The 284,462-nt window shown below is 50.3% G+C and overlaps 1 protein-coding gene and 1 long non-coding RNA gene across 7 annotated transcripts; both read left to right on the forward strand.

Moving 5' to 3' along the window:
• Window positions 1–6,061: 6,061 nt before the first annotated feature.
• On the forward strand, window positions 6,062–12,883 carry LOC142037110 (uncharacterized). 4 transcript variants are annotated; one of them, XR_012652288.1, is made up of 4 exons: window positions 6,062–6,121; window positions 7,932–8,345; window positions 8,833–11,118; window positions 11,788–12,883. It is a non-coding gene; the product is annotated as an uncharacterized LOC142037110 (long non-coding RNA). The 4 variants fall into 4 exon arrangements; XR_012652287.1 differs by lacking the exon at window positions 11,788–12,883 and having other exon boundaries at window positions 8,833–10,689; window positions 11,019–11,694; XR_012652289.1 differs by lacking the exon at window positions 11,788–12,883 and having other exon boundaries at window positions 8,833–8,951; window positions 9,496–11,694.
• Window positions 12,884–19,319: 6,436 nt separating this feature from the next.
• On the forward strand, window positions 19,320–136,979 carry MN1 (MN1 proto-oncogene, transcriptional regulator). 3 transcript variants are annotated; one of them, XM_075041110.1, is made up of 2 exons: window positions 19,320–22,884; window positions 133,245–136,979. In XM_075041110.1, exons 1-2 carry the CDS (start codon window positions 19,446–19,448, stop codon window positions 133,430–133,432), a joined length of 3,627 nt encoding a protein of 1,208 aa, XP_074897211.1. In that variant the 5' UTR covers window positions 19,320–19,445; the 3' UTR covers window positions 133,433–136,979. The 3 variants fall into 3 exon arrangements, with proteins under 3 accessions (XP_074897211.1, XP_074897212.1, XP_074897213.1); XM_075041111.1 differs by lacking the exon at window positions 133,245–136,979 and adding an exon at window positions 55,796–56,442; XM_075041112.1 differs by lacking the exon at window positions 133,245–136,979 and adding an exon at window positions 45,836–46,133.
• The last annotated feature ends 147,483 nt before the right edge of the window (window positions 136,980–284,462 follow it).

The following is a 284,462-nucleotide window of genomic DNA, read 5'->3' on the forward strand; positions in this document are numbered from 1 at the left end:
CCTTCTGCTGAGGGGGCAGGAGGAGGGTGGCTGCACGCCAGGCTGCCCCGCTCGAGGAGAGCGGGTTTGACACCGAGTCCCAGTCTGGCCTGGAAGGGCCCTGCCTGGTCTGGGCTTGGTGACCCCACGACTGCTGCCTCCAGGGCGCTTTTTGGGGGGGGCAGATGCGTGGAGATGGGCAGAGTTGTTCGCGTGGGTTTTTTCTTGGCTCAGAGCAAGGAAATGCCACTTTCTGAGGGTGTTTCTGAATATGCAATACAAAGCCTGACACACAACATAAACTGAGAAGTGCCACTCTGCTCTGTATTCGGCTCTGTGTGCAGTCCTCTCGGGGTATGTGGGAAGAGTTTCCCACCAGCGTGTTTTCAGACTGGTCTCTGGACTGATGCTACTGTGTGAGATCAGTTCTCTAAGGGGCTGTTCGGCACGGCTGAACCCTCTTAGCTGCATTAACTGCCCTCCCGTGTGGGCACGGCTCTGACTCTCCATGGGCAGATTTCTGCCTGCTAACGTTGTGTAATCGCCTGCTATAAATTGAAACTTGTATGGCTCCTTTTGGTAAATGCAAAATTGAATTCTTTTTTTACTACGCAGCTTGTTTAGCTTCCAGATGGCAAACCAACATGAAGTAATGGAAGTGCAGCATAGTTTTGTTATAATGGATATGTAAACATGATATTTATTCACTGCAATAGACTGCTGTGAACCATATTCCAGCAGTAACCTTTTAAATCCATCACTTGGCTGCACATAAGTGTGGTCTAAAAGGGACTTGTGAAGATTTTTTTTTTTCTGGAGGATTTTTTTAATCATTGAAAAGAAAGGGGAATGTTTTCCATCTTTTGCCTTCGTGTGTGGACTGGGAAATGTCAGAAAAAAATCTGCCGAGATCTGTGTTTTGGGATTTCAGGTGTTTTGGGTTTTTCTACCCTAACTCCTTTCTAAGCGCTCTCTAAGCAGTCTGAAAATGTCTCTGATAACGCAACTTACTATTAATTTCCCAAAACTGGGTTGATTTAGCCGTATTTAGGAGCAACATCATGTACTTGAAAGTGCTCTTGCTCCTCTGTGTCACACGCTGCTGGCAGGAGTGAGCATGGTCAGGTCCTCAGCCATTCCCACCATTCTGGGACTGCTGACCTCAGCATCGCCCATTTCGCTGTATCTGTCACCGCCAAATCTGCGTTTCCAGAGGCGAGTGCTCATGTGTAAAGTGTAGCTGTTCTACTTCTTCACTCTGTGGAACAACTCTTCCACTGTTTCTGTGAATAAATGGGTCAGGCTTTGCAGCCTGCTTCTCTTTTCACATAGGTGCTGAGGGCACCGAGGTGATCTCCCTACACAACCCAAGTCTGCTCTGGTCTCTGTGAATACCAGAGGGGCTTACTGCCAGATTACTCGGGAGCCATGTTGTTTCTCCCTGTTTTTAGCATCTTTTTTTTTTTAAAAAAAAAAAAGGGCAGGTAACACCCTTGTTCTTGTTGGCAGCTGCTGTGTCCCCTGCAGTGAAATGACGTGACACCATCTCTTCCTTTGGCCACTACATTTATTCGGTCCAATCCCAGGTCAGGCACAGTTTGCACAGAGGGAACCACTGGCATCCAGCTTTCATGCAGATGGTGGTAGATGCTTTTGGTCTGATGCTGATGCTTCATGTCTGCAGTAATTACTAAAGCAACTGTAAAGCAACAGAACTGAGTTAATGTTCTCATCAAATTCTTAATCAAAGTGAACACTGAGCCCCTCTGAACATTACTTCAGCAAGACCAGTCCTCAGTGTCAACAAGTGCTTTGGCAGAAACGGCTGACGTTATTTTTGACATGTCCTTGCAAAACCGCTGGCTACACGCTATCTTTGCTTACAGCTCTGGGCCTTAACCCTGACCTGGCATTGCGGTGAAAAACAGACACAGGAGGGACAGGGGTGCAGGTATGAAACACCAAGCTGACAAATTCTAAGCAAGAAAGAAACCCCCCAGCATTTAATTCAACTTCAGGAGAAAACAGGTCCAAGTGAGCCGCTGCCTTCTGGCTGCCCCTGCCCAGACCTGGCTGCCCCCTCCCCGTGTCCCCATCTCGTGTGCAGTTGGTCTAACAGCACGTTGGCACTTTGTGCAGCCCCGCTTGTTCCCCACCCTCTGGGGGTCTGTCTGCGTGGGACAGCTCAGCCCACAGTCACAGGGCAACGCAGGCGTTCGAGCTGAGCTGCCTGCCTTTGCCAGAGGAATCGAGGGATAGCGCAGAAAGTGTGTTTACACAGGGTCCATGGCGAAGGAGGTTTCTGCTGTTTAGAGGCTCCAGGGAGGGGAGGGACTGTGAGCCCTCAGGAGGTGGGCCGGGAGCAGGGGACAACTGCTGGGCTGCTGTGTCAGCAAGTCTTCCTTTAAAATTTATTTTATAAAGTTTTTTCCCAGGTACTGTGAATTTGTGTTTCAGAGGAAAACTTGATTTTCCTGTATGAGGTAAGGGTCCTGGCTGGTCACCTCTGGAAGATGCAGCAAAGCCCCTGAGAGGTGAGGGCAGGTATTAGAGCCCTTTTGTTTCTTTGTCTGTTCACCTGTTTGTGTTAGAGGACCTTTTCTCAGTCTCCTGAACCAGCAACAGAGTCTTTGAGCAACTGTAAATGCTTTTAAAACTGTCCCTTAACTTTGTGTTAATTTTGGCTACAAGGAAAAAATGGAAACATGCTAAAAGGACTAAATATAACTAAATGAGGTGTCTATTTATAGCAGTTCAACATATTTGTTTCTCTTAGGATGCTAGACCACACTAATGTGTACAAATAAACACATCTGAGAGATAACGCAATAGACAAGGCAGACCGGAGGAGGTTTCTGCATGTGGACATGCGCCAGCATGGGAGCACGAGTGCAGGGAATGCTGGCATTGCAGAGGGACCTGGCCTGGCTGTTGCCCTTTCCTGCAATGGTAGAAATCTTTCCAATGATTTAATGAGGATTATTTAACCTCCTGCTGAAATGCAGTTGTTCTGGCTGGACTCTCACAGGCCATGTGCAACACTCGGTGTAAGGAGAAAAAAAAGCTGTAAAGGATTTTGTGTTGCAAATAGCACTTCTAAAAACTGAAATGAATTCAGTTCCTGTTGTGCTTACACTACTGCTCCACAGGGCAAAATCCTGCTCCAGAACAGTTTTGCAGGACTGAAAGACCAAATCCTGCCCCTGTCCCTGCTAAATGGAACTGGAACAGCTTCTCCAGAGAGGTTTGTGTGGTTCCCTTAAATATTGGTGAACTGTGCTAAAACCATTTGTGCCCCATGTTGGTAGCTTCAGCAAACGAGCTTGCTGGCAGGAAATAATGAGCTGTTAGCTTTGATGCTGTGGCTGTGCGGGTCCGGATAGGGCGGGCTGCACCAGCCAAGTGGGCACTTGGTCCAGCCCAGCCAGCACCGTAAGGGTCAGCACTTGCGATCAACAGCTTGGGATGGAGATATTTAAAAACTTGTCTGTATTCAGTGAACAACAGGGATGAACGTCAGAGAAGGTGACGGCCTGTTTGTAGGCAGAGGTGAAAGTTCCTGCCAGCAGCACGGCCAGCCCTGTTCCTGACGCGGGGCTGCTCCTGCAGCTGTGGATGATACTGGTCTAAAATGTTACCTTGCCACATGCAGCTTCTGTTTTCTGTGTTGTTGGTGGATTTGTAGTTGCAACACCTCAGCGCACTGCTATTATCTGCCAACATCCACCAGCAAAAGCGGAGTATTAATATTGCTCCTGTCACTCAAAACCTTCATGTTTGCAGCACCTGAACTTGTGACCGGCAGCAGGCTGGCACCGACACGCACCTCGGGATGGTCACAGTGTGTCGAACGGGCAGATAAACCTGTGTTGGGTCTGGTGGTGATGTACAAGAGCTTCCATCTCTTTGCTTTGCATCCTTTGAACCCCAGAGCTGCTGAGCAGCATTGCCTTAAGGCTGTATTCCTACTTTGTTTTTAACTGTGCCTGACAGATGGATTTTAACATCGTGACCTCTCCTCAAAGAGCTGGACTAAGCAAGTGCTTCACTTTAAATATTGAAATAGTACGATTATGCTTGTCAGGAAGAATAAAATAGCTTCGTACCTTTGCAAGACACTTGCAAACTGTCCGCCACAGTGCTTGGCTCTGCAGGCATTGGCTATGACACAGCACACCAGCTCCCCGCGCTCTCCTGGGGCGAGAAGGCGTTAAAGAAGGAGCGGGTTGTGCTGAGGATTAATCAAGGCAGTGATATGGGATGCTGACTAAAGCCTGAGGTCTGCAGGTGCACCCTGATGGGGAGCGGGCACACGGGGCTGAGCTGGCACTGCAGAGCAGAGCGGGGAGGTCCCGGGGGGTTTGTGCCCTTGGGGGGCTGCAGCCCCAGAGGCAGTGGGCTGTGCTGGCCCTGTTGGCAGGAGGATGGGTTTCTGCAGAACGAGCTGCTACAGAGGATCCATGGGAATAAAGCCCCGTTTGTGTCGGGAAGCGTGCAGAGAGCTCTATTGCCTACCACATGAACCAGCATCGCAGGCTGAAGGCACGCACGAGACGTGTTGCGGTCACCGGTGCCCAAAGGATGCAGGTGCAATCCAAACCAGTCTTAAGTGACACTGACCATCACGTGTTAAATTTTGGTGCTGTCATCCGCACTTGACAGTCATGATTTTAGAAGATAGGCTGGTGTTCGCGTAGGTGTGCTTGGGGAAATGTTTCAGCACCAGGTGGGTGTGTGATGCCAGTGGCTGCCAGCCAGGCTCCGTCCCGCCATGAACAGCAGGAACAGCTCGTTAGCTGATGCCAGATTCCTCCGGTCTCGGCTCCTTTTGATTGCCATCGCTGTTTAACATTAACTGATTTCAGCATCTTCCTTCTGTTCCAGCCCGCTGAACAAGTGAGTGCTGCTGAGACACTGTGCGGCCCTTTCCCCCTCCAGGGTCGCTTCTGCTGCACAGGGACTGGTATTTCTTAGACACCTCTGCCTCCCCGAGCCCTTGGTGCGCTCTGGGGGGTCTGTCTTCTCTTTTTGCTTCCCTTCTGACCAGACCCTAAAAATACCACTGCATGTCCTGGCCACCGCAGGCGCAGAGGAGGCTGGAGCAGGTGGGGGTGCACAGCGCAGACCCCGCAGGTTTGCAGCAAGTTAGAAAAACTGTACATGGCTGGAGCCCTTGGCCCCAGGGCCGTCCCGGGGGGTGGCTGCTGCGGCTCTGCCCTGCCTGGAGGCAGATGCAGGCATGCGTGGGTGCTGGTGCCAGCCCCGTGGGGCTTTCCCTCCTGCACCTCCTGCTCTCGGCTGCTCTCATCCTTTTTTTTGGCTGAGAGGAAGAACTTGTGGTTGATTTGTGATTAGAGCAGTTGACATTTCTATGTATCGCTAAATCATAATTGCTTGGTTGGAAGTGATTGAACATTAAAAATTAAATGCCCATGTCGGTTACGCTGGTGAACAGCACCTCTCTGTGTGTGGCTGGTGTTCACCTCTGCAAAGGTGTGGGAGGGTTTGGACCCAGGTGATACGTGGAAAAGCCTGGTGATGTTACAACTGCATTTTGTTTAATTGCGTATTGGTGGGGACAAGGTCCTGGTGGCTTTTATTTGCTCTTCCCTGTCAGATCTGTGGTGTATGAATGTTAATGCCTCTCACTGAAATACAGAGGCTTCAGCTGTTCTCTAGGTTACGTGGTGATGAAGCGCATCCGTACCTGCACCGAGCAAAGGCTGGGCTGGGAGTTAGTAAACCGCAAGTGCCCCTTTCCTGCAGTGACTGGCTGGAGGAGAAAGGGCTTGGGCAGAGGCTGCCAAAAGCTCTCCGGGGCAGTTCTGCAGCAGCCACCGACTGCTCATATCTCGCTGGGTTCAGGCGCAGCATTTGAGAGTGGAGCCTGTCACTTTCTGGGCTTGCTTCATCCTTCGCCGCTGTTAGGTGTCACTATCCGTCTGTATTTTTGTTAGGGCAAAGCTCCTTAAGAAAAAAGGCTATGAAGTACTGCAGTTGATTAACTTAGTTTGCAACATTCATGCGATTTTGAAAGGTATTTCCTTTTAAAAAAAAGTTCTTACGTGTTCTCTGTTTTGCAGATGCAACCCCCACTTTCGTGGAGCAGAAGACCACCGAGGTCCACTCGCTTCTTGATTTTGTAAGCACACCACTAACGGCATTGCTACAGCTGCAGAGCCATGCCAGTTTGCCATTTCCTTTGCTACCTGGTAAAACTCGCTACAGTGAAAAAGAAATACCTCAGATGTTAGCGGTGACAGGGGTATTTTGTTCTCGCTATGTTTCCTGCCAGTGTCAGAATCTCTGCAATCTGAAATACCCTGTTGCAGCCAACATACTCTAAATCAAGCTTTAGTAGGGCAACATGTTAAAAGGAACAAAATTTTTATATCACTCATACGCACAATTTAAACCTCAATCTTGGTCCCATGGTTCCTGCAGTAAATACCTCCCTCCCCAGCCCCTACTATAAAGTACTAATGGGTTACAGCTGGAATAGGGGGTTAGAAGAAAATCAGAACACCGTCTCTGATCACCATAAACCCATCAGCAAAACCTTTTCTCTCACATGGCCGATAGTTTGCCAGCTTCCTTGAAAAGGATCTCTAGCCAACATTAATTAGGGTGGAACATTTGCTAATAGCTTGTGCTTTAAAATAAATACAGATATACCTGAGGAAGTAAAAGAAAAGACGGGGTCCCAGCTGAAGCACCTCGGGTACAGCAGCACGCAGCAGTGGATTGCTCCTGGGAGCTTTTCTAGTGTGTATTTGTTTTGTCACTGCATTTCAATACATCCTTTCTTTTTTAAAATTTGATTCCTGAAACTTTATACCAGTAAGTAGTCTTTAATTTGAAGCTCTTAGTAGCAGAATCAATATTTACAATATTTTTTTGCAATTTATGCTATTGTGTTTATGTAAAAAAATATTATTTCTGTTGCTCTATTTGAGGTAGGAACAAACATGATATATTCTGTGAGTTTTCAGCAACTGAAAGAAGTAAGATTTAAAGGCAAGCATTAGACAATTTCCTAATATGACTGCTGAAATGGTCATATATGACAGATACTTTTGAGTGTTTGAGGATCTGGTATGTTTCATACAAATAAACAAGCATTATCTATTTTTTCTGAATTTCCATTGGCATTAACGTTCTTTTCTGAGAGTAAACTTGCGTTTTTGTTTTTAAGGAACTGGTAAAATTTGGTGAAATGTATTCACTGATACAGAATTATGAAAGTAAGGGGGGGGCATATATATATACACACACACACACCACTCAGTGAAGTTACTCGCCATTTTTCTGATTTGTCTTCATGTGTTTTTAGCGAAGTTACATTTATGAATACAGCATCTGTCATTAGTTTTTTGATGTAACTTCCCCTCTCTTTGTGTGTTTGTGTCAGAAGTCAGAGCATGCAGAAGTCAGGCTGTTCCAATTTTGAGATTGCATCATAAACTTTTAGCACAGTAGAAAGAAATATAAATAGTATTCAGTCAATTAGAGCATCTTCTTATCTCAAAAGCATTTAAATTGTAACCAGGAAATACTAGCGCACTGCACATAGTACATTTCTAATTGCTAGAAAAAATTTTAAAACCCTTTCAGATGTAGGTTTTAGGAACAAGTATCTCGTGGGGACAGACTCCAGCATTTCCAAATAGTCAGGGCTGACAAAATGAAATACGGGCTGTAATTCTGCAACTTCTGCTAGGTGAGGGAAAATAACTGAGCGTTTGTTATGCAGTCTTCAAATTCAAATGAAGCCTTATCTATAGTGCCTTTTGCTCTATCATGCAGCATTTGTGTTGGGCAACTAGCTAAAGCAGACGTTTATTTTCACTTTCCATTAATTTGTCGATAACGGTGTCTTCCAAAGTTAAGATCAGCTTTAGCAAATAATGATGCATTGGGAAAGTTCAAGCCATCCTATTCCTCTTTTGCAGCATTCCTATGCCAGCCCTGACATCCTGGGGTCAACTTCGCTTGAAGAGAATCAAGCGAATAAAGGATCCTCCTGTTTTCAGCTGCGCAGCAGCGAACATCTATCAGACACATTTGGACATTTCGATGGTTTTGAAGTGCCGGCGGCCACACAGACAAACCACCCCCTCTCAACCAAGCTGTTATTTTCTCAGCTGAAAGAAGAGCCAATATTTTGGCAGCTTACAGAGCTTTTACGGACTCACTAAATGATTCAGGCAGCGGCCAAGGGCTGCAGCCCTGCTCGGCACAGGACCAGCTTTGAGGTGGGATCGGGGCATCCAGCGCCGCATCCCACCGTGGACAGAAGACGTCTCCCGGAGGCCGGGGATCCCATGGTCCTGCCAGGCACCGACCCCTGGCTGACAGCCTTTCTGGTGAGGACGCTGCCCTTGTGCCCGTCGGTAATCACTGCTGGGAAGAGCCTGGCAGCCACCCAGCGGGTACCGGGGTGTCTACCAAGATGCACCACTGAGTTATGGGGGGCTCACGTGGCAGGGGTGAGGGGGAAGAACCTGTTGATTTGGCAACTGGCATCAGATGATCTACGGAGAGGCTATGGATAATATTATGGTGTATCTTTGTTTCTGCTGGTGTAGAAATCTGTCCTTTTCTATATGCTCATATTTTGTAGCAATAACATTTTTCCCAAGGGTCTTTTTCCTTAGGAACTATGCTAGAACTACTTGAAAGTCTTTTTCCATTTTAACATTTTTATTTTAACAAAAATTTTCAAGCAACAACAACAAATCATAGTGGTAATGATTGCTACCCTTTTGTTGACCACTGCAAAAATTTCAGTGGCTGCTATCAGTGTTTTTATATTAATCTGACAGAGAAATTTAACTTTTTTTTTTTTTTAAGATTCTTCAAAAATTAGGGTTTTTCTGAGATCCTGCACAAAGGACTGGGTCCCAACCAACATGGCGGCTGGAGAAAATGAATGGCTTTCTGCAAAGATAGCTCAGGCGTCGTGCTGCTGGGTGGGTGAAAGCTCTCAGAGATGCTCCCGTCTCCCCTGTCTTGCTGCCCATTTTCCACCCCCTGCCCTGGGAAGCCGCCTGCTGCTCTACTCCCTGGCCCCAGGCCGGGCTTATGGGTCGCTCCGTAAAACTGCAGGCACACAGATGCCATGCAAATTCACAATTTATGCCTCTGTCATTAACTAATCTTTCTATGCGTTTCCTTTTGGGAAAGCTATTTCTTACATGGGCCCTGGGGGAAGCGGGGGGAAGCGCAAGTGCACGTGCTGGGGACGGTGCTGTGGGTTTATGGCAAAGTCTGAAACTTGGGGCTGTAACTGTGATTTTTTATTCAGTGCATGCAATTCAGTAGAGTCTTCTCTATTGGATTATGTCTCAATAGAGACATCAGAAAAATATTTTCTTTGTAGTTTTGTCACTCTTTTTATCAAAGACTTTCTACTTGCTTGAATTTATACGGAAAATGAATTTCAATCAACAGCAACTAATTGTCAAGACCATAGTGTTGCCCTGCAAGGTTTGACTGAGCCTTATTCACACTTAGGCTGGAAATGACCAATTTTAAAGGAACTTGCCAGAGTAAGGAAAACATCCCTTTACATGAGGAGAAGAGGGTGTCTGCAGGGAAATGAAAGGGAGATTATCCAGAGGACAACGACTGCCATGCCTGTCACCAGTGCATTTAGCCACTGAGGATATTTTATCCGCTGTTACTCTTGTTACCCTCCTCTCCTTGTTACCTGCTGCGGGCAGAATTCAATGTGCAAACCATACCAAGAACAAAGTTCTGGCACTTGCAATACTTTAAAAGAACAATATGTCAAAACCAGCTTTTGGGGGCATATTTTCAACGACTTCCACCTGAGGCATTGCCTGCATGAGGACAAGCTGGACCCTTAATTTGACTTGAGTGAAATTCTGATAGTTTAATTATACGCGTGCTCCTGTACCACTTACGCTGCCTCTGTTTGAATAGTGGGTTGTGGTTCTGATGTTCCTCCCCTTTTCTCCATAGAGTTGCACCTGAAGTGGCTATTTTAATGTACACACACACACACCCCCAGGCAGAAGAGACAAGAGTGCTTTGCTGGTGTAAGGGTATGTGGTTTACATTTTGCTTTGCAATGCACTCTGCTGACAGAATCTGGAAGTAGTTCTGCTCTTGCCCTTTGCCTTATTTTCTGGTACTTGTTCTACTTCTTTTGATACTTGCTCTTGTACTTTTTCTGCTTTGTTGTTCTTTCCCCCCATTTTTCCTAGATATGCTGTATTTTTTCAAAACACAAATCTCAGCATGCACCTGCACAGTCCCAGATGTACTAGTGTTACTCTTTAGGTCAGATATCTGCCTTCCATGCTTCAGAGCAGCAGTGGATTTCTCATTGCCATAAGCACAGTAAACTCAAATTTAGTTTTTAAAACTTTATTTCCTCAGCTTGGAGACATGTTTCTTTCTAGAACCCCACCTACCTTGTTTCTTTAATTTTTCTCTCTAAAATGGTATGGCTTTCTGTTTTAGAATTGCATATCCAAGACTTGAACAAGAAATTCAAGGTATTTGTTGAATTTGAACTTTGCAGTGCTTTTCCACTCCCAGTTAAAATCTTGATACACTAATTTAACAAATCTCCTAATTTTAAAAGCTTGTTTTTAGCACCCTCTAGAACAGTACCTAATGCTTTTGCTTCTTTTGCAACAGGCTGTCTCGTTTCTTATGGCCACAGAAATGCAGTCCAAGGTAAATTAAGGGAACGTGGTTATTAGGACTTCTGAAAGATCCAATAGTCACCAGCTAAACCATGTCATAAAAAGAACTGATCTACAACAAGTGAAGTCCCTGAAAAAGCCTGGAAGCAAAATGGCTATAATTAAAACCTGAAAGCAATGACTTCATAAAGAAGTAAACGAAGAGGCGGGCTCTTTGTAAATGATGATCTAAAAAAATGTTCTGGGTTGTGAGACCTCATTTCAAATGTATTCATTAAATAATATTTGAATCATTTAACAGTTTGAACTCTACTGCACTGCTAATATCTTCAGGGGATTTTTTTTTTTTTTTTCCGCCAGCAACAAAGAAGTCTTTGTTCCATCTCTGTGCTTGGGCTGTGCCTTGGATATTAGTTGGAAACCTGATCGCCTGACATCGCTAGAAGTCTGCGCGTACAATGTGAGTCGTCTGCAGCCGGGATTAAATCAGGCCTTTTGTACCGAGATGCTGAGGGGCCATGTGATCTTGGAGAAGCGATGGTTATGGATGGCAGGAGATTTTTAACCCTTTGCGCCTGTGGCGGGGAGCCGGGGGGGTTTGCTGATGTGTTTGCAGGGGAGGGGGCTGCACAGGGGCAGCCAGGGCTGCTGTGTGTACCAATCGTTAGCAAGCCTGAGAAATCCCTGTCAAAAAAGCAAATAATGCCTTACACGGAGTGGGTGCAATCCAGCCCCACGTGAAGGCCCAGGTGGAGATGGGATCCCTGGCAGGGGGGTGTACGGGCACCTCCCTGCGGCACTGGAGACCCTCTGCTCTGCTCCCGGCACTGCCCGGCCAGCTGGGGCTGGCTGCCGGGGGGGTCAGCGCTGCTGCTGTGCCAGACTGCCGGACCAAGCGCTCGCTGCCTTTGGGACAGCTCTTCACCACTTTCTGTGGGCAGAGGCACTTTTTCTTCAAACCGGACAAATCAGGACTATGAGACAAGGTTCAGCAATGGCTCAGAAACATGAGTTGTTCCATAAAATCTTGTGAAGTAACGTGATAAATAATAAATACAAGAGTATCTTTATTTGCCTGGTGGCCTTGAAATCTGGGCACCCCGTTCTCAAGCATTCCTCTTGCTCGCAGGACACGCAGCTTTCTCTTCAGCCGAGACCGGGAGGTTGGGACCCTTACGTAGGGAGCGCCAGGAACAAGAGCGTTACCAAAGACCCTGAGGGTTGGCCGTGGGAACGTACTGGCAGCACTCAGTGGGCATTAGACAACAGTGAAAAGTGGGGGACACTCAGATGCACGGCCCCGTGGAGGTTTTCCAGGAGAGACCCATCTGGTCCATGCCAGGTGAGTTACTCCGGAACAGTGACATCTAAAACCGCATCCAACAGCCCCTGCTGCTCCCCCAGCACAGTCCCGCTCTGCCTGGACAGAAAGATGCTGTTCTGCAAGGGAGAGAAGGGAAGGACTCGCAAACACAGCGTGTAAAATGTCACGGGATTTCAGGATGTAAAAAGGAAGGACTAAGGTGAACGCTCCCTAGAAGCTAACGCTTAGGGAAAATTAAGTCGTTAGGACTTTACAAAATAGCCTCTGGTTCTCTCCTTTCACAATAGTTCAATTTGTAAGATGATGAAAAATGAATTAACTTTAGTGGTTTGCTGGCATCACCCACAGTGAGCTAGACTATCCAGATGCTCAAAGATCATTCCTGCTCCACCAAGCTTACATAAATCCCACCTGGTTCAAGTTTAAGAAAACAACAGAACAAAGTCAATCATACAAACTCCATCATAAAATACCAAGGAGGGTTAAATACCAATTATCTGTACAGAGAGGTACTAATTTTTATTTACGTTTCACCGAGTTATTTTAGGAAATATAAAACTCTTAATGGTTCCTGCCGCCAAACTAATTCTTTTGTGCTGTATATATGATCTAATTCCTTTTTTCTTTCCTGCCCTCCCCAATCAAATGTGTAACCCTACAGTGTGTGTTTTAAGGATGGGAATTTGAAGGGGAAAAAAAAAGTCCAAGAGGTATACTGTAGTAGAATTATGATAGATGGGAAAATTTGCTTTAGCATTTCCTAGTGTTTTTACTAACCGTACAATCTCGATGTTGTATTATTCTAGCACTGTCCTGTTTTTTAGTGATCCAAATTAAAAAATTTAAATGTGTTCAACATGTACACCTAAGTGCCCCATATGCTGTAAAGGTTTTCATCTAACTGACGTAAGTGGGACCCAATATACTTAATTGATGCAAAAAACCTGTTTGCAGCAATAGAAAAACATACCAATATTGTGAAAATATCATGATCCATACTGAGGTACCTGAAAAACCACATGGGAAAAATATACAGCTTAAGGTTGCAGAGATGTAAAGAAACTAAACCAGCCAACCACCTTGCAGAGAAACAAACAGGAAAAGCCTTGTGAAGGGCTGAGTTCTGAAATCGCTGCCAATCTCTGCGGGAAACGACTGGAACAGTTTTTTAGTCCTTTAACTCTTATTATTCAGTTATGCAATTTTTAAAATGGGAAGCAGTCAAGTGTCTGAGGGAATTTGGTTCAAACTTTCCAGAAAACAACATTGTTGGCAAAACTAAACATGAAATATTTACATCAGTAAGGCGAACTTTTCAGAAACTGAATGCAAATCAGGTTTTACAGAGGAAATTGTCTTTAATCTCAATTACAAAACAGTCACCTCCAGACATTCAAGTAGGGAAGGACAAGAAGCGACAGAGGACGTCGGATGCCTGTACATCTTTACACGCCGCCTCTCAGTGCGATTCCCAGTGCTGCCCGGCTCGGGAGGCCAGCGGTGTGATTGTTCCCGCAGCAAACCCCCTGGGAGCCCGCTAGACCCCTGTGTGATGCAGCCCTTTGCCTGCAGCTGGTCTGGCAGCTGCCAGCACAGCCCGTGCCACGCAGCACCCAGGGATCTGTGCCCCTGCTAGAAAAGAGCACTTCTGTACCCAAAACTCCTTACCCTTCTTGGGAACTAAAGCAGGTGCACACAAAACTCCATCATCTCCTCTGGAGGAATACCTTCCCTCATGATCCTGCTCCGCACTCGCTGCACTGTCAAGCTCATCTAATGATTTTACATTTTTGCCTTCTGAGTCGGTCCAGTCACTGTGTTCACTATGATTTTGAGAGGGAGGAGGTGCAATAGTTTCCCTGTTCCAGGCAGAAACGTTGAAAACCTTCCTCATAATGTCAGCCACCAGACTTAGAGACCTGTCCTTCAAAACATTCAAATTCCTTTCATTGCATATCCCTGCTAGGAGCAGAAATCACTGCCAAGAAAAACCTATCAGCTTTTTTGCAAAGTAACCGTTGGGAGACCATGCTCTAAAGACAGGACTCATCGCTTTGGCTGGTACGCGACGTGCAGCGGCAACCAAATAGTTTTTTGTATTGTTCCAGATGGCTGCACTTCCAAACGCTGTAGAGGTTACTTAGTAGCTAAAATTTATATACCTGAAGCCTGACATATTAATGAAATGGCATCTTTATAGAGCTGGGGGTATAAACACCACAGAAAACTAAGATGTGGTTTTGCTCGATGGAAGGGTTTAAAAGGCTTCTTGCTAATGACTAGCTGGGCTAAAGTTTTTCTAGCATATGGGCTTGTTTTGTACAGTTTATGTGGTGGTTTCTTCGTTAGATTCTCAGTGGTAATGAGCCCACACAGTTGATTGCTGCAGGGAGAAAAAAATCATTCTGAATAGGTTTGCTGAATAATTATGAACTGAGCTGAACTCTTACATTTGCTTACTAATTGTATGGTTCATGATGTTTTATGTATGATGCATTCATTTTGTTAAAAAGGAATTATTTTTTTTTTTGCTGAGCAGCAACTTTTCTCAGCTCAAGTTAAACTGGCATAGTGGAAAGAGCTGAATTCAAGTCTGATGAATTTATGTTGTTTGAATTTTTTTTTTTCTAAATATCAGCCCCACCATTCGGTTTTCAGAGCTTGCAATATGAAACCCAAAATTGTGCTATTGTCTTGAGAGTTGAAATAAATGAATCCCCTCAACTTTGGATTTGGCAGGAGCAATTACTATTGTTAATTTAGAAAATAATCCCCTGCAGCTACAACTATTTAAATAATGCCTTTCCCTGCTTCCCCCAAGATGACCAAAACCCGAAGACTGAAAGTAAAAATATGTTTTGTGAAATATACTTTTCACTACTCGGTACAAGTTGAGAGAGGCTTCCTTCTCTTTGGCTGGGCGACTGTGACCCTTTGCCACCGAAGTGCTCCCAACAGCACTGGTCACAGTCCAGGAGCACCCTCCCGCTAGTGCTCCCCAGCACCACACTGACAAGCCGGGAGGTGCGTGGCAGGTTGGCAGCCTCCGGGGCGTGTCTAATGGGAACACGTTCCAAGTTAGAAACCAGGGCTGAGCCGCTTTCTAACATTTAACAAATAGCAAACATTTACACCATGAGCCTGTAGAACACTGCAGCTAGTTATGGGACCCTACCATTTCAATCAACTCGCTGTTTTTACTGCCAAAATATTTAGGCTGATACTATTTCCATGTTCGCCATCGGCTACTTATATACTACTCCCAAGCTGCTGCCGGATCCGGGCAGCGCTGCCAGCGAGTTACCATGCTGAAACTTTCAGTCTTAAAATTCGCTCCTGGAAGATAGTGATGCCTAGGCCAGCGGTGGAGGAGCAGAAAAGCCTCCTAGTGAAGCAGTCCAGGGAAGGAGCGAGCAGCTAGCTGCTGCCTGCAGAATACAGCAGCAAGCCTTGCTGCTGGCCCTGGCAGGGACACCTGTGGCTCCCGCTGGTGGGCACAGACCAGAGACAAAGAGAGAGGAGGATTAATGCTTGCCCAGAAGCATCTGAAGATAGTCAGCCCATGGACCAAGGAAGTCTCCATCCCTCTAAATGTATTCTCCTTCACAACATCGCTCTGCTCTTCCAGAAAGACCGTGCTTGCTCTGCTGGAGGAAAAAAATGGATTCTGGATCTTCTAGGAAATGCAAGATAAATCTTCTGAATTGGTAAAAATCTGTCTTTTCTGAACCATTTGGTCTCTTCTGTGGAAGCCAACGTTACAGGAGGTATCTTTGAAGGCATGACTCCCTGCTTTAGAAAAGAGCTGCAATTTCAGAGAGGCCTGAGGTCCTTTTACATCAGCAAAAGTAATTCTTCACAGCAGAAATCTAGCTGCCTTGCAGGTTCAACTTTCTTCCACACCGCTTGTGATCCAACTTTCATCGTATCCATGGTGCAGAGGGAACAGACCGTTTCCCCAGAGAAATACCTGTATATAAACACAACAAAGAAGCTGTGATAAAAAAGGTCAACTACAAATGAAACCCACCATGATTACAACAGTAAGTAATTACCTCCAATAATACTCTGGACAGATATATTGTCCAACTGGCACGTGGTATCTTACACAGAAAGTATCCCTTTAGGCCACCCTAGGGTGGACACACCAACAAAAACTGGATTCTAGCTGAGATAAAAGCAGTGTTACTTCTCCGAGGTGGATGCTTCACTTGCCGATCTGTCCTAGCAAAGGGCTGATCACATTCCTTGCCCACAATAAAGACATACCAGCCAGAGAGCCTCAGCCCTTATTGTGCAATTCTGTACTGGCACGACAGGCATTAAACCGCCAATATTGTTTTGGTTTACAAATGCTCTTACTTGTTCTGTTGCTCTTACTGTTTTGATTGGCGCTCTTAAAATTAATCCAGCCTTTCTCCTTTTTTTCAAATAATCCAGTTTTCAAATCGGATGCCATTTTGGTCAGAAAAATAATAGATAACAAGTGAACGCTAGTTTACACAACGAATTATTACCATTTCAAGGCAATAACCCGTTAAAGTGAAGAGCTGAGTGCGTGCCACGTCTATACACGGAGGTGAGCTGGGATCCCACTTCTCTGTGCCGTACCGTCATGCCCCTGCAGGCTTGCCCTTGGCAGCCACCACCCGGCACTCAGCAGACCTGCTGCTCTTACCGTTCGGAGAACATCTCCTTGGGAGCAAAAGCCAAAGCATGTTAACGCCACTCCTGTGAGGTACAAACTTCAAAAAGTTCCATGACGTGACGGAGAAGTTGCTCCCCCACTAATGCCAATGGGCAAGTCTCCTCAATGAAAGCATCATCCTCTTCCCACGTTCGGGAAACGGTGTTACATCTACCACGAGCTTTGTCTCCGGCGCGCACCTGCCTCGCTGCCCGCGGGGCCCACATGCCGGGGCCAGCGCAGGGCGCAGATACGCCACGCTTTCTGCCTCGCCCAACGCCGGCTTGAGCAGAGGTCAGCACAAAGCACCCTGGGTACGTGCCGGCCGTGCTTCCCGCAAGCGTCGTGCAGCAAGGGGGGTCATGCGCTTCAGGAACCGGTTTCTCTGCTGGGACACGCTCCAGCTCCCGTGAAAGTTAACAGAAGTTGTTTGAGAGCGGAAAGAGCTGGGACGGGCTGTGGGTGAGCCACCAGCATTTCCCCCTCCTGTGAGCCTGCAGCGGCTCTGGCGTGAGCGGGGTCCCCTCGAGGACCAGCTGATGGTGCCCTCAGTCACATCAGTAGTCGCGAAGCCCCGAGGGAACGGCGCTCGCCCCCGGGCCCGGAGCCGTCCTGCGCCCGCACACGGCGCGGCAGGGGGCCCCGAGGGGGCTGTCCCCAGGCCCGGTGGCGAGCGGCGGCGGTGTGGCAGGGCTGACCCGGCAGCCCGAGCTCCCCCAGAGCCGCCCCCGGCGGAGAGCGGGTCGGGCGGTCGCCGGGGCCCGGTGGGCTGCCCGCCCGAGGCCCCCGGAACGCGGCAGGACGGGCCGGGGAGGGTCACCGCGGAGGGGAGCCGCGGCGCCGGCCGGGCGGCGCCGGTGCCCCGAGACGGCACCAGGCAGCCGGTGCCGGCGCCTCCGCCGAGCCCCCCGCCCCGGGAGCCGGCCCCGTCCTTCCGCGGAGGGGGAAGGGGGGGGCCGGGCGCGGTCCTCGGCCAGTCCCCCCGGGCCCGGCTGCCCGCCGTCGGGGCGGCCCGGGGGCACGGCCCGGCCGCCTGTCTGCCCGGCGGGGGGTGCGGTTGGGGCGGGGCGGGCGCCAGGGGGCGCTGTGCCCGTTCGGAAGAGCCGGCTCCGACGGCGCGCACGCAGGCGCAGAGGCGCGCGGCGGCGACGGGGAGGCCGGGGCTCGGGGCTCGGCGCCCGGGGCTGTCCCTGCTCCGCCGACCCGGCGGGCCGCGGCGCTGCCCTCGGTCCGGACCGCTGCGGCTCCGCGGGGGACACGGGCGCAGGGGCCGGCGGCCTCCCTCTGTCCCTCCCTCCGCGGCCGCCGTTCCCGCAGCGAACGAGCGCGACTTTCCCTTTATTCCTTTGTGCCGCTGTCGGGCCGCGCGTCCTTCGGTTTCTGCCGCGGTGCCAGCCCCGCACCCCGGGCCCCGGGCCCCGCGCCCCCCCCTTGTCACTTTGCTAAGTAATAATTTCCATGTCCAATTCCATTTCTTCTCTAGTTCTGAAATCTCCGAGCCATCAGCAAGGAGGATAGTTCACATGAAAACTAATTACACAAAATCAATATTTAATCACAGCGCAGCATCCTGATCCTGCAGAAAAAAATCCCTTTAAAACTCTCCTGCCATATACAAATACTCCTCGGCCGCTTATTTATAGATCTCTTTTTTTTTTTTTTTGGTGGGAGTAATTTTCGGTTTTATTTTTTTAAACTATCGACACATGCGAGCCGTGCACATCTGGAGTGCCTTATCCTGCCGGCTGTTTTACCACCCACCCCCCCCGGACCCGAGGGGTCTTTGTCCCCCCGGGGAGGCCGGGCTCCGCCATCCCCGCTCCCGCCACCGCCCGGGCGCAAGAGGGGCGCTGGGCCGCCCGGCTCCCCTGCGCGCCTCCGGCTGCCCGGGCCGGACGGGGCGCGCCGCTCGGCGGCCGGCTCGGGGCTCGCGGGCGCTGCGGGGTTTGCCGGGACGGCGGGACCGCCGAGCCGCTCCTTCCGCCAGCCCGCGACCGTCGGGCGGGTCTCGCCCCGGCGGCCCGTACGGGGCGGCTGGGAGTGCGGGACCGGCCGCGCCTGGCGGGCGGCGCGGGTCCCCAGTCCCGCCGGTCGGTTCCGGCCGCCCGGTGCCCCCCCGCCGCCCGGCGCCCCGGGGCTCCGCGCGGCTGCCCGGCCGCCCGCGCTCCGTGCGCCGCGGGAGCAGCGGCGGCGGCGGTGCCGCCGGCCCCGGGGCGAGCGGAGCGGGGCGGGCGGGGCGCGGGGCCGGGCGGCGCGGCGGAGCCACCTTAACGGCGAGCCCCGCCCCGGGCCGCGCGGCGCTCATTGGCGCAGCCCCGATGGCTGAAATTCATCGCTGAAATGCAAAACTTGTTGCTGCTCCGCCAGCGCCGGGTGAGAGCGAGGGAGCGCGCAGGGGAGCGCGGCGCAGCCGTCCCAGCGCCCGCCTGCAGCGCCGGCTCCGCCGCCCGCACCGGCCCCGCCGCCCCGCCGCCGCCGGAGCCCTGCGAGCCGCGGGCAGCGCACGGCGGGCCGGCGATGCGGCGCGCAGCTCCCGGGCGCCGGAGCCTATGAGCGGCGGCGCGCCGCCCCGTCGGCTCTCGGGCAGCGCAGCGCGGCCGGCGCCGGGCGGCAGCGAGCGGCGAGCCGCCGGGGTGAGCGCGGGCGGGCGGCCGGTGCCAGCGGCGCGGCGGCGCGGCAGGATGTGAGCGGGGCGGCCGAGCGGCGGCCGGCGCGGCGGGGAGCGGGACGGCGGAGCGGCGCGGAGCGGCCATGCCCTTCTGAGGAGCCGCGCAGGATGTTCGGGCTGGAGCAGTTCGAGCCGCAGAGCAGCAGCCGGAGCGGCGGGCAGGCGGAGCGGGGCTTCGGCCAGCCCGGACTGAGCATGAGCGCGCACTTCAAGGCGCCGGCCTTCCCCGGCGGCGGCCCGGCGGCGGCTGCGGTGGACCCGGCCCTGGGCGCGCTGGGCGAGCCGCCCCTCCTGGGAATGAACATGAGCCTGGCCGGGGACGCCTACGGCTTCCCGGGCCGCGGCCCCGCCGAGCTGCACGGCGGCGGCATGCAGCCGCCGGTGCACGGCTTCTTCGGCGGGCAGCAGCCGCACGGCGGCCACGGCGGCGCCCACCACCCCCACCAGCACCCCCCGCACTTCGGCGGCAACTTCGGGCCCGACCCCGGCGCCTCCTGCGTGCACGGCGGCCGGCTCCTGGGCTACAGCGGCGCGCTGGGCGGGCAGACGGCGTTCGCCGACGGCTACGAGCACATGGCCGAGAGCCAGGGCGGCGAGGGCTTCGGGCAGCAGCGCCCCGGGAACCTGCCCGACTTCCAGCACCACAGCGCCGGGGCCTCCAGCCACGCCGTGCCGGCGCCTTGCCTGCCCCTCGACCAGTCCCCCAACCGCGCCGCCTCCTTCCACGGGCTGCCGGCGGCCGGCTCCTCCGAGCCCCACGGCCTGGAGCCGCGGCGGCTCCCCGCGCAGGGCGGCGTGGACTCGCTGGAATACAATTACCCCGGCGACGGCCCTGCCGGCCACTTCGAGCTGCCCGTCTTCTCCCCGTCGGAGCCCGAGGGGCAGCTGCCGCACTACGGCGGTGGGCGGCAGGTGCCGGCGGGCAGCGGCTTCGCAGGGACGCCGGCCCTGGCCCGGGCGCCGGGCATGGCCGTGGCCAAGGCGCACCCGCCGCAGCAGCACGGCGTCTTCTTCGAGCGCTTCGGGGGGGCGCGGAAGATGTCCGCCAGCCTGGAGCCGGGGGCCAGCGCCAGGCACCCGCTGATGCAGCAGCAGCAGCCGCCGCCGCCGCAACCGCCGCAGCAGCCGCCGGGCTTGCTGGCCAGACAGAACTCCTGCCCGCCAGCCATCCCTAGGCAACAGCAAACAGAAGCCAACGCTCCCAACCCCAACCTGCAGGACAATGGGCCCATAATGCAGAACCAGCATGCACAGTTTGAATACCCTATTCACAGACTGGAGAACAGGAATATGCATCCCTACACCGACCCCGTGTTTAATATGCAGCACCCTCCTCCGCAACAGCCACCAAATCAAAGACTGCAGCACTTCGATGCCCCCTACGTGAGCGTCGCCAAGAGGCCGCGGTTCGACTTCCCTGGCAACCCTGGCGTCGAGCGCTGCGCCTCCTGGGGCAGCGGCATGCATGGCCCCACCATGGAGAGCCACCTCTCCCCGACGGCCTACCCCGGCCTGCCGGGTGAATTCACCCCACCGGCGCCCGAGGCCTTCGGGGGGCCGCTGCCGCACAGCGGCCCCGAGCACCCGGCGCTGGCGCAGCGCCAGAACGCGGCCCTGGTGATGAAGCAGATGGCCTCGCGCAGCCAGCAGCGCCTGCGGCCGCCCAGCCTGCAGCAGCTGGGGCACCACGGTGAGGTGGGCCCGCCTGGCGGCCTGCCCCCGCCCGCCTTCGAGCGGGAGGCCGGTGGCAGCGGCCGCGGCTTCGACCCGCCGGCACCGCACCTGGCCCCCGACAGCGCCTGGTTCGCGGGCCCGCCGCCGCCTGGGGAGCTGCTGCCGCGGCGCATGGCGGCGCCGGGGCTGCCGGCCGAGGCGGCCCCCCACGAGCTGGGCCTGCAGCCGGGCGGTGCCGCCGTGCTCTTCCGGCCGGGCACCAGCGGGCTGGGGCTGCAGGAGCCGCTGCGGATGGCGGGCGAGGGGCCGGCGCAGGCCCTGCCCTCGCCTGGCGTCCACCCTCCCTTCGCGCCCGCCATGGGCGGCCTCTCGCAGCTGCAGTCGCCGGGCGGCGGCGTGGCGCTGCCCAGTGCCCCCGCCGAGCGCCGTGGCCCCACTGACTTCGCTGCCCAGCCAGGCTTCCCCTTTGCGGCAGCAGCGCGGCAGCCGGTGGCCCACGGGGCCGCGCCCGCCCTCAGCGCCTCACCAGGTGCCTACCCGCCGCCCCCGCCCGAGTTCCCCCCACCACCACCGCCGCGGCCTGCCGCCAGCAAGCTGGGCGCCCTCTCGCTGGGCTCCTTCAGCAAGCCGGCCAGCAAGGACAACGTCTTCGGGCAGAGCTGCCTGGCCGCCCTCTCCACTGCCTGCCAGAACATGATCGCCAGCCTGGGTGCTCCCAACCTCAACGTCACCTTCAACAAGAAGAGCCCGGCCGAGGCCAAGCGCAAGCTCAGCCAGGCTGAGCCCGACCCGCCGCCGCCTGCTGCCCCAGACTACTTCCCGGCGGGGCCGCCGGCAGGCGGGGGCGGCGCGGGCAAGACGGCGGGCGCTGCCCCACTGCTGCCCGCCGAGAGCAGCCTCTCACCTGGCTACACCCTGGAGCCGGCGGCCGGCGGAGAGGGGAAGGCGGGCGGTGGGCGGGGGCGGGGCCGCCGGAAACGGGACAGTGGGCACGTCAGCCCCGGCACCTTCTTCGAGAAGTTCTCGGCCACGGAAGGCGGCGGGGCCGGCGTCAGCCCGGGGCAGCCAGCGGTGCCGGTGGCGGCGGGGGGCCCGCCGGGGGCCGTGGGCGCAGAGCGTGGCGGGGGCACCCCCCACGACAAGCCCCTGACCTCGCCCTCCTGGGGCAAGGGCGGCGAGCTGCTGCTGGGGGAGCAGCCCGACCTGATGTCTTCCCTGGACAGCGGCATCCAGAGCGTGACCAAGTCGGACGGTAGCTCCCCGCACGTGGACTTTCCTGACGAGGTCAGCACCAGCTACGGCAACGAGGACGAGGTGTCCTCCAGCTCCGACAACGCCGCCTCCAAGCCCACCCGCAGCCCGCTGCTGGGTGGCTCGCCCAAGCTGCCCCGCGCGGAGCACGCACTTCTCAACGGACAGAAGCCCCTGGCCCTCGGCCTCCTCAATACGTCTACCTCGACCCCCGACAGCTACGGGCTCAGCACCACGGCGGGCACCCACCCAGGCACGCCGAGCATGGAGCAGGTGCGGACCCCCACGAGCACCTCGGCCCAGGATGAGATCCACCCCCTGGAGATCCTGCAAGCGCAGATCCAGCTCCAGCGGCAGCAGTTCAGCATCTCGGAAGACCAGCCCTTGGGGCTGAAGAGCAAGAAGGGGGAGTGCGCGGGGCAGAACGGGGACAGCGACCTGGGCAGCTGCTGCTCGGAGGGCGTCAAGGGCGCCATGAGCACCATCGACCTGGACTCCCTGATGGCGGAGCACAACTCCACCTGGTACCTGCCCGGCGAGAAGGCCCTGATGGAGGGGCAGGAGGAGGACAAGCCCATGGCGCCCTGGGAGAAGCCCAAGCCCCCGAACCCAAGCAAAGAAGGTATCGGTCATCCCGCGCGGGTGCTGGCCCACGGCAGCGGGGACGGTGGGCTGCTCGGGGAAGGGGAGGTGGCGGGGCTGTGGCCCTGGGCTGCTGGGCACACCCTGGCTCCAGACCCGCTCCACCAATGGTGGGGACCTCGGTGGGTGCAGGGTGCCTTCCCGTCCTGCGCTGGGGCTGTGGGATGGCGGGTGGCTCTGCTGGGGTGGCCAGTGGCAGGGACGAAGCGCCTGCTACCCGGCCGTCCCCAGGTGACGGCCATCCCCATCCCCATCGTGCTTCCTGGGGAGTGGCCCCCCAAGGGCTGTGGCGGCCCCGGCTGGGACGGGACTCTTGGGGGTGCTGAGCAGAGGGGCTGCTGGTGGAGCCCCAGCCACGCTGCCGGGCCTGGGGGGCTGCGGAGGGGGGCTGCGGTGTAGGGTGCCGTGGAGGGGGCTCCCGGCAGAGCCCCGTTGGGCTGCTGGGCTGGGCTGCCGGGTGTGGGGTGCTGAGGAGGGGGCTCCTGCAGAGTCCCACTGGGCATGGGGTGCCACGAAGGGGGCTCCTGCAGAGCCCCACTGGGCATGCGGTCCTGAGGAGGGGGCTCCCGCAGAGCCCCGTGCCGGCTGAGCCTTCCAGCCACTTCCCCCAAACTGTTACGGAGGTTTTCCTAAACAGAGAAAACACGCATTTGTTAGTGGTGCTGTCCCTCCGATTCCAGGTATTTCCCTGCTTGCATTAAGAGCCTACCAGCAGTGGGATACTGAACTGAAAGGCTCTTAACGTTTTTTTTTTTTCTTTACTAGAAAGGCAATTTAAAATAAGGCTCTGGGTCTGCTGGTATAAAACTTGCTTAGTTGACAGATGTTTAATTTCAACATTAGTTGTCATTTTTGATCCTTCCCCATGTCCAGAGGGCATCATAATTCCCCAAGCTCAGGAAAAAAATATTTTAATGGAAAGCCCCCTATTATAAAAGCTGTTGAAGATAAAGATGATTATAGATTCAATTGGTTTCTATTTTATTGTATCAAAGCTATATTTTCCAAACTGCCTGGCTGTGTGTGTGAATATTACAATAGATGCACGTGGAAGTACCTGCTGTATGAATGCATGCAGGCTATTTTTTGATGTGCTTTAAGTACACGTGCGTAATTTACGCCATATAAACTCATTATTTGTGCCTAGGAAAGTTGATGTTTTGTTACCGCTAGCATAGTTTGAAATTATTTTCATTACATTTGGTGGTACAGACTGACTTTTTACAGTCCTCTGCGTTTCGTGATTTCACTAAGAAAGGTGTTGGGAAAATCAAAAGGGAGCTGGTTTGAAAACTGGGCAATTTCCTACCCCCGGTTCTGGTTGGCTTTCCAGCTTTGGCTTTCTGAAGCGTGAATCCTAGCCCCCACGGTTTGTCTCTTTGTTCATGTTTAATGCCCAGCGCAGGAGACTCTCATTTCAAGCGGGAGTGTTTAGCATGCACAGCAGACTCTAGGAAGCCCATCAGCATTCTCCATGCTTCACCCAGGCAAGGACATAAATTGGTTTGTTTGGGGCCCTTCTTTTCCATTTTTAAATGGAGTTGCACACAGCATCCTTCCTGGCCCCTTCTCTTTTATTGTTTCTTGTACACAACATCTAGATCTGACTGGATCAATAGCTAGTTAGCACAAATCACAGTTCCTGTCACTTCTACCTTGGCAGACTCGAACACATATATACGTTCTCTCACACACACGCGCGCACATCCCCCCGTTATGTGTGCACTCTCACACACACACACATGCATACAGATATGCAGATCTACACACCGTGCTGTTTTTAGAAATAGATTTTAAAAAAGTAACGTATTCTATAGATCTTAATTTCATGGATTAAAAAAAAAATCCTGAGCAGTGATTTAATCCTGAACAGCACATTTATTAAAAGTGTAATTTGGCTTAAAATTATGTGTATTTTGTGTATATGTGTCACATGGAGCCATGCTTTCTTTAACGTCTTTAACAGCACTCCTACGTTCACTTTGATCGCCGCTGTTCTTAGTAACATCTAGTGAAATAAGTAATTGCTTTCTGGTCGCGATAACCACAATGTTGCCATTAAAACAGTTCATCACTTGGAAGGAAAACCATTTAATCAGTGTTCCTGTATAAGGATATGTTTTAGTATTTCAGAGGCTTAACATAAAATAGCAAACCAGTTTTACAACAATGCATAGAGACACTCATTCTGTTTCACACTTTAGTCACTTACAGGATTTGAGTGGGCTGGTTCTTCGGATGAGGAAATTCATAGAGACCAGTGGAGAATTTACTTTAACTGTTGTTGGAAGTGATAAAGATACAATAGGTGAGACAAAACGGGCTGTTCTCCTCAGTTAGTAGAAATAATTTAACTTTACATTGCTATACCCCCGAATGTTTGAAATTGTGTTTAAGAAAAGGCTTTATTTATCCAGTGACTGAGATTTTAGGTGACTGGGATTTGCATCCGTGGTATTTGTTCCAGCAGTTCCCCAGTGTATGCATGCAGGTTGAATGCACAGGCTTCAGACAGCACTCCTCCAAATTTCAAGGAGTGCCTAAATGTGCTTAATACTGCGCTGGGGAAGCGTTCACCATTTTGTAGTTCTGTGCAATGTTAAGAGTGAAATTAGTTGTTAGACCCAAGTTCCCTCACCAGCATGTAGGCATTGTTGGTGGGCTTCTTAATTACACCTGCCGTGACGGGAGGGAAAGCGTTTGGTGATTTATTCCTATTGTGGCACTGCCGCAATCTGCACCAGCGGCGGCTCCGTGGGCTCTGAGCGGGGCGGAGGAAGGGACGGCGGGTGTCGGAGGGCAGGTGTCCCCCTTCCCGCCGCTCTCCTCCCGTGGCGTGGAGCGAGTGCCGGGGCCAGAGGCTCTGGCTTCGCTGCCAGCTGTGGAGGCACAGCGTTGGAACGGACAGGCTCCCCGAAATGTGGCAGAATCAGGAACTTTTCAAATACTTCATTAATGCCCAGATTACTGGGGGAAACAACTTGTTTGAGTTGTTTTAATGGCTGGTCAGATTCTTAAAGCTCATCTCTTTTTTCTCATAATGGCATTAGAATGATTTGCTAATGTCTAGCAATCTGTGTGAGCTGTGAGCTTTGAAGGTAGAAGGGAGCAGATAACGTTATTTCAGACACCTGTGCTGTAGGTGCCCTTGTAACGTGTACACACCTACATCATTTAGTGATAGCCTTTAGCCAGGTCTGTGCATATGTTCACGTTTTGTTTCTGAATTTAACATTATTAATGCTGGCTGGACATTGGTCTTCGCTGAAATGCGATTTTCCGCAAGGAGTTTTCTCTGATACATTGCTTCTTGTGCTAACATGTTTTACGTGAAGTGGCTGATTGGTTTTTTTTCCCCCAAAATGCTTTCTAGAATTTCATGTTTTCCTCTGCAGCTAGAACTGGGAGTGAGATATAATAATACTGAGTCTAGAGAGGTTGTGTTGACTTCCAACCCCGCAGCTCTAGCTAACAAAGAATAACCAGATCAAACTCACTTAAAAATTGAGGGCCAGTTTAATGGGGTTTTGCTTTGCCTGGTTTGACTGAACCAGAACAATTTCCCCTTTAGTGAAATATTGATTAGTATTCTCTAGAAACCCAGTAATTAAGTGCTGGTAGGGTTTTGGTTTTAGTTTTTAATTGAAATTTTGAAGGTCCCATACTGCAGATGTCAGGTGAAGATGTCAGTATGTAACCTAGAACCATGCAGGTGTTGACTGGAAAAAATAAGAATATGTTCAGTTGCTCGGTAGCCGTTGGGCTCGTCTGTCCGAGCTGATGAGCATGTGCAGTGCAACATGGTTACTTTTCATCTTTGAGGTTTTGTTAATATTTCATCGTAACACCGAACCTATCATTTGAATGAGCCAGCAGGCCAAAACTCGTGACGAAGCAGTATGTAACGTCCGTAAATTACTACCAAATACATTAACAAAGGTCAAATTTGGTCCAGATGTGGCTAGGAGCCTTTGTTTTCTTTCTCTTCCTAGTACGTTCTGCTGCGTGCTTTTATTTTAAATACTGCTAAATTCTTTTAGACGTCCCCTGACCAAGGGACTAGGTTTGTTTACTGAGACCGAGTTTGTCAGACCTCTTGTGAGGTATTTCAAACACTTAAATATCATTGAAAGCAATATGTGATTTGGAATGGGTTTGTACTGTACTGAGGGTTGTTGGAAATGAGTTCACTGACTAAGCTCAGCGCACTTTGCAGCGATGGATCTGTGATTCCCGATGCTGCTTTGTTTGCTTGAAAGAGCTGTTTAAACTTACACAAGGAATTTTAACAGTTAGTGAAAAAAACGCTATTGCCTTTGCCAAGAAGTTACGTGATATACTCCACAGATATGAAATACACATCTTTAATAAATGATCTGGATTAGCATGCGGATTTATGAGGAAAGAGTACTCCCATTTGCATATCATAGGAGAGAGTTCGGTGTGCATTAGATTTGGGTTTAACAGGATCTTTTAAACTCTTCTGACCTGTCCAAAAAAAAACCCAAAAAAACCCCAAGAGATTGCCCCAGTTTGGCTTGGCTTCGTGTGAATGAGAGTAATACTCTATTGTTTACTTTGACCGACTATCATTTTTAATATTTTCTGCTAGAAAGTGGCCCTGTTTAGGAATGTTTTCCTTTGTTTTATAAACATTCTGCAGCAGTGTGTTTGTAGACCTTCATGGCAAATATTAGAGAAGGCAAGGGGCAGAGTTTTCAGTAGTATTTGCTATTGCTGCTGTAACGCACTAAGATATTTAATGCAGAAAGTGTGTGAATTTATTGGCATTTCAGTAACTACCATAGCCACTCTGTTTGCCTTTACATCCCTCCATCTGTCTGTCTATTAATTTTTGGCCTTTAGATTTACCTGTTCCGCTCATTTTAGTGGACAGTCTAGCTGTATTTGAATTAATGCAGATCACAAATTTAGTTTGTGTCATGATGCTTTCTTTTACCAAAGTCTGTTATTCTATAATGGCACGTTTAGTTATGAGGTTAGTTTTAACTGGATTGTTTTGTACATACTTCGTGTGAGAGAGTGCATGAGACAGGCTTTGAGGGATATAATTCTTGAAATGGGTATGTGAATGTGCTTCAGATCTTTACATATGATGTAAAGGGAAATGAATTAGACTTAATATTTATATATGAGCTTAGATGACAGCACAGATTTATTCTGATCTGTGATGTATTGCACCATGTCTGCTCTTAATTTCAACATGCAATACCTGTTTTTTTACCAATGACCTAGTGAAATGCTCTGCCATGAAACTGCAAATATTTTTTTGCTAAAAAACGTTATTAATTAGCAATACCTACAGATACGGTTTGTCATTGCTTGTATAGAGCAAAGGATAAGGCATTAAACAAAAGTCTAACCTAAAAGTATATGGGCTGTTTTTATTTGTACCAGCTGACTCAGCTTCTGCAATGTTCTGTACGAGGGAGAGGTTTTGATACAGCAAAATGTCTTTATGTGGCCATATAAAATTTTAGTACTAGACAAATTACTGTACATTTTTAGTCTGTGGTTTCCTGTGTGTTTCTATTAAGTACGAGTAGAGCATCCACTGAAAGTGTAAAGGCAGCTCTAAAATGAATCTTCAGGTGGCCTAACACATAAGCTTTTTTTAATGCTAAATTTACTGAAATATTATAAACGGTTTAATTATGTAATGCCTAGAGCACATTGAGAATATCAAAAGAGACCAGTCAAATTGTGGGTAGTGGGATCCTTCCCTGTTTTGTTGCTAGCATAAAATAGATCATCCTTAACGTGTTTCGGGCTGGAGCGCTTCGTATGCAGACAGCATGGATAACGTCGTGGCCACCGCTCGAGCCAGCAGTCGGCTTTCTGTCAAACTGTTCTGGTTTTTCCACTGAAAAATCTAAGCCCTTGAAAAGAACAAAATTTGCACCTGCAAATACATGCTTATAGCTTGCAGGATATTTTTAAGATTGATACGTTGGGTTTTTTTAATACAGAATTATTCTTGTTTCATTTATTTGAGGGGCGTTTAGAGCTTCCGTTAATGAGGTATATTTAGAACATGGCTTGCTTGTGCACTTCCTCAGCACCAGTTCTTGGGTTAGGGACACAGGGCAGGGAACCCTATGGAAATTAAATAGGTGAAGCTGTGGAATCTTCCAGGAAATTCAGGGTCTGCCCTGACTTTCTTGATCTTGGTTAGATTTCTCAACTTTTAAAATGTAAATCTGAATTTTTGCTATTCTGTAGATAGACCCAGTTTGCACATAGTGATAACATGACTAGCTTATGTAAAAATACTGATATTCTTTGTGGATAGCTGCTTTTCCTTTGCAAAACACTTTTGTGTTGGTGCAGTTAAAACATTATGAATTATTAGTGACCTTTTTTAATGCAAATATTATATTTTTTTAAAATTTAAATATATTTTATGCATTATGTGCCAATGTTACAAAGTGAAATACCTTTTAAATTTAAAGCTGAGAATTGAACAGCTGGAGGTCTAATCCATTAATTTTTACAAGTTGACTTTCTTAATACTTCAAAGAGAACATCTTAGATGATATTGCTTTGCTACTTCCCTCCTCAGCACCCCTTCTTCTCAGCTCCCCCCCAATGCCCTCTCTTCTAAGTCTTTATGTTCTGCTCATCTCCTGGCAAATGACAAAAGCATATGTGTGCGGGGAATGCATTTTCCTTAGTTGATGTAGTAAGTTGTAAGACTTGATGATCTAGAAATGTACTCTCTTAGTGTCGCACTTTTTGTCTACATACTGATGCAAAAAATATTGTGGTTACTGCTTTTCTAGTAGTCTTCTCCCCCGTACTTGAGTTATTTTTTGTAACAGTACAGGCATTACCCTAAGAGTATTTGTGTTCAGCGGCCATGTGTTCTGGGCTTGTATCCTTTTGAGACACCTGACTAAAACCTAGAATGCATCCCTTCCCATAGGATTGGGTTTGATCCATGCTGGCCATTTTTAAATGAAGTTTTTCCAAGTTTTTTCTTGCCCCTCTTAGATGATAACTGTTTAATCACATCTTACAATTTCACTCCCCCAAATGCATGTATGTATCAGTCACAGGAAGCTCCTGAGAATGAACCATTTCTCATCTGCATGCTTAACTTCTGCTGGGAGTCTTTAGTTGTGCAATTTATGTCTGTTTGTTTTCAATTTTAGGAAATCTATTTGTGTCAGTTTAGTATTTTAACATAAAAACGCAGTATGACACTGCGCCATCTAAATTTTTATTAGCTTTTAAGATTTGTCTAAAGGAGGTTTTTTTGGTTTGGTAAGCAGAAGACTGGTTACGTTTAAGTGCTGCTTTGATAGATTTTTTTTTACATTAAAATAAATACAGTTTATTTGAGTTTAAACACAAACAACACATGTGTGAGCTCTGCAGGGCTCCACTAGTTCTCTGCTGCAGAGTGTTGTGTTAGGGACGGCACTGCAGCCTCGCTTTAATGACCAGTTTGCTTCAACTTGTGGATATTTATCTTTTCTTCCCCCCACCCTGTTTGGAGCATTTAAAAAGCGAGATGAGGAAAGTGAGTTGCTACCTTTTTTTCATTTAACTCTCTTACCTTCAGTTCTGACCACTGGGCCTTTAGGACTTGATACTCTTGATCACAGAAAAGCCTGTAATCAGTCAGTAGTTGGGAGACAGTGTTTTTTTGTGGTAAAATATATGTTTTCAGAGTTAAGTCTGCATTTAATTAATTTTGTGAATTAGTATTCACAAAATATTAGAAAGCATTTGTATTGCTAATAGAAAGATCATACTGAGGCTGAGGAAGCACAGTTAATTGAAAAAGCAGCCATTTGTAAAGTGAAGAAAATTTTAAAACATTTCATACCCTAATTAAGAATATACTCCTGATTTAAAATTGAGAATATTAATTTGCTGTGTGAAGCAAATACACTAAAAACCCCTGGAAACAGTCATATCCTTCCTTCCTCCTCTTAATCCTCTCCCAAAATGCAGTTTAAGAAGAAAAGCATGACTTTTTCCTTTTTTTTTTTTTTTTTTTTTTTAATGTAGCCTGAAACCATTTTGCTAGAAAGATGTAAATTGATCCATTAACATAGGAAATGAAGGCTGGACTGGGGTTATTATCTGGTCAGAATTTTAGGATCTCTTTCCTAGAAAAATCTTCCACTAATTTTTTTTGGGGGGGTGGGTATAATCTTCCTCTATCATGACATTTTAAAGCCTTTTGGTCTTGGGTAAGAAGTCACGGGAAGCAGAGGATGCTGTAGATGAAGGATGTCTGAGAGACACAGATGTGAATGCATTGCAAGTAGGGCCGGGTCCCGAGGGACCAGAACTGAGCGTTCCCTCCCATCCACTGCTGGAGGTGATGCTCCGATTGTCTGTTGGGTGAAAACAGGCAGAGAGGGAGCGTCTGCCTGAGTGTTCCCATCTCCTGGCTAGATGGCACAGTCGGTCAAGTCATTACCATTGCACTTATGGATACTTGGGTTTATATTTGATTTAGATTGCAGTGGAGTCTGTATTCAGGTCCCACTCTATTCTTATTTTTATTATTTAAGATCATATTTATTGCACCATAAATTGACGTGGTCCTTTAGAAACCTGGGAGACGTTCCCACTGCTAAAGATTTACAGTGCAAATGAGATAAAACAGACGTCGTTCGGCCACGCAGCTGCCAGTGTACCAGGGACCACCTCCTTCTCTGGGGGCTCGCTGGTCCCGGTAAACTAGCAGCTGTGTGGCTGAATGACCGCGGTGCTGCCGGGGCTTTGGCAGAGGATGCTGGTGGGGCGCACAGCGGGCTCCTGTGCTGGCAGAGCTGGAGGGAACCTGGGGACAAGTCTGGGCACTTGGATGCCCGATAAAGGCTGGCACGCTGGGACTGAACGGTGCTGGGGTGGAGTGTGCAACCGGGGGTCTGGTGGTGGTTAGGAAGTACGTGTAGGCAGGGGGAATGGAGGGCTGAGAGTGTCTTGTCCCACTTGGAAATCTCATTTCTGCATTGATTACTTCTTCCTCCGGTGCATTTGGTGGGGACAGAGTGGCCGTACTGCCCTCCCCGGTGCAGCATTTCTCCTCTCCTGCAAAAACGAAAAGAAAAAAAACAGTTATGGCACTTCTGATCCAGAGTGTGAGTGAATTTCTAAATGAATTTCTCAGTCTGAGCAACAGGGAAAGAAACTGAAATGATGTGGAAGTAGTTTGATGCGAGATGGGTTTTCACCTCCTCCAGATGCCTGTGGACGGAAGCATCACCGCGGATGAGCTTCTCCTCTCCTCTCCTCTCTCTCCCCCTCTCCTCTCTCCTCCGTGGAGGGGAGAGGAGGGTCCTTCCCCCGCCAGGGCCTGACCCCAAGGTTTGAGCTATCTGGTACATCACAGCTCTCTGGTATGACTTAAGCCTGGAGTTGTCCTGATGTAATATTGCTAGAAACAGAGTATCCCTTAGACGTGTAATGCAGCCAGATAACTTTTTGCATGTAATGTTAACAGGTATTTTTGATCTGACTCACTTGTTTTGTTAATTTTTATTGGTGCCAAAATGTTAGGCTGAAAAACTTTTTCTGCCTAGTCTGAAGAGTAGCCCAAATTTCAGACCAAATGCAGTTTTAAAAGCAAGAAAATAATAAATGTGCCCATTGTTTGTATTCTAAAAAAAAAAAAAAAAAAGGAATTCCCCAGTAAACATAATAAAAATTACCACAATCTATGAGACAATAATTCTGAAACACTTTAAAAATAGTATTATCATTCAAAGTGCAAAGCAGCTGGTATTTTATGATGGAACAGATTTTATTGTTGCTGGATATAGGGTCAAACACTTGCAACACATTCTTGATTTAACAAACCAAAAACACAAGTGCTTTTTTGAAGATATAATCAGTATGATTTTTTTTTCCCCTGGATGCTGTAGTTCCCTTCTCTACCTCTAAATATAGGCACACGCTGTTCTTTTTATGCTGGGAGAAATAGCTAGCATCCCAAATCCCTGTGCTCGCTCTCTACCACGCCGTCATTCTAAAGGCATAGGAAAAAATAGGACTGTCTCAAGTATAATTAAAATCTCATACTAGCTATTTTGAGATAGGCAGATCCCCCCAAAAAGAAAGAACAGCAAAACATTTCTTCATTCTTGTTCTTTTTAATTATTATTATTTGCCATCAATGGGAAGTTTCATACCATTGTCTGTTAATTCGTTGTAGTGCTCTCAGAACAGATATGAATTGCGATGGCTCGAAAACTGCGGGGGGACTGGGGCAATTGTCACAGGAAAAGCTACAGGGAGCTTGGGGGTAGCCACAGTTATTTGCGTTATCTTTACTTTTAAACTTTGTGCATGCAAGGTAGTATCGTACCTTACATGATGAAGTGATTTGTCCTGTAGATGAATCAAGTTAGTATACTATGTCCTGATTTTACTTACTTTAGCTGAGGTGCTTATGGGAATTGCAGAAACGAATTTGCTGCTTGCAGCCACAGGGGTCCTGGGTGCTCCGGGTTCCCGCGTGCTCTGGATTCCCATGGTCCGGGCTCTGCCAGGACTCCCGAACATGCGGCTGAATGCCTGGCTGCTGGTGTGCTGGGGGACTCTGGCTGCTGTGGGCTGACCAGTGCCACTTCGGAAGCCTGGGTTTTTAACAAAGCAGTGAAGTTTTACTTCAAATAATTATCCAAATCCTCTTGCATTTTGTGTAGTTTTTTCTAGAGTGGTTTATGCCAATGGTGCCGAAATACTTCAGTTACAGAAAAGAATAGATTAAAAATCTTCTCCTTGAATCAGACAAATGTGAGCTTCAGGAGCTGGAGAAACATGCAGTTGGAGAGATTGTGATACAATTACGTTTTTATGTCTACCTATTAAGCATAATGAAGGGTTGGTTGCTGGCCTTAAATTTGGAAAGAGCTTACTGTAAAGCTTAAAACAGAAGTAGATTCCTGTAATTACTGCTTCCTGTAATTACTTTGCAGTGAGGAGTATGGCTAGGTAAAGGGAATAAAAACTATTCATTGTCCAATTGTATTTCCATAACTGCTGCACTTTTAAATGTCTGTTTTGAAAGATAAAATTTTTTGTTATACTCATTTTCAGAAGTAAGCTAATAAAAGCCAACAGAGGGCGGGGGGGGGCGGCGGGGAAGAGGTGAAGAATGTCAAATGCACAGTGCTTAGAAAACATACAGCTTTAACTTCTTTTGTGAGCCCTGCTACATTATTTGAAGAATCAGTTGATATGTTTATTAAACACAAAGCCAGTATACTATTTTGTTTTGTGTTTACTTGAGTTTGAGATATTTGATGATAAAATTGAGACTTTAAAAAACTTTGACTTTTATGTTTGCTTTTTTTTGTACTAGATTAGGCAAACCTGGTAAAACATGGTTCAGTCAGTTCTGAGTCTCCTTTTGCTTTCACTTGACATTATTCTTGTTGCCTGATGGCAATGTATCAGGCAAATTTGGATCATAGCGTCAATTGTTTGAAATTATTGTTTAGATTATATTCAGTTTCAGATGGTGTGAAACTATTTGTAGTGAGGAACGAGCATTTGTTTATGATGATAAAAATAGTTTTTCATAGCCAACATTTTTTTTCTTTGTATGTAATAGTAATTGTTATAGCTCAGAATATCCCTGTGTAGTTTTTCAAAGTGATAACGTGGCACCATTTTGCTCTCTGTATGCGTTTGGGACTGTGTACTACATTGAAGAGGAGCTGTTTCTGCGCTTCATGCAAGGAAGAAGAGGGGGAAGCCCAAACCTTTTCTTGTCCCTTAGGAAAAAGAAACAAACCCTAAAACACATCCTTTTTCCTCTCCCCCTCAAAAATTTGGATTACATCTTTAAGATGGAGGGTTTTTTTGTTTTCCTACCATCTTTTAAGATGTGCTGTACTGGCCTTTCTCTTCCTTTGTGTGGAGCTACTCTTGGAATCTGTTTTAAGGGGTTATATTTGAAATGTTCTTGAAGGCTGCCTTCCACAGTGGTCTGGCCCAAATAGAAATGTGAAAAGTTCCCATTACTGAGCTGTAAAAGAATACTGTAAATGGGTTATGCAGAAAAAACCATTTAGATAAAAATGCAATTTTCCCTTCCACATACACTGCTAAGAATTAATAGCACATTCTTCCTAAATGGGCCCTTCTATATCATATTTTCACCTTAATGAAATTCTTTCCAAAACAGGAGTGTTTCATTTAAAATTTTGGAGCAAAATTGATCTGTCTTTATCCTCAGTTAAATCTTAGTTAAATCTCACTGGAATGTTGAACTGTGGGATATCTGGGTACTTTATGGAAAATAGATGTTGGTTTCAAAGGTCAGCATCACAATTTGACTCTCCATCCCTTCGCAGGGTGTACGTCATGGGACACTTCTTATCCGTGTGACTTCACATCTGGATTGTGCTTTTTGGTGGGGTGGTATGTGGTGTGCGCGCCAGCTGTGCTCTTACTGGCTCTTCTACTTGGCCTGTTGGCCATCACGCAAGGGAGACATGACTATGTCACTTACTGGGTCATTTTTGCCAGAAATACTCCAAAAGGGAGAAGGACCAAGCCCATTGTGGCCTTTGCCTGCGTCACCCCGGTGCGGGTTCGTCATTGCACAGCTGGAGCAGCGGTGGCGAGCCTGAATGTGGCGTGGGCTGGCAGCACCACGCAGCTGCTTGCAAAAACGCACAGACGTTATTTTTTAATATGTCCGTTTCCTCTAGAAAGTAAATAAATGCCAAATTAAAAAAAAGAAGAAAGAATCCTCTGTGGTGGCAGCAAAACCGAGGTGGAGATGCCCCCTGGAAGACTCGGTTTGCCAGAGGACACTGCGGAAGACCTGCTCGGGGAGGAGCGCTGCCACCACCCTGGTGCTGAGCCCGCCAGTGGGGCACGTCCCACGGTGCTTTCGGCGGGTGGTGTGGGAGGAGAGGTGAGAGCTGCCGGTCCCTGGGGAGGTTAGTCCCCGTGGGATGCAGCATGCAGCACACGTGCCCGATTTTGTGGCTTCTGCCCATCCGCAGTGTCGGTGTCTCCTTGCTGTTTTCCTTCTGGAGCAATTGTACCTCAAGCAGGCCCTGGTGTGTGGCAGCTGCTGGCGCTGGCTCTGTGCGGCCGTGGGTCATTAGCTCGTGCGTGCGAGAGCCGAGGTGTTTTTAATTCCTCCTGGCAGCCTCTCCCCGACGAGCAGGAGCGGCTCCAGCAGCCCTGAGCGGCGCTGGCCCTTCCCTGGGCACGGGCACCCATGAGACAGGCGAGTGTGCTGGGGTGTTCACAGCCTTTCCTGCAAGTGTGCCGGAGTCATCGACAGCCAGTCCCAGGCAACAGAAAACCAAAACAGATATTCACACTTTTTTACGGTTTCCTTTTTAATAAAAGGGTTTTAATATAAAGGTGAGAACAAAACTGTACAGTAGGAATAGGGCTAGTAGAAAGATTCCTGCTTTAAGCAGCTATTCACTGCTGAGTTGCAGTGGGGAAAACGCTTTTATTAAATAAATTGTTTGGTGTTTCCATAGTATTAGTAAAATGGTTCCCACATATAAACAATACTTGTAACAATGAAGACACGGATAGGAGTTGGTACAACTCAAAGTCTCCATGTTCAAACCAAAAATCTCCTTTGGTAGCAGCACTGAGCAGCCTTCTGCATCCTTTTTGTGATAAACTACTCTTCAAGGGACTCTGTGCATGGGATATCCCCCAAGACGTGAAATACAGGAAAAATGTAAAGCCTTATTTTCTCAAAGCAGTTCTGATGCCTGTAAAAGCACTCTGGAGCTCTTCTCCCTAATACTATCTGAAAATGTATTTTTTGGACACCTTAGCTGAACCCAAAATCTAGCTGGCCTATTGTAGGTCTCCTGCATTGGGATTTTAATTGGGGTTTCACCCAGACGCTGCTTCCCTGCCTGTGTTCAAAGGGTCTGCTCCTGCATGACTTCGTGACTGCAGTCAGTGAAAGTATCGCTGCTGCCTTAACCGTTCGTTGTGTGAGCACGGTCAAATACAGAAGGAGATGGTGTTTGCGATAGCCCGCATGTGTTACGTTTGTTTGGAAAGTGGGGGAGGAGCTGCCAAGTAAACACTCTTGAAAATCACCTTACGCACTTGTCGTTTGGGTGATTTAGTGCTCAGACAACCAGAAGGTGCCCGACCCTGCCTGTGTGCATCTCACCCGCAGGCCGCCGAGCTTCAGGCCGGGGCAGAGCCAGCTCGTGTTCTGACAAACTCTTTCCTTTCGGGAGGACGGCAGTGATCCGTTCAAACGCGATAGGTAGGAACTCCGCGTGCGTCATGGGGTGAGGACTGTCCTCGGCAGGTACCCCGGCAGCCTTGTGTTGGGTGCCGCTGGAGGGTGGGTACGCGGTGGGTCTGTCGCCGCCGGGGCGCTGCTCCCTGAATCGCGTTTGCGAGGAAACAGATGCCTTCGGTGGATTCCCCCTCCCACCAGTTTGCAGATTACTGGGAAATGGATCACAAAGTTCTGTGATTCATTATTCAAAATGTGTTCTCGAGCTCCCTCGGCAAATAGTTATCAGTTCATACACATTTGTGATTTCCACTTGGGTTGATACCTTACTTAAGAGACTTGGCATCCGTTTGTTTTCCTTCTGACTCTTACTCTGAACTAACACTTAGCTTAATCCAAATTCTGTTTTTGAAAGGGGTATTTATAGTCAGTGAGGCTTTGACTATTTACAGTCGTGTTCCGATAGTCGTCCAATCAAAGAACAGAAAAATACTATACTCCTCATCAGATGGGTTACATAATAGCTATTTATTCAGTCACAAGATTTCCCTTTTGTGATTCACTTTTTGTGAATCACAGTAGTTCAGCGAAGATTGCAAATCATGACTTTTACAGCCAAATATGCAATTCCCTGGAAGCAAATGCTGAAAATTTAAATATTTCAGTGTAGTTCTTTGTAACTTGCAAGTTTTGTATTAATGGAACATTGGCTCTTGAGTTTTTGTGTAAAATGAAATTAAAAAAAAAGCCCACAAGAATGATTGCTCAAAGTAACTCTGGAAGGCAAACATTTCTGAATAGTTACAGTCTGCTGTCTCATTTGTGGTACTTGAAAATGTGCAGTGTAGTGTACAGTGTTACACTGAGTGCTTTTTTTATTATTACTCAGAAGTGCTCTGCAATCCTGATGAATACTGAGGGCCCTGCAGGGCAAAACTGCAGGCAGATAGAGAGGTCTGGATTGTCACCTGCCAGGCAGGACACACCACCCTGCAGAACTGGCTCTTCCCCTGCTCTTCAGGTGAAAAGGTACCACTAAACCTGGGTGGCTAGGTCTTGTGCAGCCATCTTATTGTCAGGAAATTTAAAACTTGGTGTCTGAGAAGGAAAACGCAATACAACTAGCCAAATGTGGGCTGCTCTCAGACTTCTACGTTGGCTGCTTCATGCCCTAGGACAAGAGTGCTTGTCATTAGGAATGTTTGCTACCCCGTGTGAATGGTTAACCATTCAAAGAGTGCTGCTTGATTCTACTCTAGGTTTGGATTTCTTATGCGTCACTATTTTATTTTTTAATGTTTTTTTGCTGTTGGTGCTAGCTTGATGGCAAGTATGCTGCATACTAAGTTGTGCATTTAAGGTACAGTAAAAATCTTGATGGCCATTGTTTCTATCAAAAAAACCCTTCTCATCTTCAAAGTCGCTGCTGTTACAATAATTTTCTCTTTGAACGTGTCAGGATTCTGTCTTTGATTATATACTGAATTGTCTCTTGTCACATTGCATAATGATTTTTTTTCTTTTTTGGGTAGACAGAGACATTTTTCAGTTCATCACAGTTCATCCCCCATCCCAGTACTTCTTTAAAGAAGAGACTATGTTGAAAACGGATATTTAAGAATATAGATCTCCAAGAAAATAACTGGTTTTGACTTTTTATTTTCCTGGGAATATTATAAAGCTGATGTGAAATATAGCTTTCTTGTACAATTTGAATTTAGACTTTCAAAATTTCCCTTTTTCCCCACTCTTCTTTTTACTTTTGATTGCACCAGAAATCATTATTTTGGAGATTTTCTTCCATTTTTTAATTTGCTGTTTTTGCAACTCACACCACACAAAAAGAATAAATCTCTGTAATTCTACCACCAGTTTATTCAGCTTTAGACAAGCTTTGGAAAAAAAAAAAAGAGAGAGAACGGAAAAAGGGGTTTAGAAAATTAAATAAAGCTTATTCTTTTACCAAAAAAAAAGAACGTGAAAAACTAGATTTTTCCATTTTGTGTGTCACTATTCTCTGAAGCTGGGAAGGCTTTAGGAAAGAAATGTTGGAAAGGAAAATGGGGGGAGATAAGTGATTAAATAAACATTAACACTCATTTTTGTGGTTACTGAGGAAGAGAGGGAAGGATGAAATCTCATGGCCAGCTTTTAAAAAATACATGTGAAAATTAAAAACCATTTGTAAAAATGAGTAGACTGGCTCTGTGTCAGCGATGCCGTTCTGTCGGCCAGCTCTGCTGCTCAGCGTCCCTGCTCCTGGCTGGCTCCTGGGCCAGGAGGTGGCTGCGTGGGAGCGGAGGAGGCACGGCTGCCCGCACGCCCTCCCAGTGGGGTGGAGGTCGGCCCACCAGTCCTTGGTGGGGTGGGTGGTCAGTCAGTTGGGTGGGTGGTTGGCTGGCTGGTTTTTAAGCTGGCTGGCTGACCGAGTGCTCTGCTGCCCGGCCCTCCCTGCCCTGCTGTCTGTTGCGGACTGGTTCAAAGCCTTGGCAGGCACTCACTGAGGCCACTTCCATCGGAAGCAGTTTTTTGGTTTATAGGACGTGTACCGGTGGTCTGCCCACTTCCCAGGGACAAGGGTTTCCATCGCTGCGGTGATGGGTGCTTACTGGCATGTTGTGGCTCTCCGAGCGCGGTGGTGGGATGAAGGCACCCTGGAAGTGGAGCTCCTTGCCCACTGCTGCTGAGGTGTGGAGGGACGTGCCAGCTTTGTGGCTATTCATGGTTGATGGCTTAATCTGTGGTGCTCTGCACTAGTACAGTGTTCACCTTGGATCAAAGGGCAGGGGACCTTCTGAAATGGAAGGTGCCTTGGAAGGTCCTCCCAAGCCTCCCTGAGCTAAGTGAAAGCCCAGAGGCAAGAGCGTTTGCAATTGTCTTGCTCCGTGTGTATGTGCAACCTCTTCCACCACTGAGTGATGTTGATGCCACCAGGGTAATGGGAAAACTGGACAAAAATGGGGGACCGTAGAACTGCATCAAGCACTGAACAGATTTATCCCTTGGAAAATGGGTATTTTGTAAGAATGGCAGGAGACCCTAAGCCTGGCTAAAATCTGCAGACCCATATCTGGTTATGATTACATTGTGCACACTTCCAGCAGGTTGTTGTAAAACTTGATGGGTATATGCTTCAAAGGGTTAAGTACAACTAAATCAAAGATACCTTCTCAGTGGGGTTTGCCTGTGTGATTCCATGTAATGGAAGTCTTTGCCATAGATTTTGTAAATCCTGGCTGTGGTTTTAAACAGGTGCTTTCTGCCCTTGTGTTTTGTAAGGAAAAGAGCTAAAAAGGACTTACTGTATCTTTAAACTTGGGGATCCTCAAAACCTCCCTGGGAAGTCAAAGGGGGAAGGGACCCTTTCAGAATTAATTAAACAGAGATGTCTAGCTGTAGACTTCAGGGTTTACTGATAAACGCCAGCCCCTCACCCACATCTGGTGGTGGCTGCTATTATTTGATCAGGGCTATTACAAGGAATCTGAGAAATCTTCCCTTTCTCCTTCTCTGTCCTCCATTTATCTGTCCTCCCAACCTGTTTGTTTGTGTATGGTTAAGTTTTCCATGCAAGAGAGAAGCAGAGTGGAAATGTCAGGGGTCAGGCTGCAGGCAGGGCAGGCAGGGAGCAGGCAGCCCAGCTCTGCTGCAGTCTTTGACTTTCTGAGAAACTGGAGATATGTTTGTTCCAGGAGAGATTAACTCTTTCAGCACAGCTGCCTTCTGCTCAAGACAACCTGGAGGACTGGAGTCCAGGTGCGTACGTTAAGACGCTGAGTTCAGTCTCTGTCCATGCATATATCCTTGCAGTCCCGTTGGTGATGGGTGCTTCTGCTGTCATTTCACTCACCCTCTTATCTAAGCCCAGCAGGCCTAACATTTCATCTGCCTTGGCAGCTGTGCAGCTGGAGGATGAGGCTGTGTGGATCCAAACCTCTGAGAAGGACAGAGGATGGCATAATTTGTTGTAATGCTATTATGGATACCTGTATTTCTCAGTGTGTTTTCCAGTAAATAAAGCATTCATCCACAAAGGGTGCGATGCTGCTGTTTGGAGACGGGTTTTTGGGCAGAGGCATGACTTGGGGTTTGCCCCTCGGAAGATACCTGAAGACCAGTCTGAATACCCTTGTCTTCAGAATAACCAGTTTTGATGTTGGGCCCATTGACTCGGTATCTCACAGGCTTTAAGCTGTGTGTAGTGTGGTGGTTTACATGTGCAGCAGTCCTGGCTGCGGTTTGGTGACAGTTCTGATTTTATGACTCAAGCTGTACTTGCACCTGCATCCTGCCCCGCCTGTGCACATGAAAGGTATGATTCAGTGGTGGGGTGGAGGATTTTGTTTGTTTGGTGACTTCTTTGCATTTGTGTTGTGGCAGTGAAGAGGGTACTCAAAGTGCAAACAGTGCCCTGCTTGGGGCAGTTGCAGGTGGAGATGACAAGGTAGATTACAAGGTAGTCCTTACGCCGTTGCATGGTGGCTTCTTCGTATTTGGCTTTATTTCGGTAGTGAGGTGTTTGTGTGGAACGTGCACGCGTTGAGGTAACGGCCCTCTCTGCAGGGGCAGGAGGCGTGGGGGGTGCGAGGTGACAGTCACCCCCATGAGTGTCAGGGTTGTGTTTGCAAACAAAGTCCTTTCACAAAGGGATCTCGGTCTTGCTGCTGTGTTTCTGATTTTATGGACATGTCCATAAGCTTTGAAGGTCTTGCAGACCACGTGCATGGGAAGGTTATTTAGCTGTTTCCTAATCAGCTCACCCCCACAACACTATTCTGTGCTATGTAACTGCTTTGTGTAGGGGTGATGAATGTGCCACAGCACATTCCTGTGTTATAACTTACATGAATTAAGGAATGGTGTCCTCTGTGTCTGGAAGGATGAGGCCATTTGCTCCAATGTTCCCCTCCGTGTCAAGAGCCCGTCAGTGCAGGGGACGAGCGCGCTGCTTGTCACCCCTCGTGCTGCACCCTGCGGGGCCGGGGCTCGGCCTCAGCAAGGAGCTCCCTGCTTGCTCCGTACGCTCTCTGCTCCTCTTGCTTACTGCTGTGTGCATGCAGTATTTGCTTTAAACTTACCTTCCTCCGCCACTCCCTGTTAACTTGGCGCATGGAAAGTGGCGCAGCAGGGGAGAGCATCGCTGCCGCTGGAGGCCTTTCTCCTAGGAGCCAGGCTGTCAAAGGGACCTGACCTTCTAGTAGGACGGTCCATGCTTCTACACTGACCAAATCTGAACTAGGGTAAAAGCAGTTGTCACAAACAGCTGTAGGATGTCCTGTCTGGGACAGGAATGAACGCCGGTCCCTCCTGGGCTGCTCTATGCAGAGTTCCCCTCCACGGCAGTGAGGTGCCCAGGGACATGCTGTACTCCCATGTGCCGGCTCTTGGGTGCTGCTCAGCCCTGTGCCGTCTCCCCGCTCCCCTGCGCTTGCCAGGGGGAGTTGGTGCTTCTGGGCATCCCCTCCCCAAGTGCCGTAGGGCAGAGCCCACACAGCTGCCAGCATAACGGGGTGAGCTAATTGCCTGCCATTTTTTCATTTTCCAGGGATACTGAAATCGTTGGGGGTCATAAATCACATGAGCATATGGCTAGAAAGGGAACACAGGCCCATATTTCAGCTTTGGGTTTGAAGATGAGACTGTCCGTCCTGTGTTGTACTGGCCCATTTTGTTGATTTACTGGCCTGTGAAACTTTAGAGTTAATTTTTTGTTGAAGCAGTGAAAGTCTGTCTACCCGTGACTTTCTTGCTTGAACAGCTTTTTGCTCCTGATTCGTTGCTATTCTGAGAATTTCGTGAAGACTCTCCACAGTGATGTGACAATTGGAAGATGAGCTTATATTTTTCTTACCCTAATAGTGGCACTTAGAGATGTACCTAAGAAAGCCAGGTTTCTTTGTGTGGTTTTTTTAAGGTGAATTTCCCTTGCTGCCATTCCTCCTTCACATGGTTGCATATTTCTTCTATCTGATAATTTTTTTTGCTTTTCCTTCAGATAGATTTAATTTTAAAACATGCTGTTCAAACAAACCCTGGTCCTCCATTAGATTTATGACCCCCAGCTGAATCACCACACCTTTCTGCTGCGTTTCTGAATGTGCCAAATCCATTATACAGCAAAAACATTTCCATCTCTTTCTGTAGCCAAACCAAAATTTGGGGTGTACCAGAATTTGGGGGTTTTCTGTAGCAGAAAAGACCTAGCAATAATTTGACCAGAAAGTACATTTTGGGTTGATAGCATCAGATATCAGTCTGATTTGCAAGCACTTAAATGTTTTCCAGCAGAGATTTTGTCCCTTTAAAAAGCTCGGGCTTCCTGACGATTCTGCCTTTTTAAGTTACTTTCCGTAGACTCTTTAGAAATTGTCCATGAATTACTAGGGACTTGCAAACTGTGATTTGAAAACTGTTGTTTCGGCAGTGTCACGCCTCTGCCTTTTGTGTTCCTGGACAGAGAGTGGGCCAAGGGGTGTCTGCCTCTGAACCGCGTCTCTGCGGGTGCCTTGGTGAGACCCAGCTTTGTTCTGGGGTCTCTGCTCTTGCTTTGCTCTTACTCTGTGAGTGGTGAAATTGTTTGAGCTCCTTTTGATTTCAGGGAGACTGTTTCCCAAGGTCCCCTCATGTAAGCCACTACTTCTGAAACGCCAAACTGCAGCTGGAGGTATCCTAAAGAGGAATGTGATGTATTTCAAGGTAACGCTATAAATAAATGAGATAAAAGAGCTAAAGATCCTGGATGCTGTTTCTTCTCGCTTACTGTTAGCCTTTGGTAAACTCCAGTTGTATTTTCACGAATATCCTTGAACTCGTGTGGTTTAACCCAGAGCATTAATGCACATGATCACCATTTCTTGGTGTGCAAGAGCCTCGTGTGTGAGGCCCCTGGGAGAGATTGACTTTGCCTGTGGCAGTTTTGTATTACGGTCTCTCGTAATTGTGAATTATAGATCGGGCAGAGGCATCTCCAGGAGCTGCAGGCAGAGCTGGGGAGGAGACGGGAGGGACTGAGGGATTGGGCAGCCAGAGGATCCGCAATCCCCGGCCCTGGCAGTCAAGCTGGATGCAGATCTGGCTTTGGGATACGAGGACATGGCTCCTGTTGATTTCTTTGGTAACAAGGCGACTAAACACATAAAAGTCTTTGGCCAGCTGTATCCAAGCCTTCGCCTCGCAAGAGCCTGGTAATATTTCAGAGATAAATTCCCTTTTTTACACTTGGCTAACAAGTAGTCATTTAATTTGCATCCTGAAACTAAGCGACCACAAACAAAGTTCTTTGAAAGGAATCTTCTTCTTTCATTCTGTTTTCACTTCATTTAAGGAAAATAGAGATTTCCATGTATAATATGCAGAGCTTAAATATCCTACTTATTGTTGTAATTTCTATTTTTTCCCCAGCAATTATGTAGAAGCTCTTGCACAAATCTGATGAGAGAAAGCTGGAATTTACATGTTTCCTCCTCTGTTGCGCTCAGCACATAATCACCATCTATTCATTGCCTTTACAAACCCCATTAATACACCCACTTCCCTTGCCAGTGTGAGTGGGCATTTTCATGCTATTTTTGGAGGCCTGCTCTGTGCATTGAAACTCGCATTAGGCTGAAGGTGATACTGGTACTTTGGACTTGCGTGTCCTCAAGAAGAAATGAGTGGCAGCAAAACTTACTAAAATGGTATGATGGCTTATAGCATGAATTGATGGATCAAGTAAATAGTGCTCTTTTGGGCACCATCCCTTGGCGAAGAGTCAAACTGGTGGTGATGGTGCAGCAGCAGAGCAAAGCTCAGGCCAGCTCGAGTCATTTTTCAGTATTTAACACGCGTTAAAAGGTTCCATCATAGTGGGAAAAACCAACTCAGGGATCGATCAAACCCGGTAGCCCGGGACACTGTCTGAAGGCAGTCTGACTGTTGGAGGCCGACAGCGAGCTCTTGGGAGCGTGGACCAGTGGTGGCCACTTGTATGGTGCCTGTGGGAGAGGGCAGGTCTGTGAGGAGATCCTGCATGGGGAAGTGGTGGCCATTAGTCACCGTTAATCAGCTTAACTCCTTGTTAAATGTCTAGTTGGCGATTTAATGCAGAACATTTAAGTAGTGTATTTTTTCAATTTTGGCCTGTCCTGAAATAATGCTAGACAGTGTCCAGGAGCTGGATTTAGTTAAATGAGGGTGTATTGAACAATTTCATATGACTTCTGTGCAGGCAGAAAATTCCACTTTGGATTTTATGCAAAACCCTTTATTTTTTTGTGCATTCTGGCTGTCAAGAGATGGATTTCACATGGGCTGGAGTTGTGCGTAAAGCTGCCATGTGATAATTTGCGTACATATGAAATAAATTTGAAAGCATTGGATGCAAAAAGCAGCATTTCCTTACTCATCATGTGTGGGCTGTTACTCTCGGTGAAAATAGGCTCAAAGCATTTAGTTAGTGAAAGTGAGTGCGAAAACATGGGATCAGTCAGCCAATATTCACTCCTACCATGGAGTTCTCCTTTTCACGTTGCGTGCTGGATGCAGAGATAGGGACATGGCTGAGACAGCTGCAGGCCTTTGGAGGGAGGGTTAGAAGGCCTTTGTAGCCGCCTTCCCCATGCTGGGTTTGAGGGTAAATTGGATGGAGCCGGTGGGTTGGATTTAGGCAGGTAATTCCTTTCTGAGATGAGCAGAAGTGCTCTTTTTTTTGCAGGGGGAGAAGGACAGGCCCTGGAATATAACTCAGAGCTCCCAGAGGATTCACTGGTCTTGGATGGCAGCATATGAACGTCGGGAGCGTTGAGTCAGCTGTGCTGGGATGGGTTGCAGTTGCCAGACTCCCATTTGTTTTCTCTTGGAAGCATCCAGAAGTTCTTTGATTGTTGGTGGCAGTTGGTTTGGTTTGATTTTTAAAGGCAGTTTTCCTCACTTAGGCAGGGTGGTAGTTTCTCATACTGTGCAGAGCTTAGGAGGGCGCAGTGTTAGTGATGGCACTGGGGAGCCCGACTGGCGATTTAGAGCCATGCGGTTGGGTTGGGTTGGGTTGTGTTGGCTTAGACCACAGTTGAAAGTTTGGCCGTCAGTCGCTCAGCTTTCTGTGGCTGTTACACACGAGCCGTGGTTTGCCTGCGTGGGGGAAGGCAGGACCAGGCTAGCAGAAAGCAGCACTGCAGTGCTGTAGTTGTGATGGGACCTGGTTTGCAAGAATGGTCTTTTATTATGTGAGAAACGAAACCCCGACATCGGCCTCTTTGCAAGGGGGGTAGGCAGAACTCCCCTCTGTGGTTTGCATATTTTGCAGTAAAGCCAGTCTGAGAGTTAATGTGTTAAACTGAAAAGAGGAACTGGAGGTAGCCAAAAGAGAGGAAGGATATGAGTTAAAAACAGTCCCTTGTCCCTGTGGCTGTCTAGCAGGGCACAGGAGCTGATGCTGTCCCGAAGTACAGAGCTTCTGGCTTCCCCCTTGGACAAAGGGTTTACGTTTCTTCTCAAAGAGTCATAGAGTTGGTAAGCAGTAATTTAACAGTAGCTTCCAGAGAAATAAATAGGTGTAGGCAGTTTCACAGTTTCCTGTAAAGCCATGGATGTGTGTTGTTCTCCTGCTGGGCAGTGTGCAGCAAAGTGGGAACTGTGTGTTCCCCCTTTTTCATCTACTCCTGGCAGGGTGGAGGGAACACGTTTTTTAAAATGGCAATGTTGTTCTCATCTACACATTGTTCATTCTGTGTCTTCAAGGTCATGCTATGTGTAAGATGACTGCCACCTTTTCCACTGATAGTACTAGCATTTTTCCTACTTAATGGTGTTTTCACCAGTTTCTTCAGACACTGGTATGTGGCTAACAGTCTGAGTTTGTCCTGAAGTGATATCTGCCCCGGCTTGGTGCTGGAGCTGTAGGGTAGGACACTGCAGTCTGACTGTAGCCCTACAGCCGTAAAAACAAACCCTTAATGCTGCCGTGGGTTTGGGCAGCCTCCCTGTCGTGGTATGCACATCCTTCCATTGCTCCTGGTGAAAATAGGAGCATGAAAAGAGGTCAAGGGAGAAAAAAGAAAAATATGTATTCACAGCAAGCACTCTGTCTCCTGTTATCTAAATTCTGTGCAAGCAGTGAGCACCAGTGGAGCTCCATGCCAGCTCTGAGACCACTGAAAGCAAAATAAACATCTTTGCAGCATGGGCTGATATATGCTCCCTTTAGAGTCACAGGCACCTCCAATTAATCATGCTGTCTATGGAGGAAGAAGCTTTGAGGATCAGAGGACATTGCTAGACCTGATGGGCTGATGGAGGGGTGGGTACCACTCAATGTGAAGGGTGAATGGGCTGTGTTCCCAGCCTGAGCGAGCGGGGATGGCCATGCCTTGCTGTCGTGGTTTAACCCCAGCCAGCAACTAAGCACCACGTAGCTGTTCACTCACTCCCCCCCCCCCAGTGGGATGGGGGACAAAATTGGGAAAAGACGTAAAGCTTGTGGGTTGAGATAAGAACGGTTTAATAGAACAGAAAAGAAGAAACTAATAATTATAACATTAATAAAATGACAACAGCAATAATAAAAGGATTAGAATGTACAAATGATGCGCAGTGTAATTGCTCACCACCCACCGATTGACACCCAGCTAGTCCCCGAGCGGTGATCTCCCGCCCCCACTCCCCCCAGTTTATACACTAGATGTGGCATCCCATGGTATGGAATACCCCGTTGGCCAGTTTGGGTCAGCTGCCCTGGCTGTGTCCTGTGCCAAGTTCTTGTGCCCCTCCGGCTTTCTCACTGGCTGGGCTTGAGAAGCTGAAAAATCCTTGACTTTAGTCTAAACACTACTTAGCAACAACTGAAAACATCAGCGTTATCAACATTCTTCACATACTGAACTCAAAACATAGCACTGTACCAGCTACTAGGAAGACAGTTAACTCTATCCCAGCTGAAACCGGGACACTCGCCTTGCCTTGCCTTCAGGTGAGCAGTGTCTTGTCTATATGCAGCAAAGTCAAATGCTTTAATCCTGGTTTGCAGGATATATTAGTGGTGTGGGACAGTGCTCAGTGCTGTGCACACATTTTTGACTAAAGAGCTTTCCCTCCTTTGTGAGAAGGGCTTTCATAGTGCAGCTCAGCTGGCTGGGTCTTGGCAATAAATCTATGGGCTGACCAAGCCAAATGACTTCTTGAAATGTTAATGAGTGAGATGTGGCCGATACCCTGGAGTTGGTGTATCTCTGCACAGCGCTCCTGGTCAGCAAAGAGGGGAATTGGCTGGTCCCCATTTCGGCTGTGCTTGTCATTACGAGGCCTTGGCATCAGCTACTCATCTTAACCACAAACACTTCTGACTTCCTTTAATTTTGTTCATATTGGGGAGGGTAGCACCTTTAAGCATCTTATGGGCTTTAAAAATTGCACAGGTTACACAAAATAAATGAAGGAATAAAATTGGAGTAAGAGGAAGGTTTCAGTAATGGAGCAGATGGGGCTTTTCATTGAGTGCCAGCAGAGTGCTCGGTGCTGTAGAGTCCAAATGCCCCAAGGCATTTAAAATAGAAGAGACAGATCCAGTCCAAAGTGTGGTACAGGTTGCCAGAGGTGAAGAAAACTGAAAGTGGTGCAAGTTTATGGAGTAAGCAGGTGGCAGATGCTATGTTTGTGTTTATAAACAAATGCAAAACATGTGCTTACTTGTACTCCTGGGTCAAGAAAATGCCTTTGTCCAGGATTTTGTCAGTGCTACAGCGGTGAGGGAGGAGATGGCTCATTTGTTTATCAACACAAATGAACTAGTTGTGTTTAAAAATACAACTTTAGGAGTAAATTAATCTATGGAGACTAGGTCCAGTGTGCAGGGAAACACGAAATGTTTTCAGACCTTATTTTTCTTGAAAACTGAAAAAGATGATTCCGTACTGTGTACAAATGCAGAGCTATGTGCCTGAACCAATATGTCAAACTGTCATGTGGGAGATTTGGTGAAAAACATCTTGTCCTAAGGGAATAATTTTAAACACTATATGTAGGTTTGCTGCCTCATAAGAGATCATTACTCAAATCTATCCCCTCTTATGATAGCTCGGCCTCTGCTTAACGGGCGGAGAGTGAACAGAAGCCTATTAACGCATCCTGTAAGAGTGGTTATCAGATGGTAGAGGGGAAACTGATCTCTGATCAGGGAATATAGTGGTTTTGGCCAAATGCTCCGATTTAGCCTTAACGAGATCAGTAGCAATGCAGGGGCTTCACGCTTGGCTGGCCATCGAGGGCGGCGGCGGCGGGGCCATGCTGTGCCAGGCAGCCGGACCCTGGGCAGCGCGGGCGGCTGAGGCTTTGTCAGAGCCGGTGAGGAAGTGTAAGGGATGAGCCCTGGGGCAAGGAGCTGTTCCAGGGATCTTCACCTCCTGTTTGTCACTTCAATCTCGCAGGAGTGCTGAAATGTGGAGTGGAACCCATTCCCAACCAGACCCCTACCAGACTATGACTGCGCTCTTGCTCCTGCTTGTCACTGCCTCCCGTCCCTTTTGTTGTCGTTGGTTTTGGCTAAAACGAGAGGAACGGCATGAGCAGCACCTGAAGAGCAGCCTAAACTCCTGGTGCCTCTGTGTAGCATCCACGGTTGCCGTGACTACGCACCATCCCTCCCTCAATTAATCTCCTCTCTCACGAGACAATGCATGTAATGCATGCTAGCATTGCAGGTGAACTTGTTTTTAATGGGATTAGCTTACCTAGAAATTGGCACACATCTGGGTTTGCATAGTGCATGGTGGGGTTGTCACAGTTAAGAGAACATGTTTATTTTTTAAAAAATGCATAAGAAGATGCTACATGAGGGAAGAGGCTTTACATAGCAGCTTAACGTTGGCTAAGGAGAAAGAGGGAGTGAGAAGGAAGCTGGAGGTATTGAAAGTGTGTATACATGGTGTCTTCAGGAGTGAGGAGAATGTCAGGATCTAATCTGACTAGAGAGAAATGTGTCTTTCCCGAGTTGATGTGGAAAAGCAGTCTGTAGTGTGTGCATTGAATTTTTTGGTGGAGCAGAACTCCTTGTCTTCTCCCTGTGTCCCAGCTGCAGGCTACTAGCGCTCCTGGCAAGGCTCCTGTGTTAGTTACCATGCTGCCATTAATGCTGTGTAAACAAACAAACAGCCACCTTTTATTTTCTGAAGGCATGCGTGCCTTTGCAAAGTAGAGCAGAACGAAAGAGCAGCTTCCTAAATGTGCAAGGTCAGAGCAGAGGATACGGGGCATGGGAGAAAGCCTGGGTGAGTCTCAAGGGCTGTGCTTTTCTGTCTGTTAGCTTTTTTGTTTGGGACTTACCCACACGAACACATTTCTATCGTTAAAGCCTGTTCAAAAGCTTAATGTGTAGCTTTCACCTAAAAGCAAACTTCAATATTATTTTTTTTTTTTAAAAAAAAGCTTTTTTAGTCTTTTGGGAATGTGAAGCTGTCTGTGTACTGTCTGTATGCATCTGCCTCTGTAAAGGAGAGCAGCCTGGCATTTTTGTCTCAACTGCTTGAAACAGTTCTTACCATTGCTTTTGTATGTTGTTGTAACTGATGGATGTTAGCAAACTATTCAGAGAATACTTTGAAATATTTACCTAAAACATACAGTTTGAACTGCAATAAACAAACTTGCTGGAATATTGGCAGAATGCAAGCATGTAAGGGCTGTGAAAATGGCTGGACTTAATTCACTTTCATGTTCCAATGAATGTTTGCAAACATTTCTTTGCCATAGCCACCCAGCTCTTCCAGATGTTGTGGCTGGCTCTTGGAAGTGCCTGTGCGCAAGCTGAGCTAATAATATTAATCAAACCTCATGTTAACTTTCAGGGCATTCAGTGATTATTGCAGGAATTTTCTCTGCTGTGAGCAATTTTGCACAGTTGGCTGGGATACACAGTGCTGGGTTTTCCTCGTCTTTATCTTCCTCTGAAATACAGAGTATGGGTTGCTGCTCTGGACAGGATAATGGTAGGATGGCCCATTATAATCCAAGTAAAAGGAAGAAAGAGTTTCCAGTACTAGAAATTCAAGCTCGATCCATGCAGGAACTGGCTTTTGGGACCACCACAACTTCAGCTGGTCACGGTGTGAGAAGGTGCTGCCGCCGAGGGATGGGTGCTGGCTGCGCTGGGTTGAGGAACCTGACTGCGGTCGCAGGCACCTTGTTGGCTTTTGCTCTGCAGGTGGCTGTCCTACCTGGCATAACACCTACCATCGCATACAGGAGTGGTGGAGGCTGCCACGGCCGGGACGTGCACTGATCACAGCTCTTTGGGGTGAGGATACAATCACAGTTGAGCTGTTTCCAGACTCCTTTCGGTCTTTGGTCACTTCATGGCTTTGAGTTTCATGCCTTCCTTGTGAGCACGTTGTGTGCCTACGTATGACATTTTATCTCTTATCTCTACTTCAACATTTGCTGTTTTCAAGTGGCATACGCTATCCTGCGAACCAGGTAGTTTTACTTGCATCTGTCCCAGGTTCTGTTGTGTCACATTCTTCAGTTTGGAGAGGAAGTCTCTACCCAGACTATCTTGAGATCTTGGGTATGGAGGATGGCTCTTACTAGGAGGGTATTGCTTTTATTAATAACACTTACAAATTTCTCGCAGTAATTTCTAACAGAGGCAGTTGTGCAATTTAAACATAATTTGTTTGAAAATTCCTCGCTTTCAATTAGATGTACTTCATGACTAACAGTGATTTATCTGAAACTTGGCAACTGCGAGGCAATGATGTGATGACACCATCTTGCATTACCTAGCTAATTTTAACCTGCTGAGTCCCATTAGTCTCTACTAGCAATACCCCTCAGGACTGTGTGCACTGCAGAAGGCGGGTGTTGGGGCACTGGTGGTTTGAAGGAGGCAAAGAGACAGCGAAGAAGGCTGCCGAAACAGGTCTGCTGGGAGAGTGTTACTGTTTTGGACAAGCATCAGGCAGTATCTCGTGCTTAAGAACATAATTCTCATCAGGTGGATCAGCACAACTTTAATTTTTTAATACAAAGGTTTTTTTTCAGAAAAGCACCATAGCTTTGTCAAGACAGAAATACTGGAAAAAAGCAAATTGTACTGAGTATTTCCTTCCAGATTGGCTTTGAGAACACTTGTGCCAATGCAAGCCTTACTGCAAGCTCTCATCCTCTTTTTGTTTTGGATTTGAACACATCGTTTTCTGTGCTCTGTAACAATAGATCAGGAGAGCTTGAGCTCCCACATGATGTTGAGTTGTGCATCATGTGGACAGTGGCAATTGGTATTAACTTCGCAAACTTAGGATCACATCCTGCTCACCTCGTTTACTTGGGTTTTCCTCTGAGGCCAACAAATCCTGTTCATCACTGTGGGATAGATTTTGCACTGATTCCTTTATCAGTAGTTTGCTTATGGATTTTATCCACAGCAAACATTTGAGAAATAATTTGCTGATTTACAAGTAAATAAGCCTAATATTTTATTCTTTATGTGCTTGTGGCATAAGAACTTCCTCACTTCATCGTTGGCTGAGGTCCTCATCCGTTCTGGGTGTCAGTGGTGTCTGCACAGCCGACGCAGATGTCACTGCCCATGCCGGCACAGCGCAGCTCTGGCTCTGATCCTGGCTGGGCGGCTGGGCACACACAGCCGCGTGCGGGTCCTGCTCTGGGAACGCACCGTCTCAGCCTCTTCTGTCGGTGTCCTCAGGCAAGGTGCTGGTCTCCTGGAGCCCTGCAGTAAATGCTCCTTGCAGAAACACCACCGAGATCTCTGGGTCTCTCGTGACAGCACTTCAGCTGTGGGATTCTTTCTCTGCAGCAGAGGAAGAAAGCTGCTGTCACAAAGACTAATCTCAAGACGCTGGCTTTTCCTGTACTGAGACCAGCATGTCCTGTGCGTTCAGGGAGACCTAAGAATAAAAAATACTGGGTACTGTGTGCGTTGTAAGGGATGTGAACAAATACAAATAAGAAAATGTTTCAAAGGGAAATTTTCTGCACAATCCCATTTGACTTTGAAACAATTTATAAATAAAAAGTTATTCGGGTATATTTACATTCAGGATAGTAAGTTTAAATTGAACACTTCATCAAATAGCATTTGTTTATGGAGTCTTTTTTTTTGCCCTGTGATTTTCCCAAAGTGGCACCATAATATCAGCTTGGGATTCGCTGGTCTGCACGACCGCAGCTGCTAGCCCTGTGTTGGTGGAGCCGCCTGTGCCGTTCCCTGCCCTGCACAGGGCTGCCATGCCCGCAGAGTGCTGCCAGTGGACCAGCTCTGCAGCACAGGTGTGTCCCTTGTGTTAAGGGCCGAGGTGGAAACGCTCCCCCGGGGAGGTAAAACCGCTTGTTACTCTTCAGAGGCAGGAGCAGACTGTGCAGCAAGGGAGAGGGTCTGGGGGGTGATGGGGCTCAGGGGTAACAGGAAAGAAGAGTAAAAGCTCCCTGTGTTGGAGCAAAGGCAGGCTGTGCTAATGCTGTCTCTGCCTGCTGAAACGCTGCATTTCGGTATCATGCGACAAACTGTGCTTCAGCTCTGCTCCTCGGTACTGCTTATTTATCAAGACTGACTAAAAAAACCCAGTGCCAACTACAGTGGACTGTAATCCACTTTGGAGTTTAGAGAACGTGAGCATCTTTGGCCTGCTGATGTTGGATTCTTTACTGGAGCAGTGAGTGAGGGTATCCTACAGAAATGCAAACCCAGAGCACGGTTGTGCTAGGCAGAGGTGTGTAACGCAGCTTTGTGTTGATTTTGCACATGGTTGCACTAATGCGGTGCATGGCTGTGCAGGCAGCAGCACTGCTCTGGATCCGTGTTCCTTCTCCCGTCGTTTATAGCATCGTGTCCCCATGGTCTAACTAGTTTCTCTGTATGGCGCTATGATACTGTTTTGAATACGAGCATCTCTGACATCTTATAATCAAGCATTAAAAGCATTTTCCAGTTTAAACCAGGGACTTCCAGACTGGTTTAAGATTATTTTTTAATAGCACTGTGATTGTGTAACAAGCTCTTCAGTTCCTGTTTTGTATCTGATGTAGTGGCTGGTTAAGTGAAACAAATACAACTTGCTCCATGCAGCGTGGTAAACCCGCACTGCTTGGCTTTGTGGAACATGAGAAAGATGATGTGAAGAAAGGTCTTAAGGAGGTTAAACATTCACAACCATTTTCTGGCATATTTGGCATGCTCCAGCATTGCCCTCAGCCCTGTGCGATGGGAACTCTCAGGGTCTATCAGAGAAATCGCAGTCCTTGCATTTGCTAGTGCTGTAGCGGGTCTGCTCTTACCTCTTGTGCTCTGGGTGAATGTGAACAAAATGGTGGATGAGAGGAAATGCAGGCTGCCTGTCAAGATGATGTTGGCTTTTTTGTCTTGTCTTGCATTGTTCTTCTATTTACTCACTGTTTTTATCCCACAAAAAGCTCTCCTTCCAGTGCTGGGGGGGGCTGTCTGCATCAGCTCAGGCATCCTCCCTGGCAGAAGCAGTGACATTCATGGGTGTTCCTGGGGGGGCGTTAGCTCCGAGGGGGTTTTCTGTGTCCAGGGCTGGCAGGCTGGCTCCTCCTGGGGATGGGGGGAGCAAGCCCCAGCCTGTGCCGGCTGCCGGGCTGGCCAGCCCCAGCCAGGGTGGGCGCCAGTTGCTGCCTTGCTGTTTCAGAGGGTCTGAGAAGGACCCCGTGGAGGGGCTGTTGAGGACATGAGGATTTACAAGGTGAGGGATGAAGTTTGGGGGGTTTTGGCTTTGGGGTTTTTTTGATGATTTGACTAAGAGCGGTGGAGAAGAACTAAAGAAGTGCTTGATTTCAGAGAGGAAGAAGGTGATGAAAGAAACATGTCAGTGGCTGTGCCGGGCAGGGAGAGGGCACATGCACCAAGGCAAATTTTGAAGATGAGAAAAATATGTTTGCAACAGAGAAGATTACTTGAGAGCATTAAGAATGGAAGCAAGGCAAAATAATGGAGTGACAGTGGGAACGAGTCATGAATACATGGCAGTATACTTTGGAAGGAACAATTTTAGCTACTCTTTATATTAACTGTAAAATCCAGAGGAAAAAGGCCCGGGACATCGTTTAGGATGTTTCGGTTAGACTCTTTAATTTCTGTGGTTAACAGAAACTAATGGTGGCTAAAGTTCATGCAAAGTCCTAAAATGAAGAAATTACAAGAAAAATGTTACATGGTGCTCCATTAAAAGAGGTGAACAGGGAGGCCTTTGCCTGTAGACCAGCGGTCGGAATGACCTGGAGGACACGGAGGGTTTGGGGCTGGTTTTCTGCTTGGGGAGGTTTCAGGATCGATTTCAAATAGGAGAGGGTGCACGGGGAGTGAGAACCCCAGTTGTGCTGCAGTCCAGGACATACATAATCAGTCAGGTATACATCCCCAGCATTGCTGGTTTACTTTAAACCAAGTGCATGTGAAAGAGAATATTTTTGGTGTTTCTCTGGCATGGTGAAGAGGCAGACGGAGAGGCTCGCTGCGGGGTGGAGGAGGGAGCTGTACCAGTGGTGGGGACACTGGGGGACGCCATGGGTGCAGGAGCCGGGGCGCGGGCCGGCAGGACAGAGGCAGGTGCAGAGACGTGGGGCCATGCCTGCTCCCCGCCTGCCGGTTGTGTGAGGTGATGGGGTTGCGTTGCATGGTTCTCCTAACGCTCTCTCTGTGAACCCTTTCCAGCCCACGACCTTCCCCCGAGCAAGACCTCGGCCACGGCGCAGACTGGCAGCCACCTGCAGTGCCTCTCGGTCCACTGCACGGACGACGTGGGCGAGGCGAAGGGCCGGACTGCGGTACCGACGTGGAGGTCCCTGCACTCGGACATCTCCAACAGATTTGGGACTTTTGTGGCTGCCCTGACTTGAACAAAAGAAATTATTTTTTTTTCTCTTTTTAATTTCAAAGGGCCGCTACTGCTAGGTGGACTATTTTTCTAGGTTGGTACCTGCTTAGTGGCATATGGACTGGAAAGGGTTAATTTAAAGTAAACCTCAACTTTTTTTTAATCTTCTGCCACAGTATGTTACCAGTGTTAACCCTTCTGCAGTTAGCACACTTTTGCTTAAGATTTTCCTGCTAGACCACTTTTTCCCATTATTCTGTAACCTTGGCATACATTTATAGATGAGGCCTTTTCCTTTTTCATCTCAGCGTATGTCCAAGTCACGTATGTCATAATAAGACAAAGATCCTCCTCCTCCTTCTTTTCTTCCTTATTTGCTTTGTTTTTCCTTTTTTGTTTTGCTTTGTTCAGTGTTTATTACAATGGTGATCCTGAAGAACAGCAGTTCAGGAATAAACGCCGGTTAAAGTGAAATGGTCATCATTATATTATATATTATATTGACACCCAGCTTTTGCCAGTCACATACAAACCAAACAGTTAATGCTCTGTTGAATATTCAGGCAACGAGCCTGCCCTTTCCTGAGAAAATGATGTTCTGTTACTAATAACGTTCAGCCTCGTTTGCTCTCCGCCTCCCCCTGCGAGGCAAGGACGCTCGTTCCTGTATTTACCCTGGTAAAGCCCAGAGATGGAGCTCTGTCATGAATGGGCTGGTTCAGACACAGCCGGGGAAGGTATAGAGAAGTTTTTCTGTGTAAGTCTAACAGGAAGTTTACTTAATAATTAAGAGTCATTATCTCCTTTGCCAAACACCCAGGCTCCCTCCCTGCTTGCGAGGAGGAGCGGGGGGTGCTCCCCAGTGTGGCCATAGCCTTCTGGTCCTGGTGATGCTCCCACAGTTCCCACTTTATCACAGCTGGAGAGAAAATCCCCCCCGAGCTACTGCGCGCCTCCTGCGTGCGTTGTCCCGCAGCACGGTGTCGCGGCACAGGAGCCGGCGCCCGCAGCAGGGCTGGGGCTGGGTCCATCGCCAGCTGTGGCTGGTGTCCCCAAAGCCCTGCCAGGCGGCACTGCTGCACCCTGCCCATTTTTCACCTATTTTTAGCAGAAGGAAGACACTGTCGATTGGAAGCAGGGTCCAGCGCCCTGTGTGCTTGTCTGCGGAGCACCCCAGCTCCTGCCATGGCTGTCCCGGTGCAGTGGCAGTGGTCGGGGGACAGCCCAAGCAAGGGGATGCGGGGAGCTGTATGCCCAGGGTCAGTGTTTCCTAATCTGCCAGGGCAGGGACACCCCATGTTAGACTCCCCCAAACTCATTTGAGGCCCCATTTTTGCCATGCACTGAAGAACAGTGTTACTGGATGCACACAATAAAAGGAAAACCATACTTTCCTGCTCGTGATAGATAATGCTCATTCGAGAAGAAGGTTGGAAGCAAACCAGATAAAAAACACGACTGACACAATGATCCGACACTCCTGTGGTTTACGTAATGCTGTCCATTATTTGTGTATCCTCTGTGTACAGGAGTGTGAGCTGTCCCACTCCACTCAGGCCAGCTTGCTTTCCTCTGCTCCCTGAAGCTTAATAACATCACTGGAGATTTAGGTTTTTAGCTGTGATATAAAGGTTGGCCTTTCTAGGGTTATTTATTACTTCTGTCATGAATTTGCAAAATGTGTCTCTCCTCAAGGGACGGAGTTTGAAGACTGCTTTGTATTTTATCTTCGATGATTGTGCTGGGCCTTTAATTATTTTGAAGTAATGTTCTTGGTAGACACCAATGGAGAGGAAATTCTGCCTAAAATGCCAGTGGCACCGGGTGGTCTGAAATCCTCACCCTCGGTCTTACGTGGCTTCAGAGGGACTCACAGTGTTTGGAAATGTTAGTTGAATGTGCTCTTATTAACCGTGCATGGATTGATTTCCTCTTATGGGTCTGGTCAGTGACTTGACTTTGGATAAATTTGGATAGTTTTGAACCTTGATTTTCAATATTATTTTACTTTTTATTGAAGCTGGAGCTGCCATGAGGATGAGGATTTTTGCCCATCCCGGAGCAATTGGCTGTGGAGCTGCCTCACACCTGCTTGGTTTGGAACAAAAGGATGGGATGTTTTGTACCTTCTGTAGGTGTGTGTGCTGCCAAAAGCTTGGAGCTCTCCCCTGTACCTGCAATAAAACATCACCATCCCCAGTAAAGTATCTCCTGGTAGAATAATAATTGTCAGTCCCCCACTCCAGAAGATGCCTCTTTCTTTACCTGTCATTTCTTAAGTCCCAGTTCACCCAAATATGTGTTTAACTTTAAATCCTGTCTAGCAAAGCACTTGGGGGCTGCTGAGCTGGGGGGGGTTCTGTGCCTGCCAGAGCAGGGGCGAGAGTTGCCATGGTGGGTTCTGTCCGCTGCTCCCACCCTGGCCTGGCAGCTCCTACCTGTTCCAGCTGGGTGGGTCTTGGAGTAACCCCCAAAACGCATGCCCAGACATATGATACCACATTTCAGGACTTCCAGCTGAAAATTTAGGAAGAGTTCATGGTCTGGTGGCATTCCTGTACCAGAGTGCAGCCCCAGTGGCTTGCTTCTTTGTTTTTATTTTTTTCTGCTGCATTCAAGAGAACAGGTTTTTCAGGCTTCCTGAGGTCAGGGATGCACACCCTGTGCTACCAGGAAGAGACCTTTCAGTGAATGCTGCATCAAACATTTCAGATTGCTTTTAAAGAGAAATCCTCCTTTAAGTAGAAATGTGGTGACTCGGTCTCACCTGCCTTTTTCTTCTGGTTTGCTCTCTACAGCTTGTGCTTCTTTCCTGGAGTTGTTCTCATCCACTTGAGACTTGCTTTTTCACTTGCTCATAGAAAGACAAAATGGAAGCAATTCCTTAAAAACCAGTGGAATCCTACCAGTTTTAAATCCTATGAAATGAGGAGGACGGGCTATACTGAAGGCAGGGGACATGTCTTCAGCTGCCGAGCTGTACGGCATGGAAGTGTGGGAGCTGTGGCACTAGGTCTGTTCCTGCATGGCTGGCACCGCTGCACCCGTGAGGTGGATGCAGTGGGAGGATGGGAGTTTCAGACAGCGAGGAGCTAAAAACAGTGATTGACTGTCTTCTGGGCCTTATTGTCCATTTTTCTGAATAATATGGTCACATGCATTCCTTTTGCTAACCTCTTATCCATTTGATCTTGCTTAATTTAAGTGACATTATCACTTGAGCAAAAGGAGACCTTGTGAGTGCTACTTGGGGCAGCTGTTAGCAATGCCAGGACCAACCTGGGCTTTTATGTTTCTTTGCTTTTTGCCAAAAAACAGAATAGAAATGACTGACCAGGGCATGCATCACTTCATGCTCATAACCTGGTGTATTTAGTACTGACAGCATATGCAGAAGGATAGAGCTTTGTCACAAAGCTTGTGTTGCCTGCAGTAATTTCATTGTACTTCTTTTCTCCATTAATTTGACACTGAATGCACTGGGGTGGTTTTTTTTTAGCATATATAAAATATCAGCATAGCCCTACATGGTAAGAATTGAAATGATTTAATTTTCTGAATAATAATAACTTCCAACTGAAGCATGTTTGAGAGCTGTAGGTAAAAGCCTGTTGTGCAAGAGGTAAGTTGCACTTTTTTGTGGAGAGAGAAGCAGGCGCAGACAGTGTCAACCCGAGCTGTGTCAAAGGCACATCGGTGGCAGAGCTGAGCTGTACCCGAGGTCTGACCTCTGCTTGCAGCCCTCGTTGCTGAGCCGCAGGGCTTGAAGCTTGCTCCCTTCGGAGGATGAGCCAGTGCAACAGGGTGAAATTGTATGAGCTACATGTTCCCCAAATGACTGGGTAAAGCCAGAATAATGTAAACTTGCACCTGCTTGTCCTGTCGGGCTTCCAGACAGGGGGGACCTTGTACAAGAAGTCAAAGACCTGTGGTAAATGTGCCATTGAGATATGCACAATCTTTTCTTTGTACAGTGAACAGCAGCTAAAATGCAGCTTTGCATTTGTTTTGGAGACTTCTCCCTGCCTTGCCTAGTGTTTTCGGTTCTCCCATGCGGCCCCATGCCCCGGTGCTGGATAAGGGGGAGCCTGGGCGTCACTGACCTCCTGACCCAGCTTGCTGACTCCTTTGGTATTTGTTAAAAGAAGCTCTGCACTTTTAGTCTGTAAGTCGAAATGTATTAGCAAACTGAGCAAAATCTCTCTTGCATTGAAATTGGGAGGAGTGATAAAATACCTCTTTGCCAAAAAAAGGAAGGAATAGGCCTTATTTATTAAATACTCTTGTGAATTTTCTCCAGATCACTTTTTCCTAGGGTCACTAGTTCTCTGCTATTCTAGCTCAGTTGTTAGAGCATCAGTGAGAGAGGGTTTAGACTCATTTTCATTTAGTTATGGTGACTTTTCATCAAATAGGTAAGGATTTCATTGTGTGGTTAGGGTGGAAGGAAATGAGCATCAGAGTTATGTCATCTAGGTCATTTAGGGAACTGTTTCAGATACTGGATTTCTACGTGGTCATTCTGAGGCTGGCTGGCCTTCCCAAACCAGGAATCGGTATCAGGCTTCCAGGCACCAACAGTAAGGCAAAATGTTCACACCTTTCCTAAGGAGGAAGGGGTATGGTGAGCACAGGTCAGCAGAACGCATCAGCTGCTGGGAGGGTGGGAGGAGGTGGGTAGGGGGGAAACGCAGACAGAAACAAAACTGGTAAATTTTGATTATTTTTGTTAAGCTGCAGTGTAAGGTTTTCTCAGCTACTAGATTCACAGCTGTTCAATGGATGGTGTGTAAGAGCATAACCCATTTTTATAGAATTGTTTCTCCTTTATTGCTTAAGGCTAATGGAGGAAATAGTCTAATTTTGTCTTAGAAATTCTCTATTAAAATTGTTGGTTTGAGTCCATCCGCTCATAGATTCTGACTGATGAAACTGCAGGCTGTGATTTCCAGCAGTTATAACTTTATCACTATTCACTACCCAAGAATATTACAGCTTTAAAACAGCCTTAAGCAAAAGGATGTTATTACATTGTACTAAATTTGGTTCATGGAAAAGAAAAAAAAACTCAAAACACTGGTAATCCGTACTGCATAGCAAACTCTTCTGAAAAATGTTATTGCACATGTAAAATATGAAAACTTGACTCTGCTGTGTGTTAGGCAATCCTGTAATCTTTTTTCTTTTTTCTTTTTTTTTTTTTTTTTTTTTGATTCTTGTTAAATTCATTTCTTAAATGCTTGGTTGGAAGACTGTGACAATAGCTCATGAAATTGAGTGTTATTTTTCTTTCTTTTTTTTAAATATGTAAAGTGCAGTCTTCTGTATTCATGCATATTGTACATATCTGTATATGTTTTACTGAGCAACTAAATAACAATAAATATGATGTTAATGGTGGCTATTGTATATTTCATACCATGTTTGTTAATTTTTGTAGTAAGTCCTTCTTCTGCTAAGATGTAAAGAAGTGAAACGATAGTATTCACGTACAGGTAAACCCTGGGCCTCGCGCTGACCGGTACAAATTTTGCCCATGATCTGGGGAAACCATCACTAACAACTGGCTTCCCTCGCTGATAGGGCTGTCACGCCGAGCCGGATGACTACAGGAAGGTGTGGGGATGCAGTTTGTTCCTGGCACTCCTGGGCTTTGCAGATTCCTCTCTGCCTGCAGTAAGGTGACCTTCTGCTCCGGCGCCTGGTGATGCGGGTCCCTGGGAGCTCGTGGTGCAGCTCCGCAGCCAGATACAGCCCCTCACTCCTGGTTCAGACGGTGACGGACACGGAGATCGTGAAGGTTGGAACTAACCGGGGCGATCAGAAACGTCTTTTTAGCTGAAGGCACTTCTCTGATAGAACAGACAGCAAATCCATGAGGTTTGCTGAGCTACCCCATCTGCAGTAAATGGGGCTCGATGAGGAAAGATTAACCTCCCCGGGAGCAGCAGCTGAATTTTGAGGAGGCTCCTCCCCAGGTTTGGGGGATCCCTGGTACAAGAGGAGGTTCCTTCCGGCCTTGTAAGCTTGAGTGCTGGATCTTCCACAGCACTTCTGGCAAGATTTTTGAGCTGAATTCTGTGAATAAAAAGTAAAGAGGCTAGAGCTCTTACCAAAATTCTTAAAAATCCCTTCATCTCTGTCATTCAAATTTCAAACTCTTAATCCTTTCACATTCCCGCGAGTTTTCCAAGGAGTCCTTCAGGAGAAATGTCGTATGGTATTTTCCAAAGCAAAAAAAAAAAAAAAAAAAGGCGCAATAGCCCAGGCAATGTTCAAACACGTCATTTTTTAACTGAAGAAACAATCTTCCCTGTCTTTCATACTCACAGGCAACACAGAAGTGGTGCTCAGCCTCACGTATTTGTCTCCATGGGTTCAGCACGCGCTGGGGTGCAGAAGGCTGTAGAGCGCTTGCAGCACAGCGCTGCGCCTTCTAGTGTGCAGCGTCGCAGGATGGGCCACTGCGTCTCCTGCACAGCCAGTGTGCCCACATCTCACCAGCGCTTCTGTATGCTGCATTAGGTATCTAGTAACTCATAGGTAATGCATCAAAACATAAACAAAGTACCATGACATTGTATTCCATCTCTACGTTGTTTTGTAACACTGAAAGCACAAATGGAAAAATGAAACTGTTTTGAGAGCCATTTCAAGTCCGTTGAGGGTGAAAGCTTTGCTTAATTTTCAAACCATGCTTTTAATATTCTTGAAGGGATGAAGCAATGTATGAAAGAGAAGTGTAATCTGCTTTAAAGATGTGAGCTCACCTCTTGTTGTGGTGGCTGGGTATAGAGGGAGCAGACAGAAATTTGTTAACTTTGCCTGTAAAAAGCTATTTTGTTTTGAAACATTCTCGTTAAATCTGGTATGCTAGATACTTTGTAACTCTACCTTTAAAAATAAGCAACTTGCTTCCTTTTTTCTGTATGCAACCCTTCTGAGAAGTAAATCTATTTTCACAGCTTTTTGCTCCTTGCTGTGTAAGTAGTGTGCATGTTTTTCCCCAACTTTCAACTCAAAACCATTGAAATGACTTTTTCAGTATCAGTGTTTTTTTAAGTTTGGACTCCTTTTTGATCCTGAGAGAGAAGTAGAGGCAGCGTTCCTGGCACCTGTGCAGTTCCTTCTTTGCAGCGGAAACCCACAGAAGATGAGACCCTCCCCTCTCCCCATACAGCCACCAGTTCCCCTGCGGGACCGGTGCCCAGTTTGGTGGCAGGGAGCTTCTGGTGTTCCTCATTGCCACTGATGGCTCCCGACCACTCTCCAACCCATCCACAGAGACGCTTGTGGGATGGTGGCCCCCGTATGTTGAGAGCGTTAGGACCCTCTCAGCTGCTGGGTATCAGAGACATTCAGTGCAGCTTTAATGTCAGCCGCTTTGCCCAAACATTGTCTTGGGATTCTCTGGACCGTCCTGCTCGCCTCAGTGTGCGCTCTCTCTGCTGCAGCATTTCTTTTTCTCCTCTTGTCACCTGTGGCTCTGGAGCTGGTCTGGAGGGGACAGACCTTCCTGCAGCGCGGCTGTGGCTGGCGCCGTCTCGGTGCTGCCTGGCAGGCGGCTGGGCAGCGAGAGCGGTGGCTGTGGGGCAGCTCCCCAAAGCCTGCCCCCCCCCGCCTGTGTAACACAGCACTGCTCCTTTTACTGCCTTAGTTGCTCCAGTAAAACTGGCTATGAGCTCTGTTAATAGTTGGATTCATGTGGCTTCTTGGGACGCAATGGCTGTTTCTCGACAGCCAGATCTTCTGTGCAAAGTCTCCTCTTGCTGCTGCCAGCAGCTGGAGCTGCCCCTCCTGCACCGGCAATGCTCCTCTCCGAGCTCCTGGCTCCAAAAAGCCAACAGGAGCTTGCTGTTCGCTGTGCATCACGTTAACAGATGAAAATAAACTGACTGATCTTTGATTTCCTACTCTTTGTGCTGGCTTTACTTGTCTGGTAATGTTTGTGACCTCTGGTGATGCTGGCACAGTGCTTGCTTACCCCAAACGCTTGCCTTCATCCTGGTGCTCTGTGCTCAGAGGCTCTGTTCTGGTCTGTGTCAGTGTTAAGCAGGGATTATAGTTTATTAACTAAAGAAGAGCAAGTAGTTGGTCGGAGAGCTTTTATAGTTCTTGCTCTCCTAATTGTTGTTCCCTGTGCCCTGAGACTGTGCTGAGAGTTGAAATCTGGCTGTAGCCATGTCTCTTTTCCCAAGCCATTTAACTGATTTAATTATGTCCTTTGAGTTATTTTCTGCATGAGGCTTTGGCATTCCTGTCACGGAGGAGACCCTATAAATATGTATTGTATGTTCAGCAGTCAGGGATCCATCGGCAGCACAGCTGGATCCCGTGAGCCGAGATCTGCCCGGCCCCTCCGCAGCCGCCTGGCAGTGCCAACAGCCGGGAAGACAAGAAGCTGTGCAGCAGTCTGGGCAGCTCTGCCCCTGCGTTGCCAGCCTGTGTGCTTTTCTGCAGGGTGGCTGTGAGCGTGGCAGTGCCCTCGGCACGGCTCTCAGACAGGTTTGGCCATGAGGTGTTAGAAGCTGCTTGCCTCCCCTCCGAACCTCTGCGGCCGTGGCAGCAACACGCGTGTCCGAGCCAGGGCAGAGCTGCACGCAGCAAAGATGGACAGAAATGCGTGCTGCGTTGCTGTTTGTGGGCTTCTGTGTGTGACTCCAGAGTCATTAAAACCCCCCTTTTCCCAGGTCGTTGTCTGTGCTAGCTGCTTACAGACTGCTGCTGGTTTTATGAGAGTATGGCAGAAAGCATCTCTTTCCCTGCAAACCAAAGTAAATAAACACAGGAATGAAAATTTGGGTCAATGATATCCTTTTGGCTGAGAAACTTGTTAGGAAATGGAATTATGATGGGTTTCTTTTAATATTAATTATTTCCAAAAATCTCCAAGTTACATGCCTGAAGCAGTTACTTTCCTGCCTGGTGACCAGAGTTTGTAGCCTCCCCAGCAGTTTTAGCTTTACAGCCAATAACATCACATACATTTTGCTTGTAAAATGTCTGAAGACTCTTTGCTCAGGTGAACTCTGTACACTGTGCCTGCTGGGCAGAGGTGGAAATAGAGGTGATGCCTGTTCTGAGCTCTCCTTCTTTCTGAGACATTGCCAGAACTTATTAATGATAGTGCAGAAAGTGGAGGTGACAAGACCTGAAGAAAATCATTTAGGTCATCTTTGGTTAATTAGCGTAGGATTGCTCCCTGTTCTCTAATTCCCAGTGCTCTGACCAGCACAACTAAAATTGGCAGAGCAGTGGGGGCGGTCTCAACCTTTTAGTTAAAAAAAAATAAAAACAACCAACCAAACAACCCTTTATCCCCAGCTCTCGAGTGGGGATAACGTTCGAAGTGATGGAAGAGGAAAAGAGCCCACCGGCCGTACAGGCAGCGTTGGAATGACACCACCTTTTTTCTAGCACTTGCAGACAGCGGTGGGTTTGTGCATCTGCAGAGCCCAGGTGGGTGGTGCGCAGGGAAGCTCCTCGCAGGACCCTGATGGCCTCCGGTCCCGGGACGGTGCGTGGCGCAGGGGTGGGGTGCCGGAGGTGGGAGCAGAGGCTCCTTTGCGTTCTCACTTGGCCTTGGACACGTAGTCACTGCAAGGCCTGTAAGCCATCGCTTAGCCTTATTATTTCCTGTTATATCTTGCTTATATCACCACCTGTAAGAGTGGCACAAAGGAAAAACTGTGAGCCCTGGTTAATGTTTGCTTTGTCCTTTTAGGGGCTAATGTTATTAATCCACAGACAAAGCAGCTGTTGAAATGTCACCCTAAATTTGATGTTAAAACATTAATTTCAGCCTCTTTCAAGAAAAGTTTGGTGTTAGGAGGGCTCATGTCCTGCTGAAACATCCTCAAGGGTTTGTAATGCATCAGGGTTAACTGGCAGAGAATATTCAGTTCTGAGCTTCAGGAGGTGGGAACTTTTCTCAATTTCCTTTTATCCTCTGCAAAATGCCCCTCTCTCCCTTCCCCCTTTCTTCCCCCAACCCCCTTTTCTCTTTATAAAGCTGGAATTCTTCCAGACTCGCTCTGGGCTTGCAAGAAAACTTTACTGTGTAAATTTGCTCTTTGTGTTGGGAGTCCTTTGTTTAAACAGCATTGTGAGCTTGCTGGGGAGGGATGGAAAGAGGGGGAGCTGGGAGGAAGAATTTGAAAAGCCCTGACCCCTGATGAATAAAATCCAGCACATTAACACATTCTTCAATAAATTCATGATTGCAGATAAGGTGGGAGTCCCCAGGGCTGGGCTTTTCATTAACCCCCTGCTGGCTAACCCAAACAGACGGCAGTGTTTTGTTAGCGCGCTAGGACAAGCAGACCCCTTTTGTGGTGGAGGGGCCGAGTGCGCATGGGGAGATCTCCTATAGGAAGCCAGGTTACAAAATGGGACTCTATTTCAGAACAAACTCCTTTTGGTTAGTTTGATGAGATTACAGAAGGGAAAAGGCTTTAACAAGGGGCTTATTGAAGCTAAGTAACTGTTCTGAATACAGTGAGGACCAGGGCAGAAAACATATGATTCCCAAGTAAATAAGCGCCTCTACAGTATGGCTAAAACAACAAAGCTGGACATGCTCAGCGTGGTTATTATGCGGCGTGCGGGGATGCTCGGAGGTGTGAACACGTGTGGGACTCCTGTGATAGATAACCTGTGGCACGGCACCAGGCGGGCAGCCTGGCCCTGCCAGCCAGGGCTGCCGCAGCACCAACGCATCCCTTCGTGCCACTTCACATGCATGTGCTGCTCTGGGACTCAAAGCAGAGTTCGTTTGCCTGCAACGGGCCATGGAACCTCCGGCAGACTTTGAGTTGTGAGGGTGCCGGTCCAACGCTGCACGTTCGCCTGGCAGAGCAGGGCTGGTGGGTCTCATCGCTCCCTGCGCCGCCTCCTGCCCGCACAGGACTCAGTGTTGCCTGCAAGCACAATGCGGCAAGCCAGGCTGGTGTCCCTGTTCCTGCTGGAGGATGCTCGGGTCCTCTCCTCCCTGCTGCCGGCAATCCTGCTCCCCACCTAGGAGTGCTTGGGCAAGCTTATGTCCATTTATTCCTGCACTGGGATTGCCCTTTTGCTTGAGTAACTCCCTGCTCTTCTTCGCATTGACTATCCAATGCATTTGTATGGAAGAGCTGTGTTCCTTCTCAGCTTCTGCTGTGGAGCACGAGGTGAGGTGAGCTGGGCTGTTAGCCCCCGCATGCAGGCTAGCCCTGCACTCCCTGTGCCCCCGGCACTCCTCTCTGCACCTGCTGTGCCTCGAAGGCAACCCGAGAGCGGCCGCCCGGCCACGGCTGGCATGCCGGCCAGCTGCACCGTGCTCTGCAACACTCTGGCATCAGCAAGAGGCTTTGGAGAGACATATGCACTAAGTCCACAGTGCAAGTTGCACCTCTTGCAATGTTTTAGGCTTTGAAACCTTATTTGTTCTTCTTGTTTCCAAGTGGAAAGCCTACTTGGGAAATATTTTGCTTTTGTAGAGACCTATCCCCCAGAATGCCTCCCTCCCATACTAGGAAGGTCTTCTAGGTTATTTATTAGAATATTTGTATTTTTAAATGGTCTGAATTCTGTGGCTTGTGCTGCCAAGTCTTGGTCTGCCAAGCAACTCAGAGTATCACTCAGCCCAAAGAAATGTGTTTTGGGATGAAACCCAGAAAAATCATGAGATTGTCTCAGGTTCCTGCTGCCTGCCAGTAATAATGCTGTGCTTTTCTCAGGCTGCTGTTGCACGAGACTGCCTGTCTCCCTGAGAGGTAACATGCCTGGTGGTAGACTCCAAGCCTTTCACAGAGCGGCTCATGCCCAAGTCAAGTGAATCCTGCCCTTCAGGAATAAAAGCAGGTATTCTGCATGGCATCCCGGCATACCTGTACACAGAAGCAGCTGTGCTCTGTTGGGCACCCCTCCTGTGAACGATGGCCACTTGCATGTCCTGCCAGCTGCTGGAGACAGCACTTCTGCATGAGGGCTCTGCAGCACTGAAGGCTGGAGGCTGCTGGCAGCATCAGCTCTGGCAACTCCTACTTTCTGACTTTGCAGACCTAGTCTTCTTCTAATGCTTCTTTTTTTGGTGTGCAATTTCATTTGCTATGATATATAATTTCAAATTATTTCCCATTGCTGCTAATGGAAGTATTTTGTTAATTTCCATGGAAAATAGTTCCTCTCTTTCAGAGGAAATGAAGGTGTTCCAGACCTCACCATGCTCCTGGCCCCATTGGCATTGCACCTACTCTTGTAAATGCAAGGCAACACCACGCACATACGTGGTTGAACCTTCCTAGGGAAAAGAGTGAGGAATGAGCTATCCTTTCCTGCAAGCTCACTGCCCTGCTTATGGGCAGGCCCACGTGTATGAGAGCCATTTCTGCAGGTCCAGAGAAGCCAGCCTAGTCATAGGGAGGACCAGCAGAGTGGCAGGGCTGTGTGGGGCGTGAACATTTTGGGTCAGGTAGGTCTTGGCCCCCTGTGTCATGGCAGGGCTGGGAGATGCTGGATTTGGATTGCAGCAGTGCCCCTGCCCCTGCACGTGCCTGGCAGAGCCTCAGGCTTTGTGCTGTGCTCCTCAGCTGCTCAGCTGGTGGCTCTGTGGCGATATTGGGGAAACAGTCAACGATTTAAGCCTGAAATCCCTTACAAACAAGTACCATGTCTGCTGTGGCCTTCTCTCCCAGCACCACTGTAAGCAAATGCGGCAGGGGTTGCTTTTCCATCTGTTTTAAACTATTTAAATTTCCAAGGTTAATAATGATAGAGACGTGTATTATATTTGTAATTAAATCAAATTATCTCAATTCATGGACCCTCAAGGTTCCCTATTCTTGATGCAGTGCGATTAGGAATTGCCATTTTCCCTAATTAATGGCTGATACCCTCAGCTCTGAGATCTCCCTGCGTCTAGCACAATGCTCTGCACGGGTTTCGGCCTGAAATAACCCCAGTGGCTTGCACTGTGTATGAATAACCTCCTAAACGTGTTTGCCTTGTAAGCTCGATACACCTTATCAAGGCTCTTGCTTACAAGCACTAGTGAAGGCAGCCCATTGTGTTGGGAGATTACTGCTGCTTCAATGCAATTTAATATTTTACCATTGCTCCATCTCATTGACAAGGAGCACCTGAAAGAGGAAAAACCTGGTTGTTTGCATACGTAGAAATGATGGGCCCAGGGTCCAGCTATGGGCCCCTGTGAATCACTGCCTGTTCGCCTTGTGCCGGGCTGAGGGGCATTTCCTTCTGAATATCCCCCAAATCCCTCTCCTGGCGCTGCTGTCCTAGCAAAGGGAGCAGGTTTAATGTTTTGCACACATGGCTCTGCGGAGCTGACATGTTTGACTGGAAGGAGCAGTCGCAGCTCCTTCCCATGGAAAATCCATCTGTTCCCCTGCATTCCCTGGTGCGTGGGGTCTCAGTGCCGGGGTGGGGGCGACAGCAGAGTGGGTATTATTTGCCATGCACCCTGCTTGGCTGAGTGACGCTGTGCTGTGCTGGAGGTGGTTAGGAGGGGTTGCTCAGGCATGTTCCCCCCCTTCCTTTTCCTTCACTTATTATTTGAGTCTTTGCTTAGTAAGAAAAGCCTATTTTTTGCATGTTGGGGCTATGTTATTTATTCCCCTTGGCTGTGTTCACGCTCTGCAGAGGGCTGCACAGCCCCTTGGAAAAGCCCTGAGGGCAGCCTGTGCAGGAGGGCCAGGGCCCAGGGTGCCGGGGCTGAGCTTGGCAGTGGGGGGCTGCAGAAAGAGTCTTTTCAGGGTGGAGGTCTGGGGATTAATCTGAAGGCAAGGTTTTGTGTTTTTTTTTCCCCGGGAATAATTTAAGTTCAGCTCTTTTCAGGCACTGGTAAATCTTCAGCAGGACTGCAGAGGGATGGTTGTGAGGCAGTGGGAGCACGCTTGTCACTCCCCAGCCGGCCCCAGTTCTGCTGAGCCAAACGTGGGTGCCGTCCGCAGGAGTGGTGCCCATGGGGATGATCACCGTGCTTGGCTGATGTCTGCTCACCCTGGCAGGATCTCAGTTTTGGGTTGGCCTCCCTCATGGACCGGCAGCATGTGCTGGCAGTCCACGGCATGGACTGGGGGGTTGTTGCTCTCCATCCTGAGCAGGCTGTTGTTGAACAGTCATTAACTGATGGTCACTGGCCCAGTTGCTGGCCTGGCTGGGTGGGGGTCAGCCTGGATGCTGCTTCCCAGCTCACCAGTCCATCCACGCCTGGCTACAGCAGGTCTGCCATCTGCATGGCAGGCACATCCCTGGGCAGGGGATCCCACGCCCTTGGCTTGGAAGCAGCACATGGCCAGGGGATGGCACAGGTAGCTGCTGGCCTGACAATAAAGGCATTTTATCTTAATCTGAGCTGTTCAGAAGTATCCCTTTTTCTGTGATTTATGGTGCAAGATCACGCCAGGAGACCCACGCGAGTCCAGCACAGCTCACAGGGAGCGTTCCTGGTTGGACCCCGGCAGGGCTGTTACAGCCTGTAATGGGGCTGGCTCAGCACTTTGAAGGCTGTTTGTGTTTGATGGGCTGATGCGTATCAAATGCAATCCAGCTTCCCACTGTCTGCTCTGTCAGCCCCCTGATGTTGGCCTTTGACAGATAAAGCACCCCCTCCCCGAATTTCTGATTTCACACTGATGCACAAACATTCTTTGGCAATTTGAGCCCATTGTATTAAAGTAGTTAAATTCCTTAAGCATGTGCCTCTGAGAATACAGTGGTGATATTCATTACAGAAATATCAGTGTGGTGGCAGCACAGGCTATCTGGCCATGTCAGGAGACCCATAGCAGTGACGGTTTCGTTGGACTTTGAGCCAGCAGGAAAGCTCCTGCAGGCTGCAGATGTGCCCATGCCATGGGTGCGCAGAACTGAGGACACTGCTGCATAGACTGAAACACCCTGACGTCCTTCGCTGTCTGTAGCACTGCTGCAGCGTGCACATCTGTGCATTCTAGTGGGGGTCCTCATGCTTCGCGTGTCTGAGAAGCAATACTCGTGTAGCCCAAGGAGTCTGGGGTGTGGACTGGCTGTTGTGGCAGTGGGGCGGGTGTGTGTGAATGAGGAAGTGTTAAAACATGAGTCGTTCTTGCAAAGTGCATTTGCCTTTATGTTGGACCTCAGAGAAAGCACTCTGGCCATCCTAATTTCAGTGCACTGAGGGACTTGGCTATTGGACCTGGTCTAGAAGCCTCTTCTCCCACCCAAGAGTGCCTCCTGAGTCCAGGAGCAGCCTGGGAATCAGGAAAAAAGGTCCCAGGAAGGGAAGCAGCTTTGTCAAATGCAAGAATTTAATTGTTCTTTGCTAAGTGGGAGGGCTGGAGGCGGGTACCATTGCTGGGATCTGTTACAGTTCTGCATCTGATCTGCTAGCCCTTGCCTCAGAAACTACCCTGTGCGATGTAGTCACTTGTGAGTTAAGATTTAGTTTCAGATGTCTTAAGTTATTATTGATGCTTGAAAAGGTTACATCTGCAACTCATTTTCTATGTCATTGACGTTCTTTTCTGACAAATAATTTCAGAAATATGCAGCAAAATGTTTTGGCCCACAAATGCTGCAGCTCACCAAGTGTGCAGACCACATCTTTACACATTTTGTAAGAAAAAGCTTAACTCCTCATGTGCTCTCACAGCTCTGCCTGCCTCAGCAAGGCATGAGGGTGATAAGAAGCACTTGCTGCTGACCAGACCTTGCTGCTAATGCAGTGCCCACGTGGGTGACGTGAGGCATGGTGGAGCAGAGGGTGCGGGGGAAGGACCGCTGCCCCCTCTACTACTCTCCATCAGGTCTGGCATGGGTTGAGGCTGTGGAGGGCTGGCCATGTCCCTCTCTCCAGTGCTCAATGCACGATGGAAACCCAAGGGAAGAAAACTGGTAGGTGACCTGTTCTAGTGACAGCCACATCTTTGGTTCTAGAGAAACGTGGTTTGGGAAGGCAACACTCTTGGGTGCCAGTCCTCTATAGGTTTGTTGACACCCACGCTTTAAAGTGCAGGTGTTACATGGTGTCAAGACCTGGAAGAGCTTTGGGCAATCATGAAAGCAACAAACCTGAAAGAAAGAATTCAATCATTTTGCTGGGATAGTCAGACGCTGTGTTTGCCACTGCATCCCAACACGCTGCTCACGGCTGTAGCTGGGCTGCTCTGTAACTCGGATCACAGGCATGCTCCTGGCAGCTGTACAACAGCAGAGGGAAGTGCATTCACTGGGCTTCCCAGCTGCTGTCACAACGTGGTAATGATTTCAGGGAGACATAATCCAGATTGTTTGAATGAGAAAGCAATAAGTGACCTTGGCTTTCTGGTTAATGCCCAGGTGTATGAAGGGAAAATAAGAGAGAGTTGCCTCCTAGGAAACATCATCAAAGCCAAGCATCATTCATGTAATTTGCTTTGGAAGGTGGAACTTTTCTTTTTATTTACCAAGCACTGCTGATGTCCAAGATAACATTTATATTAGATGGGAGCTTTTAAAGTGCTGCTCAGACAGGGCTGCTGACCTTCTTCTGGTCTTATTAAATGTTATGCATTTGACACACTCTCTTCTGTTATATAAATTACCAGCCTGGCTGAGAAGGGTGGCTGCTGTAGTGAGCTGGGTGAGGTTAGACGTCATCTGAGCGTAGCTGCTTGATGTGCCTTTGCAGACAGAGCTCAGCGTGAACTTTGCTATTGGGATGAAAGCCATAGCTTAAGCTATGGGCGGTTTGAAATAACCTCATTGTAGAGTGGTATCCAGAGTGAAGATGGGACTCCACAGGAACGCTTCCCTTTCCCCAGCTTGCCTTTGTTGTTGCTACTTTGGTGAATATTAAGAGGGGTTGCTGACCCTTGCAAGCCCGCGACCTCTGTATCTGAAAGGCTGGTGGAGCAGAGCCTTCTTCTCAACCTTGCCAAGCCAGTCGTTCCCCAGCGCTCTCCTTTCTTTGCCAGTGTGACACTATGTAAATGCAAGCTATGGAAATGCACCTTCAGAGCTGCCACCCTTGGAGCAGATTTGGTGCACTCCCACATGTGTGGCTGACCGCTCTGCTTTGCATCCCTCAGGCAGGGTCATGCCTTCTCTGGGAAGGGAATCAGCAGGCAGTCTGGCTCACATCCTGCAAGTAAGGCCTGGTGGATCATGTGGCTGATAAGAAGGTCCAAAGAGTGCAGAGGAAACTTATCTGGGAAGAATGTGGGAGGCACACAGCTAAAGCCTGCACGTTGATCTAAGGAAATTGCATACAAAAGTCTGCAGTGACTCACCCAGGTGGCTTGCCTGTGCAGCCGTGTTGCTGTGTGCCATTACACTCTGCATGCATAGGCTGCCTGTCCATCACTTGCCATCTTAATGCCTGGTTCTTCCATCATAATGGATAATGCTTAGAATATCGTTCATTAGTTTTGGAGAAGGCAAAGCAGGGAATCAGATTTTAATTTTACAATGTCTTCCTGCTTCAGGAGCTGTGGCACCCTGTGTGTACGTTTGGAGCTGCAGGTTCTCCTTTCCCTGAGGTAGCTCTTGCTGACATTGGGCAAGACGCGGTGAGGGGCACAACGGAGCACCCAGTCTGATTCTCACTCAGTGTGCAGTCAGGCACAGCACCTCTCCTCCTGCAGATGTGAGAATTTGTTCCTTCCAGAAGTGGGACACTTGGAAGGGAATTTGATGAATTCAGTGGAAAGGTTCTGGTTCACTGCATGAGGAGGAAAGGGTTTTGTAACTAGATCCTGCAAAATCCACTAATGCATTGGAAGTTACCATTATGGACCTTGGCTGTGTTGTGAGAGCCAGTGAGAATAAAGCTGGGTTTTTTTCCTTTGCATTGGTTGGTATCTGCTCCCACCACGACTTTTTCCTGCAGGTTTGGTGAGCCTAATCATTTAGAGTGAGTTGTGTCTAACAGGTAGGGCTAAACTTATGGCGTGCATAGGTTAACCAGACAGTAGGCAGACAGTTCAGTGTGAAATCCTCTCACTGCTTGCTTTTATTTCTATTTTCACATGCAGGTTGAAGTTCTCCACAGAAATTAGTCATAGGAACACTGACGGTACCTGAGAGGAAGCCCAGCCAACACCCTCTGGAAGCACAGGGCACCCTGCCCTGAAGTCCAGGCTCACACCATGCCCAGGCTGGCTCACGTACATTCTGTGTTCCACCATGGATGCAGTAATGTTTGTGCCTGGGAACAGCTGCAGTCAGGACTATGCACATCAGCCCTCCCTGGTCTCTATGCAAACCACCCGTGATCAGCTCTATTGTGCAGTCCTGGCTAGGTTTCACTTATGCACATTAAAGCAACAGCTGGCTCCTAAATGACTCTGGAGAGTGGTCCCTTCATTAGTGACTGGCCCATCATCATGGAGCAGCATTTGGAGAAGCCACCCTTACCTGGAAGATGGCCAGGGTTCATGGAAATTAAGCACTGTTGCACATATTTGCCTTATTCTTGATGTGTTGGCACAAGTTTTTGTCCTGTAAATTTGGGGGCTTTGTGCTAGGGAAAGTTATAATGGCAGCTGCTAACTTTTATTAATTGTGTGAAGGGCTTTTTTTTCCCCCTCTGAGGTATGGGTATCGAGTAATTGTATTGTTTATTGCACTTAATGGAGGAGCCAGTGCACTCCCAATGGGCTATGTATTCTGCTTATTATCTTAATTCCAGGTATGAAGTTAATTATCATATAAGCTCTGGAAGCATCCAATTTCTGCAACAGCCATCCTCACAAGCTGTAGCCTCACAGGAAGAATTTGAAATTATATCCTTTGGTTCCCCTCTTTCCATGCACTGCAGCAGGAGCTCCCATTGCTGTTCCTTTACGAAGCTAAACTTATGGGCTAAAACCTAACTTACTCTTTTAGACCAAACTCTTAGAAAGACCAGAAGAACAAATTGTAATGCCACAGCATTGCCTTTACCAGCCTGAGCTTGTGGGATTGATCTGGGGCAAAACAGACAATTTGAAATTGAGCTTTGAACCGTGCCTTGCTTTCCCCTCATATTTTGTGCTTGTCCTCTGTGTCACCTTACAGTGTTTAAGGAAGGAGCAGAAAGCTGCAGGGTTTTACCTCACGTGACAGGATTTTGCTGTCATATACGGTATAGCAATGGCTTGTTCCAAACTTTCAAGTTGCAAAGAGCTAGCAGCCTTCTAGGTGATCGCCCATGACACTTCAATCTAAAGGCATCCATATGCTGCACAGAAAGTAACTGCTCCAGTCTTCCAAAATGCATGTTTTGAACCAGGAATTTTCCATTTGGAAAGCAGGACAATGCAGGTATGGAGAGAGGGACTGCTTCTGAGCTGTGAAGTGCCTTCAGGAAAAGGAGGGATCAGAGCTGGATGTTTCCCAGAACTAGACACGGGTGTCTTGTATCACACTCAGACTGTCCTACAAACGTCACAGGAAAGGCAATGAACAGTGGAGCAAATCTTCCGCCCCTCCACCCCCGCTGTTCTCACCACTAATGAAGCAGTAAGGTGCGAGTTTGATGAACTTTGTCATCAATAGCCATTGAAATCTAAGACATTTACTGATAGTCTTTGCAGAAGACTGGGAGCTGGAAGCTCTGGCTCCAAACCCTGTGCTTTAACAGTGAATTATTTCTTTTCATGTTTTATAAGAACATGCCCAGTGAGGCAAGACAACAACTTTAAAAATTGAATCTCTTTTGGTTAACACAGCTGACTTGAGCCCCCAAAGCCCTTTTCATGGCTCTAAGAAAGCATAACGTAAAGGTAGTCTGTCTCTTTCATCTGTATTTTGAATGCTTTTCTTAATGACAGTAAATATTTGTCCTTCAGCTAACAGAGGTTTCTTTTCTTAAAAATTTCTAGCATACTGGATTACTGTAATTTAGTTCTTGTATTTATATTTTACACTTGTATTTTTCCATCTTACTTTTGTTCTCCCTCTGCAGTGCTGAGAGTTTGACATTGTACCATCTTCTTTTCATGTGGAATCATGTCTGCAGAGTGGAAATGCACCTCCTGTTCTTGCAGCTCAAGCTGTGAGATCTTTTTGCAGAGAGGAAGGCATGTCATGAACAGTCTTTCATGAGGTCCCTGCCCCATCAGCTCTTGAGATTCTTTGAACTTCTCTCCCTTTAGGGATCTGTGCCTTGCTGCCTAAGAACTGTCAGAGGATGTTACTGTTTTCCTCTGTTTGGTGAGGATGTTCCCTAAGATGTTTTTCCCCATTAATCCAGCCGCATTAGGAAGCGCAGTGCGAGGCTCACACTGCTTAAGTGAATCTGGTCTTGGTGTTGGAGCCCTCATGATGGACAGTAATGAGATGCTGAATGGATTTGTAATGAAAACCCAGCTGGCTGAGTGTGCAGGGTAGCAGTATAGTGCCTGCCGTAAGTGCCTTTCTGCTTTGCAAATATGTTAGCAGCCATGAAAATTTTTTAATGTTTAGGAAAGTTTTGTTTCTAAAATCTGGCAAAACATCTCCCAGGCTTCCTTCTGTGCAGTACCTGTCAGTCTTTTGGGATCAGTCAGTATTAATTTGAGACACTTGGGAATTTGTTTGAATATTACGGTGCTGAATACAGTCTATATGTCCAGACAGACAGATTTACTGTGTAAATTCTCCTTTGTGAGAGCACAGGTGTTTCTGTCTGCCCTATCTGTCTTTAGAGTATGGTATTTAGTGGATGCCTGCTTGAGTGGAAGTTAGTGGGTGCTAACAAAGGGGTGTGATTTTTCAAGGGGAAGGTGGTGGGGTTCAATTCCTCTTCTAGGCTGTTCTGTTGTCAGTCACCTCAACATCCCCTCTCATTCTCTAGAGATGCCGAGTTTATCTCGTCTGAGATGGATTTCATTTTCCAGTGTTCTTGGCTCTAAAGACAGCTCTGCGTGCTTCCCTTTCCAGAGTCCTCATTCAGCTGGGCTTTGGATGCTCCTCTGTCAGATAAAGCAGGTGTGCTTCTCGGTGTTACAGACAACGAGGGTCTCGCACGTTTCCAAGTCCTGAGCCCGGTGACAGCCCGTCGGAGGCAAGGAGCCCCCCTGGCTCCCCTCCCCTGCCTGCTGCTGTGCTCGGCAGGGCCCCCCGCCCGGCTAGCCGCCAACGAGCACTGACTGGAGGGAGACCCGGGCTTGGCGTGGGCCGGCCGGGCACCTCAGGGGGCCGCCGTGCCTCTCGGGGCCGCCACGCCTGGGGCACAGCACCGGCACCTGCCCGGGGGCTGACGGGCGGCTGGGGGGGCGGCTCGGAGGTGACCGCGGGGACCCTGCCCTTCGCTCCCGAGGCGGCTGACGGCAAACCGTTTGCAGGGCTGCATTGCCGACCGCTGCTGTGCGAACCGGGCCCCGGGGCCTCCCGCCCTGACTGGGCGCATACGACGGGGCCGGCGGTGCGGGGCCTCCTGCCATCGGCGGAGCACCAGCGCTGAGGGCCCGGCCCCGGGCCCGGTCCCAGCCCCCCCCGCCCACCAGGCACCGCCGCCTCAGGGTCATGCCGCGCCCCGAGGCAGCGGCGGCACCACGGAGGTGGGAGGGCGCTCCTGAGCTACCATTGGCTGCAGGGTCGCCAATCCCGGCTAGCCCCGCCCCGGCACCTATATAAAGCCTCCCGCGGCGCTCCTGCGTGTTGCTCCTCGGCTTCGCCAGCGGCCGCAGCTCCTGGCCCGGCCCCGCTGCCCAGGCCGGGGAGGACGTCTCTGGGCGAGGCTGCAGCACAGACGCTCACACAGGTAAGCGCTTGCCGCGGTCCCCCGGTGGGAGTGCATGGGCTGGCGCCAGGCCGCATGAGGAGGGCCTCGGTCTGCCGGGCTGGGGAGCGCGTGGGCCGGGCTGCGCTGGGTCGGCACCGCTTAACCAAGAGACATTAAGGCATTAAGGTCAGACCCGGCAGGGGACTGCTGTGGGCAGTGTGGTGTGGCCGAAGGGCTGCTGAGAAGGGTTGTGGGCAGGATGGATGCTGGCTTTGGCTCCTCAGCCTGTGGTGCTCTGCTCATTGCCCTCGGCAGGGAGCTGCCTGCCAGCTGCCCCTGGCTGGGTTGCTGGGCTGATGTGGGGCTGTGGGGAGGTGGGGGATGCAGGTGGGGGGGGGAAGGGGTGTGTTTGTTCGCTCATAGAGGGGCTTGGGGAGGGAGGTGGATGGGGCTGTGGGCAGGGGGGCGAGGGCTGGGGGTCTGTAGCATCCACTGACAAACTGCACGAAGTCTATGTGGAAAGAAGGGGCAACACTGACATTCTCTTCTGGAACGTTCTTGTTCCAGTTGCTAGAAGCTTCCTGCTGATCTCTAGCCTGGGTTTATTCCTGGCCTGCCCCTCCCTCTGTGTTCCCATGACAGTTTCCCCATCCCTTCAGTTTCCATAAGGCTTCTCTTTCCCAGTGGTTTTCTTTTTCTGTACTGTCAGTGAAGTGTCTGAACACACTTATTTTTGAGACTGGGCAATGCTAGCATCTCTCATGGGGTTGGTTCTGCAGTGCTTTATCAATCCTCGTTGCTTTGCCACTGTTCTGGTTGGGCTCATCTTTCCCAAGTCTGTGTGAGTGGTCCTCTGGTGTTTTGCAAGCTTTGTTATCTGCAGCTATAAGTAGATGAGGAAATATTAAAAAAAAAAAATTGTGGAAGAAGTGCAGGCAAATTTCTGTACAGCTTTGTAAAGGGAGGAGCGATCCTCTGCAGGTATTCTTCAGTGCAATGTGCTCTGCCCTGGCATGTGCCTGCAGCCATCCCCAGTATAAGATGTGTGGGAGAGCCCCTGCCTCTCTTGAGTTTTCACCAGCCTGCAATGGTCCCTGTGGCCAAGGCAGTGATAGACCAGGGCATGAGCACGCCTATGTGCCCCATCACCCTGTGGCCAGCAGCTGCTGGTCAGGGACCCGTGTAAGCTGTGTGGCAGTGCTTGCCCTCTCTTGCCCTGCTGGCAATGCTTTGCCTAATGCAGCCAGGACACTGTTAGCCACCTTTGCTGCAGGGGCACAGTGCTGGTCTGGCGGTGTAGCTGTGGGGACCCTCGTGGCCCTTTGCTGCTGTGTCTGTGGTCAGGTGGCCTCCAGGTTCTGAGCTGGAGGTGCTGGGGGATGGAGCGGGTGCGCAGATGGTGCTTCCTCATGGGAGGGTGTGACCTTCCCACTCTACACACAAGTGTTTTAGAGGAGGGGAATTAAAGTGACTTGATAGATTTCTTGCTTGGATGTAATATGAACTGTATCCTCAGAGTAAGAGGATTTGTGATCTGCTGGTGGGCTGTGCTCACAATCACTGTTCGTTTCTCCTTGTTGTTGAAGGTCTAAATGAGTTTTCTGGCTGTAACGAGATCAATGTGCACAAGGGTTTGATAGAGCTAATCACGAAGAATGCCTCTTTTCCTACCAGAGCAAATGACATGAAAATGAGTGTTAGATTTTTAGGGCTGACCTCAGCTCCTGGCAGGTGCTGGTGAAAGCCAGGTCTGCAGCTCTGGTGCTGCATGGAGCTGTGCAGAGCAGGGCAGTGCTGACCTTGGCCCAACTGCCTGCCCTGGGGTGCTGCTGTGTGCCCAGAGGGTCACGGGGGGGGAATTTGCCCAGTTGAGGAATGAGGAAACTTCCCAGTTTCATGTTAAACTTTTACACTTTTCTGAACAACTGATTATTTGCCTGGTATTCCCAGGCTACCTTCCTGTAGTGTGTACTTAAAGCGATGTTTTCTGTGGTATTTTTCTCAATAAGACAATGGAAAATGCCACTCCTACCTCAGGGTTAGCTTTGTGCTTGTGGGAAGATCATTAATTCCAAGCTATAACCACAGCTAAAAAATATATTGCTCCTTAGACCTCTGCTTCGTTGCCCAAATGAAAAATGGCAACATGCAGACGTTCTTCCAGGGAGGCTTATGGTAGGGAAGTGCAGTGCTGAGGTGAGTCAGACCTGTGGCTCAGATGGGTTTCAGTGGTGGCTGTGGGAATGTGGTGCCTTGATGGAGCAGGTATAGTTGCTGTGTTTTTTCTGATCGGTCCTTTTACTTAAAATTATTTACTTGGCTGATCCTGACTTGTTTTCATAGCCTCCTTCTTGGCTCTGTTGCAGTTCCCCAGGGTGGCTGGCGGGACAGCCTCCTGTGGGAGCTGGTGCCTGCAGACAAACCTGTCTTTGGTCCTTTGTGTGCAAGGACCCAGCCAGCCTTCCTCTCTACTGGGGTTGAAATCTCTCTCCTACATGTTTGGTTTTTAATTCTGGTCATTTCTTCATAATTTGCAGAGTAGGGGCAAGATCAATAGAGTTGCTTTGTAAACTGGTGGTAGGAAACATAATTAACGGTGTTAGGGATTTAGCTAATAGTGTTGGTTAGGAATCCTAAATAACCTAATTTGTGATATGGCTTTTGACTGGGGATTTGGCTGACTTGATGGGGTGAAGGTGGCAAGTGAGACACTTGTCACTTGTTCATGGGTGGGAATATGGATTAACCTGAAAAAAGCAAATGCATGTGAAGTGTATGTGAGATGCTGTTAGTGCAGGAGGCTTTGAGATGTGAGTCATCTTCAGAGCCTTCGGGCAACGAGTTCAAAACCTGCATGGAAGTATGTAGCATGCGTTGTTATTTATATTGTGCAAGTTGTGGGCAGTTTCTTGATTTGATGATGATCCTTGGCAGCAAGTAGGCATTTCCAGGAGGCCTTCCCTCTGCCTGTGGTCTGGGGGTGCTGATGGCCTGGCAGCTGCCAGGAGGATGAGCGAGGAAGGCCCATACTAAAACTGGGGTGAAGTGGAGGGCTGTGATGGTGTGCTGGGGTGGTTGCTTTCCCGGTCCCCAGGGTGCTGGGCTGCAGGGGGGAGCAGAGCCCCTGGCCGAGGCAGGCTCAGGGATGACAGGGCATGCACAGCTCTCCTGCATTGCCCCAGCCCAATGACTTGCTTCAAACAGCCTTTGGTGAGCCCTGAGGTGCTGCCTTGCCTGTGGAAGGGCTTTCAGGTGGTGGTCTGCTTACAGATTACTGTGCAGCCTGCAGTTGTTGAGAACCAGCTCCCCAGCATTGTTGGACCTGGAAAGTGTTTGTGGTCTGGTGTAATGATTCTATAACGAGTCACTTAAGTGGCATTTTAACATGAGTGAAAGCAGAGCAAGGGAGGATCCCGTGGGTGTTTCTGGGCTCCTACAGCATCTCCAGGCTGGGAGCGTTTGAGCTCCCCATCCCTGCTGGTGCTCTGGAGGGGTCTCCTCTGCCCCCACAGCCCTGCGGTGCCTGGCTGGGGGCTCCTCAGGTGCTGTGCTCAGACCAGGGCTGGTGTCGAGGGGAGCTGGTGTGTGTCTGCTCCTGTGGTCATGCTGAGAGCCCTATCAGTCCTTTCCTGGTGTGTGCTGTGCTGTTGCAGGTGAGAGGAGGGAAGGCCAGAGCTGGCAGCTGTTCTTGGTGGGCTCTGTGGGCATGTGAGCTGGAGGGGGAGCTCTCCTTGCATGGGGCCCTTGCCGATGGCTGGGGGAGAAGGCGCTGGTCTGGAGCTGCCCGAGCCCTGCTAGACTCCCACTGGCTTGAGGGGCAGGGTGGGATGGGGCCAGGGCTGAGCATGCTGTATGTCCACATGTCTCCTTCCTGCTATGGAGGAGGCTCAGCTGCCTGGCCCTGTGGCCATCTCCTGTCATGCCCCACAGTTTTATTGGAGCTGGAGCTGTGGCCCCTCCACGGAGGGCAGGCAGCACAGTGGTGGGGTTGTGCCCATCTCACCCATTCTTTGGAGGCACGGCGGGGGATGGCCCTGGTTGCTTCCATGCCGCTGCCTGCTGGGCCTGGATGTGACTTCTGGCTAGTGCTGCGAGGCCACCAGGACTGTGGAGCTCTTTCTCTGCAGCTTGTTTTCCTGGGGCACAAATTGCATCTCTTAAAAAGCACTTAAACTAACAATGGCTTGAAAGGAGGAAGTGAACAGAGTGACATCCCAGGGAGGCAGGGAAGAGCTGGAGGAGGAGAACCTGTGAGGAGTGCAGGCACAGAGCTGCTTGCAGAAGGGTGCTGGCTTCATCTTCTCTGGGTGAGAGCTCCAGTGGCACTGTTCCCCTGCTATCTCTGCTCGTTCTGAATTGGTGGTGGTTAGCAGCGTGCTTGGTGCCAGTGGTTTGTAATCCCAGCTTTTATTGGGAAGCAGAACCTGACCCTCTGATTTATTTGCATGCTGCAGAGCAAAGGGAATGTGCTTGAGTGCTACCTCTGACTGAAGCGGGATGGGGACTTTGGGGAATAAATAATGTGATGACACCAGGACATATACACTTGTTCAGCTGCATTGATTTCATTCAAAGGGTCTTGCAGTTGTATTGATCTGGGTCCTTCCGCTACCTGCAGAACCTGGACAGTGGGAGGGCTGGTCCCAAACACAAATGAGTGTGTGTATGATATTTTACCAAAGCCTCTTGGTGCTTTGCACGCAGCTGCTCAGCAGCTCTGGGGTGTTTGCTCAGGTACCTGTGTAGGGGAAGAGTGTCCCCAAAGGGTTATGTAGTTAATCATTGCTAGCTGCCTGTTATGGATGGGAGAGCAAGAACCTCTATCTGTTTATATACTTTAATTACTCCACTGTAAATGAGCCAATGCACAGGCTAACCTAACAAAATTAACAGTAAAATAGCCTAAACACCTCATCCCTACCTGAGACCAGTCAGTCTTTTCCATGCGCTTGTCCCATGCCAGAGCTCCTTGCCCCTGTAATAAGGGAAGAAGCAGTCTTCAGGGTCACTTACCCTCCCTGGTTGTGCCAGGCCTTGTTTGCCCCTGACCCTCCTGGCTAACCTCCTCATTCTTAACTGGGGGCTCTGCTCTTGTCTCTCAAGGGCTAAACTTGTTAAAGTGAATCACATTTGGCATATCTCCCTGTGGTGCCTCTCCAGATAAAAGTGGTCCCAGCTCGCATGCTCTATTTTTGTTTTGTTTCTGTATGTGACAATTTTCTCTATACAAAACCCTCTTTTGTCAGTTTGTAGAAGAGATTATGGGGAGACAAGAGCCTGCCTTTTTTATATCCATCTTGCGCTTTCTCATGGCTCCACGAATGTCATTGTTCATGGCCAAGGAACAATGACATTCTTCTGTTCCCATATCTGATGTGATTAAAGGAGCTGCAGAGCAGAAGTTACACTGAAGATTATAATGAACAGAGGAGACCTTGCTACTGGACATGAGATGGAGGGAAGATTTTAGCCTCAGACTTGCTTCCTGTAAAATAAATCCCCTTTTTTCTAATCTGCAAAAAAGTCTGAAATTATGCCCTTGATAAAGACTGTAAAGTGGACAAAGTACATCCTTCATGGGCTCTCCTGGCCCCAGAGTGCCTTCATGTTGGGCACAGCATGAGAACAGCCACCCTTGCTCCCCAGGGTGCTGCATGGCCACAGATGGGAAGAGTGCATTTAGATCAAAAAGCACAAGGAAAAAGCTTGCCAGCAAGCTGTTAGGTGAGGGGCTATAGCCCTTTTAGGAAGACCAGAGAGGAACTTGCACTTAAAGATTTTTAGCTGAAAGGGACCTGAGATGTGTAAAAGAACAGGAGGTGAGAAAGCTGGTTCTTCGTGGCTGGGCTCAGGCCTGGCTTCCTTTCCTTGAAGTCCTTAAGAGCAAGGAGGGTCCTGCTGGGGGGCTGTTGAAGAGGCTTGGAAACTGCTCGAGGGCTTTTTAGCCTTGTTTCCTGAGGAAATAACTGTACTGAGCATGCTGTCTGTTCTTCACCCGGTAGCACAGAAGCCCTGTTGCCAGGTTGGAACCTGATCTGTGGAGGAAGAGGGGCTGGAAGAGGACCAGACTGGTAGCCGTTTCAGCCTTGGCAAGGTGGAGGAGCACGCTGTGTCCTGGCCCCTGCTCTTGGCTGGCCGGCACATCCTGGCTGGGCGCAGGGAAGTGTGGGGAGTTGTGGGTGAGGGGCTGAGCTCCAGCATGGTGTGGGGGATTTCTGGTGGGCAGGGCACAGGCAGGAGGGGTGTGCATGGGGCAGTGCCCTGATACTGATGGACCTGGGTGGTGCATGCCCTTCAGTCAGAAGGGCCTCTTTGGGATTCTCTTCTCTGTGCTCCTCTTACCTGGTAGCCCTTGCCCCTCTTGTGGTGGTGGTGGGGAAGCTGCCTTTGCCTTCTCTGGGCACGAAGGCTGTGTGGAGGCCAGTCTGAGTTCTGGAAGGGAAGGAGTCATTTCCCACCTCCTTAGGTTTTGGCCATAGCCTCCCTTGTCTGCTGGGGGATGCTCAGTCTTCACATCCTTTTCCTCTCTTTGCCTGCAGCTTGAATTGTCATGTACTTTGTTACTGATATGTAAAATGGCCCTTTTGTAGACTCCCAGGCACTTATGCATGCCAAAAGGATGATAGTCTCAGGCTGTGACTGGGTAGAGCCCTTGCAAGCAGATGCTTTCAGCCCAGGTGGTGGGAGCAGGTATGCTGTGCAGCAATGGTCATAGCCAGGGACCACCTTCTGGGCTACCCCAGGTGCTGAGCACAGGTGTGATGAGTCCCCAGGGAACCAGAAGACACCAAGGAGCCTGTGTGATTGGGATCTTCCCAGGTACTGGGCTATCTGAAATCCAGATGTGGACAAACAGCAGCTCTTGCTGGTTATGGCAGTGGATGAGGCAGCCTGGTCTAACTCTGTGTGGCCAAGTCCTTGCAAGGGCCAGTGAGACCTTGTGGAAACTGGACTGGCAAAGTGTAAGCTAACTGCAAGCCTGATGTGGGCTCTTGGCAGCAAATCTCTAGGAGCTGTGAGCATAGGTGGTGGAGGGGTGGGAGTTTGCCAGCACCTGAGGATGCTTTCCATCCAGGTTGATCTCGGAAGCTCTGCCCTTCCTTACAAGGCATCACTGGTGTATGTTTTGGTGCATCTCCCTGATGTTCTCCTAGATCTTATTCTCCATGCACAGAGCTTTAGGCTGCTGGTGGTGACTTGGACACACACAATGTGCAAAATACCTGGCCAGGAACTGATCTCAGCATGTCCTCCACTGGCCCTGGATTTTTCACTCCAAAAGCTGGGGATTAAGTGGCAGCCCAGGGAAGGACCAGTCTGTCTGGACAAGGAGCTCAGATCTGTTGTGAACATGTGGGGTATGGGAGGCTGTTCCCAGCCTGGGGGTGTGACAGGGTATGGGGAGTGGGGCTTCATGAGAGCTGGTGAGTGCCTGTACTGAAGGTGGGTGAGTGTTGAGTTAGTGTGAAGAGCAGTGACAGGCCTGTTTGTGTGGGGAGGGGGCTACGCAGGAGCACCTGGGTCTGCAGGCATCAGATTTGCAAGACAGTCTCATACACTTATTTCAGTTTGCAGGGTTATGGAAGAAGGGTGTCTAAGGTCTTTCAGTGACTGGCATCCTTGCACAGAATTAGTCATCCTGGAGCTGGCATCATAAGAAGGACACATTTTGTATTGCGGTTGTGTTCTCCAGTGTGCTTACTGTTTGCTGTATGCATTTGCTTTTCCTCTTGATAACTTCTCTGTGGACTCTTGCACCAAAAGCAGTGTTTACCAATGCGTATTCGATCTACTGTGTGCTGCTGAGATGCACAGCTGGAATACTGAGTTGTTTCCATCACAAGGCATAGCTGATTCTTGCAGGAGGCCCTGTTTCACAACAGCATGAGCACCACTTCTGCAGACCCTGCTGGTGGAGGCCACAGAACTGTTAAATCCTGTTCCCAAACCCTTTTGGGTATGAGCATCCTGTGGCTGTGGGAGGCCTGGGGGGTTGCTTGCCGAGTGACTGAGGTTCCTTCTGCTGTCTGTCCTCTCTCCAGGAGATGGGGTTGGTGGCTGCACCAACAAATGGGGTGTCTGGCAGGGATCTGCTTGGTGTGCTGCCATGGCCCATGCCCACGCTGCTGCTTGTGCTCTGCCTGGCATTGCTGCAGGGCTTGAGAACTCTGCAGAGTTTCCAGAGCAGGGATTTAGGTGCTCAGGTTGGCTGGGTTTGGTTCTTGTTTTTCGGTGTGACTCTCTGGAAGTTACTTTTGCTTGGTGTTTTTCTTTGGGTTCCTGGAGGCAACTCCAATGACTGCCTATGTGTAAACCTGAGAAGAAGGTTTATTAAAAAAAAATAATCAAGTTTCTGGTGACAGCTGCTGTTGCCATGTTCAGTGTTGCATGGCCAGAACAGGAGGGCTTTCTGTCCTGAGGTCTTTATGCTCATACTAGGCAAAAAGAGAGGTGCTGAGCAGGGTAGGGCTGCAGCAGGCAAGGGAGACACTAGTGATGGGACACTCTCCAGCTGTGCTCACCTCTGCAATTTCCTCAAAAGCATAATTGACTGCATTGGTTGTAGCAGTGGGGAAATGTGTTTGTGGTCCCCTGGAAGGAGAAAAAAACCCCAATTTCTTTTCTAAAAAATAAATCCTTGGCAAGATTTCCACAATATATGTGGTTCTATATTAGCATAGAAGGGGTTAATCCTGGCTTGAAGGGCGGAGGGCTGATGTTGGCCAAGCAGCACAGTACATGGCGTGTTAAACTGGAAGTTGTACAGGAAGGGAGAAAAGGTTTTCTACTCACAAGGTGAGGCAGGAATCAATGAATCAAAGACATAGGTATTTCATAAAGCATGTGGCAGGAGGCAGCCCTTGGATTACTAGAAATAATGTGATATATTAGCCCTTGATTTGGCAGAGTCTGCCTTATACTAAAGAGGAGGAGAGTGTAAATTGTGATGATTTGTGTGGAGTTTCTGACATTGTCTTGGCAAAAAAAAGGACTATCTATACAGATAAATGCACTTGATCGAAATCGTGCATGTGAATTTTTCTACGCACTTTTTCCCATTATTAGAAAGGTCTTGGATGGACATTAGGATGTCTGTATAAAACGAGGCTTTATAACAAATATAATTTGCTATCTCAGAGGGAAGGCCCCTGTATGATTTTTACTTTCCTTACGGAAATTATTTTGCTAATACCAAGAACCTCAGGATTGTAATGAAGTGTCCCCGGCTCACGGCCATGCCTGTGGGTGGAAGAGAATCATAGAATCATTTAGGTTGGAAAAGACCTTCAAGATCGAGTCCAACCATCATCCATGCCCACTAAACCATGTTATGGAGTACCCCGTCTACACGCTTTTTGAATACCTCCAGGGATGGTGACTCAGCCACTTCCCTGGGCAGCCTATTCCAATGTCTGACAACCCTCTCAGTAAAGAAATTTTTCCTAATATCCAACCTAAATCTCCCTTGCTGCAACTTGAGGCCATTTCCTCTTGTCCTATCACCAGCCACCTGACAGAAGAGACCAGCACCCACCTCACTACAACCCCCCTTCAGGCAGTTGTAGAGAGCGATAAGGTCTCCCCTCAGCCTCCTCTTCTCCAGACTAAACAGCCCCAGTTCCCTCAGCTGCTCCTCATAAGACTTGTGCTCCAGGCCCCTCACCAACTTGGTTGCCCTTCTCTGGACATGCTCCAGCACCTCAGTGTCTTTCCTGTAGTGAGGGGCCCAAAACTGAACACAGGACTCGAGGTGCAGCCTCACCAGTGCCCAGTACAGGGGAACAATCACCTCCCTGCTCCTGCTGGCCACACTATTTCTGATGCAGGCCAGGATGCCGTTGGCCTTCTTGGCCACCTGGGCACACTGCTGGCTCAAATTCAGCCGGCTGTCAACCAGCACCCCCAGGTCTTTCTCTGCTGGGCAGCTTTCCAGCCGCTCTTTGCCAAGCCTGTAGCGCTGCATGGGGTTGCTGTGACCGAAGTGCAGGACCCAGCGCTTGGCCTTGTTGAACTTCATACGATTGGCCTCAGCCAAAGGGGAGGTCATCTGTGTGAGTCAGGTAGCTCCCACTGTGCTGAACCTCAGAAGACTTGCACATTTTGCCCTAGAAGTGCAAAGATTCAAGATCCCATGCCTTTCCTGGGGAGACCGCAGGGCAGAGGGTGAGCATGCCACCCTGGGCATTACCAGGTTCCTGTGCAGAGCAGCTCCTGTGCCTTGACATGGGGTCAGCAAGTGCTTGGGGCAGGAAAGGAGCATCCCTCTGGCATGCCAGGAATGGTGAGGACAGTGCTGGAGAGCTGTGCTGCATAACGACCTGGGAGAGGCTGGACAAAATGCCAAGCCTTCAGTTAGTGGGAGCTCTGATGCTGTGTTTTCTCTATGGCAGTTGGCTCAGCTACTTTCCCCTGCAGTGCTACCCACTGTAAATTGTAAATTAAGCTTGCCTGTAAAGAGAGAAAACATATTCTCATTCTCCATTGTTCTGAGTTAGAGTTCTAGCTGCTTGTGAGTGGAGATAAGTGACAGTGTTTATGCTCCCTTTTTTGTCAATGGACCTTTTTTCTGCAGCAGTTGCTTAATACTTGCTCCACACACAAATGCACATCGCTCTTTTTGTCTGTACATTAGAAATCTTGCTTACCAATAAGCTGGACATACTGTTAAAAGTCATCACTCCAAAATCAGCTTGCTTTATATTTAGGCTTTCAAGTCAAAGGGGTTTTGTTTGTGTCTAATGCTAAATTCCAGTTTGTGGCATTGCAGGGCTCCAGGTTGTTGGTCTTTAAGCAAGTCAAGCTGTAGTGTCAGAGCGAGCTGCTAGGCTGTGAAGTTTTGAACTGAGTCTGTCTAAGCTGGCTGGAATTCAAGTTCATTGATCTGATTTTGTAGGGTGGACCAGTACCTGAGTGACTCTTCTAAACTATCTGCCTGTGAAAGTAAGGTCACTGCTGGATTCAGATTGTCATGCTGGGATTTGAGGTCCCTGGTGTTGTACATACAGGATTGTGCTTAGTGTCCCTGAGCTGCCTGCTGGGGCTTTACAGACCGGCAAATTCTGTGTGTATATGGACATAAGGCTTATCATAGCATGTGCCCTGGGGAACGCCATTTTAAAAAATGGAAGGACTTGTTCATGCCAACACAGGCCTCTGGATTTCCTTAACTCTTTGTTAAGGATGGATCCTGCTTCTGATCCTCTGACAGTGGAGCTGTGTGTGGCCAGGACCCTGGCTGCAGGGTTTGTGGCCACCCAGGACTGTGGAGCAGGAAGACGACCAGCTGCAGGTCCCAGAACTGTTCGAATGGTCCCGGGGGACCCCCGCGCTGCTGGCACAGCATGCTGCTGTGGGCAGACAGCCCTTGGCCGAGGCTGGGCAGGTGGGCTCTGCACAGGACGCTTTGAACAGCTAATGTAACTTCCCTGACTATAATTCTTTCTCCTCCATTATTTCATTGGCTCTAAGTGTTCCCGCTTCATATAACCCTGGAAAATCAACAGTTGAATTTAATATGACTGAGTAATTCATATGGCACAGGTACTGACAGTGGTAATTCAGCCTCTAAATTATGATCATAAATTTCTGTGGCATGGCACTGCTGAGGGGGGTGATGATTTTATTGGTCAGAGCAGAGTCACTCAACTAATTAAACAGGGAAAGAAACCTTTGGCTGCCTGGGGTGCAGCACAGCCTGCACAGCATACATGCAGCTGGCTTGCAGCGCGGGCGCGTGCCAGGGTGTGCTGGGGCATTGTGGCACGAACCTGCTGGGGCCTTCATTTGAAGTCGCTGCACTTGGTCTGGTCCTTTGCAGGGGTGGTGGCAGTGGCTCTACGAGCACTGCCTGTGTCTGGGTGAGAGTGAGTGGCAAAGCGCTGGGGGTTGAGAGCGGTGCTGGCTGCTTGGCCTTGGGCAAGGGTGAAAGGCAGGCGGGGGGACTGAGGGCAGATGTGTCTTGTGCTTTGGCTGCAGTGATGCCCAGCTGTGCTGACCATTGGCTCTGGAGCCGGTCTCCAATGCTCAGATTTACAGGGCTGGCTTGGGTAAGATAAGAGATCTGAATTTCTGTGTCAGGAGGTGAGTTGGGTCTCTTTGTGGTCCTCTGAATCATAATAAAGGAAAGTCTTTAAACAGTTTATAATTTGGAATTCTTACAAGACTAAACCATACCTGTTGCTTCCTGTTTCTGTATTGGGAAAGACCAGCTTTGGCCACTGTATTCTCTGCTGAACTCAACTGTGGCTTTATGTAAATAAAGAAATACCATGGGCAGCAAGTACCCCAAGCTGTGAGCGTCGGGCTGGGAAATGCGATGCCTCTTGGTGCCTGGTCTGAGAATTGGAATGAGAGGGGCTGTGTAGAAGCAGCGCAGGTGTTGCATGTGTGTGGGAGCCAGGCATCTGGCATCTTGGAGGTGGTGATGGCACTCTGGGCTTCTGGAGACCCTGACCCTCTTCAGCTCAGAGCTGGTGCTGCTGTGGATGTAGCTGGTTAACCCTGCCATAGGGATTGGTGGGGTTTGAGCCAAGAGGTGTTTTCTGTGTGACCTGAGAAGTGGGAGGTGAAGGGGGTGCCCGGGCGCAGGCTTTATGGGGTACCTAGGATGTGCCAGGCAAGCAGGTGCTCCAGGGTGCAGTGGAAGTGCAGTGTGAAGTGTGGGATGTGCTCTCTGCTGCTCAGCCCAGGCTGGTGGAGGCTGTGTTTGCTGGACCGGGGCCGGCTCCTGCCCCGTTTGCAGGAGGAACCCTGCTCACTGGTCGTGGCATTGGTGCTGTTGTACTGGCTGGCATGCAGAGGGGCATCATGCTGGGGCCCCCTCCTTGGCTGAAAAGTACAGGTAGGCCATAAGTTACTGAACCGTGGGAGGGGTTTATGAGCCAGACATGCAAGAACGGTCCAAAGTTAGAGAAAATGTATTTATTACAACACTTCTCATGGGCAAGTTATCATTTTGTCAAACTTTATTAGAGAAAGTAATTAATGGGCTGTAAAAGGTGCTAGTGCATAGCCAGTAAAAGAGCTAGTCCTGTGCAAATTGGCAGTTTGTAGATTTATGGTTCCTTCTTTCCCCATTTATTAATATGGAGAATACACATGAAGTGTGTTATATGTATGGGCTGGTGAGCCCTTGTGTTCGTGCATAGGTGCTGTGCTCCTGGGGCCTGGCCACAGTGAGGGTGGGGGTGAGCAGAGGGTGTGTTGGGGTCTGCAGGGGTATGATGGCTCCTTCATCCCTCTTGTCCCTCCAGGCTCTGGTGTCTCTGCATGGTGAGCAGCAGTAAGGATGAGCGTGATTAAATACAGTGTGCCTGTCTTGGGTGGGCTGTGGCCCCTGCCCTGCGGTGAGGGCCAGTACAGTGGAGGGGGTGCTCAGTGTGCACCCAGGCAAGGTGTCCTGTAGGCCCAGAGGGGGAAGAGGTGCAAGTCCCAGGGGAAGGAAGGAGATGTGCTGCATTATTAAGGAGCATGAGGTGGAAGCTGTGTGTCTGCTCCGGAGAGCGATCCAAGCCAGCCCCAGGCTGAGGGGCCGGTGGCATGCTCTCCGGCTCTGCCACCCGCTGCTCTCTGTGGCATGGCCCTGGCAGACCTGCTGTTTGCAAACACCGTGTGCTGTGTGGTGGCTGGTGTGAGCTCGGCTGCAAACTGCTTGTTGGTATGTGCTGGTGTTTGGGATGCTGAGCTGTACATGCTGATTATACAGGACTGTATGTCTGTGCTCTTTGTTATTGTAGGGTTACTTGAAGCTGATTTAGTTTAATTATGCCAGGGGAAAAGGAACCAATTGTTCAAAGCAAAGTTTTGCCAAAGATGCTTCAGGGACTTAGAAATGTCAGGAGAAAAAACCCAGAGATACCCAGCACCCTGGCCCTATTGTCCCTCTGAATTAGCTTTATGCCTGGATGTATCAGGTCTGTGATCTGGGACTTACCTCCACCCTGTGCTGGTGCTGTCCTGGGTGCGATGGTTGTCATGTTGGCAAATCCTTCAGGATGTTCTTGCATTTGTGAGCCAGGCTAAGGGCTACAGAAGGGCTACAACAGCAAAACTAAACCCTTCTGCTTCAGATTGCTGGTAAAGATGCTTATCATAAATAAGCAGCAAGCAGACTTGGTGTCCGACTGTCCTCTTGCTGAGCAGTTAGGGCAAAAGATTTGGCAGCTTTCAAGAACTGAAGAAATGGTGCAAACTAATGTAATTTCCCCAATTATTTCACCTTTTGAATTTTAGGCCAGGATCCTGGAATATGAATTTCTAGATACCTTCTCGGTGTTTACAAGCGAGCTCCTTGCCTTATCTCCAGGCAGCACAGCCCCTGCGTTAGCAGCAGTGATGCCTATCCTCTCTGCATGGTTCTGCATCCCTGGGTGGGATGTGCTCTTGGGACAGAGTACAGTGCTGATTCAAGGAAATGGGAGGCAATCCTGTGTGCTGGTCTTATCTAAGGATTTCTTTTTCAGATGTTTAAAGGAATCCCCTGTAATACTTATCTGCTGATCAGATAGGGTAAAAGATCTGGGCCAGTAACTGAAAAGGATGAAACAAGCAACAGCCAAGAATGCTTTTACTTATACAGAGAATGCAGAAAATATGATTTTTTTTAGTGTTTAGCAGCAGTAAATATCAGGGATGTGCATGCAGACCTGAGCAAATAACGAATCTTCTTCCTGCCTTGTGGCACCCTGAGGGATGTTTGGGAGGTCCTGGATCTGCCCTCTCCAGCTTGGCTGCCTTTGTCACCCTGCTGTGCTGCCTCTTAGCACCTCTCTGTGCCAGGATGGTGTGAGGTGACAGGTGAGGGCTAGCCCCTGGCTGTGGTGGAGAGAGGATGACTGGTGGTGAGCGTGGCTCTGCCCCTGTGCTCTGCTGTGGCTGGTTGGAACTGTGGGTGTCCTCCCTCTCTTGGGACCCCCTACCATCGCTACAGTGCCTGAGCCTGATGTGCAGGGCTGGTCCTGGGTAGGCAGCATGATGCTCATAGCAGAGCTGGGAGCTGTGCTTGGTCAGCCCCTGCCTGCTTGTGGGGATGTCTGTGGCTTGCTGTCTTTCTCCCACCAGTTGGCATGTGTCACTGCATGAGCCAGTGCCTGCAGGACATGGGTTGCTGTTTATCAGCATCTCTTCACACAGATGAGCACCAGAGATACCCCTTGGCTGTTTTGGAAGAACAGAAGTAGGATGGGGAGCATAGGGGGCAGCCTAAGTGTTGAGGGGAGCTCTGTGTCCTTGCAAAGGGGCCAAGCCTTGGTGGCTGATGTACCGGGATGCCTGGGATGTGCAGTGGCCCAGACCCTCAGGCAGCAGCCAGTGCTGTGCAGTGGCTGTTTGCCTCCATGCTCGGTGAAGGTCTGGCCTGGGAGATCCAAGTAGGGCTGCAGCAGCTGCTGTGTGTGTGAGCCAGGCTGGTGGTCTCTGTGCCAGCCCTTCCCACGGCCACGGTGGCGGTGGCATGGGATAGGGAGGTGGTTTCTATTCTGTGCTCTTGGCCTGGCTGGAGCCTCTGCCTGGCCTTTCAGCACAGGGACCTCTCCTTCCCCTGTGGCCAGCTGCTCTCTCAGCCAAAGGTCCCTTTCTCCTTGGCCTGATCTGCTCCTGTCCCAGCTCTGTGTGTGGTGTCTTGTTTTCTCCTGGGGATTATGTTAATACCATTGATTGGTTTGTTTTAAATAGCTGTGGCTGCTAGGTCATTATTACTAGATGCTGATGCATAATGTATTGATAGAAATATTGGCTGCCTGCTAGAGGGGCATTGACTTCTACCTGTTAACCCTTCACCTGCCCACATGACCTCTCATTGTTTCTGTGGTCTTGTAACACCCAGCTTTTTCCAGGCTGTAGAGGGTGATGTTATTTTCATGACCTCCCTTCTCTCTTCCTCCTTTACAGGGGGAGACAGGCAGGTCTGTGTTAGTGGCTGCATTAACAGCCAGGGAAAAACTGTGGTTAAGTGGCTGGGCTGAAAGCAGAGCATGTGTAAATGCCCATGGCTGGCACTGGTTTATACTGGTCTTGTGTCTTCCTGTTGCAGAATGCTCCCCATGCCTCAGCTGCCTTGGTTTGGGATACTTGTGAGTTTGCTTGCAGAGATAGGCTGGGAAAAGTAGCTTTGCCTGTTGTGAGCCTTGGCTGGAGGAGAGTGGGATGATGCTGCTTTTGTCCAGGAAGCTGAGCCCAACTGCTCCTGATGTTGCGGGATGCTGCCAGTCCATATGCAGTGGGGCTAGAGCTCTGTCTCCAGCCTGGAGCTGGCAATTTGCAGGAAATCTATTGGCACAGGTCAGGCTACTGGCAGAGAGTAGAGTGCTGTGTTAGGGAGCTGTTGGCTGGGCTTGGGGAGTGCCTGATGTTTAAAAGATCAGAAACATGAAACCAGAACTAGCCAGTGAAAACAAGGGATTTTGCTCAGGCTCCACAATTGCTGCCTGCTGCTCTGCTTCTGCTATTATTGCACTTCCTACAGTGCCAGGAGCTAATCCAGGCTTCCCTCTGTGCTGGACTCTCAGCTGCATGGAGCTGCTGAGCCTGCAGCCAGCATGTCACTTGCTGGCAGGGCCCTTGCCCCCAGTGACCCAGGACAGACTGCTTGGTAATGTCAATGGAGAGGCATGCCAAGGCAGTGCCTTTCCATCACCACCCTGCACCAGTGGGTAAGATCTCTGCCCCAAGCACGGCACACCTAATGGACAGGCTTTTGCATTCGCACACCCAGTCCCAGTCACAGCAGCTCTGCAGTCATGGGCTCCTGAAGATGTGGCATGCAAAAGCCAGCACGGTAGGGGAACCATCTGAGTTCCTCAGCAGAAAACTGTGGGGTAGGCATGTGTCTGAAATCTCCTTGGAATTTGGTGTCTCCTGCCAAGTTCTCATAGCCCCCAAACCTCTCTTTGAATTATGCCTTGGCTTTCAAATCAGACAAGCTAACTATATGGAGTTACTTTTAAATGAATTATCTGTAGAACAACTCAGGATCAAGATTTTTTATTTTCTAGAAGTAGATTTTCTTTTTTCCAGAGACAGAAGTGTGTGTGTTCTTGCTGTCTATCCTAGGGAGCACCTACCTAACCCCCAAAGAGGAAGAATAAATCTGGAGCTTAAACCCCCTCAAAGCAGAGTGTGCCCTGGCTGCTGCTGTGTTCCTGGGTGAAAGAGGGATGTCCTCACCTGCCTTGGGTGATGGGAGTCCCATGTGGTGAATGTACCTCAGGACTGGGTCTCTGGTTTGCACAGGCAGGTTTTTTTTTTGTGCCACTTCCGTAGAAGAGACCTCCTGAACCCTTATAAGACCAAGCACAGACTTTAGGGTGTTGGGTTGCCTTCTCCTGGTTTATGGTCCTGCCTTCCTATTCAAATCAGCTGTGACCCCAAGTGTGTTCCTGTGGCTGACCCTCTGATGTGGTTAAAGCTCCTCTGAGCAGATGCTCGTGTCCTGGCAGGGACCAGGAAGCGTCTTGCAGCGAAGTGCCATGGTTCCTACTTTAGACTGTGGAGATGAGGAAATGGGTGGCTACTTTCTCTGCAGGCCATGGTCAAATGTCTTTTATCTTGTATTATCCTGGTTTTCTTTGCAGTTCTGACATTCATGCAGATCCTAATTTCTGTGTCCCTCGCTTCTGCTGCCAGCATGGCAAAAGTCTTGCAGGCACCTCTCCAAGCACGTCCTTCGTCTTGCCTCATCTTGTGTTGATCAATAGGCTGCTTGGGGTGTGCTGCTAGTTCTAGCCTTGCTGCTGTCAGTGGAGACCCACCCATGCCCACCCTCTGCAATGGAAGGAAGGCAACCAGATGTTCCTCGTGGGCTCAGGAGACAGGAACATGGAAACAAAGCTTGGCCAGTGTTCATGTCTCATACTGCTGGTGTGCTCTTCTGGGCCAAGGAATGCTGCTAAAGCACAGTGTGATTGAGGGCCTTACAACACTATTGTGCTAGGACTTCACTAAACAGGCCTGGAGTAATCCTTCTGTGGGTTCAGTGGGAAATGTATGTATGTCATCTACACCAGACTTTGGCTTTTGACTGGAATGTGCATGTTGATGAGATGCAAGGGTATCACAGCCTAGGTCTGAATGCTTTCAGAGCTTCCTCTGAAGACCCTTGGTACCCTGGTGTGCCAAGAAAATACTCCAAGAAAGGCTGTTTGCATGGTGTCTGGTGCTCCCAGCCAGAAGAATGGAAGGCGGATATGAAAATGAGTAATTATCTTTAAAAGTTATCCACATGTACTTGCTGGCCTTTCTTTTGCGTACCCCCAACTGGTTTCTGTCTTCCCTGGTGTAGGTTCTAAAAATCTTGGAGAAAATGGATTTTTGTAGGGTGAGGGAGGGAGAAATCAATGAAGTCAGACACTAATTTCACAACTGGAAATGTGTGAAATGTCTCATTTAAATGGCAGAGCAGCAGCTGGCCCATTTCTCTTGGTGTGTTTCTGCCTGTGATAAAGCTTTGCAGTGTGGCCATGGAGAGCATTGGGCAGGGGCCTGAGAAGGGCAGGGCATTAGCCCCTTCCCTGGGTTGGTTTTCCTGGCTGCAGCATGCTGATATCCTGGCTCCACTCCCTGTTTATGCAAGAAAGATTTAAGTTTGTGTTGTTTTTCAAATTGTTCCCAATCCACAGGAAAGTTAATTTTAAGCCCTTCCAAGGTTTTTAATGAGTAGGTTTGTTAGTGCTGGTTCAGGCTCCCCTCCCTCCTCCTGCAGAGAGGGGACAGTGCTGTCCATGAGCTGTGCCCAGGTTGGAGGATGCTCAGAGGGTGGTCGCAGCTCTGCCCAGGGGCTGGAGGGGTTATCGGTAGGACTGGCTGCTGGTGGAGGGCGATCCATCCTTCCTCTGAGCTGAGGTGGGGAAGGCACTTACAGGGGCAGGGGAGTACTGCACAGCTAGTGCAGGGTATCTGGCAGGCTTTAGTGCATGACAGGTGCCTGTGGCTGGGCTGAGGGGGCTTCTCCAGGGACAGCAGAAGTAGTTTGTGCAAACTGCAGAGGACCATTCTAGGTTGGGGTTTGCTGCAAACTGTTACCCATGTTCTTTGTGTCCATGTATGACTTCCTCCAGAGATGGCACAGGAGGCAGTGAGCTTTGGTTTTTCATCTGTCCCCACTGAAACCTCCTAGCCAGCTCTCCAGCTCTGTGTCAGGCAAGGGACTCCTTTAGCACACAGTGTTCATTTGCAGTGAAGCCTCTGGCAGCTGTTTTCCTTGGATGTGTTCCCTAGATCAAGAGTCAGCACATGCTTGCCATGAGACCTATTTGGTAAACGGGTTGAGAACAACAATAATCTTAGACTAGTTTGGTTTGCATATGAGGACTGACACAGGCTCAGTTCATATTTGAATACTACTTCAGAGCTAAGTCTGCTGCAGTCATGCAGCTCCTGGTCAGATAGCTGTCACATGCACATGGATGTGCACATATCCTATTGCCTGTTATCTGTGTGAGGATGACCCTTGTACCATGGATGGGGAGGAGAAATGGAAGAAATTCAGTCATTCATAAAAATGGGTAAATGAATCCATGTTTAATGTGTACTCCAAGATCCTTATACCTATGTCTTGCTTAGGAGTCCTAGAGGAGCAAACCTCTGTGCCCAACTCCTCTGAAAACTCTTGCCTTTTTCCCAAAGCCTGTCATTATGAAGAGCTTTGGATCTTCTGAATGAAGTCACAGTGTGAAAGGTACTGGGGACATCTCCAGTACAGATGTCCCTTTTGCACAAAGCATGGACATCTGTATTGGAATATTGCAGCTGTGTTTCTTTGGGCGATTTTACCAGCAAGTATGTTTAAATTGCAACATAGAACTCTGCATTACCTTACTCAAAGGATCACATTAGGTGATTTAACCTGATATTCTGGGTTTAGCAGGAAGATTAGCAGCTGTTAAAATGCGAAGTCATATGCCATTGATAATCTATCACCAGCAGCCATTCCTGGGTAATTGTCACTTAGTGAACATAGCGTGTCAGGTGCAGAACACAGGGTGCCACTGGTGGCTCTGCTGGGAGGGAGCACGCGCCCTGGACATGTTCCTGCTGCGTCTGCTTTTCTGAGCTTTCAGACTGGTGCTGCTTGATGTATTTCTAGCTGTGATGGAGGTAATGGTGGTGGTGCAACCAGGCTGAGCCTTGTCTGGCCCATCTAGGACCTGGCCCTCAGTGTGAAGCAGCGTAGTGATGCTGTTTCAAAGGACCTTCTCTTCTTCATGCTACTTGGATGTAAATTCATTTTTGCCGGAGCTGCCTGAGCACTGTGTCTACCAGTTAAATCAATTGAGAAAAATCCCCTTTATCTTAAGGAAGAGCTGAGCCTCAGCTGCATGTGAAGTGGAGGAAAAGGGAGGTTCTGCTGTGTGGATTCTTGCACCCTAAGCTCATGCTGTGTGCTGGCTGGGGAGGTCAGGATGGAGGTGCTGTGCTGCCTGCTGGCTCTGCCTGCTCTGTACTGCAGAGCACTTGTTGGTCTTTGGCCTCTGGGAATGCAGCTGCAAATCGCCAGGCATACTTCTAAAGCTGTGTGCAGGAGTTGCTCAGAGAAAATCCAGCTCCAGGAGTTGGTTTACAGAAAGGAAAAAGATTTGTGCCTAAACGCCTACGCAGGGTTTTGTGCATTCACCCACTCTGGTAGCAGGGGATTGGGCATCCCATCTGAACAGCGCTGCTGCTGAGCTGTGTGCTGCATGGGATTTGTGGGTGCTTAATAGCAGGAATCAAATGCTCCTGGACCAGCAGAGATACAATGTAGAGCTGAATGCATGTTGTCCTTACCATGTGCTATTCATATGGAAGAATAATCCATAAATCAAGATATTACAAGGTTATTTAGTGATTCTTCAACTGTTATACATGTGTCAACAACAAATAAAAGAAGCATTTGATAGCATTAGTCCATGTGCCAGGAAATCCTCCTGGTTCCTTTCTTTACCTAAAGAAGGGGAGACCTAAGGCTATTTGGATTAGCACGCTGTGCTGAGATGCTCCTACACAGGCAGTGTGTTCTTCCTAAGCACTGCCAAGAATTTGCTTGTCACAGAGATGTGTAATGTGATTGCAGTGGAAAATACATGCAAATGTTTAGCTGCCTCTTTTTTTTTTCTAGAGGGGAAGAGATCTTGATTAAACAGTAATTAAGAGTGTTTTGGACAACATGAGGCAGCCTCTTTCCCAGGTGCTTAATAAGTGCCAAGACTGTTGAATGAAGTGTTTATTTAGCTTAGTAATAGGAGGCAGTTATTGCCAGGCTCACCAGAATTGAGTCTCTGTTGTATATGTAACCTTGGGTAGTGTGTGCTGCGTGCTCTGCCCCATCAAGGGCAACGCATGGGCAGAAAAGCTGCCTGCCTGCTGCCCATCTGCATTGCTGCTGCTTCCCCAAAGTGAGGTGGAGGATGAAGCTCTCTGTCCCCAGGGAGGGTGGCTGCAGGCACTCAGTCTCAAGGTGAGCCCAGCGTTGCAGGTGGCAGCCCTGGGACTGGGCTGTGTCCCTGGGGTGATGGCTGAGTCTGTCCCTCTGTGTCTGCAGGTGGGGGGCAGGCAGTGAGCTGGGGGCTGCCTGTGGTGTTCTTTCCCAAATACTGTCCTTTGGTGCTGCCCCTCACAGTTGGCAGGCATGGAGCAGTCTTGCTGACTCCTCTCAGCTGGGCCCTGGCACATCTTCCTTGCCCACTGCTCTTGGGTGGGATGCGCTCCCCCAGGCACTGTCCCTGCTGAGCAGGAGACATGGGCCACAGGCTGCTGCCGACGTCTGCTTCATGGGTCTGCCTCTGGTCCCTGCTGTGCTGCAATGCTGTGAGAGATGCTGCTAGAACAGGTACTGGGCAGAGGTTTTTCTGCAGCACCGGGGTTAAAGGGTGGAGAAAGCAGCTTGTCTTGGATTGCTGGTATTTTTTTCAAAGATGCTGTTTGCATTGATAGATTTTTGGATGATGCTCTAGCAAAAGAAAAAAAAAAAATCAATGTCCCAGTGATTGTACCAGGAAGGGCAGTCGATTGGTGAAAGAGCTGCAGCAGGCGTATTGGGAAATGGATTTTTTCTGCCCTCCAGACATTAACTTGAAATTCTTTGAAATGAGGAGAAAACAATCTGTGTCAGAAATGAAAAATTAAGGAGGTTAATGTCCTGCCTTTTCCACTTTTAATTTCTTTGAATTCCAGGATGTCCTTGGAGGCTGGTGGGGAGCGGGGTGGGAGAGCTCTGTTCATGAGCTTTGCTCTGCCCACCCTGCCCTGCCTGCTTCTGCTGCCAGGACTGGGCAGGACTGCTGGGCACTCACCGCAGCCATGTCACCAGCAGGCCGGACAGGCTGGCAGCAGGGCCAGGAGGCATGTAGTGCCCAGGAAGGCTGTTGCCCTCACAGTTGTGCAAGACCATTGTTGCTGGGTGTGTAAGAGCAGATGGGGAGGACGTGTTGTGGGTAAGCTTGCTCCGAGTGTTGCAATAGTGGGATGTCTTTAGAGATTGGCTGCTTGACTGGGGTTGTTTGCTCAACAGTGCTGATGAGCAATAATTTAGGGTCTCTGAGGGGGAAAGTGGTGTGAAGTGTTTGGGCAGGGAAGTGTTTCCCATGCCCTAGGTGCTCCCTGTTTTTATGTAAGGACACATGCCAGTGCGTGCACATGTGTGTATTTACGCTCCCTGGTACCTGCTCCTGTGTAGGCAGCTCTTTTGCCCGTGGCACAGTGCGGTGCTGGCCAGTGATGCTAGTCAGGGCTCTTGGAGGGGAAAGCTGAGCAAGAGACTTCATGCTGTTGTTTTTCTGCTTTGGGTAATTGTCTGTGCTTCAGCCTTTCTAAACAAAATGCCTCTTTCTTTCCTGTGGGGACCACTTTTCCCAGTCCCTTGGGTGGTCTTTTTATGCAGGTTTTTTTTCCATTCTGTGGTAGGCTATAGGCAGCTCTCCAGAGAGCCAGAAAAACCTCTGCTTTCTTTACCCTATTGCAGAGGGGAAAAAATGAACTCCCAGAGTCTTGGTTTTAGGAAATTAAAAAGCAAGATGAACATTAAAAAGGAACGTAAATAACAGCAGACTTTTCATCCTCACTGAGCTGTGGAGGGTTTGATTTCTCTGTGCCCCTGGAGGCAGTCTGCATAAGCCCCCTTCCCCCTGAGCCGCAGCAGCCTGTGGAGCACTGCTGTGGCTGGGTGGATGCAGACATGCTCCCCTTGCAGAACAAGTGCCCTGCCCCAGACTCACCAACAGCTCCTGCTGCCTCCGTGGAGGGCACTTTCAACTTCCCAGAGCTGTTTGCAGATGCTCTGCCACCAGATCCTCCAGAGATGCAGGCTGGAAAGCTTGTTGGGTCCTGCCTTGGCAAGGGGCCAGGCAGAGCAGGCAGCCTGCTTGGGGAATGCTGCCTCTTTTGCTGGCCATGCATTATCTGCCAGCAGAAGATGATTGCTTCAAATGCATTTATCACTTGAAATTATTGCACAGGATGCAGTGTGAGTCAGCCCAGCAGCACGCATCAGCACTGTTCACTTCCAGCGCTTCTGTAAACATCTGCATTGTTGTGTGGGGCTGGCCATTGAAGCCCCATGGTCTTTATCAAGAGTCCTGTGTGCTTTTCAAGGCTTCCTTTCCCCAGGAGGCCTGTGGACCCCAGTGCTGATCATGGGGAAGACTTGGAGATCCTGTCCTGCTCCACCATTGCCTTTCTCAGCCCCAGGCTGGTCTAGTTGGTGAGTGACTAGCCAGTACCAGGGATGGATGCTGGCATCCTCCTTGGGATGGCAGCTGGGGTCAGAATCTCTTGGTTGTCTCCTCACAAGAGGTGTAAGGGGACTGTAGTGTTTGATGGCCAGGCATGGCCAAAGAGGATAGAGGACCAGACAAAATTAATTACATTGTTAAGAAGCTGCAGTGATCTTTGTTCATTTTAAATACAGTGAGTGCTGTTCTAGTCAAGTGCTCTTTCAAAAAAAAATAATCTCTAAAGGGTGAGAGGAGAAGAAGGTGGCATGAAACAGCTGTGCAAGGAAGGCTAGGAAGGCAGCTGGGAAAGGAGTGTTGTGTTGGTCCTGGGGCTGCTACCTAGCTGTGTATACTCATGTGTGGAAGGCAAAGGTTCATTAGAAAACAATTAATTGCTTGCTTATAGTGCAAAAGCTAGGGGTATCTAATGAAGTTAGCCAGCAGTTTTGAAACTGAAGTACCTTTTATATCATCGTGTTTAACTATGTTACGGAAGTTAATGGTTATGGATTGTTGTAGAAGCCAAAGCAGAAATGGATTCAAAAGGGAAATGGGTGAGTCTGTGGGATAAAAGTCCATTTATGGTTATTAGTGATGATAGTTTGATATGTGGTTTGGTTTGGTCAATCCCTAAATAGGTAATTATGAGGCAGGAGGGTATTATCCTGTCCTAGAGAAAGGAGCAATCTCTTGAGTCCAGTTTCTTGTATTTTTTTCCCTAAGCATTGGGTTGGGTCGTGGTTGAGGCAAACCCTGGCTGGACAGCTTTCTATTGGCCATGGGGCAGAGGCTCCAGTGCAGGAGTGCAGCCATGCTAGGGATTGTACCCTGCTCCTGCTGTGAACACCCAGGGTTTGGCAAGGATATGCTTAAAGGATGGGTCTTTTCTCCCTTCACCTGAGTCAGCTGAGCTATGTGGGTGTAAGCTAGGGCAAGACTTGTTTATAATAAGTTTATAATGTGGATCTAATTAAGAGATGTGTGTTTCTTCAACTTCACTGTTGTTATGTATTGCATTAACTGGAAGGCAGAGGCAGTGGCCACTTGTTCCCATCTGCATGAAAGTTTATCATTTGATTCATTTCTCTTTATTTTAGCTTTGCAGAAGTGAAGAGGAAAATCACTGAAGTTAACAGTGAGGTAGCAGGGAACAGCAAAGGACATATGGGTATGTAAGGGAAGCAGATGGCCTATCTGACTAAACCACATCATATAAGTTTATGAGTCAGGCAGGTGCTCTTTCCTGCTGTTTTATAGTGATGTCTTAAGGATTTCCCTTTTGATATACGAGGGCAAATCGTCAACCGAGCCCTTCTCTATCAGAGGCTAATCCAAAAGTAAATCACTCTAAAGCAGCAGGAGAGAGGTCTTGCAAGGCACCCACTATAGAGATATTCTTTTGTTATAAATCATTGGAGTCATGTTCTTAAGAGATTATGCTGGAAAAAGCAAACAATATAAAAAGGTCAAATACAAATAGTAAAAATGAAATAGTTTGTTGCCTTATTCTGTCTACTCACAGAGGAGAGACCACTCAGCCTGGGAGAAGAGATGGCTCTTCAGTCTCACCAGAGTGTGGCTGGAGCCTGGGATGGGGCTGCCTGGCTTGGGCTGGGTGGAAGAGGGCAGTGAGGGAGCTGTGCTGAGCATGGAGGCGAGATGCACCCAGCTGCTGGGGGGTGTCTGTCTGGTGGAATGGCTGGACCCCACCCCTGGCCTGCCCTCTGTGCCCTGTGCTTTGGGTCTGCCCCTCTGGACACTGGGGCATGTGTTCCTTGGTGTCTGTGGGAGCATCTTTGGGCTGTGCAGCCTGTGCCAGCTGCCTGCACCCTGGGTGTTGGTGGTGGAGAGGGAGGAGCAGCCATTCACGCAGCCACCTTGCTTGTGGCTTTGCTAATGGGCTTGTGTTTGCTTTTGCTGGGATTGTGCAAGGTGTGTGTGAAGCAGGGTGGGGGTATGCGTGGGTGCCCCTCAGTGCATGGGCTGGAGCAAGGTGAGAGGTTTTGCTCAGGCATCTGTCTCTGGATTGAGCCTAGCAGAACCTGGTTAATGGGTAATGCTGTCTCATCACTGCTTGTACTGCTGTTGGGGAAAACCCTCTCACCATGATCCTGCTACATGATCAGCCTAGGCATTAAACTGCTTTTGCTGCAGCTCCTGGTATAATATCAAAACTTCAGGGAAATGTAAGTGAAAGAACATGCATGCTGCTGGCCTGCCATATGGATGTGCTGTCTGAGAGCTGGTGGTGATGTCAGCTCAGTGGCACATCCTGCTGTGCAATGTGCAGTGCTTCATTTTGTAGTCAAGATTTATTCCTTGTGCTTTAGTGCAACCTGAGCCTCTGCCTCACCAGGTAGGAAGCCCAAATCCAGGCCCCAAGCTCTCCTGCCAGGAGGATGCTTGGTAGCAGGGCTCTTCAGGACCATGGGCTGCCTCATCAGCTTTCTGCTCACCCCTCAGCCTGCCCTGGTCGGAGCCCTGTGATGTGAAACTGGGGAGTGGGGTGAGCACCCTGTTCCCTGCACTTATCATAATAATTGCAGTTAATACTGTTTCCAGAAAACTGGGTTTCTTGTTTGGAGGGTAAGATGGCAAACTATGTTCCTGCTTGTGGATGTTAGGAATCCCAGCAACCATCTGCATGAGTCAGGACAACCTGGGGCACTGATCTCTGCTCTCTTACCTCTCCCTCTTGTTGCACCTGGCCCCAAGTGGTGTTTCCCATGCAGTGTCTCAGGGGAGGCTGCATTTTGCTGTGAGAGTGGAGGTGATCCTGGTCTTGTACGTTTTACATTGTCATAGGGGTGAGGTGCAATTGCTCAGCAAATCCCAGTAAACAGCTGTGCCATTTTCTTCTCCAAATCTCAAAGTGTAATTAATTACACATTAATACACTATTAATGGAGTAAAAACATCATAGCTGCTGTTGGGGGTTCTGACACACTTTGGTTCTTTAACATGACATTACCACATGGGTGGCCTTGAGCTCTGTCTGGCAGAGCAGTGGGTACTGCACACCCTGCTGTTGCTTTAAAATAGGTATAAATACTGCTTGGCTGCCCACAGGCTGAGGCAATCCCTTTTCTGTGGCATCCCTGGCTTCCCTGCCCTCTGAAAGAGAGCTTAATTATAGCAAGGGCCTGGGCTCTGCTGGGGTGCAAACCTGTCCCCTGGCTGCCCGTGGTGAGGGGCTGCGGGCTGGTGTGGGGCTGGCAGATGGGACAGCTCCGTGGGCTGTGGGGCTTCTCTCTGTGTGGCGGGTCAGAGGATCTGGTGCTCGGCGCCGGTGGCTGCTGCCGCCTTCCCCTGCTCCGTCATGTCAGATCAGTAGCAGCATCGCTGCTGCCAGATCATGAGCTTGTGCCTCCCTGCAATTATATTTAGGCTGTCGGCCGTCCCTGACACAGACTCGGATTAGGAGTCCCTGTGCTGACACGCTGACAGGTTGGCCTTGTTCGGTGTCCAGTTAAGTGTGCAATTCGTCAGCACATGAGTGCAGCTGCTCCTGCTGCTCCCATGTGCGTGCTGCCCGCTGGTGGGCTTGGCCCGTGCCCTGCAGCCCCGCGAAGTGGGTCAGACGTGCAGCAGCAGGGTTCATCCAGCCCAGGGCAGAGTTTCTGCAGGGTTGGGGAGAGCCGCTGGGTCTGCAGAGCTGTCATGCTCAGCCTCCCAGTGAAGCCCTGGGGGCAACGAGCTGCTTCCCTGGCTTCTGGGTGCTGCCAGCCTGTCACATCCCCCCGTCTGCCATTGGGGTGCTCCTCGCTCTCCAGCCACATGGGACTCTTGGAAACCTGCTGGTAGCACCATGCACAAGATCTGCCAGCGGCAAGTACAGCAAGTAGTGGTCTGGGAAGGCACACGGTCTTCCCCTAACCAAATAACCATTTTTTTCCTCCCATATGTGCACCTTCCAGCTCCAGCAGGTGAAGCAGGATTTTAATGGTATCAGCATCCACCACTCTGCATCTCCAGTTCACTCACAGAGCAGCTCCAACACCCAGTGCACTGGCTGCACTCGGCTTCTCAGATGAAAACCAGCTTAACCTGAGTCTGTTGCAATTCAAAGAAACAAGAAGGTCAAATTCAGGTTGCAGAGGCATTCCCAACTTCTGAATGCTGGATTTGAAATGTAGAAATAATGTCCTTTTAACATAGTACTTAATGTGTAATACAGTTTTATGAGTCTACAGGGGCACAAATGGTCCCCTTGCTAAGTTTAACATTTGTAACTTTAAAACTGATGAACTGATTTTCTTTGAATTCGGCTTCACTTTAGAGCACTGACTGTTCTCTTCAATCTTGGCTAGGTCTGTGGGTTTTGTTGAGATCTTGGGAGCTTCTGAGCCTTTGGAGCTGGAGAGCTCTGAGGATTGCAAGCATGCAGCCAGCTGCAGGTGGGTGTGGAGTGGAGGTGGCTGTAATGCTGCTACTTTGACTTGAGCTACATTTTACTGCATGTTGTTTAGTCCAGTAAGTATCTTAAGTGATATATTTGTAAATCAAACTCCTGTTTTCAAAATGATCTGAGGCCAAAGCTACTCTTTTCCTTTTACATTGTAACCATCTTTACTGAAGTCTTGTTTGCCACACCATGGCTAGGTTTGTAGGGGTAAAAATCCCACCTCCCTGTTTTTTGGCTCAATGTGCCCTAGGTTAGAAGAAATTTTTTCATCTCTGCCAATATCACAGATTCACCAGTCAGTAGAGTCCAGGATAGACTGGTTGAGAAAGTCATCAACATGTGCTTGCAAGTGGTCAAGATGGTGAACGTTAGCTGGGAAGCTTGCCTGGTGGTGGCTGATTCCAGGCTGACTCCTCACCGGCAGCAGGATGGCTTCCTCTCCAGGGTGCTGGGTGCCGGCACTTGTCTGTGTTTCCCCAACCATTGTGCGTCAGGGTGTGGATGTGGTCTCTAGACACTTGCAGCAGCTCAGAGCGCAAGCATGGGGTGAGCCCTGCTTGTCCTTTGCTTTGGGCATCTTAAAGCAGGATTGGTCTTGGGGGAGTTTAGCTGGTAAAATCTGAGAGCTGGCAAGGAAGGAGAAAGTTTTTGGAAGGCTAAGTAGGCAAATTTGTGCAGTTTCTCATGGGATGATAGAAAAAGGCTATTGCTGGCATTAAACCTGCCAGGGATCCTTAGTCCTTTTGGATCTTGAACCTTCTTTCAAAACACAGGTATATGCTTTTGCCCTGTAAACTGAATAGAGTGGGAGAGATGGAGAGTTTACCTTAGAAATATCTCTCAGAAATAACCAAGAAGTTCTGAATTAAATCTTCAAATCAATATATTCAGTCTGGCTGATGTATTTGCCATGAAAAATTGGGGTCTGATCAGTTAACCCTTGGCAAATTTATAAGCAACTGAAAATGAGGCTTTCTAGTCAGACCTTTCAGACAATCTTATTAGTGGATGGGACTGTTGCCTCCAGTATGGGCAGGTGCTGGGTGGGAATGCTGCATGCAACTTGGTCGGACCTGGCTGCAGTCTGGCAAGGACGTGAGAGCTGGGGAAGGCTGGGTTCGGGCTTTGGGGGTGCATGGTGGGCCTCATCCCGAGTGCCTGATGGAAACAAAAGAAACTCTCCTGTAATGTTTCTTTTTTCCTTTTAAGAGAAACAAAACCAACAAGCCTCCTAGCAAATGAGCAGAAGGTCCAGTTAATGAAGCGAGACTGTGCTGCTAAGTGTTGAAAAGTTAAAATATGCAAAACTTAACCTCAGGTGCACAACTCTGACTCTGCCCCCTTGTGCATATTCATTAAAATACAGTCTCTAATTACATGTCGTAAGTTGTCTGAGCTGCATGTGTCCTTAAGTACAGAAGTGAAAATTCTGTTGTACTGTATGCTGTGATGCTGTGGGTGGGTTATCCGTTTGAGGCCATGAGGCTGCTAAGTTAAAGGTGGCTGCTGTGATGTAAGCTCTGCCAAGTTAGGTGTGCGAGTGACTCACTCTGCCTTTGTGTGGCCACAGATTAGATCTGACTCCTGTACTGCTGGTGCGTATTGATGGAGATGCTGCTTTCATCTGTCTAATACCTGTGGACATTCACTTTTAAGATTAGTTTTTTTATTCTGACTTTTTTGGTGCTGTTATAAATCTGGAGCAACTGGATTGAAGGCAGAGGGTACCCAGAGTGAGCTGGTGGGCTGGACTGGAGCCCAGCTGAGTGCTCTGGCCCTACACTGATGCAGGCTGGGGGTCAGGCTGCAGACAGACCTTTGTGCTGCCTCAGCTGGGCTCCAGTGAAATGGGAGAACTCCAGCCCGTGCCCACCTCCCTTCTGTGGTGCAAATGCAGAATGATGGACTTGCCTGAGCAAGGAGGCACAAAGGGCTCTAAGCTGAGCCATTGTCACTTGCCATGCATGCCATGCAGGCTCAGCCACCCAAGAAGTGCCATTAGGATGCGGCAATGCATTCTCAGCTGGACTTTCTTGGGCTCAGAAAATGGATTTAGAGGATTTTTAAAAGATTTTGTTGCTGTTGTTGTTCAAAATATCCCTCTCCTATTAGAAATAGTGCACAAGAAAAAAATGGGAGGAAATAGCTTTGGTGATCTCCTAGAAACATCAGAACTATATTGGCTTTTTCATTTCTGATTTCCTGCCGGTGCTCTCCACACAGCATCTTTGCAGTAACAGTGATCCCTATTCACATATAGTGCCCACACTGAACTTATATGCTGCTTAATCCTATTTAAAGCCAGCCAGAAGTGTATGGTATCTCAGTGGTGTCTTTGCTCCTCTGTTAAGAGCTCAGGTGAGCTCTTTGCCCTGCCCAGCATATCCATGCAGCTGATGGGGGATGAATTCTGTTGAGAGCAAAATCGTATGGCATTTCAAAAGAAATCCTCTGGATGCTACCTGATGGTGAGGGCTTGCACCTCTTCACCACTGCCCATGAGTGGAATTTTTATCCATGCAAGGCATAGTTAGTGACCCAGCGGACAGTTGCTATTAGTTGCCTGTAGCTGTGGAGCTTTGTTGGTCACTGTTTGGGTTGGTTTTATCCTGATGCATCTCCCTCAGCTGTCCCTTTAAGGGGCTGATAAATTAAAGCTCCAGCACATCTTGTGCAGGTGATACATGCAACCAGCTCAGGGACTTAGCAGTGCAATGAAGAGGCTCTCCCTGAAGTTTAGAAGTTGTGATAGCTCCTGCTAAATGGGGAGTCACACTAGAAGTAAGAACAGGAACATCTATCCTGTGACCTGGTGCTGGTGGTTTTCTTGGCAGCAGTGCCTGGGTGAGATGTTACTGAGAGTAGACTGCAGATTGCTGTGTGATGGCTCTCTTGCTTCTGTGGTCCATCTGGGACCAGCAGTAAGAGGGTTAATGGTGCTGGCATTTTGGTATTATAGGTGGGGCCTCTTCCTGATAAACTTCAAACCAGGTCTTGGTTAAAGCCAACTGTATGGACTCCAACCAGAGAGGCAGGTGACTTACCCATTTCTGAGGACAGCTTTTAGATGTCTAATTCTAGTTCGTTGAGAGGAAACCCACTAGGCGTGAGCATCAGCTCTTTGCTGATAAGGACAAGAGCAGCTCTGGACTCTGTCTTCAGGCTACCAGATTGCCCATGTCCAGCATCAACTTACACCCAGTGGGTTTTTGAAACCAGTGCACAGTGCAGGACTCAGGTTAACACTTTGATAGTGGAGCACAAGGTGGTAGCTATCTAGAAGTGGTGCCCACTTTTGCTGAAGTATAGTGATGTTTTAGCTCTGGAATTGCTGATGGAGATCATTACTTTAAAAAAAGTGTAATGATAAAACACCTGTCTGGAAGAGGGTGTAAAATACCCCATTTTCCTCTTTCTCTTATCATTTTGAAACCCTTCTCAAGGTCTGTTATTCCTGCTGTGGGCTGTTTGTTGGCACACAGCCCTATGTACACCGAACATCTTGCCTTGAGAGCATCGAGGCAAGGTGCTCAGATACCTTTGAAGGTTCAGACCTGTGCAACTTGCCCAACACCTGGTGCTGAGCTTGAACTTCAGTGTCATTGCTGAGGAGCACCTGAGCTCCCTTGGACCTTGGGTTTAGGGCAGGAGGAAGTTAGATAAAACATGCTTTTTCTTCCAAGGTGGCAGTGCAAACAAAACACTCCTAGGAAAGAGTTAATATTGGTCTGTCTGCAGATGTCCTGATGGAGTGAAGGCAAGCAATGATATTTTATATCATTTTGATATCCGGTCTAAATTAGGCCTGAGGGAAAGACTGTGGCCTATTTAACCCAGCATCTGTCAGTTAGCATTATTTTCAGCCAACTTTAGTAGTTTCAAGTATAAAATTTATATCTGGGGGGAGGAGAGGAAAAGAGGCTAGTAGGAGCTGGATTTGGCTACCTCAGCTCTTGTTGAAATAGTTTGCAGTGGCCTTTTAGGAGTTGTTACATGAGATAAGAAACAAATTAGTGGGGACAGCACTGTGGGTGAAACTGGCTGTATGGTCACCAACCAGGAGCTGTATGGAGGGTGGCACAAGGAAGATGAAGGGAGGGTGTTAGTGAGGTTTTCAAGGATTAGTCTTGGGTCTGGTTAGTGTTTGGTTAATTGTGTTGCAAGGAAAACTGGCATCTGATTATGAAATTTGATGATAGTGTAACCTTGAAAGGCATTCTTGGCAGATGTGGATGGATGGCCTTCCTGATGAGCAGGCAATAGGGTAACAGACAGGGACTGGGATTCAGAAGTATGTAGCCTTCCTAATGGGTGCTTCTGCCATAGCTGAGAACATGGACTGAGGAGCCCAGGGAGAGGAGGGTTTGGTTTCACTGGCTGGGGGGAGGGTGGGTGCTTGGGAGCTGCTGGTGGCACGCAGCTGTGAAAGGCAAATCTCATTTTAGTGGGAGTTTTCAGTAGAGATGTAGCTGTGCCCATGCCAGCCCACAGGATGGGGAGGACCTCCATGGGCATGCTTGCACCCTTCAGGCATAGTGTTCTACTCTGTCCTCCCCCTATGCAGACAACAGTTGCTGGAGCAGAGCCTGGGGTGAGGCACTGGTATGTGCCAGGACCTGCCCTGCCTTGCTGAGGGAGGGAGAGCCCTGTGGTAATTACCTGAATTTAGTCTTGGTGGTTTCCAGAAAACAGGCATGTTTCTGTGGTGTTGCTGTGTGGCCACTCAGTTATTAAACAGTGTGTGGTGTGCATAGCACATTGCAAAGGCGACTCCGTCCTGCCTCCTGCAGATACTGCTGGCTGCAGTCAGGCAGCTAAGCAATTTTTTTACCTGCTGTTGTCTGAAACCAAGCAGAAACCCTGAACTCCTGATGACTGACTAATGCAATTGCCCTTTTATTTCCTGATACTTCCTTGAGAAGCAGAGGGACTCCTAAGCCTACTCCATCGTAAATCCTTGCTCAGGCTGCAGGCGTCTTGCTTGGGGGCAGATAAAGGAAACTTTAGCAGCCAGGGAGAAACTCAAACCTCATCCTTCCCAGCAGACTTCTCTGTGTGCCGTGTGGTGTGGTAGATTCTTGGTTTTTTACACATTGGGATGTACTGGATGGATTTTGTTGAAACGGAGACCAGAACTTCACACCTGTTGTATGGCAGTGCCTTGCAGTGCTTCTTCTCACACCAGCTCAGAGTAGAAGTTATGAATTGCTGGTGACCATGGTGCTGCCTTTGTCAACCAAGTGGAAAATTGCAGATTGCATCAAACTGCTGCTTGCCCTTCCAGCTGATCTCTAACAAAAATGACTTGAAATTCTCCAGAAGTTAAAATGTTTTTGTCCGACAAGAGCTCCCCTGGTCCTGTGATTTGGGGTCAGATCAGCCTCTTCCCAGCATGTGGTGGAAGAGCTCCTTCTCTTGCCACCTGGCATTCAGGCGGCTGTGCTGTGCTGGGCTGCCTCCCCTCAGGAGCTGCCTGAAAGGGTCAGTGAGAAGGCAGCGCGGTGGGGAATGTGCTTTCGGGTGACCAGCAGTGGGTTTGTCATCCCAGCATGCTGCTGGTTCTGGGGTTTCGAGGAGTGCCCGTCCCATCCTTATGCAATCTGCTGAAGTGCTGTGTTGTATAATGCTGTTGTGTAAGCAGGGCACAGGCGGGTGTCAGGGTTTCAGTGCCCGAGCCATGCTCCCTGTCATGCTCCCTGTGTTTCCCCACCTGCAGCCTGGAGGGCATCCATCCCAGGGACTTCCATCCACTTTCCCAGTAGCATTGCAGTGGTAGCTACCAGAGCTGTTTCTCAGAATGTGCTGTTGATGGAGGGGTTGTCTTTAGGCTGGGGATAGTTGGCACATGTGCTGACTCGCGCTCCTGTGTTTAGCAGCACCTTTTCCAGGGACAGTGGTAGATGTGGTAGGGGCCAGGTTCGCCTTTGCAGGATGTGAAGCTGCCAGTGTGCCTGGACACTAATGAGAGCGGCTTTGCAAGAGGAGTCTCCTTGTTCAGCCAGTGCTGCCTTGCTCTTTGCCCTCCTGTTTCTAGCTGACATTATCATGGGCACTGTGCTACCTGTTACAAAGCTGTCTTGCAGAGGGAATGCCAGGACTTCCACAGCACTGGCACCTCAAAGGGGTGCTTGAAACTAGCTCAGAGGGGAAATGTATCCCCCTGCCTCTGATCACACTGCGGTGACAATGGCGCGGTCTGGAACATGGCGAGCAGGCTCTGAATGTCAGTGCATTGTTCCTAGCGAGATATGTGTCATGTTGCATTAGCTCAGGCCAACAGCTACCGGTGGGAAAATATTTCTGCGAGTTCCTCAGACTGCCCCCACCTCCTACAGGCAAGGACTTGTGCCTGTTGAGGCAGCAGCAAAACTATACCCAGCCATACTGGGGAAGCAGTGAGACCATCTGGTGCCCGCGTACGTGGAAAGTTATCTGAGCGTTGTGTCCAAAGGGCAAGGCTGCCTGTGCTGGGAGCACATTCATGGAGAAAGTGTCTGGCTGTTCAGAAGACAAAGCTCAGTTTTATTTCTTGGTAACCTCTGCTCAGGGGAGAGGAGATGGGGTTAGTGTGACTTATTTGGTGAAATCCACTATGCCCAGACTGAAGGCAGCAGCTGGCAGCGCTGGGAGCTGAGGAAGCCCTCTTGTTCCTGCCCACGGGCTACAGAGATGAGAAGCTGGAAGTGTGCTGGGTGATTCATGAGCATTTAGAGCAGGACAGAGCAGTCTTTTCTTGTGAGTGCAAGTAGCCCCTCAGCATTGCACAGCCACATAATTGTGTGAGGATGGAGGAGGAGCAGGGCTCCTGTGGGGTAAAGACGAGACGTGGGAAAAGATGAGGTGGGAAGGCATTGGCTTGCTCCCGTGAAGGGACTGTAGCCCGTGTGCAGAGCCCCCATACTGAGTTTTTTGGTGATGCCTTGTATGATCCTTCTCCAAGGCACAGGACTCCATTCCTTGTGGCCTCATCTACAAAAGCAGTTCTTGGTGGAGCGAGCTCATTTTGTAGTGAACTCCTCTTTCCAAATGAGCCAAGAGGGTGCCATGCTCGCTGCTGAGCAGGCAGAGCTGCAGCACGTGCAGCACTACCTCCCTGCAGTCATTTGTCAGTCTCTGGTTCCAGTGCTCTTCTGAGTTGGGTCCAGCCTCCAGCACCAGTTAGAGGTGCCACTGGTGCAACCCAGGAGCTGTTGGCAGGGTTGGTAGGTGGCAGGAAGCGTGAGGGTCGGCACCAGTCCCTGGAACTCCTGTGTGCCCCTCAGCTCTTTTGGTGCCCCAGCGAAGGCTTGCCGGGTGCCTGCAGCAGTGCACGCTGGCTCCTCTGTGTCCTCAGCTCACAGCTTCCCTCTGCCTGGGCTGGCTCCAGCCCTGCCTGGCCTCCCTGCCTGACAGGTGGGCTGCTGCCTTGGAGCACTGCCTGCTCTTGTTATTTTGTTACTCCAGCATCAGCTTTTCTGAGCCTCGCCCCCTTTATTTTGTTCCAGTGTCAAAAAGGTGAGGAGGTCAAACGCTAATGCAGTATTTCTTTCCTTTTGTAAAATGTACCTAGCAGATGAGGGGTGTCCACACTGATTTGTTTTTCAAGTGTTTCTGCAGGATTATTTTCTTGTTAAAAGTGACAAGGAGGTGCAGAGCCAGAGATGTCATCTCGTCTTTGTGTAGGTGAACAGGCATGAGATGACGGAGCACTTTTTTGTGAGAAAGATGAAAAGTTGATCCCAATTTAATAATTTCCTTGAAAATCAAAAGGAGAACATGTTCCTTATCTTTTTCTGGTCCGCAGTAATGAGAGGCTGGAGAGAGGAAGAGCCTGTTAGGCCATAGTTAGTGCAGGGTGGTTCCCTAATGTATTTTTGCAGAACCACTTTCAGTACCGAAATGGGTGGCTTGAGCATGGTTATTCATCTCTGGCTTTTGCAAGTTTTGCAGCATCTTTTGACAGCAAAATCTGATGATGGTTTCAGCAAAGGCAAGGTGCCCCTCTGTTGTAGTTTGCCGTATGGACTATGTGGGAAAACAGTTCTGGGTTTCAGTTGCACTCTCAGGACTTGCCCAGGAACCTGCAAGAGTCTGCAGTGCCTCCAGCTGGCCTGGCTGCAGCTCCTTCTGCTGAGCTGTCCCTGTGCAGCTCCATGGAGCTGGTCTCTTCTCCTAATTGCAAGTGCTTGTCAGATGCTCAGCCCAGCGTGCAGCTTTCTGGGAGCCTGAGCTGTAGGCCCTAGTCTGCGCTGGGGCTGAGGAGCAGGGATGGGGCAGGGGTGGGCTGAGGGTATGATCCTGTTCCTTGGCCGCTCTGGCCATTGGCTGCCCTTGGCATGCTGCGCATGTCCTGGCACTGGAGAGACGAGGAGGTGCTAAATGCTGCACTCCAGTCTCTCAGAGCTGATGTTTTCTGGCAGTTAAGGAGACTAATAGATGACTTGCTACTTAATGTAATGTGGTGGGTTGACCCTGGCTGGATGCCAGGTGCCCACCAAAGCTGCTTTATCACTCCCCTCCTCAGCTGGACAAGGGAGAGAAAATATAACAAAAGGCTTGTGGGTTGAGATAACGACAAGGGAGATCACTCACCAATTACTGTCATGGGCGAAACAGACTCAACTTGGGGAAATTAGTTTTATTTATTGCCAATCAAATCAGAGTAGGATAATGAGAAATAAAACCAAACCTTAAAACCATCTTCCCTGCCACACCCTCCCTCCTTCCCAGGCTCAACTCCACTCCTGATTTTCTCTACCTCCTTCCTGCCAGCAGCAGAGGGGGATGGGGATGGGGGTTGTGGTCAGTTCATCACACATTGTCTCTGCTGCTCCTTCCTCCTCAGGGAGAGGACTCCTCACCTTCTTCCCCTGTTCCAGCGTGGGGTCATGAGACAGTCCTCTACGAACTTCTCCAACATGAGTCCTTCCCACAGGCTGCAGTTCTTCACGAACTGCTCCAGTGTGAGTCCTTCCCACGGGCTGCAGTCCTTCAGGCACAGACTGCTCCAGCGTGGGTCCCCCGTGGGGTCACGAGTCCTGCCAGCAAACCTGTTCCAGTGTGGGCTCCTCTCTCCACGGGGCCACAGGTCCTGCCAGGAGCCTGCTCCAGCGTGGGCTTCCCACAGGGTCACAGCCTCCTTCGGGCATCCCCTTGCTCCGGTGTGGGGTCCTCCCTGGGCTGCAGGTGGGTATCTGCTCCACCGTGGACCTCCATGGGCTGCAGGGGGACAGCCTGCCTCACCATGGTCTTCCCCACAGGCTGCAGAAGAATGTCGGCTCCGGTGCCTGGAGTATCTCCTCTACCTCCTTCTTCGCTGACCTGGGGGTCTGCAGGGTTGGTTCTCTCGCATATCTCACTCCTCTCTCCTGGCTGCAGTTTCTGTTGCAGAGGTTTGGGGTTTTTTTTCCCCCTTAAATCTGTTATCCCAGAGGCACTACCACCGTTGCTGATGGGCTTGGCCTTGGCCAGCAGCAGGGTCCGTCTTGGAGCTGGCTGGCCCTGGCTCTGTCAGACACAGGGGCAGCTTCTAGCAGCTTCTCACAGAAGCCACCCCTGTAGCCCCCCTGCTACCAAAATCTTGCCGTGCAAACCCAATACACGTAATCATTAAGGGGTCTGCTGTGCTGTTAAAACCCTCTCCCATCCTAACTCTGCATAGCCTCCAGTGACCTTCCAGGAAAGGGACCACTGTTGATTAACGATGTCGGGTGTGGGATGGAGCTGAGGGAGGCAGACTTGTGCGGATGGCATCTGCTCTGGCTCATGGAGCTGGACACAGGTAGTGCAGCACACTGTGGGACCAGCCCTGGGGATGGTGGTGGAGCTGGGGCTGGGATTTATTGTCTGGGTCAGCAGAGAGGCAAAAAGAAGAACCCAGGCGGGCTGGAGATGCGGTTGGGTGCAGCAGGATTCGTACCCTTGAGGCTGTCCGTGCCCAGGACTGTGCCAGTCTCCCAGTCCATATCTCCTTTGCTGGATTTGTACTGGTTCATAATGGCCATGGTGAGGTGTTTCCAGCAGCTTCAGGCATGGTCTGCTCCTGCTCTCTGTGGTGAGAGTGCCTGAGCCTGGAGACCTGCAGGGAGAAGCTGGGTGGTTTCTGCTGCCATTTGGGCAGGAGCTGCTTTGGCGCAGTTTTCGGTGCAGTTTTCTGGTTGCAGCAATAGGCAAGGCAAGGTCACCCCTGCTCTGCCAGCTCTGCCTTTGTCTTTGGGAGCTTTCCTTTGCCCATGGTGTTTCCGGGGATTTTCTGTAATTGTCAGGTGTGGTGATTAAAACTAGACAGCAAATGTGCTGAGACCAGAGCTGTACCATCGGGACACAGGTGAACTGTGAATTTGGGTGACATCACTGAAAGTGTTTTTCTCAGTAAGTTCTTTTCTTCTCACATGGTCTGGCGGGTCAGTTTTGCCTCAATTTGGTCAGAGTTAGAAAAACACAAGTTTTCAAGAAGATTTCCACAGTGATACTTCTGAACACAGTCTGCATTTTTTCCTTTAGCAAAGTGAGGCCAGGGACTAGCAACCTCATCTTATTTTTTAGTAGGATGATGAAAATAGCCTCATGTGGCAGAGCTGAATCCTCCTGGACTCTGCAGCTTTGTGCAGATTCCAGAGCACCGAGATAGGAGGTGCTTAGTGAAAACTTTCTCTTTTCTAATTTCTCTTTCCTCTTCAGAACTCGAGTTCTGTAAAACTGCAGCAGAGACGCCACTGGTACGAGCTGAGCAGCTCTTCTGAAGCCCAACTGCTTCGTGCTTTTGTACGGCCTTTGAAAACAGCGACCCATTGGACTGAAAGTTTCCCTGCTTTTTCTCAGCCCCTGTGTGATGTGTGTGTGCAGACAGGTTGTTGAAATTGACTTTTTTTTTCCTATCAGTTGTTAATACCTCATCATGAAGACTGCATGGTTTTAGGACAGCCTTGCTGAAGCATTTTAGCAGTGTGCCTGTTTGTTCAAGCTGGTAATAAACAATTTCCTTACATGTAAAAGATGAAGCAAAGGTAGCTTTTGGAAGAGAGCCAGTTTGAAGCTAAAGTGGAATGCTTTTCCCAAAGCCTTTTACTTAAAAATGTGCTTGTAATCAAACAATTTAGCTTTTCATAGAAAAAACACTGGAAAAACAAACAAACTGGAGACAACATATGAAATGATCCCTGTAGGGATATGTCAGACAGTGAGAGCAGACAGAGTAGTGTGAAAGTGGGTGAATCAGTGTATTCTTTTGTCATCACTCCAAGTCCAGAAATTCAACAACTTTCCCCAAAGTTGTAGTTAGAGGAGTAATAAAAAGGCAACTGACTCACATGGAAACAACATCAGTGGAATAAATCCATGCAAAAACAAAGGGAGTGAGGCTCAGGCTGCTGCAAGAGAGACTCTTTGGTGGGGGAGTTCAGTGCGCTTACATCTGTGGTGATGGAAATGCATGTATTAAAGCACCTGAGATGAGTCTAGCCTTGTCCAGAAATAAATTAGCAGAAGTAAATAATGTATATCCACCTTCCCATGAGTTCTGGCTTCATTAACAGTGATATCATGCCTTGCTTTTAACAGCCTTTGTGATCTCGAGGCAAAGTATTTTAAAAAAATTGAGATAATTATTTTGTTTGAAAAAAAAAAAAAGAAAAAAACCAACCTAAAAGCCCTGAAGTGACCTTTTATTCTAAGTGAAGGAACAGGCAGGCTGATGACTTTTTCAGATACAAAGAGTCACAGCAAAGCAGCCCAAACACTGGCCAGTACTCCTATATGGGAGTGCTGCCGGCAGCACACACTTGGCCCTATTGTCTCTGCACTTGTATGGACTAGTCAGTGGGAAATGAGGTATTTCCTTTTTGCAGCTTGCTTGTATTAGAGTGCTAGAGGTCAGATCCTGCCCTGCCTTACGCCACGGTAAAGGCTGCATAATGCTGGGGTTTTGTGAGGTTTACACCAGTGTGACCAGAATCGGATTCTGCGCCAGGTGTCTGGGAGGCTGTGACCTTCTGGGTCTTCTGGGGCATCATAAGTTAAACATGTTCTGATTAGCCTGCACTGTAAATCCAGCATTTTAATTCTTTCCATATGTAAGATCCAGTCTAATAAGCCAAAGTTTAAGACCATGCAATCTATTTGGAATAACCATATGGATTAGGAGTCAGACTGTGCTTTTCTGCTTCTTGTATTTATACTAATACAGAGACATTTGCTAATGCGCATGTAGCTCATGCTGGTATCAATTTTTTAAAAATATGACACCAAATGGCTTGCATTAAAATATTTGAAAAGCAGTAAAACTGTGAAAGTTTCTCTCTCGCACAAACACATCTGTGAAATGAAGCGTCTCCAGGCAGTGCCATTCCTGTCCCTCCCTGTAGGCTTATCAGTGTGGCTGAAGACCCCTGCGAGGGTGCTGCGCCAGCCCAAGCCCCCCTGGCTCGCTACAGTTCTCCACACCCGCTGGCCCAGTGTCAGCCTGATGCCTCTGAGATCCCCCCCAGGCACAATGGGAGAGCAGCCTTCAGGGCAAGTAGGACCTGGCTGGATCCAGACCCCTCCTGCAATGGCCAGGACTGAACCAGAGGAACTTGTGGCTATGGAGAGCCCAGGGCTGCCTGTGGCCAGCTGGGCAAGTGGTGCTGACTGTGTGGTGTTGTCACACACCCCCCCCCGTGCCCCCGCTGTCGGAGGTATTCAACCTGGGGGTTCACCCTGCTGATACCCTCCTGTGTGCTGGAGAGAGGTCTGGAGAGAAGAGTAGCAGAGCTGGGAGCCGGGCACTCGCCCTGATACTGGGGCCTTTGCATTCATCAAAGTCATTAAGGTTTACTGGCCTTTTTCTGCAGTGTCTTGGTTCTCTTGAAGATCCCCTTCCTCCTGTCTTTCCCGTGTCTCACCAGTTTGATTCTTTCTCTGTCTTTCTGTTTTCCTGTCTCTCTCTTTATTTAACATTGTTATGGATTTGAAAATCCATAAGAAAAATAGCAGTGCTCTGCTTTTGAAGCTTTGCTCTTGTGCTCCGCAGTGAATGTCCCTCAGGAGAAGGTCAAACAAGCCTACTTACGATCACCTCTTCTGCAAGTACCTGCCAACACTGGGGTTGGTGGTGGTGTTTATGGGTGGACACAGGGCTCCCAGTGGTGTCCAGCAGGCTCCGGAATCCTCTTTGCTGCTGGCTCCCACTTTGCCACGTGGTATTCCCGTGACACCTCCTTGAAGGTGGCAAACCTTGGCAACCTCTGTGTCCATACTTCATCTGTTGTTTGTTTCTTGTTAACGAAGTGGTTGCTTCATCATGTTCCTGCAGCTGATGGTACAGGGGCACTGTGACCAAGACTGTGCTGAGGAGAGTCTGGTATGTGTCCCCAGGGTGAGGACAGTCACTTTGCTTGCTGTTCATTGTCTCTGTCTGGAAGAGAGGTGGGCTTGGCTCTCCTCGCCTTGGGGAGCAGCCATGCAGATGGACACTGCCTTCCCTCGGGGGCTCAGGGTCTTTCTGAAGGTCTCACTGAGTTTGGGGTGAGCAGCACCAGTCCCTGCTGCACTGGGGAAGTGCTGGGGCAAGGAGCAGCATCCTCCGTCCTTGTCTTGCAGTCCTTGGCCTTTTGCGTGGGCCTGGTGACCAGACCTGGCCAGAAGCACCAAGTACCTCGCTCTCCTCGTGGTGTTTCTTGTGGGACATGTTTCGGCTGAAGGCAGGAGCCTGCGCCGCTGGCTGTTCCAGGGTACCGAAAGCATCTGGGACAGGACTATAAAGCAGTTGGCGTGTCATGGAAGCCAGAGTCAGACCCAGGTCTGTGCGAGTGCTGGAAAGCATTTCCGAGTGGGAGTTGTACTCTGCCATCCGTCATTTGCTCAGACAGAGAGGAGGGAGTCAGCGTGAGACATGGCAACTTCTTCCTCCCTGTCTCCAGCATTAATCTAAATGCCAAAACGCAGACCTTGTGGAATGCGCCGGCGCTGCGGAGAGCACCAGCCTCTAATTCCATATGGCACGGAAATATCCCCCAGGTAGCACTTCACAGACACCCAGCACTGTCTCGCAGCTTGTAGGTTAATGCCGCCAGCTTGGCTGCTTATTTGTGCCCGTGTTAGGCCATATTGAGGAGCTGCTGGGTTGGGCTGCCTGAGGTGAAGAGAGAGCCCAGGGAGAGAGGGGAGTGCAGAGATGCTCCCAACACTGGGCTGGAAATTGTTTATTGAAAGGAAAGGATCATATTACACTCAATTTTTGCTGAGTTTATCTTGGTTTTTATCAGATTACACATGGGATAACTCATCAATATTGTGATCCTGCTGACATGTAAGTGAGCCGCTGCATAATTCATGGCTGCTGCAGGGCTCTGGCAATGGGAGGCACATATTTAATTAGACACCTCACCATTTTACTCTTCTGGAGCAGCCCGGGGATCACACCCGTGGAGGTGGATGCTGCAGTGGCCCTGCCTGCTGCAGCCCCTGGCTGCCTTGCAGAAGCTGTGCTGGCACTGTCCCCGGTGTCCCAGCTTGGAGGCAGAGGCACTGTGTCATGGCTTCGTGGTGCAGCTCTTTCCGGGGACATCTGACAGCGTAGCCCTCTGGGTGGCATGGTCCATGTCAGGGAACAGGACAACATAGCCCCCTGAGAAGCAGTTCAGCCTGTGCTGTCCTTGGAGGACACCCGGCTTCAGGAATGGTCGGTGGAGGCTGCTGTGGTACAGCATCCAAGCCATGCTGCCCTTGGGGTGACCTTGGAGGGGCCCATTGCACTTCACCTTTGTGCCCCAGTGCGAGTTGCCCTGGGAGCTGATGCCTGGCCCTGTTGCGTGGCTGACCGCACCAGCTCTCTGCAGGAGAAAACTCAAGGTGCCCATCAGCTGAAGTGAAATGTGCTGCTGTGGCCAGCCAGTCTGCCGCTGGCCCTCTGCCAGGATGCAGGGTGGCATGTCCCGGGGAGCCCATGCTGGGGTGCCTGCCGCACCGCTAGCTGGGGATGGACCCTGGGAGTGGTGTGTTGCGCTGGGCTCCTATGTGTGGGCACAGTTTCAGAGCAAAAGGGTTTGCAGCAGATAGGGGTTTCCCTGGGGCTGCAGGTTCCTTGCACTAACAGTGCCGAGCTTGGAGCAGAGCCCCAAGCTGTTAAATAACACTGTAATAGGCAGAAATGCAAAGAAAACTTAGTAATGGCCTGTTAATTTTTTAGTGCCTGTATTGAGTAAGAGACAAAGTAACTAATTCCCTTCCCTATGCTGAACAGTTCAATAAATTAGTTTTACAAAGTTCAGAGCCGATCAGGGTACCAGAGCTTTGATTCCTGTGCTTTGTGCCAGGGTGCAGACAACTTTTGCAGCATTTCCCTTCCTCGGGCAGTATTTCTACTGATGAAGTTAAAGGATTATTATTGCCTGTTTCCTCTTCAGTGCTGATTGTCATCTGTTCTCATGAGGCTGCATCACAGCCCAGCTAGAGAGTGCTGCTCCAGAAAGCAGGCTGTTGGTTTTACTTATAGAGCAGGCTTCTGGCTTGTGGGTCTGTCTGGCCGTCTGCTGGCTCTTTGTCCTCACAGTGTCCATCACTGGCAGCAGCATTGCCAAGAGTGTGGTTTAGAAAGCTTGGTTCTGCTTCCACAGACCTGAGATGCTCCAGTGAACAGAGATCGCGCTGGTGGAGGAATAGGCGTGTTCCCTGCTGCAGGGCATGCAGCTGATGTGACAGCCGTGCTTTGACTTATGGAGACAAAGACACTCAAAGTAGGGCAATGCATTGAGAGTGGTGATATATATGGTCCATACTGTATGTGTATGTCACTGGTGACATCTTACAGGGCTCAGTTTCCAAGCATGGGTGAGTTGACAGGAGGCTGATAGCAGCTGGGCGCTCGGGGTGGGATTTTGGTGGGTGAGCACCGAGCTGCATCGCCAGGTCAGAACATGCCTGGCTGATTCAGCCCATGTCCATGGGATGCGAACCACCATGAAATCCAGGAACCAATTAGTGCTGTGGGTCTGTCCTGCTACCCACCGAGGTCAGGGTCTGAGCTGGGCCCTTGGTCCTTGGAGGGCGGGGGGAATGTGCCGGCAGAGACAAGAGGTCCTCCCTCTCGGGTGCCCTTTGGAGAGCACTTTAAACCGTGGTGATGAGATGAGGGGTGTAGCATCTCCTCCCACATTTGTCAGCTGTAACATTTAACTCTGAGAATCCATGTTATCTGTAAAAACACCCAGTCCTTTGTCAGTCTTTTCAAGTTCAGATCTCAACACCTTCCTGCAGCAGTGAAGCCCAGAGCTGAATTGCATGCTTATGGAAAAGTCTTCCTTAACAGTCTTGAATTTCTTGCTCTGCTCTCACTCATCATCTCCGCCACCTTGGGCTTCAGGACAGAGTCAGTGGTTGCCCCTGCCCTCCCCTCTCTAGGCCACCCCCAGATTTATATGATCATGATGCTCATAATCTCCTTCTCACAGTGAGCAATGTCTGGAGGGGTGAGGAGTCACGTTCACAGGGGTTCAGCGGTGGACCCCTCCCCAGTGCTGGTCTTTTGTCTGGCTGTGTTCAAGGAGTGTGTATGTCTCTCTTCTTCTCACAGGCTGTTTGAAAATGTATTGGAGATAGTGAGAATTTTTTTCCATTTTTGTGGTGCTTCCCTCCATTAATTTTCTGGTTGTAGTACATTACTCATGGATAATTAAGAGTGAGCTATTAATACAACATTTAATATTCAAGTGCAGTGAAGAGGAGAGAACAATAAGTCAAAGAATCATATACTACAAGACGTTTTGGTTTAGTGATGAAATTTTTTTTGCTGGCTTTGGCTATCAGAGCATGGTGCTGCTTCCATTTAAGTATGGTCCTGAGAACTTCATTTATTGATAGAATACAAATAGGACATTAAATCAGGGGAAGTGAATTTGAATTGCTGGCCATATATACAATTATGAATGGGATTGGCTACTTCTATCTAGTGTATCTTAAGTTAGGAGAATTATGTTAGAGACCACTAAAGAGAGCTTAGAGTGTCTTAAAATTAATGAGATTGAAGACTGTCTGGGAAAAAAGAAATTAATGCTAAAATGCAGCTCTCGCACTAGGGATGAAAAAATTGCTTTAGAGAAGTAGTCATGCTTTGTCCAGATGGAGAAACGTGGGGTGGGTAGGCTGTGTACCAGCATCAAATAAACATGGCAGCCTTATGTGCTCCTCCTTGCCCTGCTGTCCTCACGTACTGGGGACGAATTGATTGCCAGCAGCGGAGAGGAGAGGGAAGCTTTCACGCGTGCCTGGCTGGGAGGGGTGGCCTCCATACAGCCCATCACTGGGTTTTCCAGCCTTCTCCTTTCCCAGTTCCTGCTGGCTGCTCCCAGCACTGCACCCCTGCTCTGAGCGACTGACCCACATGTCTGCAAAGTTACCCCCCTCGCTGTTATGGTATTTTGGAGGGTCACTGGGGGTTGTTCTCCTGTCCCCCAAAGGCCCATAGATCTGTGTCCCCTGTGTCCACAGTGCGGCGCTTTCTGGGGTGGGTTCTCCGATGGCCACTTTGTAGGGATGAGCTGAGGCATTTCGGACCAGCCACAGGCAGCGAGTCCGTTGCTTTCTCCTTGCGCTGCAGGTTAGCCTGTACTTTGGAGATGAGGAGGGAGGTTTAGGTCCATGAGCATGCCCATCTGAAACACATGGTGGATGGTAGCAGTGGCACCATGTGCCTGGCCAGAGATCACTGCTCCCTGGGCAGGGGGCTTGCCTGGGCTCCTGGCTGGAGCAGGGCACCATGGGTGGGTACAGAGCTGTGGTCCTGTGGCGGAGCAGGGAGGTGGGATCCCCCAGCACTGTGTGTCCTGGCTGGGGTGGCCTTGGTGGGGCAGCAGGAGCGCCGGCACCGCGGCGGGAGGCAGCTCTGCTGAGCCGCGCGAGGAGCTCTCCGGAGATGGAGCCCGTAAAGATGTCACGAGTCAAGCACATGTAAAGGTTGCCATTTACAAGCAAGTAATTGCAAGAGTTACCACACAGCTGTCTCTGAGACAGCGCAGGATATTGTTATTTATATCCCCACTGTTCGCATGCTGCTCAAATGCGTGTCCCTGTCCCCAAGCAGAGCAGCGGTGCTGCTGCCTGCCAGTGAGCACCACCTTGTTATGGTACCTGGCCTAGCGGGGCAGCTGCCTTCTGCCCTCAGTGACAGGGGGTCTGCTGCCGGAGGAAGGGGGTTTGTCAGTCACTTGTGTGCTGGGTTACCCTGTCCGGGTTTTGCACCCACTCATGTCATGGAGTGTCCTTTAGCTATGCCAGGTGCACCTGATCACACAGACGTGCATGCACAAATGCCACACACATGTAAATACTTGTGCATTATTTTGTTTGATGAGCTGAATAATTGGTTGTTTACAGATGGGAAAGGGTAAGTGTGCTTCTGACCTTTCTTCATGTGGGTTGTTTATAGTTAATAATGATCCTGCTAACTACGTCCATTTCTTTAAGGGGGCTGTTCTCTCCTGTAGGCACTCTGTGTTCTCTGAATCCTAAATACAAAGTCCCTAATCTCTGTAGGGAGAAAAGACCAACTGATCCCAACCATTCTGAAATAAGGAATGTAATTAAACATAGGCACTTTATTGATTCCCAATTAAGAAGGAACAAAACAAATTATTTACTAGTGTAATAAAAATGTTGTCAGAGTGTTGACAGTATTTAGGCACAAAGCTTTCCTGAGTCTATTGTGTGTGCACATTTATAAGTGTCATATAAATAGCTGCATTTGTCAATGAGAAACCTAAAGCAGAGCTGTCTGTTGTAAAATTGCGTTTGCATCTTTGGACATCAGAGACTGCTCAGCAATTAGGAAACAGCTGCTTCCAGCAGTGGCTGCTCGCTCGTGTCCCCCTTCCAGAGGAGTGGGTCCAGCACAGGAGCTGTGGCTGAGCGGGACTCCGGGGATGCTGGCGTCCAAAGGCTGTCTGGTGCTAGGGGCATGATGGAGGCCTGGGCTTGGCTGAGCCTCAGGGGTGAGACCAGGATCCTCAGAGGTGTTTTATGTGCAGTGTCAGCATTTAAAACAAATTAAGCATTTAAACCGGACTGGACTTGAATAGCCAACGTTACAGATCCTGTGCCTGCGCACCTGGCCATGCTGGGGTGGAGTGGCGCCTGGTCAGGCTGCAGCCCACTGCCCGCTGCTGGGTCACTGCCTCTCAGCCTCCCCTGCCCTGCCAAGGCATCGTTATGTCTACTCTGAGAGCCACTGGTGTGGGGTCCCCCCCTTCAGTCTGACCCACCACCGGGGGCTGTGCTGCTCTCAGCTTTTCTGCCTTTTGGTGGCTATGCTGAGATAGTCCATGGCCAGCTGTTTCCAGATGCAGGAGCAGAGCAGCCATGTGTGGCATTGCAATAGGTGAGCTGCAGGTGAAGCCTGCCAGGGAAACCCTTCTGCTGGGGATCAGAGTGCCTTTTGCAGTGAAGCCTCCTGGCTTTGGGATGACGTGAAGAAATGCAGAAGAGATCGTGGATTGCCTGTAAGGAGGTGGCTCCATCAAGAGAGAGGGGTCTCCTCTGGACAGGTATTTCTAACCATGCTCTTACGTGGTCTGTGGTGGGTCTGGTCTGCTGGGGTTTGAATTTGCCCCAACACCTGGCAACCCTTTGGCACGCTGCTGGGGGAGCCACGATTCCCAGTGGTGCTGGTGTGCAGAGTTAGCTAGGAACATGAGTTGTCCTTCACCACTGGTTTTGCCTTGGGCTCGCTTGGCTGTTCACTGAGAGAGGGAGTTGCTTTCTTTGGTGTGAGACTGAAAAAAATACCACTAACCGTAACATTATGGTCTGCTCTGTGCACCCTGCCTTGGGAGTGCTGCGTAGCTGCTGCAGTGTTTGCAACTTTGGGACACGCATGTGTTTTCTGTGAACAGAAGTGTCACTTTGTGTAGCTTCTCCGTTTCTGTAAGCTGGAGCAGAGTGTGAGTGTGTGTGCGTAAGTGTGTGAACATGAAGCTGCGAGCAGGGATCTGGGGGAGGGGAAGGTTTCAGCAAACATTTCCTTACCAAAACAGCCCTGACCTTTGCAGGGCTGGAGCTGTCTGATGCAACAGGCTGAACCTTTCCAGACTCCAGCTCCAACTTGAAATGCTTCAGAGCAAAATTGATGGCCGCTGCATTGGCCCCAGTGTTTACATCCAGTGCTCACCCAGCTGCTGCCAGAGGATGGGGAGAAGGGTCTAAAAGCCCAGAGTGGGAGCCACAGTCTGGTTTTCTCATGTGTAACCCAATCAATGTTGACTGATGCCCCCAGGCAGTGACGCTCACCCGTGAGCCGGGGCAGTTGTGCTTATGTGCTGTGCCACGAGCAGTTGTGCTCCCTTGGGCCCTTTGTTTGGGGAGCAGTGGGTGCCGGTGTGGAGGAAGAGCCGTGCAGGGCCAGGGGTATGGGGAGGTGGCCCAGCTGCATGCTCTGGAGCAGCTGGCGTTGGTTTGGAGGGATGGGTGGAGGTATTCCTTTTGACCATAGGCGAGAGAGTCAGCTTTTCTGTGCTGGGGACTCAAACCCAGTTCATTGAAACCAAGCGGGAGTTTATTTGTCAGCACCTATGGTGCGCAGGTGGGAGGTGCTGTGCTCCGGGGATCGGCACCGAGAGGAGTCATCGCTGCCTGGCTCTCTGGCAAACCAGCTGTTAGTTACAGCGATGCTGTTGTTTCTGTGTCCTGTGGTGAATAAAATTAAACAACTCTTTACTTCTGAATGACAGCCCAGGGACTGCACTTCTGCTCTGGCTCAGTGTGAAGTGGCTTCATCCCAGCGCGGGTCCTCTGGGGCCTGAAGCCCTCGATTCATTAGTTGTCAGGCTCGTAGGTGGATTCTGCATTAGGCCTTTAATTTAGTGTATTGCCATGGGCTACTGACCACATGACACTGCTCAAATGTGAGCAAATCTAACGAGGATCCGGGACTGCTCTTTAATTTGGTGAGAATAACAGAGTGAGCAGGGGCCCAGGGAGTGTTAATCATGAAGGAAAACTGGCTGAAACCAGGTCAGCCGGTGCTGGTTCTCAGTGCAACACGATGGAGAGGGAGCATGAGGGGCTGAGGGAGTGCTGTGAGCCCCAGCACCCTGCAGTACTGATAATCCTGCTCTGCCTGCGATGGGAAGCACCACGGCCCCAAATGGCCGGCAACAGCAGTGCACCATCTTTACTGCCATCTCTTCCTCTCCCTCCGGCTGAGCCCAGCAGCCTGCAGAGCCTGTGGGGTGGCTGGGGTCCTGGGGAGGGCTGCGCTTACGTCCCCAGCCAGGGGTGGCGTCACGGGGCCTGGCCATCCCCTCGCGTCCGTGGTGCCCGTGGGAAGGGGAAGGCGATGCTCCCTGGCTATGGAAGATCCAGGAGTGCCAGGCATCTTCTGTCCTCGTGGGGAGCCGGTGGCAAAGGCCAGTCCCAGCTGTCACCCACCTGTGCCTCAGTCCTGCAGCAGGTCGCTTGGCACAAAGGCCCCAGAGCTGCTCACTCCTCACGTTGAGTGGCATCCAGTCCCCGTGGTTAGATTTGTTTCATGAAATAAACAAATTCACGCTGCCCTCCTGCTGGCTGTTCCTGGATGGGGCCAACTCCCCTTGGCATGCATCACGCAGATTTATTGCGTTATATTGGAGCAGTGTCTGAGCTTGGCTGGTTTCTTTAAATCTTCTTTTTTTGGAGAGGGGTGGGCTTTGGGAGAGGGGGCACAGAAATCCTCTGTAGTAATTCCTGTTGACTGCAGTGACCAGCGAGGCAGAACTGATCAACTGCAGGCTTCCCTGCTGCTGAACTCTGCCAACAAAGTGCTTACATCTGCTTTTACACTAATGGGAACTTTATGGACTGGCGTGTCCCCCCCCAGGAGCAAATTCCAACAAGGTCAGAATCCAGAAAGTTGCCACTTGACACCGGCCATGAAGCCCTGAGCCAGCCGGAGGAGGCCAGGTTGCACCAAGGACCTTCTGGGGCAGGAGATCTAACATTATTGTGTGCATCTGATAGCCTGGAGGTCTCCCAAATGCCGCTGCTGCTGCCCTGCTTCTCAGCTGCATGGCCCCCCTCCACCCCTGGGGCATGCTGCTGGAGGAGCCAGGCAGATAGTCACTGTGGCGAGCAAGGCACTGAGTCTCCCCGCTCAGCAAACGGAGGTGCGATGGGAGGCCGGCCTCCGGCAGCAGTCCCCATTTTGGGAGGCTCTGGGTCATGTTCACCATTAGCATGGCCTTACTAGTGCCACCCACATATGTGATACCTGGTGCCATGTCAATGAGGTGGGCACTCCTTACAGATGCTTAAATACAGATTTGAAGCTGTGAGTGTGGGCAGCCGAGCTGGCACATTGTAGCTGAGCAGAGCTGGCCAGGGGCAGGGTACGGCACGGCTGAGCTGGGGTCGCAGCCTGACTGGCCAGCTCTGTTTGCTGCCATGGCAGAGTCCTGCTCTGGGCTTGTGCTGCAGATCACTCATCCCTGGGCAGAGCTCTCTGGAGCGGTCCTTACTCATGCTGCACATTCATGTCGGTGGGGACTTTGCTCCAGGAGCAGGCGCCATGTGCCTGTGCCTTGCACCGTGGAGCACACGAGGGGTTTGCCCAACTGCAGTGGGTAACTGGTGATACAGGACAGAAGTGATACAGCCGTGGAAGGCATTTGGTGGAGAGCCGTTGGCAGCCCTGGCTTTTGGAGGTGTGGGGGCCTTATGGCACTAGTAATCTCCCTTTCTTTTGGCTCCTTGCTGTACGTCACAAGCTGTGGCAGCTTGAAGGCAGGTGTGGACACCAACTTTCTAGACCCCCTTTGCACATGGTGTCTGGGAGCAAGAGCTGGCTGCAGTGGGGACACAGCAAAGCCAGCAAGCAGCCAGCCAGTTACCTCCTCTGCTGCACACAGGCAGGGCTCCCTGGGGGGCTCCTGGGGATGGTGCTTGTGCTGTGCAAACAGGGCTAGCTGGTCCGAAGGCAGGCCTGCTTTGTGGCTGCTCGGGCTGCGCTAGACGCAGTTACCAGCAGAGCTGGAAATTGGTGGCTTTGTGCTTAAAAGAGAAGCTTAATGAAACTTCCTGTTATATTTGTACCCCCTTTTTCTGCTTCCTTGACTGTGCTAGTAGATTGTGCTGTTCTCTTTGCATACCTAGAAGATTATGATACAGCACTGACGTGACAATGGTGCAGGCAGGCAGCAGTGCTGCTCCTGCTGCCAGGTCTGTGCCTGGGTTTGGCCACACAGCTCTCAGTGCACAGCTGCACTGCCCACTGGCAAGTGGGTGCAGAGTGGAGCTGAGCGGGCATCGGGTGCCTGCGGGCTTGGGGCACGCTGTGCAAGAGGAGCACAAGTGCTGCGTTGTGAGCGTGCTGGGTACCAAAATCATGAGATGATTGCTTTGAGGCTGTGTATTTTCCTGAATCTAATGAATGACCATTCCACATTAATGTTTATTAAGGTGATTAATACTTTAATTTTTGTGGAAGAGAGTTTGCAGAAACATAACTTGCTTCTACACAAGAGTTACTGTTCATTTTTCAGGAAATACAATCAGTCTAGACAAGGCCTGCTGAATTGTGGCCTGCTTTGGCAGCCCAAGCGTGAAAGATTATGGACGGTCTCCGATTAGCTGTCTCTTTTTTAATCTAACATTGCAGGGGCCTAATTGCTTTGACTTTGACTAAAGAGAAGATAGTTTCCGTAAGGGTGTCCCACAGACCTGTGCTCTGACTGTGCAGCCAGGGGCCCCAGGCATGGCGGTTGGGGTTGGGTCCCTAGCCTCCCCTGTGCCAGTGCATTTACCTGCTGTTGCATGTCCCATATTGCTCTACTGGGATGTTGCTTGGGTTCTGTGCTATGTAGGGTGCTGGTGGACACAACTCCTCGTTGCTCCTTGCCTGAACAGGGACCAGCAGGTATTGAAGGAGCTTCTGCATCCCGGCCTGTGAGGCACCGCTGCTGTTCACCATGTACCGTCCACCCAGTGCAAGGCGTGAAGCCTGGGCCATCTTTGCTGTTGAGCACAAGAGCATTTGGCAGCAGGATAAGATGCAGACCGTGCATGCAGTAGTGTCTCCATATCCCTATATCTGGGCAGAATGGGCAGCTCTTTAGCCTACGTGTTGTTTTTGTAGTGCTTGGACTACTCCTAGGTTACAAGGCGTTAATGAGGAACCCCCTGCCTGTGCCTGCATGAACACCATGGTGTTGTGCACATGGGCCTGTGTTAGACCAGCCCAGTGCTGGTGAGTTTGTCTGGGGAGAAGGGCAGCGTGACTCTGCTCTGAGGGACACTGGATGTGACGTGTCCTGGCACCCAGCTGGCTCCTGACTTGGGGCTCCGTAGGGATGCTGTGCTCTGAAATGGCCATTCCAATGCCACGGCCACTTGAGTGTGAATCTGGCCCACACCCATTAGACATCTCGGCTCTGTTTCCCCTGCAGCACTGGATAAAGAGCTTAATTAATTTGCAGCATTAGGAGAGGGATGAACACTGGGTAGGACCGGGTATCTGCCTGCACCAGTGGGGCTGCACTGCAGCCCGGCTCCCTCCCTGCTGTGCCGGATCTGCGCCATACGGGACCTCTGGGGCTGGCACCAAACCCACCGGTCCTTGGAGAGTTGCCACAACCTCACCCTGCTGAGCACACACTGGTCTTGGGGACCCTGCCCCAGCCACCTCTGTGCCCAGGGCAGCAGAGACAGATCCCCTCTGAAGTGGGAGGATTTTGAAGTTTGGGAAAGGGGCATCCTTGCAGAGCCTTTATGGCAGCCTTGCGCAGGCACGTTGTCCTCCGGTGACTCAGCACCTCTGCCCGTGCTGCTCCTGCAGACCTCTGCCTCAAAGTTGTGCTGGGCTGTCTGGCTGCTCTGGCTGCTGCAGGGTGGTGAGTGAGGCAGGAGCATCCCTCCCAAGCATGGCGCCTCTTCTCCTTCCTTCACCTTGCTCGAAGCTCTGTCTGATTTTAGCTCTTTGAAACAAAGCTTGCACCATCCTACGGGTCCCTGGTGGCACAGGAATGGCCAGGACGAATGCACACGGGTGCGATGGTGGAGGAGGACAGGAGGTCGATGATCAGGAATGAAAGAGGGGGTGGCAGCAGGGAGGTGGGGGTCTGTCCTGCCCAGCACCCCTGAAGGGCTCCCTGGGGAGACGGCTCCAGGGCATCACTCTTGCTCCCACCACCCAGGCGCAAGGGCTGCCCTTGTCCTGTGCCGAGCACAGCTCAGGTACGCAGACCACCGTGGTCCGGACCTCTGGCCGCAGAAGGGGATGGGCAGCTCCCTGTTCCTCATGGCTGGAGACGTGACCACCATGTCACAGCCGGCAGGAAGGGGCTCCAGTCTCTGCCTGGTGCTGGGGGAGTGGGTGTTTTCAGTGGCAATGCCCCGGAGAGGCCAAATGCAGGCTGTGCCAGCCTGGCTCCCCATTTCCTCCCTGCTGCCACTGCCGTTTGCAGTGACCGCTGCCTCTAAACAAACTGAAAGGCAATTTCAGAGCAGGCAGCAGTGAATGAATTCTGTTTTTCTGAAGCATTTAGTGTTGCTTTCAGTTTGCTTTGATGATGTCTTCTCACAACTAGTGTAAACAGACTGCGCAACGGGGAGCACTCACATGTGTACAAGAAGCTGCACATGAAAGACAGAGGCATCTTGAAAGCCATAATAATGCTCTGAGTGCCAGTTAAAGGATTTGTCACTAAGAGCACTTTACAGATAGAATGAACTTATTAACTAGTGTGACTAACAGCTTGCAAGGTTTAATTGATGTGTGTTTGTTGTCCTTTTATATCTCTCCCCCTCGTCTTCCTCTTGGCACCGATTCCAGCAGTTGCTGGTGCAAAAGCAGCAGCCTCTAAGCTGCCTGAATAGGTACCAGGAATAAAAGCAAGGCCAAGCCCTGCTCTGAGTGCCCCTGATCCTGGGCTGCGGTCGGGGCTGCAGCAGCCCCAGGAGCTTGTCCCCGCCATCCACTTCCCCCCTTAGGAAATGAGGCCGGGCTTATTTTCTTGCTCTGGGTTCTGTTATTCCTCCCTAAGTGATGCTGAGTTTTTGAAGATAAAGCTTTTCAATGCATGAATAGTATGGATAATTAATGTTTCTGCCAGACAGACTACTCATTGCGAGATTGATTGACTATTAAGGTCATAACACAGAAGCCACCCACACGAAACAAACAGGCTAATGTTAGACTTCAGCTTAAGCTGAGAGTTGGTCAGCTGTCCACGGTCACAGTGGGGGCTTCCAGTCATCTGTCAACAAGTGATTGATTGATGTGGACACCTTCCAATCTTATTCTGATTATTCTCAGCAGCTTGCCTGGTGGCCATTTTTCAGGAGTTGGCAGCACTCAGACCTCCAAGACTCAATGGGATGACTGCACAGGGGTTAACCCTTTCCTTTGATCCGAAACGTCTTTGTTACAGGCAACAATGGCAATGCACGAGGGAAGGATTGTGTTTGTGAGCCCCGATTATGGAATACACTGGGAAACTCCCAGAGATCACATGCGGGAGCCATGCTTTGACTTTCAGACATTTCTAATTGACTTGGCCCGAGTAAAGCTGCGAGCGGGGATCTGCAGAGAATCCATCTGGAGCAGAGCAGATACAGCTTTGTAACCTGGCTGCTTTATCACATTGTCTTTTGTGGGCAGTTTAACATGCCGCAGAGTAAACCGTGTGCATCAAGGCCCCAGCAGCAGAAAGGCAAATTCTAATAACTTGGGTAGGAGAGAGTTCAGAAGGGAAAAAAGAAAGGGTTTGGATGTACTTGTTTTTGTGCGAGTGACGATGAATTCAAGAGGGCTCTGCTGTTTTTAAGGATGGCTCCTGGTTCAGCTCTTTGAATTCACTAGGAGAAATCTGTTGCCTGGATGCTTTCTGTATGTGCACATGAAGATGACTTAAATATATCTCTCTGAAGTATTTTATGTACATGTTATACTTGGTGTGTGCCCACACATATGCCAGTGGGAAAGTGAAATTATAATTATGTATGCTATATAGTGTATGTTTACAGTATATAAACATGTTCTAGAGTTCTTTTGGTTGCAGGCATGTACTGTGGATTCCCATTTCCTTGTATGTTTTTCAGCAGTTTTAGTTTAACTGTTTTGGAGGGCCTGACGCCTGGCTTGTTCACCTTCCTGTGCACTTTCTATCCATGGTGTTAGCATTCATAATGTACCCTAAAAAGCCTGCTGTGGGGAAACGTCAAGAGCCCTTTCTCCTCCAAGAGTTACATCTTTATGTAACTCAAGTGCATCATTGCATTTTTATGGTCCAATCCAAGTGCTGTAACGTAGCAGAGCTGGCACAGAGCTGTTGTGCACAAGATTGTGACAGGAGGGCTGTGCTAAACTGCTCTGGGTGCTGGTGTGTTGGCATGCACGCCTTAGGATTCCAGCATGGCCTGGAGGCCTTTCACTGGCCCCTAGCAGTGGGCTGCAGTCTGATATTTTTTCTATGGAAGATGCAGCAGCAGGCCCCAATCCAGGACCCCTTAACGTCAGCCTCTCTCCTGACTGAGCAGGGACGGGGTCTGAAGCCAAATGGAGCTGCTGGGAGCTGAGCTTCCATAACCATGGCTGAGTTTTGCTAATCTCATCTGCTCTCCATCCCTTGCAGGTGGTGATCTGTTCCAGAGCCACGTGGACGCCTGCTCGGACAGTGCCCTCATGCAGCACCATGCCAGCCTTGTTGCTGACTGTCTCCTGGACTCCAAGGACCATCTTCCACTGCACGGCTGGGCAGCTTCCCACTCGGAGCTGCTGCACTGGGCAGGCTCCCTGGCAGCGGCACTGACCTGCACCTAAGCGAGCACTGTGCCCAACATCCAGTAGATCTGGTAGACTCCCAGTGGGAGGCAGGACGGACATGCGTTTCAGCCAGCCTTTGCCCACAGGCAGGTGCACCAGGGTCATGCTGGAGAAGAGGGCGAGGTGGGGTGTATATAGGTTTGTGGGGATATGCTGGGGGCTAGTACCACTTTGGGAGGGCTAATTTAATTGCATGAATGCCACCGGCCAGCTGCTTTCACAGAGACTGCCTCCCAAAGGTGTTTGCTGGAGTGAGGGTGTGAAGCATAGGACTTAGCTCTGGCTGGAGATGCTGACCAGCCCTCTCTGCGGGAAGGACCCTCTCCTCAGCCACAGAGGGGATGCAGCTGGGGCAAAGGCAGCAAAGGTCTCCCTGGGCTCTGCTCCCCCTCCTGTTCAGCTTCCAGGGTAGTAGTAGGCTGGGGTCTGTAAGACAGATGCCTGCCTGGGCAAGGTCCAGCATGTAGGTGCTGCAAATCCATCCCTGTGCAACTCCCCGAGAAAGGCCAGGCAGGGTTTTCTCACCAGCCCTGCATCAACCCCTTCGCCAGAGAGAGCAGGGCTGCACTAGGAAGGGAATGGAGTGACCTGTAATTGTGTAAACTGAAACAGGGGACTGAAATGCCATGTGCTCTCTGCAGAATTTTTCCAGGGCACAGCAGAGCCATGTGCAGGGCTTCAGCCCTCTTGTGCAGGGCTCTGAGGGCTGTTGGTCTGAGTGTGTGAAAGAGCAAGAATTTGTCTCCAGGGGCTTTTGCACCAGTACTGTGGCCTTCCCCTCCTCCTCATGCACTCCATGCTCATGCTTGTGTGTTTAGTTCCCGCCAGGCCAGGCAGAGGGACACTTGTGGACCAAGGGAAGGCCTCTGATAGTAAGAAAATGAGTCCACAAAAAGTAAGTGGGTTAGTTTTGTCCATTGAGTTGTATCATGAATTGCTTATCTTCCCTCAGGAGTCCTTTCGTCCTGGGCCTTGGCTGAGGGGCACCACCACTTGATGCAGCACAAGATCTTGGGCATTTTCAGTAAAAGCTGTCTGCCACCATTGGTCTTAACATCTGTGGGATGCAAAGTGCTCTGGGATTGCCACAAAGTGCAGTGAAAGTATAGAAGCTGATGAATTGGTTCCCATGAGAGACTGTAGACCTGCTCTTTTAGCTTTTGTTGAGCAGAAAGCGGCTTGTTTGGACATAGTCATGCCATGTAGCAGTGGTAAGGCTGGGAGAACCAAGTCTAGGTCCGTCATCCATAGCAGTCTGTGTCCTCTGGATGTTAAGCATCAGCCAAGGAGGGATGCTGCTGAGTGCTTTTCCACTGACTGCAGGTGGTGAAGAGTTGAAAGGCACCAGCACTGCTTGCTGACAGCTCCAGCGCAACAGGCTGCATGGGATGATTTCCCTGGAGCAGCCCCAAACAATGGGCCCAGAGCAGTGCTGGTGGTGCTAACCCTAGGACATGTGGAGCAAACCCTCACTGTGGTCTGGGGAGGGTGTACCAGGGTTTCTCCTGCAACTTGTTACGTAAAAGAGAGAGGTACCATATAGTTATTTCTCCCTGTCTAATCTCTTAATGTGCCACTGCAGTAACTAAAATGGTTTTGTGTATTAGAGTCCCTCCGATAGGGTTGCACTCAAGACCTGAGCCTCTAGGCTTCCCATTAGGTCACATAAATCTAACAAAGAGTTTAATGACCGTGGCAAACAAAGTGGTTACCTGCCATAACAGAAGCCCTGAGGCCATGCTGGTTTCCTTCCTGCCTCAGCTGTCCTGTTGTCTGTCTGCTGTGCCCAGCTCCAGGGTGCCACCTTGCTCCCAGTCCTCTGCTGGCCATGTCCCAGCAGCTTGTGGCCCTGGGGTCCTTGGCTGAGCTGGCCAAGTCAGTGTGGGTCCAGTGGCAGCAGGGTGGCCTTGGTGCCTCTCTTGTTATACCTCGCTTGCCATTCCTTGTCGTGGTGTCTTCTGCGGGTTGGCCATCTCACTTGGGCTGCCTGTGCTGAGCAAGGAGCTGTGTTAGCTCCTGGAGCCCAGCCCTGGTCCTCCTGCCCAGTGCAGTGTGGCATCCAGATGCCTGCTGAGCAGCCCACCGGGCAGAACCTCCACCATGCTGAGCAAAAGATGCGATAGCCTGCGAGCTGGCAGCCTGGCTGATGTGGACAAGGGCTGGGAGTGAGCAACCTGGCAGTGCTTGCGTTCACCAGCAGCCACAAGCCTTGGTGTCCCCATGGTGTGAGCCCAGTCAGCGTGGCCTCAGGGCTCCTCCTGAGGCAGTGTTGGTATAATAACACTGATGAAAAGCTGATTAATCCTTGTAAGCGAGCTGCAATAGCTTCCCTCTAGAGCTGAAGAGATTACCACTGATTTGTCATCCTGATTGTTTCAAAGAGAGGTGCAATTAGTTGCTCTAATTTAGCTTCGCTTCTCACTGAGTGGCATGACAACTGAGATGTAATCAGTAGATCTGCACACAATGGCAGCCACTGATGGGTGCAGCTGTGCCTGCCACCATTTCACGTGCAGAGGATGGCCGCCAAAATGGTGGAGCATCACGTGCTTGTGTTCGAGGGGCAAAGCCCCCTCGGTGCCACGTGGCTGCAGGGCAGTGGAGCAGACCCAGCTTGTGGTGCCGACCTGTGCAGCAGGTGGGTGTTTATTTTTGTAGCCTGCTGAGGGAGGAATTCCCGCTAGGGGAATGCTGCAGGGATAGTGACCTGCTCCAAGCCATGCTGATGGAGCCAGGGCTTGGCGGGGTCCTGCGCCAGGCCTGAACTGGACTCTGGCAGGTGCTGGTTATTCAGAAGGCTGTTGGGAAGATGCAGTGAGTGCTCGCCTGAGACCCACCACAGGGGTGATAGGTTGCGTTGGACGTGGGCATGACATTACACTTTTATTTAAAAAAAAAAAGGGGGGGGGGAAATCTTGTTTTTCTTCCTCTGCCTCCCCCAGCTATTGTCCCTCTTCTTTGCCAGGTGCAACAAAATCAATACCAGCTACAGGAGAGGGGTGGGTGTTTCGCTTGAGGCTTCCTCCTTTCTGAGGACTGTCTTTACTTTGGAAAAGGTGCAAAGCTACTATGGAAAATGAAGAGCTTGTGGTGCGTCCCTTCTCAGCAGGCGCAGCCCTCCAGCTCACTGCTCTGGGTCAGCAGCCAGCCTCCCTCTGGGCAGAGAGGAGGGAACACATGGTATTTCAAAATGTGTCCATTTGCAGTGAAATCACATAAAAATTCAATTCACAATGAACAAAATAAAAATGCTTTAAAAACAAAACCTGCCTGTGGCTATTTGTTGGATGAAGCTGTCTCTCTTTCTCTCTCTCTCTCTCTCTTTTTTTTTTTTTTTTACAAGGAAGGCATTTTGTTTTTGAAGCAAGCTGGCCACGCTTGCTGGGGAGGGTCTTCGCAGGGTGGCTCAGAGCAGCTCTGCGTGCTGGCCGCCAGCAGCCCTTGCCCCTGGCCAAGCGCTGCGCAGCTGCTCGGCTCATGTTCCCCTGCCACGGCACGGCACAGCGCTCCCCATGTCACCGCAAGGTCGTGCTTTTCCCTGGCTGGGCGGCTCCCGGCCCCTCTGGCTGGGCCGTCAGCTGTTGTCCCCTGCTAGGCTGGCAGCTCTGCCACCCCACGGCACCCGGGGGACCCCGCACATTGTGCACTAGTTCAGCCCCGGGGCCGTGCTCTGCATGCCGCCCTGCCACCGGCCCTGTGGCCGAGCCTGGGCTGGGGTGGGCCGGTGCGGAGCTGAACCTGCCCCTCCGTTGCTCAGGCCCGCCTGAGGCAGCTCGGCTCTGCTCCCCCCCCACGCACACAGCAACACCCCCTGGCCAACGTTGCGCGGGGTGAGGACCCAGGTGGGCGTGTGGCATGGGGTTCACCTAGGAAGCCTCTTGGGAGGCTTTCCGCTGCCGGCTGTTGGTCAGTTGTTCGTCGCGCCCTCAGGCCCTGCCCAGGGCGGATGTGTGCAGCAAGCACGTGTGGGATGCAGGAGCCTTGCCGTCAGCTCAGCGCGACAGCCCATGCGTGGTGTATGGCGCAGTACCGCTTCAGCGCTGGAGCCGGCCGGCTCGGCAGGAGCGTCTGAAACACCGACGTGGAGGCGAGCCTGCCTGGAGCGCACCGCTCCTGCTGACTATGGCCCCATCCCATGTTTTCCTCATCCACAGGAGCATGCAGTGAGCACAGCTCGGAGCTTCCCAGCGGCAGCTTTCCCCCGGCGCGCGGGTGACGGCCGGCTCGCTACCGCACCCGCTGCGCTGCTGTCAGTTGATCCGAAGGGCAGCCGGGGTCTCAGCGGTGCCAGGTGGGCTGGGCCAGACAAGTGCCATCGGCCGGGACACGTTCCTCTTGCCTTTCCTGGCTCCGGTCAAGGTTGGCCTCCATGAACTGGCTGAGGGACTGTCTGGCACGGGGAGCACCAGCAGGACACTTTTAAGTGCTCCTGCTCCTCTCAGCTAAATATAAGCCCCAGTAGGAAGCCTACCTCTTGCTAGTTTTATGTTTCTTGCCTCTGCGCTTCCTAAACCTGGCAGCAGGCCCAGCTGTCTCCAAGTTTAAGATGAAAATACCCTTGCAAATCCCACTCATAAAAATACCTGCTGTATTCCCAAAACATGCCTGAGATAGCTTCCAGAGAGGATGGGGAGCTAAAATAAGATGCATGAGCTCAGAGCCCCATTTTCCACTGGCCCCACAGTTCCTGTCGTTGCAGCACACCACACTATGGACTGAAATGGAAGTGCTGCAGTGCGGGGTGGCTTTTAGCTGGGAACTGGGCGAGCTACAGCTCTCCTTGGAGCAGAAGCTGCTGCAAACCTCATGTGCACTGGCAAAACCCTGCGCTCTGTGCTTACTGGCTGGTTTGCACAACCTGGACAATTGCCCTGACCAGCAGCGTTGGCCTCAGTGGAGGAAACCTGAGTCTGAGAGTTGGGTACAGACCTGTAGGGTAATGTTTGGTCCCCAGGCTTAAGGTAAATGAAATGCCCTGTGAATGGCAGCAGGAGGCTGCTCTGCCCCAGGAAGCCCATGTGGCTGGGCTGCACTGGTGGTGGCACCCACCCTGGGGCTGGGCTCCGCTGCAGACCTCAAAACCTCCTCCTTGGCAGGCCTTCAGCATCAGGGACTAAAGAGGAGACACAAATCTGTCGTGCCTGCCGAAAGCGACAAGCCTGCGATGCAGGCATAGGAGCCAGGTACTGGGGAGGAGTGCAAGCCATGGCTCTGCCTCCGTCTGCCGGGCAGCCCCCAGGCAAAGGGACGAGCCCTTGGAGAGGGCAGCTGCCAGCTCCCGGCAGGGATGCAGTCCGTGGAACATGGGAACCTAAATCTCAGCCTTGTCTGCTTCTAAAATGCTCTGCTGCAATCTGTGAATGTACCCCAGATCTGTTCAAGCTCATGTCTTCTTTTTTTTTTTTTTTTTTTTTTCTTTTTCTTTTTAACAACCCACTGCTTCTATTTTGACACCAAAACATTTCCTGGATCAGACACAGATGTCCCCACAGTCACGTCCTGCCATTGTCTCTGCTTGGCTACTCCAAACTGCCCACAGAGGCGGAGGCAGACGTGCCCACTGGTTTTCCCCCTAACTGTAGGCAGGGATGTGGCAGTCATGAGCTCTTGGCAGGGAGAGCATCCGCCTGCCTGGAGCGGGGTCTGGGGGCCGGCAGTGGAGCCGCTGGCTGCTCTAGGCACCCAGGCTGGGGCCAGGGCAGTCGCAGGGGCACAAAACCCTCATCAGAGGTGTGCTGCTGCACCTCCGCGGCCCACGGCCCTAACGCAGCCATCTGCTCGCACTGCTCACATCAGAGACCCCTTCTTGTACCTGCCGGGCTTTGTGTTAAACCAGTTGGGGTCTGCTTTTGCCCTTAAGGCTCTTTGGGGCAGGCTGCTCTGCACCGTGCTGAAGGTCTTGGAGGATTTTTGTTGCCCAAGGAGGATCACCTCGCAGCGGTGAGCTCAGTGAGGAGGAAAGCCCTTTTGGGCTCAACAAGGATGGCAATGGGGCCCACGCGGGCCTTCGTGTCCCCTCTTGGCACCACAGCGGTGACCAGGCACTGCGGGGCAGCACGTGGGTCGTGCAGGCCAGCGCCCTGTGATAACGTTATTGCTGGGTGCTTTCATGGATGCTCTGAGCTGAGCTCTATTTGGCAGGGCAAAAGCTGTCCCCTCTCTTCGGACAATTACTTCCTGAATCTCATTACACACTGGGCTGGATGGCAATATTCAAAGTTAACCACTCCACTTGCATTACCTTATATGTCAGCAAGTGCTACTTAATGATCTGTGAATGGAGGGAATGCTGGGAATGGGCCGGACCGCGTGTGAAATATCTATCCAGAGTCTATAAATAATGTAGCCTCTTTATGCTTTGCACAGTTTGGAGCTTCATGGGAGGAGCATCTCCCTGCTATGACTGGAAGAGCCTGTAAGTGATTTGGGAATGAAACAAAGGCGATGAAATGCAAAGAGGGGGACCATTCAATTTCTGAAATATCCTGCAAATGTGCCTCAGCCATTTATGGCCAGCTCCTGCACTGCCACCAGCACCCCACGGGCTGTGCCCATGTGCACCAGGACGTGGCCCCGACACTCACCCTACAATAACTGACCATTAAAAACATCCTTGGGGCAGGGCCCCTGCCTCCCCTCCCGCGGCTCGGCCTATCATCAGTAATTACGATGGCACTGGGGCTGCCCGGGTGTGGTGTGTTCTCACTGGCACCAGTTGCAATTGCCAAGTGAGCAGCAGCATCCCCGGCTGTGTCAGCCCCGGGTTGCGAGCTCTCCCACCGCCGGCCGCAGTGAGCGCTCCCTGACCTCGGCTGCTTCTGCGGCGGTGGATTTCTGGCTCACTCCCTTTTCCTGCTAAGGAAAAGACCTGGCAGTGGGGAAATAAAGTCGGATTTCTGTTAGAGCAGCTTTCTGTCTGGTAGGTTTTCTAGGGCAATGTGTGGGTTTCCCTGAGTGTTTAGAAGCTGCCAGTTTTTGTTGGAAATGCCAGGCGGAGGTGGGCTGCATCAGCATTGCCACGGTGTGGGTGTTCAGCAGCCTTTGCTGGACACGCCAAGGTTGTCTTCTCCGAGATGCGCTAACAGCCAAAGAAAACCATGGCTGTCACACGCAGACACGCAGGCAAACAGTCCCTTTCCCTGGCACTCGTGCTGGCCATTTTCTACCTGCCAGTAAAGGCAACCTGCCCCAGCCGGGCTGGTGCCGCTCCCAGCCACCAGTGCCCCGGCCAGCACAGTGTGGCTTCCCAGGCACAGAGGGTCTGCTCTGCCTGGGCAGGGAAGGGTTGCATGAATTTGATGAACTACAGGATATGTTTCTGTCATTGCTCTGCATCTCACGTGAAATTTACTGTACGTGGTGCTCATGATGACGTCTGTATAATTAATACCTGCAAAGCAAGAATGAGCTGGTGTTGCACCAGCGAGGCAATGATTAGGAAAAGCAGAGCCCGTCTCTGGTGCAGCCCTGGTGTTATCTGCCGTGGAGCAGGTGGAGTGGCCCCAGCACGGGGGCTTACTGCCGGGGCCATGCCTGGCTTTTATTTTTAACACCCTGCTCCCAGGCGGTGACAAGCCTTCACTAAGTGAGGTAATAGCCAATTGATTTTGTTCCGTTTTGCAGTGGGCAGTAATAAATCACACGGCTTGTCAGGGGGTGTTTCATGTTTTCAGTGAGAGTGTGCCAGCAATTAACCATCAGAAAGCTCTTGTGGCTCCGCTCTTGAAGACATGGCTGCAGCCTGCAACTCAGGAATGCGGGGCCCTCCGCCACCAAAACAGAGCGGCTGTGGCAGAGATTTACAGGGAGGTTTTATTTCCAGGCTCCGAAGTGGACAGAGCAGGAATTGACTGATGAGCGGGAGGAGCAGCCGCCCCATTCAGGGACACGGCCGCCTGCGAGGGGACATGGGAAGGGTGGAGCTGAAGGACGTCCCCATCTCCATCCTCTTCCCCATCCCCATCCCACCCCTGTCCCCATCCCCACCCATGTCCCCATCCCCACCTCTCCCAGCCCCATCCCCACCATGCCCAGGGGACCACCAGTGTCAGGGCCGGTGGATGTGCGTGACCCAAGGCAGGCAGCCCGTCCAGCTGCCAGGTTTGCAGCCACGCTGGCAGCAGGTCATGCGATGTGGATGGGGTGAGATGGAGCTGCCGGGCACTTTCCGGCCCTGCCATAGCCATCGCCATACACTGCCATCCTGGGCTGCCTGCGCCCAGCTCTGGGTGTGCAGGACTGCTGCACTGAGGTGCAAGGAGGCTAGTGGTGGCCGCGCTTCCCTCCAACCCCATTAAGTGGGATGTGGGGTGTCACGCCAATGCCGTGCAGGCTTTGTGGCTCGGCTCGGCTCAGCTTGGCACCCCTCATGTCTTGCCCCAGCGGGTGCTGCCGGGGCAGGGTCCCTGGAGCACTTGCCAGGCTGTTGGGGTTTGGCTGGGCTGAGGCACGCACTGGTGGTGGGCTGTGGGGTCAGCCCAGTCTCTGGAGCCTGCTCCTTCCCCTCTGGGCTCCTGCTTGATGATTCCCAGATGGTAATCGCTCTGCTTTTATTTCCCGTAACCTTTGTTACTCAGGGAAGGCAGAGCACAGAGTCAGAGATAGAGGCTGGGGTGAGGGATGTGGCAGGGAGGGTCAGGACCCCAGGGAATAATACTGGTTTCAAAGCAAGGCCTTTCACAGACCTCATTTGCATTTGGAAATAAGGAGTGACTGCTTTGCATTCAGAGCTGGAGGCCACTGGTCCCAAGGGGGAACAAACAGGAGCAAGTGGTCAATTGATCCCCAATCAGAATAAGGAAATTATCTTTGGGGTTACTGCTCTTCTGCTTTGTGCCGTGGGGCTCCGGCGACAAAAGAGCCCCTTCCGGCAGACTACCTGGCTGCCCATGATAGCTGGGTTAGGCTGCAACTTTTTTTCTTGTTGCAGCACTGCAAATAAAACGTCCAGAAGCGCAGAAGAAGGGGGGTGGGCACAGACGAGCACCCTGAGCCACCGTGTCACTCCCAGTTAGATCAGAGCAGTGCCGCCACACAGCAGAGCTGCCTCCTCCCAGGGCCACGCTCTCTGCCACTTCCCAGGATGCTGCTGGAGATGACACGCTGCAGCTCCAGTGTCGGTCTTAGGGAAACTAATAAATAAGAAAGCAGAGCGGCTCTGAAATGGGTGAGATGAGCGTGCCTGGGCTCTTCTGCCGCTGCCCAACAGTGGCAGTAGGCGAGCTCTGTTCCGCACCTGGGGCAGGACCAGGAGGGGGGCCGTGTCCTGGCTACCCTGAAGGACAGACCCACTCTTTTGCCCGGAGCTTGCACAGAAAAGGGTCTCTCTGTGAGACTGTGTGCCTGTGCCGGCAGCTCCAGGCTTGCACAGTGGCTCAGTGCTGGCCATCGGGTCTGCGTCCCACACGGGGACCAGGTTGAGCCAGGCAGGCAGCGAGGGGGAACAGCGAGGGGGGCTGTGGCTTGTCGGCGATGGACGATGTCTCTGCTGCTTCCTGAGGCTGGGAACAGGGAGCCGAGTGGCTTTTGCCACTTCAAAGTCTGAATAAAGCAGGAACTTTTCAAAGGCTGTTGCTTAGCTCACCTTGATCTCTTCTGCTATCCTACCAGGTACTGCCACTCTGAGCGTTCTCCAGATACTTGTTACATGCAATTAGTTTTATTCTAAGGGGCTTGAGAGATAATAAACAGGTTAATATTTTCTTTTGTTATTACAACTTTGCTTTTTCTGAACCAATTGCAAGAGTGATTTTAAAAGAAGAAAATTAATTATTGGAGGTTTTGTTCCCTAATTTAGTATGGCCATCTGCGGTGTAGTCTCACACTCTGTGATTTCATGCTGAAATCCTTACTTGTCAGCGCGAGAAGATGATCTGCAGAGTGGCATTGCCCTGGTGCAGGGTGTCTGCCCATCTCCTGCAGTTCTCCATCCTGTGCGGATGGAGAGCATTTTCCACCTGATGGTTCACTTCTCTGCTGGTGTGAATTAGAAATAATTCTTCTACGGACAAAGGGACCAACATGCATATGTGTGTGCCTGTATGTGATGGCTGGAGAAGACCCTTGGGAAGGCTCCTGAATGGTGGGAAGGGCTGTGCCACCTGTACCTCCCTCCCTGAGACCTGACTGCCCAGTAAGACCAGTTTCCCCATTGGCACCTGTTGCTACAACCCTGTGACTCTGCTGGAGGTGCTGGTGCTGGCACCAAGGCACTGGCATCCCGCAGTGTGAGCCCAAGCATGTCTAGGAAAGGGGCTTGATGTTTTCATGGAAATGCAGCTGAGATTTCATGGGTTTGTTATGGGTTAAAATTCCAGATTTGTCATTTTTGTCATGGAGCTTTGGCCAGCAAAAGCTGTGGAGAAATCCCAGTGAGCGCATGCTGGGTGCCATGCTGTGCCTGCTCCTGCCCGAGCTGGGCTCGTCTCGTGTGCGCAGGGGAGTTCGCCCAACATTCTTGGGGTCACTCCATTAGAAACAGGCTCCTAACACTTACTGTGGGGTGCCCAGTGCAGCCACCCCATAGGGCAAGTGCTGGTGGTCCTGCACAGCCCGGCAAGCAGGACCCGTCCCGTGGCTGCCATGCAGGGAATTGCACATGGACAGAAGGACAGTTGTTTTAAAACCTCCTCCACGGGAGGCAATGAATGGATGGGAAAGGCAGTCCTTCCTCCCCCCAGGCCCTCAACATTTTTGTGATTTCATGGGAACTTGTAGGAAAAGAGTATGTGTTTCCTGCAGCTCTGGGAAGAGGAGCACGGGTCACAGGGTTTGATGAGACAGCAGGTTTTCATGGGCCCCTGGGCATGCAGTGAACCAGGTTCTGCTCCTGGAGAGCTACCTGCCTGCACAGGGGGAAAACGTGGCTCATTATAAAGATGCTAAAGAAGAGGAGATGCTGCACATGTTCGCATGAGGATGAAGAGTCCTGTTAGAGCCGTGCTAGAGCAATGACGTCTCGGGGAGCCAGACCTGCAGCTGGCTGCCCATGCAGCGGTGCCAGCAGCAACACGAGGAGTGAGCCAGAGGAAACCTCTGGAGCATGCTTGTACCCTGGGTCTCTTTATTTGGAGCTGGAGCATGCTGAACACCCTTATGGCAAGCTGCGGGGCCGACTCAAGCCGGGGGCTGCGCTGCCTGGGGCTGAGGGGTCACGTACCAGCCAGCCCTCATGTGTGGTTGCAGGACGAAAAAACAAGTGAAAAGGGAAAGATGAAGCTGTTTTGCTGGCTAGCATTACTACACTGAGGCAGTGAGATAGAGCCCAGTTATACATCTCTGTTACACCTTCAGTGGGCTTTTTTCATCTGCACCCCACTTCCAATTTGTTTTTTCCATTCTTGCTTTTATTTTCTAACATCCCAAGTGACTTCTTTGTTACGTGATTAATATGCCTTGTGAACGCACAGCCTGGAGTTTTACGCATTGCTGGGAGCTGCATGGGAGCCAGAGGCAGGTGATGCTCTATCTCCAACTCCAGCAGCCCTTTTTCTCACAGACTTCGGGGTCGGAAAAAATTCTGTCTCCCCTTGGACTCTATTTATTGCCACAGTGTGAGACTGATTAGGGGTGACACAGCTCACACGAGTCCAGGTAATGCCTCATAGGGTAGCAAGTGACCCAGAAACATCCTGGAAAAGTGCAGCCAAGGAAATAGCCCCTTGGAGTAAGTCAGGGTGTTTGCAGGCGTTAGCTGTCTCTTGAGTCTCTGTGCCTGCTGTGATCGGGGAGAGGAGGATTGCTTCCCTGGCAGTTTGGTCTTAGGCAATGTCAGCAACTGCGAAGTCTGGTCATGGGCAGTCTTGTGGAGCAGATCTGTGGAAAAGTCTGAAGTATTTTTTTATATCTGCAAGAAGCTGGCATTTTTGTTTAGCTGTTTCATGAATATCAAAATGATGGTGCTGTAAAACAGCCCTGGGTTTTAGTTCGCCTTGGTGGCAGGGCTCCTTCCTGTGGTATTAATTGTCAATAAAAGTTAAAGGCTGGTGCCAGAGGAGATGGGGGGCACGGTGGTGTGCGGGGGGGCTTGCAAGCACTGCCGTGCAGCATGCTGCCTTCCCAGCACACTGAGCTTATTAAGCCCCACCGCTGCGATAACACTCGCTTTAATATACATCCTCACAGTGTGCAGGAGATTGTAGACAAGGAGCCAATTCAGGAGCAGGAGGTATCTGCAAACATGCGCTGCTGGCTGGAGGCTCTCCGAGTCCGGTTCCTCCAGCAGAAAGAGGAAACTGCAGCGCTTGGCCCCTGCTTCCTATTTCCATCAGAACGGTGCTTTTTCCTTCCTTTTGGTAAACTTGTCATTTAGTTGTCTGTGGAAAGCACTCCTTATATTTTACATCCCATGAGCAGGCCCAGCAGACAGGTTTGTGCTCTATTAACAACTGGTTGTCGGTGAAAGTTTGTCTCTGTCAACACATCCATCCATGTCAACGCTCAAACAGGAGACGCTTCTACAGCTGGTAAAGCACATAAAAAGGGCATTTCGTGCTGGTTAAAGAAAGCTCACAGCTCTCAGACGGAGTTTAAAGCAGAGTAATTTATAAAAGGCAAAGATAAAAGAACCAGCTTGGGCGCCTGGCCACAGCTTTCCTAAGGGATCTCCCGTCTCCGCTGTGGCTGTGCTGTGCCGTGCCACACCCAGCCTTCGGCGGGCAGAGCCCCTGGACCGGCACCGGCTGAGCAGCGACTTCCACGGCCAGCGGTTGGCGTCGAGATCGCGGCACTGGGAGCAGCAGGACGCTCCATTCCCAGTGCCACCGCTCAGGCCACGGAGCGTAGCCACAGTCATTACCATACCTCGTTATGAAGCCATTTCCACAAGCGCCCTCGGTGAGGGTGATGGGGTGGGAGGTTCCCAGCCTCTTTTGGGTGCCAGACTCCGAAGGTGGCTTCCCACGAACATTCACACCACGGCCCTGCTGCCAGCTGCCTACTGATGGGGAGCAGGGTGGGAAGAACTCGTGGGGCATGGTGGCGTTGCCTGCTGTCGCTGCGCCACGCCATAGCGTGGTGCCGTAGTGCAGCACCATAGCACGGTGCCGTAGTGCAGCGCCATACCACGGTGCCGTAGTGTGGTGCTGTGATGTGGCAGCTCTGCCCTGTCCAGCCAGCCCTGCGCCCCGGAGTGACTGAGCACACAGCTGCACACACGCCTATGCAGGTGTGAGCCTCTGCTCCAGCACACACACACGGGTCTCTCCTGCTTTTGTGGGCACCCAGAGGGACAAAGAGACCCCTTGTCCACCACGGTCAGATGGGCAGCGTGGGGCAGACCACAGATCTGATTTTGCACCATCAACACCACACTGCAGAAAGTAAAGAGAGATCGAGTACGAAATGCTCCACTTGAAATCCAGAAAGATTCAGTTCCTTTTCACCACAGTTGTCACACTGTTGCACAAGATTTTTTTCAAACAAAGCCTGCTCATCTACTCTAGAGCACAGGAGCTTGTTCCTAGAGTGAGGACCAATGCGGGGGTATTTGGGGCATTTGTATTTCCCAATGGAGGATGTTCTTATACAATCTAAAGTCAGGGATGGACTTTCTAGCGGCAGAGTGTGGTGGCCGCAGTGGCATTTGGCTCAGCAATCAGTGCAGGCATAGTAAGCAACGTATTTTTAAGAAATGGAACAAAACCGCAGAGCTTGGCTGCGCCTGTCTGCAACAACCCTACCGTGTGTCAGATCGGCTGACATGTTTTGACCATCAGTGCAGAGCGCTGCAACACTCTCAGTGACCGATGGGCTTCTGCCAGCCCTCCAGAAAGGGGGCTGCCGGCCGCATCCAGCAAGATGAGAGCTGAGACCCAGAGTGGCTCTGCGTCCACAGCCCCCCACTGGCAGGCAGCTCGGAGCAAGGAGGGGTTTGCAAAAGATCACTGTTTAGCTCAGAGGAACTGGTACAAAGCAGCACTGGCAATCTTTTGAGTATGTTTCTGAATCATCGCTGCACATGTCTTGTTTCTATAAAAAGAAACCAAGGACAAATTTGAATCGTCAATGTCTTCTTTGTCCGGCTAGAATCAAAGATTTTTCCAGTCCTTGCTATCTACACTAGAGAGGAGGAATGTGTGGGGTTCCTGAAGCCTGGACCTGGATTTTTTTATCTCCAAACAATACAATGTAAAATTAGAGTGCAGTATGCACTGGACACCTTAAACAGGAGAGAAGTTTACACACAGGTGAGAAAGCACGGCTACAAGAATTGCACCAGCATTGCACATCTGAACTCCTTTGGCTTAGGGTAAATGCTGACCTGATACCAATACACAGTGTCTGAAGCACGGGGTATGCTTTCTCTCCCTGGTATCCCACCTGCTCTTCTGTGAACTTGGGCGGCTGCAGCATGAGCTGCTGTGCAGGACCCTCCTAGTGAGAACATGTGTAAGGCGAGGACTTAAGGCAGGATTTCCACATGTGTGACCTAGAAGCACAAGCCTCATTTATATTCATGAGGCTTGGGTGCTTCTGAAAATCCCACCTGAACCCATTCAACTGTATATAAGAATAAGACATTAGTTGACATCAGAAAGGACCTCTCACTTCAGCTAAAGCTTCCAGCAAAGAGAACGTGGGACCAGGGTAGTTCTACAAGAGACGACTGGAAACCCATTTGATTTCACACTCAGGTAGTAACAGCAAGGTGACCTGAGAAGGGCAGGAAAGGGAACGGAGGAGGACGAGGCGGGCAGGTGGTGATGCTCAGCTCTGTCTCCCTCTGAAGGATCCCAGTGAGGAGAGGGCTGGGGCAGCCCTGCTGGGGGCTGGCCATGCCCATGGGCCCCCAGCACAGTGTGAACCCGCTCCTTCGCCGCCTCCCGTTGCCCTTGCGTCGAGCTGTTTCGGCATGCTCTGGATGCGGAACGCGAGGCGAGGGATGTGTGCTTGGTGCTGCCTGTCGGGCTGGGGATGGGGTCACCCCACGGAGTGAGCACTGGGTGCCCCCGACACCCGCCCGTGCCGTGCGCTCCGGTGCTGCCCCACTTGCCCTGCGCTGCGGGCAGCATGCCTCGGAGTGCTTGGAGAAGGTGTCTAAAGTCAAAATCAGTACTGGCACTTTGGAAAAAATACACGAGAGCTCTTCCCAGGGTGGTGTGATTTTTAAAATGGGACCAAAAGCAAACCCTTGTATGGGGAAGTGTTTATTTTCTTTCTTTATTTCCTTCTCGCTGGCACTTGTGCCGCAGCCTGGGTGGCAGCAGCTCCCGGGCAGGTCGCGGTGCATGGAGCCTGGCTGCTCCAGCCACTCCAAGCAGGGGCTTCAGCCTCCGTTCCTATTACAAATTCCGTGGGACAAATCAACATCTTCCCATTAGGAAGTAATGACAAACCAGTCCATTTGGCATGATTAATTGACATCTTAAATTAATCACGAGCACTCGTCTTAATGCTGTGACTCAAGATATTAACTGTTCCACCAGTCGCATGAGAAAGAACAGAGACCATTACAAAGCACATTTGTCAAACAGTCAGTTACACAGCCATTGTGGTGGCTGAAAAAAGGTCAAGGGACTTTGTTATTGTTAAGTAGAGAGCAGACCGAAACTCCTAATTCCTTACTATGTGTTTAATGTGCCAGTTAAGTAGTGGTAATTGGCAGCAGCTGTGCCCTGGAACCAATGGGTTCTTACTGGAGTAGGAAGCCCTAATGTGCTAAATGGTGCAGTGTTGCTTTCAGGGGTGTGTTTTTATAAAGCAAGAGCCAGGGAAGGGAAAGGCAAATCCTAGGGAGCTGGAGGTGCTGGGGGCAGGTGGCAGTGATAAGGAGAAAGCAGGTAAGAAGTGAGTTTGTGCTGATTTGAAAATTTAAAAATCAATAGACAAATCAAAATGTAATTTTCATGGAGGTTAATATAGTGGTGATGATAAACTGCTAGGGATTAGTGCAGTTGTTGCTTCTATCACTGATGTTGCCGGGTGGCTAATGATGAACAGCTGGGGTCAGATCTGAATGCGGTGCTGTGCCCTGGCTGTGGGAGGGTGCTGATCTCCCTGCCTGGGGCTGGTGAAGGAGCCCCCCACCGTGAGGGGCTACCCTGGGGGCTCTGCACCTCCAGCTCCCTGCCTCTGTGTTGTGGGAGTGCAGCGCTGGGTGCTGTGAGGGATGGATCCTGTCCCTCTGGCTGGAGCATCTCACCTGACTAAGGAGACCGGGGAAGCAGAGCTGTCATGTGTCTGGGTGATCTTAGTGTGTCTGACTACAAATCAACATTTTTCTTAGGCTGGAGACAAACTGGCAGCAGTGAGGAGCAGGTGGTCACATCTTCCTCCCGGCATGTGACACAGACCAAATGCTGTGGTCGTGCCTTGCTCTGTGTTTGAAAGGGTGATGGGGTAAGGTCTTGGGTGGTCCAACAGAGGATGCAGTGGTTTACAGAGAGCTCAAACCTGGGACTCTGGCAGCTTATTCTCCTTGGGTAGAGGTTGTGCAGAGGGCAGCTCTGCACGGGAAGGTCCCATGTAGTGTGGGACCTGGGCGTGGGCTAGAGGTGCTGTTCAGTGTGGGATTCCCCTTCTCCAGCCTCTGAGGAGTCTCCTGGCTGCGCAGACATGTGTGCTGGGAGCACAGAAGTGCCATCTCGGCATCATCCAGAAGGCTGTGCCTTTCTGGAGGCACAGGGATGCTCAGCATATGGACCTGCTCCTGGCTCTGTTTCAGTTTCTTCCAGCATCTTTGCTCTGGGCCAAACCATGAAAGCATTAGACTGCTGGGAGCAATAGTGTCAGCTGGTGTTGGGCTGTTTCTGGCTCAGATGGGTGGTTGCATGAGGGTTTCAGCCCTGTTTCCAGACCTACAAAGTTTGCACAGCTTTGGATAAACAAATGATATTTCAGATGCAGTGTGAGCAAAATCTTCCGCTTGTTCCTGCCCCTGAGCAGAGCAAGATGCACAGCATAGATAAGCAGTGCTGGAGGCAGGTCATGAATGCTATGCAAACTCTGAACATCACCAACGCTCCTGCCTGTAAAGGCACAGACCTGAGCTGTTCTCACCCATCTGAGCTGCTTCGTCCAGAACCACCTGCCTGCAGCCAAGGCCACCTCTGATACACTTGCCAGGGTTATCCCAGCGCATTTCCATGGCTGGGGGTTGCAGCTGGAACCTCTTGGACCATGTACCCGGAGCAGAGATCCCTTCCCCTGGCACCCCATCTTGGGAAGGAGCAGTGTGCTCAGTCCACTGGTGCTTGTGCCCTGATAGACCCTGGTGGGTGGCTGGGGGCCATGGGAGCACTGCTGGGACCCTCCCCTTCATGGAGTGGCTCTGCCTCGCTGACAGCCGGTGGGTTGGGCACCTTTGCTGAGAAAAATGCATCGAAGCTGCTGCAGCAGCACCAAGTGAGTGGTTGTGTAGCAGAATCAGCAAACAGTCCCCTCCTGCAGCTGGCTGGAAACCTCTGCCTTGTAACCTGGAGTTGTCATTTCCCTCTGTGAATCTGGAGTCTTAATATTTGAGTGTTTAGAATATTTATTTTTCATGTTGCTTACAGACACCAGGAAGGGGAAATGAGTAAATCTTTATGCACTTTTAATCACCTGTTAGTGGCGGAGCTGCAGGGCACTGCTGCTTTATGTCTGGAGATAAAAAATTGTGGATGGGTTTGCCAGGGAGAGGTGGCTGGCACAGGTGCTGTGTAGATGCCTGCAGAAGAAGGACAGAGCAGCACCCTGGGTGAGAGGGAGCCAGGAGTACTTTGATGGGATTATGACAAAGAGAGGATGATCAGGCAGCTTTCTCCCTGATGTGGAAGGGGAGCTGATGCCCCCGCCCCCCCTGGCAGCCCCCTGGCTGCTTTGGTCTGGCCCCGCTGAGCTGCAGGCAGGGCTCCCTGTGCCTGGGCATCCTTGGATGGTGCTGCTGCTCTACCGGGCACCTGAAGAGCTGGCCCTGCTCTTCAGGCTCCTGGGATCATGGCAAGGAGCTCCTGTCAGGACTGGACTGATGAGCTTTCTGGGCGTCCTGGTTTTGGCTGGGATAGAGTTAATTGTCTTCCTAGTAGCTGGTATAGTGTTATGTTTTGCGTTCAGTATGAGAAGAATGTTGATAACACACTGATGTTTTCTGTTGTTGCTAAGTAGTGTTTACACAGAGTCAAGGATTTTTCAGCTTCTCATGCCCAGCCAGCGAGAGGGCTGGAGAGGGACAAGAAGTTGGGAGGGGACACAGCCAGGACAGCTGACCCAAACTGGCCAAAGGGGAATTCCATACCATGTGACGTCAAGCCCAGTATATAAACTGGGGGGAGTGGGGCTGGCAGGGTTCACCACTCAGGAACTAACTGGGCATTGGTCAGCGGGTGGTGAGCAATTGCATTGTGCATTACTTGTACATTCCAATCCTTTTATTATTAGTATTGCCATTTTATTATTGTTGTTATTATCATTATTAGTTTCTTCCTTTCTGTTCTATTAAACTGTTCTTATTTCAACCCACAAGTTTTACTTTTTTTTTCCCCCCTGATTCTCTCCCCCATCCCAGTGGGTGGGGGGAGAGTGAGCAAGTGGCTGTGTGGTGCTTAGCTCCCAGCTGGGATTAAACCACAACACTGGGGTAAGGCCCTTGTCCCCGTGGCGAGTTGTTGGGGATGTGCCACCCTCTCCCATCGGCTGGGGAGCATGTGGCTAGTGCTGCAAAGCCCTGGCTGGCCCCCACGCTGCCTTTCACCCTCCTTGCAGCTCAGGAACAATTACCTGGACTTGGTCACATCCCTGCCGGTTCTCCTCTCGGCAGCTGCCCTGCTGTAACCCACGCCAAAAGCTCCTGCCCCATCCTTGCCTGCGGTGGTGTGCACGGGGAGCTGGGCCAGCTTGGCAATTGGGTGTCACCAGCATTGGGACCACCTGGAAGTGGTCTGGCAGGAGCTGTGAGGGCTGAGGGCTGCTGTGCTCCCACTGAGCCCTGGCAGTGACCTTGAATGGCAGAGGCAGCACCCTCATGCCTCCATTGCCTCCTTGTTGAAATGGGAGGAACTTGAGGAAAAGGAAGGGTCTTCCAGGGCAAGCTGCATTTAATCAACGTCCTTGAAGGCCTTAGCTGAGGGTCTTAAAGTGTTATGGTGTTATCATTAATAAGAACAGCATTTAAAGTGAAACAGCTGACAGGCACACTAGAATAGCAGCCACTTTAATATTCTCCATTTCATTCTGTACTTAAAATCCCTGTCAGTTTCCAGTGAGGAACAAGGAGAATTTACGATGAAAAAATCAAAGATGTTCATGAAAATCAAGGATGAGATCAGTGGGCTGATGGATGACTGGCACGCGAGCACCCATCGCTGCCGAGGTGCTCTTGGCAGGGGATGGGGAACTATGGTTCCCTGCACAGAAATGCAATGCCACCCTCTTCCCTCACTGCTTTTGTTTAAATACAGGTATGTAACAAGGGACTCTGCTCCTCAGGCAGCTTTACTCCCCCCAGAGTTGTCCCCTGCATTTTGTCACGCCTCTCACGAGTTGGCCCGTGGCTGGGGCCAGGGTTTGCTGGTGAAGTGCCTGCTGGCTGGGCTGTGGTGGAGCTGCCTTCAGCCTTGCACTGGCCTGTGCCTTGCTGCCTCTAGGAACCGGGCTCCTCCTGCCCCGGGAGGGGAGGGAGAGCTGTGCTGCCTGGGCAGCATCTCCCTTGGCCCTGCCTGGGGGGGCACCTGCTGCCAGCTCCCGGCCCCGGGGATGCTCCTGTGGTCACTGGAGACATCTCGCCCCACCCTGGGTGGACACGGATCCGAGTGACCCATGAGCAGCTGTTGGCCCTCGGCTCCGTTCCCCGAGCCTGCGGTCTCCAAACGCTCCGGGGGCTGGTGCGGTGCCTGAGCGTGGAGCTCCCCTGGGTGCCCCCACACACCCCCAGCCCTGGGAGCAACTTGCACCAGCAGTAATTAAGGCGTTTGTGGTAACACTAATGCTGTTCCACTTAATGGTATAGGAGATAAATGCCCAACGCACAAAGGGAGTTTCTTGCTTCGTAGCCTCATTCAAAAGAAGATTTCTTTTAAGTAATCTAATAATGGCAGTGATAAATACTGTTTACCAGGCAGCGCTTGCTCCCGGCGGGAGCCTGGCCAGGGAGGCTGAGCTGGTGCTGGCTTGTGCGACAGCCCCTCCGTGGGGCTGGCGGGGCCCAATGGCCCCCGTGGCACCAGGGCAGGGGCCGATGGCTCCCTGTGCCCCCATGTGCTGTCTGTGCCGTGTGGGTCCCCTGTTCTGGGCAGCGGTGACTGACACCGTGCCGGGGCACCCACCGCTGCTCCGCTGGCGCAGCGATGCTGGGGACGTGCGCTTGCAGCTAATTAGCAGCCCCGCAAAGTTCATCAATAATAGATCTTGTGGCGGCAGCTGATTGCCGGCTCACAGCGGGTGGGTATGGAGTGGTAAATCAGCCTGATTGATTGTTGACCACTCCAGTTTTTCCAGCAGTAATTTAAAGCAATTAAAATGCCTCCCTCAGAAATTAACAAGGTAAATAATGCCCCTGTGGAGCTGCATGTGGCAGAGATCCCCTGGAGAGCTGGGGCTTGGTGGGAGCCGGCCGAGGCTCCCGGGGAGGCCCTGGCCAGCAGGGATGTTGGCCACCCCCGTGGTCCTGCTGGGCACTGGGCAGGAGCGCAGGGATGCGGCTGCAGCTCCCGGATGGGCACCGTGGTGCAGTTCCCAGAGCAGCTGTTGTGTGTACGCGTGTTTGCAGCCTGTGTGGCGTGCTGCTGCTTGTGCAAAAACTGTCCCTATTTGGGCAGGGCCACACCTGTGGGAAATGGGGCAGAAAGCCTCAGGTTTTCTTGGGGCTGGGAGCGGCCCTGGGGAACCCAGGGTGTTTGCAGGAAAACCCCAAACGCTGCTGGGTAAGGGAGCTCTGTGGGTATGGGGCTCTGCTCAATGGCAGGAGGTCACTTTTAGTGAATCAGCAGTGCTGGGACAAAAGCCCAGCTGGGAATGTGGGACCAGTGCTAACTTCCTGCAGCGCTGATCTTGGGAAGTGGCATGGCTAAGCTTTGGGATTAAATCTTTGACTCTTGGGCTTCTACTCCAGGGTAAAAAAATACCTAAATACTGGATTTTCCCTTCAACAGGAATTGCACCCAGCCCTTCTGCTGCAGCTCCTGTTTTAATTGCACAGTCTATCAATCCTGCTACTGTGGTATAAATAGAGGCTACTTCACCCATGAAGGGTGATTATCTTTTATGAGTGTGAAAGATCTATAACTCATGAGGTGCAATAGGAAGAAAGTGAGGAGAGAAGGGGAGTCACTCTGCATGGATCGGATAGTCTGTGTAGTGTATGGGAAGGGCTCGCTTTTAATTAAAACCCAGACTTTTCAGAAGTGAAGATGAGATAAAGATGCACTTTGCACCAATTGCCAAAGCTTCCCCTGAGACTGGTGCGCCCCAGAGATGTTCCTGGGCTGCTCCTCTTGGCTGATGGTGCAGAGGGATGAGTCACGCTCACGGGTCAAGGTGTTCAGGCATGCTGGGTGGTTCTGGACACCCAGATGCAATCTCTGAGCTCTTCTAGGTGCTGGGCACCTGTCTGCCAGCATTACCCGTTTGATTTAAATCCCTCCAGCTCACTACTACACACCGTTACCCAGGTTCAGGTGCTCTTTGTTCCTGCAGGGTGCTGATAGAGGCACCTCTTGCTGCCCTCCTGGAGATTACCTTTGCTGTTTGCTTTGCCACATGCCCAGCCCTCAGAGCTCTGCGTGTTCTAGCACCCCAGAGCAGGGCATGTAAAGTCAAGCGGGGCCTTGCAGCCTTGTTTGTGCCAGTGATGTGTCCCTGGCACCGATCAGCAATTCCATTAGCTCTTGCTGTAACAGGGCAGCAATGTGCACGGAATGCTCTGGGACACGGGGGGTCCGTGGAGAGGGCAGGATGCTGGGCAGGGCAGGGGTGGTAGGACTGGGAAGCATTTGCTGGCAGACCCCTTCCCTGTACCCAGGGTGTGCTCTGCAGCCCTAACCCAGGGAGACTCGGCTAGCAGTCAGGAGCTTCCCCCCCCAGTAAAATTTTATAGCTTCAAAGAGCTGAGCAGGACAGCTGCCAGATCCTTCTGGAAAATTTATGACAGATTGTCTTTTCCCCACACACCTTGCTGATTTTCTCCTGAAGTTCTCACCTGTGGTGTGCTCAGCCGTCAGGGCTGGGGCTGGGCTGGGTTTGCTGGTAGGTCCCGCTGCCGCTTGCTGCCTGCCAGGCCTTTAGCACTCGGACTGGGTGAGAAGTGTCTGGTCTATTTTGTGTCAAAAGCTGTGTTTGTTTATCTCCAGCTCTGTAGCAATATTTATGTGGATGTAAATGATTAGTTTGTGTGCTGGCAAACACCTCCTCAGCCAAATGCATCCGCGTTTTTGAGGGCTGCTGGTCAGTGTGTACCTCTGCTCCTCGGGGCCCTTAACAGCGGTGATTTGTAAGCGTGCACATTCCTTGACAGAAGTGCAGCAATCCTTTCTTCTGGATATGGGGATGCCATTGATCTTTGGTGCTTTGCTGGATGCAAGCTTCGCTAATGCTTTGCAGAGGTTTTTCCTTCTTTTTTTGGAAGGCTGCTAAAGTTACATGAGGTTTGATCTCTCCAAGATCTCTAATATCTCCACTTAAGCCTTGTAAAGTGTCTTGATCCCATGCAAAGAGTGCTGGATAACAGCAGGAAATGATCACCTGCCATGGGTAGAAGTACTGGTAACCTGCCTTGAGACATGGCGATTGCAGGACTTGGGAGCTGCTCAGCCTCTAGACAACATTGTTAAAAATTTAATCTTTATTGAGAGCAGCTATGCTGCAGGCAGCCTGTGCTGCACTGGTACCTAACCGGAAAGAGGTGGGACAGCTAAACCACAAACTGGTAGCGGGAGGTTTCAGGTGTTTGAAACATGCATGCATTAGTTATACCTCTGCAGCCACACTTAAAATCCAGGAAGCAATTACAAATTCTTAGCGTTACTTATGGTATGGGTTCCTAAGCTAAGAGTTTGCAGCTGTGTGGCAGCAGCTAAGACCCTTCGTGCCAAGGGCTGCACGCTGGCACAGCTTCTGTTCTTTGCCCGGGAGATACTGCATGGACGCTGCGAGCCGCCCTGCTGGGAAGGGTGCTTGGGATGGGGCACAGGAGCTGAGACCAGGTGCACGGTCCTGCCCCTGGGGTCTGGCTGGGTGTGCACGGCGGCGTGTCTGGTCCCGGGGGCCGCAGGGCTGCAGTGGGGAGGCAGCTTGGGCTAGTGCAGGGCTGAGGTTGTGCTATGGCAGAGAGGGAAGGAGGCCTGAGACCCTGTGAGCGGGAGGCTGCTCCACAGAGGAGGCACCTTCCCCCATGCTGTGATGAGTGGCCCACCCCCTCCCCTCGCCCACTCTGCCCCATGGGTGCTGGAGGGGGAATGTCGGCATGCGGCTTGTGGCAGAGCAGAGCTTTCTGCCAGCTGCCGGCACTGACTTGCTTGGGAAAGACACGCTTCCAGCCTGATCTGAGCTATAACCTTTACATAACACAGGGGAAGGTGCTCAGATTGAGCACCTTGCATTGTAAACCTGTTAAGGGTTCATACAGTGCAAGCTCAGGTTGATTAGAAGCTAAACCACGGTGTTTTGTTGCAATCAGGAGCAGCAGGTGCTGTTCTTGGACCTGTGTGGCTATGGGTGCTGGGGACAACCTGCAAGTCGCTGCTCTCGCACTGCTGGGGCTCGATGGTATCACCTCTGCGGGGCTGTGCCCTGCTGCTCCGGCCATCCCTGCCCTCCCATGGCTGCAGGACGGAGGGATGGGCTCTCGCTGCAGCGAGCCTCTGACAGCCCAAGGGGCAGTGTAAGGGACACAAGGTGACAGGAGACATCCCGGCTGTTGTGGTATGTGCAGTCAAAGTCTAGAGAAATGCTTCCTAATGGAAAAGGTAGTTTGCTGTTGAGAACATTTTTTTTTTTCCTCCTGGCTGGATACTAGTTTTCTTATTTCAAGAGCTTTGTTTTCATGCTTGAGGTGTGCGATAAGTAAGTGAAATCAGACCAGTTCCTTGCAATCCAAAGCACCTTCAGCCTTGCCCAAGCCTTGGGCTCTGGGCTCTCCACAGCCCCTCACGCAGCTCCTCTCTTTCACTTTGTTCCCTCATGTCTAACCTCATATTTGCATTCGCATTCCTAAACCACATTCAAAGCCAAGCACGGACCAAACCTGGATGACTTTTCAAGAAAACCTGCCTTTGGAGGAGCAGCTGGGCTGCTGGCCAGCAGGCTGCTGGGGCTGGCGCGCTCCGGGGCTGCCATTGCACGCTCCGCTGTGGCCCCAGCGCTGGTGCCAGTGCCTGCCAGCCCCTCTCCGGGAGGTGAGACCAGGACCGCCTTTCTTCAGAGCCGCAGCATCGGGCACATCTTCATCTGTCCCTGCCAGCTCCCAGTGCAGCTCGCGTGCCATCTGTATTGGATGATCAACAGGGACTCGGCAATGCTCTAACAGCTGAATCTGACGTTCAGCTGTTTTAAAGGAACTAGCTGTTTCTCGCTATGTCCTAGCGCTGTATTTTGGATGATGTCATTTATCACTGTGACGTGGTGACACCAGGTCTGGAAGTATCCTGAAATCCTTGCAAGCGGATGGGTTTCAGGTGACAATGTTTGGTGAAGGTGGATAATCTCTCACAGCCTTCCCTTTGCTTTATCTTACCCACAGCTTGTCCTGTTTGCCTGCCCTGAGAGGCCTCGGCTTTGGAGGACACTTTGCTAAGGAGATGGTGGGGTTACGTACGCGCTGTCCCTGGGCCAGCCAGGGTGTCTGTGGTGGCTGTTCTGACCAGGAGTCTAAGCATCCCAAGTCCAGTCCCACTGAAGCACCCCAGTGCCTGTTAGTAAATGTGTGCTTATCTCACTTTTCTTTTATTCAGTGTGCATTTCTGTTTAGAGAGAATCACAAAAGTGAAGCAAATCCTCTGCCCAGGGGAGGGGGGTTGGGGGGGTTCATGGGATGCCATTGGTTTTGAATAATCTACAGAAAGTCAAAGGAAGTTGTATGTTAAGAGTAATTTCATGCATTTAAGATGTAGTGTCCCATCTGCTTTAGTTCAGATGCTGAATAGAAAGGAATGAAGCTTAATTTGTCAGGCTCTTGTGTAACTGCTGTGTTGCCATTAAAAGAATACGATCTTACAGAAGAGGTAGGATGCTAAATCCAGCAGAGTAATTAAGCTACTCATCTAATTGAAAGTTCTATGATTTATTGAGCCATAAACCCCAATTCTTTCCACTTACTGACCAGCACCTACGATATATGCTATTGCCTGATGGATTCTCATTTCCAGCTGGGCAATACGCTCCTTAAAAACAGTGTTAAAAATGTCACCAAGGAAGGCATCCTTCATACTAGGCAAGTGATTTAGCCTCATCTGAAGTCTGCAGCACATCAGAGTTATTCCTGCAAAGGACCACAGGATCCTGTAATGGATGCGTGTGCCGGCACCTGCGGCAGCAGAGCCCCTTGGGGTAGGAGGTGGAGGCCAGAGGTGGCAACAGAGGTGTTCAGCAGATGGTTTGTGGAGATCATAGGGGAGGTTAAGGTGCAACCATCTGCTCACACAGCAGTTGGTAAGGTACGAATGCTTCTGCTGGTCACCAAAGCCTGGCATTGTCCCGGTGGGACAAGGGCAGCTTGTGCCTGGAGGGGTGGATGGGATGGCTGTCCAGCCCCAGGACACTGGTGACAGAGGTGCTCCTGGTTACTCATGGACAGCATTGCCACCCTCTCCCCCAGGACCAAGGCTGAATTGCAACAGGAGCTCATCCAGCACCACAGAGTGATTTCTTTGCAATGTTGCCCTGCCAGCATTTGGGACTGCTTTGCTCTCCTCCCTGTGGCCGTCCTGCCGTCCCCGGCTCCAGAGAGCTCTGATCCTTGGAGCATCTGTGGGCTCTCCAGCCCTTCTTCACGGCTCTGCTGGGAGTGATCAGGATGTCTCTCCTCAACACTACCTTCACCTTTCTGTCTTTGCTTTTTTTGACTCTTTGGCCCTCACCCTTTGTTCCCTGGGATTGCCTCATGCCTCTGCAGCTTCTGGCTCCTCCAAAGGGCTCTCGGTCTGGGTAGCGCGGGCTGATGGTCCTCCCCAGGGGAGGGCTGGTGTGAGCAGTGGCCAGAAGCCTGTGCCAGAAGAGCAGGACCTGGGTGAGCAGAGGTGATTGATGTCTGAGGATATTTCCAGTCTCCAAATATTTTTAGCTCAGGGTTTTCCTGAGCTGGATATAAACGTGTGTCTGGAACTGTAATGACGGATGTTGTTTGTTTGGATGGGTGGATGTGAAAGGTTGTGTGCTGTTATACGTCGCTTGTGCATGAAAACTCACCTATGGGTGTCAGAGTCCAGATAGAGCTGACACAATGAATGGGAGAAAATGGAAATAGAGGAAAATTAAAGCAGTTGAGAGTCAAGTGATGATATGCAATATCCTTCTCTTAGCCATTCATCTGGACAGCAAGCCTCTGGAGTTCTGTATTCTGCCTGATCATAAATGTAATGAACTCATGAAACCTCACAGCATCCTCAGTCTCTTTGGCTAATGCAGTGCTTCTGGAAGGCTGGTTTTTTTTTTCTTTTCTTTTTTTTTCCTGTCAATTAGGAATTTCTTAGGCCATCTTTTCTTTAACCTGTACCAATTGCCTTAATTGACTTCCGCCTTAATTGGTAACAAATCATTTCCACAGAGCCCTTGTAATTCTTTTAAATCAATCAGTTCAACCTTCCTGTGGGACTGTGCATGAGCTGCTGAGCAGGGCTGCAGGAACTGGGCAAAAGTTGTCGGCATCTTCCCCAGCTCCTGTGACATCCCCAGCAGCCGGGCAGGGGTGAGCAGCGTGACTACTGCATGAACCTTTGCTTGCTGCCCACGTGGTGTGTGAGCTTAGAAATACACAATGTGATGGGTGTGCATTCCTGCCTCAATCTTTTGCTGTCTCTCGCTTTGCACTTTGAACTCCCATAAACTAGCCCACTGGTGTGGACTGCAGACCCTCCGCAGAGGAGTGGGCACTGTGGAGCCAGCTGCCAGCATTACAGGAGTATGGGGAGAGCAGGGCAGAAGATGGAGACAAGGGAGCAGAAGCGTGTTTTTCTGACCAGCCTGTCTCTGGAATGGACACAGCAAGGGTTGTGCACAGTGCTGTTCCTGCTTGCACCGACATGGGAAACTCATCCAATGCCCTCGGCATTGCTCTTTCCAGCCCCAGAGTCTTGTAATGCCTGATGCTGGCCAATGCTGTTACGTTACTGTTGGTCACGTTTAGTCGAGGGTTGATGCCTGTTTCCAAAACCACAGAGGGGGGAGCGTGGTCCCTGATGCCTCAGGCAAGGTCTGCCGATGGCTTGGAGGCTGAGACTAATGTAGTTTTGGGGGCTGGTTTGCACTCCCTGCCATAAGTGAGATTTTTCTGTTGACATCGACCCTGGCCTATTACTTCTGGGGAGCACCTGAAGCCTTGCTGGCTGGGAAGATCGACACATCTTGTAGTCCAAACAGTATAGTGATGAAGGAATCTGGGGGAAAATGCCCCTGGGCTGGGGTTGGGGACCTGCTGTGGAAAAATGTCTTTCAGTGCAGCTCACAAAGCTCAGGCTGCTCAGCTTATCATGAAGCAGACTGAGAGCTGATTTAATGGGAGGGTGTAAGTACTTCCACAGTGGTGGGGATTAACTGCTGGAAGGAAAGTCCAAGGAAAGTCGCAGATGCTCCAAACTGACATCTTCAAACCAAGATTAATGCTTCTCTGAAAGGTGTCTTGGCCAAAGAAGCTATTTGGCTCAATACAGGGCAAACTGGTTAAAACAGAAAAGCCTGTGGTATATTGGAAATGAGACAGTATGATCTACTGATGCCTTCTGGCATAAATTTCCAGAAGCCTATGAAAGCACATCTCACATGAGTGTTCAAAACCATTAGCTGGCTGGCCTCCGGTTGGTGCCATGTAGGTGCCTGACTTCACCCTTGTCATTGTTTTTCCCCTGACACTGAAGTCACACCCAGTGCAGAATACCTTTAACTAATGGCAAGAAGAAGATAATGCAGCCTGTGACAAAAAGTCAGGTATGAAATCCTGATGCACACTGTAAATCAAGGAAAAAGGAAGGATCTTGGAACAATACCACTCCCTTTGATGTACTTGTGGGGTGTGTAATTAGCTGTAACCAGAATATTATTTGACTTCAATGCTGAAAATCACAATTTGCTTTCCTATGAGTACATATGAATATACTTAAAGTATTTCTTTGTGTTAGTCATTTTTTGGAAAGCTACAGCTGACCTGCCAGAACACCCAGACAAAAAACCTGGGGCTGCCCATATGCAAATGGAAAGATCCTTTGCTCCTGAGAGAAGTTCTGCTTCGGTGTGATGAACAGGAGAGTTGGGTTTTGCAGGTAATGGAGACATCTGACCCCAGCACCCAGCCCACTCTGTAGCAGATCTGTCCCCACAGAGCAGCTCAGCCCTTTGGGGTGCTCCCAAGTGGGGCACTGCGCTTTGATGTCGGGCCAGGGCAGAGCCTTGTGATCAAGCATGGGGGTCTCATCCCTTGGAGATGTGCAAAGCTCAACCGGTGGGTGAGCACATGGGTGAGAGAAAACTGTTTTGTGGTGTTGCTTTTCCCAAAGGGGGAAGAAATCCTTTGTAATGGGCCAAACTGGTGGTCTTTGGGAGAGCTCCCTCGGCGGCTGCAGCAGATGGGATCGTGCGGTTCAGCTGAGAAGAGCCCAGCCCCAGACGCGTCCCCCTTGGTGTGTCTGAACAACCAGCTGCAGGGCAAATCATCATGGGTAATAGTTAGCTGGTCTGCGAGCCTGGGGTTTACTCATGCCTGGTGTCGTTGGCTTCTCTGCCGCTTCCTTATTTATCCCATTTCTGAAGCAATTACCCCAGAGTAGCATGTTCACACTGGCTGGGTGCTGGCGGCACGTTCCCCTGTGTTGGGGTGTATGCTGTACCGGCTCGCCTTACCAGCGGCTGTGCAGGGTTAGTCATGCTCCCCCAGCGCTGCTAGGCGTGTTTCGGCTGGATGCTCTCCTCCCAGCCCCTTAACTCTTTACTTGGCAGGGAACAGGGGAGCTTGCTGGATGTCTGTTCCAGGTGCCCGGTGGGTCAGGAGCTGCCTGGTTTCCTCCTGCCCCCGTGGGGCCGGGGTGAAGGCAGCAGGATGCTGTGCACGCCCCGTGGTCCCCCAGCCAAGCGAGGCAGAGGGTGCGGTGCGAACGCGGGCTGTGCTGAGCAGGGTGTTCCCACAGGGGAGAAACACCATGTTGTAACCTGGACGAGGAGACCACCCAGACCCCTTGGAGGGGGTCTTGAGCACAAGCACCCCTCAGATACACCGGGGTGGTCTCCTGCCTCTGGGCTTGCCTAGGCTTCGTGGAGTGTGCTCTGGCCCCAGGGCTGAGTGCTCAGCAGCTGCATCCAGCCCTATGTGGCCCCAGCTCCCCTCTCTCTCCTGCCTGTGCTGAGCAGACCAAGATCTGCAGCAAAGCAAGACTTGAGCTGGAAACCTGGCATAACGTGAGACTTTTTCTCTCCCTGTTTCAAAGTACTTATGCCTGTCATCACCCTAGACTGAATCCCTGCATCCCATCCTGCACAGCCCTGCTCGCTCAACTTCACGGCTGTGCAGGACAGATTCCCAGGTGCTGCCTCTCGTTTGCCATCCAACAGGGCTCCTAGGCCTGGGGCTTGTTGGACAGCAGGGTCATCTGAGTAGCTCTCTGGCTGCTGGGGGTTTGGAGTTGTAATTTCACCTGCAATGGTAATGAAAGACTTGGGGCTTGCAGCTGAAAGTATCCTCAATTCTTCTGGGCTTGTCCGTACCGTGTAGGCAGAACTGAATCATTTGAAGGGAATTTGCTACGAGGACAAGAAATGTCCGATACCTTCCATCTCGCAGAGCTGTCTGCCTCCAAAGCTCATGAACTTCATTGTGCAAGTCGTCCAAATTGCTGCCAATGAATCCAATTTTCTTGGAAAATGCTTTGAAAAGGAGTCAGGAAGGACCTCCCTGATTAGAGGAGCAGCCCTTGACCTGCTTTCCATGAGGTCTGCTTTGGCACCCAGCAGCCTCCCGACAAAGCGTGGATATCCTTTGAAGAGGAAGGGAGGCCTCTCCCTCCCCGTTGCAGCGATGACTCGTGGTATCAAAATAACTGGCAATAGAAAGGTTTGAGAAAACAATCCCTCCAAAGTATTTTCTCCACCACAGCTGGAGCTGTCCCCAGCAGGAGCCTCCACTCTCTCAGGAGTCAAAGGCAGGGGCAGGGGCCAGACTGGAAGCTGCATTCTCAGCCAGCAATAATACAGATGGAAATGCCAAGAGCAGCTTTGCAGTCCTGCTGCCATGAGGTATGACGGAGAGTCCGGAAAGATGAATAATCACCTCTTAAAGGACCACAGAAGCAAACTGGGGGAGATGCAGCCCTGTGGCACTGTGAGAATGGACACGCAGCCCTGCTGAGGTGTCCTGCCCTGTCTGGAGTGCATCACTGGGGCTCAGGGAACTGCGAGCAGGTACTTCAGGAGGGACTCTCAATTAGCAGAGGTGACAGATGAGCTTTCTGCTGGGTGCCGAATCACTGCTCTGTGACCTTTGATGGCCATGTATTGCATCCTGCAATGTCCTTTTGAAAGCTGAGGAGGAAAGCCCAGCACCGTCCTATGTGCAAGACAATTACTGTGTGCTCTTAAAAAGCTTTCCTGCTGCAGCAGCATTTTAAATCCAGGAGACAATCAGAGTTTGACTTGGCTGAGTTACAAGGGCCATTTCCTTTCTGATTAGCCCCGTTGTCGCTCAGCTTCCCTTCCTTTCCAGCCCTATCTGTGGTCATGGAAGTCTCTGAGACTGGGGGGTTTTGTGCAGCTTGTAGAAATGTGGTAGATGGAGCACAGAACCTGAGCAATAATTAGTGTTTGTTGTCATCATTCCGGTAAATATTTGGCAGGTTTCAAAGACCTGCCACATTTGCCTTTGTATGGTGGAAAGTGCTCTCCAAGAGAGTTTCCCAAGGATCGGGGTGTTCAGATGCAGCTCCTGAGGATGAGGGTGATTGCTGGATGCAACCACAGATGGGGATTCAGAACCAGCCCTCGACTGAAGCCTTGGGGCAGTCAGCTCTGTCTGCCAGTGCTGCTCTGCTGTAGTTAGTTTGCATTTGGTAGATTCTACGACCATTTCCAGTATAAAATCAAACAGAACACTTGCAAGATAAGCTTCGTACTTACAACTGCTCTGCCATCCCCTAGTCTGGATTACCTACTCATGCTCTGTCCTTGAAAAACCAGAGAGGACCAGAGAAACACTGTTTCCCTGGCATGCTGTGCCCGCTCAGCGGTCCCACAGCCTGGGCATGGCCAGCTGTTGGCTCTGGCCATGGCAGTTTGCACCCTGCACTGGATGGAGACTGGGCTGCAGCCATCTGCCTCGCTCCTGAGAGCATGGCTGGGAGAAGCGGGCACATCCCTGCTGCCCTGCACGTGGCGTGTGCCACAGGCGTCCGGGCGAGGGATCTCCTCTCCTCAGGCTCTGGCTGTAAGCAGTGAGGACAGATGGACTTCTCCGGGGCAGGGTCCAAATCCAACCTCCCTCTGCGCAGGTCCATTGGCTCCTCTGCACCTGCAGCCCCCACCGGCACAGCAGGCAGCACGACGCTCACTGCATGCCGGGCACGCCGCAGAATTTGTGCGACAGGCACAATACATGGTGTGAGCCAGGGGCACGGGAGAGCCTGGGACTGAGGACAAGGCAGGAACCAGCATGGATGGTGGGGCTTGGCTCAGGTTTGCACTTGCTCTTCAGCTTACCTTTAAGCCCAGATTTTGTGAATGGCTGCCAGTGTGTGCCGCAGGACAGCGGGGAAGTGGCAGTTTGGGCTTACAGGGCTTTGCCTTTCATGCTGCCTGCCACAGCATAGCCTGGCTTGTGGTGCAAAGTGTTTGGTGAGCAGAGGCCTGGGAGGAAAGAGGAGTATTTAATGTGAAAAGCTGGAGTGATGCATCAAGTTTTTTTACTCCTTCACTCCTTCCTTTTTTTCCTTTTTTGAGCATTGTCCCTGCTGACGGATAAAAGGGCCAGCCTGGAAACCTCCCCCAGCTCTGGGGCAGAGATTTGCTGCTGAAGTGCTGGACTTTACAGTCTTCTAAAGCACTGTAGCGATTCCTGTCTTAGGAAGGTAAATGGCAATTCAGGAGTTGGGATGGGGAGAGGCTTAGAGGGCTCGGGAGCAAGCCCTTGATGAAATGTTGAGTTTTTCTCCATTCTGACACCCTAGAAGGAGCTTCCCTGGGGCAGATTCAGGATATTGGCAGACTCGGCATGTGTGGAATTACGACTCCTTCCCCCCCAAATGCAGGGAGTACGAGTCTTGTGGTGCAAGGGCCGGCTTTGGCTTCACCTGCCCAGCACGTGCAGCCGGTCTGGGAGCCGCCGGCCCACAGGTCCCTGCTCGGGCTCCGACAGCACCAGGCACCGTGTGCCACGAAAGCCTGGCATGCTGCGGGAACCGGCTCTGCCTCCAGAAGGTGAGCTTGATCAGAGCCGCTCTCTGCGCCAGGGCCTTGTCTGGCAGCAGGGTGTTGCGGCTCAGGCTGATTCTGGCGATGGCGTGCAGATCGCTTCCCCCAACTCCTGCCGCTGACAGCCGGCCAAGCAGATTGATGGCGCTGGCTCAAGTGGTGAGGAAGGGAAGAGCTCGTGTGCTGGTTCTGTCATGGAAACTGCCTAAAGATCCCCCAGACTTTGATGCATGGTACGCATTGGGTGAGAAAGGGTGCTGCGGCACAGCGTGGCATGACAGCTGGGGACAAGCCTTGCCTCTTGGGCAGATGTGGGGCTGGCGGGAGCCTTGCTGCAGCCGCCCCACCGTGGGGCTGCGGCTCAGCCCAGGGATGCGGCAGGAGCAGGGTGGTGGAAGCTGTCGATGGTATCGGGGCCTGGAAGAAACAATTCATGATAAGGCAAGTCCTGGCCTGAACTTGTGCCCAGCAGTTTCAATGAGAAGGCAGCAAACCTGCTCGGTGGTGTGAGAAACCTTGGCTAACTTCCTTGTTTAGTTTTCCCACAGCCTTGTGCTTCCTGCTTGCCCCAGCGCTGGAAGTACCAAGATAGCATCGGGGGGGGGGGCTGTGCTGGTGGGATTTCTGTCCAGGCAGGAGCAGGAAGTGCCAGCCATCCCCTGGGGGGCCTGGGGGGGCCAGGGCAGCCCCACGAGCATGGGAAGGGCTTGGGGAGGCTGCTCTGGAGCTGGGGAGGCCACCCGCTCCCTGGGGTTCTGTTGAGGATCAGATCCCGTCCAGATGATAAATCTGAGTGAGGGGCACAGGATACCTGGGGGGGGAGGACTGCTATTCTGGATATAGGAGTTAATTTTCAGGATGATGCTCCCTGCCCAGTGGGAGGGCATGCAGTGCCTCCACGGACTGAGATTACTGGAGGGGAAAAGGGTGGGATGCAAGTCTGGCTCTTCCTCCCCCTCCCCAGGTCACTGGCTGTAAATTGGCGCAGCCTTTCTGGGCATAAGGAAAAATACCAGTAGCTTGCCAAGCAAAACAATAGGTCTTTCCACTGTTGAGCCACGTCCAGACAGTCTGGGCCTGTGTCCAGCTCCAAGCTGGCGCTCGGCTCAGCCTCCCCTTGCTGGAGCTTTAATAGGAGGGAAAGGAGAAGCAGCAGAGAGTAATGAAACGGAGGAATGTCTGTGACATTTTTCTAAAAAGGAAAAATGTGGAGTTTCCAGTCAAACTGAAAGACTTATTGGGTTCGCTGGGAGGCTAAGTCCAGCTCCTTAGGACAAACTGCTAGATAAGGAAAACAATTTAGTCCCAAGTAATATTCACTTCAGGATGGCGCAGGCTCCGCCAGAATCTGTTTTGACTGCACCGTGTTCATTTATTTTCTTCCCAGCTCTTCAACAAATGTGGTCCTGCCGGCCCCCTCGGGAGAGCTGGGACAGGCGACTGCGCCCTGCACCACAGCTGCCAGCACGGGACCCCCGGGAGCCGCTGCAGACCCGTGCCAGCGCAGGTGGGTGCCACCGCAGCCCAGCTCTGCCCCCAGCGCAGGCACCCTGCAAAACCCAGCCCGACGGCGGTGTAGCCTCAGCTGGGTGAGGGAGGGGAGGCAGGAGGTGGCCCAGACCCTCTGCCAAAAGCACCCGCCTGGCATGGTTTGGTCTGTGCACCACGGACCAGCAGAAGCCGTTGGGGAGAGTGACTGAATGACATCGGGTGTCCAGGTGCTGCCGGAGGCAGGGCAAGGAAAATGAGCCCATGTCATACTGGAGGCCAGAAAGGTGACAGCTTAGACCCTGGCAATTGACAGCAAATGTATGTGGCAAATTCTGGAAGAAAAGCCAATTCTTCCTGTTAAAATGCGAGTCACTTGTATGGTGCAAAATTTCACCTTTTCCCCCTGAAGTGGAGAATGTGGGGTCACCCCCCATTCCCAGGATCTGCAGCCGTCCCCACCTGCCAGAGTCGGTGTTTGGAGTAATGGTAGTTAATTTCCTGAGTGTGGTATTTGCTGGCTCCCTGTACATCAGCATGGGGCAGTGGTTTGATGCTCCTGGACAGCCAGCAGCACCTCAGTACTTACCCACCCTGTGCTGGGGGAAAGGGGAGAGAAAGCTATGCCTTCATAAGAAATGGGGAAAGCTGTACTAGAGGTATCAGTGCAGATGAAAACAGGAGTTTTGGCAGAGTGAATAAGTACATCTTCAGGACAGAGAAGAGCCTCAGGAATTTTGGGGTAAAGAGCTTATTTCCCTTTTGCCAGGCTGCCCCGCTGCTCCCCTCTGCATGGCTCCTGGCCTTCCCTGGGACCACTGGCAGCGATGCTGCTGGTGGGGAGCTCAGGGTGAGAGGAACAGGATTTGATCCAGCCCAATAGTTTCTATAGAGGTTATATTCTTGAAATGGTTCTCCATCCATACTGTTAACCTCATTTGCGCTGGCTGAAGTAGTACGGTGGGGCTCTGGGAAGGCAAAAAGGCTTGAGCTGTGTTAGACCTGTGAGTGAGTAAGAAGACCTCTAAATCTGGGGGTTTATGAGTGCAAAATGCTGTCTGCTGCTCAGACCCTGCTGCCTTCACACCACGGGGTCCCCTGCATGTCTCCTCTTTCCGGGTTGCTTGCTGCAGTCGCATAGCATCTCCCTGGCATGCTGGAGAGGGTTTGCCCAGTGTTTGCCCATGCTCCTGGGCTTAGCGCTGCCTGAGGTGTCCTGTGATCTCAGACCTGGCAGCCACAGGCAGCTGCTGCCTCGGCTGGCCAAAAGCCACAGGTGTCTGGGAAGACTATTGATTTCCTATGTTTGACTAATAAGTAGGATTTTATAGCACACTCACCAGGTTAGTGCAAGGCTCGCTGTGGTTCTATATATTTTATTTAGGATCTGGCTGCTGGCAAGTTTTCCCTGCCATTGGCAATTCTGGGGCTATTTTACACAACTGTTTTCCAGCCATGGCTGGCACACTGTGCTGCACCGGCGGGGGGTGGGGGGGGGGCACGCAGAGTGAACAAGTCCTATGCCCTAGGGAGATTCTGTCTGCTTGGGAAAGCAGAGGGCAGCCCAGGAGAAGAAACTCAGTGATCCTTGCAGGAACAAACAGTTAATTACAACAACGGCCAAACATCATGTGCACTTTCCCTTGCTGATCTGACAGTGCTGTGCAAAGCAAGGACAGGTAGCTCTTGATGGGGAAAAACATATCAATAGTCCAGTATGATCACATTGTGGACCTGGTTAGGAAGCGTAATGCAGTTGGTGTTGTGTATTTCAATTTATTTGAAGGTGTTTGACATTTTGCCCAGAGAACCTGTAGCTAATGGCACATATTATGTGGATTAAAAATTGGCTTAATGACAGATTTCAAAGTATGGTCATAAATGGCAGCATCGCTTCCCATGGCGTTCCCAAGGAGCATTCCGACGTGATTTAATATGTGATTTAACAATAGTGGTGATAAAAACCTTTGCTGGTAGTGTCTGCAGATGACATGCAGATTCGTATTGTTGTAAGCAGCGAGGGCAGAGCTGTGATTCTTCTAGGTCAATGGTCACAAGCCAACGTGATGCATCACCAAGGAGCTAAATGTGAGGTAACCCCCCGAGAAAGCAAGGTGGGGATCCCCAACCCCTGGGGACGGGGTGCTCCCGCAAAGCTCTGAGTCACCAAAAGTTGTGGGGTAATGTCAGCTGCTTGCCCGTGGGCACTCGCTGTGGGGCTGCCTCCCAGTACAGGCAGAAGGGTGACACCGGAGAGGTGGCAGGCAGGGGCACAGGCAGGGTCTCAGGAGTGCTGGGCCACTGCCACAACTCTGTGCTGGGACCAGTTGCCATTGGTGGGGCCTCGGGCTGGACCCTGGTATCATTGCTGTGGGGGCTAGGTGCTGCTCCCCTCTGCTTTTGCTCTCAGGTGGCATTGCTGCTCGTTTTGCTGTGCTGGGTCTCTCCAAGGGAACTGGAGCTGGGGACTGGTATCTGGCCTTGTGGGCATCCCTCTCAAACTGGGGGGTCTCAGAATGAACAACCCTCCTGCAGCCTGGTTATGGAGGCAGGCTGCGGCTGCAGGGTCCCACGGGGCTCCCTGAACCCATTTCTGGCTGCTGGGTCCCCCTGCCTCCCGGGGCATTGGTGCTTTTGGTTTCTCAGTTCCAAGGCAGCCCCCTTTCCTGCAGGCTCCTGGCTACATGAGTCTTGCCATGCTCCCCCAAGGCAGGGCTCTGCTCTTGCCTGTGCCGGCAGCCCGAGCTGTCGGTAGCAAGAGAGGACTCAGGTTCAGGCCAAGGATGTGTCTGAGGAGAGCCTGTGTCTTCATTTGTTATCACTTTTGTTCATGATTCCTTCTTGCCAGCACTTGTATTTGCAAATCATTTTCTCGCTGACAAATGGATGCACATCACCAGCACCCCGCAAACAAGACACGGATGTAGATAAGAGCCAGTACCCTGTGCAGAGACACTGATCCCCTGATACCAGCCTCTCCATGCATCAGACCCCATCCTTTTCACAAGGCAATCGCTCAAGCCAATATTACTCTATCCACATCACTCCTTCCTACATCAGCACGTGTTTCAGGAGAAAATCCAGCATGAGAAATGGTACTTGTACCACAGGAAGAATTGAAGCTGGGATAGTGCTGGCATTGCAGGCTTTGGTTTCCGTGAAGACTGGCTGGGTGGGTGCTGTGCCTTGACCAAATTCAGCTCTGGGCAGTTTGGTATATACTTTCCCACCTCTCACAATTGTCCCTCCCCGTCTTGGGCTACACTATGGATTTGTACAGTATTTAGATGAAGCTTCCCATCATATGGCTGAATTTTGGATTTTATTCCTCTACAAACCCGACCACTCCTGTGACTCCTTTTCCATTCAGGGTTGGTGAAATTCTCAGTGTTTCCAAAGCCTGGACCATGTACATGGGCAGAACACTTGCCTTTTGCAGTGTGAGCTCCCTAGTGCAGGGGGAAGCGTTCTCTGTGCATTCCACCCGTGCCCCTCAGCTGGAGAAGAGGGTCCGAAGCTGGATCCCTGCCTCCATCTGAGGTGTCCCTTGTTGCGGGCAGCAGAGTGGAGCAGGGCTAGCTTCACAGCCTCCATCAGCTGGGGGGCCAGCGAGGAGGATCTAAGCATGACAATATTCCCTCTGAGGGCAATTACTCTCCACAGGCAACAGCTACAGCACAGATTCTGGCACCTCAGACCCTGCTCTTCCTCCCTGGGTTGCTTGGAGAGTTTGTCTGAAGCAGAAAGTGAACTCCCTTGCTGGAAGCCCATGTAGCCTCAGTGATAGCTACAGGGATCTCATCAAGCAGGAATTTCTTGGCAGGGGATAGGACCTGTCTGCCATATGGTTTCCATGTTCAGAGCAGAAGGTGATCTGTGGAAGTGGAAGGAAAAAAAATCTGAACTTCTGTGGTTGATTTTCACTTGAGACTAATTGTTCAGTGCAGCTCTAGGGAGGGACCGGGGACAGGTCTGACCCTCAGCCTGCTGCAACTCCCAGGGCGTTTCACACAGGAATGCCTCAGGAGCTCCTCTGCAAAGTATTTTTATCATCAGGAGATTTTATATTTTGACAGCTCCGATATCTGTTTGAAGGGCTAGACAATAAAAAGCAAAACCCTCCAGAGCGTAGAATGTACAAATAATTGTCATGTCCTGCCTGGCTCCAGCCTCCCACCACCCTCCCTGCCTGCACCGGCTGCGGGAGAAGTTCATCCATGGACAGCATGTCAATGGTGAGAGCATTGGCTGGGAGAACATTGTCTGGTCATTGGTGGGATGTCATCTTCGGGGCTGCGTCTAAAGATAGACACAAAAGAAAAACCTGTTTTTTCCCCCCAGTATAGGAAAGCTGGGTAAAGCCTATTGGGATGAGATGCCTTGTAAGATGGCCCGATCTGCCACCTCTGTCTTTCTAGCATCCTGTCCTCCAGCCTGAGGAGGTGGAACACGTGCAGTGACCATATCAGAGGATTTTTGCACTCTCCCACCTTTCTCCTGAACACGGTTGTAAGCCTCTAGAGCATGTTCCTGGGAATATAATACTACTTTCAAATACTACGACTATCTAACTAGATAGATGAACAAATCTGATCTGTCTCCCTTAACTGTTTGTCACAGTGAAATGCCCATTTACTTAAAATTTGAGCCAGGAGTGAAGCTTATATTATGCACTCAAAATGCTGGAAGCATGGAAATTGCTCAGCTGAAATGCCAGGAGTGTTCTGCAGCAGTCGTCAGTGCAGAGGAACGGCTTTGTTCCTCGGAGGGGGAGCAGAGCGTCCCCTCTGCTTGTGGAGGACAACGACGGCTCCCCAGGGAGGGCATGGTGCACCGGCAACTGTGGAGAGCACAGGCTCTGAGCTGAGTTCAGCGTGTGAACCTACCTTGCCATCAAGGTATGCTGGGGGAGAGAGCGGTGAGCAGCATGTATTGTAAAACCGAATCAGAGGGCTTGGGCTCGGCAACACACTCCTCTGCCTGAATTAAGATTCATTCTGCTCTGGGAGGGCCTGGTTTGCAAACTGCAACTTCCAACTGGCAGCAACAAAGAAGTATAAATGGCTAAGCAGACGCAGAAGAAAAGTCTCTCTGTGCCTGACAGACAAAGACACTCACTACTCCTGAACAAATATTTAGGCCGTTTCTGTTGCCAAAATCATCACAAGTGTCCAGGACACATGTTTGCAACAGAGCCATGACCCACAGTGTCCTCAGATCTAAAGCCCTTGGAGGGTGGCTCAAAGCCTTGCTGAGGCCAGGGGACCAGCCAAGCCATGTGCCCAGCGGGGAAGGAGCACAGACCCCTGTGCAGGAGTGATGGCACTGGAAACGGTGTGTCATGGATAAGATTTTATGTGTGAGCCTGGGAGTGACTGCTGAGGGGGCACTGCTGTCGGTCTCCCAGCGGTCCATTGCCTGCATCCGTGGGGAAGGTCAGGGTGCTGCTGCCACGGCGGTATCACCCTCGTCCCCCGCAGGGCATTACTGCACAGCCAACCTGGTGAGCGGGAGTGAGTGCAGCAGGCTGCCCGTGGGTATCCAAAGTCAGCAGCAGAAGCCAGCGATAGCTTGCATGGGGCAGCTGCTCTGGGCCAGTGCTGGCTACTGCTCAGCGCCTTGAAGAGTGCACTTGGACCTTTGAACCCACTTTGGTAAGGAGGCAGCGGGCATGCTGCGTCTCTCCTTCCCAGCATCCCACAAGCCAGCGACAGCTGATCTGTCTCATACCCCTTCTATGGAAAATGAGTCACCGTTCAGTTGGGAAGTTCATGCTTGTTCTCATACACAACACATTGTGCCCCAGCGTGTTGCTGCCGTGCTCTGAGGTACCTGCCTCCAATGTGGGGCACGGTGCCCTGCTGTGATGTGAAGCTACAGCTGGAAGCTGCTGTACCTTCTGCGAGAGGAGGAAAACTCCCTTGTCCTTCATGTGGGCTGTGTAACAAGCAAAGTGGCATCATGAGTCTGTCTTTAAATGTCTCATTCCCATTCTGATGAAAATGTTGCTAATCACAAATAACTAAGGGGAGCCAAATAAAGAGCAGTTGGTGTATTTGAATTCTTTCGACGTCTTTGTAGTGTTTCCGTAAAGGCACAGAGTGTTTTAAAACATGAAATGTAACATCAAAACAGTAAAAGTAGATCAGAATGTTCTGTCTTGAATTTCAAACAATACCCTGGAAATTTCCAAGTCTTTCCTGTTTGTCCCACTGCTCACTGGACTCCTCTGTCTGCCATCCTTCTGCTGTTTACGATGGCAAAGCTATTTGATTTTTCCTACTCACAGGCATCGATCTGGAGGCACTTAGCATATTTTGCTAAAATAGCCTCTCTCCAATAGTTTCCTAGTGTGCTCAGGCAAAGTGGAAACATTCTGGTGGCTGCAGTCGGCCCCCTCTGTCCCGGAGGAGGCAGGAGCCCTCCTGCCGTCCCCTCCCGGGCGCTGGGGAGGCAGAGCCCAGCTGGGCTCTCCTCCTGAGGAGCTCTGGGCTCCTGCCAGAGCTCAGCTCCGGTAGTTTGAGCCGGGGACCCAGAACCTCTCATGACTCGAGGTCAGACGAAAGCAGAGCTCCCTCCTCCTGCTCTAGTTCTGGCAGGCAAATTCCATCACTGCACAAATATTTTGGCAATCAGCGATAATGGGAAAGGAAATGCAGAAACGTCCAGTCTGTCAGGAATTCTCTAAACTAGGACACTCTGAGCAGAGCAAGCCGGCGAGTGGTAGGGCTCAGCTCGGCCCTTGCTGTCCCTGTGGCAGTGGCTTTTCCCATGCCATCCCACAGAAAGCCTTGCTCCGGCCTGGCTGCTCGCTCCTGGGTGTTTATTGCCTCGGAAGTGCAGCAGTGTGTGATTTGTACCAACAGGCTGCTCTTTATGGAAGTGTTTTATGCTCTAAGTGGTTACAGCAGTGTGGGATGGTGTGTGTATTTTGGTATCTATAAACAAAGCAGCTCAAGAATGCCTTGATACCAAAGGTTGTTTTTGGCTTTCGATCAAATACTTAATGTCTAGTTTTTTGCTTTTTCTTTTCTTTTCTTTTTTTTTTTTTTTTTAAGAAAGAGTTCAGCTGCTGAAAGTAGAGGAAAAGAAAAGAAAAGAAAACTGTGAAGCTTCTCACTCATGTGATTCTTTGAGTTAAAAGGAATAATTTCCAGGTCTTTTGAAGCACTGAGGCTGGCAGCTTGCAGAGGTGGGGGGAAGCAGCTGCAGATGGGGGCTGCAGGGGAAGGCAGCCCCCCAGACACAAGGAGAGCTCAAGCTCCCTGCGAGCTCCCAGCCCACCTGCAGGGAGAAGTGGGGTTCCTCGTGGTGATTCTGAAGCCGGGACAGCTTCAGAGCGAAACCCCCGGTCTGAGGACTAACACGCTCGTTGCTGCAGCCTGTCCAACCTGCCAGCTGAGCCGGTCTGAGGAGCACTGTGCTGCTGGTGCTGGTCCCACCGTCGTGCGAGGCCCCGGGGACAGCCAGTTTTCTCCCGCTGCTGCTGGCACATGGTGGGCAGGGCTGGGCAGTGGGGCCGGCCAGAGCTGGGGGGGGGGTTTTGGGGGTGGCAGGGAGGAGGGTGACACCCTGTGCCCTGCAGGTTTCCTCCCTGAGGAGCAGAGGACAGCCTGGACCTACCCCAGTGAGCAAGGTGGCATCCCCAGTGGTGTTTGGTTTGTCTCTTGAAATGGATATTGTGACACCACACAATAATACCCATTACTCTGGTTTGAGGAGCTGGATTCTTGTGTTTCATGCTATTTTGGTATTCATTTCAGTTTTTATCATTTTAAGGTTCATGCGTTTCTAATTGTTATGAATACCATGCTAAAATTAATAGTTCTATGGTTGGTTTATTACATTTAGTAAAATTATGTGCATGTAATGTTTGCCAAGAAAAGACACAGCACAGACTTTAATCATGTGAAGATGATAATTTAGTTGTTACACTTGTTGAAATGATGGGATTAATTTTTTAAAAGTTTGCAAACTAGAGGAGAAATGTAAAACATTAATTTAGTTAGACAAGCAAGCCAGCAAGTGACTGATCTTCCCAGGCCAGTGGAGGAACACTGCCATCATGGCAGGGGGCAAAAGTGGCACTGGTCAGTTTTATATTTGTGGGAGTTTTTATTTTTCAGGCCAGATAGTCCATGACTTTTTCTGATGAACTCAGAAAATTTTAAAACTGCAGTGTACTTTGTGTCTCACTCCTGCCTTTATGGTTTCTACCAAAGAGATCATGGGTTTATCTTCTGCACAGAGAACAAAAAATGATTCAGAAATCAAAAACTGCATCTAGAGCAAATGTTTTTGGTACCAAAAGAAACCAATTGACACTCTAATCCCAGCCCTTCGTCTCCAGGCTGGATGCCCGTGGCTGCCCAGATGTGTGCTGGGGGTTGCTGCTTTACCTGTGGGTGGCAGGCAGGATGCGGCGACAGTGCTGGTGCCACCGTTACAGGGTGCCATTTCACACCATTGAGACACCTCCCCTGAAATCCTGCACTGAAACACCCCCCATAGCCTTATGTTTTTGTTTGATTTTTTTCTCTCCTGAAGCCCATCTGCCCTTCTGAGGTGGGAGATCAAAGCGCTCAGCAGATCATCCAGCACTCGGGGCTGCTCCCTTACGTCGGCGTAATTGGGACTCCCGCAGGTGGGTGCCCGAGGTGTGCCGGCCAGAGGCGCTGGCTGATCCGCTCCCTGAATTGTGAGGGTGGCTGTGCTAACTTATGCAACAAGAATCTTGCTTGCTGGGGTGAAGCAGGGTACTGCTGAGAACGATTGCAAATTATTGCAGAGACCATGAGAGCCAGCCCCCAGCAGAACTCACTGCCCTGACAGAGAATCTCAGGAAACCAAGACTTTGGCCACATAGAATCCTGACTTTTCTCTTTTAGTTTCCAGTTGTCCTTCTTTGTCTCACAGAGAAACCCCTTTTTGCCAGAACTACCTGCCAGCAAGGGAGGGATCCCTTCCTTTCCTCCAAACCTTCAGGCCTTTGTGCTTGTACCAGCTGATTTTTTTTTGAGAGAAAAGGAGATGGAGGGAGGGAGGGAGTATGGGGAACCTCGCACAAGGTCTTGCAGCAGAGCTTAAAGCTTCTAGCTGTGCGCAGGTTTGCCTTTACTATACTGGGTATAGGTACTATTTCACACTTGCTGGAGGAAATCTGGTCATAACTTTGGCATTAATTCTGCAGCGCGTTTTGTAGCAGAAAGTCAGGAAAGAAAAGAGAAATGTAAAATAAGTCTTGTTTACTATAGATGATGATGGGGCAAAATAACTCAACAGCCAGTTCTCAGGAGTTTATGACAATAATCATGAATATGTTTTATAAATGTGTAGCAATGTGAGTGGACTCAATTCTGGCTGAATTTAAATAATATGGCTTTGTGCAGCAAAGCCTAAATCAAATGGCTATAATTTATGCTGAAATGTACTACAGGATGCATTTATTCACAAGTATGTGCTGATTGTAGCATTGTGCCTGATTTATGGTGTTTTACTTTTTCATATGAAAATCCCTACCAAAAATAATATTTAGAGTCTCCTTTTATTTACTGAGCCCCAGCAGTTTTCTGTAGGCACCATGGCAGAGGATTGCTTATCTTTCTCCTCTGGTTCTGCAGCAGCCAGTTTGGGGCTGATGGCTAGATGTGGCTCACAGCGCAGCATGGCTGTGAAATGAGAGGAGTGATGCATGCACTGTGGGAGCCGCTCTGGAGCCTGCATCACGGTCCTGCTTTAATGCAATAAGTGGGCATCACATTTGGAGCCTGATTAAGATTAGTAAGAGCAAAGTCAATTAAAACCATTCCCCCTCCATCTCTGGGGCATCAGCAAGCAATGGTGGGTATCAAAAGTAGGTCAGGGGAGAGCAGACTTTATCCCTCACCCCTGTGATTTGGTTGGCAACTGATGGTAATTCGGATGTGGAAGGCATATGGGTGTATTTAGACTACAGAGCTGTAAACTCGAAGGATTCACGTCTGCAAGCTCTTTTCTGACATGCGAGCGGGTTGAGATCCAATCGCCTCTGACATCTTTGCTGATTTCCCATACAGCAGACTGGCCGGCGATCCTGCAAGACCAACGTGCGGCTCCTGCAGCTTTCAGATCTTATTAAACTGGACCCTTCATGGTTCCTGCCGCAGGGTCGGGGCTGGTCCCAGAGAAGGCACCCATCAGGGCCACGCTCCCCCCGCCTTCACCCTGGGCCACCTTGGTGTGCAGCTCCCTCCCGGTGGGACCCCTGCGAGGGTCTCCGTGGTGGTGCTGAGCCCCACAGGTGCTCCCGCACCCAGCTCTGATAACCAGCGCTGCCAGGCCCGGGGGTGCCTCGGCGGGCGCCTCTGCCGTGTGCCAGCTCCCGGCAGCCCTCCGGGGGGACGCGCAGAGGGTCAGGTGTAAAGAGAAAAATGGAACCAGGCACCAGCTGGGGATCCCCGCTATGGGATCGGCGCACAGCTGACAGCTGGGAGAGTGCCCTGTGCCTCTGCAGGAGGAGCCCAGGCCCGTGTCCCTCCTCTGGTGAGGGGCCAAAGGCTAAACCGTAATGCTGCCTCAGGGCCAGCTGGGGTGTCTCAGGGTGTCAGTGGATCCCCAGCTACGCGGACCGGCATCTCCCGTGTGGGTGTCCCCTTGTCGGCAGTTTGTATCTTTAATTACAGAGGCTAAAGCAGCTGCTGGTTGTGCTGGGCCGTACAGAGTTGCGACAGCAGAATTGGTGCCAGTGCTCTCGTGATGCTCCCCAAGTGACTCGGGCTGGTGCTGGGCACTGGGGCGCTGTCCTGGTTTTGGCTGGGATAGAGTTAATTCTCTTCCTAGTAGCTGGTACAGTGCTATGTTTTGCGTTCAGTATGAAAAGAATGTTGATAACACACTGATGTTTTCAGTGGTTGCTAAGTAGTGTTTAGACCAAGTCAAGGATTTTTCAGCTTCTCATGCCCAGCCAGCGCAAAGGCTGGAGGAGGACAAGAAGTTGGGAGGGGACACAGCCAGGACAGCTGACCCAAACTGGCCAAAGGGATATTCCATACCATGTGACATCATGTCCAGTATATAAACTGGGGGGAGTTGGCCTGGGGGGGATCGCTGCTCGGGAACTAACTGGGCATCGGTCGGCAAGTGGTGAGCAATTGCATTGTGCATCACTTGTTTTGTATATTTCGTTTATTTTATTATTATTATCATAATTTTATTATTGCTATTATAATCAGTATTAGTTTCTTCCTTTCTGTTCTATTAAACTATTCTTATCTCAGCCCAAGAGTTTAACTATTTTTTTCCCCAATTCTCTCCCCCATCTCACTGGTTGTGGGGGAAGTGAGTGAGCGGCTGTGTGGTGCTTAGCTGCTGGCTGGGGTTAAACCACAACAGGAGCTGATGGCATTTGCCACCTCCATGTCCAGGCTTGTCACCCCACCAGCCAACCTGCCCCGTGTAAGGTCTTTGGTAGCCGTTTGTTAATAATGACAGGCCCATGTATGAACCCCTCTCCCCACGTCTCACATTCGGTGTGCAGGCAGTGCTTGGGAGCTGGGGTAAGGCTCGAACGGGCAACTGTGAAGTGACGTTTCCTCATGCGGGACAGCATGACCCTGTGGCCCAAGCAGCGTCCCTTCAGCAAGCGTTGTGCCTGCAATGTTTTAATTGGGTGTGACAATGCCCCCTGGCACAATTAAACTGAGAAGCTTCATTTATCATCGCTACCGAAGGCGAATGTCAGCCCCTGAGCACCCTTTTCTGTGCTTAATTTTTTGGAAGTCACAGAAGAGGTTTCTATCATCAGATGAATGGAAAGGTTTGGGTAATCCTGGCCTTGTAGAATTACCTCGAGAAAGCGTCATATCTCTGGCTCTGCTAGAAAAAGACATAATTCAGAGACTAAAAGAAAGATTTATTTAAAGCATTTGAAATCTCCAAATAAATCATTTCATCTCATAATAGGTCCCAAACCATCCTGGGAGTGTGCACATCCATTAGGAGAGAGTTAAGATCCAGCAGTACTTCTTCCTGGGTTAAAATTAGTTGTGCTGAAAGTTTATCAGTGATTTATTCTGCAGAGTGACTCCATTTGTAATTCTCCTTCCTGAAAGTTTCAGCACCATTGTTTTTAATGATAAGAACTTGTTGTAGCAACCTCTGTCCCTAAACATTTGGAAATTCTTTTTTAAATAAACATGCAACTTGCAAGCAACATGCAGCTTAAATGTGTATCTTATTAGAAGCTGGCAGGACCAGAGCCTCCCGGCTCTCTTGCCAATGTTTGGAATACAGTAGCATTTCTACTCCGTAGTAATGAATTTCTGTAGAATGAAGGGCCACAATATTTGCTGGTTTTTAGGGGAAACTCTGCTTAGTTAGGCAGAGAGATGGAAAATGTTCCTAATAAATAGGACACAGAATGAAGCAGGTAAATATTTAGGTTGTTAACATTGCGTCTGCCTTACACAAGGCTAAAGCTCTCACCCTTATTTTGAAGGAGGGAAGGAGACATTTCCCAGTGCTTCCAAAGACAGGCTTCATAGCGAGTCATCCAAAGAGCAATTGATTTTAAACTTGCTCAAAACGAGACTGAGAATTTCCTCTCGCCCCTTGTGCATACCCATCAGTACAGGACGGACTTGTAGAAACATCTGCTTTTTTTTTATTGCACAACAGCAACAGGGAGATTTCAATCAAATATTCTACTTGAAGTGTTTTGCTGAATTTTGGTGTTGAGCTCAGTCCAGCTTTGTATTTGCAAGGAAGGAAGCTTGGTGAGAAGAACAAAGCATGGAGGGTGGGAGGGAGGGAGGCAGAGAAAACCTAGGCTGCAGAAACAAAAAGTGGCAGGTGAAGAGGTCTTGTACCTCTTGTAGCTCACACAGAAGGCGGCGACTGTTATGGTATTCAAGTACAGAAGAGAAGTGGTGGGTCCTGCTGGTCCCTGTAATATACCTGTACCGAAAGACTGGGCTGGTCTCCTCAGGGTGTTTCTGATGGCAGACCCCCAGAGCAAGGTCTGCCCTGCTGCAGTGGTTGGTCACTGGGGTGCAGCTGGGAGTGCTGGTGCCTGAGGGACTTGAAAGTGACCCTCACCTTCTGAGTGGAGAGCCTGACTTTGTGAGAGTGTCCCCCAGCACACCCGTGGGTGACAGGATGACCCTCATCTTCTGCGTGTGTCCTGCAGCTGCCTTGTGCCTTCTGCACCAGGAGGGCTTGTGGCTGCCTTGCTCTGACCGGTCTTTCGTTATGAAAGGAAATTCTACTGCTGTCTTTAAGTTAGTGTTTTCTAATTAGTTCACTATTAATTAAGGAGTTCTGATGTTATGATGTGAAAATTAGCTGGCAAACCAGACTGCCATTATCCAGAATTTGCGGAATTAAACTCTGAATTCCAAAATAACTTCTTCATTAATAATTTTGATTTTCCAGACATTACACAGAAACACTGGTGATTAGCAGAAGTGTGATGTGTTCTCATTCATAGTATCCCTAATTAGCAGTAATTTAGTTATTAACTCTTTGGTGCAAATGAGCAGGGATAGAACTGGGGAGCATTGACTTCTTTTTGCATGGGAGTGTTTTGCCCGCCGCTTTTAGGTCTCGTGCCCCAGGGAAGCTTCGTCTGCCCAGACCCTCGGTTTGCTGTGGCAGTTTGCAGGAAAGCCCCTCTCCTTGTGCAGGCAGAGGGTCAGAAGGACAAGCTGCTTGCAAGGTGACATTTCCCTATGCTGGGGGAATCCTACATGGGGCCCCCCATACCTCCCAAGATGTGACTGGGGAAGCGTGGGGAAGGTGAAGCGCCAGACATGGCCAGTGATGCTCGTTAGCTCCAGCCCGGCAGCTGGGGCTGAGGCATTACCTGCTTCATTCATAACTCAGCGAGAGTTCAAGTGGGCAGGAAGCTGGCCCTCTGCCTGGGAGAATTTGTCACAAGATTAAAGAATTAATGAGAAAATACAATATATTAAAGAATGAGAGATTTTGCTAACCTCTTACCTTGTCTTAGCCTTAATTGCCTTTAAAAATCATAGGATACAATGAATTATCATTGATTTTTCTCAATACCTTTTATTTCTGCAGAAGCCAGATAAATTGCAGAGAGAGGTGATGGTTCAAAGGGACTCGGGAGATCTATGAGGTGGGCAGGATCACAGACATCACCCCAGGGCCCCGGCTCCCTCTGTGATACCACAGAGCGTGTGGCAGAGCTTTGTTCCTCCTCTCTGCCTGCCCCGGCGCTCGGCTGGACCCGCTCCTGCGGGGTTTGGCACCAAGCAGCCACGGTGGCACCTCACTCGCGGTGGTGTGAAGTGCTGACAGCAAGTGGGCTGCTGCCGCCGCGATCTGGGGGGAGGAAGACGGTGTGGGGGGCCAAGGATGATGCTTTCTGTGCAGATTTACATCTCTTCCTTTGGCTGGTCCAACAATTCAGGCAGCCCTCTCCAGGCCAGTGTCTTCTGTTTAAAGCGCGTTGTCTCAGCTTTATTTTTTATCCTCAGTCTGATACTTCGGGCAGTATGACTTCTCCTGGAGCTGGTGCAGGACAGAGCTGGAAGCTCTGTGTTACCCCCACAGCCCATGCGTACTGTGCGCTTCCACAACCGCGGCCCCATGGGCAGGACGGGAACCTGCACTCGCGGCCTGGCCCTGTCTGCCATGAGACCCGAAAGCTGCCAGGGCAGGGGGTTCCCTCTAGCTCTGGCTGCCTTAGGGCTGGGGGGAGCAGGGCCTGGAGCTCGGGGCCCTCCTGGCCTGGCCTGGCCTGGCCTCTGTTGGCCGCTATTGCCACCCTCCCCAGGCCCTCATGTCAATGCAGGCCGGGTTTCTGTGGCCAAGCCCCAGAGGATCTCATGGGGACTGCACAGGGACAGCGTGGGGATGGCGTGGGGATGGCATGGGGACAGCATGTGCAGTGACCCGGCCTGGCCTGGATGTGCCAGGGCAGGGGATCTGGCAGCCGGCCATGTCCAACTCTGAGAGGGTGTCCTGCTGGTGGCTCCACCAAACACCGTTGTTGTGCAGCATCCCCACTCCAGGGTTTGGTTTTATCGATCCAGAAAGGAACACCGCTGCTATGGCAATGCAAGTATCATCCTGGGGTTTTCCAGTTGTGGCTGGTGATAAGTCACCCCGCTGCAGGGGCTCAGCCCAGTCCTGTCCTCTGCTCTCCAGAGGACACCTCCTGTGTGGGGCCTGAGCCAGAGTCACCCTGTAAACCCACCGCATGGCACCCAAAAATGTGGGGCCTGCCTTGGTGAGACTGCCTCGGGGCTGCTCCCATCCAAACCGGCACCAAGAGGCATGGTGGGGCAGGCAGTGGCTGGGCATGGTGGGTCCGCATTTCAGGCACAAGGAAAGGCACCAGCAGTGATCTGGCTGGAGCGAGCTCCACCGTGGGGTGAAAAGGAGAGAGGGGATTTCTTCAAGCCACTGGTTCATATTAACAAATTTTTAGTTGAGGTTCACCTTAGAAACAAGCAGTGTTGGGAAATTCAGTGGGGCAGGTCCAGGATAGAGAGCATGAAAGATTTATAAAGACTTTTTTGTGGCAATCAATACTGCTTCTTATTACAGCTGCGTCCTTCCAAACTCTTCCTTGTTCATTTTTCTACCTCTGCTAATTTGACCAAAATTTAATGGATGAAGTACCAGGGAGGGACCTGGTTATTTTAGAGATGCTGTGCCCCATTTCAAGGGCTAAGCCTCGTAATTAATCTTTTCATCTGATTCCTTTCACTGGTGATGGGATTTTATTGCTGAACCGTAGCATCTAGCAGTATCAGTATTTATCTGTATTGTTCATGCGCCTGCAGAGCACCGCCATGGGTTGTACCCCGGCTGTGCTCACACACCACTACAGTGGTCCTCGTTTGGAGAGCTGACTTTGTAGGGACAAGGGATGTGTAGTGGGAATGGCAGAGAGAGAGTAGAAAGTGCAAGGAAGCATGGGAATATGGGTCATGGTGTCAGGCTGTGTGCTCAGTCTTGCTGCTACGGTTCTGGTGAATTTCACAAAAAAATTGCAGAAATCAGAGAAGAATGTTCCCATGGCTTTTCCAGTGGTAACAAGGAGGTTCTGCCTGCAGGAAAAACAGCATGGGAAAATGCAGGGAGGCATCTGAAAATATACCAAGCGGTGAGAAGAGCTGGCACCGCTGGCTCCTGGGGGATGAGTGAAGATCTTACAGGGAGAGATCATTTGGCTGTGAACAGCCTTGGAAGTGTTCAGTAAATGTTTCTCATTTTCACTGTAGTTTTGAAAAATATTTCATTACCATACACACAAAATATGACCTCGCTGAGGAGGATGTTCACTGGCAGACCTTGGAAAGGCCACTGATATTGGACCTTTAAAGAGCCAGCTAACATATGCACCCAAGCATGTTAAAAAAGCAGGATGAGATCCTTCCTGGACTGTTAATGGTAACTTTGCATACTTTTTGGTGCACTGAGGACATTCCAGGGGAGAAAAGTTTGTGAAAGAATTGGCAAAAGATGAGGAGGGTGAGCTGAACTGCTAGAGGTTTGTCAGCTGACAGTCTCGGACAAAATTATTGACAGGCTGAATGAAAGGTGTTAAAAAAAGCTCTTGAGAAAGCAGCCTGAATTTCACATTTCAATGAGGGTTTATGTCTGGCTGGTACACAACGGAGCCATCGTGGTGATGGAGAACAGGGCAGGAACAGGACTGCTGGGGGATGAGCACAGCAGTACCGAGCAGGATGGAAAGTGCCTGTGCAGAGAACTGGGCATGGGGCCGGTGTCCTCACATCGAGAGGCTGCAGGGAGCCCAGCAGGGTCCACAGGAGAGGCACTGGACTGAATTCAGGCTACGGCAGATGTGTGCAATAAGGAGCTCCGTCTTGTTAGATTATTTGGAAAAAGGCATGCAGGGGCAGGTGAGGAGTCTCCAGGTTGCTTCCTGGTGAACAGAGCCCTTATCACAGAGGAGTCCTGTTGAAACTTCAAGCACAGACACGGGATTTATATCAGGAACTGACACAGAAAAGCCCTCAGGTCTGATCTCCTGCTTAACACAGGCCAGATGAGCATGAGGATCCCTCTGGCCTTAGATGTATGATCTGTTACTAGAAAACACCTGGCAGCTTGACTGGCATCACTGGGAAGGGATGGGGGTAGGAGCGTTTCTGTACTGAAGCTCTGCTCCCAGTGCCGTGCACAGAGGTAGCCCCAGGCAAAGAGTAACCTCGGAGTTTACTAACCTCACAGAGAGAGGCACGTACTCTGCCCAGAGCATGGCTTTTTGAGGGATGAATAGCAACAGGGTAAGCTCACATTTTCAGTTCCAGCCAGCATGAACTTGTGGCTGCCCACCTGATGGCTCACCTGGCTCCTGACCGGGGAAATCTTGCAGTGACGTGCCTGGGCAGCCTTCTAGGTGGGACTGCACTCCCCACAGGCCAGCAGCATCTCCAGAAGTGCCTTGTTTGCTATGCTGTCCGTGGCCCTCCCCGCATCAGAACCTCTGCTTCCTGCTAGATATTCATGGTGGCTGCTTGGAAAGCCTCAGTCATAATGGGATCATTTTCCTGCAAGCTGTTTCAGAAGACATCATCCAGCCAGTCATATTTCTGTGCAGCATCTGTCAGGCTTCTGCACTTCAGCAAGCTTCAGACAGGACCATTTATAGTTTCAATAACGCTTTATTCAGAGACAGGTTATGATAACTTCCATCTCTCTGTTTTGCAGATATGATGTAATTTGAACATGCCTATGGAAGTTTGAATGAAGGAATTGTCTTGTGTATATGATGAATATTCTAATTGAGAATAATATTCAATAAAGGCCAAGACAGGTGCTTTCTCCTTCTTGGGATTCCTAATTGCTGATGTGTGACTGGAATGTGTATGTCCTCTTAAACATCTTTCCAGTGGTTTCCCAGATTTATTACTGTTCCATCCTACTGAACATTTGCATAAAAAGAATTTAAATTAGCCGTTGCATTGGTATTTGATATAAGAGGGATCTTGCTGCCACTTGCAAATTCCATAAGCAAAGAAGGCACCAGTCAGAGGGTAACTTAAATTTTACTCTGGCTTTGGAAATACCTTGGGTCCCTGCATCTGAGTGGTTCAGAGTTGTCCTGATGTAGTGGTTACTCCTGACACCTTTCTGACTTGCACAGATAGTTAGATGGTTGCAGAAATCCTTCCATGGTCCCCAGACTTAGTCACCAGAGGCAAGTGAAATTGTTTTGGAGTGGAAAAAGGAGATTCAGAGCTCTGGCTAATGGTGTTGCCTGCCTCCAGCAGATGTTGGAGAAGAGACAGACCCCACTTCAGCTTCCATCCTCAGAAGTGTTGACCCAAAAGCCTGTCCTGGAAATGTCTATCACCATACTGGAAACAGCTGGAAAATGGCAGTTGATTTTAGCAGTCTGGATTTTGCCTGCCTGTGACTCCGTTTCCCTCAGGTTTTCATCCTTTCCTGCTAACCTCTGTTCTTTGGGAAATGTAGCCATGAAAAGACAGCAGAGAGGGAGATGAAAGTAACCCTGTCCTGTTTGTCCTCCTCATGGCCCCACCACCCTCCTCCATGCTGCTTCTTGCTTGCACTATATAAAAGCATGGACTGGAGCCTCTTGTCCTCCTAGTTTCTTGGCCTCCTTTTTCTCCACCCTCTTGGTTTCCCTCATTTTTCTGGCTGTTTTCTTCATTTGCAAAGCTCAGTTTTGTAGTTTTTCCCAGCACTCTTCCAGTTTGCCTGGCAATTCTGCTGACTGTGCAGGCGAGCTCAGGTCTCCCAGTAGACCACCTGGGAAACAGGAAGCGCTCTGAAGCTCTGGATTAACTGAAAGACCATACTTAGTTCCCCCTTGACTTCTCCATTTCCATCTCCTGGTCTGATTTTGGGCCTTTAATCCTAGCAGTCATAATCGTGCTCACACATGAAAGTGGCTCGAGGCGAGCTGGAGAGCCCTGCACGCCAAAGAGTAAGTGTATCTTCCTCTGGAAAAGCCTGGGATGTACATTCAGGCTCTCACACAAATCTTCCCACTTTGCTGATGGCTGATTTGCCAAAAGCTCAGCTTTCTGAGGCCCTGCAGAGCAGGGTTAGTGCTCATGAGGCAGCTCCTTGGTGGCCTCGAACCTGCTCAGGGGCTGGCACCATCTGGCCCCTCGCTCCTCAGTCACAAGCTACGTCTCTGATTTACGTGCAATGTTTTGCTCAGCTGGCTAAGGAGTGAAGTCCTGCACAAACACAAGCAGTGTGCTTGTAGACCTGTGAAAGTCTCCCAAGTCCTGAGTGAGAAATGGATATTGCATCAGCAACCTCTTCACAAAATCGAAATAGAAACCCAGGATTTTGCATATGCTGAGGATCTGACAGAACACTTCTGGTGCCACGTCATTCTATAGAGAGGAGCTGCTGGCCTGAGAGACGGATGGCGTGAACACCAGCCAGTGGCCACCAGCCTGTGAGACCTCCTTGTAGCTGCTTGTTCCCTGACCTGAGTGCTGAGTGCTTGCCACGCAGTCACTGTGCATCCCTGTCCCTGGCACGTGTATGCACCTCTGTCACAGCTGCCTGAGCTGCAAGAGTAAAGCCTCTTCCTCTGCATGGCTGAGAGGTATCGGAGAATTGCCTTTGTGTCTGCAACATGGAGCTGGTTGCGCTGCTTTTGAAATACTACCCTCCCTGAGCAGTGGCTGGAAGTGCACAGCTCCAGCCTACAAGCAGCGTACAAAATGAAGTGTAATTTAAACTAAAAGCGAGGAACCGAGAGGAATGCACGGGCCATATACAGGCGTCTCTGCAGTAAAAGCGCCTTCTTTTCCTGTGCGGTTCTGGATGTGATCCTAACAAATACGTGCTCCCACTGTTTTCATATTTTCTCCTTTCTCAGCCCCATTTCTGTCCCTGGCCAGCAGCACTTGGTTGCAAAGCACCCAGGTGTGCCGTGGAAGTGGCCCCGGTACGGGACCTGTCCCAGCCACCCAGGACGTCCAGCGCAGCAACCACAGGATTTCTCAAAGTGGGTCACCCAGAAAATGCATCCAAGAATAGCTCTCAGGAAAGAAATACCCCTGTCCCCCTGACCTCCCGATTCCTTGGCTCAGCCGAGGACTCTTCTTTCAGAGTTTTGGACCTGTGCCTTGTGACTTTACGCAGCCATTGCTGCCCGCACCCAGCCTTCCTGCCCTCTTCCAGCTGCGCCGCCAGACCAGGCAAGAAAGGCAAAGACTCAAACACACACAGATAGGGGTTTCTCGCTGAGATGGGGAAAAAATTCAAGCTGTAGAATGGGGAGGAGAGGGGTAAGATATCTGCAGCTCCTGCTGTGGCACATATCCTCTGGGTGTACATCACTGATGTGTTTCTGCTGATCGTTATGTGATGGAGCGGGCTGCTGCCGCTAGTCATTGAGGCTTTGGGAGGCTCAGTTACAGTGCTCTGCCTTGGTGGGCACTGTGCAGGAAGGCAGCAGGGAGACAGGGGGACCAGGAATTAAGGTCAAGAAAACGGGACTCGGATGTTACAGCTCACGGACGTCCCTGCGGCCAGCGGTGGGGAAAGTGTCTGCACATGGAAGCCCGGGTCCCAGCCGTCCCTGTGCTGCAGCCCAGCTGCTTGCCCAGTGCCTGGGCAGAGGCCGATACACCCCGGACAGGGTGCCACCGCTCAGCCGGGGTGGGAAACCCACGGTTCTAAGTCAAGAGCAGGAGACTTTCCAAGAACCCTCTCCAGCCTGAAGTTTCTGTCTGGCTGCAGGAAGGAGCAGGGAGCACGTGCCCCGCATGCCCTGCTAAGGGAGGCGAGCTGTGTGCCACGGGCACAGCCCTGCTGGGCCGGGGTGCCCGTTCCCTCCTAGTGCCTGCAGCCCCAGAAACAAGTTAATGAGCAGTAATTAGAGCATTCAAAGGAGTAGGATTTCTTGATCATGTGTGCATTAAAGGGAAATGAAGCAGAGCACAAATCAAATCAAACATGTTGCCGTCCTGCGAGAAGTGTGCAAAGGCTAAAGGGTGCCGAGGCGCCAGCTCCGGTGAGAGGAGATGGCCCTCTTTCCCATTCATGTATTTTGTATTATAAAATGACTGCGGTTGTCATAGCAACATAAAGGGAGCAGATCTCATTACTGAGGTCTGGCCACATTATTTTCTCCAAGGAATTTCTTCTTTTCATTATTTTTCTCCAAAGGTCAGTTATCCTCTGAGGCAGGGTGGGAGATTCTGCGAAAGGTGAAGCATATTCATGGCAGAATTCCCCTGGTGGAATTTACAATCATTTTGCTTTTTTTATACTTTCTTTTAGTATAACATTTTCTTTTAACCCTTTCCGTGTGAAGCCTGGGTGCTCTGCACATCAAACCAGGCTAGTGACTAAGAACCTTTGCACAGGGATTTTCTATAGAAAGCATTGATTAATGTCAAATCATGCTTTTATTATAATATAAACTGAAGTGTGTCATACTGCATGCGAGCATTTCTCTGACTTTTTGTTTGCCTTTAGCAGCTGCACAAACTGTAAGAACTATTTCAAACTTTGTTTTGAATCTGTTTCTCTTCTTTTTGTGAAGCTGTTGCTGTCAGCTATGATCTAGCTTGTGTCCCAGGGAGCAGGCTCTGACCATCACACCAGTCTGGGAGACGGAGACTCTGTTTGTAAATCACATGTTCTTATCTAATTTGTCACTTTGAATATTCGGGTGCTCAGGTCAGCTGGAGATGCAGGAAAATATAAGGACAAACATGGTGTTACGCGCTGGTCGCATGTGTTGGCGTGACCCCCCCGAGAGCAGGCAAGTACCACACACTCCTGCCAGCAGGGACTGAGTGGCAGCTGGCGTCCCTCGCCCTCCAGTTGCTGTTGTTACCTGCAGTAAGCAACCCTAGTGTGCAAGTCAACACCATTGCTATAATTCTGTATGTAAATGTAACATGACCAATTTTGACTGCTGCATTTCATCAATTCCAGAATTTCACACAAACAGCCCCAGTTCCTTTTCAAAGAAATCTTTCCCATTACCTTGTCATTAAAGCTTTTAAACAAGCATTCCAAGTCTAACTGCCAACACATATTTTCTAAATATAATCTAAAAGAGGAATGATAATACCTAGCCAAAGAGAGAGGAATGCAAATTGTACCTCTGTGGTATTATATCCATGAGGTAAGATAAAAGACCTCTCTGGCTCTCCAATACATTACTTATGAGGTTGCCAAGGTTAAAGAAGTTTTTCCAGCTTTGCAGAGTTTTCAAGGATCGCTTGTCCTGAGATATGAGAGAGACAAAATCAGATGCACTAAAGGAGAGAGTAGTTCTGTATTTTCTTATAGGATGCAGAGAGCTGCAATATCTCCAGAAGTTTTGTAAGAGGATGTATGTATTTTTGTGCATATAACTGTATAGAAGATGTTTTGTATTTCTGTTCACATGTATTTGTAAATAGTTGTGCGATATTACATATATAAAGGGTCTTGAGTTTCACTCATACCTGCGTCATGTGCACAACTGCCATGCAGTTGGAGGGAAGGGATCTCTGGTCTCCAGTGTGCAGGAGGCTGGCCCATCAAGCTGTACAGCACAGTCTTAAAGAAGTAATTAAGTTTGATATCCTGCTGTTATTTTTAATTTCTTTGATTTAACGTGGGTAAGCTTAACAGTCCTAATATAATACTGAAACAGCACAGAAATTTATCATGTCTCTTCCCCATTACGAAGAAGAAAGTGGAAGGAACTAGCAGTAAGCAGGAGAGGCTGTGGAGAGCATATGGTCGTCAAGTCTTTACTCATTAGTGGAAATCTGCCTGAAAATGGGATCACTTTTTGCTATAAACCTCAGTCATGCCAAAAGCCAGGATTTCCCAGAATGACTTCTTTGTATGCAGCAGAGCACCAGAGCGTGTGTTCAGCAGGCTGCCCAAGAGTTAAGCAGAAGATGAGGTCTGGGAAGGCAGGAAAGTCTCGTGGTGGAGGTACGGGATGTACAGAGCTGTCTTCCAGGAGCACAGGCTGGACACAACCCAGGTGCAGGGCTGCTGGCATCGGCAGGGAGGTTCACTGGTCTTATGGGCTCTGTCTTCAGCTGCTCGGGGCAAGAAGTCCTCTGCTTCCAGCTTGGAGGGCTCATCTATCGCCTGTTTGATGTCTTCACAAAGAGGTGCTAAGTGCTTGCCAGCCCCCCGATCCACAGAGCACCGATGGCGTGGCTGCACCAATGCCGTCATCCCGGTGGCAGCTGGGACAGCACGCACAGCGAGAGGGGCTGTGGGCGATGCCATGCGTGGAGACTCGGTGACACTCGGAGAGTCTTTGCCAAACACATCGACTGTTGGAAGCTCCCAGGGTCTCTCATGAAGTCAGTGTTAGAGATAGCGTCCTCATAATCCTCTTAAAAGGTATCCTTGGCATTGCTCTGAGCAGGGTGGACGTGTTGGAAATCAGCTGTTCTGCAAGGTGAAAGGGAAGGGGGACATTTCTGACGCCTCGCAGACTCTCCTCGGCTGTAGTGCCAGGCAGACTGCATATTCCTGCTATACAGAGTGGAGGCCAGGGCAGAGGAGTTAATAATACTGACCGACTCCAAAGGTGTCTTTTAAAAATTAATGAATGCTAATGAATCCCCCTAGCTGTAAAAATAATAATAATGCCTGGCCATTTTACAGCACTTTTTATCAACAATACTCATAATAATTTAGCGTATATGTCAATATTGTCTGCAGCAGTGTCAAAGACATTACCATGGCCAGTGCTAGTACATGCATTGTGACTTCGATTTAGATGTCCATTTCCTGTAAATCACATTTTGCATGCAAAATGAGTACTTGCATATGCAAATTAGTAGGCATCTAAGTGGCCACGTGTGCCTGCTAATATCTACTTTGCATGTTCGCTTATGGTAACTGTGCTTGGTGAACAAGAGCATGTGAATTTGTGCATAACAACCATGGCACACTCTCTATGATGGTAGAAGAAAACCAAGTAAATCAAAATGTGCCTTGATTTTAAAATGATTTAGGAAGCCCTAAGTATTATGTTAAAAAAAGATCAGCTGAGAGCTGTACCGGCACCAGCAAGCTTCAGTTAGCGCACGAGAGCACAACGCCCCGTCAGAAATCCCAGCAAAGCCAGGGTTTGTAATGAACGCATACATTCCAGCTGAACTCTGGCATTGCAGATGCCATGACAATTAGGTTGATCTGCCAGGTGATATTGCTGTGCAGCGTTTCACTTCGTATTCATCACAGGCTGAACTGCTTCTTAATTTTAATTGCATGCTGCAGCAGGTAGATGGTGTCATATCACATGCACTTCAGAGCAAGGCAGAATGCTTGGAATATATTATGAACACAGGTTATTATAGGGCTTTTAACTGTGCATTTAGCAGTAGTAGATGTAAAGCTTTTAGCTTGCACTCCTGTTTATTAATTAATAAAGGGCTGTGTTCTGACATTACTTACGTCCTCCTGTGTCTCTCATTTTAGATGCTGGTCTCATTTAAAATGATAAGTAGCCCAATGCACTTCTCACAAAATTCACTTAAAGCTGGCGGCCTTCCTTACGACGCGTGCCAGGATTCACACTGCTGTCTCCTCTTTGGCAGTCGCTCCTCCAGGACCCCTTGTCAGCTCAACTTTTGCAGTTGGCACAGGGCGAGAGGGATGCCGCACCACGGGCAGCTGGGCAAAGCCAAAGCCACAGCCCCGCTTGGCACAAAGCAAGCCCTTCTTTTGAGGACTGTTCTGTGGACAGCAAGGCTGAGGCTCTTCTGAGCGGTCATTATTTGTCTCCTTCATGGTAGATCCACCTTCCTGGAGGGATGGAAGATTTAAAACTGGCGCAGAGCATCCTACAGCTGTGTGGTGCAGGGTGCATGTGCCAAAGCGGGCCATGAATCGGAGGTGGGCGTAAAAGCGGGGCAGTGCCTGGGAGCCGACACAGCAGGCTGAGTGCCGCGCCAGGGCAGAGCTGGCAGAGCTGGTGTTGTGTAAACCCTGTGGCCCACCATCCCCTGGGTGGGAGAGTCACCGGAGCAGGAGGGTAAAAACAGCAGGAAAGGAAGAGAATCCCTGAACTCTGGACGAAGTGCTGCCGAGTCCCAGCTTGTTTAATGGTGTCATTTTTATATGCCATTTCCTATCCAGTCCGTACCCACCTCCATTGGTTTGGCCTGTTCCTCAAGGACTGTGCTTTGGGACTGCAGCATCTCTCGATGTTGAGGACAGGCACCTATGGTGATGCTGGAGTCTGTGGGGTCTGGCCCCCAAGGACATGGCACGGTACGTAGCTGTGGTGAATGCTGGCCTCAGTGCTGTACTTTGCACCACATGGCTCCTGTCCAGATTTTTAATGTGCCCCGAGTTTGTGGTGTTGGGGTCTTGAGTTTTGTGTCCTCCCTCACGGCGAGGGGTGCCTCTCTGTGTCTCCTTCAGCAGCAGACGTTGTCCATGTTGGCTGTGGTTGGAACTTGCCTCTGACTTGCTTTAGGCACAGGCTGCTCTGCTGGTACCTGTCTCCTTTACAGCCTTTTCTTTTTCTTTTTTTTTTCCTACTGGCTTGTGGTGGGCCAATAACTCACAACAGAAACAGCTTCTTCTGATTAGGATCTATTCAGGTATTTTTGTATCTTTAGCTCTAATTTGGATGACAAATCCCCAATAGCTGTGATATCGAAAAGGGAAATGTGTACTGATAGTTAAGGCAGAATAAAGTGGTGTGATAATGTGGTGTTTGTACTTATTGCAAACATGTGCTGAATGGAGAGAGCCTCTTTGCGTCCAAGCAACCCCAGGCTGCTCTCTGCTCCTCTTGCTGGAGTATTTGCAAGTGAGAATGGGGTGAACCCAGCTGGAGCCTGAGCTGCTGCTATGAGTGTTATCCCAGTGCCCTGTCCTCCCATTGCGTTGTGTGGAAAAGCCTGGAGGTATGTTTTCCTTTTAAAAAGTTGCAGGAAAAGTGTTCAGGGCTTGGCTGTGCCTCCTGTGCACCTTGCACCTCCAGCCTGCAAGGGAGCTTGAGGGAGCTCGGGGCCAGCAAGCTTGTTTCTGACCCCCCGGTGCCAGGGGCAGGTACCCTGGAGCAGAGTCGGGTATCAGCAGTGCCATGCACCGAGTGGGTTGGCCGGGGCAAAACTGCGGTGTCTCGGCTTCAGTTGCTTTCTCTTCCTCTTCTCTGGCTGCCACCGCTCCAGCTTGTGCAGGCTGGGGAGAAAATTCCTGGTGCTAAATCACTGGTCCTGGAATCAGTGGCTCAACCTAATTTGGCAGTTTATGCGTCAATCCAGCCCAGGATTAGCATTCCTCCAAGGTGCAGCAAACGTTAAGCAGGTGTATCAATAGTAAGAATATTTTTTTCATGGATGTTGAAGGTTTGTTTTCATTAAGCATTCTGGAAACGTTGCTCTTTGTGCCTGAGTATTTGGGTTATGGAGCATACTGCAAGCTCTGAAATTTGCTTTTTTTATTTAAGTTTTTTCTGACTTGAAAGGCTGGTTTTTATAACAGGTCAATTTCAGACCATTTGATATTGATATATGAAGATCCTCAGGGATTATTGTAATGCATTTTTCATCCTGCTGTGATAGTATCATATAAGGAAAATGGGACTGACTGTTAAGTACAAATTGAAAAAGACATGGTCATTTAAGATAACTCCTTATCTGTATACAAGGAAATGGTATCAGGGAAATAGACCACCAGTTGACAGAAATAAATTTTGCCTCAGGCTCCTCCTCTCTTCCCCAGCTGCTCAGGCTTTCCCTTCTTCCCTTCCCTTCCCTTCCCTTCCCTTCCCTTCCCTTCCCTTATTCAATTACATTTATCGCCACGTCTCAGCGGGCTGGATGTGAACTTGGCTGGCCAAGACTCTTGGGCGGACAGCCCTACCCGGGCTGGGGGCAGCTCCGCAGCCCCACGGACCCTGGGGACCCCCTGGTGCAGCAGCAGACTGTGCCCCCGGCCAGCCTGCCCCTGCCCCTGTGGCACGGCTGCAGGTGATGGGCTCCCTTCTTGAGACAAGCTCCTAAAAGGGACATTCGGAATTTATTTGCCTGAGTCTGGATGTGCCGGAGCAAGTGGAGGAACTTAATGAATGATTTCTTTAGTCAAGTGAGAGCTGTTTGTTTTTATAGCCCTTATAAAAAGATAGGAAACAAACTCAATAAGCCAAGTCACACTCAATCCAGTCATATTTTTTTTATTCCTGGCATTTTATCTCAACTCACTCTATTTTAATAAGCCATAAATCAGGGCTTATTATGATAGTGTGAACCATGTCAATGGGCCCCCTTAGTGCTCCCAGGAATGACACTGCACTGCCAGTGCCTTTCTGCAGACGGTCTGGCGTTTCACTGGCTGGTGGAGTTTGCTGGAGAGTCTTCCTCACAGAAAGCTGCAAAACCCATTTGAATTTATGATCATTTTGGAGTCTGAACAGGAAACGTGTGTTTTTCCAGATCCTGTGAGGTAATCACAGTGCGATGACATATGTTGCAATTCCCTATATACTGCCACATACTATGCTGCGCATAATCTCTGAAGTGCGCTTTCTCCTCCTCAGTGATTATTATATCCCGTTTGGACTCTAAGCGTTTTGACCATTAGTAGAATGAGGGCGATTACAATTTGGCATAAGGCACTGCAATCAGAAGCCAATGTGTAGAGACAGTGGTGTAAGAGAAGTCCCATAATTGGAGCTGTAGGGCTGAGTTTGCCAGAGTATCTATCGCTGGCACCAAATCCTTCTTGGCACCACACTTATTGTAGCTGCACTTTGGCCCACACCTTGTTTCATACTGAGCCTGCAATTAAAATACAATCAGTTGTCCCTGTCCAGCCCCTGGATAGAAGCTGTGCAGCCCAGATTCCTATACGTGCCCAAATGGCATTTGCGGCGTCCACGATTTAACACTGCACGCTTGCTGCTGGCGCCTTTGCTAGGGTTCACGTACAAATTCCGATGAGAACTTCTCAAACTTTGATTTAGTGTCAAGCCAGTCCCGAAGCAAAATCCCTACACTGCAACACAGCATTCCTGTCTAATCTCCCAGGACTTTGGGACTTCATGTCTCCAGCTCTCAGGTTCCTTTTACATTATCCCTGGGCTCTCAGCATCTATTGCATTTAGCAATAATAGATTTTTTTATTATTTCCTTGTTGAATTCGTATTTCTGTGTTCTATTTCCCAGTAGTGATACTGAGGGACACAACAGCCTTTCAATGCTGCTCAGCCCTTCTTGTCCGAGGTACCACAGCTCTGCAACCAGAGCAATCACTGGTGCTTGTGGAAAGGCTATGAGAGAGGCACACATGATGATACTGGGGAAGGCACGATGGATGGCACAGAGGAGCTGAGGAATTGGGGACATAGGAGATATCCCAGAAGCTGGAAAAGTCATCAGAAAATTCTGGCCAAATACAGGTTTGCAGCAGTGAAGCAGGAACTGCTTCTGCCTCCAGACAGAGTCTGTGGATGCTTCAGCTGCCCTTTGCCCAAGAGACTCTGTCTGCTGGAGATGCTGCAGATCCTCGTCTGCTGCATTTCACGGGCTTTCCCAGAAGATGTTAGGTGGCTGTGTCTGCTGAAAAAAGCTTTGTCCTGGGCAGAAATAGTGGGACCATGTCTGGAGTCAGCGCAGCAATGCAGCTAGCTGTGGCGGGGAAGTTCTGCACTTGGCTGTGGGGAGAAGACCATTTGATTTTTGGAGAAACATTATCTAGCATCCCATTTAGAGCCTACACCTGGTGGCATTGGGGCTTTCACTGAGCCGGTCTCTTCATATAACTGACTCAACAGCATGTATTATAATTAAAATTAAATAGCTGGAAATGTTGACTATCTTCCAAATATGCCAGGAGGCTTCTGTTTGCACGGCTTGAAGCATAAGCTGGCAGCGAAGGCTGGTGCGGAGCAAAGACAAATGCATTTATGTTGGGCTGTGTATTGTCTCCCGCTCTAACATCTCTCTAATTCACAGAGTGGTGCTGTTGCTTGCATAGCCTGTAATTTCCTTCACACCTAATTGAACTTTGTTTTAAAGTCTTTCATCTGACTAATGTCCAGAGAGTGCTCTAACATGGGCTCTTTGGCCTTTCATTTTGGTTCTCCATCAGTATTTACAATGTGAGGCTTTGGGGAAGCCACCGCTGACTGCTGCGTGGAGAGGGCTGGGAGCAGGATGAGCCTCAGCTCGAGAAAATGTCTGCTGTGTGCCTGAGCATGAGCGCACAGCTTCGGCGTGGAGGGCGGGCAGAGTGGCACTCTGAAACCCTGCTGGAACAGCCAGAACCAGAGGCCGAATCCTGCCGAAAGCCTGCCTGACAGCCCCTGCCATGGTGCTCATGGGGCCACGGCTCAGCCCAGTGCCATGGAGGTCCCCTGGCCAGCAGCAGCCACCGGTGGTCCCGGCTGGTGCCTGGTGGTGGCAACGCTCCCACAGCATGTGTGCTGTGAGGTTGCTTGAGGACAGGGGCCCGGTGCAGGGTGAGTGTTTTGGGGGGGTCCTGTGTGCTGTCACCCAGTGCCTCTGCTGTGACCTGAACATCAGCTGGAAACAAAAGTGTTTGCAAGGGAACAGCCCATCTCTTTCTTCAGGGGCTGCTTAAGACTGTACAAGGAGATAAGCAAATTATATAGCCTTAAATATCTGTGGGATCTGTGATTCTCAAGACAGCCATCAAGGCAGGGCTAACAAGGGCACTTTAAACACCGAGTCAGGCATTTCTATTGCAGAGATCCTTGTCTCAGCCTTTCCCCTGGGAGAAGAGCAGACAGTAGGTTTGTTAAAGAACAGTGTTGTTTTTTTTTTTTAAAGTTTTTCAAAGTGAAATTCTTGTTTTTCTGCTATTGCTAAGGAAACTGAACATTTTGTCCTTGCCGGCCCCTGAGCTCCAGCTCTTATTGCTGTGGTGGAAAAGGCTCCACACATGGCTTGGCATCCGTGTGGGAGGTCAGGGACGCTGACAAATGCACTCTGGAGCACAGTTCACAGCATGCAGCGGAAGGGTCAGGACAGCCCTGCAGACACCTGGAGTAACAAAAGCTCCCACAGAGCCCTGGGAGGGGGACAGTAAAGAGTGACATGCAAACTGGTGGTGCAAAAAAAAGAATAGGCCAATCGTCCTTCCCTGTGCACGCACAGGAGAGGTGGGATGCTTGAGTGCGATGCTGGGTGATGCTTTGCCAGCCTGGCACGTTCGGTTTCAGGAGCCATGCTGGCTGGGATGAGGAGGATCTGGCCAGGCAAAGTGGTGGCGATGGCAGGATCTCTGCCTGGTGCGTGGGGCTGTGTGGTGCAGGTGGACCCCCCGATGTCCACCCCATGGCCAGTGTCCTCATGAGCACGGCCGCTTGCTGGGGGGACACTCGTTGTGCCTCTCCCACTGCTGCTGCTATATACCTCACCAGGTCCTGCAGATCAGGGAGATGGGGAGGAGCGCTTGTATGATGGGTCTATGGATTTATCAGCTGTTCCTTGGGGCTGGCAGGAAGGATAATCCTCATTAACACACCCATTATTGCTGCAGCTTCTCAGGAAAGAGTTCTGATTTAATTCTAGCTGTTGAAAAGAAAAGTGCTTTTGAATTAGTAATGTTTATCTAACACAGAAAACTCCAGGTCACCTGGGATAGTTCACAAGTGGCTTCTCTTGTTTTGGAGGAAGGGGAAAAAAGTGGTTTTAAGAGGCAAAACCCTCCCCCCAGCTGGGTCAGAGGCTACAAGCTACAGAGCTGCGCACTGGGCAGCGATCTTCTAAACAGTATCCCAAATTGCAAGCACGGATTTTTCTGAGCATGTGGGCTGTTGATGTGGCAGGAGAGGCCCCACGCAGAACAAGAGGTGGGAGCAGCCTCAGGGGGACGTCTGGGGGCAGCTCCCTGCCTGCCACCCACCCGGGCTGGGACCCGTGGCTGAAGCCTGTGCCCCACCGAAGGGGCTGGCCGGGGCTCTCAGCTGCCCCAGCATCTCCGGCCACCGCTGCCGGCCCCACCGGTGCGTCAGCTGGGGCTGCCCTGAATCGCCTGTCCCAGAGGCTGTTGCGGAAGAGGAAAGCAGGAGGTGATGCGCTGGGTGCAAGTCCCAGGGAAGTGGTCCAGCACCCATGCGGGAACCGGGATCCAGCCAGGATCCCTTGGAGCTGGTGATGGTGCATGCTGGTGCAGAGCCCTGGCCAGCACTGGTGACACGCAGGGCACTGACCTGCACCGGGGAGCTTGTCCTGCCCCTCTCCAGCACCAGGGACCACCTAAAACAGCTGCCTGGCACCCTCCTGCTTGCTGCCAGCCCTCTCCTCCTTGCTGTAGCGACTGTTTCAGGAGGATCCCAGTCTTGCTCCAGATGATTTTCAGAGAGCTGAAGGATATTATTCTCTCTGGCAGACTCATCAATACTTTTAATTAGCTTTTTTTACCCTGCTTCCATTCCCTTCATAGATATCAGCCTCTTAACAGATCTGAGTATGTTTTGAACTGCCATACTCAATGCCATTTAAATCACTTCTCAAGGGCACTGGGCCAGGGATGTGCAGTGGCAGTTTAAAAGGATTAGAGCCCTTTGTTTTTTCACAAGTGGTTCAATTTACAAAAGATCAGGGTTCAAGACCTGCACACTATAAAGTGACTTAAAGCCATGAAATCTATTTCTCACTAATTCTAGATTACTCTCTACTTAGGAGCCCAGGGTGCCAAAAATGGTGGTTTTTGTTAAAATGATATGAAATCCTAATGCAAGTCCTTTTAACCACTATTGCATAGTATACAGTGTCATGCAAATTCTGGACCTATGTGAGCAATTATGTAGCAATGAACATGATCATTTTGATCAACACATGTTTTCAAAGATTTTATTTAAAGCAGATAACCGTAAAACTTTGTCACTTAGCTTCTCCTCTCGGGCATACGCACAATGCATTAAACACCCCACGTATCTCTTTTGTAAAGTCTGAGCATTAATTGCCCACTGCTTATTCAAGCAAAGCCCCCATTGAGGTAAATGGGATTTTGTCTGAATAAAGACTGCAAAACTGGACCACTTGTCTGTAGGGGAGAGATAGGAGACCTATTTGTATTTTAGGGTCTCCTGCCGCAAAATTGGAGCATTAAGGAAGATGGGCTTTCTGTTAAAAAAGTTTTATCTTACTCAGCATCAAACTTGTAATTTGAAATGGAGAGAACCGGTGGCCCACGCCATCATGAATAAAGAACAGTGGGAGAAACTGGGTCAGGCTGGCAAGAAGGTAGGAGCTGCCCCGATTGTTTTTCTCCCAGCCATTAGCTTCACAAGAGAATCCTTTCTCTCACTGGACGACTGTACTTTATTTTTCTAAAGCAGTATCCCTCTGACAACCAAAAAGGAATACAGCATCTGCAAATGAATGGTGCCTGCAAAGAGACAACATGAAATTTTTAAAAAGCATGGTAATAAACGCTATTCAAAAAAACACAATCTCTGAAAAACACGGCCTATTGAAATGACAAGCCGAAAATCATTTGCTAAGCACTGAAATGGCCCCTTTTGTCACCCCAATCCTTCTGTTGACAGTTACCTTTCAATCCTACAATTGTGCAGTAAGTACTGATTTTTATTCAATGTTCTATTCACCCTGCGTATTAATGAAAAGAAAAAAAACTTGTAAGAATAGCCTTTAATAGGCTGATAGACAAGGCTCCCCTATTCTCCTGCTAGAGCTCCTCTTATCAGCTTCTCACAGTATAGCTTGCTTGCTCAATTCTTTCCCTTTTCTAAACTTTGCTCACCCATCTGGGCTTTTTCTCAACTGAGATGGAAACATTTTTATTTCAAAAGTCTCACTGACCTTTTCTTCTCCTCAAGACAGCGTGTTAGGTAAAGCACTAACCTCAGATGAGCTTCTTTTTAGGCTCAAAGGGTATGACGAGCAGATCTGGTCTCAGCTCATCCGAAACGAGCACTGATCTGAAGGCCCAGGCCAGAGGGGTTGTTCCCCGACCACTTCAGAGCTCTCCAGGGCCAGGGATGAGAGAGCAGCAGCTAGAATAAGGGCAGAGACACCATCCACAGAGAGCAGGAGTGGAGCTCGCCCTTGCTCCCACTGCCCTTCCCAGCGCTCCATGCCTGTGGGAGCTGTGCTCCCGATTTGGGGGTGGCTGTTCCTGGGGCAGGGAAAGGCTTGTCACAGCTGTTCAGTCTCACAGGTGCCATCATCAGCGTGACCGTTCCCATTCCTTGGCCAGAGCAAGGACTTTTATGTAGTTGTTGCAATTAGAAAGTGTATAATGAAAACCGGACAGTGTTATCCTTGGCTGAGAGTATCAAACGATAGTTGTCCCAAAGTTCCTGAAGCAGTGATGAGTAGCTTTGCCCAAACCTAGCAATTACATTTATTACAGTTAAAAATCAACTTTGTAGCACCTGTCCCCAATCCGTGACAGCAGACACATCCTCATGCACGACGGAGCTGGTGGTCACGGTGGCGGGGCTCCGTGCGGAGCATTGCAGGGGGCTGCCCCTCTGCCTGGCCCCGGAGGCACAGCAGCCTTGGGCTGACACTGGCGACAGGCTCTGCAGCGCTGGAGTGCGGCTGGAGCGGGGGTCCCAGCTGTGACCCGAGCAAGGACCCCCACCTTTGCATGTCTGCCCGCGTGGCATCAGCCCTGCGGCTTCCCCTGGTGACCTGCCAGCCTCTTTGCTGGCATGGGCAGCCAGAAGTCTTGAGCAGTCCCACCACCCGGGCTGCCCGGCACGACAGCCACGGGCTGCAGACCACCTTGGCCAAGCAGGGACATGAGGGGCCCCTCGGCCCAGGGCAGCGAGGGTGTGTGTGCGCTCCCGAGCCCGCTCCCAGATGCGATGCATCCCCCTTGCTCCGGAGGCGAGAAGCCTCTTCCTTCTCTACATTCCCCACTCATGCAGTTTTTCTTTCCAGTAGGGAAATTCAGCACATAACTATCCAGGTTTGCAAAAATGTAAACAGTCTGTGTTACATGTCTTCAAATTACAGCCCCGCTGCTCTACACATGTGCAGCTAATAGAAGCCCTCTGTTATCGGAGGCCCCAGTCCAGGCGAGTGCCAGCGACTGCCCGGTGCTCCCTGCCCTGGCTGCCCCTGGCCCCGGCGCAGCTCCGGGTCCCCCCCGCCACGGGGGTGCCCTCCCGCACCCCGCCGGCACCTCTGCCATCACCGAGGGCAGCCCAGAGCTGGCCGAGCCGCCCAGTGAATATTAAATAGGAGAAGTCTACTTAGAGGTTGTTTGAATAGAGGAAATTGTTTTACATTGTGATGCAATATTTCCACACCGGGGTCTCATTTATGCAGCATATTAAAGTCAACACACTGCACATCTATCTCCATAAGGAGCCGGGCCCATTATCCCCAGTTACTTTTAAGCAGTCTTTGGCTTAGTTCTGACATGCCTGCCAGTGCCATATATCACGGGGAATGCAGTTCTTTAAACTGCAGTTCGTGATTGATAGTTTAACCTTTTTCTCTGAGGTTAATTCGATATATGCTGGTGTAAACTATAAACCAAAGCTCCAGCCTGTCGGGAGGAGGTAATCTACATGGCACTCTTTATGAGATCTCAGGTGCTGCAGTAATTACACCGTCTTCTCCTCCTCCACCTCCTCCCTCTGCTACTTCTCCTTCCTGGCGAGAGGAGGAGGAGGCTACTTGCTGCCCGCCAGCACCTGAGGGGTCCAGCTCTGACCCTGCTGTGGCAGAAAAAGCTGGTGTCCAGCTTGAGGGACCACCTGAGGTTCCTGCTCTCGCCAGCTCCCGCAGCCGTGCTAAAGTTTCCCTGGCTAGGGCGGGATTTTGGGGTGGCTGGGCCCTCGAGCTGCTCCCGAGTGTCCTCCTTCCCAGAATCCTAGTACTGTTCCTGGAAATCGAGGTGGAAGTGGCAGGGTGGCGAGTGCCTGTCTCAGCACAACATTGTCCCTTCACGGAGCTGGTGGCGATGCGAGGCCACGCTGGGTGCAGAGATGCTCCTTCTCCTACCACATCTTTGCGGGGTGTTTCTAAGCCCCTGGCTCCTTGCTGCTCTCAGGCATCACAGCCAGACATCCCGGATAGTGCTGGCTCACGCTGCGGTGGCCTCAGTGCCTACACCCAGGGCAAGGCCCTCGCTGCTCTTCCCACCCCAGCCTCCCCTGCAGGAGGGGAGCTAAATCCCGTGCTGGAGCTTGAACCTCATTTGGTTTCTTTATTTTCCTCTTCTCTCTTTCATTTGTTGCTTTAGTTCCTCAGGTGGAAAGCAGAGGGTTTGGAGGGATGTGCTCCCTTCCAATCGCTCTTCTGCGGCATCTTGTCAATAGAGCCCAAGGCAAAGAGAAGGGGAGTGATGGGGGACGGGTGCGTGATGTCGGAGGGTGCTGCACCTCTGCAGGCAGCTGGGACCTGCCCAAGCCACCCCCAAGGCCAGGGAATGCCCTGAAGCAGCACAGGGGTGCAGGGCGAGAGGTGTTCTCCGGACTCCTGGGCAGAGGTACAGGCTACAGGTGTCAGGACGAGGGATATTTTCCTCTTCAAGCCGAGGTGGGGGCTTTGTCTTGGGGAGGAACATTTAGGAGATGGCAGGCTTCCCTTGGAGCTCTGAGAATCTCACTGAATTCATAGACTGGGGAAGGAGATGGGCTGACCAGGTGGGGTCAAGGGACAGCTGCAACTTGTGGGGATGTGGAAGGGCCCTTGTTCCAGGCAGAGTGCCAGCATTTATATTTGCAATTTTTCATACAGCTGGCCTGCCTGCAGCATCTTAATAAATGGAAGTGGAGGATACCTCCAGTCCCAGAGCAGCCCACACCATGGAGCCTCATGCTGTGGCCTGTTAATATCAGAGTTTTATGTAATATCAGATGCCAGCTCTTCCCAGGCACTCTTTCCTCCGATTTGGGATCTCTTTACAGATGTAGCCCAGAGCTGGGAGGCCACCCAGCTCAGCTGCTCTTGCAGGGACGCTGGAGCAAGTATTTGCACCGCCTTCGGTCCCCTGCCTTTGCTGATGGCACTCAGGGAACCCTGTCGCTGCTCCCAAGCTGGAGTGAGGTTTGATGGCAGCAGGGTCTGCAGTGGGCTTGCCATCAACCTCAAGCCCTCCCTGGTGTGGAGGGTCTCGGTGCAGGTTATCTGGTGGCAAATTGTGTGTGGCACAGCTGTGACCTGCTAACACTCTTTAGGAATGGCTGCGGTTCATGTATCTTTTTGGTCTCTGTCCCCAAAGGGTCATTATTTCCATAGGAAATAACTATTTCTGCTCAAGATCAATAAGATTTTGTGGAGAAAAAGGAAGAATTTTAAAGGCTTGGTTTAATTTAATCTATTTCTTTGCAGGACGCTCCCTTTGGTAACAATAGGAATTTGATTCCTGCCAGAGCAGACTCCTTAATTAGACCCCACAAAATGAAAAGTAACGTGTCTCTGGGTTGAAATTCTCCCTTTCTGGAGCTTGCAGAAAGGAGGGAGTTTCTAACTCATAATTGCATCTGAATGCAAATGGCTGTGCCAATGTGAATATATTAAAAGCAGCAGCGTCAGCAATCACTGTGAAAAAAAATACATACAAATGAGGCACTAGCTTATTGCTCCATTTGGATGCTGTGAAATGGCACCTTATTGTGTTATTATAAGATTTCTTGCTTAGTTAACAGAAAATGCTTACAATTAAGTCTGAACTCATTTAGTGCTCAGACTAATTCACATTAGAAAAAGGATGTGACCTCGGCTACAGATCCCTTTTCTATGGCTCTTGCTCTATGTGGAGGTGGCGCGTCTCGTGGTGGTGGGGTTAGGGAGGCAGCCATGCTGCGTCCCCTGTCCTAGCAGCAAGCAGTGCAGGGAAACACAGCGCAAGGTCCTAGGGACATGGCTCACACTGGTCCTCACACAGGATGCCAGCCATTCCCTGTGCCGTGCACGATGCCCGTTCACTCCTGCCAGCCGCGCAGCCGCTGCCCCAGGCTGCCCGTGCTGGCCGGGCAGGGCGAGTGTGTCTGGAAATAGTGGAGGATTAGGGCAGGCCGAGCATCGTCTTTTCCAGAGTCTGGGGCTGGGGGTGCCCAGCAAAGTCAGCTCCTGTCTCTTTGGCTGCCCCCAGGTATCTGGAGAGCTGCAGAGGAGAGTCCTGCCCCTTTCTGCTGCCGGCTCCACAGGTCACACGAGCGACAGGCACCGGGGCAGTAGCTGCAGGTGGGCTGGGCATTACAGTAATCCCTGTCCTGCTGATGAACCAGGGAGGGGGTGAAATGAAGCCACATGATGGGCTTTCTGTTTTTTCTACTGCTCTGAATTCCCTACACTAACGTGGTTTGGCCCTGATGCTTCGTGCACTGTTCAACCACCCGGAGATCTGCCCATTTCTGTCCGAGCCCCTCGTGCACAGCCCCGGGCTGGTCCTGCTCTCAGGGCTGACGCTGCCCAAGGAGGAGGCTGCAGCCCACGGGAACCTGGCTTTGCTTGCTAGGCGGTAGGAAGGGACGAAGCAAGGATAACAGCCACAGAAAGGGGGGCTGACGTTTCGGGGGTGCAACACGTCTCAGGAGACACAACTTCTCCATCTCCAACCCGTCCTCAGAGACAGGCTGTGCGCAGGCGGCTGCTGTTGGGGCCACGGGCTGCGACTGCCGGGAGCTGACAGCAAAGGGCCAAAGTCAGCCTGAATCCTCCCCTTGATCGTGAGTAAAAAGGATGCTGTGAATGCTCAGTGTTTGGAAAAAACCAGGCGTTACTTACTGGATATCCAAAATTAGTGGAAACCATTGATTTTAATCTTCTTGCATCTCTGCCCTTTTTTATGACACTGTGAAATATCATCCCTGGTACCTTGTAAGAAGGCTGTGAGATAAATGAAGATAAGTTTGTGTGTATATCAAATACTGTGATGATGTGCCTTGTAGAAAAGCCTCCCTGGTGTATCAAATAAACACTCTGTCTTCCAAGCACGGTTTTAAACATGGTAACTCTGGCAGGGGCCATGTACTGAAGAATGAGAATAAGATAAATATTGAAAAAGAGTTGCACTGTAGAAAGTTCAGCATGCATCACAGAGTTAGGCGTTCTATCTTAGTGCATCTGAGCAAACCAATCAGAATTAAGATTGCGATAGCCACCTTAATTTTAACTTTTCCTAACTGTGGGTGCTTGGCTTTGAAACAATAGCATTATTTAATGATACAACTTCTATGTGATTTTAATTATGCTGCATTTTGTGCATTTCAAAGGGACAGCTTATTCTCAGGGGCTGTGCGGGCTTTTGCCCAGGTGGGCCAGGGAAAGATAAGCACAGAGTGATTTTTGCCACGGTGCTGCTTGCCCCAGGACGCTGACCAGAGGGTGGCTGGAAGTGTTGGAAGGGAGCCCGGTGCAAGGGGGGTGTCTATGGCAGGCGAACAATTGCTCAGCACAGCTCTGTCCTGTCATCAAAGCTGGCTCCCTGCCCTCTTCCCAAGGGCTTTGATTGATCCTTATGCTTCAGCACCAGGGAGACGTGAATCATACCCAAGGCTGGTGGACTCTGCTCCGGAAAAGTATCATACGTAGCGTGGAGAGAGGAACTGCCACATCTGCCTCTTGCCGTGGCTCTTCCCATGGAGAAATACAAGCGTGCACAATTCATCCATGTCTGTACACGTGGGCATACTCCCACAGTCTGCAAAACAACTTGAGATTCAGACCCCTTGTTGCTAATTAAGGCACATGGTAAATCTGCAGACCTGTGAAGTGAGGCCTGCGGAGAGCAGCTCCAGGCGTCCCTGCAGGACTGTGCCGGGGGCTCCCCAGCGCACCGCACGCTGGGGGCTGGCCTGCAATGGGGAAGACATCTGAAAGCCAACTCTTTGCACAGCACTCGCTGTGTTTTACCAGAGGGTGAAAAAGAACCAAAAGAAACGCTGCTCCTGCAGCCTCAGATCCAGAAGACCCCTGAGCTGTTTCCCTGGGCTCCTGCAGCCTTGCCTGGCTCAGCAAGCTGCAGCACCCACTTCTGTGCTGAGGGCAGGATGGGGTGAGCATGGAGAAGTGCTGGACCTGTGGCCAGGCATGCCTTGAACCAGAGAGCCCGGGGTGCTCCAAAGCAAAGAGCTGCAGGACGCAGGCAGTTTTCAGTCCCCGTCCATCCTCTGTGGCTGCTGATGGCTCTCGGGAGCTGAGCCGGGGGTGCCCAGGCTGGCACATCCATGGCATGCTGATGGCTGGGCTACTCGCGGAGCCATGAGTCCCTGAAGGGTGGTGGGTGTGGGAGTTTTGGGACCCTCTGCGTGGCCTTGGCAAGCTGTGCTGGTGACATGGGATGAGCCATGCCGATTGAATGAGCTGGAGAGCATGGTGAGGTTCTGGTTACAAGGAGGTAATTTCGCAGTCCAGGTCTCTGGTCAGCTTAACCCTTCCTGGGGCATTATGTCCCATCTAGTCTCTCGTTGACTGTGACTTCTCATTATGGCACTGAGGAACATAAGATGCTTGCTTGTGCCAGGGATGAAGTAATTAATTATAAAGGGATGTCAGACAGACTCCTGGAGACTGACAAATGTAGTGTCCTGCAGTTCAGGGGGTATCCGACTGTGTGTGCATCAGCCTGTGCCGAGGTGAGAGGACAGGTACCTCGCCAAGCCTCAACAAGAAGAATTTTCCCCCCACGTGCATGTGGTCTGCCGAGCCTGTCCATGGGCTTCAGTGCAGCGATGCCCCTGCCTGGCAGCTCTGCCAAAGCCAGAGACACAGCGACTGGACCCCATCAACAGCAAACAGCATGGTTAGCTGTGCAAGTCCTGCAGATCACAGCGCTCTTTCCCCAGCGATGTTGTGCATTGAGATTATGCCAAGGAAACAAACATGGCCGGACGCTGACGTGGCTGTGCTCCTTCCCTTGGCGGTCTGGCTCTGCCTCAGGAGTCCTCTCCCAGCCACCCAAGTATCAACACTTCTCTTGTACAAATAGTAATTGTAGAAAGAGGCCTGTGGATAAATTATTATCGTGACCCTCATTCTGGTGTGAAAAACTTTCTCCAGCTGCCAAGTGAAAAGTCAAAATTTGCATTTAAATAGAAAACTGTTCGGCAGCGTGTAACACATCGGGACCTGTGTGCAGCAGGGGTCCCTGGGCCGTGGTGAAAACACCAGCGGCAGCAATGCCGGGGTCCCGGGAAGCAGACCTCCAGGCAGCAGGATGGGCTGCACCAGCCTGTGCCGCACCAGAGCCTTGTCTGCCAGTGCTGTGCCCACCGGGCTGCAGGGCCCACCCAATGCCTCCGCTCGCTGCAGGCTGTGCACCCGGCTTGGGGCTCCCTGGCCACCCTCTGCCCCTCTTCGGGTTGGTAATGTGGACCTAAGTTATACACTGACTTTTAACAGCCTGTCTCCATAAATGTGCATGGGGATTCCCAGACCCCCTGGCGCTGGGTGCTCACCTGGTGCCTCTGTCCCTGGCCAGCGCTGGCTGTGCTTTGCTGGCCCCTGTGTCTGCCCCGTTTTGCATTTAATAACCTTTTCCAAGAGCTGCTTTCTGGACATGCTCAGCAGGCAGCGCTCCCAGGGCTGTGCAGCAGACTGGCCAAGACAGCAAGGGCTGTGCACCAGAGGGAGAAGTGCAAAGCTTTTTAGGAGGTAGATAAATTAATTAACATCCTTTTAAAGGTTAACAAGGTCCTCTCTGTCTGTCATTAAAGTAACTTCATGCATTTAAATTTTAACAGTCAAACCAATTAGCAATAAAAATGTTGTATGAACTGCATTTTATTGGATTCTGGTCAAGTCAGAATTGGTTAGATGTATGATGTTCAGAGGGCTGGAGCACCTCTCCTATGAAGACAAGCTGAAAGAGTTGGGGTTGTTCAGCCTGGAGAAGAGAAGGCTCCAGGCAGACCTTAGAGCAGCCTTCCAGTACTTAAAGGGGGCCTACAGGAAAGCCGGAGAGGGACTTTTTACAAGGGCATGTAGTGATAGGACAAGGGGTAATGGCTTTAAACTGAAAGAGGGTAGATTTAGATTAGATGTAAGGAAGAAGTTCTTCACTGGAACAGGTTGCCCAGAGAAGTTGTGGATGCCCCATCCCTGGAAGTGTTCAAGGCCAGGTTGGATGAGACTTTGAGCAACCTGGTCTAGTGGAAGGTGTCCTTGCCCATGGCAGGGGGGTTGGAACTAGATGAACTTTAAGGTCCCTTTCAACCCAAACCATTCTATGATTCATTCTAATAGATTTTTTTTTTTCCTTTTCTCCCTTCATTTTAAACACAACCTGTATTTCCCAGTCCAGTGGAAGACAGTGGTGCCCATGGAGAGGACTGAGCACAGGGCATGTCACCCGTCACAGCAGCCGCCCCTCTGAACCATGTGGGCAGGGAGACCCAAAAGCCCTTTCCTGAGAGAGGAGTGGGCAGCAAAGAGCATCCTCTGGTTGGCAAGAGAAATTAATGTACCAGTGAAATAGTAACCTTGCTGCTGGGTCAGGGCTTGCTGAGAGGTGGAGCAGCTGCTTTCTTTACAAAAGTTGTAATTATTTGACTGGGTTTTTTTTCTGAGGCAGCTCCCAGGTTGTGGCAGGCTCACCGTGCACATTGCTCTGACCCAGCTGTTGGCACAGCCGTGCAAGCACGCAGGGAAACACGAGTGTGTGCCGCACACCTGGCACGTCCCTTGGCCCGACTGTAACATCCCCACTGCAGGCAGCAAGGTACGCCTGGACCAGCGGGTCACAGGAGCACCCAGGAGCTCGGGAGGTGGGATGGTGGGACGGTGGGAGCGGCAGCCAGGAGCTCGGGAGGTGGGATGGTGGGACGGTGGGAGCGGCAGCCAGGGTCACTCTGACTGAGGCTCCCACCTCACTCACTGCAGGCAGCCTGGCATGCTCACCCCACGCTGAGCATCGTCAGGAAAATGCTTGGGACTCTTGGTGACACCTTTCTAAACTCACCCACCGCCCTGTTGCCGCAGGGACCCCTCAGAGCCCCTTCCCACTTAAAAGGGCAGTAAAGGAAAATCATCTGCACAAGGGGCCCAAAAAGCTGATGCAGCAAGTTCGAGGTCTTGGCAAAAATTACAGGATTACGGCATATCTTCTGTCCGTAATAAGGACCATGTGAATCGGGATGTTTGCATAATTGCAGGCTGTCAGATGGCCAAGCAGCCATTGGAGCGTATTGCAAAGGAATCAGTTCAGAGGAGATGTAGATGGTACCTGATTAGTTAAATTGCCAGCACCTGTTCTTCTTTTATTGCAAACATAAACATGAAGAGTTTCAAACAACTCAAGCAGTGTTCAGTGCGCCCAGCATTTTCCAGTTTGGGGTGGGAGAGGGATGCTGCCCAGGGCAACCTGGAACAGACCTCGGACCTGCTCTTGTCTTACTCCTGGAGAAACCCAAGGAGAGATTTTGTGCCCAACTGTGCACACACTTCAGGGGACTTCTTCGGAGGAAGGTGGAAGCAACAAGTGGTGCACAGAGCAAACAAGATGTTCCAATCAGAAATCTCGTTCTGGCTCGGTGTGACAGCAGGTCGATCCAAACCAAAAGACTCAGTGGAAGGACGGTAGATAAATTCTCTGCATATGGACATGGCAGTATTTTATTTCCCCCAGAGCCCTGCAGCCAGCAGGCTGCACAGGTACTCTAAAACCAGAATTTGAAATGGCAAATGGGGATGGCAAAAGGACATCAGGACAGAGCTGGGATGGAGGGGGTTTGCTGCAGGATGGGGCAGATTTGGTCCCTCTGAAGGGCTGCCACACTGTCTCTGTGCTGCCAGGATACCTGGGATGAGCCTGCTGGGAACGGTAAGCCGGGGAATTAAAACCTGCTTGATGTTGATCACCAATCAAAATGAAAAATTCTGGGGAGGAAGAGAGGGAAGGGGGAGAGGAGATTAATTCTCAGCAGAGCTGCTCTGAGGGTCTGCACGCCGAATCTGCGGCTCCGAGCACACCCGAGAGCGGTTGTGGAAACCAGATGTTGAGGGGCAGTCACAAGGGGGAGGGAGAGAGAGGGGCTGGTATCTGTTCATAATTACTCTTGATTTTGTGTGATGACATTGAGATTGTAGGCAAACATGAAAGAACACTTGTGGGGACAGCAACGTTCATGCTGGCCAATGGATTAATAAAGCATGACTGACATGCAGGGAGCAGGAAGGCGCACATGGAAGTGTTTTGTAGGGGGTTTGATGTTCCACAGGCCCAAGGAGACCCTCGCCAATGCTGCCGATTGCCTCCCCCCCAGCAAAACGATCAGAGCACCATAACTGGAAAGCTCCCAACCCTTCCTGTGCCGTGCTCTAACACCTACGCGACCAGTAAAAACTCACTTTGCTGTGCCAAGAGGAGTCCTTGGGCCACGCAAGGAGCCTGGTTCAGGAACAAGCACTCAGGTGCAGGACATGGGCCCACTTGTCCTTGCCAAATGCACAGCAGTCCTACAGCAAAATGGACCCAAGGGACTGGCAGGGTGCAGGCACGGGACCAGCACCCACCAAGGCCAGGCATCACACCAGCCCTTCACCTTGGGGATGCAATGATGTTAACAGGAACCCCAGCATCTGGTGGTGGCTCCTCCAGTGCAAAGGGGTTAGACAAACCCAGCAGAGCGGGCATTGTCCGGCTCAGCAGCTCGAGGCCCCGGCCACACAGAGTGCTGAGTGAATGCCACTGTCACAGAAGTCTGGTCTTGAAGCCTTTCTCCCCTTGGACATGAGGGAAACTGCAGCTCATTGCAACGAGCAATCGGCCAGGTCTGTCAGGAGTGGGGAAGATTCCCACGGACTCCAGTGGCAACATTAAAAATGAGCTTAATCAAGTTTCTTCACTCTTTGAGGAAGCAATAAAGATAAAGGGTGATCATACAAGCAATATGCTTTCCAGTTTTAGTAATAGCATCGCATGTCAGCAGCTGGAATGCATTCTTCATAGAAACGTACCATTTTTTTCAAGAAGCAGCTTGTACAAAGAGCCCAGTGTAGAGCTGCCCCCCAGGTCTGTGTCCCCAGTGTTGGTCCGTGGGTAACGTGGTAAATGCTCATTCAGAGCCTGAACTTGAAGATGGTGAATTCCACCAGCCCCAGCACCCAGGGCTGTTGTGGGAGAAGATATGTTTCTCTGGGCTTTGTTGACCCTGGCAGAGCGTTCAGGGGTGCAGTGATGGGCCAGCGTCCAGGAAGGCCGAGTGAACCTCCTATGAAAGCAAGTCACTGATTCAATAACAGCATTATCAATGGTTAAAACTTAAAGGCTACCCACTTTCAGTACAATTGGAGCAATTAACAAGTAATCAGATTTAAAAAAATACTGTATTCTGGATAAAAGGATTTTTCCTTTAGTAATTGCCCTGTGGCATGCACAAAGCCTGCCATTTAGGAAATGGGATCAGAACTGCAGGCTGGTGAGCGGGTGCTCACCCTGGCCAGCCCACCTGCACAGCAGGGTGCAGGTAGTGCCTCTCACTGCACCATCACACATGGCCCCAAGATCATCTCTGCAGCCTCTAGAGTTTAAAGCGACTGTTCCTTCCTTTCCTCAGAGACGTACCGGACTGCTGTTAGCTCCCAGGTGGACCCTGGCATCCAAATATGACCCATTCTGAAGGAGGATCTGGACCAGCCTTGAATCCTATGCTTAGCAAGGTTTCACCCAGCAGGTAGGTTCATTCACATTTCTGGCAAAAGACAACCTCCCAAGGGCAATGAATCGGGCTGGGTGAGAGAAGTGGGAAGCAAAAATCCCGCTCTGTTCAGAGCAAAGAGGACTCACTTCAGTCACCAGCTGCCTCCATGCACTCACTTCAAATCTGGAGAGAACTGCTGCAATTTTTAATTTGTAAAATAGTGAGAGGTGGAGTGTGTGAATGGAGAGACCCAAAGAGCAGATGGGCAGCAGGGGCTGCCCAGCTTCACAAGCAAATTCCAGACGCTTCTGGGATTCCTTGCACCAGCAGGGTTTGTTTTGTCAGCGGTTTGGCATCCTTCCTTTCTTAACCTTCATGTTTTGTAGAAGCAGCCTTGCTGGGTGCATGACGGAAAGCACAGAGCAGCACTTCGTATCTCACCAGCTAGTGCCAGCAGCTGCCAGACTCTCCAGCACGCTCACGAATTATTTTGCTCCTTCTTCCGCATTCAAACCACTATCACCAGCCCTGTTCTTAATCATTGCAGGTCAAACCAAGCTGAAGCCTGTGGTTTGGCTGCCTGTTTGTTTAACTCTGTGTGGCAGGGAAGGGGTCACCTCTCTTTGCAGGCTGGGGCAGAGCTGCCTGGCCCTGCAGGACCTGGTCTGGCAGCCAGCCAGCGCAGGGGTGCTCGCTGCCTCGTTCTCTGCTGCCAGAAAACATCCAGGCTCTGCCTCACCACCCGCCAAGGCGAGAAAGCGTCCACTGCAGTTCTTGTAGCCCTGCGCTTCGTCCTGTGCATCCTGGCTCAGCACTTTTCCCACCGGGGCACAGTGACTTGTAATGGTGTATCAGTGCAGAGGTGTCACAGGTACACAGGATGCCACCCAGCTTGAGGGAAAACCCAGTATAAACCATTAGCAAATCCAGTATCTGCTTGCACTTCTGGAGGAAAACTACTGCCAGACAAGTGGGTGGATGTCTCCAAGATACCCCCTGCCCCCAGCACAGACAGGAGCACCACTACTTATCTCTTGCCAGAGGAGCTTTTGCTGCATGCTTTTTGCATTTAGTAGAAACGATCCCAGGGAGGTCAGAGTTCCAGCAAGTCTGGAGGAATACATAGAAGATGAGCAAACAGCCAGGTGGAAACCCTCTGGCACTGCCACCCAGGAAGCACAGCCACCACGATGGCCCAGCCAGGGAACAGGACTGTCCTGGCTCCACCTGCGGCAGAGCCGGGTCTCTCAGGCCGGCAGCAGGGTGCCGCTGAAGGCAAGCCGAAACGAGGTGGTACTATTTGCTCCTGCCAGCACGCAGGGAGATGGTGAGGTGCTCCTTCATCAAGTCTCGGGACAGCTCTCTGCTAGCTGGCAGCTGCTCACCAGGGAGCACCACGCTAGTCTCCAGAACCAAGTGGAACCGTAAAGTTCCTGGCATCCCTATGGGCAGGAGCTCCATTCCTCCCACCAGCTTTAGCACTGCAGCTGAGGATCTCTCTGTGGGCTGCACTTCAGTCCCTGGTCAAACAAGACAACAAGAACAGCTCCAAGGACACAAAGCGGCATGCAGAGGTGTCCAAGTCACACTGCTTTCCAGACCCCTCTGCAGTGAGTCCGGCTGTCTTGCTGGCCACCAGCCATGCTGCACAAGCGAGGGGAGCAACACGGGAGGCCCAGCTGCGAGCTCAGGTCTCCCAGTACCAGTGTCCTGGGCTCTCCCAGGGAACCTGGGCTGGCTACTTCACCTGTGGGGACAGAGAAACCTCTCGAGGGACTGAGAAGTACTGCCTCTTGGATCCCAGACTCATCACTGCTTGCCCTGAGCCTAAGGAACTGGTAACTTTCCAGGAGGAATAAACAAAAATCCTCAACAGTTCCTGAGGACTTTCACTTTATACCCTGGTCTTTGCTCCTAAGAGCGCTGCCTTTGAGTGGCAGCCCTGAAGGAGGTGGTTTGCACCTGGAAGGTCCTGCTGCCTGCAAGTCAAGATCTAGGCTTCTAGGGACACATCTACAGACCATGCTCAGCGCTCCCCTCACCTCCGCTGTAGCCGACAGTCCCAGTCCAGAGAGCACCATGAACACCAAAGTCCCTTATCAGCCCTCACCCAGAAAGCTGAAGTCTGCTTAGCCCCACTCTCAAATACTCCCTGTCAGGAAAGAAATGCTTCCAGAGCTTTTATCCCCTGCAGCTGGGTCCAGGTTCAGCTGGTCCCTCATTGCCACTCAGCTTAACTCCTTCCATGCGACCAACTCAGCCCTGCTGCACTGGTGCCGAGCGCTCAGTGCCACAGCAGTGCCCAGCCACAGCCTCTGCCACCGAGAGCCCATGGCGCCTGTGCTATGCAGGTCCACGTGTCCCCAGCAGCAGACAGCGGTGTTTTTGGCGTGTGCATACTACCACACAGCATCCCCTGCTAACTAGGAGCAATGGGGCAGAACCGTGCCTGAGGTTTCCCAGCGAGTCAGGACTCGGCGGGGGGATCCAGACCTCTGTTTTGCTGAATACTTGTGGCATTCGTGGGCAGTTAGAGGATTAAGTGCTAACCCCAGCGTGTTTGTGTATATGTGTGTGCGTGTGCCTGCAGCAGAGGCGGCTGGGCCAGCTGGGGAATGGACTCTCCAGAGCAGTAATGCTTAGTGCAGAATTGTTTTCTCTAGGCCAGGATTATCGTAATGATCTGGGTAGCTAGCCGCAGCTCCAATCCTATTACTCCATTAGCATGGGCGTTATAAGGTGACACTTTGCATCTGCTTGACAAAACGCAGCTTCAGACTTTGCGCTGAGCATTTTAACCGAAAGGAATTTAGTTTTCACTTGAAGAGGATTCTCTATTATTATTGGCTTATAGCTGCTTAGAAATAAACAGCAATAAATACTCTGCCAATTTACTTTCAGAATGTTCTCATTTGAAACACTCCATGCAGAAAAATATTAACAAAATAAACTCTTAGCTTATAAAAGGCTAAAGAGAGCTTTTTTTCTGGAGTGTCAATGTTTGTGGAAGTATTTTCTGAAGAAGCTGCAATTTGAATTAAACAGCCATTGGTAACATGTTCTCTCAGGGCAAGCCACCGGAGATTGCTGTATACATTTGCAGTGTGCTAGCAGTTGTGAAATCTAAGAGCAGACTTGATGGTACAGAGGGGTGGCAGAGCATTGCTGCATTTTGAAGTCAGGGAAAACTGGTGAGCCGCCAGGTTTAGGAAAGGTCTATACCTTGCTGCTAAACTCACAGAAAGACCCTGCCGGTCCCCCCCAGGTGATCCTCCAGCAGCCATCTCCTTTTACACCTCCTCATTGTTTACTGAAAATTTGCAAGCTGTGTCTTCCAGCTCTTAGGTATCAGTGTGCAAGCTAAGAAGGACACCGATGCCTTGACACTGAACGTAACAGAGTTGTATTGTTCTTGTAATGAGCCCCGGCTCTTGGATGTGAGACACAATGCTTACACAATTACATTACAACACAATAGGATTGCATTAGTTAATGGAGATGACCTCTGAAGAGGAATGTTCTCCTCTTATTAATTTAAGATAATTACATTAAGTTCCCTTCTCAAACTCAGTCTATGAGTGTGTTTTTCCATGATCTACAGCACATCAATTCCCATGCAGTTTTTTTAGATTCCTGGTCAATGGCTATTGTTGACATAAGCATGGGGGTTACACGTGTCTCCGGAGGGAGATGTGGGGCTTCCAGTGGGGCTGGTTCTGTTGGCAGGGCAGGAAGCACACAGGGGGATCTGCCTAGTACGGTGATCATCAGAACACAGAGCCCAGAATATGCAGCTTTTCCTGAATGTGCAAGGCCTCCCACAGTCACAGAAGTTAAGGCCTGGATATACCTGCAAGAACAGATGCTGTCCAGGATAGGGCATTTACTGAAGAACTGCATTTTGGGGGAAAATGATTAAGGATTATATGGCCAAAATTCTCCATCAAGAGGCATTCATTTGGGAAGGGGACACAAAGCCCACTCTGCAAGCTGGGTGCCTATGAAAGTGCAGTTTTTCCTGGCTGGAAGACTTTCAGTCACAGAGACAAGCCCCACTTCATTACTCCCCTTTCTCAACTTGGCATGCGTTAGTCCAGTGCCAGCCCGGGAGGTGCTAACATGATAAAGTGTGAAAGCCTGAAATAAAGCTTAACACAGAGTTTGGAATGGAGTTGTTCAGCATTATTGGCTTGTAAATTGTTCCTGTGATGAGATTTAGTAAAAGACTGAAGAGGTCTTTTGGCAGTGGGAGAGTATTTATGATGCTTTTGTACTGGTACACGAACACTTTCTTGTTTTGCCTGTGTTTGTGGCTGCCCTGGAGGCTATGTCCTTGTTTATTAGTACTTTATATACACAGGTGCCAGGGAGGTTTGGGGGCTTTTCCAGCCCTCCTGTCCTCAGGCACTTTACTGCAAAGGTGACAGGAAAACTGCCGGTTAGGAGTCCCTGCCCTGGCAAAGCGAAGCGGGGGTCCATGATCCATCCTCCGGGCAGGGAGTGCCCTGCATAAGGTTTAGGGAGGACTGGCATCTCCCTTGGTGGCTGAAGGTAAGCTTTCTTGTGCTTGCTTTCCAGCATTGCAGGAGTGGTGCCGAGTCCCTGCTTTTCAGGGCAGGATCCCATGAAATTCCCTGGTCCTAATACCTCGCTGCCAGAGGAGCCCACGATGCCCAGTCCTGGCCCTGGGGACAGTGTCCCGGCCTTGGTGACCAGCAGCATCAGGGATGGCTGGGCAGAGCAATCCCCCGCCACCTTCCCTCTTGTTGCATGTCGTCGTACTAAGATTGCCCTCGCTTGCATAGCTGAGGATGCCACTTTGCTGCTGCCACCAAAGCAAATTCCACACCAGGAGGAGCTGAGGTCCAGCGAGCGGCCAGCAGGTCAGTTGCTGTGGGCATTTCTAACAACAAACTTCAGCTCCAACAAACACTCATGAGGATGGAGAGCGTAGGAAGAACTCGGTGAACGGAAGCTTAGTTTTGAATTTGCCCAGGCGTGCCCTTTGTGTCAGGACAGAGGTCATCAGGAAAGGGGGATATTCAGGCCAGTGTTTTCACAGCAGCAACAGAGACATCTTCCTTTAACACTCATGTCACGTATACAGCCATCACGCTGTTGCTGGCAGTAGAGTGCCTTTGTGTCCCCGTGCCCATGCTGCTGAGTGTCAGAGTGATTGTTAATGCCACAGTTCCCACCCTGCATGCTTTGGAGGGGCTTCTCTCCTCTTGGTGGTGCTGTATTTGGAAAGCACAGTTAGGTACCCTCAAGTGGGAATTTATGGATGTACAAGTCCACAAAAGGCACAGTCTTCCTCCAAAGAATAATGCTGTGCATGGCTACCTAGATGAGCAGAGGCACAGTAGACCTGCCACCTTCTCTGTTAAAGCTTTCTAAGGCAGGAAGCAAAACCTGTGTCTAAGCACAGACTGACATACTTTTCAGGAAAGATGGCTCCCCTGGGATTTCTGGAATAAGCAGTGTAGCAGGTTGCAGCATTTATGCACTGGTCATGTCAGGCCAAATGGGACACACTGCCCCTGCTGACTGCTGGGCTGGTTGCCATTGGGAATCTCGCATTCGGGTTGCAGACACGCTTGGGACTCCCCTATTTGTACTAACAACAAAACGAAAGCTGAGCTAAAGCCTGGCGATGTGCACAAACACTCTTGAAGGGGCTGGAAGGGGAACAGCCAGAGGCTCGCAGCAGCTCTTCCCATTGCGCCTGCTGGCACGTCGTGCAGGTGTGCAAGGACAACCTGCCTGTGCGTCTGGTGCAGACAGTCTCTTAGTCCTGCCCTTGCTTTTTCCTTGTATGCTGGAGTTTTTGAGCCTAAAAGCAGCAAGCCACAGAACCATGGCCTGTTTGTAGGATCGGGATGCAGAGACTGGGTTGCTGCAAGGTCTGGAGGAATCAGGACTTTGCACAGACAGGCAGCATTGCTTCTCACGGGAATATTGCGATAGCACAGACAGGACCCCCACTCCAGCTGCGAGGGTGAGGAGCCACTGCAGAGCTGGCGGTGCTGGGTCATTTCCAGGGCTGGTCCTGGCTGCTGCTGGAGTGCTGAGAGGGTGTAGGAAAACAAGTCAGCCAAAGGCATGTCCCTGTAGTTGTGGGGGTGGGTTCTTGGTTGAGGGGTCCTGGAGGGCAGGGACAGTGAGTGGGCTCCAGCACATAGCTCTGCTCTAGTTATTAGGCTCTGGTGTATGGGAGGAAGCCTCGGGCACAGGCTCAGTCCTGCCCTCGCATCCCGAGGACAAACACAATGCCCACGGGAAGGGACCACAGACACTGCCCAGCCGCTCCGGCTATCCACCAGCTCTTGCTGCCGATGTGATGGAGACTGGTGCATCACACCAGGAAAGCCATGGAAATCCCACATTACCTTACCACACTGACTTGCGGGCACTCGAGTCCCTGGGGAACGGAGGTGCCATCCGCCCTTTCGCTTCAGGATCTGGAGGCTGGGCTGCTGCAGGCCTCTCTGCCCCGGCAGGCTCCGCAGTGGCGGGGGCTGCCGCACTGCGCTCCCCCAGGACTTGTGGGTGCTGAGCCGAGGCAGGTGGGAAGGGATCGAGAGACAACACGTCTCCGACGTGCAGGACAGAGGCACTGCCCCACAGCTGCTCTGCTTGGCTAAACTCTCCTGGGAGCCTTAGACTGCGTGGAGATGCCTCGAACTATTCCTGGCTCCATGGACGGGCTGTTACATGGTCTCCTCCCATCGTAGGCATCATCAGGGTGGGACTTACGTGCTGTCACTAGGTTCATATAAAACATGATGGATCTTATTGTAATCCTTGGAGCCCACGTAAAAAGATACTCTCTAGACATCTATAAAACATGCTGGGATTTGCAATTAAAATACCTGGGTGGTGACTGTGTGCCCGCAACCAGCTTTCCCTCCCTCCCTCTTCAGTTTAGAGCAGCTCCATGTAAACGCTGTTTTGCAATAGTTGTTTAAATAACAAGCTGCCTTCAAAGGAATATATTTAGAACAGAGGGTCGTCCCCCCCATAAGCACGCTCTGAATGTTTGAATGATTTCAGCTGGTTTGGCGAGAGTTCCCTGTGATATCATGATCCGACCATTTCTTTGTGGATTTGGTGTGCTCAGGCACCGAAAGGCTCGCAGCTCTCGCAGCCCCCGTCGCTGAAGTCCTACAAACAGCATTTCCAGATGCACGTGGGCCTGGTAGAGTGCAATGAATGTGGGGGCATATGACATACCAGTCCAAAGCAGGCTGTCACAAGCTGCTGGGGGAACAATTTCCTATGCTGGTCACCCACCAGCGTTTCCCGGTTGGGATTACTGTTTTCAGTGGCCACTGTGGCAAAGGAGGCCGCACTCGCATTGGCCTTAGGTGGACAGTTACCATGGGCCCAGACCTGGTATTTTCCCTGTTAACGCACACGTGTGACTGACACTTAAATATTAACAAGGATTCTCTGTGAGGCAGGAGGTAGGTAGGCTTATTTAAAAAACCAAAGTCTTCCATAGAGAAGTGCATTCACAGTGCTCACATAAGCAATTGCTCTAATTTGTAACTGCAGCAGGCAGAGGTTGGGAGAATTTTCTGAATGTCAAACAAATATTGATCTTTTCATTTTGTAGAGAACTCCCCCTCCACCCTGCCAGCCAGGTAACTCATGGCAAACCCGCCAGCTGCCCTCGCCTTGGGAACTGCCGCCTCCCTGACTCTCTCTTGATGGTACAAAGCCAGTTCCTCTTATTATCTGCAGGTTGCAGATGTTCGTAAAGCTGTGAATCAACCGCTCTGGAGTTGATAGTTTTTAGGCTAGGTCATGTTCAGATTTCTGTGAATTTTTCAGCAAAAGTGAAGCAGCAATTTATGGGCAAAAGGACAACAGAAACATTTGCTTTCCCGTTACAAACATCCCCTTTCTGACTGGGGCCCCAGCCCTACGGGCTGAGCGGTGGCGGCTGCACGGTAGGAGGCAGAGAGGAACTCTGCACAGCCTTGCCTGAGAGCGCAGGGGAGAGCTGCCGAGGAACCGGGGGTCCTACACACCTGAGGAGGACCACATGCCGAGCATGCTCCTTACAAGGGCTCCTTTGTTCCCACGAAGGGCTCACCTGAGGAGTCGTACGGCTTCGGGTGTGTGTAATTAGCAACGGGAGCTTGGCCGTGCTCATCCTCCCTAAGGCAGCTCTGATCATGTCTCTGCAGCTCTCCAAGTTTTTTGCCCAGGTGGTGAAGCTGAGGGGGCTGGTACAGAAGGATGAGCTCCCTCCTCGCCTTCAGGAACGTCTGCTGCTCAGGGCCTGGCTGCACAGGGATAGCCCAGCATGTCAGAGCAGCCTTGACTTTACACTGGGAGGAAAGATGCAGAAAGATCTAAAATAAGCCCTGAATTACTCTTCAGAGCCTCCTTGCACACCCACCCAAAAGGAGTTTGACCATAGTGGAGACCTGGGTTGCCAAAGTTGCAGACCCATTTTTCAGCCACTGTTGCAGTGCCTGGAAAGAAAGGCAACCCCCATGGGGTAGTTTTGGTGTGGGCTGACACGTATTACTACTCCTGTAGCCAACATCTGAAGAAAACTCAGACCACTGTGGTCTACTGTTGGAGACTTATTTTTGACTCGATATTGCCTAGGTCATTCTACCTCCCCTATTTTCTCAAGCTAAACAAGATGCTGCCTTCCACAGCCAAATAAAAGGTATCTAGGTAAAGAACATGTCACGCACAAGGTGAAAAACTAAACTTTGCATTAACTACCAAAATGCAAGCACTGGTACAGTGAACTGTATATATTTTCAGCGCAAGATTCCCCTTGATATTTCTGCAAGAATTTTAAAGACTGTATTTTAATCAAGAAGAGCAAAGGCTGCACCCTGGCTGTGGAAGAGCCTGCTGCATGTCCTCTGTGCCCAGCATTGCCCCTTGGACTGAACTACAGGCTCAAGGTCTTTCATCCACTTGAGAGAAGTGCATGACTAAACAGTTTTTTGTACTTTAAAATGCTGTCCTATTGGAGTAGTAGATTTAGAAGTCCTGTGGCCCGGGATTTTTAGTATGTGTTAGGACACTGTTTTCCCATGTGAGATGCACTGGCATGTGGGCGGTGGTCCCTGAAGTGGCCAAGCGGAGCTGACCTGGGATGTCAGCGCCCATGTCTGGAGGGCAGTGGATGGGTCAGGACTCTGCAGATGGCTCTCCTTTGACTTTGAAGGACATTTCATGTCATGCTGGGCACTGACTGAATGCACCCATGCCCATTTCAGGGCACATCTAGCTGTTCTCTTTGTTCTGGGCCCCCAAAAGACACTTACTGCATTAAGTCTAATTGCAATAAGACTTACTCCAGCCAGGCTCTCCACTGACTGCTCTGAACTGGTGGAAGCGATGCCATCGCCCCGGCCGGCCAGGGACGGTGCCAGTTCCACAGGTCCTCCTGTGACATGGCTGCAGCCACTGGTTTGAGTGGGTCTGTCCACAGGGCTACTCCCACCCAGCCCAGCTTTCGGAGACGTGAGCTGCCGCCGGCGCAGGGAGCTGGGAGGAGGCAGCTGCCTGGAGGCTCCAGCATATGCTAGCCAAGGCTTTTCCTCCGAATGCTGCTCACCAGAGAAACAAAGGGAAGCAAGAGAGCAGAGACGTGCAGCGAACGCCTGAAAGCAAGCCTTCAGCTTGTTGGGGCTGTGTTTGTCTCTGTCTCTGGTGTTAATTTGAGTCAGTATGCTTGCCCAGATCCCTTCCATCGTGGCTGTTGTGGGACAGGGGCAGAATGTAGCACTGACTTGAAGCTGCTGTGCAATACGCACCTCATCCACTTCCTCCCTGTGTGAGATACTGTGGGATTTTCACAAGCCTTTTGGGACAAAAGATAAAATCAACAAGGAGGAAAACATATTAGTAACAGAAAATAGGATTCAGAGACGGGTGAGGTTCTGCCAGGTCGTGCTTCTCTCCCCAGCTGAGCTCAGGCCCCCCGGCTTGCTCTGAAAATGCTGGGAATGGGGTTGGGGGGGGGGAGTTGGCTGGGGGAGGGGGGATGAGTTCCTGGAAATGCCCAGGAGAACTTTCTCATCACAGTTCTCCAGGTAAAACCCTGTAACTTTATCATCCTCAAATAATTCGAAAAGAAGCCCCCTGTCCTCTAGGTACACAAAGAATAGCTTGATATGTTGCTAACAAAGCCTCTTAAAAGATAAAGAGCAAAATACAAGGCAAGGAGAGCATGCCTGGCAGGCAGACAGGAGCTGGCCAGTATAGGCCAAATTCTTTAGGAGTTGAGTTTCCGTTTGGGCTCAGCTTTCCCGCGGATTCTATACACCTAAAGAAAACAAACCGTAATCCTATCTGGGGCCCAGCACTCTATTTATTTCACCTGGTGAAAAGATCTTGCCAATTCCTCCATGCTGAAACCCAGCAGCTGCCTGGCAAGGGACCTGGGCCATAAGTGTGTTCTGCATTACAGAAAACTTGATATTAAAATACAAATGTGGTCTTGCAAGGACGTATTTGCACTCATACTGTGTGAGACATTCTTCCAGGTTTCTCTCCTGTTTCGCTGTGTGATTTGGATCCTGCTCGCTGCCGCTTCTCAGCCTCCAGTAATCCCGTTATACAAACTATAATCCGCAGATTACAAGCGGGGGAGGTGGATAGCTTCCTCTCACCCCCTCGCAGTCGCCTTGTTTTAGGTGAGGAATGCACTGCCCAAGTGGAAATGTCGATTGCTCCTTTAAATGGCTCAGAAATAGGGTCCCCTCCTCTCCCTTTGCCTTCCCCTCGGCTTTATCGCTTCCTTCCTCTGATTTCTGTGACTCCAGAGCAGCCGCGGGCCAGGGGCTGTGCCGGGTCGGGGTGCAGCTCCCCAGCCAGCCCCTGGAGCCGGAGGTTGCACCCATCTGCTCGCCGGGCCGCTGCTTACACTGGCAGGCAGGGCAGGCAGCGCAGGCAGGGCAGGCAGGGCAGGCTCCTGCCCTGCAAGCGGGGCTGCCCCATGCTGGGGTGCGGGGTCGAAGACGGTGGGTGAAGCGACCCGAGCTGTTCACCCATGGGCGCAGGCTCAGTGCGGTTACAGCCGTCGTGCGGGGTCCTGCGGGGACGGGACACCCCACCCGCGCCCTGCGCCCAACGGGGTGAGCTGCAGCCCGCGGCGGTGGGGGCATCGCCTCGGAGCAATGCTCCCACCAGCAAAACAAGAGCAGTTGTGTTTCTAGCGGGTAAGGAGACAAAAAGCCAAACATTTTCCACTCTCATTTCTCTTTCCTGCGTTTTGTTACTGATACCTCCCCATGGGCATTGGAGCTCTGACAGACGAGCTCTGCAACGGATTAAAGGGTTACTGTGCTCAGCTGTCAGAGGTTGCCGTCCCTTAGTGGGCTGGTGCAATCAGATACTGCCCGTGCCCTGTCCCTGCTCCCCCAGCCCCTGCACCAGCCCCTGTCACCGCTGGTGCAGGGGCAGGGACAGAGCAGGCACCGAGGCTACAAGCTCGACATTCCCGAGCCTCCCCCTTCACGGCCAGGTTTGCCCTGAGTTGAACTTGCCCTTTTAGACGTGCAGGGAGGTGTCCGTAAAATCAACACCCCCACGCGTGTGCAGGCACAGCCCCGCTTGCTCTCACTTTCTGGCCAGGCAGAGGTGAAAGCTGTGGTCTGTCTGCCCGGCTGCCACGGGAGCGGGAAGGGCTGTTGGAAGCTCCAGCATCATCGCAGGCTTGCACAGAATTGCTGCTCAGACAGAAGGGCTGGGCCACTGAGGGGTCCTCCCCTGGTGCAATGCCACCTCACCGACCATACAGCACCGGGGAAAAACCTAATGCTCGTGGCAACCTGCTCCTGTCTGCCCCAGCACCACCTAAATCCCATTCTCTGCGCAAGCTGAGGTTCTTAGCTGAGAGCCTTCTGTATCCCCTGTAATTAGCAATGCTCAAAAAATAAAAGCCCTACGTACTTGCAGTATTATCACAATCATTTCAGGCTTTCTTTGGAGACGGATGCTGCTGACAACATCTCCTTAGCTGCTTCCCAGGCTGATAAGTCACACAAGTATGCAAGGAAGAATGGTGAGGAGATACAATCAGCATTTCCACAACGCATTAATTCTTAAATATGACCAAAGGGAAAGGACCGTTTTCCAGAACTCCCACTTGCTGCAGCTTTGAGCAGAGTCACGTTAAGAACTGTTAGGACAGTTTGTGCTTGGGTTCACTTTGTGGGCTCACCAACAACCATCGCAAGCCAGATCTGCTCACTGCTAGCCTCAAGGCGCAGCAGAACAGGGTCTGTGGGGCTGTGCAGTGTGTCGGTGTTAGCGCTGCACCATGGCTCCTCTTCCTTGAGGAGACCCAAATGCAGTGTGGATCTGGGGAGAAGTCAGCTCTTTGCCATCCTGAGGATAACTGAGCTTAGCTGGTATCATTCTAGTAACAGGAGTCTCCAATACTGAGAGAGGAAAATAAATTGTTGGATGCGAACGCTTGATCTGTTCTTACGTGGCTGAAAGGTGTATTTTTTTACTTCTCTGATGAGCTGCTGCCCAAGCCTCTATCGTGCATACAGAAGCTGCTCGCTTCTGGAGACACCCGAAGACAAGTGTCCCCTCTGGGGACGGCTCCGGCCAGACAAGCAGAGGGAGGTCCTGCGTTCCCACAGGGAAACCTCCCAAACCGTCCCATGAAACGTTATCTCCACGCAGTGTGTTTCTTACCTCTGCTTTGGCCGCTCTGGCAGCGTGAGGACGCTGCTGCCGGGTGGTGCCGGTGCCCGCTCCAGATGGGAGCTGGACGGGATGGCCCTTCCAGTCACCCACGTGCCAGCCCGTGCCAGCCGAGCTCTGGTGAGGTCGGGGGCACGGTGCAGAGCTCTGCACCTCCCAGCCCTTGTGCCAAGCTAGGGCTGGCTGTGCCGTGTGTCGGCCATGTGGGGCTGCCAGTGAGGGGGCAGAGGAGTGCCTGGAGCCTGCAGCCCAAACCCCCCTTCCTCGCTGGGGCCCAGGGTGGGAATTCCCATGCAGGAGCTGCAGACTCAGTGGAGGGGCAGGCTGCCTGCTGTACAGCTAAGCTGGGGTGAAACCTGGTGCAAATGGCCTGGAAAAGGGCAGCGAGGGGTGGCACCCCCAAAGGACCCGAGGAGCTGCAGAGGGAATGCCAGCACATGTTGTCACACACTGTTGCCAGCTTAAACAGTGTCGGGGCCAAGCGATGACTTTTTGAGAAGCAGGCACAGCTCACCAGCTGTTTAAATCTTGATGGCTCTCAAATAACAAGATTAGGCAATTGTAGGCTACAGGAAGGATACCAGTAATTACCGCCTGATTGGTAAGAGCTGTAATTAAAGTGCAGTGTATTTCAAACTCTTGGAACACTAGTCCGGTCCACTCCACGAAGCCATCCCTCCATTTGGTTCTCATTTATTTGCCTCTCCAAACACAATCTCTTCTGGTCCTTGCCAGGCATCTTTAGCAGCTGGTGCTGGATGTGGGCATCTGCCGGGGGCAGCTCCTGCGGCAGCTCCCGTGTGTGGGGGCTGGATGAAGCTGTTGCTTCCCAGCCTGGTGGGCACAGAGGATCCAAGCATGGAGGCTGCTCTCTCCTGGGCATCCTCAGGGTCCGCCTTTGGTTGCAGACAGGCTCTGTCCACCACTGCCCATGTCTGCCCTCACTCTTAACTTGCCTGCTTGGAGAGCACAGTGTGCTGCCAGATCCCGACGGTAATACCAGATGTTTTAGCTCCCTTTGGGCAGGCTTTCCCTCCTCTCATTGCGCTGGTGGCTGCTCTAGTGCCCTGGTGTGAGGGTGAGCTCAAGGGAAAGAGGAAGACAGAAAACAGTGACTTCTGTCTCTATAACCCCATCCTTGCTGAGATGAGACAATGCCCCTGCCTGTGAGCTGCCTGCAAACACTGCCTCTTGGCTTCCAGAGCACTGAGGAGAGAAATCTGTGAGATCATAAATGCTCATATGCTTGTAGGTTTGTTCATCTTCTATCTTTGGTGATTCGGTTTATGTTTTAAAATGTAAAAAGACTTCCTACGTACATGATGTCTCTATTGTATAAAAATATCAGCCATGGTATTTTCAAAATATCTCCCCTTTCCAACAGTAACTACACCCAGACAGCGCTTCAGCCACCATTTCGACTGCTGCTCAGCGAGTCATCTCCGGACCAGCTGGAGCACCACAAATATGTGGAGACAATGAGAAGTGCTGCTGTCCTTCAGCTGTAAATGAATGTTTACTACAATAAGGGCATGTTGTCTACCAGATGATGGTTAATAGCAGTCCCCTAAACTGGTTGAGTTAAACTCAGCTATGATTGAAGGCAGCTGCTGGGATTGATGCACACTCTGCCTTGCTAAATGTGCTACAGCCAAGTGATTAGTGTTTTCCAAAGGGAACCATCGATCACCTCTTGTGTTTGTTTATTCTCCAGCAGACGAGCTGGCCTGCTCTTGGGGTGTGGGATCCGTGGTCTGGTGGGCTGCCTGTGCCAAGCATTGCTGTGCATCTTCACTCCCGAGGACTCCCTGTGCCTGTGTCTGGGTCAGGATCTGGCCAGCAGCCGAGTGGCAGGATCTGCTCCCCGGGCTGCACAGCAGGGATGCTCTGGTGAGTCCACATCTGTGGGCTGTCCCACGATGAGCTGGGACCTCTGGACAGGCTGACTTGTCCCTGGCAGGCAGACTGGTCACCATGCTGCTACTACTCCTCTGTGATTGCTCCAGCTGGGACCTTGACGTATGTGGTCCTTTCCGTACAGGTACCCCTGCAGCTCAAAAGGGAGCCTGCAGCCCAGAGTACTGGCATAGAGATGACTTGTTATTGTTAATTCTGAGCGGTGGTGAAATTCCCTCTCTCTTTGGCCAAACGTCATTCACTGCAGCTGCTCCTGCACAGGGGAAGGGATGGTTGTTAGAGGGACTCAAAGCCACGTTGCTTGGTAGATGGTTCTCCCTGCCTGGGACTGTCAGGCAAGGTCTGGGGTCCAAGAGTCTCTGCTCTTTCCTCTTGGTTGGTGCACCAGCACATCTCCAGCTGAAGCTGTCCTTGCCATTCTGGCGTACGGTCAGCTAAGCAAAAGTTGGATGCTCTCTGCTAAAAGTGATGAGTATTTCTAGAGGAATGTTGTGAGGAAGGAGTGGGGGGAAGAAAGGAACTTTATCTTTCTTAGCTTAAATTTTCAGGATCAGCTCAGCGACAGTGCTGTGTAGCTGGAAGGGGACATGGTGGATCTGCCATGTGGTCACAGAGTTACTGCTCTGCCAAGGAGATATTTAGCTTGCTTGCTTTTTCTGGGGATGTTTGCTCAGACGGTAGCTCACATCACCAGGCAGAGAGGACGCGCTTCAGCCTTCCCTGCAATGGTCCCGCAGTGGCTAGTTAAGTACAGTGAAATTAGTCTCTTGGTGGTTCAGTTGTTTCTGATTAACTTAAATATATACACTGAGTGAGGCTGCTAAGCAAAGCTGAATTTGTGGCCTGTGTGCATTCCTGTGTGGTCCCAGGCACAGTGGCTGCCAAGCCCCATCACCGCGGGCCCGGGATCCCTGCCTGCCTGGGATCCCTGACTGCCCGGGGTCCCTGCCTGCCCGGGATCCCTGACTGCCCGGGGTCCCTGCCTGCCCGGGATCCCTGACTGCCCGGGGTCCCTGCCTGCCCAGCCAGTGCAGGCGATGGCAGCCGGCAGCGAGCCTCGGCAGGGGAACCGACACGCGGAGAAGAGTCTCAGCCAATGCTCAGTGCTTTCAAGGGGCTGGGTGCAGATTTTTTTTCAAGATCATATTTTCTCATGCCAATACTTGTAGCTGTCTTTGGGAAAGCTGATGACAGCCGGCAGCGTGGAGGAGGGTGCTGCATAATGGTTCAATGCCATATAGCGACCCCTATAGTTAAGGTTACATGAGAATTTCTATAGGCTAAAAATTTTCCCAAACATTCACCTGCTGGGCTTAAATTTTCCATGCTTGTTGTTTGCCTGAAGGTGAATTGTTTTCAAGCTTGAGAAAAATTCCTTTGGCTGTGTCTGAGTTATGGGAGAAGAGAAAATACTCTCTTCCCACTGGAAAATCTTTAGCTACTTTTTTTTCTTCCTTCTTCTTCAGACAGGACTACAGAAAAAAGTCGGGAGTCTGAAAAGCCTCAAAACTTGGCCTGAACCTAGCTTTCCTCCAAGCCACGTACCTCAGTGGGAAGATTAAAGTGAAGGAAAAAAAGGGATAAGAAAATGGGAGACTGGGCAAAAGGGGCTGGGGGAGGACGTAACTCCGTTTGAGCATGCTCTACATTTCCATCATTTCTCTTTTCTTTTTTTTTGGTGTTGCCTAATACAGCTTTATGCACTCTGCAATCGCAGCGCCAGCGTGGACGGGGGTGTGGGTTCTCCTCTGGCACTGAGAGGCCAGAGGTGCGTTTGGGCAGGGTGGGCAGACAGGGCTGGTGTCCAGTGCTACGGTGGGGCAGCAGCCCGAGTCTGAGACTGGGGAGAAACACCCCGTGCAGCAAAGTCGAGAGGTGTGTGCTTTGTTACACACTCAGCAAACCAAGGATCTGTTTCTCTAACCATCTTTCCATGCTGTAAAGCTTTATTAAAAGGCACCAGTAAGAATGATAAAAACACAGGGTGGGAACTTCTCACTTCTCTAAGACATATAGTTAATTGGAAGAACTCTAAGTCTGATGAGCACTCTGAAAACTTTCATGCTAAGAAACTTGAGCAGCTACTTGTAAAGTTTTGTTTGTTTTTTTTTTATTTTTTTTTAAGTAAGCAAGTTACAAGCAGGATCTTTGTAGATGATCTTGCACCTTTAAATGAAGGAAATATGAAAAAGGTGGATCCCCACATTGACTTTCTCCTCCGTGGTGCTCATAAAGTTTAAACAAAAAATATGTTTTTCTGGTTAAATGTGCAGTAAACTGGACCAGAAAGAAAATCATGTATTAACATGCACGTCCTTGTACGTGTTTCCTAGTCTTTGGAAATCTGAAAGATGCGTTTGAGATGAAAGACCTGCTGGATGTGTGTGGCCAGCCTGGCTGCAGGTATGTGATTAGAGCAAACACGTACACGCAGCACACACAAGTGTGTTATTTTGTGGATGCAAACACATGTGTCAAAAGGCTTGGATTTACCCTTACCTATCTAGCACAACCTGTTAAAATACTCATTACACAATGTTCACAAGCTGTTGCTGAGTATGATGTGTGAGTATTGACTGCTGTGTTTCTTGACTTTTTTGAAGTTACGCAACCAGAGCATCACATTCCTGTAATTTTTGCATCTCGTGCAGGCTCCTGCCTTTGGCTGGCAGGTCTTTTCTTGAAGGATAGGTGATTTCTGCCTTCCCCCCAGCCCTCCCTGCTCCAGCAGCCGCACACCCTGCTCTGCCCCTCACTGCAGGTGCGGTGGCCAGGAGAGCTCGTCCTGTGCAGGGGGGTTCTGCAGACGTGCCCGATCCTGCCGTGCTCTGATCTGAGCTGCTTGGGTAACACCTCCGGTGAACGAGCTGTAGGAGTGTGAGGCAGCTGGGACCCTGCTGGGCTGCCCAGCCTGGCCGTATCCTCCACGGGCAGCCCCATCAGGTCATCCTCTCACAGAGTGGGGATGCTTCTTCCCACCCCCGATCCAGCTGGAGGGCTGATCCTGCTTGTGGCCCTCAGGAAGGGTCAAGCTCTGTGTCTCCAGTGCGTCCTCCTCACGAGGAAGGGGGTGCTTTTGTGCTGCGCTAATCCCACTTTCAGTGATGAGTTTGTTTCCAGAAGATCTTGCTCTGGTATTCCATGCTTTTTAATTTATTTAATGCCTCTCTTCCAGCTGCTCCAAGCATCACAGAGAAAATGAAACAAAATCTGAGAAGTGCCCCCTTGTCCATCCAGAAGCTCTGGTGAGAGAGACAGTATTTGCATTGTGCACCGGTTTCTCTTCACTGTCTACTCTTGGGAGAGGCGATCCGGCTCTTGAAGTGGTTTGGGGTGGAACAGAATGCGCTTGTGCTGAAAACAGCAGAGGGATTTTAGTCACTTCTTGAAATGGGGAAAATTGCCTCATTTTTCAGCATTTGGCCTGCGATCCCACACTTCCCTAGCTCTATGTAGGGATTAGTTCATACTTTTTTGGTGTTTTTGGCCCAAAATGAACGCTCCCAGCCAGAGGATAGATAATTCCACTTGTGCTGATCCCCCGGGGCACATGCAGGGCTGCAGAAACAGGAAATAGGAAACGTATTACATACCTTTTCCCCTCAATTTTATTTTCATAATGCATGGAAAATAGCAGAGCTCTGAATTATTTGAAATTTTAGAGTTATTTAATATTTATTTTTGAGAAACAATCTCTCTTTTCAGAGAGGCTTCGTGGTGTCAGACCAGCCGTCTGGCCAGCTCCAGCGAGAGCCGGAGCGTGAGGGGGCCGAGGGGCTGAGCGGCCCCGTGTGGGGGTCCCCGCTCCCCAGGGCACCGGGCTGGTGGGATGCGCTGCCACGGGTGTGCGGGGACCTGCAGCCCCCAGGCATCGCCAGCCCCAGCTCCTCGGGGAGGGAGCACTCCCAGCTCTGCAGCCTGGGTGGCTGCTGGCCCCCCCAGCTCTGGTGCAAGCCCGCAGTTCTGCCCTGGGGTGAGGGGGATGATGCTCGGGACTGCACAGGCGTGCACCCAGCAGCGGGCATGAGCTGGCATCGACGTTAACCAGTTCCACCATGGCCCCGCCATTACAGTAGCTGCTTTTCAGCGTTTAACAGTCATGACTTTTCGGCTATATCCCAGCAGAGGGGCTGGAAGTGGCTGGAGGGGGACAAGGAGCCACCACAGGCATTACAAACCAGCCCCGTGCCACAGGGCTCCGCCACCAGCCAGCAAGGGGAGGAAGACGGTGCTCTCCTGGCAGCAGCTGCACACACATTCACTGTCTTGGATTTCTCCTCCTTCAAGTGTACCATCAACGCAAAGCAGATCCTTGGGCCCTCTGCAGTCTGGCTCAGTACAAATCTCCCCAAATTAGTTTTCTTAACAAAATCAGTGCAAAGCCATCTGCAAAGGAGATCAAGCTCTGCTCTTGGGTGGGCACTGGGAAGGATTGGGCTGAGAGGTCTCAGCATGACCCAGTTGTTCCACCAGATGTGGAGTAACAGACCCAAACAAATCCACACTCTTGTGCATCCTCAGCACCCGCTGGCTCAATGGCTCCCGGGGAAGGTTACCCTGAGGACCGCTGCCAGCGGGGAGCGGCTGCGTTGGGACAAGAGGAGCCCAGGGTGCCCGCGGACCCGGCAGCATGCCGCGAGCGCTGGAAGGTGGTTGTGTGTCTCCACAAAGTCTGGTGATGGATTTTGCTTTTTTGGGGAGGGGGAAGGGAGGAGATTTAATTTCAGAGTTTTATTTTCAATGCCGAATTAAAACCCCAGCCTAACAGTCTGTCTTCTTGGTATACTGCAGTGCTTCGCAATGAGGCAGTCTGCATCTTATGGTGTATCTGCACATCTCTCCCTTTAAAGCAAGGCCAGAGGCAGACTGTGCACTCAGAGGTGATGCCATGTGCCAGGGGCTGAGAACGAGGACTGCAGCCGTCCTGCTTGTCTGATCCTTTTTTTCCTGCCTGTAGTTATTGCATAAGCCCAGTGGATTCCTGGTTCTTGTTTGCTACAATAGAAATAAAATCAAATGGCATTTGTAGACTATATAAAAAGCAAAAAGCTAAAGAAAAGAATTAATGAAGGACTCATTATTTCAATCTGATGTTTTGGTTTCTAATTTTCTTCTCAAAAAACAACCTCCCAGATGTGACAATCTGTCTAATTATTGCTTGGCCTATGGAGGGGTTTAACTGGCACGTGCTGGGACTTGGACAGTTTCTTATTAGCAGTGGGGTAAAGTTGGGATTGAAAAAGCCTTGCGTTCGGCTTGTGTATTTCTGGGTGTCAGATGCTCCTAAGTGCCTTACATTTTGCCAATCCATTCTGCATCTCTCTAATTTTCAGGGCTTTCAGCACTTTCTGGCGAGCAAAGCCTGTGGATAACCCGAGTAAATGACTTTTTCCATGAATAGAGACTGGCCAGGGAAAGCTGAGTGATAAACAGAATAATCCTTTTTGTGCTTTTCCCAGCTCCAATCTTCTTTGCACACCAAATAAACACTCTCAAGCTGCTTAGAGCAAAATCTCTAATAGGCTGTGGTACTTGGGCTGTGCAGGGCTTGGCTCTGTGTCAGGTGGAGGGACAGGACAGCAGAATAAAGTCCCAAGATTTTTTTGGGAGTCAGTTTACATACCCCCAAGCATAGTGTATTTTGGCACTTGGGCTGCATTACAATATAATCCACTAGCACTCAAAATAGCCTCAGCCTTAAAAATGGCTTTTTTGCTCATTTCTTTGGCTTTTCCCAGAGCTCTGTGTTAGGACAGAGAGCTCTGTGTAGTGAGACCTGGGAAACGTTGGGGTTAGGTGGCCGCAAGTGCCCGTGTCCCTGTCTGGATCTGGCTCTTGGACACCAGTGGGACCTGACAAACCAAAGGCAATCTGCTCTGCCCTTAGTGCCCCACGGCTGCAGGGATGCCCATGGCTCCCCAGGGACGACAGCTTGTAGCCCTTCCCTGTGGGACATGGTGCTGGGTGCACGCTCAGACGTGCTAATTGCCTCTGAAGCTTCATCTCCCTCTGTGCCAGCTTTTGTAATTATCACTATCTGGTCAGCGTGGGGAATGTCTGTAGGGCTCGCAGAGCTGGGGTTAGCTGCTTATGTTTCTTTATGTTTTAGGTAATGGTTTGACACAATTGTTGAAGAAACTGAAACAATTTGAGGTTTGGGCCATCAGAAACTTTCCCCAGAGGAGCACACAGGTGAGGCTTCTGCCTCAGCAGCAGCAGCACAACAGAGATGCTGTCTGTGCTCCTCAAGTCCAGGGTTTTAGTTCTGCAATTTCTGCTTCTGTGCAAGTCCAATAAAACTCTGTATTTCAAAAGTGACCAACATCCTTGGCTTCTGCAGGAGTGCTCTCTTTATTCACGTATTAAGAACAGCTATGTAGAAATAACTTGTATAAAAATAGAGCATTTCTCACTTTCCCAGGCGGGGAAATGAACAGAGGAGTGAACTGTTTGACCAAAGCACAGGCCAGCCCTAGAACAGGTGGTAGCTGTTATTGTCAAGTAAAAGAATGATTTTGCAAGTAATTAGTTAAATTGCTCAGGCAGCATCTCTCCAAAGAAATACCCTCTTAAATGCACAGAGCAAATTTACTGAGATGCGACTGCTCAGTGTGCACTAACGTGTAGTAAAGCAAGGTAAATCTGTTCTGAAATATCCTTCATGAAGCATTGCTAGAACTGAACTGTCTACACAACTGCTACATTTGGCTAAAAAAGAAATAATTCCTTTGTTTCTGGCAAATACTCCAGACTGACAAAAATAATAACAATAATAGAAAATAGAAAATGAAAAAAAAAAAAAAGTCTTGATCAATACTACCTAAATTAACCAAAGCCTGACAGAGTGTGTTTGTTCCCCGGCTCCTCGGCAGGAAAACGCAGTCAGGAAAGCTGCGGAAATGTTTTTAAAGTGTTTACAGTGGCAGCGAGAAGGACCTTTTCATCTGCTCCCCGTGCCCAACCTGCCTGCCCTGCGGCTGCCGCTGCTGGGGGCTCCTGGCGGGAGGGGGCTCCCCCAGCGGGGCTCTAGGCAGCCTGGGGTGCCAGGGGAGTGGGTGGGGGGCTCCCCCGCTGCCGGGGGGCTGACCCAGAGCCTGGCGGGAGAGCTCGGCGACTGCACAGCAGCGACCCTGCGGCAGCACTCCTCTTTGGGGGGAGTGTGTCTTTTGGTTAAATTCATCAGAGAGGTTGGAAGCAAATGCTTTTATTCCAGAATAACGACGGTGGTTGGGGACAGGAGCGACCATCGTTAGCAACTCTGCACAGATTGCTCCTGGGTCTTGCCTGCCTGTGCTGGGCAGCAGGGCCCTGGGACCCTGGCTATGGGGGGAAAGTTGGCTGCCCTCTCACAGACCCGGCCCGGTGTGGCTCCTAATGCAAAAACTGGTTTAATTGCCTCTGTTGTGTATCACCTGAATTCTGTTGCCTGGGCAGGTTACAGGACTGTGTCATGACAGAAGGCAAAATACTTGTGTGCTTCCCATGTCCTCATCTGCATCCCCTTTGGGCGCCTTCAGAAAGAAAATGTTTTGGAACAGAAGTGGGGATGCGTGTTCTGTTGGAAGGGCTTGGGTCCTTTTTCACTGGAGCTCTTCTAGTTTTCTCATAAGTAAAGGTCAGACACCTCATGGCTCAGCTGGGCAAGATAGTCGAAAACCAGCAGATATTCATAAGCTTGAGGTCACTCATGGATTAGATGGAATCAATCTTTGGCCCTAATGATGCTGGAGTTGCCCATCCTTCGCTGGAGGAATCCTGCCCCAGCCTCCCAGGAGCCCCATTCCCTGGCTCGCCCCTGTCACTGCTGGGCTGCAACCCTGCACTGTCTGCACTGGCTCCTCCGTTAACGGGAAGATCCTTTCTCTGAGCCTGAGCCAGGGAAAGCACTGCAATGAGAGGATGTTAAAAGTACCAAGCCAGGTAGTGAGGGATGCTAAAGGGGAAGCAAGGGAATCCTTTGCTCTTTCAGTGGTTTCAGTGGCTTGCTATGCCTTCAGGCTGGGTTCTGGGCAGCCAAAGCCCTGCCTTCCTGGGACCAGCAGGAGGGTGACCAGCAGGCTCTTCCTCTGCTTCCACCTGCCCTCTGAGTTTCAGACCCTTCTGGTGTATCCTGCACGCTCTGAAGGTCTGGAGATGCTCCCCCAGCCCCACTGTGTGCTGGCAGGGGAGTTAAACACACTGGCAAGGAGCGCGGGGGTACAACATGTTTCCATATGACCCCTGGAGGTACAGCGTAGCCACGGAGGCTGCTCCGTGTCATGGAGCCTGGCTGCCGTCTATGGAGCGGCGTGGCTTTGCTGCCGCAGCCCCTCAGCGGCATTTGGACGCAGCGATGCTACGGCGGTACTATGGCTGCAGATGTCGAGGGGACCGATGGTGAAGGGAGAGGCCGATGCAGCTCATGCTGCTGCCTGGACATCCAGAAGTCCTGAGGAACCCAGCTTTGTGAATGGGGGTGAGAAAAGGTACCCTGCCCCTGCAGATCAATGCAGCCTTTCTTCTGGGAATGGTTTCCTGCAGTCTTCTAGCATAACCTGTCACTTGTTGGGTTAAGCCTGCACTAGGTGGTTCATACCCAAACCCTGCTTGCGGTTACGTGCCGAGAGGGGAGGAAGGGAGATGAATGTGGTCTCTGCTTCTGCAGAATTCAGCGAACACTGTGGTGAGGGCTGTCCTGAGTTATCCGTTTCTGCAAGAAACAGCGTCTTGCTGCATTGTGCCTGGAGCCTGCTAATTAGCTGTAAGTGATATAATGTGACTGGGATTTCAGCTCAAGCGTGAATGACCTATTCCCAGCTAGCCGTGGCACTTGGCATGAGTGCTGCTCATGGACAAAGCATGCTGGGAGGCATCCCCCGCCGCTGAGCATCTATAGCCCGACCAGCTGGCACGAAGCCTGACCTCACAAGCTATTTGTTGCTGTGTCCCTTGTTCCTGTGCCCCTGATGCTATGAGCAGTGAGCATGAGATTCCTGTTTGCCAACCAGCCCCCAGGCTGGCACTGCTTCGCTGCCTTCTGGGACTGGGAGGAGCCTGTGAAAATGAGCAGCTTTTAGCTGGGAGCTTCGTTCCCTGCTGGGGCCGGAGGTCGGGGCCCCGCGTGTCTCCCGGGAAGGCTTTCGCGCACGCCTCTGCTTGCCTGACGTGCCTGGTCCCAGAGGGGCCATGCAAAGTCACAAACTGAAGGACAGGCCCTGGCGGAGCAGTGGGCTGCTCGGTTGCAGCGTGCCTCTGCTTGCTGTTGTCCGTGGCATGGTGTTCCTGCAGGCCTTTCCTTGTCACCTCTCCGCAGACTGTGATGTGGCCTGAGGCTTGCAAATGAGTGCCTCAGGGCAGGTGTCTGCAAAAAACCCGGGTTTCTCTGCTGTTGGGGGGGGGGGGGGGCAGCCAGTAGCAGGAGCAGCAGCGCTGGTGGCAGTGCTGAGGCTGTCCCAGCCCAGCAGGGTCTTCCCAGGTCTGTGCCCGGAGCCACAGGCAGCTCCACGTCCCCCCTGCACCCGTCACCGATCGCTGCTTTTGTCACCTCGAGTGACACTGGTCTGCAGTGACGGCAAAACAGAACGGTACTCATGTGGGGCTGCAGCAGGGCTGCCAAAGCCTCTGGGCGGTGGTGGGGGACGCAGTGACTGTGCTGAAGAGCAGCCTGGAGGTTTGGGGGGTTTTTGCCTGTGGAGGTGGGCAACAGACCCCCCCTCTCCCTCCTTCTGCCACCTGGAAGGACCTGACCATGGGGGTGGTCTTCCACTTAATGAACCTCTGGATGCAGCTGGTTCAACCCAGAGTAGTGCAGGAGGCACCAGTTCCTCCACTGGACTGACAGACCAGGATGAGGCATTCAGATCACACTAAATTTCTTTGCAGCTTCAAAGAGAAAATAGATTCCAGTGGGGGAAAAAAAAAAGTTTTTACTTGAAGGTAGAAAGGAAAGTTCTGTTTTGTGAAGGCTTTGGTGGGTTCACAGCTGATGCTCCGGGTCCCGGATTAGCAGAGTGGCTGCTGGTGGCCCTGGTGCCTCTTTTGCACCTCGCTGGGCGTTTTCACCCTTGTACCCGAGCCATCCCTGACTGCACGGCTGCCACGTGCAGATGAGGCCATGGGACATCAAGCTCCAGCAGGAAGGTGACAACAGTAGGTGGATTTTGAAGGTCATTGCAGATAAGGACCACATGGAGCTGGTGGTGCCTTGGGCTCTCTGTTTGCTCCAGATCTCAGTGAATCTACCCCAGATCTCCCATCAGCACTGTCGCTCTGGGAAACCCAGGCTGGATTTGTTAGAGATACACAAGATATGTCCCTAATGCTGGCTGAATACTACTGCTGCAATGGTTTGAGTGTTTGACACTTCCACCCTCCGAAAAATAGGACAAAAATTCATTTGCAAAAATACACCTGGCAAACTTCACAGCCTAAAATTAGAAGTGCTATTTTATATCTAAGTGCCAACAACGGATGAACAACAGGTCATGCACAAATATAAATGGCCACATGATTAATATTGGATGAACTTTTAAAATTTGGATGCCAACAGATGCACGATAAAGTTTTCCCACAAAGTAAACATAGAAGGATGGTTCTTGTGCCAGTTTTCAGTTTCTGCTGCATATTACAAAAGCAAGCTAATTGCGGTTAAAAATACTGAGCAGCAAATCCTCTTACCAAAGAAGCTGCAGTTTCCAAATCTGCCGCACTAGTCACAGTGATCATTCCCAAAGCCATATATTCATAGTAAGTTAATCTACTTGGCCAAAATTTCTCACTGCAGGAATGATATTGAGTAGGTAAAAGATAAATACAAGAGCATGTGGAGATTAAATAGATGAATATCTGCAGGTTCCATGCTTTTGCAGCTCATTTGGGGAGACTGTTTATTCCTGCATGTGCCCTATAGACTCGCATGGCTGATGGAGAGCCAGCACCTGGAATACGCTGCCTGACTTGCAAAAAAAGCCAGCTCTCTTTGACGATGCAGAAATCATTTCACTTATTGAAGCAGTGAATGTTAATGATTATTAATTGGAAAAGGCTCTCTAGGGGCCATGTGTGTGAGGGACTAGTGAGTGCTTTGCAATTCCAGCATGAAATGAGTTACTCCACAGCATTAAGATGAGAACAGCTCTCCCCAGCATCCCCAGAAAGTAATTGAATTGTTACTGTGTGGCACCAGCCCTTCCCATTTACTCTGTATTGACACGAGGAGCCAGGGCCCCTTAACAGTAAGACATAAAACCTGAATTCAACCTGCAATTTAGGTGAAGAAATATATTTTCAGCTTCTCTCTAAAGCGGTTGCAGACTAACCCCGTGTGCCCTGGAGCCACAGAGTAGTTTTGCCTTGGAGGTGTTTTTATCGTGGCAAGTGTCACAACAGGACTGGTCCGGGAAGAGGAGCCCCCCAGCAGGGATGCTGCAGGGAAGGCTCCTGGAGACTGCTGGGACCCGCTTGGCTGAAGCGGTCCTGAGGACAAAGACAGAAGTGCTTGCAGCAGATGATTACAAGATTAACTTAGTTCGTACAAATGAACAAATGATCAATAGCTTCTGCTTTGCAGGGTGCTTAGAAATTACCTGCCCAGCTGCAGGTGGGTGGGAGAGCAGATTTAGTCCAGCACTGTGGATGCGAGGAGCAGTCGCGTACACGCTGCCCGCTGCAGAGCTGTCACGCAGTCTCTGCTTGCACATGGAAAGCAGTGAGGGATGATGCAGTATGGGATCAGTTGTAGATGTGGGACTTGGGGAAAACTTGTCTTACAAAAGAAACGGCCTCTTCAAGGCATACCTTCCTCTCCTGTGAAAGGAAAGGCAAAGTAGGATCAATAAACTGGTGGTGACTTTTGAATTGTGGGGAGAGGTCACAGCCAGAGAGACGATCCTATCTACTCGTCATGCAGAGGGGTTTGCGCTCCTGCTGTTAAACTTGCTGCTACCACTTCCCTGCCCTTTGACGGAGTGACTTGGGAACCTCCCAGCCCACACATTGTAAACACAGCCTTTATTTTCTGGGGAAAGGAGAAAAGTTGAGAGCTGGAGAATTAAATGCCCTGATGAAGGGCACCTGCCGGATTCGTGGTCCTGTCGCCTGTCACGCTGGTGATGTATTGCAATAACACATCATGGGAGCAACGGCATTTGGTGAAGTATGGCTGCAATCGATCACTGGACCAGCACTGCTTGCACCATACATCAGCAAAGCTCTGGCTCACCGCAGCGAGCGCCAGCACGGGCAGGACCGGACGGAGCAGAGCGGGCAGAGGCAGCCTGCCTTTGGGTGCAGCGTGGCTGCCCACAGCCTGGCTCGGCCAGGGACGTTGGGGGTGTGGGACAGGGAAGGCACCGCAGGGCTGGGTGTACCTCTGGTGCTGTGGAGCTGTGTGATGAGAAGGGGACAGCCCTGTCCCAGAGCAGCTCTGCTAGGTCCAACGCAGTGTCCCTGCCCAGCGTGTGGGGAATGCCCTGGGGGCCAGCTGGCAACCTCCATGAGCCAGGGCACCTAGTCCTGGCAGAAAGGAGGAGCACACCCCTGCACGACCCTGTGTCCCCCCCGCTCCCATTGGTCTCCCCGAGGCCGTAGGAGCTATGGCACGGGTGGAGGGGGCACGTCATTCCGGGATGGCTGAGGCAGGCACGGTACTGAGCTGGGTCCCCATCCATCGTGGAAGACCTAGTGCCCAGCATGGCCCCCACCCTGCAGCATTCACCCCCTAAATCTGACTGGGAGTTGAATGCCAGCTTGGGGACAGTCCCTGGGCAGTGATCCACTGCCGGCCATCGGCTCGGTGGGCTGGTGGCCCCATGGGGCTGCAGGACTGGGATGGAGGGGTGCCACTGATCGGCACAGAGCCCCACTACTGCTCCCAGCAGAGGGGCTGGCTGGCTCTCCGTGGCTCGTGCCGGGGCCGTGCGTCCCAGAGCAGGACGGCTGCTGGCAGGGGCTGTGCAGGCAGGCAGGACACTCCTCGGTCTGCACCCTGCAGCTCCTGCTCCTGCACAAAAACTTCCAGCAAGGAGCAATAGGTGCAAGGGTTTGAGCTGTATTTTGTCCCTGGTCATGCAAATGGCAGCTTTCTCAGCTTTTCAGGCCGAAAGGCTGCGAGAAAAGGGGCCTTTTGAGAGCTACAGCAATTTTCCTGGTGAATAGGAGTTGCTGTTCCTGTAACACGAGTTGTTCACACACATGCAGTAATGTCCTGTTTGGAGCTTATGTAATGGGATGGAGGGGCTCCAGCGAGGGACCGACCCCGCGGAGAGGCACTCACACCGTCTCAGGCTGGCAAAATGAGCTGGACTTTTCCAGGCCCTGCTGAGATGTTTATTTATAACTCCCACCGTCTGGCAGAAACCTTGCCAATCAAAACACGCCATGGGTTTTCCAACGGGTTAGGAGCACTCCTCTCAAAGAGGGTTTTTGAGGGGGCCCAGGATATTTGATAGGAGTTAAGCTGTAAAATTAGTTTCAGAGCAGCGGGTTGTCTCCTTCCCAGCACGCTTGGCTGGCGGCTGCGGGAGCATTAACCCCTTGTGCCCGCCCGCTCCCACCCCGTGCCGTGGGGACACCAGCGCCCACCCCACTCCCATGGCCGGGGGCAACGTGCACCTGTGCTGGGCTTACAGGGCCATGGGGTCTGTGGCCATGGGGACAGTCGTGGTGGTGATGTCCTGCTTGTGGCCCTGGCGGATCACCCCGGGCTCCTCGGTGGGATGCCCTGAGCCATGCCCCCAGCCGTCACTCTGCAGCAGAGCCCTGCAGGAACATTGTTACCTGCAATTCTTTACAAACATTCAGGTAATGCCAGAAACGGTGAATGCATAAACTACCATGGCCACAGCAGAAAGGGATGATCCAGCCTTCCTTCACATGTCTGCGCTAGAAGCAAGAAGCCGACCAGCACTGATGCTGAATGGTCCCTGCCCGGGAGAAGCTGTGAAGCAGGGGATGACAGTGGAGGGAGCACAGCAAACGCCATTTCCATCATTAGTTGTTGACTAATCGCCAAGTCAACATTGCCAAGAAGCAAACACCACCAATGGGCAGCAGCAGGAACCTTTAGACTCGCGCTTTATCCTCTTCCCACACATACTCCTCTAGTCCCTCCTGGGCTCGGTCAGCCCTAGGATGAATTTTCCCTTGCAGCTGGAAAAGGCAGGACCTGCAGAGAAGAGAAAGACCTGGTTTCGCAAGAGTCACAGCATCTGAAAACCTCAGCATGGCATGGATGTTTGCAGAATCCAAGAGCCTTTCTTTTGAGTTTAGTTGTGAAACTAATGTTCTCTTTGTTTTCTGCTGAATGATGATGAATCACTAGAAACTTGGAACCATTTTAAGGATGAATAAATGACACCTTCTAAGCTCCATGTTTATCTACTCTTCTGCTACCAGAGCGATTTCATAGCAGAGCTATCAATGAATTTAATTTACATAATGGTTTATCATACACTTCAATATTTCAAATACACTTCATTAGGCACCACCACCAGCAGTTACATGCTTCCTTATAGTTCCTGCAAACTTTGCTGTGAAATGCAGCCTCTCCAACTATTAGTGATGCTTTAAAAGAGAAGGAAAAAAAAGAGACTCAAACTACCCAGAGCTGTGTTCAAACAGCTTTTTCAGCTCCGCTTGCACAGAAGGGGCTACCCACTGGTCAGTGGTGTGGGGGCAGTGCTGCCCCAGCCACACCGTGGTGGGAAAGACAATTTACTTGTCCCAAATTGAGAGGAAATAATTTCTCAGTACAATGTTTTCAACTCTGGAAAAATAATCCTGTTTTTTTTTTTTTTTTTCTCCCGAAAGCTGGAGGAAATTAGTACCTGAGGTGCCCTGGTTCCTGTGCATGTTCCTGCAGCAGGGAGTTACCAGGAGTGGGAGAGATGGGGAAATTGCATGCCTGAGCCAGGTCCGGTCAGGGCGTAGCTCCAGTGCATGGACCTTGATGGACATCCTCTGCAGGTGAATTAAAAGGACTTCGAGTCCTGTTAACATCACCAGCTTTTCAGGTGCGGGATCACCATGTAAGATGCTGTGGGAAACACAGGTTTGTGAAACTCTGGGAAATGGCAGGAGCCGTGTCAGTTCAGGCTGCACCCGAGGCTCCCCACCTCGCAGTGCCGGCGAAACCGCTGCAACAGGGGAGACGCAGAGCAGCCTGCCCTGCCATGGGCATTGACCAGGATGAGCTCCGGGGCTTTCATTATGGCTGCTTTCTTTGATTGCTGCCTAATGGCAATAGGAACTGTGGGGAGAAGGCCCCTTCCCGACAGGGTACGTGGTAGTGAGCGGGGGTGATTTCGGGACGGAGCACGGTCTCTTGATTGCTGCATGCATGTACTGTCAGACTTGAACCACACCAGAGGCTGCTTTCTGTAAGCACAGTCAAAAGGTGCTGCTTAATATAGTTACATGTTTGTATTTTATCTGAGTTTCTGGGGATGAACTGAAATTATATCCTGTACCTTCAGCTCCCCCGTACAACACAGGAACAGCCCTGCAGTCACTGATGCACTAAAGAGGGGTTTTGGTCAGGATTAGAGATTGTAATTTGGGCATTTTAAATGGAGTGGAGAAGACTCTATTTCCAAATGGTCCGTAAGTTTGATGTGTACATTTCTGAGACCCGTAATTCATACATGGAGAGTACACTGACTCACACTGGAGGTCACTGAACAGTGTTGGGATGGAGCTGAGCCAGGTTGCGCACCTGCAGCACCCCCGGTGCAACCCTGCGTGCAGCAGCCTCCGTCCTCACGTGAAGTTCCAAGTGACAGCAAGACCGTGAACAGCCTGGGATCGGGGGGTCAGCTGCCTCCGGCGTGGTGGGGGCTCTCGGGGAGCACAGCAGATGTTCAGTGTGAACGACAGGTCAAGGGACGTTTTACTGAAGGAGAGCTATTAATAGGAATTGCACCAGTATTAGAGGGGCCTTAGCCAGCAGCTCTGCAGTCCTTGGAGGCTGTGTCCCTGCCACAGCCTACAAATGCCAGCCGTGAAAGGGAACGGCACGTTTCGTGCCTTAAACAAAGCAGCGGCTGCTTGCACGGCCCAGCAGAGAGTGGGCAGGTGGGGAAACACGGTCCTTGCAGAGCCAGGCGGCTGGAGCGCTGATTCCGTTCCTGCTCCAGCCAGGTCTGAGCCACTGCAAACTGAGGGATCTTCTGCGGTGCCTGGTACAATGCTGTAGGGCTGTGCGCTGGCTTTCCCCTGTGTACATGTGTGAGCATGTGTGTCACATTTTCAATAGCATCTTCTTACATAATTTATAGCAAGGATAACATAAAGGTTATTTTAAAAAATAAAACAACCTTCTTTACATTTATTAAATTTGCTGGAGCATCCCATATGCACCTTTGCAAACTCCAGTATTACCCACAGGGGTCTGATCTGCATGTCACATTAGGCAGATGGAATATTTTATTTACTCCACCTAGGCTGTAATGGAGAATTTAAACTATTTGCAGCAACATGTTTGTGTTCCAGAAAATGGCATAGGATGCTACAGAGTGCCCTGACACGCTTCTGTACCTTAAATACACAAGATCATTGGGAATGTGGAGCTCAGACCAGCTACTCCTTGGTAAATCTTTCTGCAGCAACATAAGGCAATTTTAGTGCTGCCAAATACATATATATATTTTGCTACCAAATCCTATGTTTCTTCATTAAAAATAGGTTTTTACTTAGAATGAATCGTTGGGTTTTGGTTTATTAATTTTTGCCTTAACCTGAATGTCACAATTTTGCCTGTTAAAAGCCATTGCAGTGGATGGAAATGAGGAAACTTTAACCATTGAACATCATGTTCTTGCCTTTTAGTAGCTTGTCAGTAAAGTGTATTAAAGATTCAGCTGTGCTCTGATAAGAATCATGAAGGATGTATATATTTGCATTGTTTTTGGCAAGAGACATCCAAATGATCTGTATTTATTATATAAAATTGATTTTTTTTGGCATACATGCTATTTTTCATGGATTTTGGCCTCATACCAACACAAACAGGGTGATCTTGAGCAAAGCCATGCATTTTCAAGTCTATTTGGAGAATTTTCAAAAGAATCCAGGGTCACGAATTTGTGTGTGAGTTTACTCTTGCAGCAGATAGCAGAAATGGTGGAAAACCACATTTCCAGCGTGGCTGCAAGGTGTCAGTTGTTGTAAGGATTTCTTCAATGTTTACAGTTGTTCTTTGCAAGGGAAGTGCTGCAGCATTGGAAACTCCAACTGGTAAGTGCTGGGGAGGTGGGGGAGCTGCAGGTGGGCTCGGGCAGGGGCAGAACCACTCCCTGGTGCCGCTCTCTCAGCTTGCTGCTTCCGAGAGCCTCCTCTTCTCCAGAGCTGGATGAATTACTCTGCCAGAAGCTGTCTCCTGCTGGAACCTGCCCACTGCCAGGGGGATTTCTGACACTAAGACCATCGTGGTGGCTCAGGGGGGTCTCAGAGGATGCCGGGAGAAGGATCCTGGCTGGAAACCCCTTTGAGCTCCTCTCTGAATCCCAGAGACGCCGACCCTGCCTGCTGCCTGGACGTGGAGCAGTCCCGGGGAGGATGGAGTGGCGTCCCCTGTGCCAGCAACGCCGCCGAGTTGTGTGTCAGCCCTTGGTGCAGAGGTCAAGAAGCTGCTGGGGCCAGGAGACCCCAAAGGATGGGAGGTCATATGCGGCTGGACCTGCCAGAGTTGCTCTGGCCCAGGGTCTCAGGAGAGCTGGGAGGGGGCTCAGAGGCCCGAGCTCAGGCCCTGCAGGTTAAAGCTATGGTTCAAAACAGAGAAAACATCTATGGCACGGCTCGGTTTGAGCGCGTGACAGACGACGTCAGCCCCAGCGTCCAGTCTGGGGGACGAGCAGCCCCGTGCACGGCGGGACCCTGGCTGCGGGGTTTGCCACTACAGAGCTTCCCTGGCTGCTCCTCCCTGTGCATCGCAGAGGGTTTTTTTCCCCTAACGTGGGACCCGGCTCTGAAGCCTGGGCAGAGCTTACGTTCCGAAACAGAGACATCAGGCTGAAGCCCCACAGCCTGGCTTCCTCTGCGGATGATTGCTATTTTGGTTCCACAGGTGGTGTTAATATATTCCTCTTTAGACTCCACTTCCTCATACAGCTGAGTACAATGTAAATAACATCTCAGTTGTCATTTAAAAGGAAAGGAGGGAGATGACTAGAATTGGCAGAAAAATCACAGGCAGAGATTTCACTTGTGGTATTTATCATAGACATATTATACTCTTCTGTTAATGTCAGCTTTGTTCCTCCAGCCCTAGAAAGCTGCTGAGGACATGGGGATTGTCCGTGGGAAAACCCCCACGGCTTTTAATGTTTGGAAAGATACTGCAGGTACACGATGCTGCTGTCTCATCCAAGTCTGCTGTAGCCAGCCCGTCCCTGAAAACAGGGAGAAGCGGGACGCAAGGTGATGGGGCAGACACGTGAGCCAATAAACAGCACTGTCAGGGAGCTGCCCGTGGGACCACTGGAATTAAGAGGCTTATTCACAACTTTTCCAAACTTTTGTGAAGAGTATTAAATAAACAGCAGCATTTCGTGATGCCCTGCTCTGGCCCTGCCCCTTCTCACCTAAAACCAGGGAGCAGGGTCTGACCAATTTTAATATAAACTAATTAGGGGGGAAATACCAGCTGCAGAAGGGCAGTTTGGTCAGAGCTGATCAGCTCCCCTGGTCCAGGCAGGGCAGCGAGGGGCTTGCTGGTCCAGCTCTGATGTCTGGCCCAGGCTTTTAGGGGCTCAGCACCGTAACCCCAAGCTCTGCTCCCTCCAGCAGTAGCCTCTCAGCTTCAGACATGTCAAAATTAAGCTTTTTGAGTTTACTGCTCTCTGTGCTTTTGATCGTTTTTCAAGCAAAGACAGAGAGAGGGAGTTTGCAGGTCACTCAGGTTCGAGGGATGTGTTTATCCAAGGTAATGACCAGTGAAAGTAACACGTAACTTGGATGTGGGAAGTCGACTCCTGCCAACCACACACCAGAATTTCAATTAAAATCCTGCATCCCTTTGTGTGAAGGGTGCTCAGCAAATGTAGTGTTGGTAAAAAAATTGTGACACACAGGACTGCCCTGAGCCTTGCTTTTAACCATCAGTATATTGGGATTTTCTTATCAAAGAAAGAGCATTGTATGCACTTTGAATGAAGACAGCAACCTAACTGCAGAGATAATCTGGGGGCTCTTTGGAAACGTGCTGTACAGGAAGGTACCTGGTCTGGGGTGGAGGTCTCGCAGCCTCAATCTATTTCTAAACATTCCTCGCAGAAAGCCCTTCTCTTGGAATTCATTATGATAAAAATTTAATATGTATGTCTTGAAAAACTCTGTTGAACCTGGAAAACAGCCCTCCTGGAGACTCGTGAGCTCTCGCCTTTCAGAACATTGTTTGCTGAGATAAAAATATTTCTGCCACACTTGTCACATATATTTGAAAAACATATTAATCATTTAAACAAATATTAGCTCCGAAAGCCTATAAATACATTCACTGGGAGGAATATACCCTTTGTTGTAATATTACAATGAAAAATATGCTAATATAGTTGCCTAATTGCTTGTGTTTGAATAACCTCTTTTGTGACAATAAATGTTTGTGGCAGCATCATTCAAACAAGAAATGGAGAATCTGGTGCCAGTGAGGATTACGTGTGCCTCTGCCATCACTCCTGATGTGAAAAGAAAAGTGTCTCTTCCTCCTGTGTCTGGGAGCTGGTGCGGATGGAGAGCAGACGTCACGGCAAATATCATCAGGCTGGCACCGTTCCCAGGCCCAGCGACCCAGTGACGGGGAGGGATGCTGGACTAGCTGCTGCCCGGCCAGGGGGATGTTTCCAGATCCTCTGTAGGTGCCTGGCATGTGGGGTGATGTAGCCTGCACACTGGGTAAGCAATGCGAATCAAGGACCAATGACTGATAGCTGGGGAGATCTGAAATTGCATTGTACTTACCTGAAAAACAAAATTGAAGTGAGGGACTGGCCAGCAAAGGCCGGACCCAGGTTGGTGGCTGTAACTGCTTGCTGCCAGCCTGGATTTGTCCTGGGGCGCGGGCACCCTGAGACAGGCTGAGCCGCTGTGTGTCAACCCTCGCCTCACTGCAGGCAGGGAAGAACCCCCCCAGCCAGAAATGACTTGACATTTTTTTAAAACTTCCCTTTTGCTCCATTGCTGCATGCATTTGCAGGAGGCTGATTTATAGGCGAGCTGCCGAAGGGGAAAGTACTGGGATAAAGCCCGAGGTGAGACCAGGCTTCTGGGGAGCAGAGAGGGGACCTGCCCTGAAGCAAAAAGCAAGTTTCTCTGAGCAGCATCCTGTAAGATAAACCAGCTTCTCAGTCATGCTTCTGCTTGTGGAGATCTCTGTGGACACTTTCTCCCCCTCTCCTTCCAGGGGAAAGAAGGTGGCTCATTCTGCAGCTGCACATGTTGGTAACGACGTTGTTTCTGGCATTAGAATGATGTATCCCATCCTGAGCATGGATTCCTGTCCAGAAGTGCTCTCCAATAGTACTGGGATGAGCTAGGCATCTGGTGCAGTTCTCAGGTGACTGAGCTCTGGACAGCTTTCCACCGATGCAGTGAAATGATTTTTATCTCCGTGCAGGGGATGCAGTTTGGACTGGCCGGCAGAGTTGCACCCCCAGAAAGTGCAGGGACAGCAGAGCTTGGGGCAGTCGTAGTGGGACCCAGCAATTCGCAGAGCTGGGAGGATGAGGAACAAGATCATGCTGAGTGTGAGCTTTCAGCGTGTGCCAGACCCTGCAGGCATGAGCACAGGGCAGCGGTGTGCACCGGGATGCTGGAGCTAAGGCTGGAGGTTCTGAAAACCTCCAGGATTTTGTTTGTGATTTGGGTTATGTTAGTAAGTGCATTACCGAAGATTGAGCTGTGAGACTGTGAGCTCCCGTCCCCATTCACTCCAGTTTTGCCTGTCTGCAGCAGCATCGCCCTGAGCTGTGCAATGGGTGCGCAGACTTGACTGTATAGACCCATGCTGCAGCTGAAGAGGTGGATGAAGAGCGGTGTTAGACAGAACATGGGTGAGAGCAAAAAGCTCAGGCTTTCCCAGAAAGTTCTGCTTTTGTTAAAAAGCATGGAAGCAGGCAGAGTTAAGAACGGGCTGCCTGGCTGTGGGAGGGTCCCTGCAGAGATAACTAGCGGGGAGTGCCAGGCTTTTGCAGGGATGCTGTTCCTGCCCTGCCTGGGGCCAGGGTGAGAGCTGGAACTGGCCAACAGGACCCTTTGCAGGACTTACAGGAAGAAATAGATTGTGTTTGGTCCATTGGCCTTACTGGCACATCAGTTGCTGCTGAGACTTTTGCTTAATGAAAGCCTCTTCAGCTGAGCCAAAGTGACTCCTGCACGCTGTATATTGTAGGCTGGACAGAGTCCCCAAAGGTTTTTGCATACAAATTCAGCGATTCTGCTTATTTTCTTAGCCTTATCACACCTTAAGAGTTTAAATAACAACAGTACGGAGAATATTTACAGACTTTCTCTATCAGAGTCTCTTTCCAGAAACCCTACACCCCTTTCCGGGGAGGGTCCCCCATGCCTGCCCCCACCGGAGCCTGCCTTGTTTGCCGCTCGCACTGACAGCCGGAGCCCAAAGCCCAGGAGGGTGCAGGTGCTGCGAGGCCGCATCCAGGGCTGTGCACGCGCTGTGGGAACGGTGCTCCCCTCACAAAGCGCCCTTTATACTCCTGCTTCCCTTGGCTTCTGGCTCACGGAGATAAGGATCGGGGCTCTCTGGTTACAGCTGGGGCTCTCAGCATTGATCTGAATATCATAGCAGGGTGAATTTTTCCAGGAGGTGAAGTGATTTGGGGTGAGGTAGAAGAACATTGCTTGCAAGTTGTTTGCCACATCCTCTGGCTCCATTGCATTACTGAGGCTGGTCTCAGTATCTGGCAGTACCGGAATTCCAGAGTTCCTCGTGCACAGCCTCCTCTGCAGCAGACACAGATGGGGGGTTGTTATTGTAGTTCCGCACCAGTTAATGCCCACGGCAATGCTCTTTAAATGGCAATTGGCTCTCAGGGAGAGAGACTTCGCTCGGTAAGGAGTCATCTCCCTAGATATTATCTGCTATTCCAAGTCTAAGGGTGAAGGAAGGTCTCCCTCCTGCTCCTCCTCTGCCATCAGCAGCACACAGAATGAGGAAGAGTTAAACATAACAGCACTTAAGGAAAATATTGTAAAGTCCTCTTGAAATCCCCATCAAACTCAATTAGCAGGGCAATGATATACCTAAACAACTGGAATGGGTCGACTTTTTATGCTTTGCTGGATAGCTTCCAAGTTGATAATTAAATTGTGCTGGGCTGCAAGATAAGTGGCTACGAGTGTCTCTTATGCAGAAGCTTCGGAGGCTGATGGCCAGTAGCATGGACACCGTTCCCTGGCCAGGAGCCTCCTGAGCCGCTTCTCCGTGGGACCAAGCCCTGGGGGTTGGTAATCGTTCTCCCCGTGGTCTCTGCCCCTGCACAGCTAGGTCCTCCTGGGGTCTTCTTGGGTGGAAAGTGCTTCCTGCAGGGACTGGGCTGGACGCTGGGCTCACCAGGGGCAGCCTTGGCCTGGAGAAGCAGCTCTGGCAGGTGGGGGCTGCAGGAGCCCTCCCGGAGAGCTGACCACAGCTGGGAGTCTTGGGAGACACAGCTGTAAACAATATACATTCACCAATAATAGTGTGGTCAGATAAACAGCAGTGACTTTGGGAGCAGCAAGTGATACTGTCTGAAAGGTAGGGAGGGTTGTAAGAGCTTGCTGGGATTGTACCTGCCTTGGAGAATAGGTAGAGGTGTGTTCTGGGTGGGTGGTGAGTAAGGGTCTGGGAAAGGCTCCTGCTCCTTCCCTCTGTGTGTGTGGTTGACTGGCAAGAGCAGAGTGGTTTTTTGTGTGGTGTTTTTTTTTTTTAACAAATAGTTTGCTTTCCAAAAAATATAGTTCTGGGATGAGTGACAATATTTGTTAGCTTGGATTTAATCTAGCGACTAGTGGGACAAAATAAAAAGTGAAAGGGATATTTTTGGCAAAACAAAGGCTTGATTTCAAATTTGTCAAAATGAAGCATTTGAGCCTTCTGTTCTGGAAAGATGCTCTGTTTTGATGTAAAACTCTGTTTGATTAACAAAAGAAAATGAAGGGGGTGGGAAGGAAAGGCAGTGTCCAGACCTTGCAGAGCAGGTAAATCCCTCGAATGTTTAGTTAAGAGGCTGTGAATAGGGCATTGACAGCACCTGCCTCAGTGCAGAGGGCTAGACACACTTTAAAAATAAAGAACTTAATATACAAAGAAATGGTTGCCAGGGGACCGCAGCTGGCAGCTGCGCTGCCTTACTCTGTTGGCTCCTGCCTGTGTGGCAGTGGGTGATGCTCAGAGACAGGGACCCCTCTGCCAACAGCTGATGTTGGAGGGGAGCAGAGGTGGCATGGCCGGTGGGCTGCTGGGGCGAGTGAGGGCACTCCCTACATCCAAGCTCACCTTGGAGGGGTTGCTTGTCTGAGACCTGGCTGGTGCCTCCTCCCATCCCTCTGAAGCGTTTCTCTCTGTGCTGCGCAAAGCACTGCTCTGCTGGTGCTGCAGCCAGGCTCCCATGTCTTTTCACTGCTCTCATTTGTGCCTCGATACTCCAAGACCCCATCTATTATTCTCCTGCACATCCTGCTCCCCCTCCTTGCTCCATTCTCCTTTGACTCTGAGATCCAGAGTTCAGCTCTGCACGGTGAACGTTGTCTGAGTGTGGTGTCTCATCTTGCACATTTGGGTAAGTCAGCCATGGAATTATCCTATAATGTGGAAATCATACAATTTCTCTCTGATCTTTCCCGAGCTTAGCATTTCATCTCGCTTATACTAAATGCAGCATGACTAAGTAGGCAAGAAAGGGATTTGAGCCCTTTTGTTACTTAAAATGTGAATTAGATGTTCCTGAGGGAAGTTTGTGTCACATTTGCAAGTTAAAAATGCATCAATTATCTGTACATGGACCCCTTCCAGTGTGATGGTGAAGGAGGAGCAGAGCTGGTGCCTTCGGAGGACCCACCGCCCATAGAGGCTGCTTGCTTGTAGATGGCACAGTGGCATCCTTTATCCCAGGTTGAGATGCACCGTCCTGCTCCCTGCTCAAAGGAGGATTGGCTTTGAAGTTAGATCCAACTTCACAGCTAGAGCAGGTTGTCCTGGTCCTTTTCCAGATGACTTGTGAATATTTCCAGGGATGGAGATTCCATGGCCCTTGCTCCAGCATTGGACCACTCTCACAGTGAAGGAGTGCTCACGACATCCAACTGGAATTCTGCTTCTCGTGCACTCACAGGGAAGCAATTCATGTTTTGAGGAGCAGTGCTGTCCCATGTGTCACGTAGAAAAAATGATGAGAGGGAGCTTCCCCTGCCTGTCTCACCAGCTGGGTTTGAACAGTGTATGTAAGTTTGGTGGAGCTGGGGGCCACTAATACACAGCGAGCTTGGGGCCGTGCCTGCATTTCCCCTGTGTCCTGAATCCCTGTGGCAGTGGGAGCTCCCATGGGTGGCCAGTGCTCCTGCTGCACGAGCAGAACGGCTGGCTGGGAGCCTCAGGGCTGCGTGCCAGAGCCTGGAGGACTCTCAGCACCCCTGGGGTAAGGGCCTCTTCTGGGAGTTGCTTTTCAAGGGAGCGATGGCAGGGTTGTACAGTCCTGTGGCTGTTGCTCTTTCTTTCCTGTAGTGCTGTGAGTACTGAGGGCACTTCATCGCTGGGGCTGTGACAAGGATCCCCCCACTAATCAGCGGTTAGAACAGTCTGCCGTGGGCTCTTACCCTCCCTCATTTTCTCTCGGCTGGGAATTGGATGAGTGCAATGCTTAGTGGCACTCTAACTTGCAGTATAAATTGCACTGCTGTGCATTGCAAAAGGTCAAGCTGAATGACTTGATGAAATGGATTGACCTACTGAACAGCACTTCAGTCTATTTAAGGACAACCAATTGCAGCAAGACAGAATGGAAAAGCTGAGCTAGAGGAAGGGGGAAAACGGGCATAACCCCCGATTATCCAGTGTGGGGTGGAGTTGCAAACGGAGCCAGCGTGCACTGAGCCATGTGTTCTTGGGCTCCCTGGGGCAGTCCAGGTGCTGGGGCTGTGCTCAGTCCTTACGGGCTTCTCCCTGCTCTGCATTGGGTCTGTGCTGTCTCTGTCTACAGAAATCTGCGAGGGAACCAACTCTCATTTTGTATATTGTTCTCCTGGTATCAGCAGAGATGCTTGTACTCTCCAGTACCTTCAGGGCAACATAAAATTGGGAACGCTGTGTGTGATTTACAGTGCTGCATGCCATGCCATTAATAGCATGTGCCTGCTTCTGAAACCGCATGAGCTGAGAAAATGGGCTGAGGGGCTGCGGGACTGGGTCTGCTGGAGCCAGGCTGTGGTGGTGACTGCGGAGGCAGGACCCTGTTTTTCTGGCAGCAAACTTGACTGATGTCATCTCAGAAAGCTTTTGCAGCAAAGTTAACCTGGTCTGAGTCTCCCATGGCAGACAGCACACATCCAACTGGCTGGAGGCATTTCAGCAAGAAACGATTTTGCAGAGTTTCTCCATCCCCACTGTCCACCTCGACTCCTGCCGCAGTGGCCTTGGTGCTTGCGGAAGGAGGGTTGAGGGCTGGCTGTGAAGCAGCATGAAGGGATTGCCAGCCTGGGGCCACCTCCTGCCCTTCCTGTGGTGAGGGGACCTTTGGGATGCCACTGTTGCTCTCTGCTCCTTTTGTGGTTTCCTCCCTGTCAGCAGGTTTATTGATGAACATCTTGTACCCTCTGAATACTTGCAGGCTCTTACATGTGGCTGGGTGACCAGAGAACACTGTAAATGATGCAGAATTATTTACCCACTTTCTGGGCTGATTACAGGTGCTGAACATCACTGGATTTGGTTCAGGGCAGGAGCCTTCACACCTGAGGGTTTCCTTGCACAGCTCTGTCCATGGGCTGAATAAGCATTTGTGGATATATAGCTGTGTAGTATTTCTGTATGATGTCTTTTTGCATCAGATCTTCTTGTGAGACTTAGTCTTAATTAAGGAGCTAGAAGAAGTACTAGGTAATTTAGAGGATAGTCTAAAGGGTTTGAATAGTAGCTCAAAGCAGTGCATGGTTAAGTAATAACTGATGGGCTGGAATACAATCCTAGGTACTGTTTTTTAAGTAACAAATATAAACTCAGGAATTGAAGCCCATTGTTACTTAACTAGCCGCTATTTTTGCTCGCAAATGTATGCGAGTTCTTCAGTGTGAATATTTTGGATCCTCTGAGTATAATTGCAAAAGCTATGGTAAAGCAAACCCCATGTTTAAGCTGGTTTAGGTTGATTTCTTATGCAATCCTGATTTCTCACAGGATTACAATCAAGTCTCCCTACTGACCAGAGTTCCTGGCTGCCTCTGTAGCTAAAGAACAAGGGTGACCCGTACTGCAGTTTAAAGGACAGAGTTATGGGTATTTGTTCAGTAATGATCTCTGTCATAAAGCACAGCGCATTATATTCCCTTTATGATCCAAAAGAAGAGCTCTTGCAAGCAGTGTTATTGTGGCATCAAGGTAAAATGCTGTGGTGGTTTTGCATGTGATGGGAATTTGCATACTGAATACATAATTACACAGTACTGATTAACTCACAGGTAACATTTGTCTCTCCTTAAATTGCACAGGACACAAATATCAATGTGTCATTAATTTTTTTCAATGAAGCCTTATCTGCAACTTCTGCAATGCTGCTAAAGCAGTGCAGAGATGTCACAGACATCAGGCAGAGCAGCGACACCCGACACTTTCCCATTGCTGGCTTGCAGATTTCCTTAGGCACAAACCCATTTTTCACACCAGCACTCGAGCCCCTTGTCCCTACTTCTCCAAGTGTCAAATCTCATTTGTGCCGAAGCCTCTGGTGACGACATCTCTCTAGATAAATTATTCTATTGCCCGATTGACCTCTTGCTTATGAATACTTTGCCCTAATGTTTTACTTGAATTTTCCCTTTTCTGTTTTAAGGCTCTTAATCTTTGATGCTGAAAATCTCTGTCCCTTCCTACTTTGGGCAGCCACCTATTACTCTGCTGCTTCTGGGCTATTTCTGTGTGAGACCTCCAGGTCATAGAAAACTGCTGCCTGGAGGCTCCTGGCTGCAATGTATTTTGGGGAAGGGGATATTAAAATGCCCTCAGCAGGGAGCAGCCAGATGTCTAGAAGGTATATGTTTAAAGATGTGAGAACTGTAAACAGGACTGGCAGCTGCTGAGGGAGCTTTCTCCCCACAAAGAGAGGGAGATCATATGCTGCATCCTCAGCCTGATGTAAGGGGAAGGCAGGCAGACACAGAGCAGGCTGCTCTTCAGTAAGGGAACCATGAAGCTCAACTCATCTTGCAGCAACTGCATTAAGCAGAAAAGGCTCACCTGAGCATGGTTGCTTAGAAATAATAATAATAAAAAAATATGCAAAAAGAAGTGTGCCCAGTCCTTCCTTTTCTGGTAACCTTTTCAACTCCATCTGGTTGCTCTGTCTGTGCTGGAGTCCCCCCTCAGCGTGGCTGTGATGCTCAGGGGGGCTCAGCACCATCTCCCTGTTAGCACATCCCAGAGTGCTGGCTGTGCTGGGAAGATGCTGGTGTTGGACCCCAATCACCATCCCGCAGCTGGGCTTCTCTGGGGCAGGACCCCCTCGGGGCCTTGAAAGGTGGCTGGCCTCGTTCAGGTGAGTGTCGGAGTGGTCTCAGGACATGGGTATCACCTACCCCAATAGAGGGACTGGGGTCCCAGCTGCCTGCAGAGCCTGGTAGCCAGATGCTGGGAGAAACAGGGAGGTTTCTTTGTGGAGCTCAGCTGCTGGAGCAGCTGAAGGAAAGGCTGCGTTTTCCCTCCAGCCCAGCTGTGGTGCTCAGCAGCCTTTGGGAAGGATCCCAGCTGCTGGAAATGACAAGCTGAACTGGGAGCTTTTTCCAGTTTCAAACACTCTTTCTTGAGATGAAAAAGGTTAAAGAAGCCCAGCTGCTTTCTGAGTTCAGCAGCTGAGCTGGAGGGTGGGATAAAGGTTCCCTGGGATGGGAGGGAGATACAAACACTTCATCTGCCTGTTTGGAAAAATACTCTGGGAGTGTTATCTCTAAACAAATAAAAATGGTGTGGGAACAAGTGGCACGGTCTCTCTTTGGCTCTTTCGCTCCAGTGCCCTGGGGTCTCGGCACTTGCCAAAGCCAGAGGGCAATGGCCCCAGCAGAATGGCCAGCTTCGGTTCCTGAAATCAATGGCTATGAAAAGCTGCAGGTTTTCTTTAAAAGTAAGCTTCTAATTCTCCTGCTTGCAGAAGAGAAACCTGGCAAACACCACCTCTGCAGGCAGAAAATGAAACAAAATCCAGCTATGTTATTTTGGAGGCAACAGGGAGAAGGGGATTGGCATGGCGGGGAGCCCTGCTGGGGTGGGAGCACTTTGGGTGCAGGTGGAGGGGAGTGGGTGAGGATGGAGCCTGCCTGCTCGGGTGCCTGCAGTGACACGGCTCAAACCACCCCAATGCTGTGCTGCAGGGAGGGCAGGCTGCTCCTGCTTGGAGAGATCGTGTAAGGCCTGAGTCTGCTCCCAAGTTCTTCTAAGGAGAGCTACTCCTCATCTCCTGGAGCAGCTATATATAGGGAAGCCCTAAATTCTTTCCAGCGGTGAAGCAGAGAACTAGTTGTTGGTTTAAACTTCCAGTATGCATTGATTTTCATTGTGTCCCTTTAAACCTGATCTAGATAGAATTGCACAGGGCACTCCTGGGACAGAATTGCTACCACCTAATTGATTTTGATTTTATTTTCACTTCAGCAGTGTAATTATGAAAGCCAGCCATAATTATTGAAACACAACTAGAAGTATTTCATTATTAAAATACCCCTATGACTTATTATTAATTCATTAAATAAATTTGGATTATATTCCTCAATAATTAATGCACTGAAGTTTATTCTGTGAACTCTTCCTTTTATTAGTACTGTGTTAGCTGTTGGTATTAAAGGAAAAAAACCTCCCACCGAAGTATCGGAAAAAGTAGACAACTCGTTATAAAGTGAAGTGGGACCAGGGAGGCTTTGGTCTGGTTGGAAACCAGTCTTACAGAAAGCAGTGGAGCTGAGCTGACAGTCTTTCAAGCTCAATATGTGTTTGGGAAACATTTCTTAAGTATCCTGAAGTATCGATCAGCGCTCATCTCTGCACTGTGAAAACAGGCAGCCTTTCAGATACTGTGACTGGAGATGGCTCTTGGGGCTTGCTGGGGAGAGGGTGCTTTGGTGGGAGAAAGGGAGCTGCTTTTCTGGAAAAGATGGCATTTGGCCGAATGCTGCAGGGTGGGGTCCTGCAGGGGTTCATTTTCCCTTCTCTGTCCCCTGCTCGGGTAATATGATAAGTGAGGTTGTGTCCCTGCTGGTGGTTTGGCTTTTGGAGAGCTGAGGTCTCTCGGGGAAGCCGGGAGGCACTGGCCGCTGCTGAGCGTGCTGGCCGGTGAGCCAGGCGCTGGGGCCGTCCCTTGGGCAGGATGCGTGGGTGTCCGCCCATCCCAGGGCAGCTGCAGGTCCACGTGTGCCTGTCCTCCCTGGGGCTGCTGGTGGCAGCTGTATGTTTTGGCTCTCCAGCAGTGCTGGGATGCTCTGGGTGGATTCCCCTCTGGCTGCAGGAGCCAGCCCCAGTTACTGCCCTAGATCCAGGCAGAAGAGCAGCTGTGTATGCCTCGCTGGAGGCAGCCCAAGGCTTTTGGGGTTTACTGGGACCCTGCTTTGGTGGGGACTTCCTCCGCCCATGAAATATCCGGGAGCCCATGGCTGAGCACATCTGTAACGGCACTGCTTCCCAGCTGCGGCTCCCACAGGAAGTTTTCACCATTTACGCTAGCACAGGATGAGTCTATAAAACTCAGCTTTCCCACTTAGCATGTCTGAGTTTCGCACATTGTATTTGATGTGTGTTTATAGGAAAAAACAGACAAAAACATTGACTGGAAAAATGTGTTGATTCAGAATCTGCACTCTTACTACAGAGCTCTAAGCTGAGATAGGGGGAGAAAAAGATTTCAGCTAAATAGTTGTATCGCATTGCCGTGGTAACTGGAGTTTGAAAAGTAAACAGGCTTCTGGGGAAAGACTGTTCCCCTCTGCACAATGCTTTCTCCCTGTTCCAGTCCCAGGGGTGCAGCAGTCTTGGAGGAGGAGGAGGTGGTGACCGCGGACCCTCTGCTGGGAGCCGGGAAGGAGCCTGGCAGGGGCAGGTGCTAGGCAGGTCCCGAAACTGGAGCCCAGCCCTGGGTGCCTGTGCAAGGGGCCCCGCTCCCTCCCCATGTGCCGCTGTTCCTGCTGCGGCTGGAGTGGCCGGGAAGTGCATCCTGTCTAACCCCCATTGCCCCAGTACAGATGAAAATCAAATCAAACCTGCCTCTGTTGATGTTCTCCTCCTGAAAATATTGACATTCCAGCAACAAATGAACTCCCCTAAACAAGAATTTTCCTGATGAAATATTAAAAATCAAGGGAAACTGGCAGCCTGGGTGAACACTTTAGCTCAGCTGTTAAAGCAATTGCTGTGTTTACCACCCGATGGGTGCTCCCGGTGCTCCTCCTCCCCAGGAACTACAGCAGCTCGCCAGCTCCTGCTTGGGGTGGCTCTGGAAAGGGACCTCCTTGGCAGCTGTGTGGCTGGAGATGGCCAGGTGGCCCACTGCATCCCTCTCTCCTAAGCAACTGCCAATGCTTATTTCCAAGACCAGGATAGACGAGGACAAGGTTTGCTCTGGGAAGATGCTGAAATGAAGTGGAGGGAAAGCGAAGGCGTGTTCCCACCATCCTGGCTGCGTTGTCTGTCATGCTGCTCTTTGGGGTCTCTGCTGTGTTTGCAGTCCCTTTGCTTCTCTGCTTGCCTCTTCAACAGCAGTGCTCGCAGGCACCTGCTGTCAAAGATGTGTGATGGCCTTCCCCTTCCTCCACCATTCCCAAATGGATAAAACTTTCTTATTATTAGTAAAAACACTGGGAGGTGAAGAATTTGGGGCAGGTTATTTTGCCACCGGGTGCTGGGAAGTCTGTGTGATGTAATCTGCTCAGAACTAAAGTAAGATGCAAGGTGTTTTCAGGTAGGGAGAGAACTCCAGCTCCCAGGCTAAGGGAGTCTCTAAGGGCTGCTTAGGTTGTCACCTGCACTCGCTTTCAGGGGATGCAACAGTTTGAGCAGAATATGCAACTTTACTAGCTCTGCCTGGTGTCAGGGACTCTCTTTCCCTTCATCTCCTTCTCTCAGACTGAACTTCCATTTGGCATTTGTGGTTGTCACTTTTCCTGGTGTCTCAGGTGAACTGAACCTTCCCTGCAGGGACTGAGGGTGCTGAGATTCCCTGGGGGCTGAGCCAGAACCCGGTGCTGGGGTGTGAGTGCTGAACACTGGCAGGAGCAGACAGGGAGGGAAAGGCTCATGGTCACAGTAAGGAGATCCTGGGAAACACCAAAAACAGTCAAAAAAGAGGGAAACAGTTTATCCTAAAAAAGCTGAAGCTCAGTGCTTCAGAGAAAAAAACATGAGCAGGCTTGGGATACTGGTCTTCTGGAGAACACTGCTCACGTGCAAAAGGTTCGTAAAGCAGAAATAAGAAAGATGGATGTGCATAGGTGTCTGTATGATTTAATCTGAATTATCATATTGCTTATGTGAGTCAAAGTAAAAGATGCATCTGTTTAGGAACTCTTTGAAGTATTTATTATACTGCTTCCTAAAGAATTAAACTGTTAATTCAGAGACCTCGGCTGGATTTACTGTTGTCTGGCTGACTTGGCGAGACAGTTGGGTTTGCCAGATTTCTGCTTTTCTGCAGGCAGATGTCCTACATGTGAACAGATCAGTTTGCTCACATGCAACTCGGTCTGACACAGGCTGGACCCCATAGAACCAGTAGGCATATGCCAGCCACACACAGGGGTATGGCAAACGGTTGCTAAGGATTATTTCTGTGTTTTAACTGGCCATGTTGCAGAGCTCTGCCTGTAGCAGTCAGAAGGACATTCATGCCTTTGTCCATTTTTATTGAGAACTGCTTCTAAAATAAGATGAAGCTGATAAAAATGTGTGTCACAGCATACCAGCTTCAAGGTTTTCCCCTGGGAACTGAAACGCTGTCCTGGGACCCAGCTAACCCAGGAGCATCTTGGCCATTGTGTAACTCTCATCTCCCGCAGCCCTTTGCCTTGTTAGATGCTTCTCCACTTCTCTAACTGCCTCTCCTCAGGAGCCTCCCTCAGAGCCTTTCCCCTTTAGAAGTAGCCATGTCCCCTCGTCCCAGCACCCCTCCGGTCCCTTCTCCACCCTTGCTCCTCCACCCTCGCTCTTTGCGGTGGGGAGGGAACGGGCCCTGGTTCATTCCTCACCAGCTTGTGCTGCTGTGGGTGGAGGAGTCGGCTCTTGGGGCTGGGACCCTGGTGACTCTCTGCCCTTTGCCTTTTCCTCCCTTCCCTTTCCTGGCAAGTGTCTCCCAAGGACGAGCCCCCAGTGGTGCCAGAGACAGCCCCACAAACTTGCCCAACGTGCTAGCGTCTCCTTGGGCCGGTGTCCGCCTGTGGATGCAGTGCCCGGGCCGGAGGCAGTGGTGGTGACAGAACATGGTTTTGAAACAGTCACCGGTGCTGGAAATTAAACCTGCTTTTTGTTTGCAGGGAAAACAAGCAATCAACACCCAATTTTAAGAACAAACCAACCTCCTGAAACCTGTGCTTTTCCAGCCTCCCTCACGCTTACTTTACCGTGTCGTTTAATTATCAAAATATGCTGCACAGCAGCACTATGATTCCTTCTCCAGAATGCTCCTTTTCTAGCATCCTGCGATTCTCTACGACCTCAGAGGGTAAAGCACTTAAGTTGCCCTTGAAGACAAAAAGAGAAAGTCTTGTTTGAGGTGAAGTCAGTATCTATCCAATTTTCAGCTGCCGTCACATCGAAATGAGAAATCTGAGGCAGAGCCAGGCACAAATAGCTGATAACAGACTTTCAGGTGCACCTCTTCACTTATCACTTCTAGGGTCACCTCTGTTTCTAAAGACTTGTTTTCCTTAAAAAAAGATTGCTTAGGACATTTAACAGTGTGGTGTTGTGATAACAAAACCCTGTGAGGCTTTAGTTTTATGCCTGGGCTCCTGCAGAGATGCGGTCTCCTAATGCCGGTGTTCCTGAATTTGTTTCAGAAATGGTTTCATAGATCAGATCAGCCAGAGCTGGAAAGGCAGAGCTCTCCCTGCAGACACTCCCTGCCCCGTCGCTGGTGCTGTGTGTGCTGGGTCACGGGCGTTGCAGGATGCCAGTAGCTGTGACACAATGGCCGGCAGGTCCTCACTTCTCCCCAGGTCTGGGACACAGGTGTCTTCCCTCCCTGGTCACTTCTCCTTGCCCGTAGCCCCCTCGGGATGGGATATGACCCTCTGAGGGCCTGAGACAGAGCCCAGCCCAGTGCAGAAGAGTTATGAACTAACTGAGACACAATTTGTTTTGAAACAGGGTGTTTGGCACATACGGAGAGAAGCACACAGACTGGTGCACAGATTTGTTTAGCAAACAATAACCTGTGTTTTGTGCATGAATAAATAATTAACCTTATTTAAAAGAAGGAAAAAAAAAAACTTTTGCTGTCTACAAATGTCCTCTTGCCTGTCTGTTGGGCACAGCAGCGTCCCTGAGCCTCCCGTGAGCCTGTCCTGTGGCTCAGGAGGTGGCCCTTCTGATGGTCTCCCTTGCCAGTGCTCGTCACCAAGTGGACACAGCGCCCAGGGGAGATCCCCCTCCAAATGCACACGCCAGGTTTACAGCCAAGTTGAAGGCTGTGGGCTCTGCTGCCTGACCGCTTCCGTGACTGCTGCCGGGGAGCGGGGGAGCAGACACCCCCCACCACCTTCGCTTGGTCGGCTGCTGGCTCCATTCTCACACTCGAGCACAATAGTTTTCTGTGCTGCATTTTCTCATGTCTGCTCTAGCCCAGATTTCTGTGGAACAAGCAAAGCCTCTCTCCCATCTGCTCATGAGATCATTCCTCCGTCTGAACAATCCAGCTCTGAGGAAGCTTTTGTGGACAGCCAGCCTCCAAGTCCTCAGTTGTACTCCATCATTTCTGCTTCTGCACTTAATTAGACTCACGAAACGCTGTGGATATACGAGATGTGTCAAGGTGCTGCAGTTTTGCTTGGCTGAGTGAGGTGTTCTCCTTTTCTCCCCAAGCACATGGCCCAGCAAACACGCTTCTTTCTTGTCCAGGGGCTCATTCCTTTCTCAGTTCAGCCTAGCACCAAAAAGGCTCAAACTCCCTCTCTGATTTGCATCACCATTGCCTTAGTCTTCTGCTGCTCCATCTATTCCGGCTTCTGCCTCCCCAAGGCTTTACATTTTGAATTGTTTTTTTGGTGCTGAGGATGCTGTAGGTTGGATGTAATGGGTTTCTCCCCATTTTCCTGACCTTACACTGAGGAGTAAGCTCTGAAGGAGAAGACAGAAGCCCTGGGAGTTCAGCAGGAGAAAGCTGGGGAAATCAGCTCCTCACGCTGGGAAGTTAGCACAGCCACCAAAACCCATGCCCTGAAACAGCAGGAGCTAAATTCAGGCAGACAGTGAAACACGCGCCTTCCTATGCAAGGGAATAATCATTTGCATTTGTGGAAGCCCTGAGCACTGGATAGCCACTGTGTATTATGCATTAAACCAGAAAATATTCTCCCACTTTCTCTCCAGAGCTGCCCCTACTCTCCCTCTTGCTGATGGGGCAAAAGGACATAGTGGAGACTAATTCCAATGATAGCTCGCTATCATTGAATCGGCCCTATGGCCATTTGGTGGAAAGGTAGCTGCTAAGTCCTGGGAGCAGTTGGTGACTGCAGGAGTTCCTGCCCACACTGCCTAGACTCCACCCTCGACCGTCCTTCATTCTTTTCCACTTCAGAAGCATTTCTCTTCAGTGCCAGAGAATAACTGTAAAAAAGGACCCAAGATCCCAATCTCATCAGGATAAGAGAAAAGGGAGGAATTTAGGTTACGTGTGACTTAAACAGAGCGCGCCAAAAATGTCATCCTTGGAGAAGGAAAGGAGAACTCTCAAGTATTTTTGTGCTGTTGTTATTTCCTATATAAGTTTTAAGACACATTTGGCTCCTGCACAGACCTCTCCTGTTACCAGCACATGTACATTCAGCCTGTAGCTTGGCTCCAGCTCTTGACCTGGACAAAAGGCATCACTGCTTGCAGGGACCTGCTTCAATGAACTCCCCTTATTTCTTCTTCTGCAGAGTTCAAGCTTTTCCTGCCATTGCCATCCCACTTCTTTATTCCTATAATATTCTTGTTCTTGCCAGTCTGACATGTTCTCGTTTCCTTTGTCACTTGGGTCAGCTGTCACTTCATGGACTCAAGAGAACCCGAGGGTGAGGATGCATTACCTAATGCTGATACGCCACAGCAAAGTGCAGAATTCATCCTGCACTGGCAAGGTTTTGGGTGTCAGCGTTGCATCAGTCAGGAGCACTCACAAGTGGGATGGCTTGCTATGTACCAACCTCACGCAGCCGTCCCCCCAGCAGGCGTGCACGGCACCATTTGCCAGTGACGGCAGAGGAGCCGTATCGACAGCCAACATCCCTGCTGGGTCTGACCTGGCACGCCCCTCGGTGCCGGTCAGCAAGAGCCTCTATGGGCTTGGGATTAACAGTGAGTCCGGAATAGTGACCAGGCCCCAGGCAGAGCTTCTTCATTCCATCATCCCTGAGTTTCCAGGGCCAAATATAAGGCAGAGAAAAGGATCCTCCATATGCGCCTTGCCAAACACTCGCAGATGCAAGCCCAGATGGCAGCTCCCACTCTGCAGTACCTTCTCCCTGTTCTTTTCACGGTGTCGGGAGCCTTCTTTGGTATCAGATGCTGAGTGTGTGTTTGCTGTTTATGTGCAGAGAGACTGGAGCTCTTATTTCAGAACAGGGAGGGGAATGGAAGAGCAATCATTTGCGCTGATTGCTAATTTGAATACCTTTTTTTTTTTAGCCTCAGCATCAGCAGATCTACCTTTGAATATGAAACAAGGACACGGCACGTCAGCTTGCCTGCGTTTTTGACACCAGCGCTGCACCTTGTTTTGGACTAGCCAGGCTGGTCTCAGCACAGGCCAGTCTGGGATCCAGCCCGTCTCATCCCGGTGGCAGACAGCAGGTCTGCTGTTGCAGGCAGCTCTGCCTGTCCTCGCCTGCCCGCGCTGCCGGCGGGGATGTGGCGGAGCCTCCTGGGTGCGGCTGGAGCAAAGCTCCTGCCCAATACCGCACCTCTGGGTGGTCAGGGCATGCCGAGGCCCAGAGCAATTATTCAGCTAATTCCCGTCGTGTTGCAAACCGGGCGCAACGCCGCGCAGGCTGCCTCGCATCGCACTCGTGCTTGCCAGAGAAATGCTAGTGATCCCTTGCCAAAGGCGATCCCTCCCGCAGCCAGGCCGTGCCCACGCCAGACTAGCCCTTCCCGCGAGCGAGGGACGTGCTGGAGCACAGGAGTGCTGACACCCTGCTCCGGCTGGCGTCAGCCAGGGACATCTGTGACCCCCCTGCCAGCCCCGAGGGAAGGGAATACCTGTCAGCGTGCCAGAGCCCTCAGATGTCTTTCTTACAGAGAAGATTTCGGGATAAAAGGTTCAGTCTAATTTATTCCATCAGTGTAACAGTTAAGCATTCAATTACAATATTGGAAACAGCTTTGCAAAAGAACAGCGTAGGAAAAGCAGGAGGGACTTGCCGAGCTCGGCGGTGCTGGGTGTCTCTGTCGTTGCCGGCGCTGGCTGCCCCTGCCCCATGAGCTCATCCCGCCTGGTGGCTCGCTAGCTGTGGGGGCCTGCTCTCACACCCTCTGACGTGGGGGTTTGCCCCCCAAAACACAGAAGTGGTTCCTGTCCCTGGTTCCATCAGAGGGAAATCTCCCTCCTGCTCTCCTGCCTCTCCCTCCCCTGGAAAGCAGCTTCACGAATTGGTCACTTCACGGTCCAAGTTCTTGCAGAACTGCAGAAGTTTCCCATCCTTTCCTTCTTATCCTGGTGCTCCAATAATCTGGTGAACAAAAAAAATAAATGTTGTTTTTGAGACAGGTGAATCACTGAGCAAATTCAGCAGAGGTGAGGAAGTGACAGAAAGGTGCTGTTGGGCATCTGCACTCAGGCACCTCTGCTGCCAGGGGACAGAGTGAATTTGGGGAGAGAACCTGGGGCTGGATGACTGAGCATGAGAGCAGACATACGGGAGAGACTGGGATAAAAGCCAGAGCTGGAGGCACCAGGGGGCTGGGACCTGCGACCTGGGCAGGGGTGGCCAGTGCTCCCACTGCCAGAAGCTGCCTGTGTGGTTTGGGCATCCCCGTTCTGGACCAGTGTCCCACATGGACATCCGGACACTGGGACATGGCTGTGCCTGCTGGACTCTAGCCTGTGCATTATAGGCACTGACTTTCAGGAGCACCAAATTCATCCAATTTAAATAAACAAATCCTGAAAATAGGGGTTTGTAATTGAAATGCTGAGAGATTCTTATCGATAGCATCAGAGGGTGCAGTGTTGTAATAAGCAGTCCCTCTCAGATGCTAGGAGTTATTGAGGTTGCTCCATATCTATGACAGTTTAATCAGATCTTGAAAATCAGGGACATTATATTTTGCACCTGCTCATGGAAAAAAAATGAATGATGCGGCTCCCCGTCATGGATCTTTTATGCACAAGGCAGGCTACTGAGAGTACATAATTCAGAGGGGAAATGGAATTACACCATGAATGAAGACTAAGCCCAGAGTGTGGTTGAATGTCACACCGGGTGGAAGAGGAGCTTCTCTTCTTTCCTTTTACCCAGCCTCGACAAATGAGATGCAGGTGAAATTTATGAAGGTTCTTCCACTTCCAGGGAAGAAAGGGGCCTGTGAGCACCAGATACACCAGCAGATTTTTTAAGAGAGTATTTTGGAGATAAGTTGCCCTGGTCAGGATGACCGGGACTTGGGGACAGATACATTTGCTTTTCTGTTCCTTTTACAATCTGGGTATATGTGAACATGCTTGCTTAGTTTGTGCATTTACCTATCCTATTGTCAGTACTTAAAATGCATGAAAAATACACAGCCAGAAGGTTTAAATACAAATCCGTTAACTTATAAGTGGCCTTAACGTCTGTGAAAGGTTCTGAGTCCTTAGACAAGAAGCAAAATAGTGGATTTACTTTTGATTTCTAAAACACCACCCAGAGGTGAGGAGTGAATTCAGCAGAAATCAGAATGGATTTGCTTTCATTTTTCTGCGGAAGAGCAAAAGCGGAGATGTCAAAGAGAGTTCATCATTCAAGTGCATTCATTATCTGTCCCAGCTAGGATGTGGGAGGCTTTGCCAGAAAGCCACTACCTGCAGAAAAGCCCCTTGGAGCCCAGTGCAGGGTATTCACATCTCAACAGTTCCCCCTCTACTATCTACTTACCGCAGGGACATTAAATGTGTAGAAGCACACATACGCAGTAGTCACCATAAGGCAATAAACATTTACCCACAGCTTCCACAGTCAGCCATTAGAAGCTGACATTGTTTTCTTTGATTAATCAGTGAACTAAACAGCTAATAATGTTGTTCTTAGGGGCCACTACTATGTGTGCTCACCCAAACCCCACGCACTGGGATATGCTCCTTTCCTAAAGTGGGACCACCAAAGGCGTCGCTCCTCGGTTCAGGCAGCTCCGTCTGTGCTGTGCCCACCCCTGACCCCCACTGTGGCACTAGCACTTGCCACCTGCAAAGCCTGAATGGTGACTTCTTTTTGAGCGCTGGTCGCCGCTGATCCCTAGTGCTAAAATGAGCTTACAAAATGCTGCATAAATACTGCTGAATAATGAGTAGATTTGAGGAAGCCACAATCTGGTCATGGAAAGAAAGGATAAAATATTCATGGCAGATTATTTGTTCAGCTCTGCCAATAGAAATGGTCATGTCAAAACTTCTGCAGCTTTTCTGGTGTTTAATATTAGAACTACAGTTTTTCTCTTTCCTCTTTGTTCTGCCTTGGGTGTGAGGAGATCAAACAAAGGCAGAGATGCCTGGAAAGAAGAGACCTCTTCAGCAGCTGCCATGCCTTGTCTCTTCACCCAGGAGGGTCTCCGGACTAGTGACAAGGCCTCCTGAGAGGGTTCCTGAGCAAGACTAGCTTGTGGTCACCCTGTCTGCCAATGGAGTCTCATTGCCATGGATCATCTTTGTTTGCAGGAAAGTATTTCTGAGGAGCCCATCATATCCAAGAGTGCTTTGGAGACTGTCCTGAAGAGCAGCATGATCTCAGGGGTGGATGCAAAAGGGAGGAGACCAAGGATGATGCTGTGCAGTAATAACAAAATAAGAAACTCTCTTAATTCTCCTGCACCAAGGGTCCTGAGAGAACACTGAGCTCTTGTTGAGCCAGAGGGAACAAAAGGTCTTTTTCCTGCTGGTGTTTGTGTAGCTATTCTGACCCAGGCCAAATACCTGGCTGGCTCACACACTCAGCTACCCTGGATGGCCTCCTAACAACCAAGTACGGGCAAAGAGCACAAAACCTGCCCACTCCTCTTGTCCTGATCCAATGTCAGGGAAGGTTTCGATATGATCCCAAGAGCAAGATTAAGACACAAACGAGGTCAAATGCCATATACCCGAAAGAGCTTTTATTATCAAAAGTAGAAAATAGTAGCGATAGGATAGGATGGAAGAAAAGGCAGAAATCGAGAAAGCAGTTGGGATAGAGTTGCAACGATAGTCACCACCATGGATCCAGTGGTGTCCTGTTGATCCTCAGTCTTCAATTCTTCAGTGGTGGGTGCACACCACGGCTTGTCTCCACAGTTTTTTATAGGGCATAGTTCAATGCTGCATGCACATATGTACTGTTCATGCACTGTTCAAGTGGTGCAGGTTTCGTCTATCACACGACCCTTGCGTGATCAACACTAGAAACCAATATCTTACCTCAAAGACTACAGTTTCCATGAGAATGGTAGTCTCCACATTCCTCCATGCTTCGTCGGGCTCCAGCCCATTTCCTCCCCTGGATGCCTCAATGGCCTGGTAATCGTCCTTATGGACAGGAGTGTCCTGCTTAAACAGGCCATCCCAGAGAAAAATGGCTTGAGATAAATAGTTCACAGTTCAGTCTCTCACATCAAACCATCCTGGAGATGAATGGCTTGAGATGACAGTCCAGTCTCTCACACCTAACAGTCTTTGAGACAAACAGCTTGAGATAACAATTCAGTCTCTCACACCCCTCCATGGCTAGCATCTTCTTTCTAGCGCCTTCATCTTTTTTCCACACCTGGCTGCTTGCCACAAGGTGCACCGTCTTGTGGGATGCTGCGGGAACAGGGGCCAGGTCAGCAGCCAAAAAAGTGGACTGTGATGTCCTGATCCTCAAGCATGAGCAGCAGAGGCAGCAGCACGGTGGGACAGGAACCTTTTCCCACACTCAGAGGCTGCATTCCCTTTTTCTCTTCTGAAGCCCTTCAGTTTTTCTCTCTCAGTTGGAGCCAGTTGTCATCCTTCCATCCATCCCACATTGACTCTTTAGTCCTCTGAAAGCCTTTTCACTCCTTTTCTGCCTTCCTGAAATAGCACATGCTTCTGCTGGCATTTTCACTGGCTGCCACGTGGGAAGAAAGCCTGCCCTCTTCAGAGATTTCACACCTCCAGGAGGAGGGTGTGCTTTCCATCAGAGAGCAGCCGCTGCTGGCAGAAATCTCCTCCTCTGCAGAAGTCCGCAAGCCCAGAAGGATTCTCATGGCAAATCTTTTCCCTTGCTGGAAAGATGTGATAAGTCTTGGACAGGGTCTCTTCTAAAGAACTTGTCACAGGGGAGAACTCCACTTTGAAGTTCTTAATCCCACTTTTCCCTCTGAATGAGCTCCCCAGGACAGAGAGCTCTCCATTCTCCATGAAACTGAAATGCTTAAAAAAGGAAAGGCTTACATATTAATGGAGATTCTTGCACTATTTTTGAGGAAGCACTGTGAAACAGAAAGTGGTCCAGGAAACCACCACAGACATGTGGTTTGCATGCAGCTGAGAGCAGGCATCCAAACATCTGCAACTAACCCGTAACCACGGGCTCTGATATCCCTTCCTAGTTAGGGTTATTTCTACAGAAAGGTTTGGCGAGGAGGCTAGAGTAGGCCTTTTTGGCAGATTCTGAGTTTTTCTTCGTGATTACAGGTGATCTGCATTCTGGTAGTCGTGAACAGCAGAGCTCACTCGCCCTTTGGTGCTGGGGCTCGGGTGGATGTTGGGATGCTGCCTCCACCGAACAGAGGCTGGCGAGGCGCTGGCACCGCGTCAGGCCAGAGCATTCGTGCTGGCCTTGGCACAAGAGTGAGTGGCAGTCCCATCAGATCAAGTCTTTCCTTGCCTCCATTTTAATGCCAGCCGGCAGAGCCAAGGGCCTTGTTCTGTTCTTCAAACGAACCTGTCTGTCACAGGCAGGAAGGCCTACCTGCGAGCACTCCCTGCTTCGGAGAGGAATGCTAAGCTGCGTACCATGTGTGGGATTTTTAGGATTGTGGAAAGAGAATCACACAACTGAACCCTCACGGCGACAGCCGGCCTCTGCGTGCCCACAGCTACCACTCTGAATTTTGAATCGAGAAGCATCAGTTCTGAAAAAACACCCTAAAAGCAAACAAAGAATTTCTCTGGCTTTTTCTGTCCCCGCAAGTGAGAACCAGCAAGGAAGGGAAGGGGAGCCACCGGCACGGGTGCTCTGCAGAGGTGTTAGACAAACATGTCGGTCAAAGCGCGGGAGCAAGGCAGTCACATCTGATGCCTGCAGTGACCCTTTGTCTTGCATGCATTAATATGGGCATGTTCGGTAAGCAGATTCATTCATCTTGTCTGCAAATGTTACTTTAAATCCAGGTGGTTCAGCATAAGAGACAGTTTAGAAATCATGTAGCTTTCTGACTGATGAGCTCCTTTACTGTTGCCATCATTCCCCTAATAATTATGCCCATGCACAGCTCTGCGTTTGATTGTGCTGGAAGATGGATTCACATTTCCTGCAGGCATGCTGGATAAAATGACTTCCGTTTCAAAGCTCTGTTTGCAAAGTTCCCTTTGTTCCTGCTGTGAAATTCCTGCGTTTAGCAGAGCCCATTCTGCTCTGAGATGCTTTTGAACACCATCTGGGTGGGTTCCCTGGGTTGCCTTCAGATTGTTCTCAGGATGCAGTCGGTGCTTGTCATTCAGGCTGATGCATAGGCCAACAAAATAACACCGAGAATAATGTTTTGGTTTAATCTGTCAAAGAAAGAAAGAAAGAAGAAACTCAGTTTGAGAGCTGGGCTTTGGGCACTCGGTCTGTCTTTTACCTTTTCAAATGCTTGCTCCCCAGACGCAAGTCTGGCTGTCTGAATCAGACCCAGCGCTGATGAAGTCAGTGGGCTCATACTGGATGGCAAATAAAAGGAGAACTGGGAGTCCTTTCCCCCTCCTTTTTGCTTCTTCAGAAGCCTTCTTTTCTAGTGTTTTTCACGTGCCCAGCACAGACCTCCTGCCCAGCGAGGCTCCCTGGCTTTCCTGCACAAGTTGGTTGCACATTTCCTTTGCTGGAAGGAAAGCCGGAGCTGCCTGCGGGATCCTGATGGCCCAGAACAGGCAGAGAGGCCTCTCGAGCATCTGCCTGCAGGCCGAGGGAAATCTGCATACAGCTGCCAGTGCCTGCTGCGTGCCGGCCAGGCGTGAGCAACTGCCCTGGGTGAGCATCACTGCCCGGGAAGCTCCGAGAGGCGCTTCACAGAGCTGGGGAAAGGCGCTTTCTGCTGCTGAATGCAGCACACAAAGCAGTCAGACTGTGAATGGGACGTTTCGCTTCCAGTCCGTGGGTTGTTTTGGGAGCGCTGCGCAGCGCGCGGCCCTCCTGCCCGCATGGTGCAGAGCCCTCCTGCCTGCACAGTGCACAGCCCTCCTGGCTCCGTGGTGCACAGCCCTTCTGACTCTGTGGTGCACAGCCCTCCTGGCTCCGTGGTGCACAGCCCTCCTGGCTGCGAGCAGGAGCAACCTTTCAGCCGGGACACCCAGTGACAAAGCCTCTTACTGTTGCACAAGAGCAAGGCACTTACTTAATATTTGATTCACCCCATATTGCTGCCTGGGCTTTTAGCAATGAATGGAAATGTGGTAAAGGAATATAAACATGTTTGTGCAGAAGTACCTTTTAAAATCAGCATTTGACATGAGCCTTTGAATGGATTTTGGTATCAGAAGGGTCAACAGTGGGGTGTTACGGGTAGTCACACCTCCACGGAGAGTTAGTTCACCAAGGGAGAGGTAATTTGCAGGCCAGCTTGGGTGCAGCTGTGACTAGCTCTTCACCCACCACAGCTGTGAGGGCGGCACAAGGTGTATCAGAAATGGCCTGTCCTCTGCTGCTTCGCTGGGGGACTGGATACGGCCGATGTTGCTTTGCTGATACACAGAGGTGTTATTGTAGCAGGAGGTCTGCAGCATCCCTGGGCCTGATCCAGCCTCTTGCAGCCGTGCCCTCTCCTCAGGGACTCACCCCCCAGGGCCAGAGCCCGGGGCGGGGGGCAGGACTGTGCTCTCTGCCATGGGGGCTCAGGCGGTGTGAGTCCCTGGAAGTGCTGGTCATCATGGATAAGCAACTGCACTTTCCCAGGTGCTAGAACATCATCCACAGCACATTTATTTTAGTTTTTTTTTTCTGAAATTTTGTCACTCTGAAATGACTGTGGGGAAGATTCAGAAACCTGTGTCTAGAAGCTGCATAAACTTTATATTTGAACAGTGTCGTGATGAACAACTGCATCCTCCTGTTTGTATTGATGCTAAACCAGGGCTGAAATACAGGTGAAAATGAAATGCCTTTTTGTCCCTCATTTTCCATGTGCCCAGGCTTTGAGTGTAAATGCTATATTCACTAACGATGGCAATTAGACAGGATGGCTACATTGCAATTGTGAGTGTGACAAAAGGAAAACAAAGCTTTTGGCTTACTTGGGTGCAGGGGTAAAGGAACTATTGAGCATTTCAGGAAAAATATCGGCTTACACGTCTTTTTTGACCTGACTGGCACACAGCAGTAAATAGGAGCACAGACCTTGCCAGGCTGTATTGGACCAAGGTTTGTCTCGTCTCATGTCCCATGTTTGGCAGGGACGTGAACTGAAAGAATTCCCCATGAATGCACTCAAAAAGAACAAGCTCCGTTCTGCTCCCTTGCATTTAGCAGCTGACACGTGGAGCATCCACGGTCCTTTATAAGTTATTGCCCTTTTGATGGCAGCTGTTTGTGCTTTCAGCCACCTCAGCTCCTCCTGCTCCTGCCTGACCTGGACAGGGCTCCTGACCCGACAGATATCTTGGGGCAGTGAGTTCCACTGGTTAACAAAGGTATTGAAAAATAATAACTCCTGCTTGGCACTTTATGGTTGCTAAATAAAATGAAAGTTGAATATATGTGTGATTGTCAGAAAGCATCATGTGTCAAGTGAGCAGAGCTTTGGACCCAATCTATTGTTGTCGTTACAGGAGATTGGCATACGCTTTTCTTTTCATTTTTGTTTACTAATATCTTTATGAAGCCTTACTTGCACAAACTACACCCCAGACACTCTATCTTATAATTTTTCCTATGTGCTTCCATTTTACTTTGTTCACGTTAAGTGTGAATCCACAGATGCTAGGGCATGCCACCGTGCCTGCACCTGAGGTGCCCAGCACCGCTGCTCCGAGCAGAGCCCAGCCCACCTCCTGGCCAGAAGCTGCAAGAGCCGACACTGGCGGCATTCTGAAATCCCTGTGCTTCTCGTGTCTCCAACAGCCCGTGGCTGGCAGCTTCGGCAGCTTCAGGCAGCTGCCCGGCGGAATGGGCCAGGCTGTGTGTGCTCCGGGCAGGCAGCAGGGCAACCCCTGCAGCCTGCAGATTTTCTGGGTGAACTGGGAAAGTTGAGACAACTGGGACATTATTATGCCTGCTCATATAGTCATCGCCAATTAGCATTGTAAAGTGTTTGGTGAGACAAGGCTCCAGGACCCTGATTTAGAATTAATTTCTGCAGTGGAGCTTTGAGTCCAAGTTAATCACTGTTGGATTTGGGATTACCATGCTTGTAGGAAAGGCTGCTAAAACCCCCACTTTTGTCATGATCCAGCAGCTCATAGAGCTTAACTCCTGACTGAAGGGAAATGTGCATGTCAGAGAGTTTTGTGATCCCTATGGGGCACTGGAGCTGCTTCGCTGGTGGAGGAGATGGGGAAGGAGGGCCCTCACACACTGTTTCATTTTTAAAATTATTAAATTGACGTTGCACTTAAATTCAAATCAGCCATTCAAATTAACAATTCTAATGTTCCTGATCTATTGATCTGTTGGCTAAGACCATTTGGAGCAGACTGTAATTAAACCACAAAAGCCTGGACACCAGAAACACTGAGGAAACAGCACAATAGCTAGGAGAGTCATACAGTTCTGGCCTTAACCCATTAAGCCCCTTTTTTTCTGGAAAAAAGCATGTACCCGTTCGGCAGCCTCCCCAGCACCACACAGGCTTGTTTCGTGTTGGTCCTTAAATCTGCCACTGGCAACACTTTTATTTCCCCTGGGAGAACTGGGGCACAGCCCAGGGCATTAGCAGGGCAGTGCCTCCAGCCGGCTGGTCTCTGCTCCTGGTAGCTCTGCAATGTCTTCTGCATCACCTCTCCCGTTTGCCCAAAGCTTTCTGAGCAGCTGCCAGCAGAGAAGACAAAATCCTGGAAGGTAAGGCCAGGAGGGCTGCAGGGGCTGCCGTCTCCCTCGCAGCAAGGTTTGTCCCAAGCACCAGGTACCGCACTTCACCCGTGCAGACATTTGGATTCTGTGCATCGGCAGAATTGGGCCTCAACTCCCATCTATGGCTTTTTTTTTTTTTTAATATAAGCAGTGATTTTTTGTGATGCTTGGACTGCTTTCCCCCAACAACCATCTAAGTCTTTTTATCGATATATTTTTTTTTCCCTGTGTGCACTGGATTTAGTGGGCTTGCACAAACTCACCAGATGATCTGGTGGAGGAGGGAAGCGAGCTCCCAGGCTGAAGTCTGGGCTGGTGCAAGCCCAGGGCACTGGCTCTGACTGCAGCAGGTTACAGGGGGATGGACGCGATGCAGCCGGGTGCTCCTATCGGGTCTATTGACTGGGCTTTTATAAACACCAGCCTTAATTTCTGCACAAACACTTCTATCAAAATGGAAACCTAAATATGGAATAATTGTTAGGAAAAAAGGTTTATTCCTCCATTCTATTTTGATTTTAATTACAAAAGGTTAGCAGTTTTCATACAATTTAAAGAGAAATGAGACAGGAAAAGGTCAAAACACAAGGGGCCTTGAACATCTCTAATCCCATAATGGAGAGCAATACAAGGCTCTAATATTTGAACAATCAACATGGACTTTTGCTATGAAGACCAACATGTGATGGAAGAAGGTAAGAGGCTTTTAGATCTATTAGAAAACGGGTGTGCTGGGAATGGAGGGAAATGATGATGGGAAAATTAAAATTCAGCTCCAGCAGAAGGTTGCAGTGTTCAACTTGCAGCTCAGTGCATCGATCTGTTCCAGCATTTGACTTTCAACCATGACAAAACTGTGGGCAAATTAATTGTTCTCCAGGATATTAGGCATCAGAGTCTATTAATCCTCTCTGGAGTCGGATGCTCCATGAATACTAATGAAAACCAAGAGCTGCAGTCATGTCTTTCCCGGTCTGACTCAATGCTGTTGCTGCTGCTGCTTCCATGGGGGGCAGGGGGAGGGAGGGAAGCCCTGAGTGCCAGTCAGCCATTTGCTGCTTTTATTCAGATTTAAGGCTGATTACAATTGGAAAGAATAGCGTAATATGGCAAATCCTCCTCCCAAGCTGGGGAGGGTCTGAAAATCAGAAAGCGAGAGGCAATGTTATGTGTTTTCCACAAGGAAAAAGTGAAAGGCATAAGTTATTTATGCAAATTTGAGATCTGTATTCAGACATGTTTTAAGGAAGATCTCAGGAAATCATTTCTTAATTACACATATACATTGCACTTACTCTGCCTGTATCCAGGCTTTTTTCTCCCAGACTAAAACATGTGGAATAAGTCACTTGTTTCTTGTTATTGTTTTACAAACATATTAAATTTCTCTCCCTTTTTATTTCCCTTTCAAAGACCCCTCCCCCTCCTCTCCCCAAAACCTCACAATGCTCTTCAGGGGAAGGAGCCCTGCTCCAGGAGCCGCTGCAGATTAATACTTAGCACTAATCTGCATATTTCTATAAAGGAAATGGAGGCTGCAGGAAAGGGATATTGAAGATGTTTTACCTTCACTAATGCTGCACATTTAAGTAATCCTCTGGAATTCCAGCACAGCTTTAATCGTCCAAACCCAAGTCAGGACCATATTCTGTATAATTAATCCACAGAGCATAATGTTGCCTGGTGAAAGTGAATACTCTTCCAAATATTTGTCCAGCTAGTGCATCAGAGCTCATCCAACATGTGTTATTCCAACTTCTCATTTTGTTTCAGAATCAAGTTGCACTAAAGCAGCAAAGTAGAAGTGGCAATACTGGGGTTCAAAACAAGCAGCTCTCCATTGATGACCTAGTGTTATATTCTCATCTAATGCATGGAAGTTCCCTGTGGATCAAGATGAGAATATATTATATTCACTACGCTGTATCCTTTTGTTTCCCTTTCCCCTTGCAGTTGCACACAACACTGTATTTACAGCTTACGGATTGCTGCAATGATGGTATTTGCAGTGAAACAGCAGGGCTGAAAAATTTGGGTAATGAGGGACCCCCGAACAGGTTGCCAGGCAGTTTGTTTGTTCAATAGGGTAATCGGTAACGTGCGAATCACTGCAGAGGGCTTGCCCTGTGCTGAAACCCGCAGGCATCAAAGAGCTACTCAAATTCTCCAGCCCATATCGTTTCAGAAAGCCCGTGTGTGGGGAGAACATGTGGAATGCTGAGCTCTTACCCAGTGAACCAGGACTACCCAGGGGTAAGCTTTTCTGAGGCTCCCATTTTCACCAGAATGGAAATACTGCAATGCAAAGAGAGCAAAGCTGTTAGTCTGCACTCTAACTGAGAAGATATTTATGTCTGTGCAAACACAGCACGCGCCTTCCGCATGATTTGGAGCTAAATGCAGTGTTACTTAATTAATGCATATGTAACACACAAGGCTATTACACCTATTAGAGCTCTTGGACAATTAAAATTCCAGTGGTCCTTTCTACTGATGGGTGTCCACGACAAAAGGCTGAAAAATCTTCTCTGTCCATAGTCAACTGGCAAGGGCCAAGAAAAAAAACCCAACAGCCAGAAACCAATTTTCAGGTTTGCGTCAATTTATGGAAGTAAATGTGAGAGTCTTACTACCCAGCGTCAGTCAGAGTGTGTTTACCCCGGGGAGCTGGTGAAAGCAGGTTGCATCCTCGGGTCTCCGAACACTTCCTCTTATTCCCTCTGAGCCCTGCAGCGTCCAGAGGGACTTGTAGCAGGACCGAGAATATGATGGTTGGAGCAATGGCAGGACGATTAATGGCAGGCTTTAAATCATCAACAGTCCTGTAAATCCCAGCTGGGTTTGCTGGGGGACAGCAGGGGAACTGTGGCTCTCCCATTCCCAAATAGCCACATTCCCTACGCCCCTGGACCACAGCCTTTCAAATTCAGATCAAGTGCCACTTTCATTAGTCGCATAAAGGCTGCTGTTCCAGGATGTAGATGCTGGTGTAATTACACTGTTCAGCTTTCAAGGGACAGCTCTCAAGGTCTTTGCCCTTGCATCCCCTACATCTCTGTACTTCCTGGATTTGACCAGAACTAGAGCAGGAAATCCCATGAGAAACCAAGAATCAATGAAACTTTGTGAGAAAACTTGTTCTTGAGATATTTCCAGCTCAGGTTTGGTCCTCAGAGACTGAAGCTTACCAGAGTCCCAGCGCTGCTCTGGGCAATGCTTTCTGCTTGCATGTCACAACCATCACCACCAGTGACCTCAGGGACACGCCAGCTCCGTGCTGTGCTCTCTCTGGATGGCACCAAGTTTTGCCCAGGCTGCCACAGGTGGGCTGGGGCCCCGGTGCGGCGGAGGGTGAAATGGCACTTAGAAGTGCTCTGGGAAGCAATTGTTCTTTTGGTGCCTTCTGTGGTGGCTGAGCTAGTATTTCTGTGCTCTTGGTATGTGGCACGTGTAGAAGACAAAGCGGCTTTTGCTCTCCATCCCCAAACGCAGCTCAGCTCTGCGCACAGCCAGCCTTTCCATGGCAGACTGAGACACAACCAGCGTCCCCGTTTCTGTGCGCAGGCACTGATGCTCCTTCAGCCTCGGAGGTAAAACCCAGTGGCAGGGGATGAACGAGACCCCCACGGTGAGGCTGGGGCTTGCCCTGGAAGTGGCTGAGAGCGGGGACAGTGGTCGGTGCCGGCCAGCCTGGCCGTGGGTCTCCTGGAACTGAGGCAAGGCGTTCCCCATTGCAGAGCTGAAGCGAGTCCGTGGGGCTGGCGTGGGGTGGGACGCTCCCGTGGGCAGCACTGGGGAGGCCCGTGCGGAGGCTTGGCGTGCAAGCTGCCTCCCGCCCTGCTCCACATTACCCAGGTCCTGCCTCCCATTTCAGAAAAGCTGACTTCAAATAAAAGAGCTCTTTGAAAAATCACGAGGCATTTTATTCATGATTAGGTTTTGTCCAAAGTCTTTTGACAAGAAAATAGGTGATCCAGCTCAGAGAGCTTTTCTTTTCTAGTACATAAGAAACCCATTACACATCTTTTTTAAAAAACAAAAACTTTCTTATTCTCTTTGAGCGAGTGTGGCCAGCTGTCAAAGGAGCAAACTCAGCCTCCAAATGGATTTAATACAAAACAGACCCTGCAGACTGCCTTGTGCATTGTTTAACCATTGCTTCAGTTTCCCCTCTCTTCCTTTGCTACATCAGGTACTTGCCATGGAGAGTCATAAGTTTTTAATGTTTAAAATATAACACATTGTTTCAGTTAATGTAATTATCCTCCTTCCCCCCCACCTCTTCCCCTCTGGTTTTATCTCTTTTCTCTTACTAGTGGTTTTAGTGTGATGGCAGCTTTCCGTTCTCAGAAAGGAGGTTCTGGGCAGCCCCCATCCTCTGGGTCATCTTGGTGTCGAGGTCTCCTCTGGACAGAGCTGCTCTTGGCCTCATGTGCACCTTTTCTGTCATAATCCTCTTCCATCATATTCCTCTTCCCTTTTAAATCCTCTTTTAAATACACTGGCACAACTTGTGACTTGTAAGGGTAGGATTAGACCGCAGTGTCCGAGGTTGGATGGGTGGCCTGCATGGCAAGCCTCTGGTGCTGCTACCCTGTGGGGCGAGCTTCTTTTGAGATGGGCCCTGTGCTAACCGGGGGCTCTGCGGCTCTCCAAGGGTGCAGCCTGAGCAGCCAGGGCTGGTGCCGCGGGGGATTTCAGGTGAGCCGTTTCTGGAGACTGAATCTGCCGTACCCTCAAAATGATGCTGCGTTTCTGTTCGTGTAAGAGAGTTCCTTGGAGTTTAGTTTTCTTTTTCCCTATCACTGGTCATGCCAATACTTTGCCTACGAACCACACAGATTCAATAAGACAGCACACCCTACACCCAAAGTTGTCATCATTTGCTGCCCTGTTGCCATATGACCTGGACACAACTCCTCTTCTCAGTGATGCAAAAGCCACTCTGACCACACACATTCCCAGTGGGAGCCCTGATGACAGCTTGCCTGGCTGCTGCCAGCTCCTCCTGCTCTACGGCACTGAACATTGTGACGACAAATAATGGATGGTTACCACAGCTGAGAAAAAAGAATTCCCAAATGCAGGAAGAAAAATCTGTTCCCTGTGGTGGAAACCTGAGAGCAAACTGTGCGTGGGTGTTGCATGAATGCCTTGGGTGCGAAGAAGTCCCTTCCCCAAACATGTATGATCTGCACCGATGGACATCAAGCACAGGGAGGGACAGAGCAGGGCTCCCTTCAGCCATGAGATGCCACAGCAAACATCCCGATCGTGTTTGTGTCCTGTCAGCAGTGCTGCAGGACAGGAGGAGCAGATGATGACTGCAATTGGTGCTGGCCCTCCTGGAGGGTCCTGTGCTATCGGAGTCGCTGCTGTTGTGATGGCTGTGATAAAATGATCAGTCTCCCTTTGAAAAGTAGGCAAGGTTTCACACTTGCTCTCCCTTGTAGAAAGCTGCTGCAGAACCTCAGTCTTCCCAGTGGAAGCCCTGCCAGGCTGACCGCATGCCTCGCCTCCACGTCCACCTTTGAAAACCCGTGGCCAGCAGTCACGGCTGGGTTGCTGTGGGAAGCCTGCCCGGCCGAGTCCTGCGCCAGTGCCGCTCCTTGCTCTCCCCTCTCCACGTCAGCCGAGAGGGGACGAATGGCCACAGTAGAACTGCAGAGCACTGTCGATGGCATCCCTGACATGGAGTCACTGTGTCCCCATGGCTGTGGGGACATGGGTGGGATGAGCCACAGGCAACTTTGGCTCTAGCATCTTTAAATTCAGCTGGTTTTGTCTCTCCTGCTCCTGGGAGGTGTTGGGCACAACGTGAACCACAGTGTCAACATGCTCCTTCTCCCCTGCTCCTGCACCGTAAGCAGTTTACAGCAGATGTTACCTTGTACTACAACTTGAATGGTGCCTGGTGCAGGGGGATTGATCTCTTATTGATGCCACAGGCATTTGTCTAATAGAAATGAATAAAAATCAAATACTGACAGTGAAAATACGGGTAGGTCTGGAGAGCAATTGACTTTGGGCTCTGCAGGAGCTATTTCTCCGGTATGCTGTCTCTGCTTTTCTTCAAATGTTCCACCAGTGGAAAAGGTAACAGGCACACATACTATCTTTACTCCATAAGCACACCTCTGTATAGCACAGGTTTGCATGAGCTGTTTTCCTAATCCCTTTACAGACTCCATGCTGCTCTTTCTGTGGAAAAAGATATTGTTAGTTTGTTTAAAAAAGAACTGAATCCCTGCGGCAGACGCAAAAAAAGATTTAATTACAGAGAAAGTAACTATTTATGAAGTTGATTGAACTTTTATGTTTAAAAGAAAAACTCTGAAGGAAAGGGCATGCTCAGAAGGAAATCCTCTGTGTCCCGTAACTGCAGATAAAGGGACTTGGTGAGCTCCATGTTTAGCCTGGCTGTTTGTTGGCTGCTCCCACATGGGTGGGTTTGGGTGCCTACCCTGGCAAGAGGCAAGAAACTTGTTTGTCCATCGCTTAGGAGAACATGTGGCTTTTCTCTTGGGTGCCTGAGTCTGAAATTACTGATGAATAATCCCTCTTTATCCTCGAGAAGGGGTAACTGAATAGCCAGACACGGTATTTCCCCAGCGAACTCATGCGTTCATGAATTGCTCCTGAGTTGAAGAGGAAGGAACTGGAAGGAGCAGAAGCCCAAGTTGTGGATAAGCAATTTGTCATTGCTACCTGTTGGTTAGCTGTGGTACACCCAGGAGTGCCGAACACCTGGCTGAGACCGCTGGGCTGCTAGTGCTCATGTTTAATAAATCTTGGAAGAGTGGCTAAAACTGTATAAGGGCAGTGGCTGTGTTATGAGAGTGTGCAAGGTGAGTGAGATACCCCACCTGGACAATGGTAGACTGGACACCAGTCCTGGGCAGAATAATGGAGAAGTTGATGAGGGACCAACTTGATGAAGAATTGAAGAAATAGGATGTAATTGACACCAGTTGAGATCATTTACTTAAGATAGATACAGCCTTTGAAATAAAACGTATTTTAACATAAGTAAATACAAAAATCATACATATCATACAGACTAAGAATGATGTTTTTGTTGCCAGAGCAGGAGACGGTATCACATTCCCTAATAACTTTGCAAAGCATCTGAGGGTTGCAATGGGCAGAGGACATAGGCATACTTTCCTGACCTTGTGATAAAGAGCTAATTCATTCAGTGGATATATAAAAAGGATTAGTAAGTAGGAGTGGTGAAAAGATTTTATGGCATAGTAAACTTGTGTGGCGTTCGTGAGACGGACACTAGAATATTGCCTATGGCTCTGGTGTCAACGTTTTTAAAGGGATGTTGAGGGTGTCAAAGAAAGCCACAAAATTGTTTATGAGATTAAGAAAATGAGTTACAGAAAAAGAGATTAAAGAGCTCAAACGAGATCAAGAAGAAGAGTGAATGCCTTCATTAAACCCTGAAGTACCTACTCAGGGAGAAAGTACCAGGGACTGAGGGCCTCAAGTCTAGCAGAAAAGGTAGAATAGGAGCCAAAGGCTACAGGCAGAAGCACAACATTTAACATGGAAATAAGGTTCAGACTGCTGGGAGGGAGAGTAATGACTGACTGGAAAAAACTATCCATGAAAGTTGTGTATTTTCCATCTCCTCACACGTCCAAGACAGGCAACGTGGCCTTTGGGGAGCTAGGTGCGAGCTATACAAGTTGTTTGGCTAGGGGTGGGGGGAGAGAGCTGAAGTGAAATGACCTGCACTAGAGAAGCCATGGTGTGTGATGCGACGGCTTCTTCTGGCCCTTAAACCAAGAGCCACCGTCTGCAGGCAGCACCGTTTCTGGGACAGGCTGGATGCGCGGGGACAGGGGGGCTGCTGGGGGGGGTGTTGCTGCCCTTATTATTCCCATTGATGTTGCTTCACAAAGTGTTTCATAATTTCCTGAAGAAACAAAAGCATAATCCATCTGCATGAATTTAAAGTGGCAGCTTCAAAGCTTCAGAGGAGCGGAGAAGCTCGCCCAGCAAGGCAGCCAGTTTTGTGATCGAGTCCTGCTGCTTGTGCAGCCTCCAGGGGACCCACTCAAAACCAGCAAGGATGTTCAAAAATGGAAAAGAAAAGGATCAGGAGGAAAACAACAACAATAAAAACGCTTGGAAATATTAGTGCGTTCCGACAAGTTTGAAAACAAACACAAAAAAGAAAAAAGAAAAAAACAGGGAAAGAAGTATCTCCTTAAAATGAAGCACTTAAAAGTGCTCCTTTGGGGCTGAAGAAAATCTCTGTGACTTCTAGTATTCTGAGAAAAGCTGCAACTTAGTGACAAAATAATGCATTTTAATTTCCCTGGCACAAGCAAACTAACAATAACCACAGTTCCTCCTGTCTGCTCCCTCTGGTCTGTCCTTGTCAGGTCCTGCCCTGGCCCTGGGAGCAAGGGATACAACGGAGCATCCACTCACGCTGAGGTGAGCACAGGCACTTTTGGGAGGTGGAAAGCACAGTAATCAGGGGTTGAGGAAACAGAGGTGTTAGATCAGTTCCCTTTACAGCGGGGACGCCAGGCTGTGGTCATCAGAGAGCTGGAGGACCTCTCTGGAGAAGCCTTTGGGCACAGCTCCGGCTCCTTCAGTGGACAAATAAATATTGGATATAATGATCTGTAAATTAAAAGGTGTTTTAGAAATGTAAGGCAAGAGTTAGTACCCACTTGGGGTGTCAGAGAAGATGCTTTTAGCAAAGCGTTCGTGACTTGGGTACGTTTCTCCCATTAACAATAATGAGCAGCTGTACTGAGTCCACCTCTGCGCAAGGGTACCCCTGGGGGGTTAAGCCAGTAAAAGCAGCCGTTACATCGTCCCTGGGGGGACACAGGCCAGCTCACCTCTGGTGCCTCATGGAAGCCTCATGAACAAAACAGCAAACCAAGAGACCTGGCTGTCAGGCACAGAAGCTGTGCCTGGACCCACGGGAGAAAGCGCAGTGGGTGCGGGTGGCTGCTGCCAGCGCCGCGTTTGGTGACGCTGATGTGGAGCACAGCCGCTGCCTTCTCCACGACCTGGGAGAGCTCAGGCTTCTTTGGGGCTTTACCACATAGCAGAGATCTCCCACCGACCACCAGTGCCAGAGGCAGCGGCACCAGGAGAGGCGATGCCCACGCCTCCACCTTCCGCTTGGTGCCGGCGCTGGGCATCTGCACGGGAATCGCGCTGTCCTTCCTTGTGAGGCCACACAAGGCAGCTGCGACGCCGTTTACTGCCGAGGCCCAGGCTTCTGGCCTTGCCTGCAGAGGGTCTTCGGAGAGCCCTGTGGAATCAGCGATGCTATGTCTTGATTTAATTTTTGGTCTACTTTGACTCTAACAAAGGGGCAAATTGCTTCCTGTAGTTGTTTTACTTTTATTTATAGGGTAATTTGCATCATGAAGACAAGTTGGCCTATCAATAACAGTAGACCAATTAAGGTCACCTGTCCCCTCCTCTCTTTCTGAGGGTCTCATCTCTCACTTGCATGTCTTCATCTTGATCAAGTATTGTGATTGATTGGCTTGTGGGAGGCCTGCCCCCAGCTCTCCATCTCTGACTGAGCCGACTCGCACACACATTCCCAAAGCTTGGGTCAGGCTGCTGCTTTGCTTTGCTATGCAATATTTCCCAGAAGAAAAGGATTGTTTGTGGTACTTGTGGTGAAAGTTATTTTGCAAAGAAGAAGGGTGCAGTCATTCCCTGAGAAAAGAATAGAAGGGAAAATATCTGGCTAGCATATTAATATTTCATCATGAAATGTAGTCGGGCTAAATTCATTACTCAGTACAGGTTGCTCTACATTGAAAGAATTAAGCCTGACTTAGGTAAACCTCCCCACATGTTCTCCTCTCCCCCTTCCTGCTTGCTTCCCTGCTGGAGCGGCTGGGGCGCACTGGGAGCTGCTGGCCAGAGAAGCAGCGCTGGTGATGGGGTCATCTCCCACGCAGAAGTCACCTCAGGCACGATTGGGTGCCTGGCTGTGCTTTCGAGTGGTTCTGGAGCACAGAGCTGCAATTCTCATCTTTCCTAGGACAGTGCATACTTACACTTTCATTTAGTCCACCTCAATAAACATCTGAAGATATCCATAGGAAACTTGTACTTTAAAAACATTTCCCGAACACTTCCTGGGGAAGCTTTTCCTTTTCTCCAAGTAAGAATTTGATCCTGTAAATGTGAGAAATGGGAACAATGCTTGCAGTCCTCCTTGGGCAGAACTCTGAGATCTACAGATCAAACTCCCCACGTGAGATCTGAACATCCAAATCAGCATGCAATAAATCTTGACATTCTCAACAGTGCAAACAGACAGCACGAAATGGAACAAGCCATCTGCTGCTGCTTCAGAGACACCTGAAACGTAGCCACTAATAGCTCTAAGTTGGCTCCCTCCACCAGCAAATGCCAAGCTCCCGCTCCACTTGTTATCAGGGGATGCCCATCACCGGCACAGACCTTCCGTGGTTCTGCTTATGACTCTCCCATCACTAGCACTGCATTAAAGCCCAACAGCTGATGGCTGCTTGATGAACTGGAAGCCATCCAAGGAAATCTCTATATATCCCTCAGCAAAGTGCAGGGAGAGGACCCAGATTGTTCTTGGAGGATGCAGCCTTTGCCACGCTAGCCAAAATACGGGGTCCCCATTTTCCTTTGTTCCACATGGTACGTTTATCAGTTTCAGTGGGTCATTAACGGTGAGGCTGTTGGTGCACAATGGAGGACATTTGGGAACTGACTGGGAACTGTTTGTTGAAAGGCTCCTGCCAATGTCCCATCCCAAATCGCTTGAGGAATTGCCCAGAAACCTCTTGATTTATGAAGCCTTTCTTGCCTCTGGTGCCTGCGGCTGCTACTGGAGTTGGATCCCCAACGAGCCTTCCCCTCCTTCCTCGCTAGCTGGCCTCTCACGTCTTTTTTATGACACCAGTATGACAGTGCCCTGACTTCTCAGCGCCGGATATACCCGTTTTATGGCTTTCTCCACCGTTTATCTGGAGTTGCCCACGGTCAGCAGTGGGCTGCAGAGGGGTGCCGGTGCACCCGCTTTCCCCGTGCTGGAGAGATCCTTTTCAAGGCATGGGGAGGGTTGTAGCCCTGGGTGTAGTGGGTTGCTGCGGCTCTGCACTCTTATGGAGCAAGAGTGCAAGAGGTTCTTGTTCAGAGGATAAGACTCCCAGGCTGGATCCCGGACACCTGCAGAAATGCAGGTCTGTGGTAAATGTAAGCGAGTACTTAAGGAACATTATTTTCACTTTCCATGCAAAGGACAATTTCACTCCGGTGCCCAAGACCCTCTGCAGGGAGCGTGTGATCTACCTAATCTACCTTTACCTAATCCTGAGGGGCTATACCTGGCAGCTATGCCAACCCTTCCCTGTGATTTTGGAGACAGTCATCTTAATGCCTGAAAGAATGCAGTCTGCCCTTCTGGAGTTATTTGTTTGCACATGTTCACAGGGAAACAGTTTTAAATATGGTAATAATGAACATCCAATCAGTTACCATAGTGTTCAGGGATATAGCTGTGGCAGTCAATCTGCAATTGCAAATCTGCATATTTATGCAGTTTCATTAATTATGTATTATGCAGCATTAATCCCAATAATATGTGTACGCTTGTTCAGTAGAACAGAGAGAAAAGACTAGCCTAGCAGAAGAATTAATCAGAGAGCCATTCGCAGATCCCACATCGCTTTAGGTTGCAATTACAAGTATTTTTACTTAAAAGGTTTTGCATTAAAAAAAATTAATTTTGCGAGATTTTGAGGTCCCCACGTAGCCACAAAAAATTAAGTTAAGCTATGAAAAATGGCTCCTCCATGTCTTCTGGTAGCAATCACAGCTGAGCATAGGAGGGGCTTTTAAGAGGGATTCCTGTCAAACAGTCTGTTAATTATCTCGGCTGTAAGGAGAAACTACATTTCCTGGGGCAGGGACCAGGGGGTTTTGTACTGTGTTTGTACAGCATTTGGAGAGTGGTGACCAAGTCCACTGCTGGATGCTCCAGGATTGTAAATAATCAATATGATGACTGCAGAGTAAACAAACTAGGTAAGTTCACTAATCGTCGTATCCCACTTTCTGTTGCGAAGGCAA

This window comes from Buteo buteo, chromosome 11 (genome assembly GCF_964188355.1).
Source record: "Buteo buteo chromosome 11, bButBut1.hap1.1, whole genome shotgun sequence".
In the NCBI taxonomy this organism is placed as follows: domain Eukaryota; kingdom Metazoa; phylum Chordata; class Aves; order Accipitriformes; family Accipitridae; genus Buteo; species Buteo buteo.

Excerpts from the sequence above, each read along its gene's own strand:
- MN1 (XM_075041110.1), top strand. The coding sequence starts at position 19,446 with ATGTTCGGGCTGGAGCAGTTCGAGCCGCAGAGCAGCAGCCGGAGCGGC. Across the intron at positions 22,885-133,244 it reads CCCGAACCCAAGCAAAGAAG|GTGGTGATCTGTTCCAGAGC; the intron begins GTATCGGTCATC and ends CATCCCTTGCAG.